At 47.4% G+C, this 287,388-nt stretch overlaps 4 protein-coding genes across 19 annotated transcripts; 1 reads left to right on the forward strand and 3 right to left on the reverse strand.

Moving 5' to 3' along the window:
- The first annotated feature begins 7,286 nt into the window (after nucleotides 1-7,286).
- On the forward strand, nucleotides 7,287-141,657 carry AHNAK (AHNAK nucleoprotein). 6 transcript variants are annotated; one of them, XM_036925806.2, is made up of 6 exons: nucleotides 7,290-7,461; nucleotides 16,845-16,943; nucleotides 17,218-17,374; nucleotides 17,819-18,006; nucleotides 53,509-53,602; nucleotides 81,028-81,557. In XM_036925806.2, exons 3-6 carry the CDS (start codon nucleotides 17,218-17,220, stop codon nucleotides 81,087-81,089), a joined length of 501 nt encoding a protein of 166 aa, XP_036781701.2. In that variant the 5' UTR covers nucleotides 7,290-7,461; nucleotides 16,845-16,943; the 3' UTR covers nucleotides 81,090-81,557. The 6 variants fall into 6 exon arrangements, with proteins under 6 accessions (XP_057362963.1, XP_057362962.1, XP_036781701.2 ...); XM_057506981.1 differs by lacking the exon at nucleotides 81,028-81,557 and adding an exon at nucleotides 80,376-80,567 and having other exon boundaries at nucleotides 7,291-7,461; XM_057506982.1 differs by lacking the exon at nucleotides 81,028-81,557 and adding an exon at nucleotides 141,259-141,657 and having other exon boundaries at nucleotides 7,292-7,461.
- ASRGL1 (asparaginase and isoaspartyl peptidase 1) lies at nucleotides 125,212-157,624 on the reverse strand. The gene is made up of 7 exons (XM_036925769.2): nucleotides 157,098-157,624; nucleotides 156,581-156,781; nucleotides 141,940-142,082; nucleotides 141,209-141,366; nucleotides 127,875-127,993; nucleotides 127,007-127,117; nucleotides 125,212-126,603 (listed from the first exon to the last, which is right to left on the reverse strand). The coding sequence occupies exons 1-7, from the start codon at nucleotides 157,105-157,107 to the stop codon at nucleotides 126,398-126,400; spliced, it is 948 nt and encodes a 315-aa protein (XP_036781664.2). The 5' UTR covers nucleotides 157,108-157,624; the 3' UTR covers nucleotides 125,212-126,397.
- A 19,088-nt stretch (nucleotides 157,625-176,712) lies between these two features.
- LOC118932320 (isoaspartyl peptidase/L-asparaginase-like) lies at nucleotides 176,713-216,291 on the reverse strand. 5 transcript variants are annotated; one of them, XM_036925748.2, is made up of 8 exons: nucleotides 215,224-215,733; nucleotides 214,707-214,907; nucleotides 195,900-196,042; nucleotides 194,501-194,658; nucleotides 187,702-187,820; nucleotides 186,836-186,946; nucleotides 186,184-186,432; nucleotides 176,713-177,228 (listed from the first exon to the last, which is right to left on the reverse strand). In XM_036925748.2, exons 1-7 carry the CDS (start codon nucleotides 215,342-215,344, stop codon nucleotides 186,227-186,229), a joined length of 1,059 nt encoding a protein of 352 aa, XP_036781643.2. In that variant the 5' UTR covers nucleotides 215,345-215,733; the 3' UTR covers nucleotides 176,713-177,228; nucleotides 186,184-186,226. The 5 variants fall into 5 exon arrangements, with proteins under 5 accessions (XP_036781643.2, XP_036781634.2, XP_057362977.1 ...); XM_036925739.2 differs by having other exon boundaries at nucleotides 176,713-177,231; XM_057506994.1 differs by lacking the exon at nucleotides 176,713-177,228 and adding an exon at nucleotides 178,779-178,940.
- Nucleotides 216,292-239,723: 23,432 nt separating this feature from the next.
- INCENP (inner centromere protein) lies at nucleotides 239,724-275,584 on the reverse strand. 7 transcript variants are annotated; one of them, XM_036925682.2, is made up of 19 exons: nucleotides 275,489-275,584; nucleotides 263,145-263,295; nucleotides 262,720-262,833; nucleotides 261,014-261,801; nucleotides 252,924-252,975; nucleotides 252,054-252,111; nucleotides 251,866-251,971; nucleotides 250,762-250,813; nucleotides 250,206-250,326; nucleotides 250,000-250,134; nucleotides 249,447-249,458; nucleotides 246,518-246,627; nucleotides 246,322-246,442; nucleotides 245,905-246,027; nucleotides 244,771-244,943; nucleotides 243,245-243,323; nucleotides 242,963-243,070; nucleotides 241,599-241,749; nucleotides 239,724-240,247 (listed from the first exon to the last, which is right to left on the reverse strand). In XM_036925682.2, the coding sequence occupies exons 2-19, from the start codon at nucleotides 263,282-263,284 to the stop codon at nucleotides 240,033-240,035; spliced, it is 2,658 nt and encodes an 885-aa protein (XP_036781577.2). In that variant the 5' UTR covers nucleotides 263,285-263,295; nucleotides 275,489-275,584; the 3' UTR covers nucleotides 239,724-240,032. The 7 variants fall into 7 exon arrangements, with proteins under 7 accessions (XP_036781577.2, XP_036781564.2, XP_036781588.2 ...); XM_036925669.2 differs by lacking the exon at nucleotides 275,489-275,584 and adding an exon at nucleotides 267,523-267,666; XM_036925693.2 differs by lacking the exon at nucleotides 275,489-275,584 and adding an exon at nucleotides 267,523-267,660 and having other exon boundaries at nucleotides 263,145-263,291.
- Nucleotides 275,585-287,388: the final 11,804 nt, after the last annotated feature.

The following is a 287,388-nucleotide window of genomic DNA, read 5'->3' on the forward strand; positions in this document are numbered from 1 at the left end:
CTGGCCTTGTGCCCTCTTGGGTCCCGACTGGGGCCCAGTGCGGTGTGCTGGAGCTCAGCCTGGCCCCGCTTCTCCAGTGAGAGCCTGCACCGCGGACGTGTCGGGTTGCTGGGCTGAACCTCTGCCCAGCCCAGGGCGCTGTGCGGCCAGCAGGGGCTAGCAGGGCCTGGGCTCTCTACAGGGAGGGAGGGCTTCTCTTGAGTGGTCAAGAACCACATGGGGCGACATCTTGGAGAATGGGGGTAAGCTGGGGAAGGAGGAGGCCATTCTATTCATTCACTGGGCAAAATCTCAAGAGCCTCCAGGACGGAGGGTGAGAAACTGGAGAGGGTCAGGGCTCCTGGGAGAATTTGCCGATAAAAGTCTTTGCAAAGTGAGTGTGAATGGGGACAGCTGAGACTTGGTTGAGCTTGTAGATAAACCGGTAGATACTAGTTAATAAGCAACTATTTATTTAAGCTTTGTTGGTGCTTCTGCTTAAGTCACTTATTAAAAAGTCAAAGCCTTTAAAGTTCTTCCAAGAAAGACCTAGGTTGTCTCCTTGTTTTCAGGGTCCTGATGTGGGCTGGAGCTGGAGAGCTGATGCTTACTGGATCAGACCCATCCCACCAGCTGCCCACATGCCCCACATGTGCCATTTCCCCTTTTGAAAGGTGGGGGAAGTGTCTAATATTGAAGAGGGAGGAATGAAGTGCTTTGGACTTGACTCCACCCAGTCATTTCTGAAATTAATACTGTGGTTTTCATGGCAACGGGCACTCTGCTCAAAACCCAGAACTTCCACGCATCAGATGGTTTTTCCTGGGTGGCCATGGCTTCCCTGGCTCACCCCACCAGCGGTACCTCCAGGACAGTGTGACTTCCCCAACCTGCTTTGGTGTTCTATATTTGAATGTAATTCTGGGGTATCCTCTCCTCTACTCCTCCCCTAAAGCTGTAAAGCTAAAATATTGGCGCTTCTGAAAGGTTAGAGAAACTATGCCACCTGCTCTTGTCTGTTTGCTCTGATCAGGCTGGCATGGCTCCTGGAGGAGGCTGTTGTTTTACCCCAGCGGAATTACTGGGGTGTCCCAGTGCCTCAGCACCCAAGGCATGGGTGGGGCAGGGGATTGGTGGTTGCCAGACAGGAGCAATTTATTCACTTGAATCCCTCATAAGGCTGGGAGGCTACATTGTGGAGGTGGGCCTGGCTTAGTGGCAAAGGTGTCCTTGAGAACCCTGGCTCTCCAGATGTTCCTGTGCTCCTTTTGTTCTTGTAGCCCCCTCCCTTCGTGCAGCCCCCTCACCCCACCTTATCCCCTGTTCTGATTCCCTCAGGATTCCACAAGGAGCCTACTGACCTTACCCTGATTACGCAAGGGGTGGGCCTATGCAGAGCGGGGGCTGGATGGTCAGTCAGGGTTTGGGGCTATTTCTGATCAGATTTCCCAGGGAATGCGCCTCCCTGTACTTCCAGCTGCCCGCTCCCCTCTGCAGCAGGAGCAGCTGTCATGTGAGGGCCTCTCCCGCTGGCTCAGCCCTTTTGCAATCATCTGGCTGGCTCTGCCTGGATGGGGGTGGGTAGTGGGGATGTGCAGAGCCAAGGGGTAAATGAGGGGACATGGCAGGGCAGGGAGGGCTGTGGAGCTGAGGGCTGAGGAAGAGGGGTTGCAAGGCCAGGGAGGCCGTAAGGTCAAAGGAAGTGGCGGCTGCACTGAGGTGGAAAGCTTCCTAGGTGTAAGGGAGAGGTGGTTATAGCGGGACCCTGACCAGTCATTCTTCAGGGAGACCCGCATTTCCCCTGACTCACAGGGAAGCCATGGGGTGCTTTCCTGCCAGTGGGCCTCCGTGGGACCTGAATCACTGAGCTACCTAGGGTGTTGGCTGCCTGGTGGTGGCAGTGCCTGTGACTTACCCCAACCACTCCCACAGTTAGGACAGGGGTCAGAAAACACACCCCTTTTATCCCACTCTCCTGCATCCATCTCTTTGACTCAGACTTACAGAATGTACCTCATGCAGGGGTTGCCCAGGAAACTATATCATGTAGTCCCTCTTTCACCCACGAGGAAACTGGAGCCCAGAGAGGGGAAGTGACTTATCAAGTGCATGCCAGTCTTTCCACAGTTCTTGCCACTGCTCACTGAGTCACTTTTGCTCCTAAAATGAGCAGGAGGGTGCTTCTCTCAAAAGCTGAAGGCCAAGTGTCATGGACCAAAAACACTAGGTTTTGGAGGCAGAGAGAGGATCGTCAGCCCTGACTTGCTAAGAAGCCTAGAAGTGGAGGCAGTCCTGGGGCAGGGTTGGCCCTAGTGATCCAAGTCCTGGGGCTGGCAGAGGGCACAGGGTGTAGCAGAGGCGGACTTAAGTGACAGGAACCTCAACTATGCGGTGACTCAGGCTCTGGGCAGCCTAGGCCCTTCCTTCCCTGCTGGGCCTGGTCTCCTTCAAGTGGACATGGGAAGAAGAGGGAGCAAAACATGGCCGGTGTTCCTTTTCCCGGGAACTGGGGGAAAGGCAGAGGAAGTTGGAAAGGATGGGAAAAAGGCCATTCCAAAAGGGGAGAGGAAGCCGGGGCTCCCCCGCTTCCAGCCCCTCCCTCCCTGCTCCGATGGGGAGGGGCGCTGGCCGGCGGCTGCTCTGCTCACTCCACTCCCTCCCCCGGCTGCTGTTTACCAGTCGGCCGCCAGGCCCCAGCTCGGTTCGAGCTCTTCTTTCTTCCTCCTGCCGCCCCCCGGCTGCCCTCTCCTTCACAGCCTCAGACGATTGTGTTTTGCCACTTGTCTTCCTTAACCTCGGGTCCACGTTTCCTACGTCTGTTTGGTCCCACAGCATCTCCATACCCACAGCTCATCATCCCTCACCGCCGCTTGGAATCTGACCGTGCCAGGCGTGCTCCCCTGCCCTGCCCTCCTGCCCACTTCCGTGCCCTTTCTCTTGCCCGGACAGCCTTTCCTTTCTTCTTTCCTCCCCGGAGTGCGTACTCAGAGCCCTGAATCTCATCTCTTGTTCTCTAATCAGCTTTAACTTGGGTTCTGCTTGGGCCTGAATATTTCAATTAGGACAGTGTCAGGGGAGGGTTTCCGGGATCCCGGCTGTCTGATCTGAGTAATTCAGGAACTCCTTATTTGAAGCTTGAGGTTTAAACACAAGCTGGGATTTGAATTGAGCTGGAGGAGGAGCTTTTTACTTGGCTTCATAGTTGGAGTTTGGGTTAGGAGGTTGGGATTTGAGAATTGCTTAGGAAACAATATTTAGATCCCAGACTCAGCCAATAGGTTTGCTGTTCAAGCGGGGAACATGACATTCGGAAGTGGTACAAGTGAAGGGGCAGGGCCTGATGTTTAGCAGGGATTCTAATCTCTGGGCTGGTGTGTTTATGGGGTGGAGGTGGGGTCTGGGAGATCCCAGGTGGCTCAAAGAAGTGGTAACAGTCATTTCTTGGCTTCTAAGGTTGACATGCCAAAGGACCCTCACAGGGCGGGGGTGGGGCTGAGGGAGTAAGCCTGCTTTCAAGGAGAGTGCAAATAGATTGCATGCTTCATTTCCTTTCTGGGCTCGAAGTTTAAAAGCCATGATTACTCTGCGCAGTCGGCCTCTTTTCTTCCCTGTAACACCCTGATTTCAGAGAAGGGGACTGCAGGAGAGGGAGGGTAAGGGGAATCCCCTGGCAAGGGGCCTGCCCACAGAGCCCCCTTGTGGTTGCTGTGGAAACAAGCATAATAGGAACAAAACAGGCACGTTGCCAGGCAACAGAGGAGCCCAAGGTTCATCACAACTACACTTACAGATCAAGGAACCCCGGGGGAGGGAGTGGCGCTTCTGGGGAAGCTGGGGTATCCCTGTGATGACGGGTCCTAGGACTGTCCTCGCTTTGCCAACGAGTCTGGAGGGCTGTGGTGCTCAGGCCTCCAAAGGGTGCTGGAGGGCTGAAGTTACCCCTGGGGCCCTTATTTTGTCAAAGGTGTCCGAAACTTTCGAGAGGACAGAGGTTCTTTGCAACCTTGGGACTGAGGGGACTCCTTATAACTAAAAAATAGTGTGATATCTGTGTTTGCGGAGTGGTAAGGTGAGGTGGTGTAAAAGACCTGGTAGAAAAGATAGTGTGCAATTTCCCAAAGCATAGGTCCCGTGCTGCAAGGAACTCAAGAGTACAAGGTAGAAGGGGACCAGAGTCCATTTCCTGCTGGTTGGAGCACCTTGAGGGCAGGGATTCCCTCTCCTGTGCTATTACCTGCATGACCACCTCTGCTGCCCCCACTTTTCCCACCACAGGCCCCTGGCCCAGGGTTGGACAACACAATAAATGTTTGTGCAGCTGGTGAGCAACTGACAAGTGGGGGGATTGCTCTCTATGGGCTGAGAGCTAGGGGAAGCTCAGACTTCCCCTCATGGGAAGGGTGGGGTGCAGAATTCTGTTGTGAAAAGAAGAAGGGCTTTGGGGCCAGTTATGCCTGTAGTTCATTCATTCATTTATTCATTCATTCATTCAACAAAGTGTTCTTGAGTGATTGCCATGTGCCAACCACTGCTCTAGGCATGGGTCATACAGCAGAGAAAAAAAATCCCTGCTTTATGGAACTTAGATGTTAGTGGGAGCTTGACTCCTGCTTCTGAGGATTGTGTGACTTTAGGGAAATCATTAGCCCTCTCTGTGACGGTTTCTTCCCAGAGCGTGAGGATGAAACGAGCTAACGCCTGAAAGTACCTGCAGTCACCATTAAGACGGCTTTGGGTTGTGAGGGGTGGGGGACTACAGCAGTGGGCAGAAGAAGAAGGGTTGCTAGAAATTTCCAAAAGTGTGTGTCTCCACTTACACCACTGACAGCTGTTGGAAATATTCCCTTCCTCTGGGCCCAGGAGGAATGCCAGCTCTAGTTCCAGCAGGCAGTATCACAGGTTTTAAGGTTTTCAGCAGGTAGGGTCTAGGTTACCCCTTCTCTCCCCACCTTGCCTGGAATGGGGCAGGAGCCAGTCCCTGGGACCACCCACCACCAGATATCTTGACATTCCTACCTCTGAACGAAGTACCTGCACAGTAATCCGTGCTCTGTGGCTGCTGCAAAACCAGCCTCTCCTGCCTTCTTCCCTGTTGACCAAGAGGGTGGCCAGAACAAACAGTGGAGCAGATAAGTTGGCTCCAAGCCCAGGACACTCGCCTCAGCTTTTTCCCTCCTGGGGGCTGCTGGCGGCCAGGCTGCATTGAGGGCCCAGCGTCCACACCCTCTCCCATTCTTCCTTTCCTGCTCCAGCCCCTCCTTCCAAAGCCGAAAGTCTTTTAAGCAGATACCCTTTGTCTTTGTGGCATCCCTGACATCACAGCTATCTTTCTGAAAGCCTAGGTGTAAATCAGCTACCATTTTTATATTCACTGGAGAAACTTGCTCTTTCAAGGAAACAAATGTTTCATTTCACAAAGTTACTTTTGGGGAGTAACAGTGGTTACTTTTGGGGAGAGGGCCACATGTATGAGGGAAATGTTTACTTTTTATTGTTCTACCTTTCTGTGTCAAGCACCTTCACCAGATGGAGTTACTAATTTTATTTTTTAAATGTCGGAAGGGTTATCCGACTTGTAGCATTACAGGCCACTTTAGTTTATCTGTATTCTTGGTCCATGTTTAAAAAGCTGAATAAATGTTACTGAAAATGAAATAAAAATGAAAAAGCCATTGGTAAAGGAAATAATTAGCTCTTGGTTTTTATTTTTTAAAAGCATCCCCAAGTTTAAAAGTTTAGATTTTCTTTAAATATGGGAGGTGCTGGGAAAGGGGTACAGAACAAAATGGAGGAGAAAAGGCCGGGTTTCTGGCTGTGTGTTGCTGTGTGGTGGGACTGTCTCAACTGTAGGTTTAGTCACTATATGAGTACCTGTGTGTGTGTGAGAGAAAGAGAGACAGAGAGAGAAAGAGAGAGAGAGAGAGAGAGAGAGAGAGAGAGAGAGAAAGCTGGTGCCTGCGTCTCTGTCTTTGCATGTCTATGCCTGCCTAAATGTCTCCACGTTGTCTCCACCTTTCTGTGCCCATTATGTGAGTGTCTGCATGTCTGTGGCTCCTTCTGCTGTCTGTCTCTTCCCTCCCCCACGGCCTGTACCCTGTGCTGGTAACTGGACCTGGGACACAGCCCCCAGGGCTGGCAGCAGAGTTGGCTGCTGGGTATTTTTAGCCTGTAAACATGTTTGCCATTTCAGAGGACAGGGCCGCTGGTCGCAGCTCCAGCCCACTCATGATCTTGCAGCAAGGAGGGTGCTCCTGCCTCGGGCTAGGTCTGCTCAGGTCTCCAGCCTGGGGTCTCCCTTCCCCAGCATTTGGGAAGGAAGGAAACTGGCTTGATGAGGGCAGGGGGTGGCCACCCAGGAGGGGAATAGAAAAGGATTCCTGAGGAGAAGGGGATCAGGTTGTGGAAGAGGGGGTGTTGTAGCCAGAAGGCCCCATACCCCATCATTAAGCGTTTAATAAAATCTCCATGTATTTAGAAGTGGCTGTGGGAAATGGCTGTAAAATGGGAAACTCAGCATCCTGCAAGTGGCGATGTGAGGAGGGGCTCGGAGAGGGGATCTGAGAAGAAAAGGGTAGGGTGAGGAGAAGCAGGGGCTCAGGCTTCCCTCAGGGAGTCTGAATAGGAGGGTGGGCAGCCTGCTCTGCCGCTCCAAGAGTTGCAGGCATGACTCCCGTGGGGCTGCAGCCAGAGCAGCACCGTGGTGGCTGGGGGCACGGGTGACCCTGACCCCAGGAGGTGGGGCCAGCACCTCCGGACCACTTCTGTTGGAGGAGGCCCTGAGGGGCCCCCAGAAAGAGAAAGTTAGAGAAATAGGTGCTGCTGCCTGCAGCTTGGGAACCAATGAGGAAACTGGGCCTAGGATTCGGAGTGTAGTTGCCTGTGTTGAGAGAAAATCCTAACGTCCGCCTCAGGCTGGAGGTCGCAGCCGAGTCACCCAAGGCCCCAGCGCTAACTGAACCCCTCGGTCCTTTCTGCAAAATGAGCAGATTCGCAGTTCCAGCTGAGAGGATGAGCCTCAGGGAGCTTCGAGGCGTTTCTTGCCCACAAGGCCACCCACCGCATATGCTGGGGTCAGTTCCAGGCCCCGGCCAGGACAGGGGGCAGTGGGTGGGGACAGGGCGGAAGGCAGCACCTCTGCGGGGCGGCGCCCGCCTGGCCCGCGACCCCCAGAGACAGCCCCCGACCCGCGGCCCGCTCCCGGGACCCTCCGGTGTCGCCGATCTCTCGTCCCAGCCCCACTCCGGCCCCGCCCGGCCCCGCCCTCTCCCCACAGCTCGGGGCAGACCCGCCCGCCCCAGCCGGAGTTACAAGAGCCGCCTCCGTGCGCGGGGGCCCGGCCACTCGGAGCAGCTCCGCCGCGGGGACTGCACCGCCCGCCCTGCCGGACCCGCCCCGACTGGGGCTCGCCGCCTGCAGCAGCCTCAGCACCGCGACATCGGGCCCCGTTCTGGCTATGGCTGTGCCCTGGGGCTGAGCGCGCAGGTAGGGGCGCCGGGCACACCGCGGCGTGGTGGGGCAGCAGGACACCGAGAACGCGAGAGGGGAGGCCGCTGCAGGGCTTGGGCGAGGCGCTTTGGGTGAGTGTGTCACTGTGAGAGTTCCGACAGCTCGGAGCAAGCTGGGCAGCCCGGGGCTCTGCTCCCGAGTTGCTGTGCAAGTTGGACAAAGTTGTAAAATCGCGCCGAAGCGTACTTTGCTCCAGTCCTATTTCCGTCGATGGCTGACTGTTGGCTCTGCTTCACGGCGGGGCGCCCCGTTCCTGGCCTGGCAGCCCCTCGCGCCCCTGTCCCACCCCCTCCTCCTTGGGGCGGTGGCTCAGCGCGCGGCTCGGTTCCTATTCCATGTTTATTGGGCAAGTTTCCGAGATCGCCGCCGCGGCCCCTCGGCCCCTCCCGGCGCCCCTGAGCCCCCGCGCCCCCGAGCTGCCTCCACGGCCCCTCCGCGGTCCCTCCCCGCTCCGCACACCTCCGCCCCAACTCCGCGTCCCCAATCCTCCCAGCCCCACCCGGTTCTGCACCACCCGCCTCTCCTCTTCTCGCTCCAGTTGCCCCGCCCTAGTCTTGCCCCTCCGTGTTCCCCGCTGCAGAAAATTCCCCTCTTCCTCTACGGCCGCAGCCTGGAAGTTTGCAGCGCGCCTCCCAGCGGGACGGGTGGGAGATGGGGTGGGGGCCGTAATTAGGGAGATTCTAGCACTGGGGGATGGGAGGGGGCGGGGAGAGGGCTGAGCTGCGGCACTGACCTCGGGACCGCCCCTTCCCCTCCAGAGCGGCGCTGTCTCCCCCCACCCCACTCCCAAACCCGTCCGGGCGGGAGGGCCCCCGCCCCAGCGCCTGGCTCGGCGCCAGCAGCCTGAGGAATGTGGTGGTTGGAGCCGCTGACTAATTCAAACCAGAACTCGGGAAGGAGTGGAGAGGGGCAGAGAGGAGGGGGGAAGGGGCTGTGTGTGGGAGGTGGGGGCAGGGGCCGCGCTCGGCAAAGGAGAAGGGCTTCGTTGCCTTCCCGGGAACTCCGGCGGAGAGCCCCGGGAGGGAGGACTGGGGGCGAGGTCCTGCCGCGGAGTTGGAACCACAGTGTGCTTAGGGTGTGTTCAGAGCAGTGTGTTATGTAAGGCTTACCCGTGCGGGGAGGCGGTTGCAGTGTGTGAGGACCCGGCCCTCCTCCGGCCCGTCTGGGCTCCCCCTGCAGCGCCAGGGCAGAGGATGTGGGGGTGCAGCCCTTTGGCGGCAATGCAGTGGCCACGAGCGGCATGTGCGGCCCGAGCAGGGCTGGCTGTGCCCGTTGTGCGGGATGGGAGCCGAGTGGGCACATGGGGCATCTCTCAGCTCTGTCTGCGCCCTGGCACCAGGCTGTGGAGCCTCAACACAATGTGGCCAGAGAACTGGGTGCGGTGGTGTGTCTTCGCGCCTTTCACAGGGTGTAGCCGCAGGGAGGTGGTAGAAAGGTGCCCCCAGGGAGTCTGCAGTCTCCGAGGAGTGCCCTGCTCTAGGGGAGGATTTATGGAAAGGCAGGGCGGGATCTTCCCGTCTTGGAGAATGTCCTGGAATTTTTGGAGGAAAAGGACCCAGATATTTACCTCTGTATCCCCAGCATAGTGTGGGGCTCTCAACAGTTGGTTTTGAGACAGTTTCCTGTATTAAAATCCAGCCTCTGACTGCAGGATTGAATGCCCTTACTGGCACAGCCTAGCACATGGTAGGGGTTGGGTTGATTTTGTGGGGCTCAGTAATGCTGTGGGGCTGTAGTGATGTGATAGGCTAAGGCAAAGAGTAGCGGAGAGGGAGAGATTGAAGATGCCTTGGAAGGCGTTTTAGGGCCTCCACGCCTGTGCTGGAAATCTCCACAGTAGATTCTACTTCCAATCACCCTCTCTTCCTGCCCACCAAGAGGGAAATCCCTGGGGCAGGGTGTGGCACTCACTTCCTTTATGAAGCTGAATGGGGAAGCTTCCTTCTCCTTGGCTCAGAGGGGTGGTGGGTCAGGCCAGCATGTGGTAGGCAGAGTGTGCAGAGTGGAAGGAGAGGGGCACCCCAGGCTTAGGGGGCACTTCCTCGCTCTGGGCTGTGAGCTGTGAGATGAGGGTGGCAAGGAGAAGCCCCAGGACCGTGGGAGCTGGGCTAGCAGAGGACACGGGGTTGGCGATGGGTGTTACAGGGTGGCTGAGCCCCCCTCTAAAGCCCTGTCGTTAAGAGGTTACATGCAGGGGCATTGGTTGGAGAACAAGGACACCCAGGGAACCACATAAGGCGTACGGGCTCAGAGCTGCCCACACGGAGGCCACGTCAGTGATTCTGGGGTCCTGGTCTGGGCGGCTCTTTGAAGAACTGACCCCACAGAGCTGAGGACTGGGGCCAGGCAGCCTTGGTTCAGGGGGTGAGGCTACAGGTCCCCACCTGGGGTGGACACGAGATCGGGAACTAAGGGGGCCTGGAGGGAGAAAGTCAGCCTAGCTCCAGGGTAGGGAATGGGCTGGGGGTTCCCAGGGAGGCCCCGAGAGAGGCACTGCTAGGCTGTATTCTTTGGCTCAACTTGGAATGCTGGCTGGTGCTGGCAGAGCACACCCGGAGCCTGAGCTGCTTGGAGGGGCTGGGGCCAAGCTGTGGGGGTGGAGGGGTGCCTACGGCTCTGGGGTGTGGTCACCACCTTCCGAGGAACTTGGGAACCGCCTGGGGACAGACAGCACAACCGGGAGAGCCAGTCTGACTCCTGACAGGACCTCTACCCCTGCTGGCTCCCCACTCCCAGGTGCCCCCACAGTTCTGTCCCTGGAGCTGGGCTGACCACGTGTACATGCACGTGAGAAGGGGAGGTGGCCCTGGAGGGGCTTAGAATGTGTCGGGTCACTTGGGCGGCCGGGTGGCAAGTGTCCAGGGCTTTCTGCGCTCTCTCTTTGACCCCTGATGGCCTCATCTGGGCTCCCAGGGAGCTGGCGTTTCCCTGGGCTCCCACCATCCCCCTGGGCTCCCGGGCCTTCCTGAGCAAGTGTGTTTTCCTCCCCAGGGAGTGTGGGGGGCCCACAGGTGGGCCACAGCAGTGCTCAGCAGGACTGTGTGTGCCTGAGGTTTGATGGCACCCCTCTTCCTCCCTGTCAGCCTCAGCTCCCTCAGGAGGACGGCTGGGCTGTTGAGGCTGGAGGCTTTGGGCCCAGGGGTCACAGTTTCTCTGAGGCCTTGGGTACCTGTGACTGCTGTGCCACAGCAGTGAGCTGTGAGAGGGGGTCCCTCTGGCAGTCCTGGTGGTCCTTTCTTTGCAGTGGGCCTACATGTGTCACCTCTGCTTCATCTGGAACTCATAGGGCAGAGTACAGCAGTGGGACTCTGCCCTGTTGGTGGGGGTCTCATGGAGGCCACAGGGACTCTAAGTAAGGCCTGAAGTCAGAGTCCCTGTCCTGCAGTTTGCGTCCAGAGGTCCGCGGGAGGGTGAGGCCAGCCCTGGGTGTGAGGCTCAGGCTGAGCCAGGCGCTGCGCACCGCTGGTCAGGGAGGGGCATCCTGCCCTGTCCCTGGGGGCCAGAGCGGAGGTTCTAGGGGAAGGGGAAGTGTTTGGAGCTGATCCCGGCTTGGTGTCCCGGCTGGGCTGGGGGGCGGCCCTTTGGCAGCAGAGTCCAGTGGCCTGGACTTGAGCGCCTGCATTAGCGTGGCCTGGCCTCTGGGCGGAGAGCTCGCCTGTGGTCGGGGCGGTGGGTGGGGGTGGTTTTCCGCACCAGTGGGCAGCTCCCAGGCTGTCATCTGCCCCCCAGGGTGAGCCAGAAGGACCTCTTTACCCCTGTGCCCCATGGAGGGCACCACCCACAGGGCTGGTGTCCTAATCCCAGCAGTCCTGTGTCAGGGCCCACTCCTCCCTGGCTCTGTGGCCAGGTGTGGGGACTTCCCGCTGGCAAATATAATGCTGCCCTCAGTCCCCTGTCACAAGGAGGGGGGAGAGTCCCTTTTGGTCAGGGGAGGAAGAGGGACGCTCTCCCCACTGGAAGTGAGAATGTGGAGCCTCAGAGGGCCTCGGAGCCTGCTGGAGTGGTGGGAGGAAGCTGGGCGCTGTGTGGGGAGAGAGGCCAAGGGTGCCGGGAGAAGCCCCAAAAGCAGCTGGCTCGCGTCGAGGTGCAGAAAACTACAACATGATGGTGGGGGCAGGGGGAGGGGCTGCTGGGGACAGGGCTGGAGTGATGAAGGTGGACAAACGTCCCCCTGGTGGGAATTGTGGGCCGGGCTGGGCCGGGCTGGCAGCCCAGGGAGCAAGGGAGCAAGTCAGGTGACGCACGCAGGTAGAGGGAGGTGCACACGCTGGGAACCAGGTTAAGGCGCCTCCGTGATGGGCAGGGTGCAGGGCTGCCTAGGCAGGTGTATGTTGTGAGCTGGTGAAGGCAGGGCCTGTGGGCCTGCTCTGGACTGTGAAGAGTGGGAACGGGGCTGCTGAGCATCTGTGTGTGAACACACGTCTGTGTGTGCGTCCTTGTGTGTCTTTGAATGTGTCTCCAGTGCCCATGCTGCTCAGCTCTTAAAACATGTTCATCTAATTCTTCCTGATAATTCCACCCCACCCCCAACACACACAACCCATTCAACTTAAAAGTGTCCCCTTGGGGTGTACCGCCCAGAATCAGCTGAGTGTGGAAGTTCTTGATGCCAGCTTAGACTCCTAAGATCACTTATGCATCACCCCTCCACTTTGAATAGGGCCCCTTGTTCTCCAGACAGAGGGCTGGCAGCCACATGTGTGGGGGTCCATGTGGAGGTTTAGGCCCTGGAAGGGTTGCTGCCCTGTGTTCCTCCTTGTTCTCTGGGACAAGGGTCTGCCTGCGTGGCTGTTCCTATTTCCCAGCGAGTGGAAATACTTGCCTTGTCCTGCTGGTGCCTGTCTCTGGAGTGGGCCTGGTGCCCACCCAGCCCCAGAAGGGGGCGATTTCCTCGGCCTCCTGCTGGGGCCCAAGAGAGTCCACAGGTGACCCGGGATCGTGCAGCTCAGGGTGCCTGCCTCCCGGGGACACAGGCTCAATGAGCCCCAGAACCAGAAGGCCCCTTAGATCTTGGGCTCTGGGATGCCTGGGGCTCTGCGCATCCTGGGTTTGCTGTGCCCAGGCTGGGCCAGGATGAGGCTTGCGTGGGAGGGAGGGAGGCTGGTGGCCACTTGTCCTGCCTCCTGGCTTGTGGCCCCTGATGGGCATCACTGCTCCCCGGGTGAGTCTCCTTCTGCTCCTGGGTCTCCGGGTCCCTCTCCGGGTCCCTCACCACGTCTCAGTTGCTCCTATTCTGTGTTTATGTTCCTTGCCCTGGGGCGCCCTTCTTTGCTGTGTCCATCTCCCTGTGCCCGCCTCCAGTGTGGGTGTCTCTTCTGCGTGCCTCCCTGTGCATCTTTTTCTGAGGTTCCTTATCCTCTATGAGTACCTGCTGGTGTCTTAGTTCCTCTCCCTGGGTAAAGACTGTGGTCTTAGAGTCCGAGAACCCAGGGCTTGCATTTCAGTTCTATCTCACACTCGGGCAAGTCATCTTACCTTTGGGGTCCTGTTTCTGCATCTCTAAGTTAAGGGCATGAATTGTTAATCACAGAGGGTTGTTTTGGGGATCCAATGAGACCCCAGGCGTGGAACTACAGCACAGTACCTGGCACGCCGTAGGGCATTCTTTGACTGTGTTGGGGCTTTTCTTTCAGTGCAGAGCTTTCTCATCCTCTGTTGCCCAGCAGGTGTTTATGAGCGTGGATGGCCCCTCTGGGCGTGTGTCTCTTTTCTTTTGGTAGCTAACCTCTGGTGCTGGTCATAAGTGTGTGGGGCTTTCCCTGCAGTGGAGGTCGGGAGCTCTGGGCATGAGTCATTTCATTCTCCTGGGCTTGGGGACTGCTCGTCCCTGGCCCATGTGTGGTGGGGTGGTTTGCTCGCATGTGTCCGCTCTGCTGGGTGGGAGTGTCATTGCTGTTGGTGTCCCCCGCCGTGGGTGGGAGTGTTTCTCTCTCCCCGGGCATGTCCCTCCTGTGTCTAGCCTGTGCTGGGCATATGCTCAAACCTGTGCCCCTCTGGTGTGTATTTTGGCCTCGGGTTTGGCGCTCGGAGGATTGTGTCTCTCTGAGAGTGTGTGTGTATCAGTTCCTGTTATCGCGACACCTGAGCTGGCTGGAAGGATTGCTTTCTCTGCTGCAGCAACTGGGTGGGCCCCCTCCCTAGCTGACTTCCTTCTGGCTCTGCCCAGGTGTCGTCCCCGGCCACAGAGGTGGCATGGGCAGAGCCCTGATGCTCTGCACATCTTCTTTGTGGTTTTGAATTGACAGGACAGCCTCGTCCTCTGGCTGCTTCTGACTTGATTTAACACTCTCCGTACAGTCCCAGCTGGGGTGGCCTCCCCATCTCACTCCTTATTCACTGTCCAAGCAGACCTTGGCCTTAGGGGGCCTCCACACTAGCCCTTCCCATCACGAAGCATACTTTGAGCCAGTGAGCCAGTGACCGGGGCCATGGGGCGGGGTGGGGAGCTGGCAGACCCAGTCGGAAGGCCCCAACGACCCCCCCATTCTCATCTCTCTGGGCCTCCCCTTCCCCTTCTGTACATATGAGGCGGTGCTGTCCCAGAGAACCTTCTGCAGGGTGGCAATATTCTGCACTGTTTAACATGGTAGCTGTGAGTGGCTGTTGGGTTCATGAAATGTAGCCACTGCAACGAATGAACTAAAATTTAAATGAAATTATATTGAATTTAAATTCAAACAGCCACACGTGGCTGCCATGCTGACAGCAGCATGGCTCTGGGTTTTTCTGGCTCCAGAGGCTTACGGCACTGGCTGAATGGACAGAATTCCCCAGAGTTCCAAAGACCTTCATTTGGGTGGCTGAGCCCTCAGACCCCACACGCACTTGCCTTGTGTGGGAGGAGAAAGAAGGGCCATCTGGGCTTGGTACAGGCTCCAGGGGTTGGGGAGAGACAGAACTGGGACCCTGACGCAGGAAACAGGACATTGCCACCATGTGCTTGAATTCCCCACTGGCACTCTCATGTCCAGTCACCTGAAAGGCCCAGCTAAGACGAGAGGGGAGGGGAGTCTCTCCCAGCTGTGCCAGAAGGCGAGGCCCAAGGCAGAGGGGGCAGAATGCTTGGCAGCCCCAAGTTGCCAGGAAGCCAGCAGGTGCCCTGTCAGGGCCAACCTGCAGCCTTGGGTCCCATGCCCCTGTTGTTATGGGCTGTGGACCCTTCTCTGCTCACGGTGGCCTCCTCCCCACCTCATTAGCCCCCTGGGTTGAGGCATGGAGCAAATTCCTCGATCTGTGCTTCTGGGGACCCCTAGCCTGGAGCTCTGTTCTGAGTTGCTGAGAGGGAAGCTGTCTGCTGGTCTCCTTCCTTGGAGCTCCAGCCCCTCTGGCACCGGGGGGTCTGGCCAGCGAAGCACTCTGTCGATAGGGTTTTAGGCGTGACCCTTTGCATGTCTGAAGCTGTTGCAGCCGCAGTGACTCACTGGGGAAAGAGGGAGGGTGGGGCCAAGATGTGGGCGAGGGTGAGCTGGCTTGCTCTCTGCTCCCCCCCTGGGCTGCGGCTGGCTCAGCAGCAGGATGCAGGGCAGAGGAAAGGAGCCCTGCACAAGGAGGAAGAGGGGGTGCCAGAGCAATCCGGGGCTTCAGAGATCTGAGAAGGCCTTGGGCTGGAAGCCTTCTTCCTTCCCTGCCCTGGCATCTTTTCCACAGGGCTGGCTTCTAGGTGCTGCGGAAGACACTGTGTTCCAGCTTTGCTGTGTCACACTGGGCAGGGTCAGTGTCGTTGCTGGTGGGCTCCTGTACTTGTCAAGAAGAGAGGAGGTGATTGGCCCAGCTGACACCTGTGCTAACAGGCGCTCATCTGCAGCTTGGCTCACCTCCTAGCCAGCAGCTGTGCTGACACGAAGGCATATCATAAATACGGCATGGGGAGCCCGGGTGCTGGCGACCGGTATTCTGTGTGGCCGACTTCCCCTGTGCTGTGATCTGCCTGACGTTGGAACTGCTAAGTCTCTGTGAATTTCCAAGAAACACAGTCCTGTCCTCAGAGGCAAACTCTAGCACTTTCAAGACCCCATTTATATTCTGAGGTTAAATTGGTCTTGGCTTGCTCATAATTTATAGCCGGGACAGGAACTTAGTCCTTTAAATCTCCATAACTGGCACATAGAATGAATTCAAGAAATGTTTAGAAGATGCATGAGTGAAGTTAGGTAACAGTCGAATGCAGGGTGCAGGCCAGGGCTGGGCTGAGCCATGTCTGTGCGCGGCTGGTTTTTTCTGCAGTTGTCCAGTACAATGTTGGACACAGAGGAGGCGATTGGTATGCATGTGTTTATTGATTGGTTGACTAATTTCTGGATGTAAACAGCTTTAGGGTGGGGCTTTGGGCGAGGTTTTCCATTATCTATAGCGTCCCCCACAAGGTTGCACACAGACCTGCTTTGTGTGGTAACACCGCCACCCTTTTGTGTGGGTGGCTGCACGCCGTGGCCATATCCAGAGTCCTGCCTGCTGTCTTCCCGGGGCGCCTCAGCAGCTGACAGCTCATCCTGTGACTGGAGGGCATCTTTGCTCCTCAATGCCCACACCTATGGGGGCCTGGCACAGGGCCCTGTGTGGGCAGCAGATGGTCCCTGACTCACCACGTCCCTGCGGCAGCTCAGCTGTACTCCAGCTCTGGGCTTGGGCTGGTGCCTGGGGGGCCTGGGGGCCTTTTGCTCAGGGCCCCTGGAGTACACAGCTGGTGGGGGTCCTTCTGTCCTGAAGACAGGGTTAGACAGGCGGCCCAGAGTCACTGTTTGTCCCTGGGGGTGGGGTGGCACCCGCCTTGCTTTCAGGCCTGCCAGCTGCCCCCAGCGCTGGAGACCCTCTGAGGCAGGTCCGTCCTCTCAGCTGCAGGCCTGATATGGATGACATAGGGAAAAGTTGTGGACTCAGAGCTCAAGCACGGTTGCTGTCTTCTTGTGGGGACCGGGCACACTGGCCCCTCTGAATCTCAGTCTCTCCAGCTGTAAAGTGGGGACAGTAACGTCTCCCTCCTGAGGCTGTGATCAAGAACCTAGTGAGAAAGTGTATGTTGTGGTGCTCCCTTGCCCAGAGCTTTTTCACACATGCTCTCTGATTCCTCATGGAAATCCTTTATCATCTCCATTTTCACAGATGAGGAAATGGATGTTCAGAGAAGTTGAGTGACTTGGCCAGAGTCACACAGCTGGGAGGAGTCTGGCCACCTCTAAGCCCCCTTCCTGTGATTCCAGGTTGGAGAGTCACATATGGGTGGAACCAGTGACAGTAGTTGGGGTCGGGGTTGTGGTCTGGCCCCCGGAGCAGAACTTCCAGCCATGCCTTGCGTGGCAGCTGGCTGGGGTTTTGCACAAGCCAGTTGTTGAGTGTGAGCATCACTGTGAACTCTTCCCTAGGCTGTGTGATCGTGACTCCCCACCAGAGAGACTGAGGCGAGAGGAAGGAGGGGCGGGCTCCTGGCAAGGCACTCGCTCCTGAACAGAGTCCTGCAGAAGGTCGGTCGGAGGAGGGTGGCGGAGGGGGAGGTGGTGGCCTGCGGAGAGGAGAGGCCCCAGGTGGCATCTGGGGGCAGGGCCCTGGTGGGAGTGGCGAGGGGCTGGCTGCAGCCACTGTCCCCTCTGCGCGTTCTCTGCTGTGCCTTGGGAGTGCGCATCTTGGAGCAGATGTTCCAGGCCCCAGGAGCTCATGACCCCAAAGACCCCAGCTTCCTCGCGCCCCATGCCCTTGCACCCCCACTGTCCTGAGCTCCGTTTCTTTACCTCATCCCAGATGGAGAAGGAGGACGAGGCGACCCGGGAGCTGCTGCTGCCCAGCTGGCAGGGCAGCGGCTCCCACGGGCTGACCATCACCCAGAGGGACGACGGCGTCTTTGTACAGGAGGTGATGCAGAACTCCCCTGCGGCCCGCACTGGGGTGGTGAAGGAGGGTGAGTCCCCTTGGTGCCGGCCGGTGCTGGGTTGGGGTGGAGGAGGGCAGGGCTGGGGTAGGGGGCAGGTAGAGGTGGGCACCTGGCTGTGGAGGGCCTGGTCCCAGTGACATCAGGCTGGTTGGCACCCAAGCCCTGCCCTCCCCTACCCACTCTGTGGCCATTGCTCGCTCGTAGTCCTTGGGGTGGCAGCCATGTGGTGGGTAGAGATGTGGTCCTTAGTTCTGACTCGGCCACTCATGTGCTCTGCCACTTTGGGCAAATTAGTTGGCCTCTCTAAGCCTTAGTGTCCCCATCTACACAATGGGTATTATCACACCCACCTATTGGGCTCACGACATGCACTAAGTGCAAGTCAGTTCGAGTGTCCAGCATCTAGTGGGTTGTCTGTTGTTTTCCGGAGACCTCTGGGGTCTTACCTGCTTCTTGCTCCTTCCTGCTCAGGGGACCAGATTGTGGGTGCCACCATATACTTTGACAACCTTCAGTCGGGCGAGGTGACCCAGCTGCTGAACACCATGGGCCACCACACCGTGGGCCTGAAGCTGCACCGCAAGGGGGACCGCTCCCCGGAGCCCGGCCAGACCTGGGCCCACGAAGTCTTCAGCTCCCGCAGCTCCGAGGTGGTTCTGGTGAGTGCGCACAGTGGGGCATCTGCCTCTCACCTCCCGTGCGCACAGCGAGCCGCGGCCTCACCTCCTGAGCCTTCTCTGCACCTGCTGGGCCTCTCCTGTAATTCTTTCTTCCGCTCTCACCCCTCTGCACTCTGCTGAGCAGCCTCTGTTTCTCTCATGTGTGGCATGTGGCTGATGCTGCCCTTAAAAGTTTCCCGTCCATCTTCTCAGAGTGCCACAGCGTGGCAACCCACTCCTCCCTTCTGGTCCTAGATGCTGGGAGGGAGGTCAGCTGCTTTGCAAGAATCTTTGAAATGATTCTACAGGGGCCCAGCTCTGCCCCCCAGACACCATTTTTCTACTTCCAGAGGTCTGGACTCATGCGGAGCAGCAAAGTGCCTGGGGGACATTTCGATGCTCCTTCTGATGGCTCATTTATTTACGGATAATGGGTCCTCAGCGTGAAAGTGTCAACCCCAGCACAGCCAGGCGTGACTGATGCTTTCTGAGGATTCCCTCCCGATTAAACAAACAGGACAGAGAGTTAAGGCAGTGAGCTGAGAGCTGAGAGACAAAAGGTCAAGTCAGCACAGAGCCGGTCATCATGGTGGCATCCTTGGGAGGCTGATTTGAATCTAGAATTGATTGAAAATCCTTCCTCTAGATAACACGGCCCAGGAGTCTCTCTCCCACTCCCAATGGCTTTTGCTTCCCAGAGTTTCCCAGATAGTTTGTTTTCCTCCTGTGGTGTGGCTCTCAGCCCCTTTTCTCAGCCCCTTGTGCTCTGCCCCAGGAGGCCCCAAGGACCTCCCTTACAGTCCCAGTTTCTCTGGGAGATGGGCAACTGTGCTGTCGGCTGGGCTGTGGCCGGGTGGCTGCAATTCAGGCAGATTCCATTGCAACCTCTGCCGGCCGTGTCTTTCTGCAGAGCGGGGATGATGAGGAGTACCAGCGCATCTACACCACGAAGATCAAGCCCCGGCTGAAGTCGGAGGACGGAGTAGAAGGGGACCTTGGGGAGACCCAGAGCCGCACCATCACGGTGACTAGAAGGGTCACTGCCTACACCGTGGATGTGACGGGCCGGGAAGGAGCCAAGGACATCGACATCAGCAGCCCTGAGTTCAAGATAAAGATTCCACGGCATGAACTGACTGAAATCTCCACTGTGGATGTGGAGACCCAGCCTGGGAAGACAGTGATCAGACTGCCTTCGGGCTCAGGGGCAGCGCCTCTGACCACAGGCTCTGCTGTGGACACCCGAGCGGGGTCCACTTCTGCTTCAGGACCAGAGCTCCAAGGTGCTGGCCGCTCGAAGCCCCAGGTCACCGTGCCTGGGATAAAGGTGGGAAGCCCAGGTGTCAGTGTCAGTGCAAAGGGCTCGGACTGGGGTGGCAAAGGAGGGGCCCAAGTTCCAGGAGGGGACATTGGGAGCAGGGCAGTAGATGTGCAGGGCCCACCTCTTGAGAGAGGCAACAATGGGAAAATTAAAATCCCCACCATGAAAATGCCAAAATTTGGTTTCTCGACAGGGCCTGAGGCCCCAGAGGCAGGGTTGAGTGTTTCTGCACCTGAATTCTCTGGGGAGCACAAGGGCAGCAAGCCAGGCTTGACCACTGGTGGGAGCGTCCAGACCCCTCAGCTGGAAGTCGGTGCTCCCTCTGTCGATGTTGAGGGTCTTGAGGGGAAGCTGAAGGGCCCCCAAATCACCGGGCCATCCCTTGAGGGTGACCTAGGCCTGAGAGGCGCCAAGCCACAGGGGAGCACAGGGGTGGACATCTCTGTGCCCAAAATCAAGGGCAGCACCAGTGGCTCCTGTGTGGAAGTTCGAGCCCCTGACGTTGATATTCAGGGGCCTGGGGGCAAACTGGATATGGCCAAGATGAAAGTCCCCCTATTCTCCTTGTCAGGTTCTAAGGGAGAGGGAGCTGGCATTGATGTGACACTGCCCACGGGTGAAGTGACTCTTCCTGGGGCCTCTGAGGGCGTCAGCCTGCCTGAGATTTCTGCTGGTGGGGTGGAAGGGAAGGTGAAGGGTCCTAAAATCAAGACTCCTGAAATGATTATTCAGAAACCTAAAATCTCTATGCAAGATGTGGATTTGAGCCTTGGGTCCCCTAAACTGAAAGGAGATATTAAGGTTTCTTCTCCTGGGGTTCACAGTGACATTAAAGGCCCTCAAGTGGCAGTGAAAGGCTCTAAAGTGAACATAGAGACACCCAGTCTAGAGGGGACCCTGACAGGCCCCAACCTTAGTAGTCCTTCTGGGAAAACAGGAACCTGCAGGATCTCTATGGCAGATGTAGACTTAAATGTGGCTCCACCTAAAGTGAAAGGGGGTGTGGATGTCATACTCCCAAAAGTAGAAGGAAAAGTCAGAGTCCCTGAAGTTGACATCACAGGCCCCAAGGTGGACATCAGTGCCCCTGATGTGGACATTCATGGCCCAGAGTGGCATCTGAAGATGCCCAAGATGAAAATGCCCAAGTTCAGCACACCAGGAATCAAAGGGGAAGGCCCAGATCTAGACGTGAATCTACCCCAAGGAGATGTCAGTGTTTCAGGGCCCACGGTCAACGTGGAAGCCCCAGATGTCAACGTGGGAGGCAAACTTGAGGGCCCTGATATTAAGCTGTCTGAAATGAGTGTCAAGACCCCACAGATCTCCATGCCTAGTGTCGGTCTGCATGTCAGAGGCACGACAGTAAAAGGAGAGTGCGACGTAACAGTACCAGAACTTCAAGGAGAGCTGAAAGGCCCCAAAGTGGACATTGATGCCCCAGAGGTGGACATTCATGGCCCAGACTGGCATGTGAAGATGCCCAAGATGAAAATGCCCAAATTCAGTGTGCCAGGCTTCAAAGCAGAGGGCCCAGACCTGGGTGTGAGCCTGCCCAAGCCTGATGTGGACATTTCTGGACCCAAGGTAGAGGTTAGTGCTCCAGATGTGAGCATTGAGGGACCAGAAGGGAAATTGAAAGGACCTAAGTTTAAGATGCCTGAGATGAATATCAAAGCCCCAAAGATCTCCGTGCCAGATGTGGACTTACATTTGAAAGGCCCTAACGTAAAAGGAGAATATGATGTCACAGTGCCAAAGGTTGAAGGTGAGATTAAAGTTCCTGATGTTGAACTTAAAAGTGCCAAAGTGGACATCGATGCCCCAGAGGTGGACATTCACAGCTCAGACTGGCACCTGAAGATGCCCAAGGTGAAAATGCCCAAGTTCAGCATGCCTGGCTTCAAAGCAGAGGGCCCAGAAGTGGATGTGAGTCTGCCCAAGGCCGACATTGATGTCTCAGCACCTAAGGTGGATGTTGATGTTCAAGATGTGAATATTGAAGGACCTGAGGGAAAGTTGAAGGGTCCCAAGTTTAAGATGCCAGAGATGAATATCAAGGCTCCAAAGATCTCCATGCCTGATGTAGATTTGCATATGAAAGTTCCCAAGGTCAAGGGGGAATACGATGTGACACCACCAAAGCTGGAAGGGGAACTGAAAGGGCCAAAAGTGGACATCAGTGCCCCAGATGTTGAAGTTCATGGTCCTGACTGGAACCTAAAAATGCCCAAGATGAAAATGCCCAAATTTACAATGCCTAGCCTCAAAGGGGAGGGCCCAGAACTGGATGTGAACCTGCCCAAGGCTGATCTGGACATTTCGGCACCCACAGTAGATATTACTGCTCCAGATCTGAGCCTTGAAGGACCGGAAGGAAAGTTGAAAGGTCCCAAATTTAAGATGCCTGAGATGCACTTCAAAGCTCCTAAGATGACTATGCCAGATGTTGACCTGGATCTTAAAGGACCCAAAATGAAAGGAAATCTAGATATGTCAGCACCCAAAATAGAAGGTGAGATGAAAGTACCAGATGTGGACATCAAAGGCCCCAATGTAGACATTAAAGCACCAGATGCAGAAATTCAGGGTGCAGAATGGAGCCTGAAGATGCCCAAGATGAAAATGCCCAAGTTCAGCATGCCCGGCTTCAAAGCTGAGGGCCCAGACTTGGATGTGAGCCTGCCCAAGGCTGACATTGAAATTGCTGCACCCAAGGTTGACATCAAAGCCCCAGATGTGAACCTTGAGGGACCAGAAGGGAAGCTGAAGGGCCCCAAGTTCAAGATGCCCGAGATGCATTTCAAGTCCCCCAAGATCTCCATGCCTGATGTGGATATAGACTTGAAAGGCCCCAGAGTCAAAGGGGATGTGGATGTGTCTGTGCCCAAGATGGAAGGTGAAATGAAAGTGCCAGATGTGGACATCGAAGGACCCAGAATGGACATCGATGTCCCAGATGTGGATGTTCATGGTCCAAACTGGCACCTGAAGATGCCCAAGATGAAAATGCCCAAGTTCAGCATGCCCGGCTTCAAAGCTGAGGGCCCAGACTTGGATGTGAGCCTGCCCAAGGCCGACATTGAAATCGCTGCACCCAAGGTTGACATCGAAGCCCCAGATGTGAGCCTTGAGGGACCAGAAGGGAAGCTGAAGGGCCCCAAGTTCAAGATGCCCGAGATGCACTTCAAGTCCCCCAAGATCTCCATGCCTGATGTGGACCTGAATCTTACAGGCCCAAAACTAAAGGGGGGTGTGGATGTGTCTCTGCCTGATGTAGAAGGTGAAGTGAAAGTGTCAGATGTGGACATTAAAGGTCCCAAAGTTGACATCAGTGCCCCAGATGTGGATGTTCATGGCCCAGACTGGCACCTGAAGATGCCCAAGGTGAAAATGCCCAAGTTCAGCATGCCGGGCTTCAAAGGAGAGGGCCCAGACGTGGATGTGAGCCTGCCCAAGGCCGACATTGATGTCTCTGGGCCTAAGGTGGATGTTGAAGTTCCAGATGTGAATATTGAAGGTCCTGAAGCAAAACTAAAGGGTCCTAAATTTAAGATGCCAGAAATGAATATAAAGCCTCAGAAGATATCCATGCCAGATGTTGGTTTGCATTTGAAAGGTCCTAAAATGAAGGGAGATTATGATGTTACAGTCCCAAAAGTAGAAGGAGAGTTAAAAGCTCCTGATGTCAACATCAGAGGTCCCAAAGTGGACGTTAATGCACCAGATGTGGGAGTTCATGGCCCAGACTGGCACCTGAAGATGCCCAAGGTGAAAATGCCCAAGTTCAGCATGCCGGGCTTCAAAGGAGAGGGCCCAGATGTGGATGTGAGCCTGCCCAAGGCTGACATTGATGTTTCAGGACCCAAGGTGGACATTGATGCTCCAGATGTGAATATTGAAAGTCCAGAGGGGAAACTAAAGGGTCCCAAGTTCAAGATGCCAAGCATGAATATACAGACGCACAAAATCTCTATGCCTGATGTTGGACTTAACCTGAAAGCCCCTAAACTGAAAGCGGATGTAGATGTTTTCCTTCCCAAAGTGGAAGGAGACTTGAAAGGTCCTGAAGTTGATGTAAAATCCCCTAAGATGGATGTGGATGTTGGTGATATTGATCTGGAATGTCCTGATGCAAAGTTGAAAGGCCCCAAGTTTAAGATGCCCGAGATGCACTTCAAGGCCCCCAAGATCTCCATGCCTGATGTGGACTTACACCTGAAAGGCCCCAAAGTCAAAGGGGATGTGGATGTGTCTGTGCCCAAGGTGGAAGGTGAAATGAAAGTGCCAGATGTGGACGTCAGAGGCCCCAAAGTGGATGTTGATGCCCCAGATGTGGGAGTTCACGGCCCAGACTGGCACCTGAAGATGCCGAAGGTAAAAATGCCCAAGTTCAGCATGCCGGGCTTCAAAGGAGAGGGCCCGGATGTGGATATGAGCCTGCCCAAGGCTGACATTAATGTGTCTGGACCCAAAGTGGACATTGATGCTCCTGATCTGGATATTGAGGGACCAGAAGGAAAATTAAAAGGCTCTAAATTTAAGATGCCTAAGCTGAATATCAAAGCTCCCAAGATATCCATGCCAGATGTAGACTTGAATTTGAAGGGACCCAAACTGAAAGGAGAGATAGATGCTTCTGTGCCAGAACTAGAAGGTGATCTCAGAGGTCCCCAGGTTGATATCAAAGGTCCCAATGTGAATGTGGAGGTGCCTGATGTTGATCTGGAATGTCCTGATGCAAAGTTGAAAGGCCCCAAGTTCAAGATGCCTGAGATGCACTTCAAGGCCCCCAAGATCTCCATGCCTGATATGGACTTACACCTGAAAGGCCCCAAAGTCAAAGGGGATGTGGATGTGGATGTGCCCAAGGTGGAAGGTGAAATGAAAGTGCCAGATGTGGACATCAAAGGACCTAAAGTGGACGTTGATGCCCCAGATGTGGATGTTCACGGCCCAGACTGGAACTTGAAGATGCCCAAGATGAAAATGCCCAAGTTCAGCATGCCTGGCTTCAAAGCTGAGGGCCCAGACTTGGATGTGAGCCTTCCCAAGGCCGACATTGAAATCGCTGCACCCAAGGTTGACATTGAAGCCCCAGATATGAACCTTGAGGGACCAGAAGGGAAGCTGAAGGGCCCCAAGTTCAAGATGCCTGAGATGCACTTTAAGGCCCCCAAGATCTCCATGCCTGATGTGGACTTACACTTGAAAGGCCCCAGAGTCAAAGGGGATGTGGATGTGTCTGTCCCAAAATTGGAAGGAGATTTGAAAGGTCCCAGTGTGGATGTGGAGGTGCCTGATGTTGATCTGGAATGTCCTGATGCAAAGTTGAAAGGCCCCAAGTTCAAGATGCCTGAGATGCACTTCAAGGCCCCCAAGATCTCCATGCCTGATGTGGACTTACACCTGAAAGGCCCCAAAGTCAAAGGGGATGTGGATGTGTCTGTGCCCAAGGTGGAAGGTGAAATGAAAGTGCCAGATGTGGACATCAAAGGACCTAAAGTTGATATCAGTGCCCCAGATGTGGGAGTTCATGGCCCAGACTGGCACCTGAAGATGCCCAAGATGAAAATGCCCAAGTTCAGCATGCCGGGCTTCAAAGGAGAGGGCCCGGATGTGGATGTGAGCATGCCCAAGGCTGACATTGACATTTCTGTACCAAAGGTTGACATTGAAGCCCCAGATGTGAGCCTTGAGGGACCAGAAGGAAAACTGAAAGGTAGTAAGTTCAAGATGCCTGAAATGCACTTTCATGCCCCCAAGATCTCCATGCCTGATGTGGATTTCAACTTAAAGGGATCTAAAATCAAAGGAGACTTTGATGTTTCTGCCCCAAAGCTAGAGGGAGAATTCAAGGGTCCAGAATTGGATGTCAAAGGCCCCAAATTAGATGCTGACATGCCAGATGTATCTGTGGAAGGTCCAGATGGCAAATGGAAAGGTCCTAAATTTAAGATGCCAGACATGCACTTTAAATCTCCCAAAATCTCCATGCCAGATATTGATCTACACTTAAAAAGCCCCAAGATAAAGGGAGAGGTGGATGTAAATATTCCCAAATTGGAAGGTGACCTCAAAGGGCCAGATATCAAAGGTGACATCAGTGGGCCAGATATTGACATTGAAGGACCAGAGGGCAAATTGAAAGGCCCCAAGTTCAAGATGCCTGACATGCATTTCAAAGCTCCAAATATTTCTATGCCTGATGTGGATCTAAATCTGAAAGGACCAAAACTTAAGGGAGATGTAGATGTGTCTGTGCCTGAGGTAGAAGGTAAATTTAAAGTACCAGATGTGAATATCAAAGGCCCCAAAGTGGATATAAATGCTCCTGATGTTCATGGCCCAGACTGGCACCTGAAGATGCCCAAGGTGAAAATGCCCAAGTTCAGCATGCCCGGCTTCAAAGGAGAGGGCCCGGATGTGGATGTGAGCCTGCCCAAGGCTGACATTGATATGTCAGCACCCAAAGTGGACATTGAAGGTCCTGATGTTAATATTGAAGGGCCTGAGGGAAAGTTGAAAGGTCCCAAGTTCAAGATGCCCGAGATGAACATCAAAGCCCCCAAGATCTCCATGCCTGACTTTGACTTGCACCTGAAAGGTCCGAAGGTCAAAGGAGATGTGGATGTTTCCCTGCCTAAGGTGGAGGGTGACCTAAAAGGCCCTGAAGTTGACATCAAAGGCCCTAAAGTGGACATCGATGCCCCAGATGTGGGAGTTCATGGCCCAGACTGGCACCTGAAGATGCCCAAGGTGAAAATGCCCAAGTTCAGCATGCCGGGCTTCAAAGCAGAGGGCCCAGATGTGGATGTGAGCCTGCCCAAGGCCGACATTGACGTCTCAGCACCCAAGGTGGATGTCGAATGTCCTGCTGTTAATGTTGAAGGACCTGAAGGAAAGTGGAAAAGTCCGAAGTTTAAGATGCCTGAAATGCATTTTAAGACTCCAAAGATATCCATGCCAGATATTGATCTTAATTTAACAGGTCCAAAAATGAAAGGAGATGTGGATGTCACAGGTCCCAAGATAGAAGGAGATATAAAAGGCCCTGAAGTTGACATCAAAGGCCCTAAAGTGGACATTGATGCCCCAGATGTGGATGTTCATGGCCCAGACTGGCACCTGAAGATGCCCAAGGTGAAAATGCCCAAGTTCAGCATGCCCGGCTTCAAAGGAGAGGGCCCAGACATGGATGTGAGCCTGCCCAAGGCTGACATTAATGTCTCAGCACCCAAAGTGGACATTGAAGGTCCTGATGTTAATATTGAAGGACCTGAGGGAAAGTTGAAAGGTCCCAAGTTCAAGATGCCCGAGATGAACATCAAAGCCCCCAAGATCTCCATGCCTGACTTTGACTTGCACCTGAAAGGTCCGAAGGTCAAAGGAGATGTGGATGTTTCCCTGCCTAAGGTGGAGGGTGACCTAAAAGGCCCTGAAGTTGACATCAAAGGCCCTAAAGTGGACATCGATGTCCCAGATGTGGATGTTCATGGCCCAGACTGGCACCTGAAGATGCCCAAGATGAAAATGCCCAAGTTCAGCATGCCGGGCTTCAAAGGAGAGGGCCCAGAAGTGAATGTGAGCCTGCCCAAGGGTGACATTGATCTCTCAGCACCTAAGGTGGATGTTGAAGTTCCTGATGTCAATATTGAAGGTCCTGATGCAAAACTAAAGGGCCCCAAGTTCAAGATGCCTGAAATGAACATCAAAGCCCCCAAGATCTCCATGCCTGACTTTGACTTGCACCTGAAAGGTCCTAAGGTCAAAGGGGATGTGGATGTTTCCCTGCCTAAGGTGGAGGGTGACCTAAAAGGCCCTGAAGTTGACCTCAAAGGCCCCAAAATGGACATTGATGTCCCGGATGTGGATGTTCATGGCCCAGACTGGCACCTGAAGATGCCCAAGGTGAAAATGCCCAAGTTCAGCATGCCGGGCTTCAAAGGAGAGGGCCCAGAAGTGGATGTGAGCCTGCCCAAGGGTGACATTGACATCTCAGCACCCAAGGTGGACATTGAAAGCCCTGATTTTAATATTGAAGGGCCAGATGCACAACTGAAGGGTCCCAAATTCAAGATGCCTGAGATGAACATTAAAGCCCCCAAGATCTCCATGCCTGACATTGATCTTAATTTGAAGAGCCCCAAAATGAAGGGTGATGTGGATGTGTCTTTACCAAAAGTAGAAGGTGTGATTAAGGTTCCTGATGTGGATATTAAAGGCCCCAAAGTGGACATTGATGCCCCAGATGTGGATGTTCATGGCCCAGACTGGCACCTGAAGATGCCCAAGGTGAAAATGCCCAAGTTCAGCATGCCAGGCTTCAAAGCAGAGGGCCCAGATGTGGATGTGAGCCTGCCCAAGGCTGACATTGATGTTTCAGGACCCAAGGTGGACATTGATGTTCCAGATGTGAATATTGAGGGTCCAGATGCAAAGCTGAAGGGCCCCAAGTTCAAAATGCCTGAGATGAACATCAAAGCACCTAAGATATCAATGCCAGATTTGGACCTTAATCTTAAAGGCCCTAAAATGAAAGGGGAGGTGGATGTTTCACTTCCAAACATAGAGGGTGATTTGAAAGGGCCTACTCTTGACATTAAGGGCCCGAAAGTAGATTTAGATGCTCCTGATATTGACATTCATGGCCCAGAAGGTAAATTAAAAGGTCCAAACCTGAAGATGCCTGACATGCAAGTAAACATTCCCAAGATCTCCATGCCAGAAATTGACCTGAATTTGAAAGGCTCAAAGCTTAAGGGAGATGTTGATATTTCTGGGCCCAAATTGGAAGGTGACATTAAGGCTCCCAAGTTGGATGTAAAGGGCCCAGAAGTGGATATTTCTGGCCCTAAGCTGAATATTGAAGGCAAGTCAAAGAAATCTCGTTTTAAGCTTCCCAAATTTAATTTTTCGGGCTCTAAAGTTCAGACACCTGAGGTGGATGTCAAAGTTAAAAAGCCAGATATTGATGTGACAGGTCCAAAAGTTGACATTAATGCTCCTGATGTTGAGGTTCAAGGAAAAGTGAAAGGCTCCAAGTTCAAAATGCCTTTCCTGAGTATTTCATCTCCTAAAGTTTCTATGCCTGATGTGGAGTTAAACCTGAAAGGTCCTAAAGTCAAAGGAGACTTAGATGTTGCAGCTCCCAGTTTAGAAGGTGACTTTAAAGGACCCAAAATGGATATAAAAGCACCAGAAGTTAATCTTGATGCACCTGATGTGGATGTTCATGGTCCAGACTGGAATTTGAAAATGCCCAAGATGAAAATGCCTAAGTTTGGTGTGCCTGGCTTAAAAGCAGAAGGGGCAGATATGACTGTGGATCTGCCAAAAGGAGATATCGATATAGAGGGTCCCAGAATGAACATTGAGGGCCCAGAAATCAATGTGGAAGGACTAGAAGGAGGCTTGAAAGGTCCCAAACTCAAGATGCCTGACATGAATATCAAAGCTCCCAAGATCTCCATGCCTGACCTTGATTTAAACCTGAGGGGCCCCAAGTTGAAAGGTGATGTGGATGTTTCTCTGCCCAAAGTTGAAGGAGATCTGAAAGGGCCAGAGGTTGATATCAAGGGCCCCAAAGTGGACATTGATGTCCCAGATGTGGGAGTTCATGGCCCAGACTGGCACCTGAAGATGCCCAAGGTGAAAATGCCCAAGTTCGGCATGCCGGGCTTCAAAGCAGAGGGCTCAGACGTGGATGTGAGCCTGCCCAAGGCCGACATTGATCTCTCAGCACCCAAAGTGGGTGTTGAAGTTCCAGAGGTCAGTATTGAAGGTCCAGATGCAAAACTGAAGGGCCCCAAGTTCAAGATGCCTGAGATGAACATCAAAGCCCCCAAAGTCTCCATGCCTGACCTTGATCTGAGCTTGAAGGGTCCTAAAATTAAGGGCGATATGGATGTGTCTTTGCCAAAAGTGGAAGGTGACCTAAAGGGCCCTGAGGTGGACATCAAGGGCCCCAAAGTGGATATTGACACTCCTGATATTAACATTGAAGGGCCAGAGGGGAAATTGAAGGGGCCCAAATTCAAGATGCCAGAGATGCACCTGAAAGCTCCCAAGATCTCCATGCCTGACATTGATTTAAACCTGAAGGGCCCCAAAATGAAGGGTGACATGGATGTATCTGTGCCTAAAGTTGAAGGGGATCTGAAAGGCCCTGAGATTGACATCAAAAGTCCCAAAGTAGACATTGATGCCCCTGATGTGGATGTTCACAGCCCAGACTGGCACTTGAAGATGCCCAAGATGAAAATGCCCAAATTCAGCATGCCCGGCTTCAAAGGAGAGGGCCCAGACATGGATTTGAGCCTGCCCAAGGCTGACATTAATGTCTCAGCACCCAAAGTGGACATTGAAGGTCCTGATGTTAATATTGAAGGGCCTGAGGGAAAGTTGAAAGGTCCCAAGTTCAAGATGCCCGAGATGGACATCAAAGCCCCCAAGATCTCCATGCCTGACTTTGACTTGCACCTGAAAGGTCCGAAGGTCAAAGGAGATGTGGATGTTTCCCTGCCTAAGGTGGAGGGTGACCTAAAAGGCCCTGAAGTTGACATCAAAGGCCCTAAAGTGGACATTGATGCCCCAGATGTGGGAGTTCATGGCCCAGACTGGCACCTGAAGATGCCCAAGGTGAAAATGCCCAAGTTCAGCATGCCAGGCTTCAAAGGAGAGGGCCCAGAAGTTGATGTGAGCCTGCCCAAGGGTGACATTGATCTCTCAGCACCCAAGGTGGATGTTGAAGTTCCCGATGTCAATATCGAAGGTCCAGATGCGAAACTGAAGGGCCCCAAGTTCAAGATGCCTGAGATGAACATCAAAGCCCCCAAGGTCTCCATGCCTGACTTTGACTTGCACCTGAAAGGTCCTAAGGTCAAAGGAGATGTGGATGTTTCCCTGCCTAAGGTGGAAGGTGACCTAAAAGGCCCTGACGTTGACCTCAAAGGCCCCAAAATGGACATTGATGTCCCGGATGTGGACGTTCATGGCCCAGACTGGCACCTGAAGATGCCCAAGGTGAAAATGCCCAAGTTCAGCATGCCCGGTTTCAAAGGAGAGGGCCCAGAAGTTGATGTGAGCCTGCCCAAGGCCGACATTGACATCTCAGGACCCAAGGTGGACATAGACACTCCTGACATGGACATTCATGGTCCAGATGGGAAACTGAAGGGCCCCAAGTTTAAAATGCCTGACCTGCACCTCAAGGCACCCAAGATCTCCATGCCTGAAGTCGACCTGAATCTGAAGGGTCCCAAGGTAAAAGGTGATGTGGACATTTCTCTGCCCAGAGTGGAAGGAGACCTCAAGGGCCCTGAAGTTGACATCAAGGGCCCCAAAATGGATGTTGATGTCCCAGATGTGGACGTGCGTGGCCCAGACTGGAACCTGAAGATGCCCAAGGTGAAAATGCCCAAGTTCAGCATGCCGGGCTTCAAAGCAGAGGGCTCAGACGTGGATGTGAGCCTGCCCAAGGCCGACATTGATCTCTCAGCACCCAAAGTGGATGTTGAAGTTCCAGAGGTCAGTATTGAAGGTCCAGATGCAAAACTGAAGGGCCCCAAGTTCAAGATGCCTGAGATGAATATTAAAGCTCCTAAGATCTCCATGCCTGACTTTGATTTACACCTGAAGGGTCCCAAGGTAAAGGGTGATGTGGACATTTCCCTGCCTAAGGTGGAAGGTGACTTTAAGGGCCCTGAAATTGACATCAAGGGGCCCAAAGTGGACATCGATGCTCCTGATGTGGACGTTCATGGCCCAGACTGGCACCTGAAGATGCCCAAGGTGAAAATGCCCAAGTTCGGCATGCCGGGCTTCAAAGCAGAGGGCCCAGACGTGGATGTGAGCCTGCCCAAGGGTGACATTGATGTTTCAGGACCCAAGGTGGACATTGATGTTCCAGATGTGAATATTGAAGGTCCAGATGCAAAACTAAAGGGCTCCAAGTTCAAGATGCCTGAGATGAATATCAAAGCTCCCAAAATATCAATGCCTGACCTTGACTTTAACCTGAGGGGCCCCAAAATGAAGGGTGATGTGGATGTCTCTCTGCCTAAGGTGGAAGGTGACCTCAAGGGCCCTGAAATTGACATAAAGGGCCCCAAGTTGGAAGCTGACACTCCAGACATCAATATTGAAGGTCCAGAAGGAAAATTGAAGGGGCCCAAATTTAAGATGCCAGAGATGCACATTAAAACTCCTAAGATTTCTATGCCAGACTTTGACTTAAATCTGAAAGGGCCTAAGGCAAAGGGGAATGTAGACCTTTCACTTTCTAAAGTGGAAGGTCATCTGAAAGGGCCAGAGGTGGACATCGAAGGCCCTGAAGGGAAACTCAAAGGTCCCAAATTTAAGATGCCTGATGTCCATTTCAAAACCCCACAAATCTCCATGAGTGACATTGACTTGAACTTGAAGGGACCTAAGATAAAAGGAGATTCGGACATTTCCAGTCCTAAGTTGGAAGGAGATCTGAAAGGTCCCAAAGTAGATTTTAAAGGCCCTAAACTGGACATAGACACTCCTGACATAGACATTCATGGTCCAGAAGGGAAACTGAAGGGCCCCAAGTTTAAAATGCCTGACCTGCACCTCAAGGCACCCAAGATCTCCATGCCTGAAGTCGACCTGAATCTGAAGGGTCCCAAGGTAAAAGGTGATGTGGACATTTCTCTGCCCAGAGTGGAAGGAGACCTCAAGGGCCCTGACGTTGACATCAAGGGCCCCAAAATGGATGTTGATGTCCCGGATGTGGACATTCATGGCCCAGACTGGAACCTGAAGATGCCCAAGGTGAAAATGCCCAAGTTCGGCATGCCGGGCTTCAAAGGAGAGGGCCCAGACGTGGATGTGAGCCTGCCCAAGGCCGACATTGATCTCTCAGCACCCAAAGTGGATGTTGAAGTTCCAGAGGTCAGTACTGAAGGTCCAGATGCAAAACTGAAGGGCCCCAAGTTCAAGATGCCAGAGATGAACATTAAAGCTCCTAAGATCTCCATGCCTGACTTTGATTTACACCTGAAGGGTCCCAAGGTACAGGGCGATGTGGACGTTTCTCTGCCCAGAGTGGAAGGAGACCTCAAGGGCCCTGAAATTGACATCAAGGGGCCCAAAGTGGACATTGATGCCCCTGATGTGGACGTTCATGGCCCAGACTGGCACCTGAAGATGCCCAAGGTGAAAATGCCCAAGTTCGGCACGCCGGGCTTCAAAGCAGAGGGCCCAGACGTGGATGTGAGCCTGCCCAAGGGTGACATTGATGTTTCAGGACCCAAGGTGGACATTGATGTTCCAGATGTGAATATCGAAGGTCCTGATGCAAAACTGAAGGGCCCAAAGTTCAAGATGCCTGAGATGAATATCAAAGCCCCCAAGATCTCCATGCCTGATGTTGACCTGGATTTGAAAGGACCTAAAGTCAAAGGTGATTTTGATGTGTCTGTCCCTAAGATTGAAGGTACTTTCAAAGGCCCAGAGGTGGGCCTGAAAGGTCCAGGCCTGCATTTTGAATGCCCTGATGCCAAACTCAGTGGCCCAAATTTGAAGATGCCATCACTGGATATATCTGCCCCTAAAGTAACTGCTCCTGATGTTGATTTACATCTCAAGGCACCCAAAATTGGAGTTTCTGGTCCCAAGGTAGAAGGTGGTGAACTGGACTTCAAGGGGCCTAAAGTGGATTTAGAAGCTCCAAGTTTGGATGTGCAAGTGGAGAGCCCAGACGTTAACATTGAGGGGCCAGATGTTAAAATTCCCAAATTTAAGAAACCCAAGTTTGGATTTGGAGCAAAAAGCCCCAAAGCTGACTTCAAGTCCCCTTCGCTCGATGTGACTGTTCCTGAAGCAGAGCTGAACGTTGAGACTCCTGAAATTAGTGTTGGCGGCAAGGTCAAGAAAAGCAAGTTTAAAATGCCTAAAATTCACATGAGTGGTCCTAAAATTAAGGCCAAAAAACAGGGATTTGATTTGAATGTTCCCGGAGGTGAAATTGATGCCGCTCTCAAGACTTCTGATGTAGACGTCACTGTTCCCGGTCTGGATGCCTCGCTTAAAGTCGATGTGAAATCTCCCAAAACCAAGAAACCTATGTTTGGAAAAATGTACTTCCCAGATGTAGAATTTGACATTAAATCACCTAAATTTAAAGCTGAGGCCCCCCTCCCTAGCCCCAAAATGGAGGGTGAAATCCAGGCACCTGATCTGGGTATTTCTTCACCAGGGATTAATGTGGAAGGTCCTGACATCAAGCTCAAGGCTTCCAAGTTCAAGGTGCCAGATGTGGATGTCTCAGTGCCAAAAATAGAGGGGGACCTGAAAGGCCCCAGGGTACTGGCAAACTTGGGTGCACCAGACCTCAACATCGAAGACCCAGATGCCAAAGTGAAAGCACCATCGTTTGGTATTTCTGCTCCTCAAGTCTCCATCCCTGATGTGAATGTTAGCTTGAAAGGACCAAAGATAAAGGGTGATGTCCCCAGTGTGGGATTGGAAGGACCAGAAGTAGACCTGCAAGGTCCAGAATCGAAAATCAAGTTCCCCAAGTTTTCAATGCCCAAGATTGGCGTCCCTGGTATGAAAATGGAAGGTGGGGGAGCTGAGGCCCATGCCCAGCTGCCCTCTCTTGAAGGAGGCTTGAGTGCACCAGATGTTCAGCTCGAAGGGCCTGATGTGTCTCTGAAGGGGCCAAAAGTAGACTTTCCTTCAGTGAGCCTCGCTATGCCAAAAGTCCCTGGACCTGACCTTGACCTCAACTTGAAAGGACCAAGTTTGAAGGGAGACCTGGATGTATCTCCCCCCAGCATGAAGGTGCATGCCCCAGGGCTTGACCTCCGAAGTGTTGGTGGGAAGGTGAAGGTGCAAGGAGACGGTGTGACAGTGCCTGGAATCGATGCCACAACCATGCTTAACGTCGGTGTGCCAGACGTGACCTTGAAGGGACCAAGCCTGCAGGGAGACCTGGCTGTCTGTGGTGACATCAAGTGTCCTAAAGTATCAGTAGGCGCTCCGGATCTAAGCTTGGAGGCACCTGAAGGTGGTATTAGACTTCCCCAAATGAAACTGCCGCAGTTTGGCATCTCTGCTCCAGGGCCTGACTTGGACATTAATGTCAAGGGGCCACAAGTTACTGGAGAACTGAAGGGGCCAGGCATGGATGTGAACCTCGGAGGACTGAATCTGAAAGGGCCTCAGATGTCTGGTCCTCAAATCTCAGCACCGGGCATGGACTTGAACTTGGAAGGACCAAAAGTAAAAGGGAGCCTTGGGGCCACTGGTGAGATGAAAGGCCCCACTGCTGGAGGAGGTCTTCCAGGCATCAGTGCTCAAGGCTTAGAGGGAAACCTCCAGATGTCTGGAATTAAGTCCTCTGGCTGTGGCGTGGAGCTGCCAGGACTGACTGTGAAACTCCCGACTGGGCAAATCTCTGGTCCTGAAATGAAAGGTGATCTGAAAGGTTCGGGAATAGGTTTCCACGGGGCTGCTCCTGATGTTAGCTTGAAGGGGCCTTCGTTTAGTGTGGCATCTCCTGAGTCAGATTTCGGTGTCAGCCTGAAGGGCCCCCAAATCAAAGGAGGTATTGATGTTTCAGGGGGTGTCAGTGCCCCAGATACCAGCCTGGGTGAAGGGCAAGTGAATGTCAAAGGTTCTGGGAGTGAGAGGAGAGGCCCTCAGGCCTCCTCCGCCTTCACCTTGGGTGCACCGAGGTTTGCTGGGGGACTTCATTTCTCAGGACCAAAGGTAGAAGGAGATGTGAAAGGAGGCCACATCGGACTCCAGGGTCCGGGGCTGAGTGTGTCCGGGCCTCAAGGTCACTTGGAAAGTGGGTCTGGAAAAGTAACATTCCCCAAGATGAAGATCCCCAAGTTCACCTTCTCTGGCCGGGAGCTGGTCGGCAGAGAAGTGGGGGTGGATATTAACTTCCCTAAGGCAGAGGCCAGTGTCCAGCCGGGTGCCGGAGAGGACGAGTGGGAAGAATCCGACGTAAAACTGAAGAAGTCCAAAATCAAAATGCCTAAGTTCCATTTTTCCAAAGCCAAGGGGAAGGGTGGCGTCACCAGCTCACCTGAAGCATCCATTTCAGGGTCCAAAGGGGACCTGAAGAGCTCGAAGGCCAGCCTAGGCTCTCTGGAAGGAGAGGCTGAGGCCGAAGCATCTTCGCCCAAAGGCAAATTCTCCTTATTCAAAAGCAAGAAGCCCCGGCATCGTTCAAATTCCTTCAGTGATGAAAGGGAGCTCTCAGCACCTTCCACCCCAACGGGGACTTTGGAGTTTGAAGGTGGTGAAGCGTCACCGGAAGGCGGGAAGGGCAAAGGGAAACACGGAAAGCTGAAATTTGGTACCTTTGGTGGATTGGGGTCAAAGAGCAAAGGTCATTATGAGGTGACAGGGAGCGATGATGAGGCAGGCAAGCTGCAGGGGAGTGGAGTGTCCTTGGCCTCTAAGAAGTCCCGACTGTCCTCATCGTCTAGCAGCGACAGTGGGACCAAGGTTGGCATCCAGCTTCCCGAGGTGGAGCTGGCGGTGTCCACGAGGAAAGAGTAGCAGGCCTTTGTGTGTGTACATACATGTATAAAAATACATCAGCCTTGGGTGTGTTTGTATATAAACGCCGAAGAGAAACACGCCGACAGCCTCAGCACTAATGCAAAGAGCTGGCCTCTGTCAGCGGCAAGCGCGGAAAGCCAACCGCCTGGGCCCCTGGAGCCTCACAGACAAGTAAAGCGTTTCAGGTTCGTCCAGCCCACGTGCAAGTCAGCGGTATTTGCCTTATGATTTCAGTTCTTTTGCATTGAATGCTGAGAGCTCCTGTTTACTAAGCCAGCTTTTGTGTTTATTATTCTCATTTTTACTGAACATTGTTAGTGTTGGGGTAATGGAAACTCACTTTTTCATTGTAATGACTTTTGGGGCTTTTGTTAGTAAGGGTGGGGTGGGGTAGAAGGCAGTAGAGGGGGCCAGACCTCCATTTCTCCTAAGATTGGATCTACTCCAGCAGCAAATGCCCAAAGGGGGCCGAGAGGGGCTGCCAGCAGGGCGTGTGGGTGTCTTTACTCCTTAGCATCGCTTTTCTCCCCAGGGGTGGTGGTCCCAGCGGGTTTGGTGCTCACCGTAAGAGAGAATTAGAATCTGTTTGCAAATTGGCCAACCCACCAGCTCAGCGCTGGGGGGGGTCTTCCATTCTGGGTATCGCAAAAGAAATGTTTTCTTTATGACTGCCACATCCTGATAGTAGTTCTGATTTCTTTTAACAAATGTTATCATGATTAAGAAAATTTCCAGCACTTTAATGGCAAATTAATTGAGAATGTAAGAAAATCGATGCTGTCAAAGGCAAATAAAGCTGTTTATTAACCCTGATGTCTTGTGCCTTTGCATTCTGTGTTGGGGGGCGGGGGGTGAAGCCTGGGGCGGCACCACCCACAGCCCTGGCAGTGCTGCCTGGACCCACCCGGTGGCACTGCTGGTTTCCACGGTGGGTAACAGGAGGCAGCCCATCCGCTTTTTGATGTTCACAGTGAGGCTGGCTGCACCGTTGCTGAGGAATCAAGAGTCTTGGTGTGCTGGCAGCCCCAGCCCCAGGACCCACCCACCCTCCAACTTTGCATCCTCAGATTTCAATACACAATTCAGAAATGGTCCTGAATGGAGAAAGAGATACAGATGTGAATGGGAAAAACAGCCGGTTGGAGTGGTAGAAAGGGGTGTGGCTGTGAGTCACCGACCTGTCATCTATTCCTGACTTGGCTGCAGGTTTGCTGGGTGGCCTCCAGTTACCTGCCCTGCCTGGGCCTGTTTCCTCTGCTTTAAAGTAAGGGTGCCGTTCTTTTATTCAGTGTCATTACTGGTCCCGTCTAGTCCATTTTAGGGCTAACCTTTATGGAAAATCTCTTCTGACCAAAGTCACCTTTCAATCCAGCTCTGCAGACAGTACATGAAGGGGCTGTTCTGGAAACTGGCTCCTCTCTGTCATTGCTGGGCAGAGGGCAGTGTCTTATATCAAAACAGTCGAACCAATCAAAACAGTCGAACCAAGCTCATTGGCCTCCTGGGCCCCAGAGCTGCCCCCTTTCTGCCAGTGGAGGCAGCCCTCCCCTCTCCGATCAGACTAGAGACAGTGGTCCCACCCCATCCCGCCCTCTCCAGTACCGGGGCTCCGGCTCTGCGTGGGTGTCCTCGCATGGCAGCAGGGGCTCCAGCCCAGCCTGAACCCCACCCACCCTTGCTTGGATTTCAGACGGTCACTTGCCAGCCTCATCCGTTCCCTCCTCAGCCAGCAGAGTCTGTGTGGAGCTCCAGGTTGGTTCTTGGTTTTGGGAGGAGATGGGTAACAAGGGAAGCATTCAATCGCCTGCCGCTTGTAAGATGACCAACCTACAAATGCTTCTGTAAACTGGGCAAGACAATCTCTTCAGGCCTGTTTCCTTCCCCATAGAATAGGAAGAGTGTCCACAGGGCCAAAGAGTCGTTCAGGTATTTGAGTGGTCTGCTGTGCAGGGGCACCACGTCTAAGTGTGTGGCATTCCCGGCACAGCCGCCTGATGTTTACTGGGCACGCGAGGGTGGGGCGGGAGTCCTAGAGTGGCAGGTGCGAGCCCCTCCACGTGCACTCGAGCGAGAACATGCTCGTGCCCAGGGAGCACTGTGCTTGCAGCTGCTGCAGTCCAGATGCCCTTCACAGGTGCTCCCTTCGCTTGGCCCCAGCTCATAGCCCAGTTCTTGACCCTTCCTCGATCCCGAGGCTGACAGGGCTGTAGCGTGGGCAGGGTGTGCCTGCTGCCTGAGATGTGTGGCCCTGGTGTGTGGACGTGGAGTGAGTGGGTGGCAGCAGGGGCATTTGTGTGCACAGTCCCCGGGGATGCCTAGCGGGACGCTGGGAAGATTCTCTGGTGGAACTCCCTGGTTGTCCAATAGTACATCAGTTACATTTTTTGTTTTTAGCTTGAGGAAGGAGGGGTGATGTAAGCTAGTGATGGCCCTCAGTGGCAATTCAGTAAGTAGTTTTTGAGCCCCCTGTGGCTAGATGCTGTCCCAGCCCCACTGGTCAACCTCCCTCTGCCAACCTCCATAGACCGGATGGAGTGCTGGGAAACTGGGTGCTTTGAACACTGGAAATGGACACGAGGAAATGATATTCCTACCAGGGTGACGAGGACGGCGGTGGTTCCTGTGTGCCCAGGGCGAGGGCTCATTGGCTGGAACAGTCAAGGCGTGGTGCGTAAGATGGACGAGGAACATGGCAGCTGGCCAATGTTTCAAACGTGTGAAACTTCTCTGCTGCCCTCTTCCCATGTCAGGCCCAGGCTGGAGGCAGTGGCCGCAGACAGGAGCCCTCCCTCCTGCAGTGACTGTGACCAGGAAGGGGCAGCATGGAGAGGGTCCAGGGACTGGAGAGCCCTGTGCAGGGCTTTCCTTTGCCCGGCTGCCTGCCACTCGCCTTCCCCCTGGCCTTTGCTCCTTCTGACACCATGGCCAACTCCCCCTGTCCTCTCAGTTCCTGCTGAGGATGGTACAGGTTATCCCCAAAGTCCTGCAGGGCCCAGATTCTTGAAGTCTTACACTCTGAGGTTCTGCATTCGAGGGCGCGGGGAGCACTGGGAGACGGAGAAGGGGCTGGGCTCCTCAAGGTCCTTCCTCCAGGTTCCAGCACGGACCGATAGTGAGAATCACAGCCTCACAGTGCACCTTGCTCTACACAGGGTAACCATGTGTGGGGAGTGGTGGGGTTAAAGCGACATTTGGAAAACTGAATTATTTTGAAATGTGCTATGTGCTCACAAATGGCAGTAAATAATTTTCATCAGACTCATTTCTGCATCTGTGAGGGTCCTTACAGGAAACACAATCCCACTTGAAGATAGTCTGATCAGAGAGACTTTTAGAAAGGGAACAGTTTATGGAGTAGTGGACAGGAGGCAATAACAGGTGCTGAGACCCCCAGGGACAGTAGGAAGCTGGTACTACCCTGGATCTGAAAGGTCCTGGGGAAGAAATGGTGTTTCTGGAATGCAGTGTAAGCTGGAGGCAGAGGAGGGAGGGCCAACAGTGGCTGCAGCCATGAACGCCGCGCAGGGCAGGAAAATATCCTGACCTTTCCTCTTGTTGGTGTTTCTTTCACCTGGAGGACGAGCGAGCCCAGGTGGTGTGCGTGAAGGGACCAGCCTCCTGGGGGCCCAGGGCAGAGGACCAGTCTGAAGGTGGAAGGGCAGAGAGAGACCAGGACAATATCCTAAGCATCTTGCTTTTCTGTTTGGCAAGTCTGAATTTCTATATATTGAGACTTCTTAAAATAGCCGCAGCTATGTGGGATGTATTTGAGGTATGATCATAAAGTAATATGACAAGTTTTTTAATTGAAGTATAATTGATATACAATCTTATGTTTGTTTCAAATATACAACACAGTGGTTCAGCAGTGTTCTTAATAATAGGTTTACCCCTATTATTAAGTCCTCACCCCCGCTAGTGCGATTACTATCTGTCAACACAGATGTTATAGAATCACTGGCTGTATTCTCCATGCTGTACTACTATTCCCATGGCCAACTTATATATGATTGAGAGTTTTTGTGCCCCTTTATCTCCCTCACCCTTCCCACCCACCCACCCAGTAATATGACAATTTTTGTTTTAAACAAACACACATACAGTTGGGAGGTGCCACGCTTCTGTGAAAGTTCTACTATTAAGAATATTCTTGTTCTCTCTCCTTTGGAACTGCTTTCAACCTCACCTGGACATTAAAAAAATATATTTCCTTGAGAAAACACAGATCTTAGTCTCTTGATTTTTGCAAATAGCCAAAGGCCTGGAGGATACTCCAGGGGTTTCCCAGGACAGAACTCTGACAAGAGCACTGGCCTGGGAGTCAGTGAGATTAGCCGTGACCTTGGGCAAATTAAAGTCCCTCTCTGGGCCTTGGTTTCCTCCTCTGTACCATGGATAAGGCGCGCATTCTCTAGGGACCTTGACAATTCTAACAATCTATGATCCCTTCAGAAGCGAGGCTGGTTAATTAGGTGGATGGGGCTGTTTTGGGTCAAAAGCAAAGTGTGATTATAATATAGTGCAACTAATCTTCCTGTGTGGTTGGTAAATTGAATCATATGTGTTGAGCAATGGTGGCATTATCGAAATATTGCTGTCTCTCGTGTCCCAAAGTAAAAGCACAGCACAGGACTTTGCATGTCACCAGTATGCATGTCGTGCTTCTTTAGAGTGCTGCCTCAGCTTTCCGGTATAGCACGTTAGCTGTGACATGAGTAGTAACTGGGAGATGCCACTAAGCATGTAACTGATGTTCCTTTTTAAAAAACACGTGTACTTCTTTTGAATTCACACCTACAGGGAAGTTGCAAGAATAATACAAGAAATATCAATATACCTTTCATTTAGATGCACCAGTTTTACCTTGTTTGTTTTAATATCTCTTTCTCTATCTTGACATTATAATTATCATTATATTTTTGCTGAGTCATTTGAGAGTAAATTGCAGACTCCATGATCCTTTTACTCCTAAATACTTTCAAACATATGGACATTGTCTTACATAACTACTACACAGGAATCAAATTGAGGAAACTGAACACTGACACGGTATGATCTGACATATAACCTATATTTAAATTTTACTAATTGCCCAGTGACTTCCGTAGAGCAATGTCTTTTTTCCCATTTAGGCTTCAGTCCCTGTCCGCGCTCCCATGTGATACTTAGTTGTCGCAGTCTCTAGTTTCTTCAGTCTGGAAGAGTTCCTCAGCTTTTGGTTGTCGCTCATGACACGGGTATTTTTTTCAGTGCGCAGGGCCAGTTTTGTAGAAACGTCCCTCAGTCTGGGTTTGCCTGATGATGTGTCCTCATGGTCAGGTTCAGGTTATGCGCTGGGGGCAGGAATACTGCAAAAGGGGCGTGGGGTCACTTCTCAGGACCCTCGTGACTTTGATCCCTTGATCAAGGAGGAGATTGCCAAGTTTCCCTGTTGTAACAGTGCCAAGTTTTCCCATTGAAATTAGCAAGTAAACCCAGATTTTCAAGAAAGAAGTCCAAGTTTGGGCAAGTTTATTTCGCAAGCATACTTTAAAGGGCTGGGGGCATGCATGCCTCGGCCTTGGCCTGCTCTGCAGCTAGAGCTTTTGAAAATGGAGTTCTGGCTTTGGGCTCTGCAGCACAGAACAGCTCTCTGTCTCAACTCACGAGGACAAAGAATTCTGTGCATGAATGCTGCCCATAGGCGTGAATGCCATGTGCTGTTTATCAGCCCCTCAATCGCCCTGTGGCATCCAGCAGAAGCCCAAGCGCTTGCGAAGGCTGAGAGCTCCCAGCAGAGGGGCTGCCGAGGGCCACAGCAAACATGGGGAACACGCTGCCAAGGATGGTGGTTTCAATTCCCTTTAAAAGCTTCTGTTATTTTCTGCCACAAGCTTGAGGCCTGGCATGAATGGACGAACTTCCCAGCAGTGGGGCCAAGGATCAGAAAGGGTTAAGAACAGACAGCCGGGCATATCTTTTGAGATCTCACACTGGGTTCCCAGCTCTGCCTTGGCAAGAAGGTGAACAGGAAGGTGAGGTTCTGAGAAGTGAAGTGGCTGGTCTCCACTTACTAGGTGGGAGGAGGTGACTGCCTAGGTCAATCTAACCTTTTTCTGATTTAAAAAAAAATTTTTTTTTTCTTTCTGATGCCATTGCTGCTTCCCTGAGGAAGTTGGGAATTTTTTTCTGGGGAGGTTTTAGGAAATGGAAGATGTGTTTTGGAATCTGTGGGCCTTGCCCTTTTAAGAACATCCCTGAAGTAGTTATTAAACACTTTTTGTGCAAAGCCCCTTTCTTCAATGAGCCTAGAGTGTACTAGGGGAATAATAATAGTAATAATAATAATAATAATAGCTACCAGTTCTGCCACTTCCTAGCTGTGTGATCTTGGGCAAGTTCTCAAACCTCTCTGTGCCTGAGTTTCCTTATCTATAAAATAGGGATGATATGGTCTCTCATAGTGTTGTGAAGATGATGTAAGTGCTGGGCACATAAAAACTATTAAATGTAGGTTATTACTATTGAAAATGTATGTGTTAGGCACATACTCATGTATATTGTATGTATACTGTGTATGTTTAATCCCTTTTGATTTCTAAAACCCCATGAAGTGGGTATTATTTTTCTCACAAAGAAACTGAGGCTCACAGAGATTAAGCCATATGTTCCAGGTCACAGTGCTAGTAAATCGAAGATTCAGGATTCAAACTGGGCAAACTGGGTTTGACTAAGAAGCCCCTGCAGCTTGGCTGGGTTTCTGGTCCAGCCTAGAAAGGACAGGAAAAGACTCTTAACCAATTTGCCCATTTTAGGGGTAGGGGGCATAGGCTCCAGGCCTCGAGCAAAGTGAACCCTTGGCCCAGGGTCCGCTTCCTCAGGTGCTGCCAGCCCTTCCTGCCCAGTGTTACCCTGGGTCTTTTCCCTTCCGAGTCTTCACTCTTCCAGCAGGAGAAGCAAGGGATACACAGTCAAAGCGTGTGCTCTCTATTAGCCACACTCACTGTCCCAGACCAGTGTCTGGGCCCCTGGGAGCCCCTGTGCCGCCCCAACCGGTGGACTCTCTGCTGGGCAGTTGTGGGAATTCGGGCCAGGACTGCGCACATCCCTCTGGCCAACTGGGGTCCTGTGGGGCTGAGCCCCCTCCCTGGGGTTGGGCCTGGGAATGTGCGCGGGCTCCAGGGAGGAGTATTGGGCAGAACGGAATTGCTAGTCGCTGAGGACAGTCTCCCTTCCTACCCCTTTGCATGCAGGGCCTGGTTGGCCCTAGGGCTGGGGCGCTTTGGAAGCCAGCTTGAGAACTCGCTCACAATCTGCGGTGTGAGCAGGAGGAGGACCTCTCGGCCCCCTGGATGGGGCAGAGCAGCCCTACTCACCCACCACCGGCGCCCCACCCAGAGCAAAGAACTGGGGCCTCCAACAGCCCCGAGGGCTGACGTTTTATTCAGTAGATTAAGGGGCACGAGGGAAGAAGGCAGCAAATAGAATCTATGGGGATAACCCGGGATCGGGCAGAGGCGGACGCTACGCGGCCAGGGCGCCTGGAGAGAGAAGGCAGCAGGGGCGGGGCGCCGCCCCCGGAAGAGGAGAGAGGGAAGCGGGAGTGTGGAAGGGGCGGCCTGGAAGGAAAGCGGGGAGAACCCTCAGGCAGCAGGCGCAGCGCTCAAGGGCTTTACGGGGACTTAACCCGGCTCCCCATCCCCGTAAGCCCCTCCGGGTGCCTAACGAACCTAAGCAGAGCGGCGCGCTTGCGACGTCAGGTGTCCCGCTCCAGCCAGAAACCAGATGACACCCTCAAGGCGCCGGCGTCCAGGGAGTGAGAGCGCCTCCCAAGGAAGGAGACCCGCGGTGCCGGGGCTCCCGGAGGAGTGGGAAGGGAAGGAGGCGGGACCCCGGGCCTAGCGGGGCAGAGCCCGACGGTCTCCAGGGAGCATCTGCCGCCACGCCAGGCCGCATCCGGGCGGTGATCCGTTGCGAGGCAGATTTTAATCCACTTCAGGGCTGCTGCGAGCCACGTGCCCTGCGGTGGCCGGGTGGGACTGGCCCAGGGCGCTGGGGCCGGGAAGTGGCTGGCCGCCAGGTTCACACCGACAGGGCATAGCTGCAGCAGCTAGTCCCTGGCCCCGAACCGTGCAGGGGCATATAATTTTCCCTTATCCAGACTTCCCTCAATCGACAGCTTTGTACTCTTGAGAAACGGCTGCGCTGGAGAGCGCCCGCGCCCCGTACGTCAATATTTCGGGATATTTACATTTAAAAAGAGGGCTTTGGGGCCCTGAAGGATGGGTCCTTCATTGTGGTTATTTCAGGCCCGCTGGCCAGCCAGCTCCTGGTATTTTGGGACAGGAGAGCCTTTAACGAAACCTCATAAACAGCATGGGTAGGTGCCTGCATTGCTTTCCCCTCTGGGGATCCTGACTTGCAGCACCCTGGGCTGTAGCAGCGACATTCCACCCTTCCTGTCTTACCTTTCCCGCTCTGGCCCACGTTGGGAAATGCTTTTGACACCCACTGGCTTTCCAGGGGGTGCCCTGCAGCCTGAGTTTTGTGTTGCATCTGGGCGGGTGGGCTCCTGCAGGGGGCATGGCTGCTCCCCTCGCCCCTGTCCTCTGTGTCTAGTGGCCAGGTAGTGGGGAGGGCTGGAAGGTGAGCAGGCAGGAGACAATCATGACAGGGCATATTTTATTGGTAAGAGTGCAAGTTCGGCTCACATCTTGAATTTCAAGTGGGCCCTTCAGGCAGCGTAGGGAGGTCAAGCGGGAGACTGGAGGTAGCCGGTGCAGACTGTGTAAATTCCTAGAAAATAGATTCTAGGAATTTGGCTGTGGGAGGGAGGAATGCCCGGTGGACACACTCAGTGCTGGGCACGGCAGAGTTAGAGCTGGTGGTCGAGGAGGCCAGGTGGGGAGGGGGTGGCTCTTTGTTTTTCTTCCTCTATTTGAACACTCCGTGTTTCCAAAAATTGCTTGTCTCTTGAATCAACTCTAAGAGACAAATTAATGCTTGTAAGCTAAGGGCTTTAGAAAATTGTTTTGACTGAGCTACAATCCTTATATGGAAGAAAACCACTCCCTCTGAATACTGTTTTTGGTGACTACCCTTTGTTTAAAGTAATTATTGTCCCTATAAATGGGAAATTATACATTACTGTTTATTAGTAGGAAATAAACGCCTTGGATTGATAGGGCCACTGGATGGTGATTCCAGACCTTGCCAGCAGTCTGGGGAGAAAGCCTGCTGGCATTTTCTGCAAACACCCACTAGTGATGCTTCATGATTTCTAAAGGGGAAATAGTGGGATCCTGTGTGTCTGCAGAACCTTGCTTACCATGTTCTTGTTACATCGTCATGGAGGACCTTTGATAGGATTTTTTGGTACCCAAATAAGTACAGGAAAAAACATGGAGAGCAGGGCGTGTCTCCTGCTCACTCTGACATGGACTGGACTCTCGGTAGTTCTGTATTCATCGGCTTTTGGTTCACCCTGTGAAAAGTTGGACAGGAGAGCTTACTGAGACAGCGTGGCCCGCATACAGGGGCTCTGTGCTGGAGGCAGCTCTGAGCACTACTTGTTCCCGGCTCCTCAGTGCCCAGCCAAGCCCCCCCGGGGAGTACTCACCCTCCTGGTCTCCTGGGCATTTCACTTTTTTTGACTCTGGCCACTGTCAGCCTCAGCAGCCTCAGGCTGGCCTCTCCAGACACACTCAGCTCTTCCAAGTACTCTTTAACATGTCCTGCTCTTTCCAGCCCCCTGGCTTTCCAGCAGGCTTCTCTTCCTTACCCTTTGGATTTCAGTGTAGAGGGAGTTTTTCCTGTTCAGTCTTCGTTGATTTCCTCCACTCCAAATCCTCCAACTTTCTGTGTGCTCGTATTGCTCTCTACTCCTGTTCTCAAAACTGTTCATATTAAATTATCAGTGGCCAGTTGCTTGTCTGTCTGCCTCCCTCATCAGACCGAAAGCCGTGAGGAAGGCATGCAGTCTGCTTGTTCGTCATCGTATCGCCAGCACAGTGCCGGGCATACGCGCATGGCACGCGGCAGAAACTCCATAAGCCTCCCTTCTGCGCTCTTATCACTTCATACTTCCCCTTAGCAACACGTGCTCCAAGTTTCCTCCTGTCATTACTGTGTATTTCCCCGATCTCCAAGGCATGATAGCCTTTACTTTGGGTGAAAACAAAACAACCCCCCACCAAAAAAACAAGACAAACACCAGAACGGGTTCTCTAATAAGTTACTGCTTATTATGGTTTTGCAAATCAGCTGCTCTCCATGAGCGCTGTTGATGAGTCTGACTTAACTTCCGTAACGGATAGAAAATGTGCAACCTGTTAGTCAGCAATCTCTTCAAAATCCACACTTTTCCAGCACGTGGGGCCTTGTTGGGATAGAAAAGGCGCTAAAGCAAAAGCTCGGAGGCTCAGAAGGTGAGGAGCTGAAGTCCGAGACAGTGGGGTGGCCGCTGGGGACGGGGTGCTGAGTGGGGAAGAGTCTGCAGCGGCTGACAGGGGGACAAGGGTGGGACAGAGGTGGGTTTGAGATGGCCCGCGTCAGTACTGCAGCGGAGATCTGACCTGATGGTCAAGAACTGAAGCTGAGGAGGGGGGAGTTTAAGAAAGCTGGGGTGTGAAGGAGGAGGGGGCCCCCCAGATCTGATGAGTTTGCTTCAGAATCGGTGGCTGGCATCTGAAATCTCACTTATTGCTTGAGTCTGGGGAGTGTTGGCTTTTGATTTTTCTGTTCCCAATTGATTGTTTTTGTTCATCAAAAAAAAAAAATGCATCTTTCTGATAAGATTCTGAGTGCCTGGAACAGACTTTGTTTTATTAAGAGAGTGACACAAAGAAGGCACCTCATTTGTCCTTCCTCCTTTCTCTCCCACCCTCCCTCCCTTCGTAGTGAAATTTTTGACCAGAAACTCCAGCCAGGGTGTGGAGACTTGGGTTTTCTCCCTGAAGCAAGGTGGGGCTGGCCTTCTTTGTTGCGGCTGACTGCTGTTCTGAGCTGGAGAGACGCAGCAGCAGCGGCCCCGACGCCGGTGCAGCCCTCTGAGGAACGAGACAAAGCTCTCCTGTAGTGCTGAGAAGCACTTGGCCATGAAATACTGACATGTGAGCGCAGGAGAGCATTTGCGGTGTCCCAGCTCAAGGTACTCACGTCCATGCCTTCCACAGAGCTTCCAAGCCTTGTTTGAGGACAAGGGAGCCTGGGTGTGGTAAATGTGTTTATCTTTTTCAGGTCTGGGCAAAGTCCTTCTAGAAAGTAGATTTTGAGGCACTGGGGTCAGAAATCTCCTGGGGAAGTGGGTATGGAATTGTGTTTTAATATGATGCAGTGTATCAGAGCCATGCCTGTGTCTAATGCGCTGTGGATACTACAGAGAGACACGTGCCCAGCCCAGGGCAGGTGTGGTCCATGAAAGCTGATCCACATGCTTGTTCTGGGTCCTGGTCCGCAGAGAGCAAGCTCCTGAGTCAAAAGCATTATTTGCTACAGGAAGTGGTGGGTCAGGAATCTCCCGGTTGATTCTCTCAGTTGCAAGTGGAAAAGCGATGAAGTGGAGGTGGTTCTTCGGCTTGATTTTTCAGCACAGTCAGCCGGGCTAGGCAGTTTAAAACCCGCTTGGATTTTATAAACCACTGGAGCGATGCAAAGCTGCTCACCACGCCCGGTGTGCCTCACCGTGGGGCTCTCTGATGGACTGCACGTACATTTGGGAGGAACAGGTTCAAACCTGACTCCAGCTGGTGACAAAGCCAGTCTCCCCTAGCCAATCTGAATCTTCAGGCCAATCAAATTACCCCAGCCTTCTAGCACCCGTGCGAACTGGCATCGCAGGGAAGCTGGCTGGGCCAGGCTCAGGTGGGGCAGCTCAGTGCCTATAAAGGTGTGATTTGAAGGCCTTAGGAAGGGCTGACGGAGCCTGAAATCTCTCCGCTATTGGTTTATCAAGGATGTCTGCAATTTCACTATTATTGGTTCATTCCTTTGTCTACCTCGGGCCCTCTCCTTGCCGTCTTGTACATGAAGGTTGGTCTGGGACACAGGAGTCCCTTGATCTTCTCACTTCACATTGTATGTTTAACCTCCTGGGTAGATCACAAACTCCATCCCACTTTTTCTTTTTTCCAGTTTTATTTGTATGGACATATAGGATTAGTTTTAGGTGTACGTGACAATTTGGCTTATGTATGTATCACTGAATGATCAACCCAGTGAGCTTCATCCCAGTTCCACTTTTTCACGTTAGGCCTCTTTTGAGACACTTCAACAACCTGATTCCCTATTCTGTTCAGCTTAGACAGGAAGCAAAGCTCGAAGCCAGGTGGCCTGGTATGGGGGACAGAGGAGCTGAGGAAGGGGAAATGAGCGCTAGCAGGCTCTCGCATGGCGTTCAACACAGGCTGGGCTGCTGGGGCCTGGGGAGTGGCTCAGGGGCTGCCCAGCTGCGGACACCCCAACTGGTGCTGCTGGTTGGAGCAGGCACAGAAATTGTTTAGTGAGGGAACAGCCAGATGCTATGGGCTTGCACCAAAGCTTTAAAACATTCCCACCTTCTCCTCTTTGCCTGGCCTACAGCCCATCTAGGTCATGCCCCTGTTTGTGGGCATATTTTACCCACCTATGCCCTTTCCCAAACATACCCCAGAGAGATGATGCCATAAACTCCACTGGAATTTAAATTCCAGGAAGGCAGATATTTTTAATATTTCCCTGGAGTCTAGAACAGTGCCTGGCCCATTGTGGGTGCTCAGTAAATATTTGTTGAATGAACCTCCTCTTGTTGAAGTAATCACAGTTGCTAAGATACTTTCAACCCCAATGAACACTTGATTGGGTAGGTAGACAGATTTAGGACCAACATTTTTAATTACATCACATAGAAATCCATTTGTCAAAAATTGAAACAGTAAGAGAAGTCCTTGTCCCAAACCCAAATGCATGCTCCTCTTTAGGGCTAACTAACCACTGCCACCTCTTGGCATGCACCCTGCAGACTCTGCTCTATGCATTTGGACATATCTATGTATTGTTTGATAGGTTAAAAGAAATCATACATAAGATTGCATGGTATTGTTTTGCAATTTGCTTTCTTCCCCTGTAACCATGTCCCAGAGGTGTTCTGTGTAGTTAAATACACATCTACTTCATTCCTCTTCACTGTTATAAAATATGCACAGCATAGACAAAGTATTATATGTCAAATGATTCCTCTATGATGGACCCTTAAGTGATTTCCAGTGTCTGTGAACATCCTTGCATGTACACGCCACTTTGAGCACATGCACAAGTTCTTCACTTGAATACCTAGAGAAGGAATTTCTTGGCAAAAGAGCATGTGCATTTAGCATTTTAACTACTGCTCCATACTGCCCTCCAAAAAAGCTGTATCCATGTACATTCCCACTCCTGGGTGTGCAAGCCCCTGCTTTCTCCATACCCCTACTTTTTTTAAAATTAAAGTATCGCTGATATACAGTCTTATGTTGGTTTCAAACAGAACACAGTGGTTCAACAGTTACCCCCATTATAAAGTCCTCACCCCCTCTAGCAGAGTTACTATCTATCAGTGTAGTAAGATGGTACAGAATCGTTAACTGTATTCTCCCTTCTGTACTACTGTCCCTGTGACCAACTTATATTGTGATTGGGGATTATTGTGCCCCTTTATCCCCTTCATCCCCCACTGTAACCCCTTCCCCTTGGTAACCACTACTCCCTTCTTAGTGTCTGTGAGTCTACTGTTATTTTGTTCCTTGTGTTTTGCTTTTTCTTTTTTAACCCAGGCAGTCTAGCAACAGAAACTATTTTTTTTGTAATTAAGGAAAGTATCATTGATATACAATTTTATGAACGTTTCACATGAACAACATTGTGGTCTCAACATTAACCCGTATTATCAAGTCCGCCCCCCTCACCCCCATTGCAGTCACTGTCTATCAGCGTAGGAAGATGCTATAGAGTCATTACTTGTCTTCTCCGTGTGGTACTGCCTTCCCTGTGACCTACTTATATTGTGATTGCGAATTATTGTTGTTTTGCTTTGTTTTTATACTCCACAAATAAGTGAAATCATATGGTATTTATCTTTTTCCGCCTGGATTATTGCACTGAGTGTAATACCCTCTAGATCCTTCCATGTTGGGAGGATTCTTTTCTTTTTCTATGGCTGAAAAAATTCCATTGTGTATATGTACCACCTCTTCTTTATCCATTCATCTATTGATGGACACTTAGGTTGCTTCCATATCTTGGCTATTGCAAATAGTGCAGTAATAAACATAGGCATACCCCTACTGGTTTATATTGACCTCTTTAATTTTTTATCAATCTTCTTGGCCAGGAAATTGTGAGTGATTCACATTAGTAATACTAATAATACTATTTCATTGCTATGTGGTCTGTTACTTAGTAACTATTCTGCATAGAGTGAGTTACTAATCAGGTTCCTACCCTTTTGGATAGGAATAGTTACATATCAGTTTTCTCCAGATATTCCATCGTGACCTTTACATGGAAAACCCGAGTCTGGGGTCTTGGAGGGCCGCAGGGAAGGTGGGTCCAGGCTCACCTTCCCTTTGTCCTGTTTATCCTTTCTTCTCTGGGGTGGCTCCAGTGAGCTCTTGGGTGTCATATCCTGCCCTTCCTCCACGTGCTTTCCTGCTACACCATGGCCATGGCCTGGAATGACCTGCCAAGGTGTCCAGTCCCGCGCCACAGAGCATTCTCTGCTCCCCAGCCCCTGGGTGGGATCAGCTCAGAACATGTCAGCACAAGTTGTTACTTTCGTCCTTTGATTGGCTTGGATAATTCCAGGCCCAGCTTCCAGTACACCAGAAGCTGTACCACAGGCTGGATCCTGCCTTAATTTTTGCCAAGCTCACGCACCACCTAGTATAATGTTTTCCACGTGCATTTAAAAAGGGAACGCTTTAAGAGCAATTGCAATTTACATCATTTTATTACATGGCTGTTTCTATCCCCTCCACCCACCCTGATGTCATGTGCTCTATTTTTCTCAACCCCGTTATTCGGGATAACACTAAAATTGTGGCTGTGAAAGGATTTTTCTCCCTGGAAGTCTTCTCTAGACATGGTTCTTTGTTACTAAACAAGGTGTATTTTAACATCATTTAGTGCCTTGATATTAATCTCTGGTGATTGAGTTGGAACTGCAACCCAGCAGGGCTGGATTTAATAATGGCTTCCTCCTGAGGGTTATGTTTTTAAAGGGAGCATTAGATTTTACAGTAGTGTGACCTGTTTTGACGGTTTCAGTTTAATCGTGTATTTGTACCAGATTAGCTTCGCTTTTGTATCAGAAAACCATTCGCTTGAAGATTTGATTATTTCATTTTCTAAAGTGAATTGAGACTGAATTTGTTTCCTACCCTTTATCCAGTCCAGCTACTTCGGCGTCTTTGTTTTGCTGGTTTTAGTAATATTACCACTATTTCTAGAGCACTTGAGTTTTGGCCACAAGTTATACCAACAGGACACTGTGAGACAATCTGTGTATTTAGCTAACAAGCATACTTTCTTCAGGATAGCTTCTTATTTTGGATATTCTAGTGATTTTGCCTTGGACTTTTTTGCTGTCATATTTTCCACGATATGCTGCCAAACATGAGTGGATCGCTTACTGGTTTTGAGTGTGGCTTCAGGAACCAGGTAGCCAGGGTTCAAAACCCAGCTCTGCGACTTCCTAGCTGTATGATCTTGGGCAAGTTATTTAAGCTTTTCGTGTCTCGTTTTTCTCTTTTATAAAATGGAGCAATAGCAGCAACTCTCTCCAGAGTTGCTATAAGGAGTTAAAATAGTGTTTGGCACATGGTAAGTGCTGACGCGTTTGCCATTATTATTCAATCATTTCTGAAAGAAAAAAGCATTCCTTTCTTCTGTGGTTATTTGGACTTATTCTGAGTTTCACTTTATAATTAAAAACTGAGCATATTGAAAAAGAAATTGTTTGAAACTGAAACAACTGAAATAGAAGCATCTGTTGAGTACTTAATTACTCAACAAAACCCTTTCTGAAAAAGGCAAGACTGTTTCTGTAGAATAATTCACACCTGATTAATCTATTAGAATTTTTTAAAACTGTGGACTAAGAAGATTCGGTGGAATGGGATTCATCTGTGTGCAGTTTTTAAGAGCCTTGGAAGTTTTCATGCCATTGGTTGTTAAAGCAATGCAAGTATTGTTCATTTGAAAGAATGTCCATCTTCCCTCCCCCCCTCCCTCCCTTCCTTCCCTAGTCATCTGTCTTAAGTCACAAACATTTTCAGACTGCCTGGGACACTGTGCTAGGCTTCACTAACAGGGATACAAAGTATAGAAAAAATGAAAAGTTCCTATGGCCAGGATTCTCACCTGACCCTGGTTAGCTTGTTCACTGCACACGTGTGGGCAATGTGCTGTTACTGACTCTACAAAGAGCTCCCCCCAGGTGCTCTGGGATGCATGGCTGCAGGAGAGCAGAGGCTGGAGTGATGGCAGCTCCGAGGACAGAGACCGAGACAGCTGCAGGGGCGGAGAGGCCCAGAGGCAGAGAACAGCTTGCTGCCTGCAGACTTGCTCTGAGGTGGGCCGAAGTCTAGTGCTTGACCTGCCACCGTGAGAGTGAAGTTGGGTATATACCCTTTCACCCCATGAACATTCCACTGTCATTTTTTGGTCTCACTGAATCCATAGTGAATTTGCCCAGGGCTGAAACCCATTGGCAAGACAGAAGAACCCAGTCCTAGCCTTTAAGAAAGTGTAATGAGGGATTTACTTCCTACTTAATGTGAGGAAAATTTTAAGTGTCCCCAGTATCCTTCTGGAAGCTTGAGAGACGGGAGATAGACCACCTGTGAGAAGGAAGCACGAATAAGAAATTTCACCAATTTGAAGATCCAGATTTATTCCATCCATCAACCTCCAAGTTACTTTTTTCCGAGGAAGAGTAATTTCTTGGGATGATGTTCGACTTAAGCAAACGCATGAAAAAACACCACGCTGAAACTCTTGATAGCCACCCTGTTCCCCATGAACTGGTTTCCATTTGCTGCCAGGTGGAATCCTGGCAGGGACTAGGGAGTCCTGTGGGCAGGTCCCTGCCTGATGGGACCCTCTCACCCCAGATTGGGTTGACCCCTAGATTGGAGGCTTTGGGACCTCCTAGGGGAGCTCAGTCTACTGGTTATCACTCCTGCCCCATGGTGTCCTGCTCAGCATGGACAGAGAGATGCTCAGCAACTCACAACCCTCCTTTCTACCCACTTTGCACTTGACAGCACCTTCCTCCTCGGTGTTGCATCCCACCTTCTCTCTATCCTTCTGCCACTGCAAAATCCTCGAGGACAGAGATTGCATCTGCTGAGGTGATGAACCTGACACAGCATTGTCCCCTTTGTACGAGGTTCAGGGGACTTTCACAGAAGGCTGGGTCTCAGTTTATGCCAGCTCCGTTCTTAAGAGTCAGTTAGCTCTTCTACTGTCAGAGCTTCCACACAAGTGTGGGGTGTGCTGGGCTGGGATGTGGTGGGAGGGTAGAGTTGGAGTCTCTGGTTTCTTTTATACCTACTATGGAGTAGATGTTTGAGAAATGTTCATTGATTGGATGATTTGATGAGTGACCCGCTAATAATTCTTGTCCTTCTTGTTAGAACACACAACAGCCAGCAGTGCTGGAAGGCAAAGATCAGAATAAACCCACGGAAGCCAGCAGCCAAGCAGTTTGCGTCTCCACCCCAAGTGCAGGTGAGTGAAGGTGGTGGAGAATGAAAAAAGGATAACCTAAATTATAGTAGTGATGCCCTCCATCTAGAGATAAGGCTCATGGGAGCATCCGAAGATGACCATGCCTTCCCGGGCCGTGGAGGTCACACTCTGCAAGAGCGGGCTCAGCCCCTAGCTCTCCAGGGCCTGGAAATTCAAGTTTTCCTTCTCTCCTTTCTGCTTTTTGAAAAGCCTGTAGAAAATGCACTTACTAAAGAAGAGTTATTGTCTCTAGAAGGGTTCTCAAGGGTTTCTTTGTGCATTGAGCTGCTGTGGAACATTTATGTGCCTATCGGACAGTGTTTACTAAATTCAGAGCTCAGGGTGGGGTAGAGACCAGGGATATGGAATTAAAGGTTAGTCTCTGTTTTGAGTTGAAGGCCTACCAGAGTTCAGGAAAAAGTATTTTTGACCCTAAAGAGGAAATGCTTTCTCAGGCTTCCTGGAGGGAAGATCCCCCACCACAGGAAGAGGGAGACAGAGGGGGAAGAAACTGGGATTTGTGTGTTTTATGTACTTGCAAACATCTAAAGCTCAGGGGATTTCACAGAAAGTAGGGAATGTATGGTCTTCCTTGAAATGCTGAAATCTTCACCGGGCCTGGCGGCGCAGAGTGACTGCCCTGCCACTTGGGGGGCTGGAGCTGGTCAGCTTCCTCCTTCCACCTGGACCCCCACCTGCACCCCAGGACCACGTGGTGCCTTGGCTCCTGAGGTCGATCCCTCCAGGGACTCTGTGTGTCCCCCCTCGCCTCCTGCAGCCCCTCCTCTCCCCAGCACCCCCCACCTCTATCCTGGCATCTCCTTTTGGCCAATAAACATGTGCATGTCCCTCCCCTTTTAAAGAAACCCTCCCTCAGCCCCTCCCCCTAGTGTTCACATCCAGGGGGGACCCAGGAAGGTCCCTGGCAGAGTGTGCTGGCGCATCAAATAGATAACTGATGGCCAGGGCTCTGGCTGGCCTCCCAGCACTCACACGAGGGCTGTGTTCTCTCCCCTCGTTGGGAGCACATTCTAGCTTCTCACACTGCGCTTTTTTCTTTGTACAATGTACTTTTCGACATCAATTATACTAAGGTCCTGGGACCTCAAGGTGATTGGGATTTGACCCCCTTCATCAAAGGCCCTGTTACATGCCCGAAGTATAATATCTATTCATTCAGTGAGCATTTATTGACAGCAGCACTGGAGAAGTTTAATAAAACATTAAAGTCCCTGGGAGTGAGGATACAGATAAAGTCCGTGGAGCTTAGAGGAACTTGCTGTGGATTTTACATCTTCCCAGGCCTTGGTTTCAACTCTAGCTGGAGGATCACAGCAGTCCTCGTTGGGACGTCTGCAGGCCATGCCGCAGGCTTCTCCCTGGTCGTGGCTGTTTCTATAGAAACCAGCTTGTAGGGCCCTCACTTCCATGGACTTTGAAGCCAGAGCTTTGTGTGAACATTACTTCACCAGAGTACCAGAAATGAACCTTTCCTGCCCCTGCCACAAGCCTCCAGCTGTCTTTAAATCAACTTCTTCAGAGGATTCTATTTCTATAAATAGTTAAAAACACATCTGAACAGAACAGAACTTGCCTTTGGCTTCCCATGGCAACGCTGCTGTCAGGTGCTGTTAGAAAGAGTCATTTTGGTAAAAAAGCAGAAAATCAACAGGTTTGAGCAGAGAGCCTTTGCGGGACTTTGAGGTAAGACTGTGAAGTTCAGACCAGTTGGGCTTTTGAATCAAGACGTCTCCCTGGTCACATGGTATCCTAACTGCTCAAGCGGGTTTTGAAGGGTGACATGCTAGAAAGTTGAATCTATGAATGTCAGCCCATAAAATCACGGTGTCGCATGCCGCACCACGTAACCTAGTGGTCAGGAGCCCTGCTCTGGACCTGGACAACCTGCGTTTGAATCCTGTGGCTGCTAGTCTAACCTTGGGCAAGTTCTAGTTCCCTCATTTGTGAAATGGGGGTGGTTAAAGTACTTCCCTTACGGGGTGCTTGTAAGGGATAAGCCAGTTAGTGAGCGCTCAGTAAGTGTGAGCTGTTGGAATTATGCCCCTTTATCAGCTTCACGTGGGACTGTTAACCACCATGGCTGTGTCTTGGCTGTCTCTTGGTGACCGAAAGTGCCATCCAATTTGCCCCCGGCTGTGGATTTTGCTCTGTCCCTGCTCCTGCTGGTTCGATCATCTCTCCTGACCTAGCTTCTCTGATACACTGGATCCCAGGGCTGTGCCCTTTCATATTGTTCTTTCTGCATGGACTGGGCTTCTGTTCCGCCCCTCCCCTTCCCCCAGGGATCGCCCTCTCCCAATTCTGGAGACCTCTGGCGGAATGGGTACAGATATGCCGGCACCCCCAGCTAACCAGGGGAAGACCCTAGGATAACTTCATTTGAGTTTGTATTTATAAATCTAAAGCCTTATAGAGCCCTTGTCGGTGGATAATCTGTGAGATCACCATCTTCTTAAAAAATATTGTAAAATATACATAACATAAAGTTGACCACTTCAACCATTCTTGGATGTACAGTTCATTGACATTGAGGACGTCCCCACTGTGGTGCCCCCATCACCATTATGCATCTCCAGAGCATAGTCATCTCCTAAACAGAAACTCTGTCCCCCTTAAACAATGACTTCCCCTTCCCCCCCGCCCCGGTTCTTGGCACCCGTGGTTCTATTTTCTGTCTATGAATTTGACTACTCTAGGTTCCTCATACCAGTGGGATCGCACAGTATCTGCCCTTCAGTGTCTGGCTAACAGTCAGTGCGTATAATGTCCTCCAGGTTCATCCGTGTTGTATGTACCAGAACTTTCTTCTTTTCAGGCCGAGTAAGATCCCATTGAATGAGGCACGTTTGTTTAGCAGTTCTTGTGTGGACAGACATTTGTGCTGTTTCCGCCTTTTGGCTGTTGTGAGTAATGCTGCTGGGAATGCGGGCTTCCAAGTATCTGTAAGAGTCTCTGTTGTCGATCCTTTGGGGCGTATCCCCAGAAGTGGAATTGCTGGATCATACAGTCCGACCTTATACAAGGCTGACTTTATAAATCCAGAGCAGAGCTTGAACACTTGGTGGGAAAGTGCTCTCTTACCTTCCTTCTCCCTGACCCACCCTCACCCACTACCTCCCGTGGACTTGATCTCCATAAATGTCATCTCAGGCTGCACAGGCTAAAACTTTGGCGTCACCCCCAACTCTTCTAGTTCTTTTATATCTGCTATTTAGATGATTAGCAATTCCTATCAGCTCCATCTTCCATATCCACAATCTAGTCCCTTCTCCCCACCTCCTCCATTACTGCCTGGATCTAGGCCAACGCATGTCTCCTCTGGGTCAAGGCAATTGTTTCCTAAGTGGTCTCTTGCTTCTGCCTCGGTCGCCCGCTCATCTCTCCTTAGCACAGCAACAGATCTGACTCTTAAACCATTAGTCAAAAATGTTATTCCTCACTCCTGACCTTCCATTGTTCCCCTTCTCACTCGAGGCCAAGCTCACGTGCTGGCAAAGGTCTGTTGCACCTCACTGCTTTTCTGGCTGTCTCTCCTTCCCTCATTGAGCTCTGGCTGCAGGGGTCTCCTTGCTGTTCCATTTGTATTTGCTGTCACTATGCCTGGAATGTTCTGCCCTTGAGAAGCTCTTTGCCCTCCAGTGCCACCTCCTTGGAGAGGTTTCCTCTGACACCTTACTGGGAGTAACAAGCCTTCCCTCTCCTGGCCTCCAGCACCACCCTTGCCTTTGACCCATTTACTTAGGCTCTCAACATACTTTAACTCCCTGATTTGTTTATTTCCTTCTTCCTCCCTCAAACGTAAGCATCTTTATGTCAGGGGCTGTTTGGTTTCCTGTTGTATTCTCAGTGCCTAGAACAGTGGCTAGCACCAAGTAGGTGCTCAATAACTGTCTGTTGAATGAAGGAATGGAGGGTGCTTTGAGATCCCCACCTTAATGGCCAGGACGTTTCTGTGTCTCTAACTGTTGTGCAGAGGTATTAAGGCTCCTGTGTCATCCTTCTGGGCCAGGGCAACTTCCAAATGAAGCAAAACCAGTTGATCAGCATTTGCAGCTCCCTTTAGCCTTAGCGGTTCTTGCAAACGTCCTGACTGCTGCAAGGATTTTTCCTAAAATAAGGAGCCCTTCAAAGACATGTACCAAATGTGGTGCTCCTCAAACTGTGCTCTGTGGGTATCTTCTTGGGTGCTCCAGGATTCTACAGGATTCAACATTTTGTTTTTACATTTTGATGGCAATCTGAGAAAGGAAAGAATAAAAACACATTCTTGATCTTTTGACGACTGCCTTACAGCCGAGGGAGGAGTGCCACATAGGTAGCTCTCGTGTGGTTTGCATTTGTGGGTAGGGCATTCTTGATACCCTGTGACCACTGCAAGCTATGGCCTTTAACTCTTTTTATTTTTAATTTTAATTTTGTTATTGAAGTATAGTTGACATACACCTTTAACTCTTAATTGTTGAAACTGGGGTCACTGGTTTATGGATGTCTTCTTGCAAATCTCTGATAATTTTTTTTTTACTGTAAAAGGTTTCCATTCAGACAACACAGCTAATAACCATTAGCCAGAATAAAGGCTGAAATATGCCAGCAGGATAGAAATCTTCCAGGCCCTAAGCAGCAGTTTTATGTGGGTCTGAGTCAGCCTGAGCCAACAGAGTAGAAACAGAGGCAAGAACTTTGGTCTCATGGTCAGGAGACTGGAAATTGCACCAATGTCCGTCTCTGAATTAACTGTGTGACCCTGGGCTTGTTGGTCCACCTTTCCAGGTCTCATCTCAGCTCTTCATCTATAAGATGAACTAGAGAATCTCTAAGTTCTCTTCCAGCTCTGACATTTTATTTTGTGAGGTATGTTGAATTCAAATGCCTCTTTGGACACCAGGAAAAGTGTTGGTATTAAACCCAGAGCACCTGCAGGGAGGACAAATAACGACCGCATTGGCTAGGGTGTCCATTCAAGGCTTGCCTTCTCCAAATGGCCTTTTCTCAGGACTCTACCTAAAATCACACTCCCATCTCCATTTCATTTGCTGTCCCAACTTTTCGTCATACTCTTCTCTTTTGCTTTTGAAGAAATCTGACTTTTAGTTTATTTTGGTTATTTCTTATTATCTGTCTTTTCTTTCTTAAGGTAAACTTCATAAGGTGGAATCTTTTTTTGTTTAAGACGGTGCTGCAGTACCTTGGAACAGTGTTTGTCATTTAGTGGGGATCCCATTAACATTTGCTGAATGGACTAATGATTTGAGCACCTGTGGTTTGGTTACTATGCAAAATGCTTTATACTTTTGCTATGGGTGAAGTTTGTTCTCCTTGGTTCTTGTCCCCGCTGCAAAAAAGACTTGAAAGGCAGAGACACAGTAGCGAAGCAGAGTGAAAGTTCTATTTGAATACACTCCAGGGAGGAGGGGGCCACAGCCAAGGTAGACAAAGGCACCCAACTTTTAGGCCGGAGGCCTGTATATTGCATCCTGGCTGGAGGGGCCTCTTTTACCAGGTGGGGTTATTTGATTGACAGGTCCATCTATATAGCCGTCCCGCTCAGGGGCGTGTCCTTTCCCATGCTGAGGAGCGATTTGGGCAGTTCTAGTTCTGTTCCATTGCGCCCCCGTGGAGATCCGGCTGGGTGGGGAAGTTATCTCCCTGCCAAACCTTTGTTGTCTTCACGGGGGATCCCCTCCCTGGGCAGAGTTTGGGCGGCTTTTCCTTGGAACCTTATCTGGGCGGCTTTCTCTTTGAACCTTACCTTCCCCTTCTCCGGCTGCTCATGTCTATCTTTCTACCTCACATTCCTAACACTTTGATCAATAAGTGCATGAAGTATTATATTATTAGCCTCATGTAATGGCTGAGAGCACAGAGGTCTCACAAAAAATCGAGTAACTTGCTGGTAAGTTTCAGAGCTTGGACTTGAACCCAGCAAAGTCACACACCTTGCCATAATCATTCTTAGCTCTCAGCAGGGAGGGCTCCAGTACCAGCAGCTTCTGGGCACAGATAGGATTCTGGTTTTTTTTTTCTCCCTCCTTCTAGTACTGCTCTGTTCATAGGGAAAGGGAAATCAAAGTCTCATTTATTGAAGAGACTATCTTTTCCCCATTGCATATTCCTGGCTCCTTTGTCATAAATTAATTGACCATAAATGCATGGCTTTATTTTTGGGCTCTCTATTGTATTGCCTATGTTTTTATGCCAGTACCATACTATTTGGATTGCCATAGCTTTGTAATATAGCGTGAAATCAGGGACCATGGTGCATCCAGCTTTGTTCTTTCTCAGATTGCTTTGGCTATTTGGGGTCTTTTGTGGTGCCCTACATATTTTAAGATTGTTTTTTTCTGTTTTTGTGAAAAATGCAGTTGGAATTTTCATAGGGATTGCATTGAATCTGTAGATTGCTTTGGGTAGTATTTGCGGCTATCAGACGCTCAGGGTCCTCTTCTATTGCCTTTGCTTGCTGACTGTGCAGAAAGGCATTGTGCAGTGTCTTAGAACTGGGTGGTTGTGAGCTGTCCTCTAGTTCCACCAATCCCTTCATTTTAAAGCTGAAGAAAGGGAGCCCCCCCCGAAAATGAGTGCTGCATGACTCCTGTATTGTCTTGGACTGTGAAATGACTAATTCATAAGCCTTTGGCAGTCTGGGTTGTAAACCAGAAGGCCCATGGAGGGAGTGCTGGGAGCCTGCCCAGCATCTTGGACTGGCCCCGCCCTGATGCTATCGCCATCTAGTGACCCTCTGGGCCCTGGGCCTTCAGGGTCTCCTATAACTTGGTGCTGTTCAATTTCCTGAGGAACAGATAGATGCCAGCCTAGGTCCCTGCCTCTGATCAGGCAGGCCACCCTCCAGGCAGCTCTTCTTGATGTGAAACCATGTCTTTCAAAATGTCATCTTTTTGCTGTTAAATTGCACCTGAAACCCAGGAGGATGGGCTTCAGGACCATTTTGTGGGTATTTTTGTGTCTTCATATTCCTGACAATTTGTCTCCCCTTTTTCCTCCGAGGACCCTTAGGAGTTGAATGCAGTCAGGAAGAAGCAGGGCAAGTTCTCCTGCTTATTCTGCATGTTAGGAATTAGGAATATTTTACATTCATGAATAAGCTCCTCCTTACTCGTGTTCCGATTGCAGATAAAACGTTCCCGTTCCTCTTTGTTACACATGAAATCTCAGTGAACAGTATGAACTTGACTGTAATTAAGGGCTTGAATGATGTGGTCTTTATTATACTTGGTGTAGAAATTCAGGAGAAAAGAGTATTGGAGAGGGTCAGGATGGTCAGTTAGTAATAAAACTAAAATAAGAACTAACCCTCATCAAGCGCTTTCTGTCTGTTACGCAAGACACAAATGCTTCATGTGACTTAACTCATCAGTTCCCACATACACCCTGTGAGGCTGGTGCAGTTACCCCCCATTTTACAGTGGAGGAATCTGCCCAAAGTCGTGGAGACCTGGTAAGGGCAAAGGCAGGATTTGAACCCAGACTGGCCAGCTCCAGAATCCTTTCTCGCAAGGGCTGCATGTGGCGGCCTTGATGAAGGCTTTGTGAAGGAGGCGGGCCTGGAGTGGGGCCTTAAGGAATGAGAGTTCCTACAGCACAGGGACCATCGAGTGACGGCCCAGGGGTGGGGTGGGCATGACAGACCTCAACAGGGGAGATGAGGCCCACCTCACGTGGCAGAGGGCATGGGTTGGAGAGCAGTGGGGCAGAAGGCAGGGCAGGAGGTGGGGGGCAGATTATAAAAGGTCTTACCATCTAGGCAGGGGGCTTAGATCTGATCTGGAAGGACACAGCCTTTGAAGAGCGTTGTAGGGTGACTTGCTAGAAGCAGAGGTTTGGGGAGATTGTGGGGTGGCAGTGTAGGTCTGAGGGTAGGGGGTATGGTGGCAGGACTGAAGTGCTGAGGGTCTAGCCCCGGATGGTGTGAGAGGAGCGGAAGGAAGGGAGAGTGGCGGGAGAGAATCGCAGAAGGGGTCGGCAGGGGGCGGGGGAGCTCACCATGCTACTGGCTTTGCGATTCCGAGTCCGGTGAGCGGGGCAAGGACTCTGGACTGAGCTCGTTCCTTGCTAACTTAAACTGTTATCCCAAGGGGATGAGTCCACCAAGAATGACATTTATATAACACAGTCAGGTTATTTGTCTTATACTGTAACCTGTTCGGGTAGCCTGCTAAGTCAGGGTCCCATCAGAGAAGCAGGACCTCAGGGAGCCGTAGAGAATGAGGGGTTTCTCATAGGGGTCAGTATAAGGGGTGCAGTCTGTATAAGGTGGTGTCCCTGGGTCTCAGCTGGGCCCACTTGGGAAGGAAGATGGATGTAAATCGGGGAAGACGAGGGACAAGCTGGAACAGTGTCTGGCTCTCACCACCTGCAGTCTCCATGATGCGGGTGACCTGCGGGACAGGCGGGGGCCCCTCCCCCGAGAGCTGCACACACCCGGCCCAGGAGCCGGAGGAGCTGCGGACCCAGCGGCTGCCCCAGGCCAACAAGGGGGGCCAGCAGAGCAGTGACAGTGTGTGAGTGCTGGCCCCTGTGTCTGCCCCACATGACCTTCTGAGTGCGACAAAGTGGCTGTGCTTCAGTGGCGCCTTCTGAGTCTTGCTCACGTTTCTCTCACGGCCACCGCAAGCCCAGGGCCCCACAGGGAAGGGGATTCTGGGAATGGCAGCTGTGTCGAGCCAGTACAAAACCATGATTGTCCACATGCATAGCAGATTCACCTCTAATTCTTCTGTTTTCCTCCTCAGAGATTTGATTTAAAGAGATTCCATGGTTGCAGCATAAACTTTTAGTGAATCAGGTGTAGCCATATTGTATCTGGGTTTCTCCCCAGCCTCCCTGCAAGTTCTTAATGAATCTCATCTCTGAACTTCCTGAAGTTTAGCTTGTTACTGAAGGTAGAGTGGGGCAGGTGACTTCGTGTTGTGGTGTGTGTGACTGGATTTTAAGAAGGGCTACAACACTGTGTGAACGTGAGTCCAGTGCTCCAGGCGAGGCTGACTGTGGCAGCACTCACGTAGGCTGCAGGGGGGTTTCTACAGCTACATCTTCTGTGTTAGGGTTGGAGAGGAAGAAATTCCTCCACCCCTTGAGGTTCTTCTAGTTGGTGTTAAGAATCAAATGAACACGAGACAGATTAACAGGAGAAAAAAACCCGAAGCTTAATTACATACTTGAGGGGAGGTCACAGACATGGGTTCCAAAGACAGTCAGGGAGAATGAATTATATATTGTCATCCTGAACCAAGGAGAAGGGGGTGGGGGTCTGAGACTTCAAAGGACAAGGGAAGCAATTCACAGGAATATGAAAAGAGTGAATGTTTGATAAACAAAATACTTGATGGCCCCCATAGAAACAACTGAGGGGGCACAGAGAGGAATTTTAAGACTCAGCCACATGCCTCCTGTCTTCCACATCTAGTTTATATTGTAATATAGCTAGCTGAGGTGATAGCTCTCTTCCTGAAGCAGGCCCTCTATCGAAATTCTGTTTACGCAGTTGGGGAATGGGAGGTCAAAGTTTCTTTCTGAGTCTTTTGGGCCTTGGTTTTCTGCTCAAAATAATCTGCATGTCACAACGGCACATCCTGGGGAGGCCTGCCCTTGGTCCCTACATCGGTTTGCTCTGGCTGTTGCCATACCAAAGTACCGCAGACCAGGTGGCTAAACCACATAAATTTATTTTCTCAGTTCTGGAGGCTGGAAGTCCAAGATCAATGTGGCAGCAAGGTTGGTTTTTTGAGGAATGGTCTACTGTGTGTCTGCTCGGTTTGACCTCTGTAACTGTCTGGGTCCTTATTTCTTGATTTAAGGACACCAGTTGTATTGGATTCGGGACCTTATTTTAACGGATAACTTCTTTAAAGACCTTATCTTCAAACATAGTCACATTCAGAGAGGTACTGGAGGTTAGGACTTGTCCATATGAATTTGCGGGGGTACATACTTTTGGGGGACACAGCCTATAACATCTTCCTTCTCATCCAAGTTTTCTCATGGTTAAGGATCAGCCCAGCAGCTATACCAGGTGCTTGATTCTTACAAATGGTTACTCACGGCAGGCAGCCTCTGGGTCAAGGACATTATTTTCTGAGGTCTGTTTTCCTGCACGCGGCTGTCCTTCCCCGGGCAAGGAGCGTTCCTCCTCTCCACGCATTCCGACTTGGTCAGATCAGAAAGCAGCAATCCAAGAGGGATTTTTTTTTTTTTTACTGCATTCAGAATTCCTTGCATAGCAGAGAGCTCAGGAAGGAAGGCCCTGTTTGGGGACAGAGGTCAGTTTTCAGAATTCAGGGCCTTTAACAAAGGGTCAGGCCCTCCTCTACTAATCCCAAATTTGCTTGATTTGCCTCTGAATTGATGTACCTAGAATGAACTCTGTCACAATCTATAATTTGCTTTACTCTCTCCCATCCCTTAAACACCAGTTGCTAAGGGAATTTAGAAAGGGCAGAGGCGATATCGGCAAGGAGAGCTCCATGGCTCTCTGTCGAGGACAGCAGGACCCTGGGGCCGGCCTGCGTCCTCCATGGGCAGAAGTGGGAGGCAGAAAGCTGCCCTGCCTGGCAAGAAGCAGGGTCTGGTTAAAGTTCCCAAGTCCTGCCTATGCCCTCCTGCTGGAAATGGGGAGAGAGGGGTATGATCCCCTTCTACAAATCTGGCAGAATCAAGCCAGAAGGTGTGCTTGGCATCTTATCTCCTCTGCATTTCAGCTCCCTGGCACTGGCCAAATTTGCTGTCACTTTTTATTAAAGTGAAAAACAATTGAGATATGAATATTCCCTAATGCCACTTTGGAATGCTTTCAAGAATAGTTTCACAGCAAAACAGGGAAGAGGACAAGATCGCACACGGGGCTGGATCACCCACTTGGAGAACTGGTTCTGGAAAAGAACTTTGATTTCATGCTTTGGTTTCACGCACAGAGGATGAGGGGAGCAGGAGGTGTAGGTGGGAGGGCTGGAGGCCTGGTCCTTGTCCAGATGGCCCCCTCCGCACCGTGACAGGCTCTTAGGGAAACATCTTAACAAAAGGGTCATGAGCAGTCTGGCAGCCTTCCAACACGCCTTATACCCAAGACAGAAATGTTGGTCTGACAAAACTGTTTAGGTAATTTCCTAATGCATTTACCACTTCAGAGACCCTGAACTATCCAAATAAGTGGATCTTAAAAAAAAAAAATTAGAGCTTTTAAAAAATTTGTCCAACACTCTTATTACAGTAAGTGCCAAAGTCAGCGAACTTTGTAATCTTAACTCGACATTAGCGAAACACTTGTACGCCAAAAGGCCTACAGGTATTATTTTGAAGTGATGTCTGTATATTGGTGTACACTTTCCTCTTTCCTAAACATGGCTGGGGAGGTCAAGCTGGGAAAAGTAAAAAAGAAGAAAAAAAAGACAGAAGGGGCACTTTTTCACCAATGCTCTTCTGAGTTCTAGAAAGTGGTTAAAGTGGCCCAGGCAGGAGGTGGTAACTGTGGGCCAGGGTCTGTGGGGAGGCCTGGGGGAGCCCTGGCTGAGGCAGGAGGGGTCCGGTTTTCCTGTGAGGAGGCCTCAGGGCCCAGTCCCACCCCGCCCAGCCCTGGGCTCTAGCTGAGAAGAATGGAATGTGTGTGCTGACCAGACCTGCCTGGCCGAGGCTGTGGGGGGCAAGGGGCCATCCCAAGAAATCCCAGGGAATGGTGGGTAAGGAGATAAGGCCGAATGCTTTGTGCTCTTAAGATAACACAGTCTCCTGCAGAGGGGAATTCCCCAGAGCGGAGGCAAGTAAGAGACCTGCTTCCCACCAGGGCTGCTGATTTCTGAGGGCCCTTGGGGTCAGAGGCCTCCGAATAAAACTGACTGGGCTTCCCTTTTGCTTGTGGGATACGGATACCAGCCCCCGCCACCCCGGCCTCGCTCTTTCTCTCAGACGCAGCAGAGGTCTCTGGGCCTGGGCCTGTGTTGTTTGTTTGACCGCCCCCTGCCCGACTTACCCTTCAGGATTTGGTGCAGCCTAGACTCTGGGTTGAGTGGGGGTCTCCTTTTAGGTGCTCCGGTGCCTCCCTGCCCCTCACCTCTGTAACACTTCCCCTCCTTTGCCGATTATGATCCTGGACTCTGAGAAGTCAGGAACCTCCTTGCATGTTGTCAGGTGCTTGTTGCTGGCAGGTAACTCGTCAGAGGCCCTGGGGGAGGGGGCGGGGAGCCTGGCTGTCTGCAAGTGCTGGGACGCAGGAGGCATGCTGCTTGCCAAGGCCTGCACCCTCAGGACCCGCTGGGCTGGCCCCTGGCAGCTCTGTGAAGATTTATGCACTGACTGAATGTCAGAGTCACTTTTGTTGAGCAGCTACCGCATGCACCGCACTTCATACTCCTTATTTTGAGTGACCACGCGAGGAGGGTATTGCATCCATTTCCAGAAGAGGAAGTCAGGGCTTAGCAGCTTCCAGTGACTTGATGGAGCTAAGAAGGGGTAGTGATTCCCGGTTCTCACATGGAGGGACCGTGAGAACTGCGGGGAGGGGCAGGGGGCTGGGTGAAAGCGCAGGCTTCCTTGCCCCACTTCCAAGATGCTTACTTTGTCATAGCGTTTTTTTTATTATAATAGAATATACATAATATAAAATTTACCATCTTAACTATTTTTAGATGCAGAGTTCAGTGGCATTAAATCCATCCACATCGCTGTGCAACCATCCCCTCCATCCATCTCCAGAACTACTTCTTCCCAAAATGAAACCCTGTCCTGGAGAAGCACTAACTCCCCATGGCCTCCTCCTACCTCCTCCCGCCCCCACCCCATTCTGCTTTCTGTCTGCATTTCACTGCTCGTGGGACCTCCTGTAAGTGGAATTATATAGTATGAGCTCTTTTGTGTCTGGCTTAGTTCACTGTTAGGGCATCTTAAACAAGGGCCCTGGTAACCCTCCTGCAGGGGTCTGGGCCCCTCTGAGTGGCTGCTGGGAGGTGGGTAGGGATACGCTGTCCTGGCACAGGCTTTGAGGGCTGAGTTTACATGGATGGTAAGGGCGCGTGAGTCAGGGAGTGTGGGCTGAGAGGCGGAAAGGGGGAGTGAGGGTGGCGGTGACACAGAGGCCCTGGCATGGGCGGTGGCTGGTTTCCAGTGGGTATGCCTTAGGATGGGGCATTGAGCAAGGTGGAAGGGCAGTGGAGGGACGACTGTGTGGCCTGGTCAGTTCAGGGAGGGGCCGTGGGCCGTGGGCCCCAGGCAAGGGTGAGGAGCTGACAGGGGAAGCCAGAGCTGGCAAGGAGCCTGGGCATGGGTGGGGGCCACAGAGGGTAAGAGCAATCAGAGGCCGTGTGAGTGAGGGCCACATGGGTCAGCCTAAGTGGGGGCACCCATGAGAAGCAGGGGCCAGAATCCCCCCAGGTCTGGAGGCACATGGTGTTGCTGGTGTGGGAAGTCAGAGCAGGTGAGTAGGGTCAGAAGGTGTGGGAAAGAAGGCCTGTGGGCACAGGAGGGAGATTTGGTTTGGAGCCGGCCTTTTGCCTCACCCCAGAGAGTGCACATACTTCTTCTTGAGAAGGAGCCAGTTTAGGGGCAGGGGGTCTCTGAGGGGTGTGTCCAGGGCAGCCCCCCACCCGAGGCCATGGTCAGATGGGCCTTGTTCTATCCCCAACCCCATCTGCCTCCTCTTTCCCTTTGTTTATGATCTTCTTTCTCAGCTCTCTTACCTGCCTGGAAGGGAGCTGAGGCCTGCACGGATGGGCCTGTGTGAACAGGCATTGCGCTTTCCCGCCCCCCTCTGCTGCCCCAGCAGGCCTTGGGACACCCCTTCTACCTCCTGTTGGCTGCCTGACCTTGGACAGGTCTCTGCCCATTTCTGTACCTCAGTTTCCCCATTTATGACATTTATAGTAAGAGTACCTAACCGCAGAGGTCTGTTGCAAGGATTAAGTGAGGGAATCCATGTAAAGGGCTTAGAACGGCCCTTGGCAGGAAGCAAGCAGCCAATAAACATCCATTGTAACTCACAGAGGTTTCTGGGCAGGGGTGAGATCGTCCGACTCACTTATTTATTTACTTTTCATAGCAGTGCAAACAGAGACCTAGGAAGGAGGAGCAGGGCCACTGGCCACCCTGTGCACAGACAGCGGTGTTAGGGAGCGCAGGTGCAGGGCGGGTGGTCGCCCAGCCAGCAGAGCCCACGCGGCACCCTGGGCTGGATTTCCCGCATGGCTCTTGGAGGAGAGGGGCGGCCTCGGGGGATTCAGTTGCTTGAGGGATGGAGGGGTTTTCTGGTAGACAAGTTCCTTGTAGGGAAAGATTAAGTCGCGGCTGTTGGAGGGGGAGAGTGATTCTAGGGCTGCTGGGGAGCCCTCGGGTGTGCGTTCACTTGAATGGCTCTCACACTCGGATCCTGTGGCGACAAGGGGGCCGGGTCATAACGGAAGGGCTGTGCTTCTGCTCATCAGAGACAGAGCACACCTGGGCATGGAGGCAGGAGCGTCTTTGGAGCTCGGAGGACCCGGCCTGCCGCCTGCAGGAGGTGGCTGGTGTGGGAAACCTGGGGGCAGCGGCCAGGCCTCCAGGCAGCTCAGCACGCAGTGGGTGTGGATGGTGGCCACCAGTGTGGGGAGACACTGAGGTCGACATCACGGCAGACCCTTTGTGGGTGCACATTGAGTCTGCTTAGGACACATGAGCAGCTGTCTGAAGACTTCCAGGAGTAACTGTGTGTGCACATGCACACATGTGTGTGAGGGGGTAGGTTTTGAAGGAGGTTGGGACCCCGCCGTAGCCGTCAGAGGCAAGAGTCAGTGACACCCATGTTATTACTGTCAAAATGGCCCCAGCCTTAAGCCCAGACTGGGGTGACCCAGGCAAACATGAGGTATGCATTTATTAATAAAGGATGATGTAACTCCTTCTTATTGAAAACTAGAAGTTTTTTCTGTCAAAAAGCTAGCTGCTTTTTGAACTTTATGAGGTCCTTGACTGTTTTTCCCCTGTGGGTATGGAGCTAGATTTAGATTTTGCTCATGTTTCCTCTCCCCCAGCTTAAAGCAGTTGCCTCTCTCCAAGGAGGGGCTGGAGGAGCCTCCCCCCACCCCAGACCTGCAGGGTCCTCACAGGACTTCCTGGCCTCCTGAACGATGCACCCACCAGTCTCTTTAGTACCCCAGGCCCCACCCCTCTGTTCCCGCTGGGTCCCACCCCTGGGCTCCCTAGTGTCCAGTTCACACTGGGGTTCTCTCCATCTTCTTCTCTGCTTTGTCTTCGAAGGCAGAGACTATCAGTCAGGGGTAACATCCTTCCCAGGGGCCATTTGATACAATTTCAGTTGTTGCAACTTGTGGCGGGGTGGGGATGGGGGTTCCTTCTGGCATCTGGGGGTAGAAATAGGTATGATGGACAGATGTTTGTGTCCCCTCCAAATTCACCCGGTCTATGGTATTTTTGGTCAGAGCAGCTCAAACTAAGATACCAGGGAAGCTGGTAAACACCCTACCCAGCGCGGGGCAGTCTCCCACAGCAAAGAATCATCTAGCGCCCATGTTTCAAGCGTTGCTGTTGAGAAACCGCTCCAGGGTCGCACTCAGTTGGTGCTCCTCCTAGGACTGCCAGCCTCCCCGCGGCACCAGGTAAACAGCACCTCTTTGTCCTCACCCCGCCGCTGCAGGAGGCTGAAGCCCTTGCCGACAAAGGTTCCTCCCAGATCTTCCTCCTGTACTGGTGTAAACAAAATTGGAAGTTCTTTGAACTTGCAGTGGTTGACCATGAGTGGAGGAGGCTTCTGGGTTCAACAGCAGGGAGGGTAAGGTCCGGAGGGAGTGCAACAGGCTGAGCAGCTCCTATCATCTATTTATTCTATTGGAATCCACCAGCTGGGTAAGCATGGATTTATTGTGAGTAATTTGGCTGTTGAGAGGTTTGTTTTATCCCTGAAAGAAAAGAGATGAGAGATGAAGGCTGGCAGGAGATGAAGACCTGATGTAAATGGTCCTTCACAGAGGTACTGACCTCGCCCACCTGGGATGACCACCCATCAGACCTTTTAATCAGCCCTCAAACGTCATTCTTTGGCTGCGAAACAAAGCGTTTGGATGATTAGCTGAGTTATAAACTTCTCAACTCTTGTGGTTTTGGTGGCCAGGACGGAGTTCTCGTTGGAGGAGTTATTCTCTAAATCCTATCAGGTTTTTCCACTTAGTTCCCAGCACTTACACATGGATGAACTATGCTTTCTGCTTCCCGCATGTTGTCCGCTTTGTGAATTCAAGCGGGTTTACGTCACCTTCTCTGTCCCTGACATCCCTCCCCCAGGGAATTGCCTGTTCCTTTACCTGTGCTTACATAGCACTTAGCCACCCCTCAACCAAACTCTTAGTATAGTCTGGTTGTGTGCATATAATCTCAGTAGAATTAATATAACGAATGTACTTGTCTTTCAATGTGGGAAAACACTCTGGAGGGTGGGGACCAAGTGTGTCCATTCAGCTTTGAGCCCTTCGCACAGGCACTGTGTCTGACCCCAGATCAGACTTCAGGAGGTGTTTGCTGAGCTGAACTGGACTTCAAAGGAGTGAACCATATTTGAGCCCCCAAAATTTGATGGGGAAAATGGTGTATTTGGACTACTGGATGTATTTGGAAGAAAGGCATCATTGCAGGTTTTAGCTGGGTACACTGGGAACTGCCTAGAGGTGTGTCCATCTCTCTTTTTCAAACCAACTACAGATTCTCACCTGCTTCCATCAGTGTCAAAAGGCTTGAGTGTTTTAAAGTACATTTTTGGAATGCTGGACAAGCCACAGTGGAGACTAGAAATATTGGGAATTTAAGGTGTTTACAGGCATACCTCAGAGATATTTCAGGTTTAGTTCCAGACCACCGGAGCAAAGCGAATATTGGAATAAAGCCAGTCAAAAGAATTTTTTGGTTTCCCAGTGCGTGCAAAGTTATGTTTTCACTATACTTTAGTCTATTAAGTGTGCAATACTATCATATCGAAAGGACAATGTACATAGCTTAATTAAAAAATACTTTATTGTTAAAAAATACCATCATCTGAGCTTTCAGTGAGTTATAATCACTGACCACAGATCACCATAACAAATACAATAATGAAAACATTTGAAATATTGTGCTAATTACCAAAACGTGACACAAAGACGTGAAGCAGAAGTGAGCAAATGATGTTCATTGATGCAGAGTTGCCACAACCTTCAATTTGTAAAAAATGGGGTACCTGCGAAGCACAATAAAGCCACGTGCAATGAAACAAGATACACCTGCATAGGATATACTTTCTAATGAGATCACTGCCTAAGTCCGAACTGTAGAATATGTATTTTCTTTTAAAGACATGCAATTCTATTACTTTGAAGGCTAGACTTTAAATGTATTGCTCTAGGCTGTGTGGAAAGACCTAGGCTTTGCATAACCACCAAGTAAAACCAGCTTTTTTAAAAAGGAAACCTGGGGAACCCTAATGAGTATACAGATGATTCACAATGAACAGGCATGTTGTTTGTAAACAGTTTATTTCCCACATAGTTACAGTGTTTCATTATACTGGTAGTTAGCTTAGTCACCTCTGTTTAAATGATCACAAATTCTCAATCAGAGGAGTGTTTGAATTAATAAGGTTTCATTACATTCATTGAGCTAACGAGTACTTACTGAATGCCTACTATGTTCCAGGCCCGAGAGCTAGCAATGCACAGGACCATGTCCTTGTCTTCTTGGAACATTCTACTGAGGCCAGTTGTGATGATGGTTGGCCGAGGAAGGGGAAATATCTTGAATGTAGAGCTGATGGAATCTGCTAATGGGTAGGAGTGGGGACAGGGGTGAGAGAGAAATGAAGGATGATGCTGAAGTTTTGGTCTGAACAACTGACTGACTGCCCTTGCCATGTACTGAATTGGGGGAAATGAGAAAGAAAACCCAAAATTTCAGTTTGAGACATGTTAAATTTGCATTCCTTAATAGACCAAGGGGAGATGTCAAGTATATAGCTGGTGTATAAAAGCCTGGGGTTTAGAGTAGCAGTCCAGGCTGGAGATATAAATTGGGGGTTGTATCAGTTTCTTAGGATGGCTTAAAGCAATGGAAATTTATGGTCTCACAGTTTTCGGAAGCTAGAAGGCCAGAATGAAAGTGTTTTCAGAGGGACCGGCAGGCCGTGCTCCTTCTGAATGCTCTAGGAAAGAATCCTTCCTTGCTTCTTTTTGGTTTCTGGGGGTTGCTGGCAGTTCTTGATGTTTCTTGGTTTTTAGCTGTGTCTCTCCAACTTCTGTCTCTCCACATGGCCATCTTCCCTCTGAATGTGCCTGTGTCTCTGTATCCCAGAGTCCCTCTTAGAAGGAGACCCATCATTGGGTCAGGGCCCATCCTAATCCAGTATGGATCATCTCAACGTGGTGATTACATTTATGAAGCCCCTATTTCCAAATAAGGTCACATTCACAGGTACAGCGGGTTAGGACTTGTGCATAATATCTTTGCGGGGACAGAGTTCTATCCATTGCAGGGGCCATCAGCATGTAGATGGTATTTGCAGCCACGAGACTGGTTGGCATCAACCAGGGGGAACGTGGAATTGGAGAAGAGTGGAGAACCAAGGGCTGAGACTCCTCCCCTTGGGCTCGCCAACATTTGGGAGCCGGGAAAAGGAAGAGGATGTAGTGAAGGAGATGGAAGGGCAGTGCCTATGGCAGGAGGAAAACCAAGAGAGTGTGGGGTCTAGAGCAGTGCCTTTCACAGAGTCGTTCTGACCATGTCTGTCCGCAGACTGGGGCTCGTTCACGGGGAGACATGTTATAGAAATTGAGAGTAGGCATTCAGTGACTTTTATAGCAATCTGACGTTGCTGTACCATCCAAGCACCTGCTCATTCTTCCAGCTATTCATATATGCTCTTTCTCAAAAGGAGTGGTCTCTAATAAATGGGCCACAGAAATGGAAGAATCCTGATCTCTGAGTCCAGGTTGAGTAACATGGGGAATCCACCTGGGAGTTGGCAGTGTGGGTGGTCTTGACAATGAAGGTTTTACTAGAGTGAAGAGGAGGGAAGCCTGAGTAGAGGCTGTTGACCGAGATGGCAGGTGGGGAGAGGATTCAGGGGCACACAGAGCTTTGCTGAGCAGGAGAAAGACATGGATCGGTAGGATGAGAGGAAGGGGCGCCAACGGGAGACACAGCTCTTATTCTTTCTGATGGGGGATGTTATCCTGGTCTGCATGGTCAGGGGAAGGAGTCAGTGGCGAGGGAGAGATGGGGGACGTGGCAGGGAGGATGTGCGGACTGCAGCCCTCAAGCTGCTGAGAGGGGATGGGAACAGGTGCACTCAGGTGGGCAGGAGAAGGGAGGCTCATCTGTATTTACAGGGACTTCACCAGTTTTAGCACCAAAGGTCCCACGTCCCGAGAAAGCCCATCATTTTAAAATGGAAAGTTCATGTCCCAGGAAGCCCCAATCCCAGGCAAACCAAGACAGCTGATCAGAGCTGAAGGGAGAGATGGAGGCAGGAAGGCCAAGGGCTGGATTGAGGGAAGATGAGGGAGCCTTGATGATGACTTCTGTTTTCTTGGTGACGTAAGGGGTGAGATAATGAACAGAGAGCAGTGACTGGGAGGGAGGGTGGAGGCTGGAGGAGAGAGAAGGGGTGGAATAGCATCTCAGCAAGGGGGAGGGAACTTGCTAAGAAGTGGGGCAGCATTTCTCGGCAGTGCTGGCCGACAACGTGAGATCTGTGGTCATAAATTTACAGTGATACCCGTCAGGGTGCCTCCTCTGCAAAAATCCCGACAGCTAACATTCTGAGTAGCTTGTTGGAACATATGACAACTATTGTGTTGTCCTGGAATACAGTGACAATGGATGCATCATTAGAAAAACATTCCTTTCTGTCGAACTTTGAGATGAAAAGCAGCAGAAGGCCGTTCTCCTCAGAGTAAATTAACACCACCTTCACTTCCATCTGTAATTTCCTCCGTGAGGGGCTCTTCACAATTACAGTACAGACCTGGTCGCTGTCCAAACTCTTTGTAATCACATCACCTTTCCTTTTGTCCCCTGCAGAAACACTTCGGTGGCTTGTTTATACCAAACCCTTCTTTGGAATTAGCACCTGCATTTGCAAAAGCAACAATTGAACACTAATGGAAATAAAGTCATTGCCCGACTTGAATCCACTAATTTTCATGTGGGGGAGTTCAGCTGGGCTGCTAGTTATTAATAATTATCTGCATTCTCTTGGCAGATTTTTAGATAATATATATTTAATCAAAGTAGGTGATTCAAGAATTAGCTAAGTATATGGATTTGAAGTTAGAAGATCTGGATTCAGGCCATCCACCTGTGTTTATTGGTCAGGTGACTTTATGAAGATCATCAATTTGTTTTGTCATAAAAATGTGGCTAAAACTACCTGTATTGGCCTATGTCAGGGGGTATCAGGACTTTGTAAAATCTGTAAACAAAAGTGGTGTGTGTCAAACGCCTGTTGGTTCTTGCCATGATTATTTGCAGCACGGTTCTGCGTCGGGTAGAGTCAGGTTCTGTAGCTTTAGTAAATAGGGACAAAAAACTGCTGGTCCACAGGGCATGGCAGCTGTGTTTTCAATAATGGCAGCAATCAGGAGGGATGGGGTCCTGGACTGGAGACCAGAAGTGAAATGCGGTGGAGGACAGCGGCGCGGGAGTGAGGCAGGGGAGGAGCAGTGATCGTGGTCAGAGTGGAAAGTTCTGAAGGGAAGACACTGCCAGTGGGGTAGTTCCTGGCAGCGGCCAGCCCTCCGGTACTGCCTGAAAATGGGATTGCTGAGGTTACGTCCTGAGAGTCCGTTTTAGAATGCAGGGGCGAAGAGGCCATTATTAAAGAAAGACTTCTGTTTTGGAGTTCAAATGTCTATCACTTAAAGGCTTCACCTTCAGCGACTCAGGAAATTCTGCTCTATAAAGTGACTCATTCATTCCCTCAGGGTTCCGCACAGCCAGGGTTTTACTGGGCCAACCACAGAAGCATCAATTCCTGGAAGATTGTTTCCATTATGTCATGGACTATAACTTGGAGGTGATATTTTTGAATTCTTAATTATGAAGAACTCAAAATACTTTTCAGAAATTAGTTGTAAAATTCTTGGGTGTTGTCCTCTTATGAGTGAATATGACAAATAGAAGTGCTTTATGATTTCCAGATGAATTTATGCTTAATGTACTTAAAAAGGCAACGTGGCGTCCAGTTCTACCATAATGGAGACACCTCCCCTCCAGGCCTCCAGGACCGCTTGGCCTCTAGCTAGTGAGACGTCCTCTGGGCTTTCCCTGATCTCAACTCTCACCCCCTTAGAATCCCACCCTTCTCATCTCTGTGCTTTCCAAAGCTCAGGGCTTGGCCTCCCGCTCGTCTCTCACTGTCCCCTCAAGATTTTGTTGCCCTTTAATTGTTTTTTAAAGATATTACAAAGACCAAATTCTTATCAACAATTCCATACAACTCAAGAGTCGTGTGAAATACACTCCCCACAGAGAAACCCCTGCTCTGGTGGACACTCTCTTCCTGGGGTTGCTCCCCCAAGCTGAAGGCTTCGGGACTGCGTGTGTGGACCCAGGCCTCTAGTTCCACTTTTATGCTAGACATTGTCACGAGAGACTCATTTCAGAAGCAGCAAATCTTCAGATTTGTGGGCAGTACCCACTTCTCTAGCCACTGTGGACAGGCCTTTAGGGACCTGCAGGAGGTTCCCATATGCAGCATTGGGAAATAAATTTGACTTCTGTGTGCCTCTGTTTCCTCATTTGTAATATGCGGAGTGGGGGTGCTGAACACCATGATCCCTCAAACACTCTTCTGCTCCCACCCATCTGTGTGTCTGGCCTCCTACCCCTCAGTGAATACTTCTGGCTTCTTTCTCTGCTCTTGTCATTTTTTGCCAGGCTTTTGCAGAGGTGCCAAGATGAGAAGGGCTGCTGTCACCTCCTGGCTGGCTAGCCGTGTGACCCTGCAGTCATTTGGCCCTTCTGAACCTTAGTTTTCTCATCTGAGAAATGAGGTCCAGGGACTTTCTGGTTCTGACACCTGTAGTTCTCATGACCCCCTCCTACCCAGGGGTGGGCCCTCTGAGCAGCAGGGCGCGGGGGACAGTCAGTTCAGGGTAGGCATTTGCTGCTCTCAACACAGGGCGGCAGTCCTCGGTTTGGGGCAGGGCACAGGCTGGGGAAGTTGGAACCTTTTCCAGAGCTCCTGACTCAGTTCCTCGTGTCCAACTTCTTTTTTTTTCATGTGAAGTGTTGTGAAATCCCAGCACATCTGTGGTGCATTTCAACACCAAGTATGAGTGATGTGGAGGTGATTTCTCACCTGTGAGCTGGGAATCCCCTGCCCTCTGGCCCTGTGCGGAGTTTTAAGGGAGGATAATCCGACCATCCTGGCTTGCCCGGGAACCTCCTGGTTTTAGCACTGGATGTCCCAGGTCCCAGGAAACCCCTCGGTCAACACCAGGTTGCTTGCGCGACCTCCTTGTGCCGCAGGCTGGTTGAATAGAGGACCAGCAGGGCAGTGAAACTCACTATCAGCTGGGGTGCTTGATAGATGCAGATTCCTGGGTCCCATCCTGGGGAGTCTGATTCGCTGGCTCTGGAGCAGGGATTAGGAATTCACATCTAATAAGGTAAGGCAGGGGTGGTGGCCCAGGTAGCACACCTTGAGAGACAGATACTGTGCTCGGGGCTATGGAGGAAACAGCCAGCTCCTGCCCATGTGGAGCTTCCAGCACAGGCAGAAGCCAGGCAGGGAGCCCACTGGCAGGCAGCAGCAGAAATGAGCACTGAAGCAGGAGCACGGTACCAGCCAGTGGCTTCCCTCCTCCCACTCTCCCGAGCAATTCAGAGTTTACAAAGGTCGGCTTTGCTCACGAGGGGGGTGATTGGCATTTCTCGGCAGGCTTTTCTGCGCAGGGAGGGTGAGTTAGTTGCAAGAGCCGGCCATTCCCTGTGGCTTACATCAGACCCTCCTGGCTCAGAAGGAGCCCTGCTCTCTGCTGCACCGTGTGGCTCCTCTGGTGGGAGGACCGAGGCTCCCGACCTTGACACTGGGGTCAGGGGTGGGGGAAATTAGCCTGCTTCCATTCTTGCCGGGCAGAGTCATTTCAGCTGCTCATGAGCTAGGCCTTCTTCTAAGGTGAATCGATGAGCTGGAGTCCTGCAGGACACTTGGTTACAGGGACGGTTTGGTGAGGACCTGGAGGTGGCCTGTGGAGGGCTCACTTGCTGGCTGGGCTCGGGCGGGCGCCCCTGCTGCCAAAGGGCACAGCGGTAGAGGCAGGCCTCAGAAGGGGGCAAATGGAGCCATGGCTCCACAGGCCTTAGACGAGGCGGAGTAGTGGCTGCGGGATGTGGGCTTGATGGGCTAATTGGGATGAAACGCCATCACCAAAGGTCCGGGGAGACAGTCTCCGTGCGGCCTGGGTACAGGGCCGTGCCTCGCAGCTGTCCGGTGTCTCCACCAGCTCATCCAGCTGGTCTGAGAGCCTGGGCTGGGGGGCCTGTCCTAGCCGGCACGGGCCGCTCTAACGGAAAACCGTAGACTGGAGGGCTTAAGCCACAGAAATGTATTTAAGTTCTGGAGGCTGGAAGTCTGAGGTCAGGGTGCCTGTGCGGCTGGCTTTGGTGGGAGCCCTCTTCTGGGTTGCAGAAGGGCACGGACTTCCGCCACGTCCTCCCATGACAGAGAGAAGTTGGGGAGTTCTCTGAGGTCTCATACAAGGGCAGTAATCCCATCATTAGGGCTCCACCCTCATGACCTAATTTCTCCGAAGGCTCTGCCTCCTAGTCCCACCACACTGGGGCTGAGGATTTCAACAGATAACATTCGGGGCTGACACAAACGTTCCGCCCCTTCCAGGGGCCTCTCAGGCACTGGTGCCCTGAACGGCTGCAAGCACCAGCTCTGGAGCCAGCCCACCTGGGTTGAAATCTGGTCTTAGTCACTTATCAGCTGGGTGACCTTGGGCAAGTCATTAACTTCTCTGAGCCTCAGTTTTCCCATTTGTAAAGTGACGTAATAATGCTCCCTGTGCTGTTGAGAAGATTGACCTGGATAAGCATGTAACCTTCTTAGCACAGTGCCGGCACATAATAAAGGTGAAGCTTTGTTTCTGTAATTGTGACAGAAAGTGACAAAGGCCAGCAATCCAGTAGTGAGGTCTATATTCCTTTGCTTGGGCTGACATAGCAAAATACCACAGACCGGGTGGCTGAAACAACAGAAAATTATTTTCTCACGGTTGTGGAGTCTGAAGCCCAAGATCAAGGTGATGGCAGTGTTGGTTTCCTCTGAGGCCTCTCTCCTTGCCTTGCAGGTGACTGTCTTCTTGCTGTGACCTCACACGGCCGTTCCTCTATGCGTGCCCATACCTGGTGTCTCTGTGGGTCCAAATCCTCTTCTCATAAGGACACCAGTCAGACTGGATTAGGGCCCACCCTAACGGCATCATTTGAACTCAGTCACCTCTTTAAAGGGTCTTATCTCCAAATATAGTCACACATTCTGAGTTGTTGGGCTCCAAGATATAAATTTGAGAGGGCACACAGTTCAGCCTATAACAAAGCTAATCTCAGGGGGATGATCTTTGAGGGTCAGAGAAAAAGAGCCTTCTCTAGGGAGCCAGAAACTTAAGTGGGGCCCATGCATGTTGGGGGAGCAGTGGGCCATGTTGGGGCTGCGCAGGCAGCCAGTCCCATCAGTCCTGCCATGTGCCAAGTGCAGCGTGTCTAGGATTACAGTGCTGGGCGGCCTGGCAGGTACTGAGATCAGCTCCTTGGGCGGAGCGAGGTGGGTGTAGGAGACGCTGGACGGGAAGAGCAGACAGGGGCTGGCTGTACAAGAGACAGGAAGGCCGCATCCCTGGGAACTAGGGGGACAAAACAGAAGGCAGAGTTGGGGCAGCAGCATCGGGCCAATCCCTGGCTCAGCTGGTTAAGGGTCCTGAGACTCTTACTTCCCTTCAGTGGATCAGGAAACCCTTTGAAGGGGTCAACATGGTAAGTGTCTCAGGGCAGGTTTTGGGCCATCTAGGACTTTCTAGAAGACCCGGTTGAGGCATTTCCTTATGAAATGCAAATCTGAGCCTTCAGCAGAGAACCAGGTGGCGAGGGTGAGGCCTCACCTTCTTGGACAGGCCTAGATACCAGCAGGGGGACCAGTGTTTCAGTTTGTTAACCCCCAGTTCAAGTACAGAGCTCGTGAGGGTCACTTGTCAAGCCTGGGTTCCTTTCTCCACCCCCTGTGGCTCTTCTCTTCTCTCCACAAGGGTCCTGCTGAGCTACGGCTTATCTGTGCCTATGGACCCTGACAGCCAGGGTTCCTCGGTTCAGCATGTTTACCCCTGTCCCACTCCAATTTTGGCTGCAGGAAGGGTCCCCACGGCACATTCCAGTTCCTCCACCTGCATCTCAAGGCAGCTTCTTATTCACATTGAGGGGGAAGGATTTTCCTTTACCTTTCAAGGTCTCCTAGCTGGCTGGTCTAAGAGTCAAATTGACATGAATCAGATTGGCAGGGGAAAAACCTAATGTTAATTATGTACAGGTGGGAATTCATAGACATGAGATTCCAAAGACAGTTGGGGACAGTGAGGTAGAGATGTCATCCTGAGCCAGAGAGAAGCAGGGAGGGAAGGAAGGCAATTCACAGGAACTTCAAGAGTAAATGTTTGGCAAACAAATGTTTGAAGAGCCCAGCAGAAACAATGGGATCCCGAGAGGAATTTGAAGACTGCTGCAGCCCTCCCTGTCTACCACACCTGGTGCACGTGGAAACCAGTTACCGATGGTGAGAGTTCTCCTCCAGGAGCAGATCCTCCATCTAAATCCTTTTTAAGCAAATGGCCGGGGGAGGGTCAGAGTTTCTCTCTGAGTCACGTGGGCCTTCGTTGTTTTCAGCTGTGACAATCTACGTGCTAAAGTGGCACATCTTGGGGCCGCCTGCTGTTGGTCCCTGCAATCTTTAAATGGCTTGGTTTTTTATTTCTCCCTGTTTACGGTCATTCGGAGGGTGCTGGGGGTTGAAGCCGGTATTCTTTTCAACCTCTTTGGCAGCCTCAGAATTGACTTAGAGTTTCTGACTGTGCACGTGGCCGGGGGTCTTTAGACGCAGTCCTCTTATTGAGATGTGTTCCTGCAGCAGAGCTCCTGTCTAGGAGGAAGAAATTTCCTCTACCCCTGGAGGTTCTTCTAAGAATCAAATGGACATGAGAGATTAACAGGAGGAAAAAAAAACAAAGTTTAATCACATATTTTAGGGGAAGCATATGCATGGGTTCCAAAGACAGTCAGGGAGAATGAGGCATATATGTCATCTTGAACCAAGGAGAAGAGGATGGGGGCGGGAGACTTCAAAGGAAAAGGAAAGTAATTCCAGGAATATCAAAAGAGTAAATGTTTGATAAACAAATGTTTGCCGGGCCACACAGAAACAACAGGGCCAGAGAGGAATTTTAAGACTCAGCCAGTCCCTCCCAGCCTACCACCCCTAGTTTGCATCATAATACAGTTTCCTGTGGTGAGAACTCCCCTCCTTCTGGAGCAGATCCTCCTCTAAATTCTTTTCATGCAGCTGTGGGGCTGGGAGGATGGGCAGGAGGTCAAAGTATCTTCCCAAGTCTTTGGGGCCTTGATGGTTTTCAGCTCAAAATAATCTTCCTGCCAGAATGGCACATCTCAGGCTGGCCTGCCCTTGGCCCCTATACCCCCTCAATCCAGACCTAGAACTCAAAACTATACTTCCTGCTTCCAGGGTCTTCTCAAGTCCGCCACCCCTCTGGGGGAACAGAAACGCTCCCGAGAATTCTCTGAGCTCCTCTGGACACCAGACTGCAGCCTTCTTGGAAGGCAGTGGCACAGGGCCATGTTCAAGTCGTGGGTTCAAATCTCGACTGTGACTTGATTAGCCGGGTCTCCTGGGGTGTTTCTGAGCCTCGATTTCCTCATTTCTGAGTTGTTAAGTGCCTGACACACTAAGTACTCAATAAATCATGGCTAATTTTATTCTTGTTATTGTCATCACTCATTTGACTTCCTCAACCCAAATGGCGTTGAGTAGAGTGGTTTTCCCTGAACTGAGATAAGGTGGGACCTCTCCACTGACAACTTCCCAGAGGCCTGCGGGCCACCGGACAGCCTTACTCTCCGACGTTTTGCCCTGGGCTTGTGTTCCTCAAATACTTTTGTTACTGGCTTTTGTTAAACTGAAGTTTTGCCCCCAGGACTGTTCTGAATGAAGTGTTGGTGGAGGAGAGAGGAGTTGAGACCCGCCGGGGCACGTCCGCTGTCACACCACACTGTCTGGGATGTGGGCACTTCCCAGTCTTGAACCGCACTGTCCACCAGCTTTCCCCAGGACTACTTTTAAAAACTGTGGTGACCATTTTTTTTTTTACTTCATTCAGCATCTACCGAGTGTTTGCTGCTGTGCTGGGCGCCTAAAATGCAAATGCGAGCGATGTCCTAGGCTGTAAGTCCAACAAGCCAAGGGCTGGTGGCTCTTGGACCCCCTGCTGACAACTTCCTGCCTCCTCCCTGATGGAGAAGGGTGAGGAGGGCGCGCGGCATGGGGAAAGCGAGAGCAGAGGCTTGGAGCTGGAACAGCCATGGCTCACTGAGGAAGCGGGGGTGTCGCAGGAACTGCGTGAACTACGAACGGGACACGAGATGTTTGGCGAGAAGCAGCTTATTAGTGCCGGCACTGGCTCAGCAGACTCATCCCCAAAGGCTGAGCCCCGAGCGCAGCGGGGCCGTGCCTTTTATACATTCACGGCAAGGGTAAAGGGGAGTCAGCCCCCAGCAATGCTGCGGCGGGAGCTGTTAGTGCACAGTAGGTTCAGCCAGAACGCTAGTGATGTTTTAATCCATCTCAATAAAGGGCAGCCGGATGCCCTATTGTAAACTAATGAGCCTACATGACTGTGATCAACAAGCTGTTCCATTTCACTGGGTCCCGGTGGGGGGGTACATTGTTACATGGCTTTAAACTTAAGCACCCTGGTATTTCTCTGTGTTCTTAAAGCCTTAAAGAAACATTATCCCTTTTCTTGGCTTGGCTTCCTTACGGCAGGAGCCACTGCGTGGCTAGAGGAGTGGTTTGCGTGGGTGCGCCAGAGGGTGAGACCGGGGGAGGCCTTATCTGTGGGGGTGGGAGCCACTGGAGGTTTTTATACAAGAAAATGACACAAGCTGACTTGTTATGACCACACAAGCAGCAATCACTGCTGGGCAGTATTGAGCCCGTCCTTTGCGGTAGGCATGAGCTAGATGCTTTAACAGAGTCATCTCATTTAATCCCATTTTACAGATGAGGCTGGGAGAGTCACGAAGCCCCATCACAGAGCAGCAGAGCGGGGACAAACCCGTGGGCTTCCAGCCGCGAAGCCCCTGCTCTTATCTCTCCTCAGCCTTCTGGAACCTCAGTGTCCTCGTCTGTAATACCCACCTCCTAGGGTTGCTTGATTACATTGGGGAATCTATTTAAAGTGCTTAGCAAGGTGCCTGGCACATTTTAAGTGCTCAGTAAATGGTAGTCATTGGTGTTTTTGCTGTTGTTGCTATTATCTGTTTTAGAGCATGCCCTCTCGTATGCTAGGTGTTGGGTGGTGCCTTTAACCCCCGGGCTGGCCTGAGTAAGCTGGGCTCATAAAGCCGCCCCTGCCAGAGCAGGGTGCTGAGCAGGGTGACAGCCAGCATCTGCCTGCTCCTCCCTGGTCGCTGTGGCTTCCGACGTGGGCACCTGGTTCTGTCTCGGCCGCTGGTGCCTCTCCAGCTCCAGCCTGGGTGACCACGACGGCTTCTCGGAGGCTGCCTCCTGCACCTCTCGGTTTCGGTTTGGCCCCGGCTGAGCAGGTGCAGACCCCCAGGTGGCAGAAGGGAGGATGAAGTGGAGGGACAAAGTCCAGGAGGCTGACGAAACATCTTCAGGGGAGATGAGGTGAGGGCCGGAAGGGCACCAGCCGTGGGAATGAAGGAAGACAGCTTTGGGGGATGTATTGGTTGTAGGACTGATGGAAAGTGGCAATCCAACTCCACGAGGAGACGAGAGGAGCAGAAGTAAAGAATAAATGATACTGCTACCCTTTGCCCAGTGGATGTCATCCGTTCCATGACTTTCAATACCATTTCTAGGCTGACAGTCTCCAAACTCCCAGTCTCCTGAGCTCCAGCCGTCCCTTGGCCTCTTCACTCGGCTGTCCCTCAGTCATTTCAAATGCAGCATTTTCAAAACGGAACTCTGAAAGGGATTTGCCTCCCCCATTTCTAAACCTGCTTCTCCATCTGAATCCGTGGCACCGATAATGAAATTACGGATGTGAGGCACCCACCACACAGGACCCGAGAGTCATCCTTGGTTCCTTCCTCTCCTCACCCCTCGCATCCCACTCCTCCTCAGCTTGCATCATTTCTACCTTGGCGACATGTCCCAGGGGAAACACATCACCTCTCTCTGCGCTGCCACCATCCTAGGCCAAGCCACCCCCATCCCACCTGGGGGACCGAGTCCCCGTTGCCTGCCCACTTCCACTAAGGCCCCACGGTCCAGCCACAGAGATCTTTTAGGAACTCCAAGTCGATTGTCCATCCTCTCCCCTAATGACTTCATCTGCACTTAGCGTAAGGGCCACCACCTTCCCACGGCTTACTGGGCTCTATATCGGATCTCGGCTTCACCTGACTTTCCAGTCCCTTTACTTCTCATTAGCGCCCCCTGGCTTCCTGCGGTCCCCACAACACGTCTTCCCTCCCGCAGGTCCTCACCCGTGGTTCGCCATGGTCCCCACTGTCTGGCCTGCTCTGCTTCATTTTTGCATGGCCAATTTCTGCTCCTCCTTCAAACGTCAGCCTGAATGTTCCCTCTCAGGTTGCTGTCCTTCTCAACACCCCTCCTTAGCTAATCATTTCATTCAGAGCAGGCGCTGATCGCAACTTGAGATTTTTTTCTTTGTTCATCTTTATTGCTTATCTGCCTGACCAGAGAGTCAGGTCCGTGAGGGCAGCCTGGCACATAGAAGGTGCTGGTAGCTATTTGTTGCCTTAATGAACATGGATGATGAGGGCATGCGCCTGGGGAGCAGAGAGGGCCAGGACAGCTCTGATGCTCACAGGGTGGGCAGAGGGGCTTCCCAGGGGGCAGCAGGGCCAGGTGACCAAGAGAGGAGGGACACATCAGCTGGGGGTGCTGGGGTGGCGGCGAGCAGCCAGCCTGTCTGGGGGTGACGGGATGTAGGGACGAATCTTCCCATAGTCGGGTTGTCGAGCAGCAAGGCCCTGGTCGATGCCGCTGGGGTCCTCTTGGCCTCTCAGCTCAAGCGTCACATCCGCACATGACCAAGTTCAAAGGCAGGAAAAGGGGAGCGGCATGTGGCAGACTCTCTCCTCACAAGTCCCCCTCTTATTGATGGGGGGCAGGGTGGAGGTGGAGGGGTTGTTCCCAGAAGACCCCAAGCGATGACTCCCCATATGCCACTGGTCAGAAGAGACACATGCTCTTGAACCGGAGCCCGTGCCCATCTTGCTGAGATAAAAGAATCTCTTTCCTGTCCTTGAACAAAGTTGGGATTCTGCCAGCCAAGGGGAAGGGGAATGTCTTTTGAGTAAACAGAGAACTGCCTGCTCTAAGCACATTTCACAGGAAGAGCTTCTCTGTTGGGTGAATTGAGGCAGGGGGGTCAAATAGGATGGATATGGAGAGTGGCTGCTGGATCTGATGCTTATAGACTATTTGTGGCCATTGAGAAAGCAATTCCCATAGGGCTGGGCTGCACAGGGGGCTTAGGAACTCTGGGAGGGCTCAGGACGTGAAGGTGGACTGCCAGGAAGTTTGGTGCTCAAGGGAGGAGGAGAGATGGACCAATCTGGGTGGTGGAAGCAGACATAGGAGGTCTTTTCAGCTTCGGGCAGATTCAAAGGTGTTTTATAGGCTGAGCCAAAGAGCCAGAAGGAGAGAGAGGATCAAATTTTGGAGCAAGACCAGGATAGTTGATTTCCATGCCCTGACAGAGGCATGGGGTGGGATCAAGTGCACAACAGGTGGTGGCTGTTCCTGGAACATGTGAGGAGCTTTGCTGAAGAGACTCAGATGCCTTCCAAGCCAGGAGGGAAGGCGGAGCGTGGTGACGATGCCCACCAGCCTCTAGGATTCCTTTAAGTCTAGGTAATCCCGGGGCAAAATTCCCAGTCAAAGGGAGAAATAAAATTTAAAACCCGTTTATTGCTTATAAACTGCAGTCCAGGGCCGGCTCGCTCCTCTGCTCCTGAAGAAGCAAGCCAGCAAGCAGGCCGTCCCCATCCCCTTAACCTCTCAGGTTCAGACACGCCCTCCAGTTGCCCAGGTAATTACCCATTGATATGGAGATGAACTTCTCTCCACCCGAGGAATGATGCAAATGCACTAAAGCCTTACTTCTCTCCCCTCTTGAGTGCCTGTTGATCTGCAGATACACTGAAGCCAGGTGAGATATTCTAGAAATATTACAGTTTTACCCACAGTTGTATGCTGGGGAGTCCAGGGACAAAGCCTGATCCTTGGGTTTTCTGGTTCAGAAGGACAGAGCCACCTGGCACACACATGGCCCAGGGCATGGCTGTTACAGGATGCACCCCAGAGGGTGCAGGGTGCTCCACCCAAAGCCCAGAGTGGCAGATCCTGCAGCGTGGGCAGGGGTGAGCCGAGTCAGGCGGAGAGCACGTGGATGCAGGGCCACCACTGACCGGCTGGGGTCCACTGGCACCCTCCAAGCCTGCGACCTGATTGGTGGAAGGCCAGGTTGTGACAGCTCCTCTTCCTCCTCTGCCCACAGTTATAAAATGTGCTGGCGCCCCTCCACCACCGCTTTTGACCCTTCTTAGTACCCCCTGGAACAGGACAGCATTTTCTTTCACCACTAGCCTTGGTCCTTCACTTCTGGCATCTTTTCCCCTTTGTTTTGGGGGAATGATGGCATTGGGCCCAGCTGGTAGGACTGGGAGCCAAATGTTTCTCCTCTATTTATTCAGATCGTAGCTATGGATGCAGCAAAAAGCAAACAGAAGTTTGACTAGATATATGAGCTTGGTATTCCACAACATTTCAAGCTGGTGTCTACTTACGTAGGAGGCATAAAACACAACATTATGTTAAAATGAATAATAGCCCCAACAGAAAAGAAGTGCATTTTTAGGAAAAACTTCTTAGCAGGAATGTTCAGATGCTAAGTGGGTGAGACTGGCACTAGCTCCGTGTGTCTCCTCCCACAGCTCCTTCCTGTCCACCCACATCGCGGCTGGCTTGTGCGGTGTGACCCCTTCTCCCAGATCTCCCCTTTATCTGGCCCGCGGGGTGGGGCTCTGACCTGGGCAGGGCTCCACGTGTGTCTCATGGAGTCCTTGGGGGAAGGTGGTGAGGCGCTCAGAGCAGGATCCCTGGTTCCTGAGCCGCCCCAGTCAGATCGGTCCTGCCCGTTGGCTGGGCCGCCTGGACTCCACCTCCTCTAGAACGGGACTATCTGATGATAGTTTCTGTCTCATGGGATGACTATTGGGAAGCGTTTAGGTAAGTGCCCAGATGGAATCAGTTGACAAACACAGTGCCAGCGACTTGTCCGGGTTGTCCTCTCGGGAAGGAGGCTTCAGGCGTATCTCTGCCCTCAGGGAATCGGCATCTAGCTGAAATCCACACATTTCACTGTGGAAATCTATCACAGAGGACAACCCAGGCCTCGGGGACGGCCCTTCCCTGAGCTGCGGACTTCCTGGAGGGCGAGCAGCTGCTGGGCGGGGTGCGCCGTCAGCCAGCCCTGCTTTCATCTCTGGCAGCCGAGGCAGGGAGAAAGGAGAATCTGGTATTCATTGTGTGGTTGTTTCTAACTTCCTTCTGCTTTGGAGATCCTCTTCCGAGGGAGAACAATGCCCTGAACCGGCCTCAGGCTTCCTTGGCTTGGCACTTGCCCAGCTGCAGGGGGTGGGGGCCCAAGGACACAACGGTCAGGAGAATACAAGGGCCCACGGGGTTCGAGCTCTGGCCTTGGAGAATCACTGGGGACGATGGGGTTTGGTGGCTGGTTTGCATCCCATCTTAGTGTGTTCATTGTTAAATCCTTGAGGCAAGTCCCCCCAGGCTCATTTATGAGTATTATTTTTAAATTTCTCCTATTTGCCAAGGAAAGACAATCCTTCCTGTACCCCAGGGTTCCTCTGAGGCTGGGTGGGCGGATGGGGCCACAGACTCCAGGGTGTTCCCTCTGGGACCCAGAAATTCTGGAGCCACGAGGCTGCTCCCTGCCACTTGCTCCCAGCAGGAGGGGGACAGTGCTGGGTCCTTGAGAACATGGGCTGGGCCGCGTCCAACTCCCAGACCAGCGCCTGGGAGGGATCCTCAGCAGAGGACCCTGGTGCTGACATTTCCCCAGCCAGAGCCTTGTAAGGCCAGCTGGGGGCAGAGGCCCAGGACTGGGTCCAAGGAATGGGGTGGGGTTTCCTCATTCCTTTCTGTCTTCATACTTGGCCTCTTACTTGTGGATTTCAGTACATGTATCAGTCTTGCTGGGTTTCTCTCATCAGTGGAAAGCAGAGCATATCGAAAGGCGACTGTAAATCCACGTGTGTAAAAGGGACAGGAGAAGGCCGAAGGGTTATACCTAATATTCTTAGATAAGACTATTTAAGAGGCAGAAAAATGGTTCCCTGAAGATATCCTTGTCCTAACCCCCCAGGACACGTAAATATGTTAGGATGTATGGCAAAGGGGAGGTAAGGTTGCAGATGGAATGAAGATTGTTGATCGGATAACACTGAGATGGGGAGATTGTCCTGGATCACCAGCCTGGGCTCAGTGTAATTCACAAGGATCTTTATAGAGTCAGACCTCAGAGATAGTCTGGGTTTGGTCCCAGACCACCTCAATAAAGTAAATACTGCAATAAAATGAGTCAAAAGAATTTGTAGTCTAAGTGTGCAATAGCATTATGTCGAAAAAACAATGGATGTACTTTAGTTAAAAAAAAACATTTCATTGCTAAAAGTGCTAGCCATCGTCTGAACTTTCAGTGAGCCTTAAATTTTTTTGCTGGTGGAGGGTCTCGCCTCCATGTCAGTGGCTACTGACTGATCAGGGTTGCTGAAGGCTGGGGTGGCTGTGGCCATTTCCTAAAATAAGATAACAACGACATCTGCTGCATCCCTTGTCTCCTGCTTTCACAAATAATTTCTCTGTGGCATGAGAGGCTGTTTGACAGCATTTTACCCACAGAAGAACTTCAAAAATTGGAGTCAATCTTCCCAAACCCTATCACCGCTTTATCAGTAAGTTTAGGGACTATTCTAAGTCCTTTGTTGCCATTTCAACCATCTTCACAGCATCTTCATCAGGAGTAGATTCCATCTCAAGAAACCATTTTCTTTGCTGCTTCCCTAAGAAGCAGCTGCTTATCTATTCAAGTCTTATCATGAGATGCAGCAATTCAGTCACATCTTCAGGCTCCACTTCTAATCACAGTTCTCTTGCTATTTCCACCACATCTGCAGTGAGTTCCTCTGCTGGAGTCTTGGGCCCCTCCAAGTCATCCATGAGGGTTGGAATCAACTTCTTCCACACTCCTGTTAATGTTGATACTTTGACCTCTTTCCCTGAATCCCAAATGTTCTTATTAGCATTTGGAATGGTGTCCTTTCCAGGAGGTTTTCAATGTACTTGCCCAGATCCATCAGAGGAATCACCACCTATGGCGGCTGTAGCCTTATGGAATGTATTTCTTCAATAATAAGACTTGGAGGTTGAAATGACTCCTTGATTCATGGGTTGCACAGTGGATGGTGTGTTAGCAGGCAGGAAAACATTATTAATTTCCTTGTCCGTCTCCATCAGAGCTCTCGGGTGATCAGGTGCATTATCAACAAACAGTAACGTTTAGAAGGAGTTTTTTTCTGAGCACTTCCCAAGAGTGGACTTTAAATATTCAGGAAACCATGTTGTAAACAGATGTGCTGTCCTCAGGCTTTGTTGTTCCATTTATAGAGCACAGACAGTAGATTTTGCATAATCTTAAGGGTCCTGGGGTTTCTGGAATAGTAAAAAAAAGCATTGGTTTTAACTTAAAGTCACCAGCTGCATTAGTCACTAACAGGAGAGTCTGTCTATCCTTTGAAGCTTTGAAGCCAGGCTTTGACTTCTCCTCTCTAGCTATGAAAGTCCTGCATGGCATCTTCTTCCAATAAAAGGCTCTTTGGTCTACACTGAAAATCTGTTGTTTAGGGTTGTTTTTATTATTTTTAGTTATTTTAGGTAGAACTTCTGGATAGCTTGCTGCAGCTCCTGTGTCAGTTCTCGCTGCTCCACCTGCACTTTCCTGTTGTGGATTTGGCTTCTCCCCTAAAGCTTCATGAACCAGCCTCTGCCGGCTACAGATATTTCTTCTGCAGCCTCCTCACCTCTCTCAGCCTTCACAGAATTGAGGAGAATTAGGGCCTTGCTCTGGGTTAGGCTTAGTTCAGGGGAATGCTGTGGCTGGTTTGATCTCGCATCCAGACGGCTGGAGCTTCCTCCATCTCAGCAATAAGGCGGTTTCACTTTCTTATCATCGGCGTGTCCACTGGAGCAGCCCTTCTCATTTCCTTCAAGATCTTCTCCTTTGCATTCACCCTTGGCTGACTGTTGGCACAAGAGGCTGAGCTTTTGTGGCCTATCTCAGCTTTCAGCAGGCCTTCCTCACTAAGCGTGATCATTTCTAGCTTTTGACTGAAAGTGAGAGACATGTGGCTCTTCCTTTCATTGGAACACTTAGAAGCCATCGTAGGGTTATTAGTTAGCCTGAGGGCAATGTTGCTGTGTGTCCGGGAACTGGGAGGCCTGTAGAGAGACGGGGGCATGGGCGGGTGGTGGAGCAGTCAGAACACGTACATTTATCAAGTTTGCTGTCTTTTATGAGCACAATTCATGGAGCCCCAGAGCAGTTACAATAGTAATGTGAAAGATCGCTGGTCACTGTAACGAATACAATAACGAGAAAATTTGAAATATTGGGAGAATTACCAAAATATTTGTGACACAGCGGCAGGAAGTGAGCAAGTGTAGGTGGAAGAATGGGGCCAACAGACTTGCTGGGTGCGGGTTGCCACACCTTCAATTTGTAAAATACGCGCTGTGAAACTCAATAAAATGAGGTGTGCCTGGCTGGTCTTCAGGTCTATAGGATTTTACTGAGAAAAGTGCTATGGGAACGGCAGGTGGGGATAAGAGGAGAGAGGGTGGCACAGCCCTGCAGGGAGCTGCGGCAGGGGTCAGCCATCTGCAAGGTACGACGAGACCAGAACACAGTGGCCCGTGTGTAAGTCATTTAACAGCTGTCACCGCAATTGCTGCCACCTCCACATGCCAGCCATACACTATTTCATAGTTTCCTTTTCATAGGTTTATTTTAAAAGCCTGGCATTTAATGAAAAAAATCTTTATGTCACTGTCATACCTGAAACATGGCATTTTCTAATGAGCATTGACACGAGTTTGTAACTGTTGAAAATATTCATCACATAACCTGTAAAACGTTGCCTACCCCTGGGGCTTTGAGTAAGTTGTTGGTGTGGGCTTTTACACATGAGGGGGTCTCCAGGCATGTCTGATGGTGATGCTGCAGGGGAGCTTGATATTGGCAAGAAATAAGGAGTAGGGTGATTCGTACCAACTTGCCACCCCCATCAAAGACACTTCAGGAGGGGACCCCTCCTGCTTGACCAGGGGTCACCTGGGCTCCATGTCAGCACCTCCAACTTGGGAGAATGACAGTTCAGAGGCTGGGTGAGGATGGACTGAATTCATGTATGCGTAAGGTGTTTAGAACAGGGTCTAGTGCATTGTAAGTGTTCAAGGGTTAACAGCCACAGTAACTTGGGAGATTCTGCCTGAGGGCTCTCGGCTGCCATCTGAGGTGCATCACCTGCCAGCTCCGGGACACAGCCAGGAGAGACGCCGTCTCTGGCTCCCTCCCACCCTCTGCCCATCTCTGTTGTTCTCCAGCTCCTCTGTTGGGACAGGTGTGCCCAGGTGGCATGACCACAGTTTCCCTCATGATTATGGGATTGGACTAAGGAGTAGTCTCAGCATTAGTCATCACAAAATATCCTGTTGGTTGGGGGCCATCTCTGTCCACTAGAGGTTCTGGAATGGGCTTCCAGGGACGGACACTTGTGTGCACCTGCCGGGGCCTGGTTGGATCTGGATCTGCTGTTCCATCCGAGCAGCCCCAGTCATTTCTCGAACGAGACTCATGGCCTGGAGGGAGAAAGGAGCTGTGGGAAGCAACCCCAGTTTTCCCGGCTGGACTGGAAATTCTGCCCATGGGCCCTGGAATTCTGACTTCCTTTTTGGCCTGGCGCTTGTTCCCCCGCGTATTAGGCTGTGACAGTTCCTCTCCCTCCCCTTCTGGGGATCTGGTTCCTCATCTGAAAAATGAGGGAGTTGCACCAGATTGGACCTAAGGTCCTTCCAGCTTGAAAAAGCCATGATTTGCCTCCCACCCTCTCACTTTTCCCTGCGGCCTCTTGATTGGCAGCCAGAAGCCAGGTAGAAAGAAGAGACAGAGGAGAGCTGTGCTTCCACAGTGTAAGGACAGGCGCACAGCACCGACTGTCTGGCCCCAGATGTCAGTGGTACCGAGGCTGAGGAACCCTGCTCTGGGGGAGGAGAGACAGGAGGGAAAACAGATTTAAAAGGCAAATGCATAAGTACCCTGCAGATGACCAATGGTGAGACAAATGATAATGAAAGGAAAATTTCAGGGAGAAAATAAAATGCATGGGAAAAAGGTTTATAAAGGGGGAAGGAAAAAGTTGTTAGGCTGGGGGAGAATGTGTTTGCAAAGTGACCACAGCCGGGGTTGTTACAGTGTAAGCCAGTGTCGGGGTGGGGACTGATACCCTCCCCTTTCCTTCTCCGTTCGCTCTGGAAGATGCCACCCCTGGGTAGGGGCTCCTGTGGACTCGTGGCAGTGCAGCCAGTCAGCAGTGGTGCCTGGCGATGCCACATGGTGGCCTTAAGGCTCACAGACTGGATGGTCCGAAGACTTAGGCGGTCATTATCATATGAATGTAATCATGCGAGCCCCTCATGGTTAGTTTTTCTACGAGATCTTTGCTCCTTATTGAAATAAAAACCAATCTATTATCTCCATCTCTAGAGGAAGATACCATGAAAGCAATATGAAAAGAAATTAATGTAGAACATCTTCATGACCTTGGGGGAGGGCAAACTTTCACCAACAGGACATTGAAAGCGCCAACTAGAGAGGAAAAATCAACAAATCAGACTTTATCCAAATTAGACACCTCTTCTCAGCAAAAGGCACCACTAAAAACATGAAAAGCCAAGCCTCAGACTCAGAAGAAGATTTCTGTAATACATCTATCTGATCAGGCATTCATGTCCAGAATATATGAAGTTAATAATCATATTACATAAGCAAAAAAACAAATGACCCTATAAACACCAGGCAAAAGACTTAACAGACACTCACAAAACAGCATATCCAGATGGCCAGGGAAACCGTGAAAAAGTACTCATCATTATCATCATCACCAGGAAAATGCAAATTAAAACCACAAGGAGACACCACTACATACCCACCAGAATGGCCTCTATGAAAAGAGTGGCGACACCAAGTCTCCCCGAGTCTCCCCGAAATGGGAAGCATCTAAAGCTATTGTGCGTTGCTGTGGGGGGTGCAGAAATGTACAGTCACTTAGGGACTTGCTTGGCAGATTCTGTTAAAGCTAAAGGTATGCCTCCTCTATAACCCAGTCATTCCACCTCCATGTATATATGCCCAGGAGATGTGAGTAGATATACAACAAGAAGATATGGACAAGAGTGTTCGATGGAGTTGTCTCCCAACCTGAAACACCCCCAATTCCCATCAACAGAAGATGAAAGAAATTAATGGTGGTGTGTTCACACACGGAGCTCTACACAGCAATGAAAGATTACCCAGGGTCTGATTCTGTCAATATGAAATTCAAGAAGAGGCAGGGCTTAAAGGCGATGGGTCAAATCATGATTCTGTCTGGCGGGGATGGACTGAGAAGGTGCGCGAAGGCACCTTTTGGGGTGAGAGAAATATTCTGTATCAGGACTGGAGTGGTGGTTATATAAGTGCATATATATGTAAATGGTCATAAGCTGTCCATTTAAGATGAGTGCATTCTATGTATTTTACTGTATATATGTTATACTTTGATCTAAAAAAAAATAGAAAGGTAGATTGTTATGTCCAAGAGATGTAATCACAACATAACTTACTGAACATCCAATAGATGGGAGGTGCTTTTTATAGATTATTTCACGTAATCCATCCAAAACACCCTATTGGCCAGGTATGGTTCTCATTGTACAGATGAGGAGACTGAGGCTCAGATAAGTTAAACAGTCTGAGTCTCACCGCTAAGTGGAAGAGCCAGGAGGTGAATGTTGCAATCCACACCACAGCCCTGTGGCCTGGGGTCTTGGGGTGATTCTCATGCAGCATCAAAGCTCCCTATTTTGCTTGCTTCTGCCCCCATCCCCTCAGCGTCAAAGCCATGTTTTTGAAAAGAGCTGCATCTGGTATTCCTGATGTTCCATGGCCTCAAATCCTTCTACTGTCTCAAAAACAAAAGCAACGTGGAATGGGGAACCTAACCCTCTTATGCACACCTTCCATGAATTTTTTCCAATCAGGAGAAGAATCCACGATTTCCCCGGCCCCCGGCTCAGCCTGACTGTTCCGTGTCACTCAGCCTGACTTCTCCGGGCTGGTGACACTGAGTTCCGGCGACAGCCCTCCCGCTCTGCTCCTCCTGACCTGCGAGGCTCTTGGGAAGTCAGTCTCTCAAAGCCTTTGCTTCTTTGGGTCAGAAGGGGACCGTGGTCCTTGTCTTCTGGTCTCACTGCAGGGGTTAAAGGTCACACACAGGAAGCACTCAGCTCCTGTCGGAGCATAGCGAATCCTCAGTAAAGTGGAGTGTGGAAATGTCCCAGCTTGCACTTGACTGAGGCCTGATTCCTTCCTGGCTTCTCCAAGGAGCTTTGCGCGTTTCTCCTCCAAACAATTCAAGAAAGTTAGCTAATGATTTCTCTGCCAAGTGGAGGAACTGAAGGGATGGGGCCGAATCTCAGTCGTCAGGGGGGGAGGCCACATCCACCTAGGCTGGTCAGAGGCAGGTCTTATTGGGGTGGACCTTCAAAACCGGGTAGGATTTTGTCACAGGGAGAGGATCAGGAAGGTCATTCAAATTTGTGGGGGAGGGAGGTGGCCTGGAGGGCAGACGTGGAGTTGGGGAATGGCACCGAGGCCGCTGTGGTGGGCGCCTGAGGTTTATGGAGGAACTAATGGAAGATAAGTTGGAAAGGAAGGAAGACTGGCCCCAGATGTGGGCCTGCTGAGAAAGCGGGGCTTTGTCTACAGGAAAAGGGGTTGCTGAGCATTCCTGAGGCGGGGAGGCGGAGGATGAAGCCAGGGAGTGCAGACCCCATGGGGGGTGGAGAAGGCGGCTAAGCCACCGGGCCTGTGAAGAGAGAAACGGGCAGTTTCAGGAGATGGGCTGGCTGTCGCCCCGGGTGGAGGCGGCCGGATGGAAAGGAGGGTGCAGGTAGACGGGGAGGCAGTGAGGGGCTCCTGAAGTCTCAGAGCTATTTTCTTGAGTTTACAAAGCAGAAGGAGGGAAGCAGAGAGAAAGTCCGTTTGGAGACGGTATGAAAGGGATTTCGTATGGCTAAGACGGGAGGGCTCATCTCATCTCTCCCTGGTTCCTCACCGTCTTCAGCCTGCTATTTGAACGTCCTCAGCAGCACACGGCACCCTTCCTGGCTCAGACTTGCCCGGTGCCCCTGGAGGACCCACACGGGCTTTCTGCAACCTTCCCACACCAGGCACCTAGGAACTGCGCAGAGGGAGGCGGTTGAGGCCAGAACAGATGCCACCACAGAATCATTTCCAAACCTATGCCTCTCAGAGACAAGAGCTTGTTTAGATGCTCTACCAAGGGGCTGGGGACCTTTTTCAGCCTGTGCAAAGTTAACCAACTTGAAAGCAAGCCTCCTGACTTTACGGAGAGATGCAAACAGTGTTTTGAATAACCCCCCCTTTGTTATCGTTGTTTTCCAGGGCTGTAGCCGTGGCCAGGAAGAAAACCGCCCCCTCTGAAGGTTGTTTTTATGACTGTTCTTTGGAGCATTGTTCTAAAAATGGGAAATTACAGATTGCTGTGCCAAAGGAAACAAACACCTGCAATTGAAGGAATGCCTTCCACGAGGTGGCTTCGGAGCCCCGGCCAGTGCAGGACGCACAGCTGCACAGAAGTTCCCTTGGTATCTTTCTTCATCCCCAAGGAGATTGGGTGCGGGCTTACATTTGTAACTGGGGTGGGCTTGGCAACTAGGGGACTCTGGTGATTGTCCTTAACCTACATACTCAATAAACATCCCTGAAGCATCTATGCTGGGTCAGCGTCAGCGGTTCTCACTATTACCCCTTTCCTGGTGTTGTTAAAAATCACTGGGAGAGTCGTCTTCAGGGGGCTTTTCTGGTCAAATTTTTTTCCCATTTTCAGAGTTCGTGCACGGCTTCTGCCTCCCCGTAATAAGGAGCTAGAGAGGGCCACAGCACATTCTGTTCTTTCTCCCTTTCTTTTCTCTCTCTCTCATTGACCTCCCTTATTTTTCTTCTTTATTAGTCTACAAAAAAAAAGCGATTTTTAACCTGTCAGTCAATACATTTCTTTAGGCATATGCATTTTCAAAGTTTGCCATTACATGGGTACAGACACTCTGAAATTCCTGTTCTGTGATGTTAGACATCGAGACATCATTTTTTGGTTATCTGGTTAATAGTAAACGTTTAGCCACATTGATATAATTGTGCAATAGGCCTTGAAACGTATCAAGCGTGAGGTGAATACATTTCAGATAGATTTGTGGTCTAAAGAGCATCCAGTTTCAGAAGCTGATCTCATTTTTATTAGAAACAAGAAAGGAAGGAGCAAAGGGAACAATGAATTTCAGTTTTCGAATCTTGAGGTTGCCAGATTTAGCAGATAAAAATACAGGACGCCCAGTTACATGTGAATTTTATATAAATAATGAACCCCGTCTGTAGTGTATGGATGTCCCAAATACTGCCTCGGTCACAAAGGGCAGCGTTTGGGTCTCAGGCGGCTTCGGGCAGGGGAGACACTTTAGCGGGTGGGCACCGTCTCTGTGAAGGTGCGAGGTGTGAAGGGCATGGAGCTGGGGACTGTTGCAGATGTGACTGAGTGTGCCGCCCGAGGAAGGAGGCCTCCTCGTCAGGAAGAGCGTCTGCTCTGGGCTGGGGGCATCGGATCCCCCCTTTGTCTGTCCATCAGTCCCTCTTGGGGGACTGCATGCACGGGAGGCTGGCTGGGGAACAGACCAGAAGTGGACCCGGGCTGTCCTGGATGCGCTGTCAGCTCTGCCGCATGGCTCTGTGGCTTGAAGGGCCAACATGAGAAGGTTGCATCTCTCAGAGGTGGCTGCAGCTAGGCCCCCAGAATGATGGCTACTTCCAGAAGTACATTTATTAATTTGCTGTGAGAAATGCAAAGATCTAGTAGGCTAGACAAGCCTTGTGAAGGCTGGGTGGCGGGGCGGACTCAGAACCGAGGGGCTGGTGGAGGGCTCTCCCAGCGCGGGCTCCTTGTCCATGGGAGCTGCCCTGATTCCTCTGCTGCTCATTCTCCCTGTTCAGAACCCATCTGTCTCCCTTGGGCTGCTGCTCATCCCCTCCTCGTTGGCACACTGACCTCTCTATTCATCCTGCAGGGCACAGTACATTGGATTAGATTCCCGCTTGCTAGATGACACCCTCATTCTAGTCCTGTCCCCTCGGGTGACTCCCTGACCACCTTGCTGGAGTCTAGGGAGAAGCTGAAATCTTTTCTCCTGGTTAGAGACCAGCTCTTGCTTCATAGAGCCTCCCCCAATCCTCTGTCTGTGAATTTACCAGCCTAACTCAAAGGGCAACCTTATTTCCAAGGCTTGTCCTTTGCTGCACCCCCAACATAGGTGGGGGAAGCAAAGCATGAAATTGTTTGATTTCAGCAATCATGGGAAGAGTAGTAGAAAAGGTGGCAAGACTGGAATCTTAGAGACTATTTGGAGGCAGAATAATGGCACCCCAAAGATATCCATGTCCTGATCCCCAGAACCTGTGAATAAATTAGGTTAATAAATAATAAATTATGACAAAGGGAAATTAAGGTTGCCGATGGAATTAAGGTTGCTAATCAGAGGACACTGAGATGGGGAGATTATCCTGGATTATCAGGGTGGGCCCCATGTAATCACTAAGGTCCGTGTATGTGGAAGAGGGAGACAGGAGGGAGGACAGAGCCAGAGACAGAATTGAAGAGGGGGCCCTGCTGACTTTGAAGACGGGGGAAGGGGCCATGAGCCAAGGAATGAAGAAACTGAGATCGTAAGGAAATGGACTCTCCCACAGAGCCTCCTGAAAGAGCACGGGTGTCCTGACACCTTGACTTTGAGCACAGTGAGGCCGTTCTGGACTTCTGACCTCCAGACCCATAAGATAATACGGTTGTGTTTTTTTTTTTAAGCCATTAAGTTTGTGGTAATTTGTTACAGCAGCCATAGGAAACTAATTTAAAGGCTATTTGCAATAATCCAGGTCACAGATGGTGAAGGCCTGCTATTGGCAATAGGGTAGAAAGAAGAGGTCAAGTTCAAGGAGATGGACTCAGAGACCAATCGGACACACAGGGTCAGAGGGTCAAGAGACCCTTTCTCTGCCTGGATGCATTCAGGCTGGCTCATCTCATCTCTCCTGCAAGCACCAACCCAAGTCTCCATCCTGCCCTGGGCCTGGGGGAGCACCTACTTCTGCCACCAGGGTCCTAAGAGGGACCTCTGTGGTTATATGCCTCGCAGGTACATGGGGGTCGGGTGCTGCAGGCATATAACTTCAGATATTTTACGAGTTCGTTGACTTTCATGATAGGCTTGGAATCCATTCACTTATAAGGGGGGAACAAATCTGAGTTCCAAACCTCTGGTTTACCTGTTTTGACGCTGGTAACCATGCATGCTTGGCTAAATCTATTTTCAGACTTTTTTCTTTTGCATGTACTATAGTTTTATAGTTTCGGTTTGTGCGTGAAAATATGTTGGGTGATGACTCACACTCACATGGTGCCCATGTGCCCACTGGGGTGTTCTGGAAGCGCTTGGGAGGAACAGTCCCTAATTACATGTTTCAAAATGCTTTGTTTGTGTGGCCCCATCATCATCAATCAAGGTTTTCTTTATCATCTATCTGAAGCCATTTTGAGCACCAGTCACTCCGTGGTGAATTACTACCCACAAATCCCTTGGCATTTGCAAACAGCATGCCTTGCATCAACCATAAACTAGACATAATTTTATCCGTATCATCTTGATAAAGTTGATGAGGGACGGTTTGGCTTCCTCTTCCTGCCTCATGAGTCATTTATAGATTTTTCTGCCAGGCTAATTTCATCAGCTCATGTGCTGAGAGTGTAAAACTTCAGTTTTCCTACTGATTAATCAGTTCAGGCCATACACCAACACACAGTAAGGGCAGGCCCTGGGATTCTGCAGTGTGATGATTGTGTTTGATAATGACCATTCCTCTTTAGCTTTCCTCAAGAGTAACTGTTCCTTGGATTGCAGGCTGTAGGGGTAACATAATTTTCAGAGAAAATTTTCACCCAGATTTACAGTTTAGTTGACAATGTGATCAAGATACGTAGCCTCTCCAGCTGGGCTCCTCAGAGGTGTGAATGCTAAGACTACTGTAGTGATAGTAACACTATCTTGTTTTTCATCTTTGTTTTGATTTACTGAGATACATTTTAAGTTTCTATTTTACACACTTCGTGTGTAATGTTTCTCCAGTGCAGGAAGCTTATATTCTTACGTTGGCTTCCTGCGTTTTAGAATTTGGCATGTACCTAGGGAAAATGCCTGATTATATGGTCTAACTTTGAGGTTTGTTCACTATTGTATTAGATGTTTCTGTTTGTTTTAGGACAAAATAATAAAAAGCCCGCAATGTGTTTAGGATTTGGAAGCTGAAGATGTCCATCCCTCCTCTTCTTCCTTCTTCAAATTTAAAAACCATTTTTAGCTCGAGGTCCATTAAAACACAGGCGCTAGCCTGAATTTGGCCCGCTGGCTATTGTCGTGGACCAGCGCTGTGGCCTATTGTCAAGCACACTGCATACAGAAGAGAACCCAGTGAACATTCCCTCGTGTCTAATTTCCTTCTGCTTTCTGGTAACACGCATCACACAGATGTGGGCTCTTTCTGTGATTCTAATCAGTTCATCTTGCATTCTATTCTTTTAAAACTTTATGCATATTTCTGTGTCGACAGCTCACATTCTTATGGATCACCTGTAACTTTGGCCCCCTTGAGGTGGAGACTCACCACAATATAATCGTACTTCCTTTTCTCTCCAGATACCTGTGTTGTGTTTGCTCTAGGTGAATATTTTCACGGTTGTGAATAGGTAATTAAAATTCTGAACCTTTTGTGGCCCTGGATCCTTAAACATTTGAACAGTACTCACTTAGGTGAATGGTTCACAGGAGTCAAAGGTATGTGAGTTACTGATGACCTGGATGCAGAGGAACCCAGGGCCTTAGCAGTGAGGGAGTAGGGATGTGGGAAGGCAGAGGCCTCCCATCAGGACCCCACCCTCGGCCAAGAATCTCTTTTGGAGTTGCTAACCCCCCTGACCTGCCCTGGAATTTTTACAATCCAAAGGCCCTCCTTTGGGGCGGACAGTGAAGGATTGGGTGTGGTGGCTTTACAGTTTGTATGTGCACATGTGGGTTTTGGGGGTGGGTGGACATTCTCATCAGTCTCATTTATTGGCTTAGGAGATTCCTGCATCTGGGATCCCACTCTCTATAGGGTAGGGCTCTAGAATCTGGGTTGTGTGAAGAATAAGTGAAATATTGCGAAAACACCAGCCAGAGAGTAAGCAATTGATAAAGATAATTAACTAGGTTGTGTTTTCTGCATCCAGACTTTAAAATGGGGCAGGTGGAGGTAAAAGGTCAGCTCCACCAGCACCCCTAGGTCCCCTCTACCTTCGGGTCATTTCGGGTTCTAGATTCTGTTGGACTTTCCCTTGGAACCGTCTGGGAATGGAATTATGGTTGATTCCAGAAGGGCTGACACATCACAGGCAGGGTTCGACTTTGTATGACTGCACCTCTTTTTCCCCAGAATTCTGACTTTAAAAAACCCCAAAATCAAATGAAAGCATTCACATAAGTGATATAAGATCCCAAGGAATCGTGCTTCCTCAGCTTGTCCCGCAGCGTGAGCGGGCCCTGGTGTGCAAGGTTAAGAAGCCCCCAGGCCCGACGGGAGCTTCGGCTCCGGGACACCTTGGTCGACACTGCCCCCTAGTGGCCGCGGCAGCTCCGGGCGCCCACGGCGGGGAAGGCGCATCCCTGGCCGGACGGAAAGAAGTGTCTCTCTCTCTCCCTCCAGCCGCTTCCTTCCGAGCTCTCCCAATGCCCTTTCCATTCCCGCCTTCCCTCTGCGCGTCCTCCACTTCATTCAGTGTCTGGGGACCGATTGCCCTGGGTCACTGGGGTATTTGGGGGTTTTAAATATCAACAGGGAATCCTTCCCACATTTTGCTCTCGGGCGATTTGAAAAACCGATCATCAGTACTTCAGAGCAGCTGATGCTCTGTGGCCTGTGTAAAGGTCCAGAGGTGGAAAAGGGCTTGGCTCTTTGAAGAAACACTAGTAAGGCAGGAGAGGTCAGGGGAGGGGTGGTGGACGGAGCTGAGGGGCTGAGCTACAGGAAGGAGGGTGGGAGATGAGAGCCAGTGATGGGCCTGGCTGCATTTTGAATTTTATAGCGAGTGCTGGAAAGCTTTGAAGGATTTTACTTGGGGTGGGGTGCGGGAGTGGGGGGCGTGGCAGTAGGAGGTTTTCATTTGATAAACATTAGTTTGGCCACTGTGTGGAGAATAGACTGCAGGGGCGCTAGAGGGAGCTGGGAGCCGCTTTGAAGGCCCCTGGGGTGTGCAGGGGAGGGATGGGTGGTGCGGCCCAGGTACCCCCAGGACGGGTGGGTGCTGGAGAGGAAAGGGCCAGTGCTGCCCGTCCGGCTTCTGGCCAGAGCGCCTGGGGATGGAGGTACAATTTAACTGAGATTAAAGCAGGCTAGGGAGGGAGATCAGAGTTCTCTTGGACAAGTGGCTTTTGAGATGCTGGGTAGATGGCAGGTTTGTGGGGAGGAGGTCTGGGCTCTTCGGGTGGCAAGTGACAGAAACCTAGAAGACGGGTCCTTCAGAAGGGTTCCGAGCTTCCTCCTGGGGCCCAAGGGCTCAGTGGGGCCTCAGGAAGGGAGCCCCAGGCTGGTCCCCCACTGCTCTCTGCATCCACCTGACCTCCCCTTCTTGCCTGTCATCCCTCCTGCTTCTGCGCAGGTGCTGGGACGGGGGCCTCCCGAGCCGGGGGTGGCCTGGCCAGGCTACTCTTGCTCACATCGCCCAGTGCACATCTTGCAGCTTTGATCAGTTCTCTGTCTCTGTTTATTTGTTTCTTTTGCGGGAGCCGATGCTCTTCCCCGCTTGACTGCCAGCTCAAGTGGGACCACTGTGTTATTCGCTCTGCCGTACCCGGGGCTCCATGCCGTTCTGCCCCAGAGCTTTGTGCATCTTTGTTGGGTCATGAAATCTGCTCCCCGGGTTCCTCAGAGTGCCCAGTACCCCTATGAACGTGCCGAAAGTGCCAGTAAATGCCTAGGGATTCATTTCATGCCTGAAGACTCCTCTGCCACAAGGAAAAAGGGATGACTGCTTCTCTTTTTGCAGGAATGTTGACTGGACAGGGTCTCAGGGAATGGGTTGGGACAAAGTCAGAGGAAGGGTGTCAGGGTCACTTATAGTGAGAGTGCTGCCTAGTGGGTGGCAGTGGTGCTGACCTGTCTAGCTGTGACACCCCTCCCTGCCCCCGGGAATCCTCAACTGGGCAGAGATGTCTTTAAGGCAAAATAGACATGGACAGTCTGACATGTGGGCTTCGGCAATTTACCACTGGAAACAGGATGTCCTAACAATGGCAACAAAATGGTGATAAAAGATCTAGAAAAATGCATAAACAGGAGTGGATTGCTGGTCTCCACTCTCTTCAAAAAATGGTTTGATAAGTAATTTCATATAACAGATATGCAGTGAGCAAAGACTTAACCTGCCATCTCTGGGGACTCCTCTTAGGGTCTGTCACTCCTCAAAGGCACCCCCAATCCCCTGGATCCCAATCAAGGGGTTGAGTCATTTCTCCCACCAGCCTTTGCTTCCTAGGTATCTTACAGGAGTCTGATTGCTTCCACAGGCAGAGGGCATCATTATGTGCTGTGTGCTGTTTGAGGGCCCCCAACGGGTCCCAACTGCTCTGTGATTTATCTTTGAGCCATTTACCTTTGGAATGGGGAGCTCTCTAGGAGTAAGCAGTGTGAGCGAAGGAAACTGCATGCCGCTATCTCCACGGTGCTGTCCTGGCTCGTCGAGGGTCCACCAGCTTCTTCAGCAGGATCCCTGCATCCTTCATGCCCACATCAGGGTTGAAAGGTTCAATTGGAGCCTCATAATTGGCAAGCGTGCCCATGAAGAAGTTTTTCATGATATTTAGAAAGCTCTGGCAGATCTCTGTAGAAGGTGGAGCCCAGAGAAGAGAAAGCACATGTGCCCAGGCCCTTTTCCAAGCTGGCCAGCCCCCGGGCTGGGCCTGCCGCAGATGCAAACAGCCCGCCTGTCAGCGAGAGATAGCAGCCTTTCTGTCGGTGGTGTAGAATGTGACTGGTGGGGCTCCCGGCTGCTGGCTTTTTGGCGCTGTGTAGCTACTTTCTGGGTGGCAGCCAGCTTTTCGCGGCTTTCCTGGGCCTTCACTGCACTTCCTGGGTTGGGGTGGGGCAAGATGCCATTTGTTCTTTCTGTTCGGGTTCCAGGCAGAGTCCTGCTACGAGGAGAAGCTGCTGGTCTGGTATTTGATGCAGTGTGGGGGCTGGGAGGAGGCCCCTGAGGGTTTCCCGTGGTTGTCCACCCGAAGCATGCCTCTTGTCAATGGCTAGTGATGATCTAAGCCATTTGCCAGTGGGGGCATATGGCAAGGTCAGGCTCAGGCGGGAAGAGGCACTTGTACTAACCACGCTCCAGCCCCCAGCGCCTGGGAGGGGTGTGCACCATGAGCACTGGGCCCGGGGGCACGCTCACCGGCAGGCAGGCCGGCAGCCTGGGTCTATCCCCTGCCCCACTATGTTCCCTTCACCTGGAGTGCTCCCCAGGTTGTGCTCCTTCCCAGGTCTCTGCCCCCTGGCACATGGGGGAGAGTCGCCTACTACTCCCTGCTTGCCCCATCTTCCTACTGACTCTCAAATTCCCGTCCTTAAATTTTCTGCCCTGTGTGCAAATTCTGCTTCCCTGCCTGGACTCCAAGGCCCCTCCCAAAGTGGCCACTGCTGCAGAACTCACATCTCTGCTTTGCAACTTACCGTGTCATCAGGGAGGTTACTTTATCTCTCCAGAGCTCAGTTTTCTTATCTGTAAAATGGGAATAATATCCTTACTTAACAGGGTTATTGTAACAATGAAAATCTGTACTATTCAGAAGAGTAATTGGCACGTTGTAAGTGCTAAATAAATGTTAGACATTGTTATTATTGTGATAAGTGTGCACACACAGATATACACACGCATCCCAGATCCCCCCTTCACTCATTTCAGTCCTACCTTACTGAGCCAATCCGCTCTGTACACAGCAGAGACCTTCTAATGAAGACACATTTCACTCCAAAATGATGTTATTTCCCCCTTTAAAACTAACGTCTCTACATAATACTTGTGGCCCCTGCTTCTTGGTTTTCTAACACCCGCCCCCCCTGTCCCCTGCCACTCCCTGTCATAAAACTTATTTCTGTGGGCATTATGAACATTCCAAACTGAATTAATTAGTTTTGCTCAAAAAGTTTTTTTTGTCTATTAAAAGGGGTAGAAGAGATTGATACAGAGTGAAAAAACAGGTACCCCATTCCTACAAGGTCAAGGGCTCAGAGGGAGGTGACCCGCCTCCCTCCTCGCATTCCCTCCCTCCCCTTCACCCCCTCTGGCTCGGCCCACCCCGCTCTTTCCCTCCTTTCCTCTTAGAGAACAGCTGCAATTATTCAGAGACTCCTAATCCTTTTTGCAGAGGACAAAACTTTTATAGAAAACTCCACTCTGGGTCGGCACTTTCCCAAGGGAAGATCCCTTTCTAGAATATTTCTCTTCGTCCGTAATGGGAGACTTTGCCTCGGGATGGATTTCTTTTGGAGACAGGAGGCCCTGCAGCTCCTTCCAGCTCCTTTGCTGCCACAGTGGTGGGGAGACTCCAGACCTGGGGGCCGTGATCCACTGGGGTCTCCTGGGGTCTGTCCCCTATGGGGTCTGTCCGTAGGTCACTGGGCACACACATGTATAGGAGATCTCTTCCGTCCCTCCCTCCAGTCATGCCATCCCTGGAATGCTGAGGTGGTTGGATATGGAAGATGGGTTTCCCCTAGTGTCTGGGCTTTCCCCAGATTCCCAGGACGGGCTGGTTCCCCAGACCCAGGCTCCTGGTGGGAGTCAGCATTCCCAGGCCCTCCCAGTCGCTAAACAGAGGGAATGCACAGCTGCCCCTCCCCTGGACAGGGTGGTGGCAGGAAGGGTCCCGAGCCTGGCATGAGGGAGAGGGGCTCTGGGCACTCACCAGAGGTGCCGCGCAGAGCCAGGGCCCCCAGGGCCCGGGAGACGGCGAGCCTCAGGGCGTGAGGGGCTGGGGAGGAGGGCTCTGCCTCCGTGTCTGGCTCGGGTGTGCAGTAGGACGTGCCTCTTGGGGTGCCTTCTTCCACCTTCCAGGCTGCACCCAAGGGAGGTGCGCAGGAAGCAGGCTCCACTCTGGGACCCACTATTTACTTGGACATTGGCTCGGTGGAAAAAGCAGTTATTCTCTTTTCTCAACCCAGTTTCTGTCCACATTGAACCTGAGCTTATACCACGGGCTGCTTGGGCAGGGGGAGCCCAGAGGTCCCTGTGGGGCAGCAGGGGCCCCGAGTCAGGGGCGCGGAGACCTGGCTGCCGGTGCCGTCTCTTTGAGCCCGAGCACTGGGGCCGTCCCCGAGCACTGGGGCCGTCCCCGTGGACAGAAGCAACTGCAGAGTCCACCTGGACCCACTGCCCCAGGGGAAACTGAGGCCCAAGGCCCCTCCCAAGTGGCAGACTCGGGACTTTCCAGGTGGCTGGACCTCAAGCCTGAGGTCACACGGCCCAGAGCATCTCCACGGGCAGCCCTGGGGGAGGCTCTGGACTGAAGCCCGTTGACAGATAATGGACTTCTCCAGACACGAGAAACCCAAGCCCCGAATGAGGCCGGGGAAGCCGCTGCTCGGGGCTCAGGCTGTTCCCACCCACAGCTGCCCTCCAGACAGCACGTCAGTCCTTATCTCATGTGACCTGGTAATGCTCTTGACCCTCTTGACCTTTTCCTTCTTGCTCTAGTCTCTCTCCAGCCCTCCCACAGCAGATCTTTCCTGTTCCCCCTCACCACCCTTCTTGCTCTTCAGATGTTTACTCCTCACTTACATGTACGACTGCGCCCATGTGCTTCCCGGCTTTTGCCACAGCCCCTTCTCGCCTCCTGTTGCCATGTCTGTGGCCGCACCTTCCTTCTCCAGCGCTGGGGCCTCAGTGGTGCCTGGCAAGCAGGAGGTACTCAGTGAACCTTGGCGGGTATTTGCATGTCTCGGTGTTGAAGACACAAGAGGAAGGCCTCGCAGTTTTGTGTTTCCTTGTTCAAGCCTGTGGACAGGTGCACACCTGGGGGACACAGAGGATTTTGGGTAAACTGGCTGTTCTCATGCTCCAGGCCATTACGGTGGGCTTTTCCTTCTGTTCCTGGGGCCCTGCTGTATCCATCACAGATACTTGGGGGCTTAGCTGACTGCGGTGTTCCTGACCTGATCCCGGGGTGGGATTGATAGGTGAGCTTAAGCAGAGAGTAGTTCCCAGGTCCACCTGTAGGTAGGCCAGGTAAAAAGGTTTAGAACACCCAGGAGAATTTTTAAATCCCCATCCTTGGGTCATAGGTTGAGGAGGATATCTCCATGTGTTCCCCCCCAAACCAGCTGTTAAGCCAGGAAGGCCTCCTGGACCCAGGGCATGATCACAGTGACAGCCCAGGGGCTGTGCAGGGAATGGCCTGGTGAGTGTCTTCAAGACAGTCCAAGAGCCCTAACAATGCTGCCTTTGTGAGTGACTTCGGTCCATTCTCAGCAGGGGCGTCTGTGCGCAGCTCCCCAAGGCTGTGTGTGTTGTAGGGAAGCTTGAAGCCCTGTTCTCCTTCCTGCTGTGGCTCTGGGTGTTCCTTCCCTGGTTCCTTGGTCCTTCCACGGTCTCTCTGGGGCTCATTCCCTGCTCCCTCCCCGCCCTCCCCGTCTCTCCCTGGGCTTCTCTCCCTGCTCACAGCTCAGTTACCACCTGCATTAAGATGGCTCCGTAATTTCTATTTCTTCCTCAGCCTTCTCTGAGCCCCACCCTTGACCATCTAGTGCCTGCTGGACAGCTTCGTCTAAATTTTTTAAAGGGCTTCAAACTCACTGTGCACAAAGTCAAATTCACGATCTTTGCTCCAAAACATGACAAACCTTTCCCCAGGATTCCCTAGCTCAGCGAACAGCCTCGCCACCCAATTGGTCACGTATCCTGGAGACACATCTTTACTACCTCACTCTCTCCCTGGGGTCTTCGGACACAGTGGAATGTCCACCCCCAGGTCCACGGGCTTGGACCGAACACTGGCGGTGTCCCCCTCAGTGTTTCTGAGGGTCCCGTTGGACCTGTCGGTCTATCACCCAGGTCCTGCTCTTCCTCATCTGGTGGGGCTGTCGGGCCTGGGCGCCGCACTGGGGTCCTGAAGCGTTGGTTGGTTATTCCCTCCTGTGTGGGGACTAGCAGATCCATGATGGGTTTATTTGTGGGACACTTATCTAAAAGATAAAAAATCCACTGAAAGCTGAAAAAAAAAGCTGTTCATCATTAAAACAAAACAAAAAACCCACGATGTTATATGCCATCTTCCCTCGGGTTTGACTCCGGGACCCACTGCCAGTCTCTGGAGGCCGGCCCATTGTCAGGACTCAGTTTCAGGCGGCTGCGTCGTGGCCCCCTTCCTGGGGACTCAGAGGCTGTGGCTGACGGTGCTGACGGCAAGGAAGCTGAGCTGGACCGCCCGGGCCATCCTGAAGCCCCCCAGCACTGCCTCTCGCAGGTCCCTGTGTGAGCCGGTGGCCAGTGTGGCCAGGGCTGCAGTGATGGCCGCAGGGACCCTGGGGTCTCCCACTCACGTGACCCAGAGCCGCAGACTCTGTTCTGTGCCTTCCATCCTCTCTGTTCAAGGTCTGGGGGCAGAGAAGCTGGCTCTGGGACTTTGAGGAACTCGGGACGTCTTGGGAGAGAAACAGAGATGGGTGCAGTGGTGATATGCGAGAACGTGAGGAGGTAAGAGAAGGCAGTGGTGCCCCGGAACCGGGAAGTGGGCCGGCCCAGGGGGCGGCTGCCCGGAAGGGAGGCAGCGGGCAGAGGGAGTTCGGGCTTGGGGAGGGCTAGCATCAGAGCTGGCTTTTGGCAGATGGGGTGACCTGAGGGGTGTGCCAGGAGGAAGAAGCCTCGTGAGAGGAGGCCCAAGCTCTGGAGGGGACCCACGTATGGTCCACCGTGCAGGGAAAAGATGAAAGTAAGGATACAGAGGAAGCCTGGAGCCAGGCTGGTGATGAGGGACTTCACTGCTTAGCTGATGAGTGTGGGCTGGATTCTGGAGAGCAGAGACCTGATCAGACCCTGCTCCTGCCTCGGCTTCACCCCAGCCCCTGCTATTGTTGGGGCGACGGCTTCCCAAGTAGGCAGCAGCCGGCCTTCCAGAAGCGAAGCTGGGGATTTGTCTCAGAGCGCCACCTGGTGGTAGGGGTGTTTCTCTCCCCTGCCCGGGAGCCTGCAGAGCACCGGCTTCTTTGACTTGCCTGTGGGATGTTTAGGCCAAACTGTTGAGGCTCAGATTTTCTTAGTCTCCAACACTTGCCCCTCAAATCCTTAACCACATGCTGCGAGTTCCAGGCCAGACACTGCACGCCCCCCTTAGAGCATGGTGTGGGCTGGGAGCCCCTGTGCTGGCTACAGGTACACAGGGGGCTGATCACTGGAAAGACAGAGTCTCTGGGGAACACAAGCCTCTCTGTATGGGGCGTGGGGTGGCAGAGAATTGGCCTGGCTCCTGCCAGGGCCTCCCAACCCAAACTCTACCCTCTGTTGGCTGGGCTCGAGTCGGCATGAACCCTGACCCCGGGTTGCAGGGCCTGGTCACTGCTCTGGGCTCAGCCCTCCCCGCCTCCAGCTTGGAGCGCCCTGTGCCTGGGTGCAGCTGGTGAGAGGAGCAGACCTTGGGCGGAGCCTGAGGGTGGGACAGTCCTGCGGATCTGGGAGCCTGGCCTGGGGATTTGGACTCTTAAGGTCAGGTCTGCTGTGCCCACCCCCATGCCTGTAGGGTATGTGAGCACATGGGGTGCCGGGTTGGTGAGCCATGTTCAGTGCTCTCAGGAACCCGCCCTGACCCCACTTAGAGGTCTGGCTGCAGGGACCCTGGGGTCTCCCACTGTGGTGGGTGGGAGGGGCTGGGCCAGCAGCAGCCCCCCGCCCATACAGCCAGAGGTATTTCCTGAGACCAGATGTTCCCTCCTGGGCTCAGTGCTTGGCTTGATGACGAGGAGGAAGCCTGGGTGCAGATCTGCTGGCATCTGGCTTGTTGCAAGTCCCGGCACGGCCTAGAAAACAGGTTAGAGGCCGTGGGTGGTTCTGATCCTATCCATCCGGCTTGTGAGGTCGGCTCATGGGACGGGTTGTAGGGTTGAGTCTCCTCCCTCCGCCCTGGGCTTTGGCTCTGTGCTTGCTTAGCAAATAGGTCCTGAGCCAGGCAGACTCTCCCTTGTGGGTTTGCTCCATTTTCTTCTGCCTCGGTACTTCCCGGGCCTGATCCCTGCATTGACCTGGGGCCCTCCCAGGTGGGGCCCAGCAAATTCTGCACATTCTAGATATTTTGTTCACCAGCCACATAACTAGGGCCTGTGAGCTCTGCGTGGACATAAAAAGTTGCCGTGTATCTGTTGGCTCCAAAATATAAAAAGAAAACCTCAAAATTGTAATTAATGAAGATTTATCTAGGTAATATTATTTCAACTATCTGACTGCAACTAAGTTAAGCTATGGTATAGCTTTACGTCGATGTGGTCAAGTTGAAATCATATGAACCAAATGCATAATCTGTTCTTAGGATCAGAATTATTAAATTTGTACAAGCCCCTTCAAAAATGTATAGCCAAAATTATGCTTATTGTGAGCAGTGGGTATATTTTAATGTGTTTGATATGATAGGGGTGGGACCATCAAAGCTAAGAGGGCCTCATGTCCTGCCCACCCAAAACCCCCAGCTGTGGCCACAGCAGGGCCCAGCCATGATCAGAACAGGCAGGGGGGGGATCAGAGGAAGAAATGCCTCAGTTTCTCTCTTGTCCCATCCTCTGATCAATAGCCAGAACCTTCCATTGGACAAATCAAGGGGCATTCTGCCAGCAGGGGAGGCCTGATTCTCCAGAGATCAGCCTCCAGGGGCACAGAGCAGATCAGAGAGAGGTAGAGAAGGGTGGGTGGGTAAGTGTCAAGTACAGAACCACCAGCACATAGTGGTCACATTCTGTATACACAGATCTGGATCTTGCTTTTCCCATTTAATATTATGTCTTAGGAAGCTTTCAAAACCTTAGCACTTATACACTTGATTTTTTTCTTGCTGCAGAATATCCCTTTGCGGGAAGTAACATGAGTTAAGTTACCAGAGTATCTTATGAATGGACATCTGTACAGCTTCCGGTTTTTCTGCCCTTATAAACCATGGACCCTTATGTACCCCCTGCTTCTGCCCTGGGGGTGCTTCCTGTGGGAGAGATGCCTGGATTTGGACGTGGTACCCATGTCTCCGCTGGTACTGACCTTCCCAGGCTGAAGCCCCCTGGCTCCAGCTGCAGAGGGTGTCTGGGCTGAGGAGGCAGGAGGGGGTCTGGGAGTATCAGCTGTCCTGATTCCCACAGGGGTCTCGGGCATTCTCCCAGGGCAAGTCGTCCATCAGCGCACAGGTGAGGACATAAGCTGGCAGAGATGCTCACGTGGGCTGCTGGGAGGCTTCCTGTGGGCGCACATCACCCACCCCGAGCTGCGGTTGTGTCCAGGCCCAAGTGACCTGACTTCCACTGTTTTCAGTTGCCAGGAGGAGTGGGGTGACCTGCTGAGGATCTGAGCCCTTTCTGGGCTCCCCAACCGGGCAGCTGGGCAGGCAGATGGGCTGACACTTGGGGGGCTGGCAGCTGGGGATGGGCCTTCTGGGGCGCCCGACAGACACAGCAGGTTCTTAGGTCTGGGCGAAGCTCCCTTGGAGGGGTGGAGACACTCCCGCTGATGGAAGCCCCAGTTCTGCAGGGTGGAAACTGGCTCCCCTCCATTTTGCAGGCTGACTCTGGGGATTTGGGTAGCAGATTTGGGGGTCGACAGCACAACGAGACCCGATTCACTTCTTGACGTTTCCCAGGGAGCGGGATCACTTTATTGCTTAATTCTGCAGGCTCTTTGTTCCGCAGTGAGTCACCCAGCCCCGCCCTCCTCTCTGTCCTCTCTCACCTTCCCTGCCCTGCCCTTGTTCCCACCGGTGGGTTTGGCAGCTTCCACTGAGGCCCTGCTCTCGGCCGTCATGGGAGACGTGGGCCGACGTGGTCAGCAGACGTGGGTCAGGGCCCAGCTCTGCCGCTGGCTGGCTGGGTTGCCCCGCAGGGCGGCCCTTGTCCTAGATGCACAGGGAGGGGGGCGGGAAGACTACCTCAGCCCCCTGGCTCTCAGTCTGAGGTTAAGTGATGTCTTACCCAGAACAGCCCAGTGAGAGCCTGGCTGTGTCCCCCAGACAACACCTACGCTGTCCCCTCTGGGCGCCACATCATTTTTGGTCCATCAGGGTAGTGCAAGGTCCTCAAAGACAGGTGTTCATGAAATGACATAGAACATCTATCTATCTACCATCTTTTTCTATTTTTATAACTAAAATAGTTATATTTTATACTTATATGTACATATTTTATGTAATATACATTTATCACATATAGACATATACGTTACGTTTAATACATGATGTATAATGTCTCTATTGTAACTAAGATAACGTGGCATTTCAATCACAAGATTTCCTTTCGCTAAGGGGATGGAAACTGTCCCGGCCCCCCTGGGGATCTCCCTCCCCAGGGTTGAGCCTAACTTCCAGGAGGCTTGTGTGGAACCCAGATGTGGGTGAGGGCGTCTGCTGCTTGATGTCCTCTGCCACCAGCCCCTGAGGGCTGCTCCCGAGGGGTCCCTGCATGCCACTGCCAGGCCTCCAGCTCACGGGCTTTCCCTGCCACCTCAGGGCCCCCTGTGGGTGCACAAGGCGTCCTGCTGCAGCTCACATGCTGGGCCAGGGCCTGGGTCACTCTGCCCTGCAGCCAGCCAGGGCTTGTCCGCCCGCACACAGCCCACACCCGTTTCCATCTTCTCAGGGTTCTGTCCTCTGCTCTGTTTCTTTAAACCCATCCGAGGACTTCGCCACCTTACCAGCGGCTTACCTGGTGGATGTGATGCTTAGAGGACCATTTTTTAACACCTCCCTACTCCAGGCAACAAAAATTATTCTCAGTAATAACTGTGAAATGAATAAGAATAAAGGCCAGGAAAGAAACGCTGACAGTGATCACATATTTATCCATCAAGATAATTTTTCTTTATTAAAATACACACACACAAACACACACACATAAAATCACGCTAGTAAAACTATGTGTTCAAGCACACAAATATTCAGACATTAAAACATAGATATTTATTCAGGAGTTTGTATATTTACCTAATGAATTTGATCCTTTTGTTAGAGTCTGATATTACTATTTTATGTACATAATGACCCAATCAAAATTCACCAAGGAGTGAATTTTTATAAAACTGAAATATCTGCAAAAGGTAAAATTTAGGCAACTACTACACAGTACCACCCAGGTAACATTTTATTCTTTGGACCCATTCTTTAGTTCTGAAACAATCAGCTGAAGCAGAATACATTTCAACTTTCCACCTATTAAGATTCACTCCAACATTTCATGCATGAACTAAAATGTTCACTTCCCAAACAAAATATTAAACCGTAGGCTGTTTTCCTGTTTTAAATGTTAAGCCCAGAGAAGAACTCCAAGCGGCCTCACGGGAGGACAGTTTGAAGCAACTCAAGTTCTGTTTTCTGGGCTTTGTCATCACAGTGTTTTCAGTGTTTACTTGACACTGACTGTTTCAATGCGGGGGTTTGCGGCGCTCAGGAGTTGGGAGACAGGAATCTGAATCTACGGCCAACTTCCAGGATTCTGAGCCTTCCCGATCTTACTCTTGACATGAATGTGTGGGGTGGAATGTGTCAGAGACCAATGTACTATTGGGAGTTCTTAGCAACAACTTCTATGTAGAAGACAGTGTTTATTAAATGATGAACAACCAAAGTATGCTACTTTGGAGCTTACATATATTATAAAATGCGAGGGCCACTGCAGCCCATATTTTCTAGTAGACTTAGGCAAGTTTTCAGGTAGAAGTTTATCCTGACGTGTTTATAATAGCCAGCGCATGGTGATAGTAAAAAGCATACTGCCTTTCAGTGGATTGATTTTAGACGTGCTTATTGCCTGGCACCCGGAGTGGGCTGCAGGCCACTGGTTTCAGCAGGACCATCAACTTGCTTTTTACTTCCAGGTCACCCCAGGAATCCTTTTTGAGTCTGGGGGTGCGGTGGATACTCTGCAAGCCTGGCTCTTGCAGGAAACAGGCTCTTACAGATCTTTCCTTTCCTCTGAAAGCCAGACTTTTGAACTGCAAAAGCCAGGAAAAGACTCCCACTGTTTCAGCCCTTCATGGGGCGGCTGGAGTGGGCGGAAGAGCCAAGAGGAAAGGAAAATAAGAAGAAAAATAGCAGGTTAACGTTTCAGAAACTATCACGGCAAGTGGATGGCTCGTGCCCCTGGGGAGCCCGGCGGGCACAGGGATGCTGCAGCCGGCATGGTGGCAGGGTCCTTCTGAGGTCCTTGCTGTCCCTTTTGTCCAAGACAGCATGGAAGAGGCCAGGCTGCCCAGGCCCCAGCCTCAGAGGCTGCCTGGTGGTTTTTGGCAGCTGCCTCTGGCTTGACTCAAGTTGGAACTCGGGGGAAGTTCTGCCTCTGTGATCTGGAAGGGTCGGAGGGAATATCTGTTCCACCTCGTGTGTCCTGGAAGAGCCCCAGGCCCAGGGAGGTGCTGAAGTTATGAGCAGCTGTATCGAGTTGGGGCAGAAGCGAGACTTGAACCCGGGCCCATGATGCTCTGCCCGGGAGGCTTCCTGCTGTTCTGAACGGTGGAGCACAGCGTGGGCCCTGGTGTTTATTGCTCGGCTCTACACACACCCATCAACGGACGAACAAGCGCAGTTAATGCATTTATGCTCTGAACTTCACGGATCCTCAGGGCCTGTAAAAATGCTGAAAAATGACCACTGCTGGCTGTAATTTGCTTTCCTCTAAAGGAACTAGTGGGTCTTTCCCCACGTGGATTCAGAATGCCAGGAAATGTGACTCTTAGTCCTAGAGGCTGGAGATGGAGATGCCTGGGTCAGGCGAGGGACGATGTGAGCAGCCTGTTCTGTGGCGGCCCAGGAGAGACCGGTGCCAGACACGGGACCGGGCCTGAGGGGACAGAAGGTGTGGGGCTGCCTCCTTGGGCCCCTGGCTCAGCATGGGTTCATGTCCAAGGGTAGGGTCACTGTTCATTGAGTCTGCTGAGGTCTATTCTCCCCAGAGCAGCCAGGGTGATCTTTTAAAAATGTAAATCAGATCATGTCACTTCTCTGTGTAAACCCTTCTTGGCTTCCCACAACTTTTGGAATCAAATCCAAATCTTGCCTGGTCCACAAGCACCTGGCCTGCCCTGTCCCCACCTGTCTCTCCGGCCCCATCTTGTGTCTCCCTGCCTCTGACTAGTACCCTGTGGCCGCACCAGCCTCCCTCCCTGCAGGGTACCTTGAGAACAGGCCCACCTCTGGGCCTTTGCTCTTGCTTTCCCTCTGCCTGGGTGCTCTGCCCAGATTATTTCCTGATTGCATCTGCTATCATCTCAGGGAGGCGTCACCCACACCTCCCCTCTGCAACAAAAAGATAACCCTTCCCTGTCGAGGAGCCCCCTCTCTGGTCACTCTGCATCCCAGGAGCCGGTTCTCTCTCCTTCCAAGGCTTTGTCACCATCTGAAATGATCTTGCTTATTATCTGTCCCCTGCCAAAATGTAAGCTCCACATTCACCGCAGTTCTCCGGGGCCCAGCACATAGTAGGTGCTCACAAAAACCTTATTGACTGAATGAGTGGGGACTCATTTCTCCATTTCTGAAGTGCATTCAGCTGCCTTCCCCTACCTCCACCTGCTGAAGTCTCTGTATGCTTTTCATCCCCATCTCCACCTGCTGAAATCCCACTTACCTTCAAGACTCGGGCCAAAGGCAAGTGTCCTCTCACCTCCTCAGGGAGAACGTCATTAACGATGACAACAACACAAACTCACACCTGGCCTCTGCAGGCACCACGCTAGGTGTGGTCTCTCTGAACTTCTGCAATGATCCTTTGGGGCAGGCACCATTCCTGTCCCCCTTCCAAAGATGGGGAAACTGAGGCTCCACAAGTTGCCCAAGGCCTCGTGGTCAGCAAGCAGAGGAGCCAGGGTCTAAACCCAGGGAGGATGGCCCCACCCCATGACCTGCGCCAGTCACCCCGCCTTTGCTTGCGCTAGGCCAGCCGCGGGCCCCCTGCCCATCGGGATCTGCGCCGGTCCTGGAAGTGCAGCACGCTGTGAGTCTCGGCAACACCGCTGGGTGGGACTGAATCTGCTTCTAGCCCATCCTCCCCCGCCAAACACCTGCTCTTTTGGCCCCCTCCCTGGGTGGGGGGTGGAGGAGGCATCTTTTCTAAAAAAAATATTTTATTATATTTATGTCATATATATAAAATAGAACCCTTACTGATTGAGGTATAATTGACACATAAGACTGTATTGGTTTCAGGTGTAGAACATAATTCGGTATTCGTATATACTGTGAAATAATTCCCACAACAATTCTAGTTAGCATCGGTCACCACACAGTTCCAAAATTTCTTTTTCTTGTGATGAGAACTTTTTAAGATCCACTTTCTTAGTGAATTTCAAATGTACAATACAGTATTATTATTAACTCTAGTTGTGTGCTGTATGATACATCCCGAGGGCTTATTTATTTTAAAACTGAAAGTTTGTGCTTTGGACCCCCTTCCCCATTTCACCCAACCCCAACTCCCACCTCTGGCAACCACCAGCCTGTTCTTTGTATTTACCAGCTGGGTTTTTAAAAAATTTTTTTGTTTCACATATACGTGAGATCATACAGTATTTGTCTTTCTCTGACTGGTTTATTTCACTTAGCATAATGCCCTCAAGGCCCATCCATGTTGTCGCAGATGGCAGGACTTCATTTTTTATGGCTGAATAATATTCCACTGTATATCTATATACAGCACATCTTCTTTAGCCATTTATCCATCATATGAATGTTTCTGTATCTTGGCTGTTGTGTATAATGCTGCTATGAACATGGGGTCAGATATCTCTTTGAATTAGTGTTTTTTCTTTAGATAAATACCTGGCAGTGGGTTTACTGGATCATATGGTAGTTCTATTTTTCCTTTTTTGAGGAAACTCCCTACTGTTTTTCACAGTGCACCAATTTACACTCCCACCAACAGTGCATGAGGGTTCCCTTTTCTCCATATCCTCACCAACTTATTTCTTGTCTTTTGATAATAGCCAGTCTGATTGGTGTGAGGCGATATCTCACTGTGGTTTTAATTTGCATTTCTTTGATGATTAGTGGTATTGAGCATCTTTTCATGTGTTTGTTGGCCACCTGTATGTCTTCTTTGGGATAATATCTATTCAGGTCCTCTGCCTATTTTTTAATTGGATTATCCATGTTTTTTTGGCATTGAGTTATATGAGTTCTTTCAGTATTTTAGATATCACCTCTTATCAGATACATCATTTCTGAATATATCCTCCCATTCAATAGGTTGTGTTTTCATTCTTTTCATGGTTTCCTTTGCTGAACAGAAGGTTTTTAATTTGATGTAGTCCCATTTGTTTATTTTTCTTTTGTTTCCCTTGCCTGGGGAGATATAGTCAGAAAAGAAAAATTGCTAAGCTGATGTCCCAGAGTTTACTGCTTATATTTTCTTCTAGGAGTTTTATGGCTTCAGGTCTTAAATTTATGTTTTTGATCCATTTAGAGTTTATTTTTGTATGTGGTATAAGACAGTGATACAGTTGCATTGCTTTACACATAATTGTCCAGTTTTCCCAGCACTATTTATTGAAGACACTATCTTTTCCCTATTGTATATTCTTGCCTCTTCTGCCATAGATTAATTGACCATGTACATGTGGGTTTATTTCTGGGCTCCCTATTCTGTTCCACTCATCCTGTGTGTTTTTATACCAGTCTCATCCTGTTTTGATTATTATAGCTTTGTAGTATAGCTTGAAATCAGGGAGCATGATACCACCAGATTTGTTCTGAGTTCATTGTTCTTTGTATTTTGTGGTCATACTGTAATTCTTATTAAATGAATGTGCATGATCCCCCTGTCTGGGCTCATGAACTTGGGCTCCTTCAGATGGGAGCACCCCTGCAATACACATGCACCCCATGCAGGCCTGAGACCAGCCTCTGCCTCCCTTGCAGGGTCTGAGCCTGGCTCTGCCCTCAGCCCCCCAAGTGCTACTGTCATCCAGGTGGGAGGGTGGGCTGGAGAATGTCCCCCTGCGGGGATCTTGGGCTGGTGATCTGGGGTGCTCCGGCCCTGCTCCACCTGCCTCACTCACATTCTCAGGGAGCCCTGACTCCCTTCCATCCTTCTTCTGCCCCTGAGCTGCTGGAGCCTCTTCAAGAGAGCCTCACCACCCCTGGGGCTGCCCTTCTCCCTCACCGCAAGGGGGACCCCTGACCTGGTGAACGGGAGGTAGGCATGGGGGCTTCCTGGTGGACCTGCCTCCTCAGGTTTCCCCTCTTGTTAGCTTGAAAAGTCACATCTCTCCCAGCCTAGTTTTCTCACCTGAGGAACAGGCAGAGCACCTGGCTGGCAGGGTCATTAGGGTTAGAGATGGGTAGTGGCAACGCTGGTGGCCTGGGCCACTCCTTGTTCTGATCCTAGAATTCAGCGCCCCTGTGGTCTGGCCCCGGCTCTGGTGACAGGCGTTCCTAGCCCCGGGGTGGGGTCAGCAGGCTTCCTTAGCAAGGGTCTTTCTGCCAGGAGCTGAGCTCATGGGGTGGGCTGGGCCTTGGGGCCACATATCAGTTGCTCGCCCTTTCCTGGGAGCTGGTCCAGGGACGACAGGGAAGGCGTCTGGTTTTCATCTGGCGGCCGTCTCTAATTCCTTTGGCATCTCAGCCTCTTTTCAAAAGGAGGAAGACACTTAACCAGTTGTGGCCCAGCTCGGTTCCAAGGAAAAAGCGTAGCCTTGCAATCCAGGAGAGTGAGGGTCACAGCCTAACTGGGCCTTTACTAATTGACCTGAGGGAGGTACTCATTGCCTCTGAGAGTCAAGGGCCCTATTTAGAAAATGGGAATAATTATTTCTGCTTTGCCTATTCCACAAAGTAGAAATAGATGGGGAAATGCTTTGCAACCTATGAAGGAAACTAGGGTTTCCCTTTGTGTTGGCATTGTTGTTGGGGGGCTTGACCCAGGGGCCTTGCCCCCCACAGAACAGCCGCGCCTGCTAGCTGAGCACCTGGCCCACATCCATAATGGGCAAAGCAACGTTTGGGCCACGGAACAGAGGCCCATTTTAGGAGCTGCTGAGCCTGAAGAGTGGCAGGGCTCAGAAAAGGAAGGGTCGGCCCATCTGGCCTGCATGGCTTGGGAAATAACCCAATAATCATAGTTAAGACTTACTGAGCCCTTGCTAGGTATTTTCCATGTATCAACTAATTGATTCCTCTTCAAACACCTTTAAGGGTGGAAAGGCATTTCGCGAGAGGGACTGGCTGTGCAGAGGCCTGGAAAGCCTCTGGACACTGGGGGCCGTGGGGCGCCCTGCCTGCGGCCAGGAGCTGCTGGCCTGGTGGGGCCTGGGAAGCAGCCGAGCAGCTTGGTTTGATACAGTCAGCAGGAATGGAGGCTCGTGGGCGACCGAATCCTTTGGCCTTCATACTTGAGCACTGGCCAGGCCCAACTGCTACCCAAGAGGCCCGCAGGGAAGCCTCGACTCTGAGACAGAGGCTGGGCCTGTGTGGTGCAGGGGCCCGAGGTGTCTGAGCCCCGAGGGCAGGCTGGGGTGGCAGCTAAGTGGCCTGGTGCGGGCCCTGCATGTACCTGCCTGCACCCCACCCAGGGAGCTGGGCCCGGGAAGGACAGGGCAGCCCTGCCTGTGGGCTTGCACAGGAGCCTGCAGCATTCTGCCTCTACGGGCAGGACAATAGTGCCTTCCCAGTCGGAGTGCCCTGTGTAGCCTGGGCAGGGGCTGGCCCAGCTGGGGAGGGGCGGCAGGGCGATGGCCTAGTGGTCAGAAGCAGGAAGTAGTGCTAGGAACTCTTCTCTCAAATAAAACGAAGCCGCCTGTTTTCTGCAGCACATCCCAGCAAGGACTTTGGGTGGGGAATGCTGGGTGTGTGGTGGGGGAGGCTCAGTCTGGCGGGGTGCCACACGCACCCTGTGTCCTGGCCATTTCTGCTTGGGACAGTTGACAGATATGCTGTAATTTCTTTCCTTTCAAATTTTTTTATTTTATCATATGTACATCACATGGTTCAACAGTCCCCTCACCCCCCACCTCAATCCACATCCCTTTGGTAACCACTGGTCACTTTTCAGTGTCTGTGAGTCTAATGCTGTTATGTTCCTTCTGTTTTGCTTTGTTTTTATATTCCACAAGTAAGTAAAATCATATGGGTTTTGTCTTTCTCTGCCTGGCTTATCTCACTCAGCAAGATACCCCCTAGCTCCACCATATTGTTGCAAAGGACAGAATTTCTTTTCTTTTTGTGGCTGAATAATATTCCATTGTGTGTATGTACCACATATTCTTTACCCATTCACCTATTGATCGACACTTTGGTTGCTTCCATATCTTGGCTATTGCAAACAGTGTGGTGGTAAACATAGGGGTGTATATATCTTTTCAAATCAGGGATTTTGTTTTCTTTGGGTAAATTCCTAGGAGTGGAATTACTGGGTCTAATGGTACTTCTATTTGTAGTTTTTTGAGGAATCTCCATGTTGCTTTCCACAGCAGTTGCACCAATTTGCAGTCCCATCAACAGTGTAGGAGGTTTCCTATTTCTCCACACCCTAGCCAGCCATTTGTTATTTCTTGTCTTCTGGATAGTGGCCATTCTAACTGGTGTGAGGTGGTATCTCATTGTGGTTTTAATTTGCATTTCCCTGATGATTAGCGATGTGGAGCATCTTTTCATGTGCCTGTTGGCCATCTGAATTTCTTCTTTGGAGAAGTGTCTGTTCAGGTCCCCCACCCATTTTTTGATTGGCTTATTGTTTTTTGGGTGTTGAGGCATATGAGTTCTTTATATATTTTGGATGTTAACCCCTTATCAGATGAGTTGTTTATGAATATATTCTGCCATACTGTGGGATGCCTTTTTGTTCTGCTGATGGTGTCCTTCGCCATTTGATGTAGCCCCATTTGTTCATTTTTTATTGTTTCCCTTTCCTGAGGAGATGTGTTCAGGAAAAAGTTGCTCATGATTTTATTCAAGCGATTTTTGCCTATGTTTTCTTCTAATAGTTTTACGGTTTCATGACTTACATTCAGGTCTTTGATCCATTTCGAGTTTACTTTTGTACATGGAGTTAGACAATAATCCAGTTTCATTCTCTTACATGTAGCTGTCCAGTTTTGCCAACACCAGTTGTTGAAGAGAATGTTTTTTCCCCATTATATATTCATGGCTCCTTCATCCCATATTAATTGACCATAGATGTGTGGGTTTATATCTGGGCTTTCTATTCTGCTCCATTGATCTATGGGTCTGTTCTTGTGCCAGGATCAAATTGTTTTGATTACTTTCTCTTCATAGTAAAGCTTGAAGTCAGGGAGCACATTTCCTCCAGTTTTATTATTATTTCTCAGGATTGCTTTGGCTATTCAGGGTCTTTTGTGGTTCAATATGAATTTTAGAACTATTTGTTCTAGTTCATTGAAGAATGCTGTTGGTATTTTGATAGGGATTGCATTGAATCTGTAAGTTGCTTTGGGCAGGATGGCCATTTTGACAATATTACTTATTTCTATCCATGAGCATGGGATAGATTTCCATTATTTGGTACCTTCTTTAATTTCTCTCATGAGTGTCTTGTAGTTTTCAGAGCATAGGTCTTTCACCTTGGTTAGATTTATTTCTAGGTATTTTATTCTTTTTGATGCAATTGTAAATAGAGTTGTTTTCCTGATTTCTCTTTCTGCTAGTTGTTAGTATATAGGAATGCAACAGATTTCTGTGTATTAATTTTTTATCTTGCAACTTTGCTGAATTCAGTTACTAGTTCTAGTAGTTTTTTGGTGAAGTCTTTAGGGTTTTCTATGTATAATATCATGTCATCTGCAAATAATGAGAGTTTGTCTTCGTTACCAATTTGGATGCCTTTTATCTTCTTGTGTTATCTGATTGCTGTGGCAAGGACCTCTGATATGCTGGAATTTCTAAGGAGGACAGGGACAGGGTGGAAAGGGGGTTGGGAGTAGTGGAGTGGTTAGTCATATGGCATCCAGGGTGTGACATCTGTGCAGAGCCAGAGATAAGATGAACAGAGATGTCCAGGAAGACTGGAGAGGCAGGGGGCAGGAGGGCCAGATCTGGGCTGAGGTCAGCGGGTAAGCACGTGGACCCACACTGAGCAGGCAGGCTGAATGGGCCCAGGGGAAGGGAGGGGAGCAGACAGAAGGGAGGAAGGGAAGAACCTCTTGGTCTTTCTCATTTGTTAAAAGATGAAATACTTGGTGTCTGAATACAACACTGGAGACAGAGGTCAGGAGTTCAGCCTGCTGGGGTCTGGTGCACAGTGGAACATTGTTCTCCTGGGCAGTGGAACCCCAGCCTTTGTTCTCATTCCACCATAATAGCCTTGGATTTGGTGTGAGACTGGTGTCCGCCTGTGCTAATTAGTAAACACAGTAGCCCCTTGAACAACATGGGTTTGAGCTGTGTGGGTCCACTTATATGTGAATTTTTTCCAAAAAATATATGGAAAATTTTTTGAAGTTTTGTGACAATTTGGTAAAACATTTTCTTTTCTCTAGCTTTAAGAATACAGTACATAATACATATAACATACAAAATATGTTACTCAACTGTTATTGATAAGGCTTCTGGTCAACCAAAGGCGTTAGTGGTTAAGTTTTGGGGAGTCAAAACTTATACACAGATTTTTAACTGTGCAGGGGGTCAGTGTCCCTAATCCTCATGTTATTCAAGGTCAACTGAACATTACCCTTTGCCCAAGGGTCACTGGGGTGGCTCTTGTTCATTGTGCGGTGAGGCAGGCCTTGGGAAAGGTTGAAGGTGAGTGCGGTTGGGAAGGGAAGTGACCTGGGAAGAGCGAGGCTTTGAGCAGGAAGGGTGTGGGCGAGTCCTTTCCTGGTGGCTGCACAGGGCAAACTACCTCCCCACCTGCTCCTCTGAGTTCAAGTTACTCTTAGCCAAATTTCTGGGTGGGGCCTTGTACTTCTGGCACAACCCACATCCCTGTCCCCACAGCACAGTCCTGTCCCCAACAGCCTGACACAGTGGCCCTCTGCTGCAGAGGGGACATCCACATTTGTGTCTGACATGGTTGGCCTGGTACCCAGCACCCCTGTAGTATATTCTAGCCTAATGCTCATCTTATCCCACAGGAGGTAACCTGCCCAGCTGGGAAGGTGGGACAGTGCCAGGCACCTGGCCCTAATTATCTCACAAGTCAGAGCCATTAAAAGAGGCACATAATCACTGATCCAGGCGAGGGCGGGATTTGGACAAACCTGTTGTCAGGGATGCTTTTGAGAAAATAGGAGAACTTTGAATATTGACTGGGTATTATGTAATGTGGAAGTTTATTGACATGGAAAGGTGGATGTTAACTGGAAAAAGTTTTATGTATGGTATAATCTCATTTTGTGAAAAATACTTACAATGTTTAATAGATGCTAACAGTGAGGAATATTCATTAGGTGATGGGAAATTCCTCCCCACCTTTTTCTTATTTTTGTGGTTCTGTTTTCTCACACTTACTTTAGAATTGTTTTTTCGAACTTCTACAATGTATATACACCTTTTGTTGTGTTAAAAGTTTACTTTTAACTTAAAATGTTTAGTAAAAAATCTTCCCCTGCAAGATAACCCAGGGCTGCCTGAGCCGAGGTGTTCCTCAGCCCTATGCAGTGGGAATCCTTTTCTCCTTTGCTCCCAGCCATAGCTTAGAACCCAAACCCCATCTGAGTTGTGCACAGGATCCAGAAAGCACTGATAATTATATAGCAAAAAATATAGTCAACTCTGAGATGATCTGTGATTTAAAAGAGAAAAAAATCCTAGCTTAGTTTGCCCTATCAACCCAGTCCATGCCCACACCACACTGTCTGGAAACCCAACTTCATTTTAATAATGGGTTGGATAAAAGGTGCAGAATTTGAAGGATAAAGTTAAAATGTGCTGTTTCTCCCTGCCTCCTGCAGGGGGTGCTCTTGGGGCGGCCCCTACTTAGGTCTCTGTGGGCACTGGTGTCAAGGGTGGTGTGGTGAGGACTGTCACATCAGGGACACGGGACTAGGGGACAGGGAGGCTGGGATAAGCCTCTTTAACCTGGAGTGGCCTTGGAGGAAATGTCAGTTTCTGTGGGCCTTTATCTTTCAAAAGGGCCTGTCTCCCCTCGCACATCTTTGGCTTCTCACAGCAGACAGCTCCACGTAACCGTGGTTGCTCTTTCCGGTGTGCGTCTGCGGGTAAGGCAGGAAGGCTGCTTGCCCATTAGAGGAACTTGGGCTCTGGATGGAACCACTAATGGGCACCCACACCCACACCCGGCCCAGCCCTGCCTACGTTCCGGGCCTAAACCTCCTGCAACCCCATTTGCAGGCCTAGTTTCACCTCTGCCCTTCGGGCCGGCCCCCACTCCTCTCTGGGTCATGCCTCTCCCTGTGCAGAGCAGAAGAGGATGCCTGGCTTTGTCCCAGCTGGACAAGCTCTGAGGGGACAAGGCCTCCCTCATCACCAAAGCCTGTTGGTTTCTGCGAAGACGAACGCCGATGGGAGCACTGGGGAGGGTGTGGGCTGCAGGCTGCAGTCCCCCCACGCCACCACTTCCGCCGGGGTACCTTGGTGGATTGAAGTGCGTCCCATTCCACCTTTCTTTGCCCTCATATTTATAATCTCTTATGCTACAGAGGAATATGTCTATAAAGGGCATTGTTTGGAAAAATCATTTATTGAGCAACAGCTACAAGGGCAAGGCCATTCCTGTCCAGGACCTTTCTTTCCAGCTCAGGGGGGGCTGCCCGCAGCACCTCCCACCAGGGCGGCACCATCTCTGGGCTCTGGGCCCTCTGTGCTTTCCTTATTATTCCACCATTTTGGTGAGTTTAGGCCAGATATATTTTATGTCTCCCTGGCTGGAAGGGGCAACCAAGGGCTGCCTGACTGTGCTCAGCCCTGGGCCCCCACATCTGGCAGCAGGCGTAGAGTAGGTTCAATTGTTTTAAGAGTCAAGAGACATGGTTGATTTTGATGAATTCTACGGGGCATTTGCCATATTTGTTTTTTTGGACAATTCTGCTCTAAAACAAATTATAGTATTTAGATAAAAATGAAGGTTAGGAAAAGGAACCCACTTTTGGTTCCACATTTTCTGTGTGGATCATTCTGATCTAGAGTCAGGAAGAATCATCTCCCTTTTGGGCTGTTGAAACCCTTGGACATTTTATAGTTGGCTGCCCTCTTGTGGTAGGAAGTGATACAAGGCTCGCCATCCGCTGGGACGTAGCACCTGCTCAGGTATTTGTTGAGTCACAGAGGCCGCTGGACCATCCGTGTGCGCAGCAAAGGAGAGCCACCATCTCTGCTGATGGATTCCCAGGCTAGCGGAGGTGAGTGCACAGACCCAAGGTCCGACGGCAACAATACACACCTTGGGTCGCCCAAAGGGGCCGATGTGCCCTTTCCTAACTGGGCTGCCTGGCAAAAGAGGTCAGGTGGCCTGTGAGCCTCCAGCTCTTTGATAACTAGACTCTCATTTTCCTTGTGAACTGACAGAGCCAATTAGTGTAAAACAGATGTTTCAACCGGCCTCCCTCTTTCCTTATCTACTTAGTGATCATTATCTTCTCCAGTCTCTCCTCTTCCAACCCCTAATGTAATTCTGCTTTGTCCCCTGGTATGGGCTGAATTGCGTCCCCTCAAAATCCGTAAGTTGAACTAACCCCAGTACCTCAGAAAGTGAGTTTGGAGGTAGGGCCTTAGAATGGATGATTAAATGAGGCCTTTTGAAGAGCCCGAATCCAGTCTGACTAGTGTCCTTGTAAGAGGAAGGCTGGCCACAGAAATATCTAAAGGCCACGGGAGGCCACGGCGAGGAGGTGGCCATCTGCAGGCCAAGGAGAAGCCCAGAGGAGGAACCAACCTGCCGGCACCCTGACCTTGGACTTCTAGCCTCCAGAGCAGTAAGAAAACACTTTTCTGTTGTTTAAGCCACTGTCCGTGCTATTTTGTGGCTGGCAGCCCTAGCAAACGAATACACCTGCTAACAAAATACTTATTTCTAAAGGCCAGTTGTTGTGTATTGAGGTTTTCAAGGACACAAGAACACAGATTTCCTCCTGGGCTTGGCCACAGTTTCCATATTTGTTCACAGTATCCCTGAGATAAATACTGAGCAGGTTTCCTTTAATTTAATTTAATCTTCATAGCAATCTATTTGATAGGTAAAAATATTCTTAGAAGTTAACTTGCCCAGGACCACCCAGGTAGCAGGGAGGGGCAGGACTCCAACGCAGTTCTGCCTCCACCTGCTGCCTCTTCTCTTTAGGTCGAGCAGCTGACATGGGCCCAGGGAGGGGGTCCTGGGACAGGAGCCGGAACATGGTGGCTGTCTGGAGCGAATAATGGCAAAGTGCAAGAAGACTGAGCCATAAACCCTGCTTGCAAGTGGTGCTTCGGTTTCTTCCTTAACTCATTCAGAAAAAGCCAGTTCTGGAAACTCCCACATCCACTCCAGGAGGCAGGATGTATCATCAGGCCCACAGCCCACCCTATCTTGGAAGGTCTCTTTAGTGCACCAGTCTGAACTGATGGGCCAAGGGGAGCTCATGTACACTCTGGTCTTTGTCAACAGTGACTCCTAACCACACTGTTATTCTTTCAAAGTATACTTTATTAGTGGCACATGGCATTTAAAGTTAAGCAATTCCTTTCCAGAGAGAAGGTAAGCCCTCACAGACTAAAAAATTCAGCATATACGTCACAGCAGAAGTACCATTTCTGGTGTAAAGAGAGATTGATAGGAAAGCTCTCCATGCTGGCCACGCTGGAGACAGACACAAGCAGCTGGGGGACCCACGGCGCTGGGCAGGACCAGACGCATCGAGTCACAGCTCATCTTTCCGCTCTGGCCCTCCCTGCCCCTCCCTGTCCCAGGAGAGGCGGGGAGGCCGTGTGCCAGCGCTCACTACAGGGACCCAGCGGGTCTGTGACAGGTGGAGCCTGGCTCTGGTCGGCCACGCGGACTGGCAGGAAACGCTCGGCGAGCAGGCTCACGCGTGAGCCCGGGGGAGCTTCCGGCCTTGAAGGAGCTCCGCAGGGTCTTTTGTGACTCTCAGCCCCAGATCAGGGAGATCGGATTACCTTACGGACCTTTTAAAGCATCTGGAAACATGTCTATATTAGTAAGTCAGAGAAGATCTGAACTTATTTGGAAAAACCAATTAATCTATCTCTCATGAATTCTTTTGCCCATGTTCTTCTGACTCAAAATGAACTGTACATTCTGCAGTTCACCTGGACCTCTCCTTTCGGCTCTGCTGTTCCTCTTACTTTTAAATGCCCCCACTGGGGCCTTCCCCTCCCACACTGCTCCTCACTGGGTCCTGCAGAGAAGTCTGCTACAAAGAGACCCCAGAGGTTGGGCTCCTCTGGATCCCACACTCCTGCCAAGCCTACTGCATCTGCCACTGCTGGGAGGCTCCCAATCCAAAAGGCACTCCCTGCTCTGCGGCTGTTTCTGTCGTGTTACGAACACGTCGTTTCTTCTTTCTAACGAACAGTAGTGGGGACTGTTCACGAGAAGGCTGAGTACAGCTTGTCATCTACATTAACCATATTTTGACCTCAGTGTGGGCATTTCTCTCATCATTCTGACCTCAACTGAACCCAACCCAACCCAACATTCAGATACTTATTGATCAAGGCAACAAAACGAGTAACAGACTGCAGAATTTTTCCATGTCTACATCTAACTGATGAAGCTCAGCCTCCACACAAGGAAACTGGACTTTACCTCCAAGCTAGCATCCAGCACACGCTCCTCCTAGGGCAGGACTTCAGGGCAGGTCAGTGACACTGGTGTCATCACAGTCGGTTCCAAAGTGCAGCTTGCCGCACTTCACGGCCGCCCAGGGCATGCATTCAGACGTCCACTTTACTGTCCAGTCCCCTGCTTTGCTGACCAAGATGACACCACCTAAACCTTTGAGCTTTGACTTCATATAACCCAACGACATGTCAGCAGCCTCTTCTAATGTCTTTCCTGAAAACAAGGAAAAGTTGAGAAAACACGTTATTGGAGGGAATTGACAGGAAGGTCACCTGCAGCGTGAAAAAGCAGAGCTAGGTAACAAAGACTTGGCAAATGGCTTCTGCTTGAATGCCTCGAAGGGGAGCCCCCTCCTGCCTTTGAGACAGGGCCTGGCATCAGCCTAAGTGGAGTCGCCTTTTCTCCTGCAGCCGGGCTCCGAGGCTCTCCACTGCCCCCCATATACACAAGGCAGACTTATTCTAAATGCTCCTCCCCAGATCCTAGCAGGAGTCAAACAGTGTGAATGACCTGAGAGCAACCTCTGGAGCTAACAAGTAGACGGATGCACTTCTCCACCTACTCGCAAATACTTCTAGTCATGCATCTTTGGACATTGTGAATGTGTTCTGTGTACCTTGTTCTACGTGGAAGAGAGCGAGCCTGGCCAGATTCACCTTCAGGATGCTTTCCCCATGCCCCGTCGTTGAAATGGCTCCAATGTCATTGTCGGCATAACCTCCAGATCCTGCTCAGAAAAATTGGTTGGTTCTGAGCAGCAGCAGTCAAGAAATTCAAACATGTCTTACAAGTCTACTGCGGTATCAATATTAAATCCCAAAGAGTGTCAAAGTGTAGACAATGGTCAGTAGCCATGACCTTGGGATGCAAAGGTAGGCCAGAAATCAGGATGAAGGGAGCCTTGGGGGGGAGGCCTGACCTCTCATGAAGCAGCCACAGGACTGCCTCTCCTTTGTCCCAAAGCTCATCTTTGGGTGTGCATAGGGTGAAACACATACAACCACCCCACCGCACCACTCACCCAACCCTGGGACCAGGCAGTGTGCTTCAATGTTAATGCCCTTCCATGCCACTAAAATCGAGTAACTGCAAACTTAAATTCCCAGTTTCCTTAGTTTCTTAATCTGAGCCCATGCCCGGGAAGAGGTTTCATGTACTTAGTGCTTTGGGAGTAAGTCTGCAGAAGCTGAAATGGGGGCTACAGAGAAAGAAGGAGGAGGCATCATGGGGTAGCCTGGGGGCAACTATAGCAGCCCCATCTTCCTCCCCACATCATCCCAAAGACACGCACCCCAGGACACACCAGGTGCCCACCAGACACAAACACCTCAAAGTGGTGCCCTCCAAAACCATTCCAGCCTGCTGTGTTCCCAGGCTCTGTGGCTGCTGCCAGGAAGGAGGCAAATGGAGAAAGGAGGGCAGGGAGTGAGAACGAGAGCTTGAGGACAGCAGGGAGGGAGGCAGGAGTCACCCACCAAGCCCACCTATGCAGGGCGAGTCCCCGACGCGGCCCACCATCTTGTTTACGAGGCCCCCAGTGGAGGTTGCATAAGCCACGTTTCCTTCGCTATCCAAGGCAACAGCACCCACAGTTCCCAAGTTTCTGCCAAAAGAAAACAGAAAAAAGTCACTCCCCCATGTCATGATGTGGCTTCATACCACTTAAGTACCCACACTGTGTGTTCACAGCAAATGGGACACCTTTTCATTCCAACATTCGTGACTCACAGGAATAGCAAAGGAAGCCTGTTTGCTCTGCTCAATAGGTCAGATTGCCAGGCCTTCCTTTAAACCTCAGCTTTGGAGTACATCCAATCCAGCACCATTTTCCAGCTCTGGGACTTGACAGTTTTATTCTCGAGGTCGCCTTTCCCCCAACTATAAAATGGGGACAAAAAAAATGGAGTGCATCTCAGACTTCAGTGTGCATCAGGATCCCTGAGCCCACCCCGGACGTCCTGAGCTGGAAGGTACAGGGCGGGACCCAGCATCCCGCATTTCTGACAACCTTCCACGAGATGCAGATGCTGCCCATCCAGACTCTGTTGCCCGTTTCGCGGTGCTTGCTGTAAAGATGAAATAAGTTAGTTTTGCCCCTAACAGTTGATTATAAACTTTCAAGTAGAAAGGTTGAAGAAAGTGTAGAGGAACAGCCACACACCCACTACCCCGATTTTATAATGGACTATATTTGAGGCCTTACTGTAAGTGCCAGGACAGCTGTGAGCTACACAAAGTCCCTTCTCCCGAGGAGCCTACATTTGGGGCAGAGGCTAACGGCAATCAGTTTCAGGTTCTCATTTTATACAGCAACAAAGATGCTGACAGCGGCAGCAGCATGCGGGAGGGATGACAGGAGCACTGATTGACACAGAGCCTCCTGGAAGGGGGTGAGGTTGCTGGGGAGAAGGCTCTGGAAGCAGGCATGATTGCTACATTCATGGAGCTTCAAGGAGGCCATTGTGGATGGAGAGAATAGAGCAAGGGAGAGGGTGAGGGAACCCTGACGGGCAGAGTGACCGAATGTCTTGGTTCCCCAGGACAGGCCTGTCATATGCATGTTGCCCTTTTGCTCTCAAAATTAAGTTCCAGTTTGAACATTACTTAAAGGGCGTTGTAAGGGCTTTTTATTCTGAGTAAGATGGGAAGACCCTGGAGAGTCTGAGCTGAGAAATGCCACAATATGAGTTAAGGTTTAAAACAACCATTCTTCTCACTCCCTGAACCCACCAGTGCTCCATGCCACTAGAACAATCCATCAGGGTGGCTAGAATGAGACAGTCAAGTGTGGGCACAGGTACACAGAAGCTGGAATCTCACCCATTACTGCTGGAAGTGTAGATGGGTGAAACCCCTTTGGAAGACCAGTTGGCAGCATCTACCAGAGCTGACTCAGCAATTACTCTCCTGCATTTCTGTCCCACAGAAACGTGAAGATATGTTCACCAAAAAAGTGTACAAAAATGTTCATAGCAATACTGTTTGTAATAATAGCAAACTGAAAACGACACATATGTCCACCAAAGGCAGAATAAATAAACCATGATACATGCATGTAGTGGAGTACTATACTGCCATGAAAATGAGCTAGTGCTATATGCAACACATGGGTGCGTCTCAGAAATGTAATGGTGAAAGAAATACAAAACATGAAGCAAAATTCTTAAGAAACTCTAGGTGGCTCTATGTCTCAGGGTGGGGCATACCTTCTAAGTTTCTAGTCTTACAGACTATACTGACGAGGCAGATGCATATTTGATTACAAATAAAACTACCCTTTCATAAGGCAAAAATACCATAAGCAAAATAAAAGCAAGATTAAAAACAGACTTGGAAAAATTATTTTAATGGAGAAATCTTGAGATCTGAAGGGGACAAAATTGCTGAAGGGGAAAAACGATCATAGGACAAAAAAAGGCAAATTCACAGAAAGGAATGACCGACCCATAAACAAACACAAAATGATCAAACATATTAATAGTCAGGGAAGAGCAAATGAGAGCAGAAAAATTGTCCTTCTCACTTTAGAGAATGAAAGAGGGGCTCCCCATCACGGCTATGGCAGGTCCACCCCAACATCTGCAAGAGTTGAGGCAAGAATACAAATACAAATGGAAGCCCACACACCATATGCTTAATATTTACCAGTTATAGTGTGTTCTACTCTCTTACTGGGATAAAGGTACCTTGAAAAATATTGTAATACTACAGTTTTCACATGACTGAAAGTTGACCAACTATCAATGCTGACTTGATTACTACTGTGCACATCTGCGTTCTTGGTTGACCAGCTGGTGATGGCTGGATGCATGAAAAAAGACACACATACACATAACTCATAAATTATGTATTCATTCCATAAAATTAACTTGCCTTGCCTTCAAGGGGCAGTTATGCTCTTACAATCAACATTTCCATACAACATGCATTCTACTGACAAAATGCCAAATAAGACAACCTTTCTTGAATCAAGGTGGATCTTAGCAAGTTTTTAATTTTCATTTGGAGGAGGTTTGCTCTGCTGAGGCAGTAGCAACTGTAATAATCAATACAGTTCTTAGAGCAATACTTAGGTTTGGAAATGAATCATGATTTTGACATAACCACACTCAAATGCTATGGGGTTACATGATATACTTACCACAGAAGACACTGCCAAATATTTAAATTTGATCATATAAATCACAATAACTTATCGTCATCAATTTTATCATCTCTTAATGTTAGATCCTTGCGGAGTATCTTCTTTCAAATTGTAATGCTGGTATATTAAAAAGCAAACTGCAAATAGCATTATGTTGTTTGATTTTGTTCACATCTCTCTTCAAATGATATTATATGCTGATATACAAATAAACAGAAACACAGCTTTTTATAAACTGGTTTTAGGATTATTTACATATAAATCTTCAAGTCAGGCAAATTATTTTTCTTTTATTTCAATTTCCTTATATTTTATTGGAATGTGGTTGTTTTTGCATATTTTACATGCAGTTTTGCTTTTGTTTCTTTAAATGTGAAAAATGTTTTAGTCCTCTTAACAGTAAAATAGCCATACTCATTTTATTTTATTTTATTTTGGTATCGTTAATGTACAATTACTTGAACATTATGGTTACTAGATCCCCCCTATTTTCAAGTCCTCCCCAGATACCCCATTACAGTCCCTGTCCACCAACATAGTAAGATGCTATAGAATCATTACTTGTCTTCTCTGTACACACTGCCTTTCCTGTGTCTCCCCCTGCTACATTATGTGTGCTGATCGTAATGCCCCCTTCTCCCCCTTCTCCCCCTTATCCCTCCCTTCCCACCCATCCTCCCCAGTCCCTTTCCCTTTGGTAACTGTTAGTCCATTCTTGGGTTCTGTGATTCTGCTGCTGTTTTGTTCCTTCAGTTTTTGCTTTATTCTTATACTCCACAGATGAGTGAAATCATTTGGTACTTGTCTTTCTCCGCCTGGCTTATTTCACTGAGCACAATACCCTCTAGCTCCATCCATGTTGTTGCAAATGGTAGGATTTCTTTTCTTCTTATGGCTGAATAATATTCCATTGTGTATATGTACCACATCTTCTGTATCCATTCATCTACTGATGGACACCTAGGTTGCTTCCATTTCTTGGCTATTGTAAATAGTGCTGCGATAAACATAGGGGTGCATCTGTCTTATTGAAACTGGGCTGCTGCATTCTTAGGATAAATTCCTAGGAGTGAAATTCCTGGGTCAAATGGTATTTCCATTTTTAGTTTTTTGAGGAACCTCCACACGGCTTTACACAGTGGTTGAACTAGTTTACATTCCCATCAGCAGTGTAGGAGGGTTCCCCTTTCTCCACATTCTTGCCAACATTTGTTGTTGTTTGTCTTTTGGATGGTGGCCATCCTAACTGGTGTAAGGTGATATCTCATTGTGGTTTTAATTTGCATTTCTCTGATGATTACTGATGTGGAGCATCTTTTCATGGGTCTGTTGGCCATCTGAATTTCTTCTTTGGAGAACTGTCTGTTCAGATCCTCTGTCCATTTTTTAATTGGCTTATTTGCTTTAAGATTCAGGTGGCCTTTGCTTCCGAGACAGAGCAAGAGATGTGGAAAGCATTTCCCTGGTGGCCAAATGGTGTCAGTCACAGAGTGGACGATGAGGGCTATGGGTCACGCTCTGCCATTGCTCAGTGGCAGACAGGCCCCAGTGTCTGTAATAAACCATCTGCCCTGTGCATTTGTGATGATGAGGGTCCCCTGAAGTGCAAGGCCCAGGGCAGGAGCACTTCTGCCTACATCTAAGAGCAGTACTGGTTGGTGGAGATACGTCCTCTTGCAGAGTTTTTGGAAAGCAATGTGGCCACATCAATGAACCACTGGTAAGCAGCCCCATTCTTGCAACTATGGCCTATAGACACTACAGCACCCTTGGGAAGGTTATCAATAGCTACCAGCACATGGCCAATCCTGCAAAACAGATTCTTAACTTGCGGACACGCCCGAATCACTTGAGACACCTAGTCCTAGTACACCTGCCTGGCTTCTCCACTTGAGAACTATTAAATTTGATTCTTTAGAAAAGGTGCCCAGACATATATATTTTGAAAAAGCTCCTTAGATCATATTAACATAACCTCTGACTAAATCTTATGAATCTCAAAGAAAAAGCATTCAGAGTTAATAGATTATATTCCATTGTAAACTCCCAGGCCATGTTCAAATTTTATTTTTCAAATTTTCCTTTAAGTAAGGGGACTTTTATTTGGGATTTTGAAATCCATAATGCAGAAAAACATAGTTCAGAACATATGATTCATTCAAACTTAAAAGAGTTGTACCGATTTCTCTGGACGATGCAAGAATGCTTAAGCAGGGGGCGGAAGATGGCGGCGTGAGTAGAGCAGCGGAAATCTCCTCCCAAAACAACATATATCTATGAAAATATAACAAAGACAACCCTTCCTAGAATAAAGACCAGAGGACACAGGACAATATCCAGACCAGATCCGCACCTGAGAGAACCCAGCGCCTCGCGAAGGGGGTAAGATACAAGCCCCGGCCCCGCGGGACCCGAGCGCCCCTCCGCCCAGCTCCCGGCGGGAGAAGAGCAGGCAGAGCGGGAGGGAGACGGAGCCCAGGGCTGCCGAACGCCCAGCCCCCGCCATCCGGGCCAGAGTGCAGGGCCCTCGATACTGGGAAAACAGGGCAGCAAGAACAGTGAGCAGGCACTGGAGGCTGGGCGCCGGAGGACATAAGAAAAGCGCATGACCATGTTTTTTTTGCTTTTTTGCTGTTTTGTTTTGGCGAGCGCTTTTTGGAAGTCTTAAAGGGATAGGGACCCCAATACTAGGGAAACAGGGCAGAAAGACCGGTGAGCAGAGGCCTGAGGCTGGCACCGGAGAATAAAGAAAAACGAACGACCACCTTTTTTTTTTTTTTTTTTTTTTAATTAAAAACTTTTTTTTTTTTTAATTTAAAATTTTTTTTTCTTTTTTTTTTTTGGTGGGCGTTGTTTTGTTTTGGCGGGTGCTTTTTGGAAGTCTTAAAGGGGCAGGGCGGGTCACTTAATCCAGAGGTAGGGAATCCGGGATCTCTGGGCACCCTAACCCCTGGGCTGCAGGAAGCAGGGAGGCCCCTTACGGAGATAAATAGCCTCCCAGCCACTCCTGCTCCAACGCGACTCCACCACTTTGGAGCAGCTGCCCGAGCCAGGCCACGCCCACAGCAACAGCGGAGATTAACTCCATAGCAGCCGGGCAGGAAGCAGAAGCCCTGTATTCCCGCAGCTGCGCAGCACAAGCCACTAGAGGTCGCTGTTCTCCCAGGAGAGGAGGGCCACAAACCAACAAGAAAGGAAGTCCTTCCAGCCGTCACTCGTCCCAGTTCTGCAGACTATTCCTATCACCATGAAAAGGCAAAGCTACAGGCAGACAAAGATCACAGAGACAACACCAGAGAAGGAGACAGACCTAACCAGTCTCCCTGAAAAAGAATTCAAAATAAGAATCATAAACATGCTGACAGAGATGCGGAGAAATACGCAAGAGAAATGGGATGAAGTCCGGAAGGAGATCACAGATGCCAGAAAGGAGATCGCAGAAATGAAACAAACTCTGGAAGGGTTTATAAGCAGAATGGATAGAATGCAAGAGGCCATTGATGGAATTGAAATCAGAGAACAGGAACGCATAGAAGCTGACATAGAGAGAGACAAAAGGATCTCCAGGAATGAAACAATATTAAGAGAACTGTGTGACCAATCCAAAAGGAACAATATCCGTATTATAGGGGTCCCAGAAGAAGAAGAGAGAGGAAAAGAGATGGAAAGTATCTTAGAAGAAATAATTGCTGAAAACTTCCCCACACTGGGGGAGGCAGTAATCGAACAGACCACGGAAATACACAGAACCCCCAACAGAAAGGATCCAAGAAGGGCAACACCAAGACACATAATAATTAAAATGGCAAAGATCAAGGACAAGGAAAGAGTGTTAAAGGCAGCTAGAGAGAAAAAGGTCACCTATAAAGGGAAACCCATCAGGCTAACGTCAGATTTCTCAACAGAAACCCTACAGGCCAGAAGAGAATGGCATGATATATTTAATACGATGAAACAGAAGGGCCTTGAACCAAGGATACTGTATCCAGCACGACTATCATTCAAATATGATGGTGGGATTAAACAATTCCCAGACAAACAAAAGCTGAGGGAATTTGCTTCCCACAAACCACCTCTACAGAACATCTTACAGGGACTGCTCTAGATGGGAGCACTCCTAGAAAGAGCACAGCACAAAACACCCAACATATGAAGAATTGAGGAGGAGGAACAAGAAGGGAGAGAAGAAAAGAATCTCCAGAGTGTGTATATAAAAGCTCAATAAGTGAGCTAAGTTAGGCAGTAAGATACTAAAGAGGTTAACCTTGAACCTTTGGTAACCACGAACTTAAGGCCTGCAATGGCAATAAGTACATATCTTTCAATAGTCACCCTAAATGTTAATGGGTTGAATGCACCAATCAAAAGACACAGAGTAACAGAATGGATAAAAAAGCAAGACCCATCTATATGCTGCTTACAAGAAACTCACCTCAAACCCAAAGACATGTACAGACTAAAAGTCAAGGGATGGAAAAACATATTTCAAGCAAACAACAGTGAGAAGAAAGCAGGGGTTGCAGTACTAATATCAGACAAAATAGACTTCAAAACAAAGAAAGTAACAAGAGATAAAGAAGGACACTACATAATGATAAAGGGCTCAGTCAAACAAGAGGATATAACCATTCTAAATATATATGCACCCAACACAGGAGCACCAGCATATGTGAAACAAATACTAACAGAACTAAAGGGGGATATAGACTGCAATGCATTGATTCTAGGAGACTTCAACACACCACTCACCCCAGAGGATAGATCCACTGGGCAGAAAATAAGTAAGGACACGGAAGCACTGAACAACACAGTAGAGCAGATGGACCTAACAGACATCTATAGAACTCTACATCCAAAAGCAGCGGGATATACATTCTTCTCAAGTGCACATGGAACATTCTCCAGAATAGACCACATACTAGGCCACAAAAAAAGCCTCAGAAAATTCCAAAAGATTGAAATCCTACCAACCAACTTTTCAGACCACAAAGGCATAAAACTAGAAATAAACTGTACAAAGAAAGCAAAGAGGCTCACAAACACATGGAGGCTTAACAACACGCTCCTAAATAATCAATGGATCAATGACCAAATCAAAATGGAGATCCAGCAATATATGGAAACAAATGACAACAACAACACTAAGCCCCAACTTCTGTGGGACACAGCAAAAGCAGTCTTAAGAGGAAAGTATATAGCAATCCAAGCATATTTAAAAAAGGAAGAGCAATCCCAAATGAATGGTCTAATGTCACAATTATCGAAATTGGAAAAAGAAGAACAGATGAGGCCTAAGGTCAGCAGAAGGAGGGACATAATAAAGATCAGAGAAGAAATAAATAAAATTGAGAAGAATAAAACAATAGCAAAAATCAATGAAACCAAGAGCTGGTTCTTCGAGAAAATAAACAAAATAGATAAGCCTCTAGCCAGACTTATTAAGAAGAAAAGAGAGTCAACACAAATCAACAGTATCAGAAACGAGAAAGGAGAAATCACGACGGACCCCACGGAAATGCAAAGAATTATTGGAGAATACTATGAAAACCTATATGCTAACAAGCTGGGAAACCTAGAAGAAATGGACAACTTCCTAGAAAAATACAACCTTCCAAGATTGACCCAGGAAGAAACAGAAAATCTAAACAGACCAATTACCAGCAACGAAATTGAAGTGGTAATCAAAAAACTACCAAAGAACAAAACCCCCGGGCCAGATGGATTTACCTTGGAATTTTATCAGACATACAGGGAAGACATAATACCCATTCTCCTTAAAGTTTTCCAAAAAATAGAGGAGGAGGGGATACTCCCAAACTCATTCTATGAAGCTAACATCACCCTAATACCAAAACCAGGCAAAGACCCCACCAAAAAAGAAAACTACAGACCAATATCCCTGATGAACGTAGATGCAAAAATACTCAACAAAATATTAGCAAACCGAATTCAAAAATACATCAAAAGGATCATACACCATGACCAAGTGGGATTCATCCCAGGGATGCAAGGATGGTACAACATTCGAAAGTCCATCAACATCATCCACCACATCAACAAAAAGAAACACAAAAACCACATGATCATCTCCATAGATGCTGAAAAAGCATTTGACAAAGTTCAACATCCATTCATGTTAAAAACTCTCAGCAAAATGGGAATAGAGGGCAAGTACCTCAACATAATAAAGGCCATCTATGATAAACCCACAGCCAACATTATATTGAACAGCGAGAAGCTGAAAGCATTTCCGCTGAGATCGGGAACTAGACAGGGATGCCCACTCTCTCCACCGTTATTTAACATAGTACTGGAGGTCCTAGCCATGGCAATCAGACAAAATAAAGAAATACAAGGAATCCAGATTGGTAAAGAAGAAGTTAAACTGTCACTATTTGCAGATGACATGATACTGTACATAAAAAACCCTAAAGACTCCACCCCAAAACTACTAGAACTGATATCGGAATACAGCAAAGTTGCAGGATACAAAATCAACACACAGAAATCTGTGGCTTTCCTATATACTAACAATGAACCAACAGAAAGAGAAATCAGGAAAACAACTCCATTCACAATTGTATCCAAAAAAATAAAATACCTAGGAATAAACCTAACCAAAGAAGTGAAAGACTTATACTCTGAAAACTACAAGTCACTCTTAAGAGAAATTAAAGGGGACACTAACAGATGGAAACTCATCCCATGCTCGTGGCTAGGAAGAATTAATATCGTTAAAATGGCCATCCTGCCCAAAGCAATATACAGATTTGATGCAATCCCTATGAAACTACCAGCAACATTCTTCAATGAACTGGAACAAATAATTCAAAAATTCATATGGAAACACCAAAGACCCCGAATAGCCAAAGCAATCCTGAGAAAGAAGAATAAAGTAGGGGGGATCTCAGTCCCCAACTTCAAGCTCTACTATAAAGCCATAGTAATCAAGACAATTTGGTACTGGCACAAGAGCAGAGCCACAGACCAATGGAACAGACTAGAGAATCCAGACATTAACCCAGACATATATGGTCAATTAATATTTGATAAAGGAGCCATGGACATACAATGGCGAAATGACAGTCTCTTCAACAGGTGGTGCTGGCAAAACTGGACAGCTACATGTAGGAGAATGAAACTGGACCATTGTCTAACCCCATATACAAAAGGAAACTCAAAATGGATCAAAGACCTGAATGTAAGCCATGAAACCATTAAACTCTTGGAAGAAAACATAGGCAAAAACCTCTTAGACATAAACATGAGTGACCTCTTCTTGAACATATCTCCCCGGGCAAGGAAAACAACAGCAAAAATGAGTAAGTGAGACTATATTAAGCTGAAAAGCTTCTGTACAGCAAAAGACACCATCAATAGAACAAGAAGGATCCCTACAGTATGGGAGAATATATTTGAAAATGACACATCCGATAAAGGCTTGACGTCCAGAATATATAAGGAGCTCACACGCCTCAACAAACAAAAAACAAATAACCCAATAAAAAAATGGGCAGAGGAACTGAACAGAAAGTTCTCCAAAAAAGAAATACAGATGGCCAACAGACACATGAAAAGATGCTCCACATCGCTAATTATCAGAGAAATGCAAATTAAAACTACAATGAGGTATCACCTCACACCAGTAAGGATGGCTGCCATCCAAAAGACAAACAACAACAAATGTTGGCGAGGCTGTGGAGAAAGGGGAACCCTCCTACACTGCTGGTGGGAATGTAAGTTAGTTCAACCATTGTGGAAAGCAGTATGGAGGTACATCAAAATGCTCAAAACAGACTTACCATTTGACCCAGGAATTCCACTCCTAGGAATTTACCCTAAGAACGCAGCAATCAAGTTTGAGAAAGACAGATGCACCCCTATGTTTATTGCAGCACTATTTACAATAGCCAAGAATTGGAAGCAACCTAAATGTCCATCAATAGATGAATGGATAAAGAAGATGTGGTACATATACACAATGGAATACTACTCGGCCATAAGAAAAGGGCAAATCCAATCATTTGCAGCAACATGGATGGAGCTGGAGGGTATTATGCTCAGTGAAACAAGCCAAGCGGAGAAAGAGAAATACCAAATGATTTCACTTATCTGTGGAATATAAGAACAAAGGAAAAACTGAAGGAACAAAACAGCAGCAGAATCACAGAACTCAAGAATGGACTAACAGGTACCAAAGGGAAAGGGACTGGGGAGGATGGGTGGGTAGGGAGGGATAAGGGGGGGAGAAGTAGGGGGGTATTAAGATTAACATGCATGGGGGGGTAGGAGAAAAGGGAGGGCTGTACAACACAGAGAAGGCAAGTAGTGATTCTATAACATTTTGCTATGCTGATGGACAGTGACTGTAAAGGGGTTTATAGGGGAGACCTGGTATAGGGGAGAGCCTAGTAAACATAATATTCGTCATGTAAGTGTAGATTAGTGATACCAAAAACAAAGGAAAAAAAAAAAAAAAAAGAAAAAGGGCAGTTCCTGTGTGGTAACCTCCAACGAGTTCTACACAGGGTATAAAGGGCATATAAAAGTGTAGGCAAAGGGTCTGTTTGTGTTTATACAGAGGATCAAAGCCTAATTGGGCTACCCCAAAAATGAACTAAGATACGATATGAAAAAGAACTTCCAACATCTGCACTCTCTGGAAGACTCATGCCAGAAGATGATCATCAAAAAACCCCAACAAAGATCCACACACTGCTACAGCTGTAGATGCACACATCCCACCAGTTCCTGGACTTGCCATGGGAATGAGGAAGGAGATATCTAAGCTGGCCTGTGCATACAGTAAAAAAACAAATTTGACTGGATCTATACTGTTGGAACTCAACCAAGAATTTGGAGAAGTGCAAATTGTAGCGCTCCAAAGTCTTACAACTACAGACTATTTACTGTTAAAAGAACATATGGCATGTGAACAGTCCCCAGGAATGGGTTGTTTTAATTGGTCTGATTTCTCTCAGACTGTTCAAGTTCTGTTGGACAATATCCACCATATCATAGATAAGTTTTCACAAATGCCTAAGGTGCCTAACTGGTTTTCTTGGTTTCACTGGAGATGGCTGGTAATTACAGATATGCTTTGGTTATGTAACTATACTCCTATTATGTTAATGTGTGTGCGCAATTTAAGTAGTAGCTTAAAACCTATATATGCTGAAGTTACTCTATAAGAAGATATGTCAAAGAAATAATCAATCTTCCCATGTTTTCTTCCGCCTGCTACTTCTATAGCTTTTCTTCTTCCTTCCTAATTACAACCCTTAAATAGAATTCGTGCCTCATATCAAATTTACCAAGTATCATAATTCTTCCAAGTGGTAAAGATACCTCAAGACAAATGCTGGACATAGAAGCCACAGGGCATAAATATGCAAAGAAGTAAAAAGCTAACCTTTTCAAACAATAAGGCTTCCCTCTCACTTACCAACTTCACATTTCCCTGTATGGCCCCGGAAGATGACTGGTTAGCCAGAGACGGGTAAGATTCCTCAAGGGAGGAACAACCTAAGACAGGCACAGTCGCAGGGGGGCCATCAGGTGAGAAATTGGGGATCAACAGAGGTGAGGCTTAGAACCTCACACCCCCTGTTCTGAGAGAAATCTTCTGCATACGTGGATGTTTTATTGCCCTGGTCTAGCTTGGATTAACACATAGTCTACAGGCACACACCTGATCATCTACATTTGCTCTCTTACAACACTAAACTATGTTTTCTACCTTTATCTTGTATCTACCTACCACTTCAGCATTTTATTAAAAATAATAATAATAAAGAGAGAAATGTGGTATCCACATATAAATCAAGTATAAAAACCAAATGAGTATTCATATTTGAACTGACTGTTTAGAGTTCATAATGCATGAGCAAAACCGAAGGTTTCTGTGATGGCTGCCCTTGTACTGTTCACCATGTAAGAACTTATTCACTATGTAAGAATTTGTTCTCCATGTAAGAACTTGTTTGTTATGCCTCAGAAGATTGGAGACTGACGAAAATTAGGCTTGGGGTGGATTAATGATTGTGCATTGAGCATTGACTCCCCTATACAGAATTTTATTGTCGTTAACAACCATTTGATCAATAAATATGAGAGATGCCCTCACAAAAAAAAAAAAAAAAAAAAAGGACAGACTTCCAATGGTAAAATAAATAAGTAACCGGGATGTAATGTATAGCATAAGGAATATAGTCAAGATATTGTAACAGCTTGGTAGGGTGATAGCTGGAACCTAGAATTATGTATATAAATGTTCTACCACTGTGTTGTACACTTGAAACTAATGTAATGTAATACTGTGCGTCAACTACCCTTCAATAAAAAATAATTATTTAAAAAAAAAAAAAAAAAAGAATGCTTAAGCAAGTTCATAGGGTAAACTACGTCATGGAGAACTGACTTAGTCTACTTAAGATAAACCGATCGAGAAGCATCCCGAGTTAATACACTAACACAAGGCATTCTTTGACTTACTATTCATAGGAGCAATAAATGAGGTCATATTTAAGAATCAAAGGAGCAGTTTTCCATTATTTACTGTGAATTATTTTGTTCAAAACACGGAACTTACTTAAGAAATGTGGATAATCAGGTGTTTGTCAACCTTTCACACTGCAATAACTCCCCAAAGTGTGAGCCACAGGAGGTACTTACTTCTGACAGCCTGGTTTCTGAGCACCCTTCTCATGTTTCTCTTTTTCTAGGCGCTTCATGTTTCTCTCTGTGACCAGCTGCTGTCCAGGAACCATTGGAACCCCCATGGCTGCTGCAAATTTTGCTGCCCCTTGGCCAGTCAGAAAGCAATGAGATGTCTTGAGCCAGAAAAAGTGGAAAAATGGTCAGTTTTTTTGAAAAAGTTGAAATCGTTTTAACTGTTCCAACTGTGTGGAAATAATTACTTCTCTCTGGATACAAAGTCTCAGAAATGCAAAGCCCTGTCTTGCTTTTCCAAATGTTGAAAAGAGCGTGGTTCTCTGAGTTTTTTTATTTTCAAAAAACCCAAGAATGATGGAATATTACTAGGAAAGTGACATATGACCTTAAATTTAGAGAACTCAGTGCATTTTTATTTAACACATGCTATTAAACAGTTGGTCTGTTCAGTTTCTGAGCATTATGTTGTATGTGTTGAGTGAACACTGAAGAAAATACAAGAAGATAATGGGAAAGCAAAGTAACCACTAGTCAAGTGATTACTAGTCAAATTATACCATCAACAGAATCAGAGTCTTGGCTTATTTAACTTAAATAACATTACTTCTGTTGTTTTATATAATTTCAGGAGAAGAGTGATCTCAAGTACCTCCCCACAGTCAGAGCCCTTTTAATCAATGATGCACAGCAGTAACAATTCCTTAGGAAAAGGAGGCTTTATTCACACCTACCTGTTCCATAACGAGCCGTGCAAGTTTAATGGGATTTGCAATACAGCGGACTGCAGACACAGCTCCTGCAGACAGGTCTTTTCCATTCATGATACTAGCATCCATTTCAACTTCACCATTTACATTCAAGACAGACCCATGACCTAAAGCAAAGATGATGAAAGCAGGAATTAAGACTTTAGAATGGCTTCCAAGTTTCCTCTAAGCTGCCTACTTTAATTCATCCTCTATTCTATTGCCAGAGGAACATTTTTTAAAACACAAATCTGACTTGGCACCCCATTACCTACAAAATAAAAAGTACAAAGCCCTTCCTGATTTGGCCTCTGACTTTTTCCAGCTCCACCTCCTCAGCTACGTTTTACTGAGGTATTAGGTTGCCCTGAAAGTACCACAAGCTCTCACTACTCTGCGCCCTTGCGTGTGCTGTTCTCTTTACCACTAGCACTTTCTCCAGTTTTCTCTGCCTAGATAATGCCTATAAGTCTAGATACTCTTAACCTCTTTGTGCCTATTTCCTCATTTGTAAAATGGGTAAGAACAAAGCTCAAGAATATTTAAAGGGTAATAAAAATATCCAGCACCAAACAAGGTAAAATTTACGATGTCTGGTATCCAGTAAGAAATTACCAGGCACATGGACCCAAGCAGAACTTCCAGAGATGAAAAAGAAAGTCTGAAACAAAAAATAAGCTGATGGGATTAAAACCAGATTAGATACTGAAAGAGAAAAGATGAACGTGAAGACACAGCAATAGAAACTATCCAAAAACAAAAAACTGGGGGAAAAAATGAACAGAGCATCACTGAGCTCAGGAGCAATTTTCAAGCAGCTCAAAATATGTGTTCTTGGAGTCCCCAAGAGAAGAGGCGAGACAGAGGGACAAGAAAATATTTAAAGAAATAATGGATAGAATTTTTTCAAATGTGATGAAAACTATAAATTCAGATCCAAGAAACTTAATAAACTCTAAGCCAAAGAAACATGAAGAAAACTACACCAGGCACATCATGATCAAACAGCTTAGTGCTAATAAGAGAAAACCTTAAAAGCAGCCAGAGAAAGATACATTAGGTTGAGAGGAAAAGATAAGAATGATAATATACTTCTTATCAGAAACAAGACAAGCGAGAAGACCATAAAGCCCCAAAAGAAATAATTTGATACCCAGTGAAAATATCTTTCAAAAGCCAAAAACAAAGACTTTTTCAGACACACAAAAGCTGAAAGAATTCATCAGTAGCAAATGCACAATAGAAGAAATGTTATACACGCACACTACAAGAAAGAATAAAGGAAGTCTTTCAGGCAGAAGGAAAATGATATCAGAGAGCAATCAGGATCCAAACAAAGGAATGAAGGGCACTGGAAATGGCTAGTATGTAGATAAACAAATAACTCTTCCTTTTATTTTTACAATATCTTTAAAATATAACTGTTTATGTGAAAAATAATAACAAGGTATTGGGCAATATGTAACATACACAGAAGTAAAATACATGACAACATTATCCCAAAGGCTAGGAAAGGGGAGACAGAAGTATGCTGTCACAGGGCTCTTGCACTGGGCATGAAGTGCAATGTTACTTGAAGGTGAACTGTGATAAGTGATAGATGTACGCTATAAATCCTCAACTCCTAAAGAAGCCTAACTACTAAGCTAGCAAAGAAGGTAAGATGGAATCGTAAACAGCATTCAATCATTCCAAAAGGTGACAGATGACAGAAAAGAGGAAAAAGGCACAATAAATAGATTGGACAAACAAAACAACTAGCAAGATGATAGACTTACACCTCACCATATCAATAATCACATTAGACATAAATGATCTAAACATCCCAATAAAAAGCAGAGATGGTCAAACTGTATAACAAGGTAAGATACAGCTAGGTGCTGCATATAAGAAATCCACTTTAAATATAAAGACATAAATAGGTTAAAAGTAAAAGAATGGGATTATACCATGCTAAAGTGAACCAAAGGAAAGCTGAAACAGCTATATTAATATTGAGTAAAGTATACTTCAGAATAATGTACATTTAATAATAATAATGATACTGAGTAATGATAAAGGGGTCAATTCATCAAGGAAACAACAATCTATGCACCTAACAACAGTTTCAAAATACACAAAGCAAAACTGATAGAACTCGAAGGAGAAATTGACAAATCCACAATTATAATTAAAGACTTCAATACTCCTTTCTCAGTAATTAATAGAAATAGACGAAAATCCAAGATTCAGAAGATCCACACAACAGTGTCAACCAGCCTTACCTCACTGAGGTTTACTGAGTTTTCCATCTGACAACCCCAGACACATTCATTTTAAGTGCAAATGGGATATTCACCAAGACAGACCATATTCTGGGCCAAAAAAAACCCTCACAAAATTTAGAAGAATGCAAATCACACAAAGTATATCCTTTGATCATAACAGAAATAAACTAAAAATCAGCAACAAAGAGATATTTGGAAAATCCACAAATATCTAGAAATTAAGCATTACACTTCTAAATAACCTATGGTGCAACGAGGAAGTCACAAGGGAAATTAAAACATATCTTGCATAGAATAAAAATGAAAAGGCAAAAACTTGCAGGATGCAAACAATGCAGGACTTAAAGTAATATTTAAAGCATTAAATGCTTGTATTAAAAGAAGAATAGCTCCAAATTCATGATCTAATAGGGAAAAGAATTGCACATTATTCCCTTTAAGCTGAAGTAAGGAAGTCATGAAGAGAAATCAGGGAAATTCAGAACTGAAAATGAGCAAGAGGAAAAAGAAAAAAACAAAGAAAATCTACAAAAACTTCCCCAAACCCCGAGCTAGTTCTTTAAAAAGAGCAATAAACTTGGTAAACTCTAAATAGATTGGCCAAGGAAACAAAACAAGAACAAATTACAAAGATGAAGAATGAAAGAGGGAGCCTCTCTACTGGCTCTACAGACATTAAAAGAATAATGATGTAATTTTATGCGTATAAATGCAGCATGTTATACAAAATAGAAACATTCCTTGAAAGACACCCTGAACAAAGCTCAAGGAAGAAACGGATAACTTGAATAGTTCCATACATACTAAATAAGTTGATGTCTTCACTAAAAGTTTTCCATCAAAACAAAACAAAAATAAACAAAAGGCTCCAGTCTCAGACAGCTTTACTGGCAAATTTTACCAAACATTAAAAAAAAAATTACCAGTCTTATACAAACTCTTAAGAAAAAAAGGAGCGACACTTTCCAATACATCCTATGAAGTCAGCATTAGCCTCTTATCAAAACAAGAGAGATGTTACAACTATGGGCCAATATCCACCATGAACATAGATGCAAAAGCCTCAGAAAAACACTATCAAAGCAAAACAGATAACACATAACAACAAATGGTTAGTCCCAGGGATGCAAAACTCAGGAACCAATCAATCAATCAAATCAATCAAAAAAATCAATCAATATTTACCATTTCAACAGACAAAAGAAAAACCTTATAGTCATCCTCGTAGATGCAGAAAAAGCATTTGGCAAAATTCAACATCCATACATTATAATAAAAATCTCAGGAAACTAAGAAGAAGGGAACTTCTTAACCTGAGAAACGGTATCTATAAAATCCTACAACCAACACCATACTTAATGGTGAAAGACAGTGCTTTCCACCAAGATTAGGAATAACACAAGGATGTTTGCTCTCATCACTCCTATTCAACATAATATTGAGGGGTTTAGCCAGTGCAAAAAGGCAAGGACTTAATAAAGACATAAAAGGCATAAAGACTGGAAATGAATAAAATCTTCTGTAGATAACACTTACTATACAGCAACAGTAATTAAGACGGTGAGACAGTCCTAGATCGATGGAGCAGAATAGAGAACTCAGGAACAAGACCCACAGAAATATACAGTAAACTGATCTTTGACAAAGGAGCTGTAATATGGTGATTTTTAATAAATACATATTTTGGTTTCTGTGCAAGGTTCCTGGCTTACAGCTCCCAAAAGCCTTGGACTAAGGGATACGAGCCATGGGATCACCTATTGTTATATTTGGTCTTCTGTCCTCAGTTCTACAAATTGCTTCAGAGCCATAAAGATGAATGGATGTCTTATGCAAAACAAACTGCTTTTAACCACAATAGAGTTTCTGTTAATGAGGAGACTCTTGGAAATCCCCTAAAGATGAAGGGGGGGACCAGTTGCTAGGGGAACAACCCATGAATACCGCTTTAGAACTTTCAGTCCCACCCCGGATTTCCTGGAAGGGGAGGGGAATTGAGTCAATCACCAATAGTCAGCGACTTAGTCAATCCTGCCTATGTTACGAAACTTCCATAAAAACCCGAAAGGATGGGGTTCAGAGTGCTTCCAGGCTGGGGAACCAGAATACTTCCACATGCACCCAGGCCAGGCCCCAAACTCCAAAGGGACAGAAGCTCCTTTGTTTGGGACCTCACCCTCTGTTACCTCTTCATCTGGCTGTTGATTCATATCCTTTAATATCCTTTGCAATAAACTGGTCACTTAGTGAGTGAACTGGTTTCCTGAGTTCTGTGAGCTGCTCCAGCAAATTAATGAAACACCGGGAAGGGGTCCTGGGAACCTCTGGTTTGTAGCTAGTCTGTCAGAAGCACAGGTAACAACCTGGACCTGTGATTGGCATCTCAAGTGCAGGGAGGTCTTGCGGGGATGAGCTGTTCACCTGAAGCTGTCTCCAGGCAGCTGGTGTGCGAATGGAGCTGAATTGTTAGGACACTCGGCTGCTGTAGGAGCCTTGTGTGGTGGCGTGGGAAAAGCCAAGCACATTGGAACTGGTGCAGAATCTTCAGAGCCGAGGCAATGCAGTGGAGCAAAGATAAGGCTTCTCAACAAACGTGCTCGAACAACTGGGCCTCCATATGCAACAAAATGAATGTAGACACAGACCTTAAACCCTTCACAAAGATTAATTCAAAACAGATCACGGACCTAAATGTAAAGTGCAGAATTCTAAGACTCCTAGAAGACAGCATAGGAGAAAATCTAGATGAACCTGAGATTTACTTTTTTAGATAAAATACTAAAGGCATGAAGCCCGAAAGAAGAAATGGTTAAACTAGATTTCATTAAAAATGAAAGAATGCTATATCAAAGACACTGCCAGGAGAAATGAAAAGACATGCTACAGACTAGTAGAAACTATGTGTAAAAGATACGTCTATGTGTGACTGAAGGACGGTCATCCAAATTACAGAAAGAACTCTTAAACTCAATAATAAATAAACAACCAGCCTGATTAAACCTTATTTATTTATTTATTTGATTAAACCTTATAGATGTCACATTATAAGTAGTTCAGGAAGAGAGTGGATACTTACAGATCATGTAATCCTAAAGACTCTTTGACAACTTACAAAATTGAATTGTAGGGAGAATAAATTAACTATTTAAAGTTCTATGTAAATATTGCTCAACTCCAGTGGAAGCGAAGGACCATTATATGGTTGCCACTCTAAGTCTTTAAAGAATATTTCTAGCATTCAAATCTATAAGTTTAATTTTTACAGTGTTGGTTTCCAATAAATAAACCACTTCCTAATAAACTAAGTATTATCAAAGAAGTTTTAAACATAAAGTGAAATACATGTTGAAATATGAACACAGTATAAACAAAGACGATGTGTTTACACTCAGATAAGCTGCATCGCAAGGGCTGATTATTGCCACCTAGCTCAGTTCCCAAACAATTCTTCCAGGGGATTACTACAGAGGCTGCCAGAAATACTGTGTGCTTGTACTGACCTCAACTGGCAAAGGCGGATGGAAAACAAGAGCTCGAGGTGGGCTGTATGTTGTTAAAAGTTCTACCTTTCCCCCTAAATCTTTGATTTCCTTCTTCTCAGCCCTACTCTCTTCTCCCTCAATGTGCTGAATGTCAGACACCTGGGAAATTAGAAGGAAGACGCTCAGAAGGCAGGCTTGGTACGGAGCGAAAGATGGAGAACTAGCTGCTCTACTTCCCTAATCCATACTTCCCGGGTTCATGCAGATGACTCATCCTATTAGCTCAGAGACGGTGGGGAGACCAGAATGACCTGCTCCAAATGGAGGTCCTTGGGGAAAGAGTGGGGTTTGTACGCCAAGAGGGTCCCAACTACTAACAGGCATACAGTTCAACAAATCCCTCACTGAAACAACGAGCTGCTCCCCCTGCTGGCAAGGGCAGCATGTAGTAAATTCTGCTTCAACAACCACGCAGCCACATTGATTCTGTAACGTCTTCCTATGTTGACTACAGTAACTGCACTAGTGGGGGTGAGGATTTAAAAACGTGGGTAAATGCTGAACCACCATCTCGTATACTTGAAATTAAGATCGTACATCAACTATACTTCAATTAAAAAAAAGAAAAAGTGCTGTCATGTTTCACTGTATGGTCAGGCCGACTTAGGAAATTTTGCATTGAGTCTTAAAGAGTGCTTGGCAGAGGCAAAGTGACTGAAGAAATACTCAGTGGATATCGGATGACGACTGAGACTGGTTACGATCTCCTGGAATTCTTTTTCCGGACAGATGGTGGGTAGGTGGCATAATCCCAAAAAGTATTTTAATCCTTAGATCATAGGTTTTTTATTTTAAAATGAAAAGGTAAATTAATGTCTTCCAGCAGTTACCTAACTTTTTAGTGCCTTATTTTTCTAATTTGAGAAATGAGCATAATAATTATACCTAACTTACAGAACTACAGTACAGATTAAATGAATTAAATCATGACCATTGCTTGGTACATGGTAGAGACTCAGTAGTTATGACGGTTTACTCCTCTGAGGACAGAGTGAAAGAAGCCAACCACAAAAGAATATACTCTGCATGAGGGCATTTGTATAAAATCTACAGAATGCAAATTAATCTACGACAGAGGTAGATCATAAGATGCCTGGTGCTGGGGATGGCGGGGGGAGGTTAACTTCAAAGTGGCATGAGAGAACCTTTGGGGTGATGGAAATGTTTTAAATCTTGATTACACAGGTGCATACACTTTACAAAACATAAAATGGATACAGTTTTTGGTTGCAGTCTACCCACCCCCAACAAAAAGATGTAATGAAAAAGCCTCCTGCTGGACAGATCAGCTTAAAGATGGCGGAATAGGAAGGCAAGATAGAAACCTCCTCCTAAAAACACATAGAGGAGGAAAATACGGCAAATGCAACTAGACCTGAAAACGACTTGAAGACTGCAGAACAGACTCCCTACACCTGAGGAAGAAGAGAGGACCGCACAGAAAATGGTGAGGCGGCAAAGCCGAGACCGAGCAGGAGCCCTCCTGCCACACCAGGCCACAGGCGGGAGAAAGAGCAGAAGAGTGGGGAGGGGATGGGAGCCCAGGAGGGCTGCACCCCTGGCCCTGGAGATCTGCTCTGGGAGCACGAGCCCACGTTACACTGGATTCTGGTAATTAGTGGGGTTGGACACAAGGGGCAGGCGGAACCCTCTGGGAGGCTGAGACCCCAGCCAGTGTGCAGGGCAGGCACGCTCCTCCAGTCCTGAGACCCAAAGCAGAGGTGGTGCCAGCAGTGGGAGGGGTACCAGAGAGGACGAGGGCTGCACAGAAGAACTCTGAGGAGAAAGAGCAGGTGGAGGACACCGCCCCAGCCCTTCCTCAGCTCAACAGACAGGGAACTCTTGGGAGATCCGGCCACTCCATGCCTCTTGCTGGCAATGCAGCCCTGAGGCACCTTCCTGCACACTGCCGGGAACCAACCCCCTGGGCCCAGTGGCAGCATCAGACTTTGCCGCCGGCAGGCAGCGAGAGATTTTCCCAGCTTGCCTGGCTCCACTTCAGCCCAACTGGGGAGGTGCCTGGAGGAGACAGCCCCAACAGCTCCTTCCCCCCTGTGGGTGTCCAAACCCAGAGCTGTGTGTTGGGCTGGGGCACATCTGTCCGCCCACCCCATTAGCCCTGCAGGTCCACCATTCCTGTGGGCCAGGCAGAGGGCAGCCCCACCTACAGCAGGCTCAACAGAGATGCCTGAGCTGATCACAAAAGCAGCAGCTCAAGCAAACTGCCCACCCAGACTCAGACCACTACAGACGCCAGACAGAAAGGCGGCCCACCCATGGCATACCAACAACCAGGACCCCTGCAAAACCGAGCCAGGCACCTGAGAGTAAAGAATCTTCTGGGCACCACAGCACACCTTCTTCATAAAGCTATTACTCTTTAGACCAGAAAGAATAGCAGAGACACCTAATACAAAGGAAGAAACAGAATCCCTGACAAAATGAGCAGGCAGAGGAATTTCATCCAATTAAAACTGCAAGGCAGAACCCCAGAAAGAGGGCTTGTGACTCTGGGATTAAATCCTGGGGCAAAACACCTTTGAAACCAAAATCAGTCAAAGGGAGAAATAAAGTGGGAGAGACCCGTTTATTTCTTATAAGCAGTCATTCCACATCTCTCTCAACCAGGCTGCAGCAGAAGAGACCCCACCTAACCTCTCCGGTCCATATAAGCTCTTGCTTGCCCTTGTAATTACCACTGATATGGAGATGGACTACTTCTCTCCACCTCCTGGAAACACCTATTGATATGGAGATGCACTAAGGCCACACAAAAGATTCTGGAAATACTACAATTTTACCCACAGCCCAACCCTACAGAACTCTCTCCTTACAATATACTTGTTTCCCATCTTCCGCAATGGTCCCTGGGTGAGAAAACTGGAGCACTATAACGAGACTAGCAACAGCAATAAAATCATGATAATCCTCAAGCCAGAGGAGTCAGCTAAATTCAAAGTCCTATGCAGATTTAGTCCACAGGGTTAAATGAAACAGAGATCACCAATCTTCTTGATAAAGATTTAAAAATAAAAGTCATAAGCATGCTCATGGTTTACAGAAAAGTATTCAAGATCTCAGGGAGGACTTCAACAAAGAGATAGAAAACCTGAAAAAGAGCTACTCAGTGCTGAAAAATACAGTATCTGAAATGAAACATACATGGAGGGATTTAAAAGATTGGATCATGTAGAGGAGAAGGTAAATGAAACAAATTAGAGAACAGGAAAACAAAGAAGCTGAGGAACAGAGAGGAAAAAAGGATCTCTAGGAATCAATAAGAGAGCTATGTTACCAATCCAAACCAAACAATATTCACATAACAGGGGTATCAGAAGGAGAAGAGAAAGACAAAGGGATAGAAAGACTGCTTAAGGAAATTATTGCTGAAAACTTCCCCAATCTGGGGAAGGAAATAGACACTCAGATCATGAAAGCACAGAGATCCCCTAATACAAGGAAAGCCAGCAAGACAAAACCAACATGTATAAAAATTAAAATGGCAAAAATCAAGGATAAGGAGAGAGTGTTGAAAGCAGCCAGAGAAAAAGGATTACTTATAAAGAAAACCCCATCAGGCTATCAGCAGACTTCTCAACAGAAACTCTTATTAAAGCCAGAAGGGAGTGGCATGATATATTTAATATACTGAAACAGAAGGACCTCCAGCTAAGAATCCTCTATCCAGGGAAATTATCATTAAAATTTGAGGCAAGGATTAAACAATTTCCAGATAAATAAAAGTTAAGGAATGTACCACCACTAAGCCAGTCTTACAATATGTTAAAGGGGTTGCTATAGATGGAAATAACCCTATACCTAAATAGCTTTCACCAGTAAAAATAAGCCCATAGTAACGGTAGTAGAACAACTAACTGCCAAACAAGTATGAAATTAAAACAAAAGAAGCAAAATCAACTATACACAAAATCAGTCAAGGGATACACAAAAAGTGCAGATTATGACATCTAATATGAAAAATGTGGAAGAGGAAGAAGAAGAAAAAAGTACCTTTAGATTGTGTTTGAAATAGAGTAATCAGTGATTTAAGATAGACTGTTACATAGAAATAAAATTTAAAAAGAGAGAGAAATCCAATTATAACACTAAAGAAAACCACCAATAACGAGAATAAGAGAGGAGATATAAAAAAACAGCAGAAAACAACAGAATGGCAATAAGTACATACCTATCAATAATCACCTTAAATGTAAAGGGACTGAATGTACCAATCAAAAGACACAGAATGGAAGAATGGATAAGGGAACAAGACCCATCTATATGCTGCCTACAAGAGACTCATTTCAGACCCAAAGACATACACAGACTAAAAGTGAGGGGAGGGGATGGAAAAAGATATTCCATGCAAATAATAGAGAGAAAAAAGCAGCATAGCAGTATTTATATGGATAACACTGAATTCAAACAAAGAAAGTAGCAAGAGACAAGGACATTACACAATGATACAGGGATCAGTCCCAAAAGGAGGATATAATCGTTATAAATACCTATGCACCCAACAGAATCACCTAAATATGTAAAACAAATACTAATAGAATTAAAGGATGAAATAGATTGTAACACATTCATTTCAGGAGACTTTATTTAACATGCAACTCACATCAATAGACAAATCAACCAGGCAGAAAATAAACAAGGAAACAGAGGCATTGAACAACACATTATATCAAACGGACTTAACATATATCTACAGAACACTCCACCCAAAAGCAGCAGGATACACATTTTTCTCGAGTGTACATGGAACGATCTCCAGAAAAGATCACATACAAGGCCACAAGAAGAACCTTAATAAAGTAAAAAAGCCTGAAACTATATCAAGCAGCTTCTCAGACCACAATGGTATGAAACTAGAAATAAATTACCCAAAGAAAAAAAAAGACTTATAAGACTTATAAACACATGGTGGCTAAACAATGTGCTTTTAAATAATCAGTGGATCAATGAACAAATTAAAACAGAAACTGATCAATACGTGGAGACAAATGAAAACAAAAATACAACAGCCCAAAATCTGTGGGATGCGGCAGAGGCAGTTCTAAGAGGAAAGTACATAGCAATACAGGCTTACCTCAAGAAATAAGAACAATCCCAAGTAAACAATCTAAAATCACAATTAAATAACTACAAAAAGAAGAAGAAATGAAACCCTAAGTCAGTAGAAGGAGGGACAGAGCAGAAATAGAGAAGAATATAACAATAAAAATTCAATTGAACCAGGAGCTGGTTATTTGAGAAAATAAACAGAACAGATAAACCCCTAGTCAGACTTATCAAGAAAAAAAGAGTGTACACACATAAACAGAATCAGAAATGAAGAAGGAATACAAGGGATACAGCAGAAATCAAAAAAATTATTAGAGAATACTATGAAAAATTATATGCCAATAAATTGGACAACTTAGAAGAAATGGACAACTTCCTAGAAAAGCACAACCTTCCAAGACTGACCCAGGAAGAAACAGAGAATCTGAACAGACCAATTACCAGCAGTGAAATCGAACTGGTAATCAAAAAACTCCTCAAAAACAAAACTCCATGTCCAGACTGCTTCACAGCTGAATTGTACCAAACATTTAAAGAGCAAGTATCCATGCTTTTTAAAGCAATCCAAAAAATAGAAGAGGAGGAGGAATCATTCTATGAGGCCAGCATCACTCTAATACCAAAACCAGGCAAAGAAACCACACACACAAAAATTACTGACCAATATCCTGATGAACATAGATGCAAAAATCCTCAACAAAATATTAGCAAAACAAATCCAAAAATACATCAGAAAGATCATCCATCATGACCAAGTGGGATTTATTCCATGGAGGCAAGGATGGTACAATATTTATAAATCCATCAATATCATACACATTAACAAAAAGGATAAAAACCAGATGATCATCTCAACAGATGCTGAAAAAGCATTCAACAAAATTCAACATCCATTCATGAAAAAAACTCTCACCCAATTGGGTATAGAGGGTACGTACCTTAACATAATAAAGGCCATATATGACAAACCCATAGCCAACATCATACCTAATAGCGAAAAGCTGAGAGCTTTTCCTCTAAGATCAGAAATAAGACAAGGATGCCCACTCTCACCACTTTTATTCAACATAGTACTGGAGGTCCTAGTTGTGGCAATCAGACAACACAAAGAGATAAAAGGCATCCAAACTGGTAAGGAAGAATTTAATCTCTCACTGTTTGCACATGACATGATATTATACATAGAAACCCTAAAGACTCCACCAAAAAATAATATAACTGAATTCAACAAAGTTGCAGGATACAAAATTAATACACAGAAATCTGTTGCATTCCTATATACTAACAATGAACTAGCAGAAAGAGAAATCAGGAAAACAACTCCATTTACAATTGCATCAAAAGAATAAAATACCTAGGAATAAACCTAACCAAGGTGAAATACATATACTCTGAAAACCACAAGACACTCATGAGAGAAATTAAAGAAGACAACAAAAATGGAAATCTATCCTATGCCCACGGATAGGAAGAATTAATATGGTCAAAATGGCCATCCTGCCCAAAGCAATTTACAGATTTAATGCAACCCCTATCAAAACACCAACAGCATTCTTCAATGAACTAGAACAAACAGTTCTAAAATTCACTGGGACCACAAAAGACCCTGAATAGCCAAAGCAATCCTGAGGAAGAAGAACAAAGGTGGGGGGATTACACTACCTAACTTCAAGCTGTACTACAAAGCTACAATAATCAAAACAATTTGGTACGGGCACAAGAACAGACCCATAGATCAATGGAGCAGAATAGAGGGCCCAGATATAAACCCACCCATTTAAGGTCAATTAATATATGATAAAGGAGCCATGGATATACAATGGGGAAAAGACGGCCTTTTCAACAACTGGTGTTGGCAAAACTGGACAGCTACATGTAAGAGAATGAAACTGGATTATTGTCTAACTCCATGTACAAAAGTAAACTCGAAATGGATCAAAGACCTGAATGTAAGTCATGAAATAACTCTTAGAAAACATAGGCAAAAATCTCTTGAATATAAACATAAGCAACTTTTTCCTGAACACATCTCCTTGGGCAAGGGAAACAAAATAAAAAATGAACAAGTGGGACTACATCAAACTAAAAAACTTCTATACAGCAAGGACACACACCATCAGCAGAACAAAAAGGTATCCTAGAGTATGGCAGAATATATTTGTAAATGACTCATCTGATAAGGGTTTAACATCCAAAATATATAAAGAACTCATCTGCTTCAACACCCCCCCCAAAAAATAACCAAATCAAAAAATGGGTAGAGGACCTGAACAGACACTTCTCCAAAGAAGAAATGAAAATGGCCAACAAGCACATGAAAAGATGCTCCATGTTGCTAATAATCACGGAAGTGCAAATTAAAACTACAATGAGATATCATCTCACACCAGTCGGAATGGCCACTACCCAGAATACAAGAAATAACAAATACTAGTGAAGGTGCAGACAAATAGGAAACCTCCTACACTGTTGGTGGGACTGCAAATTGGTGTCACTACAGTAAAGCAGCATGGAGGTTCCTCAAAACACTAGAAATAGAAATACCATTAGACCCAGTAATTCCACTCCTAGGAGTTAATCCAAAGAAAACAAAATCTCTGATTCAAAAAGATATATGCACCCCTATGTTTATCACTACACTGTTTGCAATAGCCAAGATATGGAAGCAACCTAAGTGTCCATCAGTAGATGAATGGATAAAGAAGATGTGGTACATATACACAATGGAATACTATTCAACCACAAGAAAGAAACAAATCCTGTCATTTGCAACAACATGGATGGAGCTGGAGGGTATTATGCTCAGTGAAATAAGCCAGGTGGAGAAAGACAAGTACCAAATGATTTCCCTGATTTGTGGAGTATAACAACAAAGCAAACTGAAGAACAAAACAGCAGCAGACTCACAAACTCCAAGAAGGGACTAGTGGTTACCAAAGGGAAGGGCAGGTGGGAAGTGAGGGAGAAGGGGATTGAGAGGTATTATGATTAGTACACAAGGTGTAGGGAGGATTATGGGGAAGACAGTGTAGCACAGAGCAGTGACTCTGTGGCATCTTACTACACTGATAGACAGTGACTGCAATAGGGGGGGACTCTATAATATGGGTGAATGTAGTAACCACATTGTTTTTCATGTGAAACCTTCATGAGAGTGTATATCAATAGTACCTTAATAACAAAAATTATAATAAAAAAGAAGATATAATAGAATATTATTCAGCCATAAAAAGAAAAGAAATCCTCTCATTTGCAACAACATGGACGAATCTAGAGGGTATTATCCTCAGTGAAATAAGCCAGGCAGACAAAGACAAATACCATTACAATTTCAATTATTTGTGGAATTTGAAACAAAGCAAAACAGAAGGAACAAAACAGCATTAGACTCATGGAAGCTGAGAAGTGACCAGTGGTTACCAAGGGGCAGGGGGACTGTTGAACCATTGTGCTGTACATCTGATGAATTTTAAAAAAATTATGATAATAAAAGCCAAAACAAACAAACAAAAAGCCTCTTGCTACCTGAATTCCAGGAAGCGGGTTAAAAAAAAAAGGTGCACTGATGGATTTCACAATTCTTAAAGCAACTTGGTCAACGGGTAAAAAGAGTAAAGTTAAATATCTTCAGTATATTAAATTTTACCACATAGCTGATGAGATTCACTGACACTTTAGGAAGTTCTCTATCTTCTGGGGAAGACGCTGAACCCTGTTTGGCATCACTTAGTAGTTGCAGTGCAAATCTACCTGCGTTGAACTCGGGATCATCTTCCAGGACGGTCACGGCTCCTTCCACGGCGTCAACCGCGCTCTTCCCCTCCTTGAGGATGCTGTAGCCCACGGTGGCGGCTCTGACGACACCCTGGCGCACCCGCTCTTTCCGGTCCTTGGAGAAACTGCTGGCCCCGCCGCCATGGACCACGACCACGGGATTCATGTTGACGGATCCTAAGCATCAGGAAGAGGAAAGAGTCATCATCTCAAACGGACTCACGAAAACCGCACGGGGTGTAATGCTGGGAGGGTTCGTTGGGGACGAGGTCTAGTTTCCATTCCCGGCGGGAGGCAGGGTTTACAGCCTAAGGCAATTTCCTGAGAGCACGGGGGTGGAGGAAAAGACGCGGCTCCGACTGAACTCTGCACAAAATGCCCGCAGCACCCGTGGCCTCCTGCTTCCCCCGGTAGCACCTGGCCTGGGGCACCTGCGGCCCTCGTGGTGGGGGGCCGGGGGTTCCGAGATGAAGAGCCCGTGTCCCCTCCTCACCGGCTGCCATCGGCCTGTTTCCCTGGAGAACTTCGGCCACTGACCCGTACTGCCCCGGCTGCGAAGGGACGGGGAAGGCGTCCGGGGACCAGAGCCTCCAGCACTCCTTCTGGGGTCCACATGGGATCCCGTTTCCCCTGGGGAGGTCCCTTTTCACATGCCTAGAAGTCCTGGATAACTGAAGGCCACTGGTGGGGCCTCTGGGAAAGACACCAGCCCTAAAGCTGTTACTAATTCCGCGGAAGCCGAAGCACCCGGGTCTTGCCGCATGTCAGAAGCCATTCCGGGCCTGTCAGAGGTGGGAGACAGCGGCGACCACGGTCACCAAACTGGCCCCGGGGGAAAGAGGGTAGAGAGGGCCGTATGGGGTCTGAGGTCCACAGCTGAAACCTGCTGCTTGCGAGCAATCGCCGGCCCAGGATGCTTCCTGGTGGGCTAGCGCAGGTCCCATGCAGCAGGCCTGAGGATTAAGGGCAGGTGCTCGGGTTGGGGCTGAACAGGCACTTGCAGGCGGGGCTCAGCATCCAGGCTCCCGCGGATCTTTTCGGGTCCAGGCCATGTAGGGACCGACCGAGCCACACCCACGGAATTCTGGGGGACAACCCTAAGCTGGTGAGGTCCACCCCCTTGCAGAGATGCTCCCTATCGCACGGGAGTTCCTCAGCCTTGACAATCCGGGCCCTGCAATCTCGTCGGCGCCATCCCGCCTCGAACCCCCGTACCAGGGAGGGAGCTTCCCCAGCTCCGGCGACCGGCAGGGCCGTCGCCTCAACGAGGACGCGGCGGGAGGCGGACGCCGGGACCTCAGGCCGAGTCTCCCAGCCGGCCGCGGACCGTCTGCTAGGTGGGTGCGAACACCGCAAAGCCCGCGACCGTTTCTCCGGCAACGGCTCAGCGCCTGCGTACGAGGTCCGGGCCGGCGCGACCAGACGCGCAGGATTACCGTAAAGCCTGACGCGTAAAGACCTGCGCGCAGTATTACCGTAAAGCCCGGCGCGCGGCCGCCGCTCGAGATCTTGCACCTCTGCGGGCTTCTGTCTTCCCTGCTGGGGCTCAGCAGTCCGCCTCCCGGGACCGGAACCACGCGGGCCCTCTGCTCACGTCAGCTTCCTGAATGGGGTGCGGAGACCCTCCTCCTCCACTTGAGGCTGGGGGACAGCTGTTGCTGTCGGTGGCGAGATGTGTAAAGGGATGTGCCAACGTTTTGTAATTGAAAACTAAAAAGCAGCTGTAACTTCGGGGGGGGGGAATATTTTCCCATCCCGGAGCAAAACACCTTTGAAGCGAAATTAGTCAAAGGGAGAAATAAAGTGGGAGAAACCCGTTTATTGCTTACAAGCGGTCGTCCACGTCTGCTCGGCCGTATCTCCCGCCACGCGGCTGAAAAAAGAGACCCCCCACCCCCGCCACCTCTCAGGTCTAGATAAGCCCTTGCTTGCCTATGTAATTACCTATTGATACGGAGACCGCCTACTTCTCTCCACCCCTTTGAAACACATATTGATATAGAGATGCACTAAGGCCAGGCGCGAGATTCTGGAAATGTTGCAATTTTACCCACAGCAGCGCTCCGCGCTCAGGTCCTTGCTCCCCCGGAGATGTTTCGCAAGCCTGCTAGTTGTTCTTTTAAATTCAAATTTCTTCCTTTTAATTGCCTCCCACCTTAAACTTTTCTAAAGAACAGAAAGATAAACTCTGTGACTGTTCTGGGTCTGTGCCTGCGCTGCGCTGAAGGAGAGTGTGAACCCCCAGCCTACTCCTGCCCCAGAGTCTCAGGATCCCAGCCCCCAATTCCTTCAACCACAACTGTCCGCCTTCCTGTTGACACTTGTCCTTTCCCTGCCCCAGAACGTTCCCGAAGGCTCTGATCTCCTGGATGACTGGGCCAGTCACCTGCATTTCTCCCTCATTCCCTTTATCATCGAAGGAAATTTATATTTCTGTCCTTCCAATAGAAGGAATTTACATTTCTATCCAGTAAGACAACTGTAAGATTAGGGGCATGAACCCAAGGATACATTATTCATCATATAGAATTATTCTATTATGCGAATTATTTTGAATCATAATTTTATTTTCATTATTAATTTGTTTTGAACGTTTTATTGGTTGGCTGAGCCTGAGGTAGGGCAGAGACACCAGACTAGCATCATCACTTACTTTTCCTGCCTATGATGAAAAATGCTGAGATAGAAACAGTGTAATTGAAGGCAAATTCTGGCGCGCTAAGACTCCCAACCCTTAAAGATCCAATCACCAATGCAGAACACACCCTACCTACCCCTACTCCTTAAAAACGCGCTTCCTCACCCACGAGCTGCTGCTCCCTCTCTCTGGGGGCAGCCATTTTCTCTTTCAGTAATAAAATCTCTTGCGTGGGCCCTTGTCTCCTGAGTCGTTCTGGGGTAAGGAGGGTCGCGGCGAGATACCCTTTCAGTAACAAGCACAGGAGGGACTCCATCGTAAGGCTGAGAGTCCATTTTGAAAAGCAGAGAGTTGAGAAGATTCCTAACACATTCTCTGGTAATCAGACAATAGCCCAACAGCCTATCTTAGGGCAGGCCAGGCAGTTTTAACTGATAGGTCCCCACTGCTTGAGGGTAATCACAATTGTGGAGAAGAACAGGATAAGTAAATCCTTTGTGTTGGGTTTATTTAGCAGAAATAGCTGCAAGACTGATAACAGAGGAGAGGAGACACAGCGTCTCACCAGAGATGAGCACGTTGGGACCACAAGTCAAGCCTATGCCCAACACACCCCCTCTGCCCTTTGCCCCATCCCTGAAAGCCTTAAGACAGACTCCCCAAACTCTCAGCGCGCCTCCTCTCTGAGGTAACCCACACTCTTCCTTTCTCCGAGTACACCTTTTTGCCTTAAATAAAGCTTTCTCACTGCTCAAATTATTGCAGTTTATCTCTTTGTTATTTCACTTTATTTCCACATCTTCACTCTGTCTCCGCTTTACTCCTACTAAGTAGGAAGGGGCTGCTAAGAACTTTGATTTGGGCCTGCGTGTTTTCGTCGCCTGGGTGACCTGGACGGAACTGCCGCTGTGTGAGCTGCTCTTAGCAGCCTGCCTGAAAATCTCCTTTCTTTGGGAAGTTCTCCGAACATAATCTCACTCCATCCTGTGCTCCGCGGCTCCCCCAAATCCTGGAGGGGTGGGGCTAGTCCCCATTCTGTGCACATACAGGAGGACACAGGAAGACAGGTGAGCCTGGTTTCGGGAGCTGGCAAGGGAATCTGTCCTAGGCCGAGAACTTTCCCTCTTTCCCTTGCACTTTCCTGTTTTCTGCTGCCTGCAAGGCAGCTGCCATTCCCTGCTGCTCTTGCTTTAATGAATTCCTTCTTTACCTACACTCGTCTGACCTGTTCAAGAATTCTTTCTCACTCAGAGGCAAGCACCCTCCCTGTCCAGGTTGGGGTTTCTCCTAGAGCTTCACCTCGTGAGCAGGGAGAGACCTCCTCAGATGCAGCTGCCCTGCAACATTTTTGGCGACCACGAAGGGACTCTCTTGTCCCCTCCTGGTGTGTGCCAGGAGCTCTGTCTTCTCACTTTCTCTCTAAATAAAAGCCTCTCCCTTGCTCCCCTGCCTTGACTGTTTCCAAAGTTCATTCTTCAACTCCGTGAACAGGAACCCCAGCAGCAAGCCAATAAAGTCAAAGATAAACTCTCACGTTGTCCAACAAGTGCCACTCCCTACCTCCTCTCCCCAGCTTAAGCTATTGACAGTACAGGGACTGATTCCCCTCTAAGAGACCATACAAAGACAAGTATACAAAGGGACAATGGCCAGACCTTATACAAAAAGAGAACTCTGAACCCAACCTCTGTAGCCACCAGACCAGGACACCAAGTTTGTTATGTGGATTCAATGAGAAAATGTATGTAAAGCCCTTAGCATCAACTTGGTATGTAGAAAATGCTTGATGTAGGGTTGCTGTTGTTACATGACTGTTATTATATGTATTATCCCCTCTCCTCCACTCCCCCTGGTTCCCTCCCTTCCTTCACCAGAAATTCCTTAGTGACCAAGGTTGAAAACCACTGTAGAGGAAACGCATGTGTCACAGGTCGTTTGTTCTCCTGGGTTCTTGTTCCCACTGCAACAAAGAACTCAAAGGCAGAGACACAGTAGCGAAGTGGAGTGGAAGTTTGATTTGAATACGCCCCAGGGAGGAGGGGGCCAGAGCCAAGGTAGACAAAGGCCTTCACCTGTTAGGCGGGAGGCTCGAGGATTGCATTCTGGCTGGGAGGGGCCGCTTTGCCCGGCAAGGTGGGGTTATTTGACTGACAGGTCCATCTGTACAGCCCTCCCCTCAGGGGCGTGTCCTTTCCCCGGATGACGTGTGGTTTGGGCAGTCCTTAGTTCTGCTGGACTGTGACCCCCTTTGGGACCTAGTTGGGGAGGAAGTTATCTCCCTGCAAAGCCTTTGCTGTCTTCACATGGAACCCCCAACTGGGTAGAGTTTGGGCGGCTTCTTCTTTAAACCTTATTGTAACTCCAGGGCTGGTGGTGATGGTGGTGGAAAATCCCCAAGCAAAACACCTTTGAAACCGAAATTGGTCAAAGGGAGAAACCCGTTTATTGCCTACAAGCTGTTGTCCACTTCTGCTCTCCTGTGTCTCTGAAGGAACAAAACGGCAGCAAACTCACAGACTCCAAGAAGGGACTAGACGTTACCAAAGGGAAGGGGTAAGGCAGGGGTGGGGGGTGCGGAGACAGGGAGAAGGGGACTGAGGGGTATTATGATTGGTACCCATGGTGTGTGGGGTGTCACAAGGATGACACTGTAGCACAGAGAAGACAAGTAGTGACTCTGTGGCATCTTACTACACTGATGGACAGTGACTGCAATGGGGTAGAGGGGGACTTGATGATAATATGGGTGAATGTAGCAACCACAATGTTTTTCGTGTGAAACCTTCATAAGAGTGTATATCAGTGATACTGAGACTGGGACCATGGGTGTAATCATAGTAGGGTGAGGGCCTCTGGAAAAGGAAAGGTGAGATAATTACAGTCAGAGCAGTGTAACAATATGCAAGGAAACCCCCTACCAAAACTCCGGGTTAAGCATTAAGGTCTGCAGTCATTCTTCAGTAAGATCAGTTAATATTCCCCCAGTAAAGGAAAGTATCTCAGCATAGCCCATATTTCTATTATACTAATCATTTGTAATCATGTATAAGATTCACTTAGCATACTTAAAGGCAGGCCTATGTGCTGTTTTTCCTCCTTTAGACCTAATCAGGTGATTTGCAATTAATAATGGCAAGCTGGAAAACTAATAAAAAAGACCTAATGTCTCGTCAAGGATGAACATCTTAAGACCACTTAACAGGTCCACACCCCTAGCCCTTTATCACGTTATAATATAAATCCCCTAGACAGCACACAGCCATGGACTCTCTTGACCCTTCCTGGCGTGAACCAAGAGCTCTGTCCTCTCCTCTCACTTTATCTCTGAATAAAAGCCGCTCACTTGCTCCCCTACTTAGTGTTTGCAAAGTTCATTCTTCGACTCCGTGAACAAGAAACCCGGCATCAATACCTTAATAATAAAAAAAAAAGAAAACAACAACAACAGCGTATAGGTTAAGTTAAAGAATAAGCTGGGTCTTTTAGAAGGCTAAAGTAAATCTTACAATGGCATGATCTAATTGACACAATGAAGATATGGGCTGCGCTGAGAAACTTTTCTTTATCTGGGGAATATCCAGACATTCCAAGTTTACTCCTGGCCTTTGCAGCTTCAGCTGATTAATTCATTAACTCTGTGAGTCTTTTCTGCCTCTCTAGTTTTATCTGATTAACTCTTTGAGTCCCTTGTCATGGGCTTTACTAACCTTATTCTCTCTCCACCCCACTCATATCTATTTTTCTGCCTAACAGAAGCTTAAAGAGGACTTGGGCAACCATCGTAATTCATTTGCTTGGCAACAGTAATTAGCTCAAGAGGTGGCTGTGAGACTCCAGCAGGGCCACTTATACAATTTTCTCTAGAACTGAAGTTTGGACATTAGAAGAAAGAGATTTGTCTGCTGCAGTTACAAAATAGAGAGACTGTTGTCAATTTGGGGCTATTAGCAGTCATCTGTCCACCGTGCTGAGTTAGAATAGAATGAAGTCTGTAGAATGAAGCTGTATAGTAAAGAGTTAACTTTATCCAAAGAAAGATCTGGCCTTTAAGTTTTGCTTCTGGGAGATGATCTTGAGACCTTTGGAATGTCCCACCTGCTAAGGTCATCTTTGTTCACCTGGGGGCCTTGGGACATGCCAGGTGGTCTAACAACGTGACTGTAAGAAGAAGGAAATCTGGACACAGACGCAGAGGGAGAAACCCACATGAAAATGGAGGCAGAGAGTGGAGTAATGCATCTGCAGGCCAAGAACCCAAGGACTATTGGCAACCCCCCCAAGAGCGAGGCTGAGGCAAGGAAGGGTGCTCCCCTAGAGCCTTTAGAGAGAGCATGGCCATCCTGACGTCTTCATTTTGGTCTTCTAGCCTCCAGAACTGTGAGGGAATACATTTCTATTGTTTTCAGCTGCCCGGTTTGCGGCATTTGCACCAGCAGCCCTAGGACACTAATAAAACCCCCTCGCTCTCACCTGATTCTGCAGCCTTGGGACCCAGGTGTGCTCGTCAGCACAGGTCTGGAAGAGGTCACAGAGGCTTCTCGTGATGCCCACACTTGCTCCATGGTCCCTTTCCACGAACCAGCCACACTGCAACGCTTTACTTGAGTTGGAAGCTCAACCCATGGGGCCTGAAGCTGTGGATCGGGAGACGAAATGAGCCTTGGGCATCGCCCAGAGAGAACCACCTTCGTCCCTGGGTGCTGGCCTGTCTCAGAAGCCACGGGGATAGGGGCTGGACGGGAGCAGCAACCAAAATTATCCTTTCTCCCATCTGACCGCTCTAGAATAGCCCCACATCTGGCAGTGGCTATTGATGAAATTTCCCTTACATGACTATGAAAATTCTCCAACATGGGACTGTTTTACACAAAAGGCACTCTAGAGGCATCTTCCCAGTTCTTCTCTATGTAACCGGATCCGTTTGTCACAATCAAGTTGTGGCTCATCGGCAGGCACTTTGGATCCCAGCCGACTTTCCCCTATTACTGGGGTACCTCTTGGGGACCCAGCTGGACAGTGCAAGCTGGGTTAGCTCAACATCGGCCTAGGCCAAGGCTGTGGAAAGGAAGGTAACCCACTGCTTGAGTGACTCTGATTTTTCCTTCTTACGCCCTCATTCCTGCTGTGATGTTTTACATTTGCCACTAAAGAGTGAACCCGAAAAACCCTAAGCACCCCACCCTCCGCTCCAGTAAAGGCAGAACCCCAAGTCCAAATGCTATCTCTGCCAGTGACCTGTAGGTGTTGCCCCAAGCATGCAGTGTGCCCTCCAGGACTTGAGAGTAATAAACCTTGTTTTATTAAAGTTCCCTGGTGGTGCTGAGGTACATCTTGCACTGATAATAAGCCCCATAAGGATTGGCCCAGTCACACCATATCGATTCCTTTCCTGTAGGCAGCTGTTACCATTACATGACATCATGGAAAAAAAACGACACAAGAAGCAACATAATATTAAAATATACCTGCCGGAAGTGTGCAAACTTGAAAGGACAAAATCGTGCAACTTTTCTCACACATATAAAAGGGAGTCTAAATAAACAGGCAAACACCTTGTTCTAGAAGGAAATATTTTAATATTTAACGATGTCAACTATTCTCAAATAATTCTAAAAGTTCACCAGAATCCTTCATAGTTCTGCGCTCCATTTTGAATTCTGAAGAGCTGTTTGGACCTTTCACAAGGAAAATGTTTTCATTTGTTGAGCAGTGGGCAGGAGACTGACTTTGGGCCCAGACCCGGGGGGCTCAGGGTCAGCTCTGGCCTCTCTGCTGTGGGACTTCGGCAAGGTGCTCACCCTCCCTGCATCGGTTCCCTCTTCTGTAAAATAAGGCCCCCACCGCATAAGGTTTGTGTTAGGATAAGTGAATTCATGCAGGAATAATGTCCAGCACAGTGTGGGCCAGGAAATGTCAGCTATTACACGTCTGTAATGACAAAGCGCAAGATGAGTAATACATCAACCAGAATAAATCACCTCTTTGCCAAGGTCAGATAAACTGAACTGAACGGACTCTGCCAATGAGGAATGTTTATTTATCCTACATGTTAACAAAGTGTGCTTCAGAATTTGGCTCTGGTTCCACTGAGAATTCTCTCCATTAAATTTACTTTCCAATTGCTTAATTTATTGTTTTATGATCACATCTAAGTGACTGTTACTGTGAATTTAAAATCCTAAATACCGCATATTGGAACTAAGGGTAGAGGAACCTGCTGGGCGGGAGAGGTATTATTTCTCTTCAAGCCCCCCAGGACCACCGGGCTCCTGTCCTCAGCGGGCTGCCACAGCTTTGGTCTTCAAATGGGCAGACGCATGCAGGGGCTGAGAACTGTTGAGAGACCACTTCTAGATCGTCACGTCCACATATCCCATTACCATACAAGCACACGTGGTGACGGGGCCCTCCCTCCTGCCTCTGCTTTTGGCCAAAGACAGAAGACAAACCGTCCTCCATCAGTTAAATTTACTTTCCGATTGCTCTGATCAACATGTGATCTCCAGACTTAAAAAAAAATTTTTTTTCAAGTACTTTGTGGCACACGAAATGTTTGCTATATGAAGTGTTTTCTAATTCCTACTGAAATAGAATCAAAGGAGGACCTATATAGCTCGGGCTGATAAATCATTAAAAATAATTCTGCATGATAAGTTACAAAGGCATATTTAGCCTATAACTCAAAGGGATTCAGAGAATCGAGTGACATCACAAAACTCATTCTTTTTGCACCTGCACATTCATGTGGCAGGTACTTTCAGAATTTACATCTATGAAGATGAAAAACATGAATACAGTTGCTTCATTTTAGCACCACCATGGATATATAAAAGCAAAGAAGGGCCTCTTTATGCTCATTACGAGATGTATTTACTATTGGTAAATTATTTTTTATGTATTCAAGAAACATCAAAAATTTATATGTCAAGTCTCTATCCAAAGTTGTAAGCATGTCTACAGGTACACAAAACACCAATGTGGTTTATGGCATAAACCCCTCAGGGCCATTGTATTACTTCTTCTCTCGCTGTTGTGCCCTGTTGAGCCTACATTATGCCTTGAGGTTCATGGTGGAAACGTGTGAGTTGATGTACCACTACTATGGCTTAGTGCAGACCACCCGCCAGCCACCCTCTGCACACGACACACGCTCGGACTTCTTGCTGCAATCTGTGAGCTGCACAGGGAGGCCCATGACCTGGGAAAGGCCAGCAGGCAGCAGAGATTGTTTCCATAACCTTATTCACCAACTCTCACCATGAGGTGACTGTCCTGTGATGTCTGTGTGTCCCTCCTATGTCATTGCTCAGAAGAAGGTAGAGAAATAGAAGTGCTTGGTTTGCTCCTGAATTTTCCGTGGCAGTTTCCCACTGTGTGCACGGCCCTGCTCATGCAGTTCATAACGCTGGGAATCCAGTCCAGGTACCATTTAGGACACAATCTGGGGACCCTTTGTCTCCCTGTAAGTTGACTTCATACACTGTCTCCTGTCAAGGGGGCGGCGCTCCCATGACCCAGCTTCGTCATGCGCACCCTCCACACAGCCTAGGCCTCCTCTCCCAAGAGGGCAGAAGCTGTGTTCATCACAATACACTTTGTCTCGGGAACACAATTTTTAACTTTGCATTTGGATATAACTTCACTTACAGAAATGTCGCAGCGGTGTGTATAATGGGAGAACACCCGTACACCTTTCCCCAAATGCACTTTTGCGACGTGTTTCTCCGTTTACTTTACTATACAATCTTCTTTTTTTCTATTCCAGTTCTAGGGGCACTGCTGTCCTTTCAAATAATCAATCCCTGGGCACCCTTCATCTTCCCTTTTTTTGCCAGTCTGACCCTTCAATAATCTTTATTCCCAACTCCTGAATGAAATTGGTTCTGTTTGATATACAGACACCTTCACCAAAAGGGCCCCTCTCTGAGCAGACGTGATCTTCTGCCTATCTGTGTGTCCATCTTCGGCTCCAGAATCTGAATCGCCTCCTTTTCTCTGCTCTCACAGACAGGGTGGACCGAGGTCCCCATTTCTGGGAAGCAGAGAGAGCCAGCGCCACCTCCCTCCCTAGCAGGGTGGACCTAAAGCACCAAGAAGGGAACCTGTTCCCAGTGAATAACTGTGTGCACGTGGGCGCGTGTGCAGTAGGTTGGCTCTTCCAAGGTGTGGGCTCTGGGGAAAGGTCCTTTTGCCTGGGCCCAGTGACGTCAGGGACCCTGAGGTGTTTTGGAGAAGGGGGAGCTGAGGGCCTCCTTGTGACTTTTGTGAGGCTTAGGTACTTTGTACCGGTTTCCACAAAAACATATTAAATATTATGTGTTACAACTGCAATGGTATAAAGATGAATATACTCCACACTGTCTCATTGGTATACATTCATTATTCCTTTAGTCACTTTTGGTTAATATTTTTAAAGAAATGATTACATACTTGTGGAACCATAAACGTACGGAGTGCTGAATTCCCTGTAATGTTATGCCTGGCAGAAGATTCAGCCCAGGAGGGAGCTGAAGTACCCTGAGAAAGGGTCAGGGGTCTTCCTGGGGGGCACGATAGCCCAGGAAGAAAGAGGGGCCGCTGAATTGTGAGCTGAAGCGGGGGCATAACTTGGCCCTGGGAACAGGAGTGTGGGGACAGGTAACAGTAAGGAGAGCTAAGGTTTAATCTAAGAACCACTTGCTTTGCTTTTTCCTGCATAATGCACAGATTCTTCCCAAACTTCACTGCTTGTAAGTCATTGTGGGAGAGAGAATGGACCACACTGCCACTTACAGGGACAGGACTAGGGAGAGTCACACAGTTTAAGAGGACACCCACACCTCAGTAATTAGGGTAAATAACATATTCATGAAACAGTTCCGAAAATCAGAATTGGTGCCATATATCAAATTTTAGGATCAGGATAGGAGTCACCCTGCTATGCACGAGTCACCTCTCATTGGCTCTCTTCCTGGCCCCGCACACGCGGGTCAGGGACAGAGAGAGCCCAGAGGGCCATGGCAGCACCGTGCCAGGAACCTGAGCACTGCCCACCCACCAGGACCCGAGTCCTGAGGATTCCTGAGGTGGCCCGGGGGTGTGGGGGTCCTTGAGGAGACGAAAATCACTTTTCCAGAGGTGTTGAGCTGCAGACATAAGGAACAACGTACTTTTCAGCATCTTCAATTCTTTGCCCATGAGTTTTTTCCAAGGAAGTTAGTGCTGGAAGTAAATTCCAAATCATTTCATGACTTATCCCACCATTCAGGGGACATTTATCGATGCCACAGACATGCTGGTGTTTCCAGGTCTTTCTCCACCCAGGGACCCATTTTGCAATAGTTTCTCCATGTTTCCTGTTCTTTGAAATAACTTATAAGTATGCTGTGTGTATTATCAGTTTTCAACATAGAATTGTTAAATCAGTTCAATACAAGGAGTTCCCATATGGCCTTACATGTTAGAAATACAGAACAGTCCAATGCCTTCACCATCGCCTTAGTGGCCTACAAAATACTGGTGATGTGCACTCTGAGCGATTTGTCTAATCTGGGTTTCTAAAGAAAACAATCCCATCATCCTTAATGCAGGGGTTGTTCACTTAAAAAAATGTTCAATTACGGTAAGTACACATAACATAAAAGCTACCGGTTTCATCATTTTAAATATACAGTTCAGCAGTGTTGAGTGTATTTGCTTTGTGGTGCAACCGATCTCCAGAACATTCTCATCTTGTTACCAGGAAACTCTACACCCTTTAAACAACTCCCATTTCCCTCGCCATAGAACCTTAGAAACCACTATTCTACCTTCTGTTTCTAAGGACTGGCTGCTCTAGAAAACGAATCAAAGTGGAGCCATGCAATGTTTGTCGTTTCATGACTGCCTTGCTTCATTTATCACAACGTCCTCAAGGTTCATCCGGAATCTTCTCAGTGGTGTGCTCCGGTATCTTTTTGCTTTTGGCAGTATTTCTAAGTTGCTTACCCTGGAATGTGTTAAATGGTATGTTACAATAAGGAATAAATGTTAGGAAAAACTGAACAATATCTATGTATAACTGGAAAGAGTCACTCATTGTTAAACCGATCTTTGTTTCAAACAGTTCTATCACTGCCAGGGGATTCATGCCGATGATTTGCGCTTGTCATTTTGGGGTCCTTAATTAGTGGTCAAAGAATCCAATCATTTAGGCTAATTTATACTAACAAGTTTGATTGCTTAAAAATGCATTTAAAATTTTTTTCTTAAGCTGTTTGGAATCTTCCCCAAAGGGCATTTTCTGGACTCCATCCAAAAAATTTAAGAACATTTTACTGTTTGTTTCTTTGAAGAAGGAGATCTTGTTTGCTGATCATTTCTACAAGTGATGGACTTTTGAGAATCAGATGTTTTTTACCCTGATAGAGTGTGTGTGTGTGTGAACTCGCATGTGCGCAGTTGTCTTGTACCAGAAAGCTGGGTGGTAGTTACGCCTTTGCCTGAGCATAGTTTTCCCTTTTTTCCCTCACTAAAGGTCCCATGAAGTGAAGAGGCAAATCAGCACGGGACGTTGGATGGCTTCCTTGATGTCCAAGTATTCACACTTGGCAACAATTAAATCCACTGAAATGAAATAAAGCATGCTCAACACTTGCTCTGGTATAATTGGTGACAAACTTAGAGGCTGCCTGCCCCTGCCCAGGGGTCTGAAAACAGATCAGAGGGCCCCACAATTACGATGAGCGTTCTGAAATCGGGCAGTTTCATTTGACTGGCTGAGAAAACACTGTTTCCCTTCCTCTCCAGCCCTTGAACGGCATCACCCAACGCTGACTCCTGAAGGAATACTTGGTACTCCATCAAGTTCACTATAGAATCGATTGTCATTTCAACAGCATCCTGGAGAGGTGGACTGCTGGCACCTGGGATGAAAGCCTGTGAAAGTGGGCTCAGTTATGGAGGGAGGAACCCCTTTGAGGGCATACCTCGGATGTTTGTAGTTTTCTTACATCGCGGTAGAGACATACGTTTCAGGAAGATTGTGGTGAATGGTGTTGAGTTCTCAATTCTAGGAGAGTAAAGTCAGAAGCTGGGTTTCCTTTATACCCTAAAATATTGGTGCTGACCCCCATTCCCACCTTCACAGCCCAGAGAAGTCAAACACTATGTAACCACAAACAACAAAGACGCTGGAGAAATGAGATGCTCGGTACTGGATTTGGGGACCAGGAGGTCTTCCACGGGGACCCTGAGAACAACCTTCAGCCAAAAGCCTGTCTTCTGTGCACAGAACTCACCTGCGTAGCAGTAAAGCGGGAGGGCAGCCAGCTCGAGGACCCCCGCCAGCTTCACAGCGGAGGCAGCGGTTGGCTGATCACTCCAGGGTAGTAGAGGAGAAGGAACTCACGTTGGCGGCGAGGGCCCAGAAATCCCCCTTTTGTTCTCCTGGTCTCCCCTGAATCCCTTCCATAAATAAGGAAAAGAGTCACAGGATAAACCAGCCACTGGACCCGGAAATGACCACGAGAATCAAGCAGAACCCAGCCAGCCTATGCTGTTAGAATGCCAAGGAGATGGAGATTTTTGGACCCAAAACAATTTTGGGACTGCAATAATGACACATGACTTCAGATGAAATTAATGCAAAAGTGCTCACCAAATAATACAGCAAATTACAACATTGTGGCCCTGTGTTGTCATCCTTATCGTTTTTATTATTACTGGTCTTCACTTTCTCCTCTTCCTCCTCCTTCTCCTCCAATTCCTTCTCCCCGGCTTCTCCTTTTCCTTCGGGTTCCAAGAGCTTCACCCCTTCTGTGTTCCTGCTGGTTCACCGCGGGGCTCAGTGCAATGCCACACATCTCCTCTGGAGGGCGGGCTTCCCCGGCCTGGAGAACCCTTTTTCGAAAAATGCTGGAAGTTTGGGAAATAATGTCGTCTCACCTCTGAAGGTTGTTTTTTCAAAGAATATCCCACTTAGTTCACTCAGTTTCATAAATTCCTTCTATTATAGATCTGTGAGTTAATTTTCTTTTCGTTTTTGTTAGGGTTTCAGGGTTTTTCTTCAGTGATTGAATGGACCACGTAGAACAGCTGACGGCTGCGCGGGGGCCGCGCTGCGCGGCGGCGGGTGACGAGGTCGGGGTTCACGCACGCGCTGGAGTTCTGGGTACGACGCCTGATCACGAAGCGTCCCTGGGCAGCTGAAACTGCTGCTGGTCATTCTGAGCTTCCTTGTCCTCATTTCTAAAATGGTCGTAAGTGATACGACGGTGGTTTTGTAGAGATGACACTCTACATCTTAAAACAGAGTAATCATGAATAAATGTGAGGTTTCATCCGTCTGTCCATGAAACCGATCATCGCTCAACAATGACCACGAGCTTGCCCTCTGGTGAGGCCCTGGGCTGTGTGCCACAAATTCAGTTGTAGGAACAGGTTAGACCAGGACCTTGTTCTTGGGGAGCGTACCTCCTACAGTGGGGACAAAACAAGCCTGCAATTGAACAGGTGACCTTAGAAACTGATTGCTGTGTAAAGAACAAATGTTCACTAGGGGCAGCGCCCTGTACAGAGCCCAGGCAAGCTGTAGGAGGAGGGACTTCGCAGTCTGAACGAGTGGACTGTGATGTTCAGGGGAAGATGGGAGGAACAGTGTTCTAGGCAGAGGGAACAGCAAGTATGGAGGCCCTGAGAGCAGATGGTACCTGGCAAGGTCTAAGGAAAGCAAGGAAAACGTGCCTCTTGGTGTTGAGGGACAGGACAGCCTCATGGGGTAGAAAAGCCACATCAGCGTATGCAGGGATGATGTGAAGGTAATAGGAACAAAAGAAGCAAAGCTGGCTTAGGTTAAAAAAAAAAAAAGAAAGGGACAAGAGAGCCAGAGAGATGAATTAATTACCCATAAGTACATTATTTGCTCTCTGGGTTATTTGGGACTCATTTCTTTCCACCACTCAGGTGGAGCATAAGTTGCCAAAGAACAATATTGATTTAGGAAGATGCTAGAAGTAGACAAGAAGGCTGTGATCCTATGTGTGCATTTTCACCTGGCTGACCATTGCTGGCGACCTTCGTTCCAAAGGCAAGTCAAGTACAGTGGGAGCTGCGTCCTCAGCCAAGACTGATGTGGGCTCTGCGTGGTGCCCCGGTGGTATGGACCTGCCCTGTTAGCTGCTGGGATGCTGGACCCTTCAGAGGTGTCTCACTCAGCAAAACCAGCCAACTAAACAAGCAAAAATCCCCACATTATGCACGTGGTGCCCAGAATAAAGAGGAGTGTGTTCTTTACCTCCTTGGTTTTCTTTACAGAAGATGAGGATCATCTGCAGTTGAATCTAATAACAACTCACTGCACGAAAGACTCATTAGTGAGCCAGCATTTACGAGGAGAAATAGAAGAAACCAAAAGGTTAGAATGCTTATGTTGCTGGCCTGACTCTCTTTGCTTTCCACAAAAGGACTTCGACTCAGGCTCCCAAATCAAGTTCAGAAACTAGAGGAAAATGAAGGGTTCAGTTCCGGTGTTTGGGGGACATTTACTGCTCACCTACTATAATAAGCCATGGTGTAGAGGTGAATTACCCACACATTTTACCCTGAATACCTTGTGTCTTGGGGGGCAGATAAGGCACACAGTAAGAGAATTACAATTGGCTTCTCATTCATACAAGACCTGAAATACACTCATGCGGATGTTTTGGTCATTTGAGGCCATGTCGTGCTTCATAAAGTAATAACCTCAGTGAGAGCCATTTCTTCCTAGTGATTTGTGCATTGGCACAAAACCGACAAAGGAGTTATTTTGAAATTTGGATGGTCTTTAAGTTATTTTTAATTGTAAATCACTGATATGGATCAGCCCTGCAGTACTTGGGGACAAGATACCCTATATATTCTTTTATTCCCTCATTGTGTAACACTGGGTCTACGCCTCAGCTCCAGGGCTGTTGGGACATTAATCTGAGGCATGGTTTTGGGAGGTGAACCTCTTCTCCTTAAGATCACGCTGCACTCTGGAATGTGGGTAGGGAGGTACTTAGCCAGGCCAGAAACTCTGAAAGCCCTGCTCTTGGAGACATGTGAGATGTCCATTGTTCACTGTACCCAGGCCATTCCTCGACCAGACGCCTCCCTGGCCTCGGGCTAAGCCTGATGTGGTGATTTCACAGCTGTGTCTCTTTGTACGACAGGAATGATCCGAGCATTGTCATGAAGCCTGAATGAGCCACTACATGTAAGTCCTCAGAACAGCACTGGGCACAGAATATGGGCAGTCTACAGGCCAGCTGCTAGTGATTAATTTTATAAAATTGAGGAAGGTGTCAGGGTAAACCCTGAAAGGTGACTATCACCTTACAACCCACTGAAAGCTCTGCTCCTGCTTTATACTCTCTAAAAGATCTACAGATAACCATGTTCAGACCCGAGCTGGAAAATCAAGCACTGTATTTTGATCCATACTGACTTGATATTTTTCTGACTCCTTCTTGGAAAAGTTTTCTTGAGATACAATTTGCATATACCATCTCTCTCAAACATATTCCACCCACTGTTGGGTTATTAATTATCTCAGTCAGTACCCAGCCCCAATCTGGGTTTCCTTATTTTCAAAACTCAATAAGGCATGAACGGCAAACAGTTACACGGCACCTACTCAATGCAAGGCACTGGCGACAACCTCTTTTAATTTTCACAACAACCCAATGAGTAGGAAGATAATGAAACTGATTGGCCAAACTGGGATACTTGGAGGATGAGTGAGGTCACTAAATGGCTGGAATGCCAGGACAGCAACATCACCAGAATTCCCCTGAGGAAACTGCCATGTGGGATCTCCCTCCCCAGGAGGTGGTCACATCGTTTCTGCCCAGACAGTGGCTCAAGAAATCCCCGAATCTGAGGATCTCCCTTCCCAAGACTGTGCGGCTCTCCGCGTACAGCTCTCCTGCCACCTCCAGGACCTAATGCTTTGGCCCTTTTCCCCCTGGCATGCTCCTTGGTGGCACAGCCTGTGCACCTCTGGTCTTTGTGTGATGACAGTGACATAGTAGGTGCTGAATTAGTTGTTGTGTAACTGCTTATGTCCCATGTTTTATTCTTAGGTCCATTTAGAAAGAGAAGGTCATTTAAATTCGAATTGCTAATTAAGGCAGGGATCAAGCCCAGCACTAAAACTGGGCACCAGAATGTCATCCTGGTACTACCACCATCTCTTTTTGTCCCTGAATGAGAACTTTGGAGTCACAACTGGGAGAGGGCAGCTGACGAGAGGAGGAAGTTGGCACCCATGCCATCCAGGGACTGGGCCCCTTTTTCTCTCTTCCCCAGAAGTAGCCATTACTTTGGCCCAATCTAACCCAGATCCATCTAATGACTTCGGGCAGGGAGGCAGATTTGGAAGCCAAGCCAGGATTGAGTGTCAACTCCAGCTAACTCTCCTTGGCTCATTCACCAAAACCCTGAAGTTTATACAACTTGACATTTCCAAAAAATATGTGGCTTAATGTTTCATCCCTGTACACACGTGACAGTTCATAGAGTTTCTTAGATATCTATGTCATTATCTTCTCCATTCAGTTGGTAATTTTCTCTTTACTTCATGCCCACATCGTTGTTAACTGTAGTCATTTTCTTGCTAACTTGTGAACCTCTGGTCTTTAGAGCATTACAAGGGGCACATGGGAGAACTGATAGAAAGAAATCCAGGACAGTGATTTTCCACGGGGGCTGATTTACTCCCTCCTTCTACCCACACTTGTGACATTTGTCTACGTCTAGAGATGTTTTGGTGTCCCTGCAGGGTGAGTGATGTGTTATTAGCATCAAGTGGGTAGAGACCGGGGGTTCTGTTAAACAGCCTGTGATGTTCAGGATAGCCCCTCAAAAAGGAAGTCTTCAGCCTCAAATGTCAAAGCCATGGTTGAGGAAACCAGTGCTAGAGAAATATCTAAAAGCATTTGCCCTTGTGGTGTGTAATCTCCTGGTGGCAGTTACCAGCAGGAGTGTGGGCATCTGTGTCCTCTCTGCAGAGCCTGGCTTCACTCCCGACTTTGCTCAGGCTTGTCCGCACCTCCTGGAGGGCTTTACTTTCCCTTTTCTGTTACCCCCATCCTCTTTGTCCTTCAAGGTCAGATTCGAACATCCCCTCCTCATAAGGTCGTCTTCCTTCACAGAGAATGCACAGCTCAGGAGCACTTTGTTCTTTGTTGAATTTCTAAAGGAATTTCTTTAATTTCTCTGATAGACCCTCATTGTCAGGGAAGGAGACAGACCAGTGACTCCTAGATACCGGCTGATGCCTAGAGCTACTCGGGACATACTCCACCTTCCTCTGTTGTCATAGCGACTCCTGGCAGCAGCTGTGAAACCTGATGCTAAGAGGAGACTTGGAGAGATTAAGCATTTTGTTCAAGGTTAAAGTGCTGGTAAGTGGCAGAGCCATGATTCACATCCAGATCTTACTGTGTTATGCTGTTCTGAAACCCAGATCACAGACAAGGGGTGAGGCTTCGGGGGTGGGCGTGGGGGCAACACTGAAAATCGCCCTGCAATGGTTTGTTTTAAGAGTTCCAGAGTATTGGAAATTGACAAAAATAAGCCCTGGGTTTTTGGGGGCAGGGGGGCTGGTTCACAAGTAAAGGATGAGGGTTGGATTCTGACCTGTTCACTGCCCTCCCTCCAATGAAGTTCACTTAGTTCAGAAAAGGGTACTCGCTAGGGCTCATGCCAGTCTATTTAGAAATGGTTCTCACCTTCATAGCAGCAAAGGGCCAGAGAGACCAGAAGGACAGACAGGGACAGCCAGAAGGACAGCCAGGGACAGCCTCACGGCTTCTTGTGCTTTCAGATTTCAGCTTCAGCTGATGATGGACAATTAGGAGTTGGAGGCAGGGGCTTGGGGAGCCCAGGGCTACTTGTACCTGGATAGCCTCCCAAATAGACACGTGGCAGGTCACAAGACCTGGCTTCCAGCCCTCCCGTCCTCACTCAGGGCTGACTGCACCACCCATCAGTGTCACAGACCCCCATGACCTGGTCAGATTACCCATGTACAGGCATTGCTGGCACCACACGCCTCTCCTTTAAAGCAAAAACCAGGTTGTTCTACTAATGTGTAATCAGTTCATTGGTGTCAGGCCCACCAGAATTTAGCTGCGAATTGCAGGAGGCAGTGTTTGGTTTTACTGATCTTTACTTAGCAGAGCGCCCAGCTCAGAGAAGAGAATAAGCAAATATCCCCTGAATAAATGAATGAATTAACAAACCCCTACCCTTGGTTAGGGTGCATTGTTACTGTAAAACGACGCCTGCTATGCCAAGCTCCCCTTTGGGCGGTTGAGGGAGAAAGGTCAGGAGCGTGGGACAACAGTGAAAGAAATCAGTAGTTTTCAGTATCTCAAGAGAAGACTGCAAAGTGCAAGACTTGTCTCTCCAACCATGAATTTCCTCACAAATGTTTCCAAAATATATCGGAAGAGATTTCAAATCAAATCAAGCTGCAAACTGATAACAAGAAGCCTCTTTTTAGTTTTACACATCAAATAGAAGGAGCACACTTCTGAGTCATCAGGGTACCGGCAGCAGAGTCAGGCTCGCCCTCCCCCCTCCCCAACCACAACAGACTGCTCTGCGGAAACACAGAGAGAGGCACGGAAATTTTCAGTCAGTCTGGGTATACGGAGGGGCATATTGGGGGCCACAGGGGATATGCAGGATTTTGACATGAAGAAACGTTTGGAGGAGGAATCCTGAGGGAAGACAAGGCAGCGTAAACCCTGAGGCTTGTTGGGAACAACAGGGGTCCAGGTCGCCCGACGCATGCCACAGCGCCTGGTGGAAGAGGGAAGGCTTTGTGACTTGAGACAGGAAGGCAAAATCCAGGAGAGATTCCATTTTTCATTTGGGGTGATGGCAGCAGAACGGGTAGGTGAGCTGAGTCACACCTAGGCCTGCTTTCCTGGCACTTGCATGAGTTCAGATCTCAAGCCAAAATCACATGAAGTTTCACAACCCATTAGGATGGCTACTGTTAAAAAAAATTAAAAAGGGATAGAGAGAGAGAGAAAGGGAAAGAAAATAGTAAGTGTTGGTAAGGATGTGGAGAAACAGGAACACTTGTGCATTTTTGATGGGAATGTAAAATGGTGCAGCCATTAAGGAGAAGAGTGTAGAGGCCCCCTCAAAAATTAAAAATAGAATTACTATATGATCAATCAAGTTCATCTCTGAGTGTATATGCAAAAGAATTGAAAGCAGGGTCTCAAACTCGTATTTGCACACCCGTGTTCATAACAGCATTATTCATAACAGCCACGAGGTGCAAGCAGCCTAAGGGTCCACTGATAGCTGAATGGATAAGCAAAATGTGCTACATACATGCAGTGAAATATTATTCTTATTTAGCATTATAATGTCAGGAAATTCTGCCACATGCTACAACATGGACGGATCATAAGGACAGTACACCAAGTGAAATAAGGCAATCATAAAAAGACAAATACTGTATAGCCCACTTATGTGAGGTCTCTAGAGTAGTGAAACTCATAGAAACAGAGAATAGAATGGTGGGGGAGGGAAATGTGATGGCCAATAAAAATCGAGTGATCTAAATAACAGTGAACTGGTTATATCTGGAAACAGCATTGTGAGAGTCCATATAGGTCCTCTGGGATGCAAAAGCTTCTATAGCTACTAATAACAGTGGTGATAAAAGGAGCAGCAACTATTGTTTGATTGCTGGCTATGGCCAGATAATGGGCAAACATATCTTATCCTATTCAGTCATTGCTACAAATCTACAGGCTGTTACGTTCTCATTTTAACAGCTGAGTACTAATTTGTGCATGCACGAACGTAAGGGGTCTATCGGCATTCTCTATGCTTTGCTCAATTTGCCTGTGAACTAGAACTGCTCTAAAAAAAGTGAAGACTATTAGAAAAGAGAAACATTTTGTTAAACATATTCTTTTCAAACCAAGAAAATAGTCAGGTAAAAAAATAAATCAATGAATTAATCACTATATATAGCTAAAGGATCAGCTATCAGGGAAATCTAAAATAATCTACTGAAAACATCTATTAGACCTGATAAAAGTTCATTATGTAACTGGATTTCAGATCAGCATATAAACATCAATCAGTTTCCTATTCACCTGCCATTACTATTATATGACATCATGGAAAACAATGATACCATTGGAAACAGAAACAACAGCAGCAAAAAAAATATATGAAAATATCCATAAGTGGAAATATGTAAACTTTTAGGGATAAAATAATGAAACTTCAATCACAGATATAAAAGGGAGTCTATAAAAATGGAAGCAAACACCTTGTTCCTGTAAGAAATATTAGAAAATTGAAAGAAGTCAACTACTGTCAAATAATTCTACAGATTCAATGCTACCCCCACCAGAATCCTTACAGCATAGTTGTGAGCTCTGTTTTGAATTCTAAAATACTGTTTGGATGATTCAGCATTATAATTTTTTCATTTATTCAGCAGAGGGGAGGAGGCTGACTTTGGGCCCAGAGCCGGGGGGCTCAGGGTCAGCTCTGGCAGTTTCTGCTGTGGGATTTAGGCACGGTGCTCGCGCTCCCAGCCTCGCTTTCCTCTTCTGTAAAATGAGGGTGATATAATGGCCCCCACCACATAGATTTGTGTTAGGATAAGTGAACTCATGCAGGAATAATGTCCAGCACAGTGTGGGCCAGGAAATGTCGGTTATTCCACGTCTGTAATGAAAAGGAGGAATATGTGTAAGATGTCAAACAGAGTAAATCACCTCTTTCCCAAGATCAAATAAACTGAACCGAACGGTCTCTGCCAGTGAGGAATGTTTGCTCATCCTAAGTGCTAACAAAGGGTGCTGCAGAATTTGGCTCTGGTTCCACTGAGAATTCGCTCAGTTAAAATATTACTTTTTGATAGTTCATTTTTCCATCTAAGTGACTGTCCGTGTGAATTTAAAACCCTAAATACTGAACATTGGAACTGAGAGTAGAGGAGCCTGGTTGGTGGGGAGAGATATTATTTACCCCCAAGCCCCTCAGGGTCGCTGGGCTCCTGTCCTCAGCACTGGGCGCACGTGTCCTTTTTGGCTGGGGTTGAAATCTCAGGGCTTCTCCAGGATTTAAATCTCTAACTCGTTAAAATGTACACGGGGGATAGAAACATTTAAGACATCACTTCTGGATCGTAATGTCCACAATACACTTCTGCAATAAATGCATCACACGCTCCCGGGATGCCCGAGCCTCATTCCCAGGAAGGCTGGGTCTGCCCACCCAGACTCATTTTGCCTCAGTAATACAATTTTGACTTTCTGTTTGATAACTTCGACCTAATAAAAATGTCGCCCTGATAGGTTCACTAGAAGAACAGCTGTCACGTTCACCCAGATCCACCTGCCACTGACTTACTCCAGTACACAGTCTCTCTGGGGGAATTCTACAGAAAAAGACTATGACCAAGAGCCTCAACTTATCAGACAAATTTTCCCACGATATGCAAAGTCTTAAACATCTGACTACAACCATACATCTCACCCTCACCCCAGAGCTCTGGCAACATCAAACACAAATCTAGCGGCAAACCAAGGACTAAATAAATGACGCGGAAGAAGCCGAAGGGGCCTAGAGCTCTGTCAGTGACACAGTAAACACGCAGGCTGCAAGGCCAGGTGCTGACCGCTCTCCTTGGCCATCCCCACAGTCAGTAAGGCGTGTGGTGTCCCTGGGGTACACTCTCCTCATTGTAAGTGGGCCCCACATGTGAATGAGAAACAAAGTCAGCAAGTCACAGGCCCATGGAACAGGGCGGTGTGTGTGTGTGTGTGTGTGGTTGGTTTAATAGCTGCAAACACGTAGGATGATGACCATCAGATTTTTCTCCATCTTTAGCCTGGGGGGAAAGCATCAACCCTTTGGCATCAACAGGTTGAAGAGATTTATTGATGAATTTTGGAAGAACTGCACGAAGAAGGAAGCCGGATAACCTCAGGACTTGTGAGATGGGCCAGGAAGCTGAGCAGCTGAAGAGCCTCAAGAACATTTGTGTATTAAGTTTGTTTACCATGTTGTGGGCAACAAGCCACCAGTGGTTAGCAGTTATTAACTCTTCTGAGGATCAGACAATAGGCCTCCAACTGGCTGAAAATATGAAGATTCTGTAGTTTACAGTGATGTGCCAGAAAGGGTCCTTCTTAGTCCCAGAGTTGCTCTGTCCTACTCATCTGTCTATTGCTAGAACTGAGCGCCTGCGAGTCACATATCCCAGACTGAGTTACGGGCTGCCTTCCCGTTAGTGTCTCCGCTGGAAGGCACCGATGGGAGACTGGAGGCGGGAAGAGGGCAGAAGTCACGACTCAGCCTTTGACATCACTTCTTGCGGCGGCTGAGCAGCAGGGTGTATAGCACCCCAAGACCCCGGGATCGGCACCGTGCACTGGGGTGGCCTGGGTTCTTGCTCAGGCAGCTTGGTTCCAACGACAGCAACCTCGGCGGCCAGGGGTCTGGGCAGCACCATTTCCCTTCTTCTCTTCCAGTTCCAGGAGTGGCGGTGTCTTTCTGCAGTTTCTAATCAGTGGGCATCCTTCGTATCTCCCTATTTTGCTTTCCAGCATTTTCACCACCTTTATTACCAATTCTCCCTGTTCAGTATACCTAGAATGTTTTCTACTTCCTTTATTGATAAACTACGTGATAAATGTTGGAAACAGACTATTTATAGCTTTGTGATTATATGCATGGAAATTCATTACCTGCAGAATGACAAAGGGGAGAGAGAAGCCCCACCACGGGCAAGACTGTGGTCACTCTGACGGCCAGTTAGAGACAAAGTTGAGGTGTCAACACACTGGACGGCCCTAATGTTTCACCTTCTCCAGACAGATACTCTGACATCTTCAACAGCATGTGTCCAATGCCATTACCAATACTCAGACATTTTATTCATCCATGGCTCATTTGATAATTGATACTATATTATATTCTGTGATGTTGCATTATCTCTGCTTCATCAGCTGACCTTGTAACTTAATGTAGCTAAAGAAAATCAGTTGTATGAAGATTTACTTCTGTCTTCTGTGGTGAAACACTGCATAGTGAGCAAAGACGGAGGGGCCTGGGGTGAGGGAGCTGTCCCGTGCTGGGTATGCCCTTCTACTCTCATCCTTTCCTAGTTTCTGCTTCAATAATTATTCAAGTCCTACCTTAAACTTTAACTTCTCTGTTGCGTGCAAGCTCCTCACTTTAAAGGCGTTTTCTCCTGCAGCTGGACTTGAGTGTTCACTAGGTTTCTTTCCCAGTAGATTTCATCCCATCCACTCTCTATCGACCAGGAATTCTTAAGCACTTCTAATCAAATGTTGTCGCTTTGTTTTCTCCACCACAGCTGTTGAGTTTACTCCTTATTCTTCTGTGTTGTTTTAATATCATTTTTATTGTTTGGGGGGATTTTGAAAGAGGACGGGCAGAGATTAAACTTGTTTTCACTCTGTGGTCTTGATCCAGTCTCAGGTATATTTGATTTTTCTTGTCAGTTGCTTTGACTGACAGATAACTGGGCTGATCACGGTTTGTGGAAGCAAACAGAAGTTGTTGTGCCTGCAAGAACAGACCCATAGACCATTGGAACAGATTAGAGAGCCCTGATATAAACCCAACCATATATGGTCAATTAATATATGATAATGGAGCCATGGACAGACAATGGGGAAATGAAAGCCTCTTCAACAGCTGGTGTTGGCAAAACTAGACAGCTACATGCAAGAGAATGAAACTGGATTATTCTTTAACCCCATACACAAAAGTAAACTCGAAATGGATCAAAGACCTGAATGTAAGTCATGAAACCATAAAACTCTTAGAAGACAACATAGGCAAAAATCTCTTGAATATAAGCATGAGCAACTTCTTCCTGAACGCATCTCCTCGAGCATGGGAAACAAAAGCAAAAATGAACTCATGGGACTACATCAAACTAAAAAGCTTCTGTATGGCAAAAGATACCATCAACAGAACAAAGAGGCATCCTCCAGTATGGGAGAATGAATTTGTAAATGGCATATCCAACAAGGGGTTAACATCCAAAATATATAAAGGACTTACACATCTCAACACCCAAAAATCAAAGAAACTGATTAACAAATGGGCAGAGGATATGAAGAGACAGTTCTCCAAAGAAGAAATTCAGATGGCCAACAGACACATGAAAAGATGCTTCACATCACTAATCATAAGGGAAATGCAAATTAAAACCACAATGAGATATCACCTCACACCAGTAAGGATGGCCAGCATCAAAAAGACTAAGAACAACAAATGCTGGCAAGTATGCAGAGAGAGGGGAACCCTCATACACTGCTGTTGGGAATGTAAGCTAGTTCAACCATTGTGGAAAGCAATATGGAGGTTCCTCAAAAAGCTAAAAATAGAAATACCACTTGACCCGGGACTCCCACTCCTAGGAATTTACCCTAAGAATGCAGGATCCCAGTTTGAAAAATACATATGCAGGCCTATGTTTATCACAGCACTTTTTACAATAGCCAAGATATGGAAGCAACCTAAGTGTCCATCAGTAGATGAATGGATAAAGAATATGTGGTACATATACACAATGGAATACTATTCAGCCATAAGAAAGGAACAAATCTTACCATTTGCAACAACATGGATGGAGCTGGAGGATATTATGCTCAGTGAAATTTGCCAGGCAGAGAAAGACAAGTGCCAAATGATTTCTCTCATTTGTGGAGTATAACAATGAAGCAAAACTGAAGGAACAAAATAGCAGCAGATTCAGAGCCTCCAAGAGGGGACTAGTGGTTACAAAAGGGGAGGGGTGTGGGAGGGCGGATGGGAAGGGAAGGAGAAGTGGATTGAGGGGTATTATGTTTAGTACACATGGTGTGGGGGATCACGGGGAGAACAGTGTAGCCCAGAGAAGGCACATAGTGGATCTGTGGCATCTTGCGGCACTGATGGACAGTGACTGCATTGGGGTATGGGTGGGGACTTGATAATACGGGTAAATGTAGTAATCACATTGTTTTTTCATGTGAAACCTTCATAAGAGTGTATATTAATAATACCTTAATAAAAAATAAAAATATATATATTCCATTGTGTGTATGTAGCACGTGTTCTTTACCCATTCACCTATTGATAGACACTTCGGTTGCTTCTATGTCTTGGCTATTGCAAACAGTGTGGTGGTAAACATAGGGGTGCATATATCTTTTCGAATCGGGGATTTTGTTTTCTTCAGGTAAATTCCTAAGAGTGAAATTACTGGGTCTAATGGTACTTCTATTTTTATTTTTTTGAGGAATCTCCATGCTGCTTTCCACAGCGTATGCACCAATTTGCAGTCCCACCAACAGTGTAGGAGGTTTCCTATTTCTCCACACCCTAGCCAGCATTTATTATTTCTTGTCTTAGTCTGGATAGTGGCCATTCTAACTGGTGTAAGGTGGTATCATTGTGGTTTTAATTTGCATTTCCCTGATGATTAGTGACATGGAGCATGTTTTCATGTGCCTGTTGACCGTTTGTATTTCTTCTTTGGAGAAGTGTCTGTTCAGGTCCCCCACCCATTTTTTGATTGGCTTATTGATTTTTGGGTGCTGAGGCATATGAGTTGTTTATACATTTTGGATGTTAACCCCTTATCAGATGAGTTGTTTATGAATATATTCTGCCATACTGTGGAATGTCTTTTTGTTACACTGATGGTGTCCTTCGCCATTTGATGTAGCCCCATTTGTTCATTTTTTATTGTTTCCCTTGCCTGAGGAGATGTGTTCAGGAAAAAGTTGCTCATGATTTTAAAAAATTTTTATTTTGGTATCATTAATCTACAACTACATGAGGAACATTATGTTTACTAGACTTCCCCCATCACCAAGTCCCTCAACAAACCCCATTACAGTCACTGGCCGTCAGCGTAGTAAGATGCTGTAAAATCACTACTTGTCTTCTCTGTGTTGCACAGCCCTCCCTGTGCCCCCCCACATTATACATGCTAATCGTAATGCCCCCTTTCTTTCCCTTCCCCTTATCACTCCCTTCCCACCCATCCTCCCCAGTCCCTTTCCCTTTGGTAACTGTTAGTCCATTCTTGGGTTCTGTGAGTCTGCTGCTGTTTTGTTCCTTCAGTTTTCCTTTGTTCTTATACTCCACATATGAGTGAAATCATTTGGTACTTGTCTTTTTTGCCTGGCTTATTTCACTGAGCATAATACCCTCTAGCACCATCCATGTTGTTGCAAATGGTAGGATTTGTTTTCTTCTTACGGCTGAATAATGTTCCATTGTGTATATGTACCACGTCTTCTTTATCCATTCATCTACTGATGGACACTTAGGTTGCTTCCATTTCTTGGCTATTGTAAATAGTGCTGCGATAAACATAGGGGTGCATATGTCTTTTTGAAACTGGGATCCTGCATTCTTAGGGTAAATTCTTAGAAGTGCAATTCCTGGGTCAAATGGTATTTCTATTTTGAGCTTTTTGAGGAACTTCCATATCGCTTTCCACAATGGTTGAACTAATTTACATTCCCACCAGCAGTGTAGGAGGGTTCCCCTTTCTCCACAACCTCGCCAACATTTGTTGTTTGTCTTTTGGTTGGTGGCCATCCTTACTGGTGTGAGGTGATGTATCATTGTGGTTTTAATTTGCATTTCTCTGATGACTAGCAATGTGGAGAATCTTTTCATGTGTCTGTTGGCCATCTGAATTTCTTCTTTGGAGAACTGTCTGTTCAGCTCCTCTGTCCATTTCTTAATTGAATTATTTGCTTTTTGTTTGTTGAGGTGCATGAGCTCTTTATATAATTTGGATGTCAACCCCTTATCGGATATGTCATTTATGAATATGTTCTCCCAGACTGTAGGATGTCTTTTTGTTCTACTGATGGTGTCCTTTGCTGTACAGAAGCTTTTCAGTTTGATATAGACCCACTTGTTCATTTTTGCTTTTGTTTCCCTTGCCCGGGGAGATATGTTCATGAAGAAGTTCCTCATATTTATGTGCAAGAGATTTTTGCATATGCTTTTTTCTAAGAGTTTTATGGTTTCATTACTTACATTCAGGTCTTTGATACATTTTGAGTTTACTTTTGTGTATGGGGTTAGACAATAATCCCGTCTCATTCTCTTGCATGTAGCTGTCTGGTTTTGCCAACACCAGCTATTGAAGAGGCTGTCATTTCCCCATTGTATGTCCATGGCTTTTATTGTATACTAGTTTACCATATATGTTTGGGTTTAAAACTGGACTCTCTATTCTGTTCCACTGGTCTATGGGTCTGGTCTTGTGGCAGTACCAAATTGTCTTGATTACTGTGGATTTGTAGTAGAGCTTGAAGTCAGGGAGCATAATTCCCTCTGCTTTATTCTTCCTTCTCAGGATTGCTTTGGCTGTTTGGGGTCTTTTGTGGTTTTATATGAACTTTAGAACTATTTGCTCTAGTTTATTGAAGAATGCTTTTGGTATTTTCCTCTTACTTTTAAATGCCCCCACTGGGGCCTTCCCCTCCCACGCTGCTCCTCACTGGGTCCTGCAGAGAAGTCTGCTACAAAGAGACCCCAGAGGTTGGGCTCCTCTGGATCCCACACTCCTGCCAAGCCTACTGCATCTGCCACTGCTGGGAGGCTCCCAATCCAAAAGGCACTCCCTGCTCTGCGGCTGTTTCTGTCATGTTACGAACATGTCGTTTCTTCTTTCTAACGAACAGTAGTGGGGACTGTTCACGAGAAGGCTGAGTACAGCTTGTCATCTACACTAACCATATTTTGACCTCAGTGTGGGCATTTCTCTCATCATTCTGACCTCAACTGAACCCAACCCAACCCAACATTCAGATACTTATTGATCAAGGCAACAAAACGAGTAACAGACTGCAGAATTTTTCCATGTCTACATCTAACTGATGAAGCTCAGCCTCCACACGAGGAAACTGGACTTTACCTCCAAGCTAGCATCCAGCACACGCTCCTCCTAGGGCAGGACTTCAGGGCAGGTCAGTGACACTGGTGTCATCACAGTCGGTTCCAAAGTGCAGCTTGCCGCACTTCACGGCCGCCCAGGGCATGCATTCAGACGTCCACTTTACTGTCCAGTCCCCTGCTTTGCTGACCAAGATGACACCACCTAAACCTTTGAGCTTTGACTTCATATAACCCAACGACATGTCAGCAGCCTCTTCTAATGTCTTTCCTGAAAACAAGGAAAAGTTGAGAAAACACGTTATTGGAGGGAATTGATGTGAAGGTCACCTGCAGCGTGAAAAAGCAGAGCTAGGTAACAAAGACTTGGCAAATGGCTTCTGCTTGAATGCCTCAAAGGGGAGCCCCCTCCTGCCTCTGAGACAGGGCCTGGCATCAGCCTAAGTGGAGTCGCCTTTTCTCCTGCAGCCGGGCTCCGAGGCTCTCCACTGCCCCCCAGATACACAAGGCAGACTTATTCTAAATGCTCCTCCCCAGATCCTAACAGGAGTCAAACAGTGTGAATGACCTGAGAGCATCCTCTGGAGCTAACAAGTAGACGGATGCACTTCTGCACCTACTCGCAAATACTCCTAGTCATGCATCTTCGGACATTGTGAATGTGTTCTGTGTACCTTGTTCTACGTGGAAGAGAGCGAGCCTGGCCAGATTCACCTTCAGGATGCTTTCCCCATGCCCCGTCGTTGAAATGGCTCCAATGTCATTGTCGGCATAACCTCCAGATCCTGCTCAGAAAAAGTGTTGGTTCTGAGCAGCAGCAGTCAAGAAATTCAAACATGTCTTACAAGTCTACTGCGGTATCAATATTATATCCCAAAGAGTGTCAAAGTGTAGACAATGGTCAGTAGCCATGACCTTGGGATGCAAAGGTAGGCCAGAAATCAGGATGCAGGGAGCCTTGGGGCGAGGCCTGACCTCTCATGAAGCAGCCACAGGACTGCCTCTCCTTTGTCCCAAAGCTCATCTTTGGGTGTGCATAGGGTGAAACACATACAACCACCCCACCGCACCACTCACCCAACCCTGGGACCAGGCAGTGTGCTTCAATGTTAATGCCCTTCCATGCCACTAAAATCGAGTAACTGCAAACTTAAATTCTCAGTTTCCTTAGTTTCTTAATCTGAGCTCATGCCCGGGAAGAGGTTTCATGTACTTAGTGCTTTGGGAGTAAGTCTGAAGAAGTCGAAATGGGGGCTACAGAGAAAGAAGGAGGAGGCATCATGGGGTAGCCTGGGGGCAACTTAAGCAGCCCCATCTTCCTCCCCACGTCATCCCAAAGACACGCACCCCAGGACACACCAGGTGCCCACCAGACACAAACACCTCAAAGTGGTGCCCTCCAAAACCATTCCAGCCTGCTGTACTCCCAGGCTCTGTGGCTGCTGCCAGGAAGGAGGCAAATGGAGAAAGGAGGGCAGGGAGTGAGAACGAGAGCTTGAGGACAGCAGGGAGGGAGGCAGGAGTCACCCACCAAGCCCACCTATGCAGGGCGAGTCCCCGACGCGGCCCACCATCTTGTTTACGAGGCCCCCGGTGGAGGTTGCATAAGCCACGTTTCCTTCGCTGTCCAAGGCAACAGCACCCACAGTTCCCAAGTTTCTGCCAAAAGAAAACAGAAAAAAGTCACTCCCCCAAGTCATGATGCGGCTTCATACCACTTAAATACCCACATTGTGTGTTCACAGCAAACGGGACACCTTTTCATTTCAACATTCGTGACTCACAGGAATAGCAAAGGAAGCCTGTTTGCTCTGCTCAATAGGTCAGATTGCCAGGCCTTCCTTTAAACCTCAGCTTTGGAGTACATCCAATCCAGCACCATTTTCCAGCTCTGGGACTTGACAGTTTTATTCTCGAGGTTGCCTTTCCCCCAACTATAAAATGGGGACAAAAAAAATGGAGTGCATCTCAGACTTCAGCGTGCATCAGGATCCCTGAGCCCACCCCGGACGTCCTGAGCTGGAAGGTACAGGGCGGGACCCAGCATCCCGCATTTCTGACAACCTTCCACGAAATGCAGATGCTGCCCATCCAGACTCTGTTGCCCGTTTCGCGGTGCTTGCTGTAAAGATGAAATAAGTTAGTTTTGCCCCTAACAGTTGATTATAAACTTTCAAGTAGAAAGGTTGAAGAAAGTGTAGAGGAACAACCATACACCCACTACCCCGATTCTATAATGGACTATATTTGAGGCCTTATTGTAAGTGCCAGGACAGCTGTGAGCTACACAAAGTCCCTTCTCCCGAGGAGCCTACATTTGGGGCAGAGGCTAACGGCAATCAGTTTCAGGTTCTCGTTTTATACAGCAACAAAGATGCTGACAGCTGCAGCAGCGTGCGGGAGGGATGACAGGAGCACTGATTGACACAGGGCCTCCTGGAAGGGGGTGAGGTTGCTGGGGAGAAGGCTCTGGAAGCAGGCATGATTGCTACATTCATGGAGCTTCAAGGAGGCCATTGTGGATGGAGAGAATAGAGCAAGGGAGAGGGTGAGGGAACCCTGACGGGCAGGGTGACCGAATGTCTTGGTTCCCCAGGACAGGCCTGTCATATGCCTGTTGCCCTTTTGCTCTCAAAATTAAGTTCCAGTTTGAACATTACTTAAAGGGCTTCGTAAGGGCTTTTTATTCTGAGTAAGATGGGAAGACCCTGGAGAGTCTGAGCTGAGAAATGCCACAATATGAGTTAAGGTTTAAAACAACCATTCTTCTCACTACCCCAACTCACCAGTGCTCCATGCTACTAGAACAATCCATGAGGGTGGCTAGAATGAGACAGTCAGGTGTGGGCACAGGTACACAGAAGCTGGAATCTCACCCATTACTGCTGGAAGTGTAGATGGGTGAAACCCCTTTGGAAGACCAGTTGGCAGCATCTACCAGAGCTGACTCAGCAATTACTCTCCTGCATTTCTGTCCCACAGAAACGTGAAGATATGTTCACCAAAAAAGTGTACAAAAATGTTCATAGCAATACTGTTTGTAATAATAGCAAACTGAAAACGACACATATGTCCACCAAAGGCAGAATAAACCGTGATACATGCACGTAGTGGAGTACTATACTGCCATGAGAATGAGCTAGTGCTATATGCAACACATGGGTGCGTCTCAGAAATGTAATGGCGAAAGAAATACAAAACATGAAGCAAAATTCTTAAGAAACTCTAGGTGGCTCTATGTCTCAGGGTGGAGAATACCTTCTAAGTTTCTAGTCTTACATATTATACTGACGAGGCAGACGCATATTTGATTACAAATAAAACTACCCATTCATATGGCAAAATAGAAGCAAAATAGAAAATAAGCAAAATAGAAGCAAGATTAAAAACAGACTTGGAAAAATTATTTTAATGGAGAAATCTTGAGATCCGAAGGGGACAAAATTGCTGAAGAGGAGTAACTATCATAGGACAAAAGAAGGCAAATTCACAGAAAGGAATGACAAACCCATAAACAAACACAAAATCCCCAAACGTGTTAATAGTCAGGGAAGAGCAAATGAGAACAGAAAAATCGTCCTTCTTGTAAGGTTGGAGGCACCGGAGGGAGGGCTGAGCACGTCGGACAATGATGACGTGCCAAAGTACCTGGCTGCTGCCCCCTCCCAACCTGAAAAATGTGCCTTAGGCTAGCCAATCCTCGCGCCACTGTAAATCTAAGCTCTGCCTCCCCCTACCTTGTTTAAAAACTCCCCGCCTGTCTGGTTGCGCGCGACTTCCCCAGCCTGTATTATCGCAGACTGTTGAACCTCGCCCGGGATTGCACTCAAATAAACTGCCTGGCCTTTTGTTGCCTCTCATCGCCTGCTTATTTCGGTTAGAATTTATCTTACACTTCTCACTTTAGAGAATGAAAGAGGGGCTCTCTGTCACGGCTGTGCCAGGTCCACCCCAACATCTGCAAGAGTTGAGGCAAGAATACAAATGCAAATGGAGGCCCACACACCCTTTGTTTAATATTTACCAGTTATCGTATGTTCTACTCTCTTAGTGGGATAAAAGTACCTTGAAAAATATTGTAATAATACAGTTTTCACATGACTGAAAGTTGACCAACTATCAATGCTGACTTGATTACTACTGTGCACATCTGGGTCCTTGGTTGACCAGCTGGTGATGGCTGGATGCATGAAAAAAGACACACACACACACACACACACATAACTCATAAATTATGTATTCATTCCATAAAATTAACTTGCCTTGCCTTCAAGGGGCAGTATGCTCTTATAATCAACATTTCCATACAACATGCATTCTACTAAGTGCCAAATAAGACAACCTTTCTTGAATCAAGGTGGATCTTAGCAAGTTTTAAATTTTCATTTGGAGAAGGTTTGCTCTGCTGAGGCAGTAGCAACTGAAATAATCAATACAATTCTTAGAGCAATATTTAGGTTTGGAAATGAATCGTGATTTTGACGTTACCACAGTCAAATGCTATATGGGGTTACATGGTATACTTACCACAGAAGACACTGCCAAATGTTTAAATTTGATCATATAAATCACAATCACTTATCACCATCATTTTTATCATCTAATGTTAGATCCCTGTGGAATATCTTCTTTCACATTGTGATGCTGGTATATTACAAAGCAAACTGCAAATAGCACTATGCTGTTTGATTTTGTTCACATCTCTCTTCAAATGATATTATATGCTGATGTACAAATAAACAGAAACACAGCTTTTTATAAACTGGTTTTAGGATTATTTACATATAAATCTCCTACAAGTCAGGCGAATTATTTTTGTTTCATTTCAATTTCCTTATATTTTATTGGAATATGGTTGTTTTTGTATATTTTACACGCAGTTTTGGTTTTGTTTCTCTAAACTTGAAAAATGTTTTAGTCCTCTTAACAGTGAAATCACCATACTCATTTTTAAAAAGCTTCTGTTAAGATTGAATAGAAATTAACAGTTCATACTAAATAACTGTAGGTACTGTAAACTCAAAATTGATTTCACTTCCTGTTATAGTCCATGATTCATTCTTTCAGGATCTTTTGTGGGTTTGCTGAGCTCTTCTTATCGAAATTCGATTTAATTTCTTCAACAGCATTTAGCTGGTGTTCACACCATGCATCTCAGAGTTGTTACAAGGTCATATAATTTGAGTTTAATCACACTGGTCCATCTTTGGGCCTATCTAGACAATCTTGCACTGGAATCTGCACTGTCCTACGTCTTCATTATATTGGCACAGCTCAGGGCATGTCTCCTGGAGACAAATTCAAACTGTGAGCTGTACACTGCACATAGAAAACTTCTGGATTCTTGGCCAAACTTCAAACTTCATGCTTATCTGCCTTTTATTTAGCAAGCATATTAGCTCCATCATCACAGGCTTGCCTTCAGTAGTCTTTTAAGTTAATGTCTAAGATGAAAAGTTTTTTCCAGCTCTCTTAATTCAAAACATGTACTTTAAAAAGGTGTAAATCCAATGAAACACTCATTATTTAGACTTGTTTTTCTTCTCTGGGTGTGCAATGACACACATAATAAATGTTGGTTGTTATCTTCTGACTATGGTACATTCTAGTTGAACTATCTATTTAAGAAATTTTATATATGATTTCATCTCTTATTACCCATTACATCTGTTTGAATCCTCTATCCTACATAGTAGTCACTAGTTTCATTATTTTTTGTCCTAATTACACATTTGATATCTTCTCCAAATTTGAAATAATAATCACTAAAGTTAGAAATTTTCCATTGCATTTTGTAAACATTGTGTGGATGGTGCCAACCATCAGTAGGCTTGGCTAAATATTGGACACATCACATTACCCTTTCAAGAACATTACAGGGATGCGCCATACCATCTTTTTATGGTATTAATCAGCTGTCTGTTGTTTGTTTGACCTCTCCCTCCCTAACTGTATGTATCACTCGGTGTGCAGTTCTTCATGATTGGCAATTAAATCTTCCTTTTGTAAAGAACATGAAGCTGCAGGGATTTCAAGACTGTTCCAGTTGTGGATTTGGTGAGAATACTATTCCTTCTCATTTTCATTGTTTTGATAAGTAGTAACTAAATTTACTGAACAAAGACGGTGGCGTCCCGTTGGTGAACTGGAGGTAGGTGAGTTGCAAGAAGACTGCTGACTTCTACTGGGTCATTCTTTAAGATGCAAACAGACCACTTCTTGGAAGATTTTTTACTTTTTCGCCCGTCATCTTTCTTTTCTTTCTGTGTGCCACTTCAGTATTCATTTTCTTGACTTACACGTATTTTCAATAATCTAGGGATTAAAAAGTAAAATTATATTCAAAGTGTACAAAATTAGAATATATTTTCATCAAAACTAAACAGCTAATTCAAAAAATTTGAAGAAAACAAAAGTAGCTTGCAGATATAATTTCAAAGTTTTTTCCTAGATATACAGAACTATTAATATTAAAGTCAAAGCATGAATAATAATTCATGAATATAACATCTTAAGTCAAAGTAACTCAAAAGCTGAGAATTTTAACATCATTGATGATGTAAAGCTTTTGAGTATTTTCATAAAAATAGGCTACCCACAATTCAAATATTCAGTGTCTATTTAGTTGCCAACATAAAGTTGGTTCTTTACACAAGCTCCACCTAGATCTATGTTGTCCTATACAGCAGGCATGAGCTACGTGTGGCTGCTGCGTGCTGGGAACGTGGGTAGGCCACGGTTGGATGTGCTCTAAGCGTAAAATACACATATTTTGGAGATACAGTATGAAAGGAGAATGTAAAATATCTAACAAATAATTTATTACATATTGAAATGGTAATATTTTGGATATACTGTGTTAAATATATTAATTTCACCTGTTTCTTTTTACTTTCTTTTAACGTGCTACTAGAAAATTTTGGATGGCCCATGTGGCTCTTGTCTTTCTACTGGGCAGTGCCGGTCTAGACCTACACATATACAAATTCAAGAGTAACAGGAATCAGAGCACAGGTGCATGTCTTGCAGATACTGTACTAACTTACTAATGCCTTCAGACACACACCGTGACACATGCACAGATGCAAGAAAACTGATACTTGGCATACTGGGAGTCAATACTCTGTTATGTAAGAATTTATTTGAAAGTTATTAATTTGTCCTTTCCTCTTACCTAAGTCCTTCTGCTGTTCACTTCTTCCCCATATTCCGAAGCAGTGTCTGTTTCTGATGTCAGCAGTGGCACAATCCGCAAACCTTTAGATTCAGGTGGCCTTTGCTTCCGAGACAGAGCAAGAGATGTGGAAAGCATTTCCCTGGTGGCCAAACGGTGTCAGTCACAGAGCGGATGATGAGGGCTATGGGTCACACTCTGCCATTGCTCAGTGGCAGAGGCCCCAGTGTCTGTAATAAACCATCTGCCCTGTGCATTTGTGATGATGAGGGTCCCCTGAAGTGCAAGGCCCAGGGCAGGAGCACTTCTGCCTACATCTAAGAGCAGTACTGGTTGGTGGAGATACGTCCTCTTGCAGAATTTTTGGAAAGCAATGTGGCCACATCAATGAACCACTGGTAAGCAGCCCCACTCTTGCCAACTATGGCCTATAGACACTACAGCACCCTTGGGAAGGTTATCAATAGCTACGAGCACATGGCCAATCCTGCAAAACAGATTCTTAACTTGGGGACACACCCGAATCACTTGAGACACCTAGTCCTAGTACACCTGCCTGGCTTCTCCACTTCAGAGCTATTAAATTTGATTCTTTAGAGAAGGTGCCCAGACATATATATTTTGAAAAAGCTCCTTAGATCATATTAACATACCTTCTGACTAAATCTTATGAATCTAAAAGAAAAAGCGTTCAGTTAATAGATTATATTCCATTATAAACTCCCAGGCCATGTTCAAATTTTATTTTTCAAATTTTACTTTAAGTAAGGGGACTTTTGAAATCCATAATGCAGAAAAACAGTTCAGAACATATGATTAATTCAAACTAAAAGAGTCGTACTGATTTCTCTGGACGATGCAAGAATGCTTAAGCAAGTTCATAGGGTAAACTACGTCATGGAGAACTGACTTAGTCTACTTAAGATAAACCGATCGAGAAGCATCCCGAGTTAATACACTAACACAAGGCATTCTTTGACTTACTATTCATAAGAGCAATAAATGAAGTTACATTTAAGAATCAAAAGAGCAGTTTTCCATCATTTAGTGTGAATTATTTTGTACAAAACACGGAAACTTGCTTAAGAAATGTGGATAATTAGGTGTTTGTCGACCTTTCACACTGCAATAACTCCCCAAAGTGTGAGCCACAGGAGGTACTTACTTCTGACAGCCTGGTTTCTGAGCACGTTTCTCATGCTTCTCTTTTTCTAGGTCCTTTATGTTTCTCTCTGTGACCAGCTGCTGTTCAGGAACCGTTGGAACCCCCATGGCTGCTGCAAATTTTGCTGCCCCTTGGCCAGTCAGAAAGCAATGAGATGTCTTGAGCCAGAAAAAGTGGAAAAATGGTCAGTTTTTTGAAAAAGTTGAAATCCTTTTAACTGTTCCAACTGTGTGGAAATAATTACTTCTCTCTGGATACAAAGTCTCAGAAATGCAAATCCCTGTCTTGCTTTTCCAAATGTTGAAAAGAATGTGGTTCTCTGAGTTTTCTTATTTTCAAAAAACCCAAGAATGATGGAATATTACTAGGAAAGTGACTTACATATGATCTTAAATTTAGAGAACTTAATCCATTTTTATTTAACACGCACTGTTAAACAGTTGGTCTGTTCAATTTCTGTGCATTATGCTGTATGTGTTGAGTGAAGGCTGAAGACAACACAAGAAGATAATGGGAAAGCAAAGTAACCACTGGGCAAGTGATTACTAGTCAAATTATACCATCAACAGAATGAGAGTTTTGGCTTATTTAACTTAAATAACATTCCTTCTGTTGTTTTATATAATTTCAGGAGAAGAGTGATCTCAAGTATCTCCCCACATTCAGAGCCCTTTTTTTTTGTTACATTAATCTATAATTACATGAGGAACATTATGTTTACTAGGGTCCCCCCTTCAACAAGTCCACCGCACAAACCCCATTACAGTCACTGTCCATCAGTGTAGTAAGATGTTGTAGAACCACTACTTGTCTTCTCTGTGTTGCACAGCCCTCCCCGTGCCTCCCACAACATTATACATGCTAATCATAATGCCCCCTTTCTTCTTCCCTGCCCTTATCCCTCCCTTCCCTCCCATCCTCCCCAGTCCCTTTCCCTTTGGTAACTATTAGTCATTCTTGGGTTCTCTGAGTCTGCTGCTGTTTTGTTCCTTCAGTTTTTCTTTGTTCTTATACTCCACAGATGAGTGAAATTATTTGGTATTTGTCTTTCTCCACCTGGCTTATTTCACTGGGCATAATACCCTCTAGCTCCATCCACGTTGTTGCAAATGGTAGGATTTGTTTTTCTTCCTATGACTAAATAATATTCCATTGTGTATATGTACCACCTCTTCTTTATCCATTCATCTACTGATGGACACTAGGGTTGCTTCCATTTCTTGGCTTTTGTAAATAGTGCTGTGATAAACATAGGGGTGCATCTGTCTTTCTCAAACTGGGCTTCTGCATTCTTAGGGTAAATTCCTATAAGTGGGATTCCTGGGTCACAGAGCCCTTTTAATCACTGATGTACAGCATTAACAATTCCTTAGGAAAAGGAGACTTTATTCACACCTACCTGTTCCATAACGAGCCGTGCAAGTTTAATGGGATTTGCAATACAGCGGACTGCAGACACAGCTCCTGCAGACAGGTCTTTTCCATTCATGATACTAGCATCCATTTCAACTTCACCATTTACATTCAAGACAGACCCACGACCTAAAGCAAAGATGATGAAAGCAGGAATTAAGACTTTAGAAATGGCTTCCAAGTTTCCTCTAAGCTGCCTACTTTAATTCATCCTCTATTCCATTGCCAGAGGAACATTTTTAAAAACACAAATCTGACTTGGCACCCCATTACCTACAAAATAAAAAGTACAAAGCCCTTCCTGATTTGGCCTCTGACTTTTTCCAGCTCCACCTCCTCAGCTACGTTTTACTGAGGTATTAGGTTGCCCTGAAAGTACCACAAGCTCTCACTACTCTGCGCCCTTGCGTTTGCTGTTCTCTTTACCACTAGCACTTTCTCCAGTTTTCTCTGCCTAGATAATGCCTATATGTCTAGATACTCTTAACCTCTTTGTGCCTATTTCCTCATTTGTAAAATGAGTAAGAACAAAGCTCAAGAATATTTAAAGGGTAATAAAAATATCCAGCACCAAACAAGGTAAAATTTACGATGTCTGGTATCCAGTAAGAAATTACCAGGCACATGGACCCAAGCAGAACTTCCAGAGATGAAAAAAAAGTCTGAAACAAAAAATAAGCTGATGGGATTAAAACCAGATTAGATACTGAAAGAGAAAAGATGAACGTGAAGACACAGCAATAGAAACTATCCAGAAACAAAAAACTGAGGAAAAAAATGAACAGAGCATCACTGAGCTCAGGAGCAATTTTCAAGCAGCTCAAAATATGTGTTCTTGGAGTCCCCAAGAGAAGAGGCGAGACAGAGGGACAAGAAAATATTCAAAGAAATAATGGATAGAATTTTTTCAAATGTGATGAAAACTATAAATTCAGATCCAAGAAACTTAATAAACTCTAAGCCAAAGAAACATGAAGAAAACTACACCAGGCACATCATGATCAAACAGCTTAGTGCTAATAAGAGAAAACCTTAAAAGCAGCCAGAGAAAGATACATTAGGTTGAGAGGAAAAGATAAGAATGATAATGTACTTCTTATCAGAAGAAGACAAGCCAGGAGACTGTGGAGCAGTATCTTTAAAGCCCTAAAAGAAAAAATTTGATACCCAGTGAAAGTATCTTTCAAAAGCCAAAACAAAGACTTTTTCAGACACACAAAAGCTGAAAGAATTCATCAGTAGCATATGCACAATACAAGAAATGTTATTAAAGGAAGTCTTTCAGGCAGAAGGAAAATGATATCAGAGAGCAATCAGGATCCATACAAAGGAATGAAGGGCACTGGAAATGGCTAGTATGTAGATAAACAGAAATAACTCTTCCTTTTATTTTTACAATATCTTTAAAATATAACTGTTTATGTGAAAAATAACAACAAGGTATTGGGCAATATATAACATACACAGAAGTAAAATACATGACAACAATAGCCCAAAGGCTAGGAAAGGGGAGACAGAAGTATGCTGTCACAGGGCTCTTGCACTGGGCATGAAGTGCAATGTTACCTGAAGGTGAACTGTGATAAGTGAGAGATGTACACTATAAATCCTCAACTCCTAAAGAAGCCTAACTACTAAGCTAGCAAAGAAGGTAAGATGGAATCGTAAACAGCATTCAATCATTCCAAAAGGTGACAGATGACAGAAAAGAGGAAAAAGGCACAATGAATAGATTGGACAAACAAAACAACTAGCAAGATGATAGACTTACACCTCACCATATCAATAATCACATTAGATATAAATGATCTAAACATCCCAATAAAAAGCAGAGATGGTCAAACTGTATGACAAGGTAAGATACAGCTAGGTGCTGCATATAAGAAATCCACTTTAAATATACAGACATAAATAGGTTAAAAGTAAAAGAATGGGATTATACCATGCTAAAGTGAACCAAAGGAAAGCTGGAGCAGCTATATTAATATTGGGCAAAGTATACTTCAAAATAAGGTACATTTAATAATAATAATGACACTGAGTAATGATAAAGGGTCAATTCATCAAGAAAACAACAATCTATGCACCTAACAGCAGTTTCAAAATACACAAAGCAAAACTGATAGAACTCGAAGGAGAAATTGACAAATCCACAATTATAATTAAAGACTTCAGTACTCCTCTCTCAGTAATCAATAGAAATAGACGAAAATCCAAGATTCAGAAGATCCGCACAACAGTGTCAACCAGCCTTACCTCACTGAGGTTCACCGAGTTTTCCATCTGACAACCCCAGACACATACATTTTAAGTGCAAATGGGATATTCACCAAGACAGACCATATTCTGGGCCAAAAAAAAAACCTCACAAAATTTAGAAGAATGTAAATCACACGAAGTATATCCTTTGATCATAACAGAAATAAACTAAAAATCAGCAACAAAGAGATATTTGGAAAAGCCACAAATATCTAGAAATTAAGCATTACACTTCTAAATAACCTATGGTGCAACGAGGAAGTCACAAGGGAAATTAGAACATATCTTGAAGAGAATAAAAATGAAAAGGCAAAAACTTGCAGGAACCAAACAAAGCAGGACTTAAAGTAATATTTGAAGCATTAAATGCTTGTATTAAGAGAAGAATATCTTCAAATTCATGATCTAATAGGGAAAAGAATTGCACATTATTAAGCTGAAGTAAGGAAGTCATGAAGAGAAATCAGGGAAATTCAGAACTGAAAATGAGCAAGAGGAAAAAGAAAAAAACAGAAAATCTACAAAAACTTCCCCAAACCCCAAGCTAGTTCTTTAAAAAGAGCAATAAACTTGGTAAACTCTAAATAGATTGGCCAAGGAAACAAAACAAGAACAAATTACAAAGATGAAGAATGAAAGAGGGACCCTCTCTACTGGCTCTGCAGACATTAAAAGAATAATAAGGAAAAAAAAAGAATAATGAAGTAATTTTATGCGTATAAATGCAGCATGTTATACAAAATAGAAACATTCCTTGAAAGACACACTGAACAAAGCTCAAAGAAGAAACGGATAACTTGAATATTTCCATACATATTAAATAAGTTGATGTCTTCACTAAAAGTTTTCCATCAAAACAAAACAAAAATAAACAAAAGGCTCCAGTCTCAGACAGCTTCACTGGCAAATTTTACCAAACATTAAAAAAAAAATTACCAGTCTTATACAAACTCTTAAGAAAAAAAGGAGCGACACTTTCCAATACATCCTATGAAGTCAGCATTAGCCTCTTATCAAAACAAGAGAGATGTTACAACTATGGGCCAATATCCACCACGAACATAGATGCAAAATCCTCAGAAAAACACTATCAAAGCAAAACAGATAACACATAACAACAAAATGGTTAGTCCAAGGATGCAAAACTCAGGAACCAATCAATCAATCAAATCAATCAAAAAATCAATCAATATTTACCATTTTAACAGACAAAAGAAAAACCTTATAGTCATCCTTGTAGATGCAGAAAAAGTATTTGACAAAATTCAACATCCATACATTATAATAAAAATCTCCGGAAACTAAGAAGGGAACTTCTTAACCTGAGAAACAGTATCTATAAAATCCTACAACCAACACCATACTTAATGGTGAAAGACAGTGCTTTCCACCAAGATTAGGAATAACACAAGGATGTTTGCTCTCACTACTCCTATTCAACATAATATTGAGGGGTTTAGCCAGTGCAATAAGGAAAGGACTTAATGAAGAAATAAAAGGCATAAAGACTGGAAATGAATAAAATCTTCTGTAGATAACACTTACTATACAGCAACAGTAATTAAGACGGTGAGACAGTCCTAGATCGATGGAGCAGAATAGAGAACTCAGGAACAGACCCACAGAAATATACAGTAAACTAACCTTTGACAAAGGAACTGTAATATTGTGATTTATAATAAATACATATTTTGGTTTCTGTTCAAGGTTCCTGGCTTACAGCTCCCAAAAGCCTTGGACTAAGGGATACGAGCCATGGGATCACCTATTGTTATATTTGGTCTTCTGTCCTCAGTTCTATAATTGCTTCAGAGCCATAAAGATGAATGGACATCTTATGCAAAACAAACTGCTTTCAACCACAATAGAGTTTCTGTTAATGAGGAGATTCTTGGAAATCCCCTAAAGATGAAGGGGGGGACCAGTTGCTAGGGGAACAACCCAAGAATACAGCTTTAGAACTTTAAATCCCACCCCGGATTTCCTGGAAGGGGAGGGGAGGGGAATTAAGTCAATCACCAATAGTCAGCGACTTAGTCATTCCTGCCTATGTTATGAAACTTCCATAAAAACCCAAAAGAATGGGGTTCAGAGCACTTGCAGGCTGGGGAACCAGAACACTTCCACATGCCCCATGCCAGCCTCCAAATTCCAAAGGGAAAGAAGCTCCTTTGTTTGGGACCTCAACCTCTGTTACCTCTTCATCTGGCTGTTGATTCATATCCTTTAATATCCTTTGCAATAAACTGGTCACTTAGTGAGTGAACTGGTTTCCTGAGTTCTGTGAGCTGCTCCAGCAAATTAATGAAACACCGGGAAGGGGTCCTGGGAACCTCTGGTTTATAGCTAGTCTGTCAGAAGCACAGGTAACAACCTGGACCTGTGATTGGCATCTCAAGTGCAGGGAGGTCTTGCGGGGATGAGCTGTTCACCTGAAGCTGTCTCCAGGCAGCTGGTGTGCGAATGGAGCTGAATTGTTAGGACACTCGGCTGCTGTAGGAGCCTTGTTTGGTGATGTGGGAAAAGCCAAGCACATTGGAACTGGTGCAGAATCTTCAGAGCCGAGGCAATGCAGTGGAGCAAAGATAAGCCTTCTCAACAAACGGTGCTTGAACAACTGGGCCTCCATATGCAACAAAATGAATGTAGACACAGACCTTATACCCTTCACAAAGATTAATTCAAAACGGATCATGGACCTAAATGTAAAGTGCAGAATTGTAAGACTCCTAGAAGATAGCATAGGAGAAAATCTAGATGAACCTGAGGTTTACTTTTTTTTTTTGGTGTCATTAATCTACAATTACAGAAAGAACATTATGTTTACTAGGTTCTCCACTTCACCAAGTCCCCCCCACATACCCCTTCACAGTCACTGATCATCTGCGTAGTAAGATGCTGTAAAATCACTACTTGTCTTCTCTATGTTGCGCAGCCCTCCCTGTGCCCCCCACGCACTATACTTGCTAATTGTAATGCCCTCTTTCTTTTTCCCCGCCCTTATCCCTCCCTTCCCACCCATTGTCCCCAGTCCCTTTCCCTTTGGTAACTATTAGTCCATTCTTGGGTTCTGTGATTCTGCTGCTGTTTTGTTCCTTCAGTTTTCCTTTGTTCTTATACTCCACATATAAGTGAAATCATTTGGTACTTGTCCTTCTCTGCTTGGCTTATTTCACTGAGCATAATACCCTCTAGCTCCATCCATGTTGTTGCAAATGGTAGGATCTGTTTTTTTCTTATGGCTGAGTAATATTCCATTGTGTATATGTACCACATCTTTATCCATTCATCTACTGATGGACATTTAGGTTGCTTCCATATCTTGGCTATTATAAACAGTGCAGCGATAAACATAGGGGTGCACCTGTCTTTTTCAAACTGGAGTGCTGCATTCTTAGGGTAAATTCCTAGAAGTGGAATTCCTGGATCAAATGGTATTTCTATTTTGAGCATTCTGAGGAACCTCCATACTCCTTTCCACAATGGTTGAACTAGTTTACATTCCCACCAGCAGTGTAGGAGGGTTCCCCTTTCTCCACAACCTCGCCAACATTTGTTGTTGTTTATCTTTTCGATGATGGCGATCCTTACTGGTGTGAGGTGATATCTCATTGTGGTTTTAATTTGCATTTCTCTGATGATTAGCAATGTGGAGCATCTTTTCATGTGCCTGTTGGCCATCTGGATTTCTTCCTTAGAGAACTGTCTATTCAGCTCCTCTGCCCATTTTTTAATTGGATTATTTGCTTTTTGTTTGTTGAGGCATGTGAGCTCTTTATATATTTTGGATGTCAATCCTTTATCGGATCTGTCATTTATGAATATGTTCTCCCATACTGTAGGGTACCTTTTTGTTCTATTGATGGTGTCCTTTGCTGTACAGAAGCTTTTTAGCTTGATATAGTCCCACTTGTTCATTTTTGCCTTTGTTTCCCTTGCCCGGGGAGGTATGTTCATGAAGAAGTCACTCATGTTTATGTCCATGAGATTTTTGCCTATGTTTTTTTCTAAGAGTTTTATGGTTTCATGACTTACATTCAGGTCTTTGATCCATTTGGAGTTTACTTTTGTGTATGGGGTTAGACAGTGATCCAGTTTCATTCTCTTACATGTAGCTGTCCAGTTTTGCCAGCACCATCTGTTGAAGAGACTGTCATTTCCCCATTGTATGTCCATGGCTCCTTTATCATATATTAATTGGCCATAAATGTTTGGGTTAATGTCTGGAGTCTCTATTCTGTTCCACTGTCTGTGGCTCTGTTCTTGTGCCACTACCAAATTGTCCTGATTACTGTGGCTTTGTAGTAGAGCTTGAAGTTGGAGAGCGAGATCCCCCCCACTTTTTCTTCCTTCTCAGGATTGCGTTGGCTATTCAGGGTCTTTGATGGTTCCATATGAATTTTTGAACTATTTGTTCCAGTTCATTGAAGAATGCTGTTGGTAATTTGATAGGGATTGCATCGAGTCTGTATACTGCTTTGGGCAGGATGGCCATTTTAACGATATTAATTCTTCCTAGCCAGGAGCATGGGATGAGTTTCCATTTGTTAGTGTCCTCTTTAATTTCTCTTAAGAGTGTCTTGTAGTTTTCAGGGTGTAGGTCTTTCACTTCTTTGGTTAGGTTTATTCCTAGGTATTTTATTCTTTTTGATGCTATTGTGAATGGAATTGTTTTCCTGGTTTCTCTTTCTATTAGTTCATTATTAGTGTATAGGAAAGCTACAGATTTGTGTGTGTTAATTTTGTATCCTGCAACCTTGCTGAATTCTGATATTAGCTCTAGTAGTTTTACAGTGGAGTCTTTAGGGTTTTTTATGTACAATATCATGTCATCTGTAAATAGTGACAGTTTGACTTCTTCTTTACCAATCTGGATTCCTTGTATTTCTTTGTTTTGTCTGATTGCCGTGGCTAGGACCTCCAGTACTATGTTGAATAACAGTGGGGAGAGTGGGCATCCCTGTCTTTTCCTGATCTCAGAGGAAAAGCTTTCAGCCTCTCACTGTTCAGTATGATGTTAGCTGTGGGTTTATCATATATGGCCTTTATTATGTTGAGGTACTTGCCCTCTATGCCCATTTTGTTGAGAGTTTTTATCATGAATGGATGTTGAAATTTGTTGAATGCTTTTTCAGCATCTATGGAGATGATCATGTGGTTTTTGTCTTTCTTTTTGTTGATGTGGTGGATGATGTTGATGGACTTTCGAATGTTGTATCATCCTTGCATCCCTGGGATGAATCCCAGTTGGTCATGGTGTATGATCCTTTTGATGTATTTTTGAATTCGGTTTGCTAATATTTTGTTGAGTATTTTTGCATCTACGTTCATCAGGGATATTGGTCTGTAGTTTTCTTTTTTGGTGGGGTCTTTGCCTGGTTTTGGTATTATTGTGATGTTGGCTTCATAGAATGAGTTTGGGGGTATTCCTTCCTCTTCTATTTTTTGGAAAACTTTAAGGAGAATGGGTGTTATGTCTTCTCTGTATGTTTGATAAAATTCCGAAGTAAATCCATCTGGCCCAGGGGTTTTGTTCTTGGGTAGGTTTTTGATTAACGATTCAATTTCGTTGCTGGTAATTGGTCTGCTTAGATTTTCTGTTTCTTTCTGGGTCGGTCTTGGAAGGTCGTATTTTTCTAGGAAGTTGTCCATTTCTCCTAGGTTTTCCAGCTTGTTAGCATTTAGTTTTTCATAGTATTCTCTAATAATTCTTTGTATTTCTGTGGGGTCCATCGTGATTTTTCCTTTCTCGTTTCTAATTCTGTTGATGTGTGTTGACTCTCTTTTTCTCTTAATAAGTCTGGCTAGAGGCTTATCTATTTTGTTTATTTTCTCAAAGAACCAGCTCTTGGTTTCATTGATTTTTTCTATTGTTTTATTCTTCTCAATTTTATTTATTTCTTCTCTGATCTTTATTATATACCTCCGTCTGCTGATCTTAGGCCTCATTTGTTCTTCTTTTTCCAATTTTGATAATTGTGACATTAGACTATTCATTTGGGATTTTTCTTCCTTCTTTAAATATGCCTGGATTGCTATATACTTTCCTCTTAAGACTGCTTTTGCTGCATCCCACAGAAGTTGGGGCTTTGTGTTATTGTTGTCATTTGTTTCCATATATTGCTGGATCTCCATTTTAATTTGGTCATTGATCCATTGATTATTTAGGAACACGTTGTTAAGTCTCCTTGTGTTTGTGAGCCTTTTTGCTTTCTTTGTACAATTTATTTCTAGTTTTATACCTTTGTGGTCTGAAAAGTTGGCTGGTAGGATTTCAATCTTTTGGAATTTACTGAGGTTCTTTTTGTGGCCTAGTATGTGGTCTATTCTGGAGAATGTTCCATGTGCACTTGAGAAGAATGTGTATCCCGTTACTTTTGGATGTAGAGTTCTATAGATGTCTATTAGGTCCATCTGTTCTAGCGTGTTGTTCAGTGCCTCTGTGTCCTTATTTATTTTCTGTCTGGTGGATCTGTCCTTTGGAGTGAGTGGTGTGTTAAAGTCTCCCAAAATGAATGCGTTGCATTCTATTTCCTCCTTTAATTCTGTTAGTATTTGTTTCACATATATTGGTGCTCCTGTATTGGGTGAATATATGTTTATAATGGTTATATCCTCTTGTTGGACTGAGCCCTTTATCATTATGTAATGTCCTTCTTTATCTCTTGTTACTTTCTTTATTTTGAAGTCTATTTTGTCTGATACTAGTATTGCAACACCTGCTTTTTTCTCTCTGTTCTTTGCATGAAATATCTTTCTCCAACCCTTGACTTTTAATCTGTGCATGTCTTTGGGTTTGAGGTGAGTCTCTTGTTAAGCACAATATAGATGGGTCTTGCTTTTTTATCCATTCTATTCCTCTGTGTCTTTTGATTGGTGCATTCAGTCCATTTACATTTAGGGTGATTATTGAAAGATATGTACTTACTACCATTGCAGGCTTTAGATTTGCGGTTACCAAAGGTTCAAGGTTAGCTTGTTTACTACCTTACTGTCTGACCTCACTCGCTTATTGAGCTGTTATAAACACAGTCTGATGATTATTTCTTTCCCTTCTTTTTCCTCCTCCTCCCTTCTTCATATGTTGAGTGTTTTGTTCTGTGCTCTTTTTAGGAGTGCTCCCATCTAGAGCAGTCCCTGTAAGATGACCTGTAGAGGTGGTTTGTGGGAGGCAAATTCCCTCAACTTTTGCTTGTCTGGGAATTGTTTAATCCCTCCTTCATATCTGAATGATAGTCGTGCTGGATACAGTATCCTTGGTTCAAGGCCCTTCTGTTTCATTGCATTAAATATATCATGCCATTCTCTTCTGACCTGTAGGGTTTCTGTTGGGAAGTCTGATGATAGCCTGATGGGTTTTCCTTTGCAGGTGACCTTTTTACTCTCTCTGGCTGCCTTTAATACTCTGTCCCTGTCCTTGATCTTTGCCATTTTGATTATTATGTGTCTTGGCGTTGTCCTCTTTGGATCCCATCTCTCGGGAGTTCTTTGTGCCTCTGTAGTCTGAGCAACTATTTGCTCCCCCAGTTTGGGGAAGTTCTCAGCAATTATTTCTTCAAAGACACTTTCTATTCCTTTTCCTCTCTCTTCTTCCTCTGGTACCCCTATAATGCGGATATTGTTCCTTTTGGATTGGTCACACAGTTCTCTTAATATTGTTTCATTCCTGGAGATCCTTTTATCTCTCTCTGCATCAGCTTCTATGCGTTCCTGTTCTCTGGTTTCTATTCCATCAATGGCCTCTTGCATCTTATCCATTCTGCTTATAAATCCTTCCAGAGTTTGTTTCACTTCTGTAATCTCCCTCCGGACGTCTGTAATCTACCTCCGGACTTCATCTCTTATCTCTTGCATATTTCTCTGCAGCTCTGTCAGCATGTTTATGATTTTTATTTTGAATTCTTTTTCAGAGAGACTGGTTAGGTCTGCCTCTGCAGATCCTTTCTCAGGTGTAACTATCTTGGACTGGATCAGATTTTTTTGCCTTTTCATGGTGATAGCAATGGCTGTAGGCAGATTGCAGGTGTGTCAACTGGGAGAAGAAAGTCCTTTCCTGCTTGCTGGATACCTTGCCCTTCTCCGCTGCCTGTGATGGCTACCTGCACTCCTGGAGCAGCCACCGGGTTAATCTCCTAAGCTGCTGTGGGCGGGGTGTCCGTCAGAGCAGTGCGGAGCCCTGTGGGGAGTGGCAGGCACACCAGGTGCGCTCCTCTGTGCTAGCAGCGACCCTGTTGGGAAGCTGTGTGGCAGCAACGGCCTTTGGGTTTGGCCCGGGCGGTTGTGCATTGGGCTGGGATTCCGGTCGGCTCCTGGGAGCGCGCCTGCTCCCTCTGGCTCCACTGCAGGTGCGCGCAGGGCTCTTCCGTGCAGGCTTCTACCGGGCTCTGAATTCACTGCCGCCAGTGCGCGCGAGCCACGCCCAGGCTGTTTGGTCGCGCCGCTGAGGGCTAGCACAAGCCTCTCCTGCGGCGCACAGATCTGCTCTCAGTTCCTTCCGGCGCTGCTGTCCCTGGCGTGCTGCCACTCTCCTGCTACTGGGCCCGTGTGTCGGGGTCCGTGCCAGTTGGAGGAACGAGTGGCAGGCTGCCTAGTGCTGTGAGCGGCTTCAGAGCTGCACTGCCTCTGTTTAGGATGCCTAAGTTTCCCCGGTATTCCCAGCTGCCGGGACAACTTCATCCAGCTATGGGGTCCTTTTCTGTTTAGGACTTGCAGAAAGCACTCATTTTACTTTTGTCTCAGGGGCGCCGGTTGCGGGGACCTGCCCACAGGTTTTGCTTTTCCATTTCTCTAATATCCAGCACCCCGTGCACCTTGTGTCTGCATTCCGGGTGCAGATTTCCAGAGCTGGTTGTTTAGCAGTCCTGGGCTTTCACTCCCTCCCTGTTTCGACTCCTTTCTTCCCGCCGGGTTTTGGCGTGGGGGAGTGTTCGGTTCCCGCCTGGCCGCGGCTTGTATCTTACCCCCTTTGTGTGATGCTGAGTTCTCGCAGATATAGTTGTATCCTGGCTGTTGTACTGCATCCACTGGTGTCTCTTTTAGGAATAGTTGTATTTATTGTATTTTCATAAATACATATGTTTTGGGGAGGAGATTTCCTCTGAAATACTCACACCGCCATCTTCCCGTGATCCCTGAGGTTTACTTTTTAGATAAAATACCAAAGGCATGAAGCCTGAAAGAAGAAATGGTTAAACTAGATTTCATTAAAAATGAAAGAATGCTGTATCAAAGACACTGCCAGGAGAAATGAATAGACATGCCACAGACTAGTAGAAAGTATGTGTAAAAGATACGTCTATGTCTGATTGAAGGACGATCATCCAAATTACACAAAGGACTCTTGAACTCAACAACAAGAAAACAACCAGCCTTATTCAAACTTATAGATGTCACATTATACATAGTTCAGGAAGAGAGTGGATAGTTACAAATCATGTAATCCTAAAGACTCTTTGACAACTTACAAAATTGAATTGTAGGGAGAATAAATTAACTATTTAAAGTTCTATGTAAATACTGCTCAACTTCAGTAGAAGCAAAGGACCATTATACGGCTGCCAATCTAACTAAGTCTTAAAGAATATTTCTAGCATTCAAATCTATAAGTTCAATTTTCACAGTGCTGTTTTCCAATAAGTAAACTACTTCCTAATAAACTAAGTATTATGAAAGAAGTTTTAAACATAAAGTGAAATACATGTTCAAATATGAACACAGTATAAACAAAGACAATGCGTTTACATTCATCAGCTGCGTCGCAAGGGCTGATCATTGCCACCTAGCTCAGTAACTTCTAGGAGTCAGCTTTTTGGATGAAGTTCCCAAACAATTCTTCCAGGGGATTAGTACAGAGGCTGCCAGAAATACTGTGTGCTTGTACTGACCTCAACTGGCAAAGGCGGATGGAAAACAAGAGCTCGAGGTGGGCTGTATGTTGTTAAAAGTTCTACCTTTCCCCCTAAATCTTTGATTTCCTTCTTCTCAGCCCTACTCTCTTCTCCCTCAATGTGCTGAATGTCGGACACCTGGGAAATTAGAAGGAAGACGCTCAGAAGGCAGGCTTGGTACGGAGCGAAAGATGGAGAACTAGCTGCTCTACTTCCCTAATCCATACTTCCCGGGTTCATGCAGATGACTCATCCTATTAGCTCAGAGACGGTGGGGAGACCAGAATGACCTGCTCCAAATGGAGGTCCTTGGGGAACGAGCGGGGGTTTGTACGCCAAGAGGGTCCCAACTACTAACAGGCATACAGTTCAACAAATCCCTCACTGAAACAACGAGCTGCTCCCCCTGCTGGCAAGGGCAGCATGTAGTAAATTCTGCTTCAACAACCACGCAGCCACATTGATTCTGTAACGTCTTCCTATGTTGACTACAGTAACTGCACTAGTGGGGGTGAGGATTTAAAAACGTGGGTAAATGCTGAACCACCATCTCGTATACTTGAAATTAAGATCGTACATCAACTATACTTCAATTAAAAAAAAGAAAAAGTGCTGTCATGTTTCACTGTATGGTCAGGCCGACTTAGGAAATTTTGCATTGAGTCTTAAAGAGTGCTTGGCAGAGGCAAAGTGACTGAAGAAATACTCAGTGGATATCGGATGACGACTGAGACTGGTTACGATCTCCTGGAATTCTTTTTCCGGACAGATGGTGGGTAGGTGGCATAATCCCAAAAAGTATTTTAATCCTTAGATCATAGGTTTTTTATTTTAAAATGAAAAGGTAAATTAATGTCTTCCAGCAGTTACCTAACTTTTTAGTGCCTTATTTTTCTAATTTGAGAAATGAGCATAATAATTATACCTAACTTACAGAACTACAGTACAGATTAAATGAATTAAATCATGACCATTGCTTGGTACATGGTAGAGACTCAGTAGTTATGACGGTTTACTCCTCTGAGGACAGAGTGAAAGAAGCCAACCACAAAAGAATATACTCTGCATGAGGGCATTTGTATAAAATTCTACAGAATGCAAATTATTCTAGGACAGAAAAGCAGATCATAAGATGCCTGGCGCTGGGGATGGCGGGGGGAGGTTAACTTCAAAGTGGCATGAGAGAACCTTTGGGATGATGGAAATGTTTTAACTCTTGATTACACAGGTGCATACACTTTACAAAATATAAAATGGGTACAGTTTATGGTTGCAGTCTACCCACCCCCAACAAAAAGATGTAGTGAAAAAGCCTCCTGATGGATAGATCAGCTTAAAGATGGCGGAATAGGAAGGCAAGATAAAAACCTCCTCCTAAAAAACACATAAACCAGGAAAATACGGCAAACGCAACTAGACCTGAAAACAACTTGAAGACTGCAGAACAGACCCCCTACACCCGAGGAAGAAGAGAGGACCGCACAGAAAAGGGTGAGGCAGCAAAGCTGAGACCGAGCAGGAGCCCTCCTGCCACACCAGGCAACAGGCGGGAGAAAGAGCAGCAGAGTGGGGAGGGGATGGGAGCCCAGGAGGGCTGCACCCCTGGCCCTGGAGATCTGCTCTGGGAGCACGAGCCCACGTTACACTGGATTCTGGTAATTAGTGGGATTGGACACAAGGGGCAGGTGGAACCCTCTGGGAGGCTGAGATCATAATCAATATCAGATTATGACATCTGATATGAAAAATGTGGAAGAGGAAGAAGAAAAAGGTACCTTTACATTGTGTTTGAAACAGAGTAATCAGCAATTTAAGATAGACTATTACATAGTAAAGAAGCTATCCTTGAGCCTTTGGTTACCACAAAACTAAAGCCTACAATAAATACACACACACACAAATAAATAAAATTTAAAACGAGAGAAATCCAATTATAACACTAAAGAAAAACACCAATAACAAGAGAAGAATAAGAGAGGAAGAAAGGAACAGAGAGGAGATATAAAAAACAGCAGAAAATAATAGAATGGCAATAAGTACATACATATCAATAATCACCTTAAATGTAAATGGACTGAATGCACCAAAAGGCAGAGTGAAAGAATGGATAAGGAAACAAGACCCATCTATATGCTGCCTACAAGAGACTCATTTCAGACCCAAAGACATACACAGACTAAAAGTGAGGAGATGGAAAAAGATATTCCACGTAAACAATAGAGAGCAAAAAGCAGCATAGCAGTATTTATATTGGACAACACTGAATTCAAACAAAGAAAGTAGCAAGAGACAAAGAAGGACATTACACAGTGATACAGGGATCAGTCCCAAAAAGAGGATATAATCGTTATAAATACCTATGCACCCAACACAAAATCACCTAAATATGTAAAACAAATACTAATAGAATTAAAGGATGAAATAGATTGTAACACATTCATTTCAGGAGACTTTATTTAACATGCAACTCACATCAATAGACAAATCAACCAGACAGAAAATAAGCAAGGGAACAGAGGCACTGAACAACACATTACATCAAACCGACATAACATATATCTACAAAACACTCCACCCAAAAGCAACAGGATACACATTTTTCTCAAGTGTACATGGAACATTCTCCAGAATAGATCACATACTGGGCCACAAGAAGAACCTCAATAAAGTAAAAAAGCCTGAAATTGTACCAAGCAGCTTCTCAGACCACAATGGTATGAAACTAGACATAAATTAATTACCCAAAGAAAACAAAAAGACTTACAAACACATGGAAGCTAAACAATGTGCTTTTAAATAATCAGTGGATCAATGAACAAATTAAAACAGAAACTGATCAATACGTGGAGACAAATGAAAACAAAAATACAACAGCCCAAAATCTGTGGGATGCGGCAGAGGCAGTTCTAAGAGGAAAGTACATAGCAATACAGGCTTACCTCAAGAAATAAGAACAATCCCAAGTAAACAATCTAAAATCACAATTAAATAACTACAAAAAGAAGAAGAAATGAAACCCTAAGTCAGTAGAAGGAGGGACAGAGCAGAAATAGAGAAGAATATAACAATAAAAATTCAATTGAACCAGGAGCTGGTTATTTGAGAAAATAAACAGAACAGATAAACCCCTAGTCAGACTTATCAAGAAAAAAAGAGTGTACATACATAAACAGAATCAGAAATGAAGAAGGAATACTCACAAGGTATACCGCAGAAATACAAAAAATTGTTAGAGAATACTATGAAAAATTATACACCAATAAGTTGGACAACTTAGAAGAAATGAACAACTTCTTAGAAAAACACAACCTTCCAAGACTGATTCAGGAAGAAAAAGAAAATCTCAACAGACTGATTGCCAGCAGTGAAATCGAACTGGTAATCAAAAAACTCCTCAAAAAAAAAACTCCACCCAGACTGCTTCACAGATGAATTGCACCAAACGTTTAAAGAGCTAGTACCCATCCTTCTTAAAGCATTCCAAAAAGTAGAAGAGGAGGGAAACTCATTCTGTGAGGCCAGCATCACTCTAATACCAAAACCAGGCAAAGACACCACACACACAAAAATTACCGACCAATATCCCTGATGAACATAGCTGCAAAAATCCTCAACAAAATATCAGCAAAACAAATCCGAACATACTTCAGAAAGATCATCCATCATGACCAAGTGGGATTTATTCCATGGAGGCAAGGATTGTACAATATTTATAAATCCATCAATATCATACACATTAACAAAAAGGATAAAAACCAGATGATCATCTCAACAGATGCTGAAAAAGCATTCAACAAAATTCAACATCCATTCATGAAAAAAACTCTCACCAAATTGGGTATAGAGGGTACTTAACATAATAAAACCCATATATGACAAACCCACAGCCAACATCATACCTAATAGTGAAAAGCTGAGAGCTTTTCCTCTAAGATCAGAAACAAGACAAGGATGCCCACTCTCCCCACTTTCATTCAACATAGTACTGGAGGTCCTAGCTGTGGCAATCAGACAACACAAAGAGATAAAAGGCATCCAAATTGGTAAAGAAGAAGTTAAACTCTCACTGTTTGCACAAGACATGGTATTATACATAGAAACCCTAAAGACTCCACCAAAAAATAATATAACTGAATCCAACAAAATTGCAGAATAAAAAATTAATACACAAAAATCTGTTGCATTCCTATATATTAACAATGAACTAGAAGAAAGAGAAATCAGGAAAACAACTCCATTTACAATTGCATCAAAAGAATAAAATACCTAGGAATAAACCTAACCAAAGTGAAATACCTATACTCTGAAAACTACAAGACACTCATGAGAGAAATTAAAGAAGACACCAAAAAACGGAAATCAATCCCATGTTCATGGATAGAAAAATTAATATTGTCAAAATGGCCATCCTGCCCAAAGCAATTTACAGATTTAATGCAATCCCTATCAAAATACCAACAGCATTCTTCAATGAACTAGAAGAAACAGTTCTAAAATTCATGTGAAACCACAAAAGACCTCGAATAGCCAAAGTAAATTTGAGGAAGAAGAAAAAAGGTGGGGGGATTACGCTCCCTAACTTCAAGCTCTACTACAAAGCTACAGTAATCAAAACAATTTGGTACTGGCACAAGAAGAGACCCATTGATCAATGGAACAGAATAGAGAGCCCTGATATAAACCCATCCATTTAAGGTCAATTAATAAATGATAAAGGAGCCATGGATATACAATGGGGAAAAGACAGCCTCTTCAACAACTGGTGTTGGCAAAACTGGACAGCTACATGTAAGAGAATGAAATGAGATTATTGTCTAACTCCATACACAAAAGTAAACTTGAAATGGATCAAAGACCTGAATGTAAGTCATGAAACCGTAACCCTTAAAAGAAAACATAGTCTTATCAAACATTTAGTGAAGACCTAATACCCATCCTCCTAAAAGTTTTCCAAAGAGTAGAAGAAGAGGGAATACTTCCAAACTCATTCTATGAGGTCAGCATCAGTCTAATACCAAAACCAGGCAAAGACACCACAAAAAAAGAAAAGTGCAGACCAATATCCCTGATGAACATAGATGTAAAAATACTCAACAAAATATTAGCAAACCGAATTCAAAAATACATCAAAAAGATCATCCAGCATGATCAAGTAGGATTTATTCCAGGGATGCAAGGATGCTACAACATTTGAAAACCCATCAACATAATCCACCACATCAACAAAAAGAAGGATGAAAACCACATGATCACCTCCATAGATGCTGAAAAAGCATTTGACAAAATTAAACTTACATTCATGATAAAAACTCTTAACAAAATGGGTATAGAGGGCAAGTACCTCAACATAATAAAGGTCATATATAACAAACCCACAGACAACATTATACTTAACATCAAAAAGCTGAAAGCTTTTCCTTTATGATGGGGAACAAGACAAGGATGCCCACTCTCCCCACTTGTATTCATTCAACATAGTACTGGAGGTCCTAGCCACAGCAATCAGTAAACACAAAGAAATAAAAGGCATCCAGATTGGCAAGGAAGAAGTTAAACTGTCCCTGTTTGCAGATGACATGATATTGTACATAAAAAACCTAAAGACTCCACTCCAAAACTACTGAAGAAAAATTGCAGGATACAAAATTAATACACAGAAATTTGTGGCATTCCTATACACTAACAAAGAACTAGCAGAGAAAGACAAGTACCAAATGATTTCCCTCATTTGTGGAGTATAACAACGAAGCAACTAAACAGCAGCAGACTCACCGACTCCAAGAAGGTACTAGCAGTTACCAAAGGGGAGGGGTGTGGGAGGGCAGGTGGGGAGGGAGGGAGAAGGGGATTGAGGGGTATTATGATTAGTACACAAGGTGTGGGGGGGATCATGGGGAAGACAGTGTAGCACAGAGAAGGCAGAGTGACTCTGTGGCATCTTACTACACTGATGGACAGTGACTGCAATGGGACATGGGGGTCTCGATAATATGGGTGAATGTAGTAACTACATTGTTTCATGTGAAACCTTCATGAGAGTGTATATCAATAGTACCTTAATAAAAAAAATTGTAATAAAAAAAAGATGTGGTACTCATACACAATAGAATATTATTCAGCCATAAAAAGAAAAGAAATCCTGCCATTTGCAACAACATGAATGGATCTAGAGGGTATTATCCTCAGTGAAATAAGCCAGGCAGATAAAGACAAATACCATTATGATTTCAATTATTTGTGGAATTAGAAACAAAGCAAAACAGAAGGAACAAACCAGCATTAGACTCATGGACGCTGAAAGTGACCAGTGGTTACCAAGGGGCAGGGGGACTGTTGAACCATTGTGCTGTACATCTGATGAATTTAAAAAAAAATAATAATAATAAAAGCAAAAACAAACAAACAAAAAGCCTCTTGCTACCTGAATTCCAGGAAGCGGGTTAAAGAAAAAAGGGTGCACTGATGGATTTCACAATTCTTAAAGCAACTTGGTCAACGGGTAAAAAGAGTAAAGTTAAATATCTTCAGTATATTAAATTTTACCACATAGCTGATGAGATTCACTGACACTTTAGGAAGTTCTCTATGTTCTGGGGAAGACGCTGAACCCTGTTTGGCATCACTTAGTAGTTGCAGTGCAAATCTACCTGCGTTGAACTCGGGATCATCTTCCAGGACGGTCACGGCTCCTTCCACGGCGTCAACGGCGCTCTTCCCCTCCTTGAGGATGCTGTAGCCCACGGTGGCGGCTCTGACGACACCCTGGCGCACCCGCTCTTTCCGGTCCTTGGAGAAACTGCTGGCCCAGCCCCCATGGACCACGACCACGGGATTCATGTTGACGGATCCTAAGCATCAGGAAGAGGAAAGAGTCATCATCTCAAACGGACTCACGAAAACCGCACGGGGTGTAATGCTGGGAGGGTTCGTTGGGGACGAGGTCTAGTTTCCATTCCCGGCGGGAGGCAGGGTGTACAGTCTTAGGCAATTTCCTGAGAGCACGGGGGTGGAGGAAAAGACGCGGCTCCGACTGAACTCTGCACAAAATGCCCACAGCACCCGTGGCCTCCTGCTTCCCCCGGTAGCACCTGGCCTGGGGCACCTGCGGCCCTCGTGGTGGGGGGCCGGGGGTTCCGAGATGAAGAGCCCGCGTCCCCTCCTCACCGGCTGCCATCGGCCTGTTTCCCTGGAGAACTTCGGCCACTGACCCGTACTGCCCCGGCTGCGAAGGGACGGGAAGGCGTCCGGGGACCAGAGCCTCCAGCACTCCTTCTGGGGTCCACATGGGATCCCGTTTCCCCTGGGGAGGTCCCTTTTCACATGCCTAGAAGTCCTGGATAACTGAAGGCCACTGGTGGGGCCTCTGGGAAAGACACCAGCCCTAAAGCTGTTACTAATTCCGCGGAAGCCGAAGCACCCGGGTCTTGCCGCATGTCAGAAGCCATTCCGGGCCTGTCAGAGGTGGGAGACAGCGGCGACCACGGTCACCAAACTGGCCCCGGGGGAAAGAGGGTAGAGAGGGCCGTATGGGGTCTGAGGTCCACAGCTGAAACCTGCTGCTTGCGAGCAATCGCCGGCCCAGGATGCTTCCTGGTGGGCTAGCGCAGGTCCCATGCAGCAGGCCTGAGGATTAAGGGCAGGTGCTCGGGTTGGGGCCGAACAGGCACTTGCAGGCGGGGCTCAGCATCCAGGCTCCGGCGGATCTCTTCCCCAGTCCAGGCCGTGTAGACACCGACCGGGCCACAGCCACGGACTTCTGGGGGGCAACCCTAAGCTGGTGAGGTCCACCCCTTTGCAGAGATGCTCCCTATCGCACGGGAATTCCTCAGCCCTGACAATCCGGGCCCTGCAGTCTCGTCGGCGCCCTCCCGCCTCGAACCCCCGAGCCAGGGAGGGAGCTTCCCCAGCTCCGGCGACCGGCAGGGCCGTCGCCTCAACGAGGACGCGGCGGGTGGTGGACGCCGGGACCTCAGGCCGAGTCTCCCAGCCGGCCGCGGACCGTCTGTTAGGAGGGTGCGGACACCGCCCTGCTCGCGACCGTTTCTCCGGCAACGGCTCAGCGCCTGCGTACGAGGTCCGGGCCGGCGTGACCAGACGCGCAGTGTTACCGTAAAGCCCGGCGCGCGGCCGCCGCTCGAGATCTTGCACCTCTGCGGGCGTCTCTCTTCCCTGCTGGGGCTCAGCAGTCCGCCTCCCGGGACCGGGACCACGCGGGCCCTCTGCCCACGTCAGCTTCCTGAATGGGATGCGGAGACCCTCCTTCTCCACTTAAGGCTGGGGGACAGCTGTTGCTGTAGGTGGCGAGATGTGTAAAGGGATGTGCCAAAGTTTTGTAATTGAAAACTAAAAAGCAGCTGTAACTCCGGGGGGGGAATATTTTCCCATCCCGGAGCAAAACACCTTTGAAGCGAAATCAAAGGGAGAAATAAAGTGGGAGAAACCCGTTTATTGCTTAAAAGCATTGGTCCACCTCTGCTAGCCGGTATCTCCCGTCACCTGGTAGCAAAAAGGCACCCCACCCCACCTCTCAGGTCTAGATAAGCCCTTGCTTGCCTTCCTAATTACCTATTGATATGGAGACGTCCTGCTGCTCCACACCCCTCGGAAACACCTACTGATACCGAGATGCACTAAGGCCAGGCGAGAGATTCCGGAAATGTTGCAATTTTACCCACAGCAGCGCTTCTCGCGCTCAGGTCCTTGCTCCCACGGAGATGTTTTGCAAGCCTGCTAGTTCTTTTAAATTCAAATATCTTCCTTTTAATTGCCTCCCACATTAAACTTTTCTAAAGAATAGAAAGATAAACTCTGTGACTGGTCTGGGTCTGTGCCTGAGCTGCGCTGAAGGAGAGTGTGAACCCCCAGCCTACTCCCGCTCCAGAGTCTCGGGATCCCAGCCCCCAATTCCTTCAACCACAAGTGTCCGCCTTCCTGTGGACACTTTTCCTTTCCCTGCCCCAGAACGTTCCCGAAGGCTCTGACCTCCTGGATGACTGGGCCAGTCACCTGCATTTCTCCCTCATTCCCTCTATCATAGAAGGAAATTTGTATTTCTATCCTTCTAATAGGAGGAATTTACATTTCTATCCAGTCAGACAACCGTAAAATTAGTGGCATGAACCAAAGGATACATTATTCTATTATAAATAATTATTCTATTATGCAAATTATTTTGAATCATAATTTTATTTTAATTATTAATTTGTTTTGAACTTTCATTGACTGGCTGAGCCTGAGGTAGGGCAGAGACACGGGACAAGCATCATGACTAAGTTTCCTGCCTATGATGAACAATGCCGAGATAGACACAGTGTAATAAGAACAGGAAGGACTCCATTCTTAGGCTAAGGTTCCATTTTAAAAAGAGAGTTGAGAAGATTCCTACCATATTCTCTGGTAGTCAGACAATAGCCCAACAGCCTATCTTAGGGCAGGCCAGGCAGTTTTAACTGATAGGTCCCCACTGCTTGAGGGTAACCACTATTGTGGAGAAGAACAGGATAAGTAAATCCCTTGTGTTGGGTTTATTTAGCAGAATTAGCTGCAAGACTGGTAACAGAGGAGAGGAGACACAGTGTCTCACCAGAGATGAGCACCTTGGGACCACAAGTCAAGCCTATGCCCAACACACCCCCTCTGCCCTTTGCCCCACCCCTGAAAGCCTTAAAAGACAGACTCCCCAAACTCTCAGGGCACCTCCTCTCTGAGGTAGCCCACACTCTTCCTTTCTCCGAGTGCACCTTTTTGCCTTAAATAAAGCTTTCTCACTGCTCAAATTATTGCGGTTTGTCTTTTTGCTATTTCACTTTATTTCCACGTCGTCACTCTGTCTCCACTTTACTCCTACTAAGTAGGAAGGGGCTGCTAAGAACTTTGATTTGGGCCTGCGTGTTTCCGTCGCCTGGGTGACCTGGATGGAACTGCCGCTGTGTGAGCTGCTCTTAGCAGCCTGCCTGAAAATCTCCTTTCTTTGGGAAGTTCTCAGAACATAATCTCACTCCATCCTGTCCTCCATGGCTCCCCCAAATCCTGGAGTGGTGGGGCTAGTCCCCATTCTGTGCACATACAGGAGGACACAGGAAGACAGGTGAGCCTGGTTTCGGGAGCTGGCAAGGGAATCTGTCCTAGGCCGAGAACTTTCCCTCTTTCCCTTGCACTTTCCTGTTCTCTGCTGCCTGCAAGGCAGCTGCCATTCCCTGCTGCTCTTGCTTTAATGAATTCCTTCTTTACCTACACTCGTCTGACCTGTTCAAGAATTCTTTCTCACCCTCCCCTGTCCAGGTTGGGGTTTCTCCTAGAGCTTCACCTCGTGAGCAGGGAGAGACCTCCTCAGATGCAGCTGTCCAGCAACATTTTTGGCGACCACGAAGGGACTCTCTTGTCCCCTCCTGGTGTGTGCCAGGAGCTCTGTCTTCTCACTTTCTCTCTAAATAAAACCTCTCCCTTGCTCCCCTGCCTTGACTGTTTGCGAAGTTCATTCTTCGACTCCACGAACAAGAACCCCAGCAGCAAGCCAATAAAGTCAAAGATAAACTCTCACGTTGTCCAACAAGTGCCACTCCCTACCTCCTCTCCCCAGCTTAAGCTATTGACAGTACAGGGGCTGATTTCCCTCTAAGAGATGATACAAAGAGACATATACAAAAGGAGGATGGCCAGACCTTATACAAAAACAGAACTCTGAACCCAACCTCTGTAGCCACCAGTCCAGGAAACCAAGTTTGTTATGTGGATTCAATAAGAAAATGTATGTAAAGCCCTTAGCATCAACTTGGTATGTAGAAAATGCTTGATGCTTGCTGTTGTTATGTGATTGTTATTATATTTATTAGCCCCTCTTCCCCAGTCCCCCTGGGGAGAGGAGTAATTGGTTCCCTCCCTTCCTTCACCAGAAGTTCCTTAGTGACCAAGGTTGAAAACCACTATAGGGGAAACGCATGTGTTACAGGTTGTTTGTTCTCCTGGGTTCTTGTTCCCACTGCAACAAAGAACTCAAAGGCAGAGACACAGTAGCGAAGCGGAGTGGAAGTTTGATTTGAATACGCCCCAGGGAGGAGGGGGCCAGAGCCAAGGTAGACAAAGGCCTTCACCTGTTAGGCGGGAGGCTCGAGGATTGCATTCTGGCTGGGAGGGGCCGCTTTGCCCGGCAAGGTGGGGTTATTTGACTGACAGGTCCGTCTGTACAGCCCTCCCCCCGGGGCGTGTCCTTTCCCAGGATGACGTGTGGTTTGGGCAGTCCTTAGTTCTGCCGGACTGTGACCCCTTTGGGACCTAGTTGGGGAGGAAGTCATCTCCCTGCAAAGCCTTTGTTGTTTTCACATGGAAGCCCCTACCTGGGTAGAGTTTGGGCGGCTTCTTCTTTAAACCTTATTGTAACTCCAGGGCTGGTGGTGATGGTGGTGGAAAATCCCCAAGCAAAACACGTCTGAAACAGAAATCAGTCAAAGGGAGAAATATCGTTTCTCGCCCGTATCTCCCGCAGCCAGGCTGCAAAAAGACGCCCCACCCCACCTCTCAGGTCTAGATAAGCCCTTGCTTGCCCTCTTAATTACCTATTGATATGGAGACGACCTACTTCTCTCCACCCCTTGTCCTTGGAAACACCTACTGATAGGGAGGCGCAGTAAGGCCCGGCGATAGATTCTGGAAATGTTGCAGTTTTACCCACAGCAGCGCTGCGCTCGCTCAGGTCCTTGCTCCCCCGGAGATGTTTTGCAAGCCTGCTAGTTGTTCTTTTGAATTCAAATCTCTTCCTTTTAATTGCCTACCACCTTAAACTTTTCTAAAGAACAGAAAGATAAACTCTGTGACTGATCTGGGTCTGTGCCTGCGCTGCGCTGAAGGAGAGTGTGAACCCCCAGCCTACTCCCGCCCTAGAGTCTCGGGATCCCAGCACCCAGTTCCTTCAACCACAAGTGTCCGCCTTCCTGTGGACACTTTTCCTTTCCCTGCCCCAGAACGTTCCCGAAGGCTCTGACCTCCTGGATGACTGGGCCAGTCACCTGCATTTCTCCCTCATTCTCTTTATCATAGAAGGAAATTTGTATTTCTATCCTTCTAATAGAAGGAATTTACATTTCTATCCAGTAAGACAACTTTGATTAGTGGCATGAACCCAAGGACACATTATTATGTGGACTTATTCTATCATGCAAATTATTTTGAATCATAATTTTATTGCCGTTATTAATTTGTTTTGAACTTTTATTGGTTGGATGAGCCTGAGGTAGCACAGAGACATGGGCGGGACAAGCATCATGACTAAGTTTTCCTGCCTATGATGAAAAAATGCTGAGATAGACAGTGTAACAAGCACAGGAGGGACTCCATCGTAAGGCTGAGAGTCCATTTTGAAAAGCAGAGAGTTGAGAAGATTCCTAACACATTCTCTAGTAATCAGACAATAGCCCAACAGCCTATCTTAAGGCAGGGCAGGCAATTTTAACTAATATGGCCCCACTGCTTGAGGATAACCACTATTGTAGAGAAGAACAGGATAAGTAATCCTTTCTGTTGGGTTTATTTAGCAGAATTAGCTGCAAGACTGGTAACAGAGGAGAGGAGACACAGTGTCTCACCAGAGATGAGCACCTTGGGACCACAAGTCAAGCCTATGCCCAACACACCCCCTCTGCCCTTTGCCCCACCCCTGAAAGCCTTAAAAGACAGACTCCCCAAACTCTCAGGGCACCTCCTCTCTGAGGTAGCCCACACTCTTCCTTTCTCCGAGTGCACCTTTTTGCCTTAAATAAAGCTTTCTCACTGCTCAAATTATTGCGGTTTGTCTTTTTGCTATTTCACTTTATTTCCACGTCGTCACTCTGTCTCCACTTTACTCCTACTAAGTAGGAAGGTGCTGCTAAGAACTTTGATTTGGGCCTGCGTGTTTCCGTCGCCTGGGTGACCTGGACGGAACTGCCGCTGTGTGAGCTGCTCTAGCAGGCTGCCTGAAAATCTCCTTTCTTTGGGAAGTTCTCCGAACATAATCTCTCTCTATCCTGTGCTCCGCGGCTCCCCCAAATCCTGGAGGGGTGGGGTTAGTCCCCATTCTGTGCAGATACAGGAAGACAGGTGAGCCTGGTTTTGGGAGTTGGCAAAGGAATCTGTCCTAGGCCGAGAACTTTCCCTCTTTCCCTTGCACTTTCCTCTTTTCTGCTGCCTGCAAGGCAGCTGCCATTCCCTGCTGCTCTTGCTTTAATGAATTCCTTCTTTACCTACACTCGTCAGACCTGTTCAAGAATTCTTTCTCACTCAGAGGCAAGCACCCTCCCTGTCCAGGTTGGGGTTTCTCCTAGAGCTTCACCTCATGAGCAGGGAGAGACCTCCTCAGATGCAGCTGCCCAGCAACATTTTTGGCGACTACGAAGGGACTTTCTTGTCCCCTCCTGGTGTGTGCCGGGGACTCTGTCCTCTCACTTTCTCTCTAAATAAAAGCCTCTCCCTTGCTCTCCTGCCTTGACTGTTTGCGAAGTTCATTCTTCGACTCCACTGGAAGAACCCCAGGTCCAAACACTATCTCTGCCAGTGACCTGTAGGCGTCGCCCCAAGCATGCAGTGTGCCCTCCAGGACTTGAGAGTAATAAACCTTGTTTTATTAAAGTTCCCTGGTGGTGCTGAGGTACATCTTGCACTGGTAATAAGGACAATAAGGACTGGCCCAGTCACACCATATTGATTCCTTTCCTGTAGGCAGCTGTTACCATTACATGACATCATGGGAAAAAACCACACAAGCAGCAACATAATATTAAAATATACCTGCCGGAAGTGCGCAAACTTGAAAGGACAAAATCATGCAATTTTTCTCACACATATAGAAGGTAGTCTAAATAAACAGGTAAACATCTTGTTCTAGAAGGAAATATTTTAATATTTAACGATGTCAACTATTCTCAAATAATTCTAAAAATTCACCAGAATCCTTAAGAATAGTTCTGTGCTCTGTTTTGAATTCTGAAGAGCTGTTTGGACCTTTCACAAGGAAAATGTTTTCATTTGTTGAGCAGTGGGCAGGAGACTGACTTTGGGCCCAGACCCGGGGGGCTCAGGGTCAGCTCTGGCATCTCTGCTGTGGGACTTCAGCAAGGTGCTCACCCTCCCTGCATCGGTTTCCTCTTCTGTAAAATAAGGCCCCCACCGCATAAGGTTTGTGTTAGGATAAGTGAATTCATGCAGGAATAATGTCCAGCACAGTGTGGGCCAGGAAATGTCAGCTATTCCACATCTGTAATGAAAAGGAGGAATATGTGTAAGATGTCAAACAGAGTAAATCACCTCTTTCCCAAGATCAAATAAACTGAACCGAACGGTCTCTGCCAGTGAGGAATGTTTGCTCATCCTAAATGCTAACAAAGGGTGCTGCAGAATTTGGCTCTGGTTCCACTGAGAATTCGCTCAGTTAAAATATTACTTTTTGATAGTTCATTTTTCCATCTAAGTGACTGTCCGTGTGAATTTAAAACCCTAAATACTGAACATTGGAACTGAGAGTAGAGGAGCCTGGTTGGTGGGGAGAGATATTATTTACCCCCAAGCCCCTCAGGGTCGCTGGGCTCCTGTCCTCAGCACTGGGCGCACGTGTCCTTTTTGGCTGGGGTTGAAATCTCAGGGCTTCTCCAGGATTTAAATCTCTAACTCGTTAAAATGTACACGGGGGATAGAAACATTTAAGACATCACTTCTGGATCGTAATGTCCACAATACACTTCTGCAATAAATGCATCACACGCTCCCGGGATGCCCGAGCCTCATTCCCAGGAAGGCTGGGTCTGCCCACCCAGACTCATTTTGCCTCAGTAATACAATTTTGACTTTCTGTTTGATAACTTCGACCTAATAAAAATGTCGCCCTGATAGGTTCACTAGAAGAACAGCTGTCACGTTCACCCAGATCCACCTGCCACTGACTTACTCCAGTACACAGTCTCTCTGGGGGAATTCTACAGAAAAAGACTATGACCAAGAGCCTCAACTTATCAGACAAATTTTCCCATGATATGCAAAGTCTCAAACATCTGACTACAACCATACATCTCACCCTCACCCCAGAGCTCTGGCAACATCAAACACAAATCTAGCGGCAAACCAAGGACTAAATAAATGACGCGGAAGAAGCCGAAGGGGCCTAGAGCTCTGTCAGTGACACAGTAAACACGCAGGCTGCAAGGCCAGGTGCTGACCGCTCTCCTTGGCCATCCCCACAGTCAGTAAGGCGTGTGGTGTCCCTGGGGTACACTCTCCTCATTGTAAGTGGGCCCCACATGTGAATGAGAAACAAAGTCAGCAAGTCACAGGCCCATGGAACAGGGCGGTGTGTGTGTGTGTGTGTGTGTGTGTGTGTGTGTGTGTGTGTGTGTGTGTGTGTGTGTGTGTGTGTGTGTGTGTGTGTGGTTTAACAGCTGCAAACACATAGGATGATGACCATCAGATTTTTCTCCATCTTTAGCCTGGGGGGAAAGCATCAACCCTTTGGCATCAACAGGTTGAAGAGATTTATTGATGAATTTTGGAAGCCGGATAACCTCAGGACTTGTGAGATGGGCCAGGAAGCTGAGCAGCTGAAGAGCCTCAAGAACATTTGTGTATTAAGTTTGTTTACCATGTTGTGGGCAACAAGCCACCAGTGGTTAGCAGTTATTAACTCTTCTGAGGATCAGACAATAGGCCTCCAACTGGCTGAAAATATGAAGATTCTGTAGTTTACAGTGATGTGCCAGAAAGGGTCCTTCTTAGTCCCAGAGTTGCTCTGTCCTACTCATCTGTCTATTGCTAGAACTGAGCGCCTGCGAGTCACATATCCCAGACTGAGTTACGGGCTGCCTTCCCGTTAGTGTCTCCGCTGGAAGGCACCGATGGGAGACTGGAGGCGGGAAGAGGGCAGAAGTCACGACTCAGCCTTTGACATCACTTCTTGCGGTGGCTGAGCAGCAGGGTGTATAGCACCCCAAGACCCCGGGATCGGCACCGTGCACCGGGGTGGCCTGGGTTCTTGCTCAGGCAGCTTGGTTCCAACGACAGCAACCTCGGCGGCCAGGGGTCTGGGCAGCACCATTTCCCTTCTTCTCTTCCAGTTCCAGGAGTGGCAGTGTCTTCCTGCAGTTTCTAATCAGTGGGCATCCTTCATATCTCCCTATTTTGCTTTCCAGCATTTTAACCACCTTTATTACCAATTCTCCCTGTTCAGTATACCTAGAATGTTTTCTACTTTCTTTATTGATAAACTACGTGATAAACGTTGGTATAAACTATTTATAGCTATGTGATTATATGCATGGAAATTCATTACCTGCAAAATGACAAAGGGGAGAGAGAAGCCTCACCACGGGCAAGACTGTGGTCACTCTGACGGCCAGTTAGAGACAAAGTTGAGGTGTCAACACACTGGACGGCCCTAATGTTTCACCTTCTCCGGACACATACTCTGACATCTTCAACGGCATGTGTCCAATGCCATTACCAATACTCAGACATTTTATTCATCCATGGCTCATTTGATAATTGATACTCCATGATATTCTGTGATGTTGCATTATCTCTGCTTCATCAGCTGACCTTGTAACAATGTAGCTAAAGAAAATCAGTTGTGTGAAGGTTTACTTCTGTCTTCTGTGGTGAAACACCACATAGTGAGCAAAGATGGAGGGGCCTGGGGTGAGGGAGCTGTCCCGTGCTGGGTATGCCCTTCTACTCTCATCCTTTCCTAGTTTCCGCTTCAATAATTATTCAAGTCTTACCTTAAACTTTAACTCCTCTGTTGTGCACAAGCTCCTCACTTTAAAGGCGTTTCCTCATGCAGCTGAACTTGAGTGTCCTCTAGGTTTCTGTCACAGTAGATTTCATCCCATCCACTCTCTATCGACCAGGAATTCTTAAACACTTCTAATCAAATGTTGTCACTTTGTTTTCTCCACCACGGCTGTGGAGTTTACTCCTTATGCTTCTGTGTTGTTTTAATATCATGTTTATTGTTTGGGGGATTTTGAAAGAGGACGGGCAGAGATTAAACTTGTTTTCACTCTGTGGTCTTGATCCAGTCTCAGGTGTATTTGATTTCTCTTGTCAGTTGCTTTGACTGACAGATAACTGGGCTGATCACGGTTTGTGGGCTGATCATGGTTTGTGGAGGCAGACAAAAGTTGTTGTGCCAGTAAAGCAAATATAACTCCCTTTAAATCTCCTTTCGACATTTACTTCTGTATTGAAAAACACTGATATCTTTTATTTGATGGTAGTGACGAAAAGAAGATAATTCCAGGGAAAGGAGTTATAGCACAACAGGGAAATAAATCGTTGCAGTGCTGTTTAAGGGAGAAAATGAATCCAGCTTCCCATATTCCGGTTTTAACTATTTCTATCCTTAGGCTGCCACCGACTGGGTGTCCTGATGCCTTCCCAGGATCAACAGGGAAGAAGCCGGGAGAGTGATCAGCAACATCAAAGGTTTGAGGTGTGGATCTAATTTTCCCACTCTGGGGCTTATGAACTGTGTTAGCCTGGGAGAGTCACTTATCTTTGTAAGTTTCAGTAAATGGGGGCCACCCTTTCTTCACAAGAAAATCATAGGAATTAAATATTACATATGTAGAGCCCGCAGCGTTGCGCTCTGCTCAGGTTATCCCTTTAACAGGACCCATAAATCCAGAAAGGAGGCACTTTTGAGTCATCTCCACTTCCACCCCGGCTTCATCCTCCAATCTCTTTCCTCTCCTTCTACACTCCACCAGCGTGATTCTTGACCTGTGCCCTCGGCTACCTCTGCCCTCAACAGCCAGCACTTTACTTGGGATCTATTCTGTTTGGGTCTCATAATTCATCAGCCTATGTTGTCCCTCACTTCTCATCTTCTGCTCTGTGGGTGTGAAATCTGAAGAGACGGTCATCAAATACACCTGGCAGGATCATTCAGCGTCCCCTTTCGTTGAGAGGAGAAGAGCTGGTCAGTTGTTTTGAACTCGTACAAACCTGAGTCAAACTCAGTTCCTTTTGGCCACTTTGACCCTTACATCCAGAACGGTACTCATAGGCGCCCCCTGGTGGCCAATGATACACATATTGCCATAGTTCAGGGAGAGCCCAGATTCTATAAGAAATGGGGCCACCTGGAGGTTCAAACCTTAGAGTTGTGTTCAGTTGAAGAAGATCTCACTGGACATTTCCTATTATACGGCAGTCCCATGGGTTGACCTGATGTGTGCCACTCCCACCTCTATGATAAATTTTAAAAATTTAATGTATGAATAATTAGAATCCACAAAGGAAATAAGTGAGTGAAAATAATGGGATAATTAATATTTGAAGTGAAAATCCATAAGAAAATTCTAAAACTATGGAACAAATCAAGCACCAGGGGAAAAAAGTCCTACAAGCTTCCACTTTGCCTGTGACTTTTCTGAGACACACAGCAGGGTGGGAAGTTAGAAGAGCAGCTCAGGTACTCACTGGCTCAGACACACACACACACACACACATGTTGAATTGGGTTGGGTGGCATTGACTGAGTTCTCACCTGAGTCCTTATCTGAGTCCAAGCTTGCTTGCTCCCCCTGGGAAAGAGAAATATATCCTACCTGCCCTGAACCAGGGGAGGGGGGGCCTCAAAACCCAGTTTCCCTTCCTTCAACCTCACCCCGAGCCTGATGCCCTACAATGTGAGTGGAGACAGATCCATCTGAATCCCCCGTCCTCCAGCCTTCTCTCTTTAAATGCAACCAAACTTACCTGGTGGTCCCTAAGTGTCTGTCATCTTCTGAGGAGTGTCACCTTCTTCCTGAGAAGTCACTCCTTGGGGTCTCGTCAGGCAGAAAAGGACTGAAGAACTTCAACGTCAGGATGATGAGTCCAGAGCAAATGAGTTGGCAAAGGGCAATCAGTGATTCACCTTCCGTCTCTATGAATTTGCCTATTCATGTTTCATGTAAGTGGGATCATATAACGGGTAGTCTTTTGTGTCCAACTTCTTTCACTCAACATAATGTTTTCAAGGTATATCGATGTTACAACATGTATCAGTATTTCATTTTTTTATTGCATTATAATTGATATGTAACCTTATATTAGTTCCAGGTGTATAACACAATGGGCTCCATACCACATGCCTAAGTGCTCTGTGCCAAAGAGCAGAAACATGACTCTGTCCCACCAAACAGGAAGGTTCCAGATGCTGAACAGTCAAAAACTGACAATTGTGCACTGCGCATGGACAACCTTTCTGGGCAGCTGAAGATGCCAACATGCACAAAGCCAGAGGCCCTGCTCCATGGACCATCACAGTGGCAGCTCTATAAGCATTTAATAAGCAAACTCCTCGATGCCGAGGTCTACATGAAGCCCGGTGATGGGGTTTCACTTCACCCTCACTGTGAGCATTCTATTCTTACCCCCGTTCCACAGATAAAGCCCACAGAGGTTGCTTAGGGGCCAAGGAACCATCTGTGGAGCCTTCAACTGAGCAAGTTCACCAGCCTTTCCTCCAGCTCACCTTGCAGTTGACACATGCTGCTCCCCACCCTTGTCTGCCAGACAAACTCCTATGGATCCTTTAAGCCTCTGCTCAAGTAGTCTCTCCAGAGCCTGGACAAGGGCACTTTGGACACAGACGGTAGGACTGGTCAGCCTCACCTTTGTGTCCCCACTAAATCCTGCAGCAGGACGGAGCACCCTCCACCCTCCCTCCTCCCGCCTCCCTGGAACTTGGCTTTGTGCTGTGCCCGACACCAGGGCATGTGCAGGCTCCTCCCAGGAGCCCAGGAGAGCTGTGTCAGGTGAGGTCAGGGCTGGCCAGGCTGCTGGGGATAAGCAGCGGCACCAGACACTCCCTGCTCTGGTTTTTAAACACTGCCAACTGCCACCTCAGCCACGAAGGTGACCTTGACTTCCTGGTCCTCACACTGGGACTCGTCTCCACCTCTGGGGAAAGTTCTCCATGGTCTGAGACCTCCTGCAGCCAGGACAGGGATCTCTTGGACCTGCACAGCTCCATCTGACCTCTCAAACAAATTCTGGGGGCATCAAGATGGGGCCTTTCTCTATTATACAAAAGCATGATACAGAAGGGGATGAAAGACCAAATAGTAACCATGTGCCTGAGCTTTGGGGATAGAGACCTGAATTTGAATATGAGTACCTCATCTATTCACTGTGATTTTTGTCCCTAAGCCTCTGTTTCCTACTCTGTAAAATGGAATAAGTGCCCTGCAGGGCTTTACCAGGATAGATGTGAATAATGCAGGTAAAGTGTGCATCATAATGCCTGGCACATATTAAGTTTTTGATAAATGGAACTGCTGATACTATTCTCAATTTTTGTCATGAATTGCCATAATTAAAATATGTTTGCTTTAGCATATGTTGGTGGTTCCCAAACTAGAATCCCCTTGGGAGCTCTTAAAGCTCCTATGCTCAGTCTGTACCCTCTATTGATGACATCAGAATGCCTAGGTGCCAATGGGCAGCAAAGTTTGGGGACCTTGGGCATTTATCATATGGCATAGAGCTCCTATAAGACTGGCAGGATGGGTGTGCTCATAGCAATGTAGCAGATGAGGAACCTGGGAATCAAAGAGGAAAGGTCATCTTGCAGGTTGATCGCCAGGCCAAGGCAGGAGAGGACTTCTGATCATGGAAACCTTTGCACACATTGGATATGTTCCTGGAAGGAAAAGCTCTGCCCTGAGCTTCAGATCGGTGGCAGGTTTCTGCATTTGGCCACCATCTCCCAGCAAAAGCTGTTTCCTCCTAGACAGACTCCTATAGAGGAGTGACCATCAGCCCAGTGGCCAGTGGCCATCAGGATAATTTCTGTGACCTCTGTCCAGAAGACTTGGTGATTATACAAAAATCCTCAGGAGCCTCAGTACAGGGATTTGGTCTGAGAGACAGACTTAGCTCACTTAGCAACTGTTCCAGTAATGATTTCTTTGATATAAAGAAATGATATTTTGACATTGAGGCTTTAGGCAGGCAGTTGCCAGTTGACTCAACACAACCATTTCTCATCATAGTGTCAGATGGAACAAATTTGAATTGCACTCTGTGTCGGGAGCCGGTCTGAACCTCCAGCCTGAGGACACAGTCCGGGCAGTCGGAGGGAAGGGACTGCACGGCGGCCTTCCCAGAGGAGCAACCCCGATATCCCTCCTGCTCAAAATGCCCCTCCTAATACATTTGCTTATTTCGGTTTCAATTCAAGCTGCCCCTTCAGGGAAGAGGCCATATCCAATTCTCCCTGAAAATTTGAGGCACTGGCCCTAAAAGAAATTGGAAAAAACCACTACTGCCCTTGAGACTACCCCCGATGATGGGAAAGTGAGACCCCATGAGTATTGGACCCAAGTTTATGGGAAAAAAGATGTAGAAAATTTACCTGGGTTAAGGTCCCTTCCCCCGCCCCTACATGGCTTCCAAATGACATATTCGATGATTAATGGTGACAGGTGGGTACAGAGAACAAATGATATTCTTGGCTAGCCTGCCCAAGAACAGCCTGGCAAACTATAAAACAAATGAGAACAGCGCATTACCTAACTCCAGATCAGAAAAATCTCCATTGTAAGTCTTACTGAAAATAGGTCCGAGGCACAGTCCATAAAATTTGTCCCTGCCTAAAGGTCATCGTGTCCTTTTAGAGAGAGCCTCTTTCTTTCCTACTGGAGATGAAGAATGGGAGTATAACTATGAAAGAATGAGGGCCCTACATAAAAACAATAGAATAGTGAACTTTAGATAGTCATCTGTAAAGAAACCAAGAGTCTGGCACCTACTTCACCTTTGCAAGATTTTCTAACCACAATAACTAGGAACAAAGCTTACTTAGGAAAAAGTAGACCACTAGGATATGCCAATGCGATTTAATCTCATTTTCCAAACTCATGCAACCATGCTATATATCAAATGAATGATTGATATCTGCACTTTACTTTATGTGATCAAAGAGTATATACACAAGCTTCTACTTTTCATTAAAGGCCAGGCCAGCTTAGCAACTTTGCTAGTGTCTGCGTCCTCAGTCACTCACCAAAGCTATTACTCCTTCAGGGACTCCCGGACTCGCTGGAGCTGGACTCCGGCAACTATGTATTTGAATGGGCCCTTGAACATTTTTCTTTGCACAGGTAGAATATTTTAGACTAAAGCGTACAGTGCATATTAATGAATTCTTCATTTTTTGAAGCCCTCCTGTATTTAGCCTTAATTTTGCCCTAAAGGTAGATCATAGAGACATATAGGTATATCTATCTCTATTTATAGTAAAGATACTAGAACTACTTTTAAGTCTCATTTAATTACCAGATAATCGTGAGACCACAAGGACCAAGAAATTGGTGAAGAAAACTTCGTAGCGATAACCACAAAGATGAGCACAAAGTACCTTTACTCCAGCGCGTTTGTGTACAAACTATGTTTGCTTTCAAGATGTCACGTGTGACATAAACTCCTTTTCACTGTCCATTTGGTATATTTCTCTACCTGAAAATAATCGGGGAATGCTGGGTTGTAATGAAACACATCATTTTTACCATGAAAAGTAATGGGAATATTTTTTTATGCAAATGGCTTGTCACTTCGTGGGCAGGGCTTTTAGGAACACATTAAAGTCGTTTTGTAAGGTATGTCACGGAGAGACCACTCTTTAGAAATTTTGAAAAATAAAGAAAAGCCTGTGGAAGATGATGGCAGTCGCCCAGACACAGCCAGTGGTGACTTGTCACACTCACAATGCCGTGTCCTCTCCCATCCGTAAGGCCGCGGGGGTCTTGCTGCATGGGCAGGGCCGTCTGCGTGTGCGCTGTCCCCTTGACAAGGCACGGTGGCCTTGCCGCTCTCCTGACGAAGGGGCCTCTTTTCCTCCAGGCTCTGCGTGCAAAGTTGAGGAAGTTCATCCAAACTCTCTTTTGAGAGTCATTTGCCGACTTCCTGGCTGCTCTTTGAGTCCGCCCCTCAAAGATTTGTGGGTCCTGAAGGAGCTCAAAGCGGCGGCGGCTGCCCTTGCAGCCACGACAGCCAGCGTGGCGGGGACCCATCTCTCCCTGCCTGGCTGCCCTCCTCTCTCGCAGTGACGTTTTGAGTCAGGGCTCAGTCGTGGGCAGGACAACCCCAGAGGGAACTGGGCCAGAGACCCAAAGAGGGACATTCACTGTGTGTCCTCACCATGCAGCCGGTGCTCAGATGGGAGAATCTGACCATTAGGTTCCTTCTCTGACCAGTGGAGATGCCAACACCCAAAGTTACAGAAGCCCCAGAATGTCCCTCCTGCATGGAGTCACTTAGAAAAATACTAAAAAAATAAAACTCTGTGTTTGGACCTGCTGTGCTCTCCAGCTCCTCTTGCCACTCTCTTTCTCTGCCAAACCCCAGGATACCCATGGCTGTCCACCTGCCATGCCCCCACCTCACCACCAGGTCTCCTGTGGCTTCCAGGAACCTGGCCAGAGGGAAGGGAGCCAAGGTGTGCGGGCAATGTGCATCGGGGTGGCTGCCCTGGCACCGCTCCCACCGGGCCCTGGAGAGCAGACTGCTCAGCAGGTGGGACCTCTCCAGATGGGCTGTGAGGAGACATTGCCTCGGTGTCCCTTGGGGAGAGGGGAAGGTGGCAGGCCTCATCTGCCCAGCTCTTTCCTTTCCCGTTAGTCAAAATTCTCCCAGGAAGACTTCACTTCCTGCACTCCTGGTATATGTCATCTGTCCAGCCCCGTCAGTGACACCAGATACCATGCCCTAAAGCCGGGAGGACTCGGAAATTGCGGGCGAACATCAGCCTTGTGGGAAGACCCAACAGAGCCAGGGCAAGGACTGGACGGCCCCAGTGGCATCAGGAAAGTCTGGGTGCCTTCAGGCAGACAGGCATTGCGGCAGGACTGACATCTCTGGAGTCAAACAGAGCTTTCTGCCCCGTTGCACACCTATAGGACCTTGGGCAAGTGGCTAACTTTTACAGTCTGACTTTTCAGAAGCTTAAAACAAAGATGAAAATAATACCACCTGCCAGCGTGGAGAGCAGATGTGATCAAGGAACAGTCGAGGGAAAGCACCTTGCACAAGGCCTCACACACCGTGGGTGCTTTGAAACTAGCAGCTATCACCCATATTCCCTAACCATGCCCCAGGGAACAGGGGCATGACAAACCCCACGACCTGGCCCTGAGGGAGTAGGCGGTCACTGCTATGCTGCGTGTTCTCCGCCTGAGCTGCTCTTCTCTACCCGTTAAGCAGAACATGAGACACCACTGCGGAAGGGCCAGCAGCCCGGGTCCTGAGGACGGTGGAGGGCAGTGCAGCAGAGAGCGCCCCTCCTGTCGGAGCCCCCGGGCTGGCCCTGAGTGAGGACACGTTCTTGGGCCCACATGCACCACCATCTTCATCTGGACCTACCTCACTGCCACCTTCTCTTGGCGCCTTGCGATAAAAACACTGCAATCACCTCCTTGGCGAGGATCCTCCCTGCTGGGCTCTCCTAGAGGCGCATGCTGCAGAGGGGCCCAGCAAGGGCTGGCTGCTGTGGGTGGAAGAGGGGAGCTGAGGATCATACGGGGAACTGGGGTAGGAGAGTGAGGCTTGCACAGTGTGGTGGTCACCTAGATCAAGCCAGGGCTGCCCAGGGAGTGCAAGTCATGTCCTCTGCGGCCCCGAGGGCATCTCTGGTGACCGACCAGGTGAAGCCACCACCACTGGCCTGAGCTTGTAACTCGCTGCATTGCCTCTAATCTCTCTCTTGGCCACAGAGCCTGCTGTCTTATCATTTTAGTCCAGTAGATCACAAAGATGCACGTAACATCCCTAGCTGGGGCAGGAGCCTCCTAAGCTGGCATGTTTCCTGCAGTGCTGACAGCACCCTTCCAGTCCTTCCTGCCACTCCCAATGCCTCCAGGAGGTTTCTGAGTTCAAGCATCATAGGAGCCCTTGCAGGAGGTAATCCTATACTTGCTGCAGAATCCCAGGGGCAAGTATGACAGGACAGCCTCAGAGGGCCCCTGCCTCTGTTATTCTCAAATCAATTCAGAGACACAAAATACATACCCAAGATCCCCTGCCCTGATTCTCTGGGAGATTCCCCATTCCCACCGATCCCTCTAGGCCAGAGGCAAAGCTGGCAGTGATGACAGAGACCCAAAAGAATAGCCCTCACGGGTCAGCCTCCTCTTCCTTGGTATGCAACTGAAGGTTATCCCGAAATTAATCTGATCTGATCAACTTCCCTACATCTTTCTAGCAGAGGAATGGGGAATATTCAAAGCAAAGTAGTGTAGGCAGGCGTGTGTGTGCATGCATGTGTATGTGTATCTGTGGGCAAATAAAATTAAAGTTTCATGGATTTAGGTGACTAAAACTAAAAGTGTCGGCCTCCGTGTCCACTTCTTCAGGCTTAATAAATTGCAATCAAGGCAAGCACCAAATGAAGATGTGACTATTTTAACAGCACTTTAAAAGCTCTCCATTGCAAGAAAAACAAGTTCACTTCCTCCTTCCAGCATGCAGGGCAGGTTGCTTTGGTTGAGAAAGTAGAAAATTATTGGGCAGGAGTGGGGATTTGGTTGGGGTTGGCCATGTAAGTTATTTTCTAATAGCTGGCTGGACACAACTGAGGTTGTATTCCTCCATAAGGAATACAGCGCAAGTGTCTCAGGCCTCAACTAACTCAGCCTCTCTGGTTCTCGGTGCGGCTCTCCAGCTCTACAGTAGTCCTGGGGCTCAGAATTGAGCTCCAAGCCACTCAGTTAGAGTAACAACTGGACAACTGGGTAATTTGCACATCTCGAATACATGTTACGGCCGGCTTCCCTTCTCATGCCTGCACTTTTTCCTAAACCTTCTGGAGGAATGTTGGCATTGTGGAAGCCCAGAGGGTCTCAGAATTTGCTGTGGTTCTTGCCTGAGCAGAGTTTACCCAGCATTCAGCAGACTAAGCTGCAGGGGTGCTGGTGGCTCACGGCTCCCTGCCGCACGTGGACTGAGGCTTGGGCTGTTAGAAGCCCAGAAGGAGCCAGAGAGACTGTGCCTCAGTCTACCTGAGGGAAACGGGGAAAGCCTCCCGTGGCAGGTAACTAGCTAGGGCCTGACAGAGGAAGAGCACCAGGTGGGCAAGGGGATGGTGGGCTGAAGTGAGGGTGGGCTTGGCATTCATGGATGGGCTCCACCACAGCAAGAGAGCCTAGGTCAACCTGTTTCATTCATCTTCACTCTGACCAGGTGGTGAAGATCACTCCCAGTTCTATTCCTTGGAATCTGATGGGCTACTTGCACCTGCCAAGGGAGGGGAGTGGGGGACAGTGAGTGTGTGGGAGAAAATAGCAGTGACTTTTAAAAGGCAAATGGGTTTAAATTTTGATTGACTTTTTCTCTAATAGTTCATACTTTTTGTGACATGTGTAAGAAATCTGTGCAGAATATAGACACTAAGATTTTGTCCCATTTTCTTCTAGGAGTTCTATATTTTCAGCCTTTTACATTTTGGCCTATGATCCATAATGAATTAAATCTGATGTATGATGTGAGGAAGGGTTGGAAAACTTTTAATACATCCAGTTGTTTCAAGATAATTTGCTGAAAAAATTATCCTTCCCACATTTAACTACCTTTCCATTTTTATCAAACACCGAGTGACCATATACACGTAGCTCTATTTCTGGACTCTCTATAGTTCCATGGACCTATTTATCTGTCTTTACACCAATACCATACTATCCATGCTATTTCAAGATGCAGCTTGAAATAAGGCTTTAAGTTATGCAGCGTAACTCCAAATTTGTTATTTTTCAAAATGGTTTTGGCTATTTTAGGTCCTTTGCGGTTATGTACAAATTTTGAAATTTTGATGTTTCGTTAACTTGTACACCCCCTACCAAAAAGCCTATTTGGACTTTGGTTAAGATTGCATTGCCTTAAATCTATAGATAAATTTAGAGGAAACAGACATCTTAAGAAAATTGTTACCAATCCATGAACATTATGAATTTCCCATTTAGGTCTCTTAACTTCACTCATAAGTGCTTTATAAGTTTTTATTCTACAGGTCTTTCACACCTTTTGTTATATTTATTCCTAAGATTTTGCTAATTTTGGATATTATCATAAATTGCACTGCTTTTTAAGTTTCAATTTGATTGTGCAAGGTATGTAGAAATACAATTGATTTTGTATATTAATCTTGCATTGTGCAACCATGCTGAGCTCACTAATTTTTTTGGTAGACACTGCTGTATTTTCTACAAGTCATCCTGAGTAGTTTTAATTCTTCCTTTCTAGTGCCTGTTTTCTTTTGCTGTATTCCACTGGCTAGAACCTCTAGTAAAATGTTCAGATGTAGTCTAACACTGGATATCCTTGCATTGGGCCTGTTAGTAAAAGGAATGTATCCAGGCACTCACCATGATAGCTGTTGGATTTTTTTTAGATGTGCTTTATTAAGCTGAGGAAATTCCCTTTAAATTCTAATTTGCTTAGAGCTTTCATCACGAATTAGGGTGGAATTGTCAAATACCCTTTCTACATCTATTAATCACATAGTTTTCCTCTTGGATAAATTTGGTGACTTACATTAGTTGACTTTCCAATGTTAAACCTACATAGCATTTTGGGGATAAACCTTATTTTGTTAAGCTACATTAACTTTTTCATATAAGGATCATTTGTTAAGAATTTTTGTGTTGATGTTCATGAAGAGTAATTATCTAGTTTTCCTCTTTTGTAATGTCTGGTTTTGGGATCAGGGTAATGTTGGCCTCATAGATGGAGTGGGGAAGTATTCTTTTCTCTTCAGTTTCCTGGGAGAGATTATGTGGAATTGGTATTATTTTTTCCCTGAATATGTGGTAACAGTAACCACTAAACTGATCTGGGTGAGTATTCTTTTTGAGAATTTTAAACTACAAATTTAATTTCTTTCAAAAATAGGGCTATTTATGAACAACAAATGCTGGCGAGGATGTGAAGAAAGGGGAACCCTCCTACACTGCTGGTGGGAATGTAAACTAGTTCAACCAGTGTGGAAAGCAGTATGGAGGTTCTTCAAAAAACTCAAAATAGAAATACCATTTGACCCAGGAATTCCACTCCTACGAATTTACCCTAAGAATGCAGGATCCCAGTTTCAAAAAGACATATGCACCCCTATGTTTATCGCAGCACTATTTACAATAGGCAAGAAATGGAAGCAACCTAAGTGTCCATCAGGAGATGAATGGATAAAGAAGATGTGGTACATATACACAATGGAATATTACTCAGCCATAAGAAGAAAACAAATCCTACCTAGCATTTGCAACGACATGGATGGAGCTAGGGTATTATGCTCAGTGAAATAAGCCAGATGGAGAAAGACAAGTACCAAATGATTTCACTCATCTGTAGAGCATAAGAACAAAGCAAAAACTGAAGGAACAAAACAGCAGCAGACTCACAGAACCCAAGAATGGACTAAAAGTTGCCAAGGGACTGGGGAGGATGGGTGGGAAGGGAGAAGAGGAATAAGGGGCATTATGATTAGCACACATAATGTAGGGGGGGTCACAGGGAAGGCAGTATAGCACAGAGAAGACAAGTAGTGACTCTATAGCATCTTACTACGCTGATAGACAGTGACTGTATAATGGGTATGTGGTGGGGACTTGATAATGGGTGGAATCTATTAACCACAATGTTGCTCATGTGATTGTATATTAATGATACAAAAAAAAAAATAGGGCTATTTAGGTCTTCTATTTCTTCTTGAGTAAACTAGGTTTGTATCTCCCAAGGAATCTGTGTTCATCTAAATTGTAAAATTTATTGCCATAAGTTGTTCATAGTATTTTTTGTTGTTTGAATATCTGTGGAGTCTACAGTGGTGTTCCCTCTCTCATTCCTGACACTGGTTATTTGTTTCTCCTCTTTTTTTCTCCTTATCAGTCTAGACAGAGGTTTATACATTTTTTCTTTTTTTTTGAGCTTCTCAAAGAATCAGCTTTTGGTTTATTAAATTTTCTCTATTATTTTTCTCTTTCCAATGTCACAGATTTCTGCTCTACCTTTGTTATTTCCCTTCTGCTTATACTTTCAATTTGCTCTTTTTAAAAAAATTTCTTAAAAGTAGAAGATGAGGTTTGATTTGAGACCTTTTTCCTAAAACAGGTGTTTAGTGCTATAAATTTCCCTTAAGTACTGCCTTATTAGTTGCATCACAAGATACAATGTCAACACATGAACATCTACTGCATTGCTACCTACCAGCAACGAACAAGTAGAAATCACAATTAGAAAAACAGTACCACCTACAATAGCTACAAGAAAATAAATATTTAGCTATAAATCTAACAGAACTTGTACAGGATCTGTATGCCAAAACTACAAAATGCCGACAAAAGAAACCAAAGATGTAGATGACCAGAGAGACAAGTCATGTCCATGGTTTAGAAGACTCACTACCATAAATAAGTGAATTCCCCCTAAATTTATCTATATATTTAAGACAATCAATAATTGAAGTTCCAGCAGAGCCTTTGTAGAGATAAGCTGATTCTAAAATGCATATAGAAAAACCGAAATAACTTTGAAAAGGAAGAATAAAGTTGGAGGAATCATGCTACCTGCTTTTTAAGACATATACAAGCTACAGTAATCTTGACTATGTTAGGTCAATGGAAGAGAACACAAAGTCCAGAAACGGACTATACAAACATGGCTAATTATTCTTGACAAAGAGACAAAAGAAATTCAGTGGAAATGAACATTCAGCAAATGGTTCTAGAACAACTGGACATCCATCCGACACTCCCAGCCCCAAAAAACTAAAGAACAAAAACCTTACACTTAATAAAAATTAACTCAAATTTAAGGGGTGGAAATTAGTGAGAATGTTTGATATCTTGATCTGGGTGATGGTTACATGAATGTACACACATGTCAAAATTCATCAAGCTACACATTAAGATTTGTGCCTTTTATTCTATGTACCTCAATATAAAAAGTTTTTAAAAATTTAAGCATCAACAAGTCCGCTATTGCAGATTCTGCCCTGGTTGTGCAGGCACCAGTCAATTGGTGATCACTGTGCACAGCTATTAAAACAGACAAATCTAAAAAAGTTAAACATTTGAAAAATTAGTTCAAAAGAGGTCATAAATCCAAATGAAATACATAAAACTATAGAACATTTAGAAGAAAATACAGGAGAAAATCTTCAAGAACTGGGGCTGGATAAAGATTTTTTAGACATGACACCCAAGAGCACAGTCCATCAAAGAAAGCTGACTTTCCAGTTTGGGACTGAAAAGTGGAAACTGGACTTTTCCAAAGTTAAAATTTTTGCTCAGTGAAAAATATTAAGCGAATGAAAAAACAAGCTGCAGACGAGGAGAAAATACTGTAGACCACACATCCGACAACAGGTTTGTATCTGTAATTCATAAAGATGCTAAACTCAACAGTAAGAAAACAAACCCAATTAAAAAATGAACAAAAGATTTAACACATGCATCACCAAAGAAGATACACAGATGGCAAATAAGCTCATGAAAAGATGTCCACCACCGTCAGCATCAGGGAAAGGCAAACCCCCACCACGACGCAGCTCCACTGCACATCTACCAGAAGGGCTACAACCAAAGCACTGACACCACCAACTGCCCATGAGGATGCAGAGCAACCTTCACTACCGTTTTGCTGAATTAACTTTTTTTCAAACATGCTACATAAATATGCTCAGAAAAAGCGATTTGACACTGTGGTTTTAGGCAAAGACGCACTCACCAGCTGACTCAACACAAGTTTCCAGAACATAGTGAACAAATTTGAGTTGTACACTGTATTTGAATGAACCATAAAATGTTTTTCTTTGCATGGGTGGAATCCTCTAGACTTCAGTTTATTGTGTATTCGCTATTTCCTCATTTCTTTAAAGCACTCTTGAATTTAGCCCTTATTTTGTCCTAAAGCAGGGGTCAGCAAACTTTCTATGAAGGGTCATTGTAAATACTTCAGCAACTACTTGACTCTGTCCTCAGCAGAGCAGCTGCAGACGACAGGCATGTGTGTCTGTTCAGTGGATTCCAATATAACTTTATAGAAACTGCAGCTTGATTTGGCCTATTAGGATCACAACTCACCAAGCCCTGTTCCCAGGGCTGGAGCAGTAGAGCCAGCTGCCAAACATTTAGAACTCAGCTGGCAGCTACGGGGCAGACCAGGGCCAGCTTCCATTGGCACCAAATGTTCAATTAGCAGCTGCCTGGTTTTGCAGGAGAAACATCTCAACAGCTTGCAAGCACTGGTCCCAAGGGAGTCCCAAGAGGTCCTGCTCAAAGCAGCCATCGTAGACTCACACACACATTCTCAGTCCGAGCAGCCAGGGCAGGGCCTGTGGCGTGGAGGGGCCGAGGGACTGTCCTAAGGGGCCAGAGCTGTGTCAGGAGCCCAGTTCTCCTGGCCCCAACCCCAGGTCTTCCCCACTCAAAAATCCCCCCTTTGTGAACTGGGTGCTCCCCAGAAAAACAGCAGAAGCTCCACCTGCCTCATCATGAAAGTAACGGCAGTGCTTCTCAGGGCTGTCCAGGGACGGCCTCAGCGTGGGACCTGGGTGACCCTGAAGCACATCCCTTGGTCCTCTAGCCCGTCCGGTGGCCCGAGGCACATGGCGGCAGGCCAGCGTCCAGGGCGTTCTGCCGAGGCCCGCGGTCTTCAGAATACCCACAGCGGGCTTGAAGGAATAGACTTTATTAATCTAGCTCTCAAACAATAGTGGCTAAAATTCAGCTGAACTGTAACAATCTATTTATAGAGTGCTGCCTGCAGGCCAGGTGGGGTGGCCTGGCTCTTCCCCAGCCACCCACCAAGCGCAGTCTCCAAACAGACCTGGGCCACTTTCTCCCTGCAGCACAGAGAACATTTATATACACGTGACCAACCCCCTCAGAGCTAAAACACCAGGCAGGAGGCACCAGACCAACAGAGAGGTGGACAGACAGCAGACAGGGGGCTGAGGCTGCTGAGAAGGCCCGGGGCCTGCTTCAGCACTTCTTCAGGCTGTAGGCCAGGCTACCGGGGACCCTGCTGCCCTGCAGGGGTGGCGAGTTCCAGACAGCAGAGCTGGTGCGCTTGTGGTAGCGGGGCTTGCTCTTTTTGAAGATGTCCTCCAAGTCCAGGGGCAGAATGGCTCCAAAGAGCTCGAGAAGGTTGGGGGGGTGGTAGTACTGGTGGATGATGGCATGGCTGAGCTGGGTGCCTGCAGGGGAACATGGAGGGCCAGGTCACTGCCTCGGGGCTCCCCATGAGCTTCCCTTCTCCCCAGCCCTTGTCGCCCTCCACTCCAGCACGCCCCACCTCCTGCCATATCAGCCCCTCTCAGAGCCTTCTTCCTCCCCGCCTCCCCACCCCACACTGACAAAGCTCTTACTGCACATTCCTACTGCCAGCCTCCGGCAGCTCAGCCTGAACTGGTGTTCAGGAGCTCATGTGGGCCAGGCACTTGGTTGAGCCCTCACTGCAAGACTCTGCTATCCCAACAAGCCTAGGGGAGGCATTTTATAATGGCGAGATGTACCCACAGGCACACAGCTAGTAACTGGTGGAGCCAGGGTTGGAAGACAAGTCTAACATGCATACGATGCTTGATGGCCTTGGTTGGCTACTTATCACGGTGCAGGTGCAAGCCAGAGGGCCTCAGGGCTGAGGCTGTGCATGCTCTGTACCAGCCTTCCTACACCCACTCATTCTATCCTCAATAACCCTTCTCAGCTGGTCCTATTGTCACCCCCATCTCACAGATGTGAAAACTGAGAGTTTAGGTAAGCTGGAGAAGGTCCACCATGGCTAGGTGGCTTTGCAGGGCGTCTGGTTCCCTAGATGCTCAGACCCCTGCCTGCTGCCACCTCAGAAATGCCTTGGCACCAGAGTTAAGGAAAACAAGTCAGATTATGGCTAATGTGGGGTTTGCATGTGTTTTCTGTACACCCGAAGGGTTCTGGGCTCTGCCCCAGCCTGACCCCTAGCTCGGCAAACTATAAAGCACCCACTGTGTGCACTGCTTCCACTCCACTCCCAGCAGGCCTTGCACCCAGACCTGTGGAGGCACAGTCATGCTCACCCACACTTCTGATTAAACACTGGGGCCCTCACAGTTTGGGGTCATGTCCTGTTCAAGTGCTCTGCTGTAAGGCTCCCCTGACTCTACCAGCAGGCTGCACCCCCAGCTCCAGCTCTTAGTGTGCTGCCGGAAACCCCCTGCCACTCTTAGCTCTGTTCCCACCCCAGACTGCTCGTCTCATCTAGCCTGCTGTGCAGGACTCCGAGGAGGGGCCTAGAGCCCGAGTTGAACACCCAGCTGCCCACAATTTAATACATTTGTTGACTTGTTGAGAACAAAGGCATCTGACATTGTAGATATGATCCCCAGATGAGCCCATGGGCCAAAGGGTGCCCACCCTTTCCTGGGTGCATCCCAAGGCCAATGCCTCATGTGGCCAGCCCACAGGCACCACGGCCTCCTGACACCTGCAGCTGCCAAGCCACGACCTCCAAGGCCTTAGAAATCACGAGTGAGGACCCAGGGCTGGGGTGCTCTGGGCGCTGCTTACCTCTGGCCCAGGTGGGGATGGGCTTCCGGGGTTGGGCCTCATCATCAGTGGAGTCATCGCTATTCAGATCCATCCCATAGTTATCAGGGTTGATCTTGGGGGGTGCCCTGTGCCCTTGTGGAGTCATTTGGTACGAGGTACAAGCTGGAGACTGGAAAAGTTAAATGTGGATATCAACCCCTTCCCCCGAATTCCTGCATCTCTCACCATCTAAGGCACTGGGGCTCTGGTCCCTTCCTTTATTTCATGGGAAAAATTAAAAGGTTCAGGGGCCACTTTTTAATTTAAAAAAGTCACAACTACATATGTGACTCTGGATTTTGCTTTTACATGTTAAAGCATGTGATCAGCGCCACCAGCGTGTCTCCTTTTGAACAGCCCTAGGGGCCTCCTCTGGGAGCCCTGTGATTATACTTTAACCAACTGCTACAGGTGAATTCTCAGTTAACTTCCAAGCTGTCAACATCTTAAACTATGCTGCAACAAAAACCCTTCCTCATACTAGTTTGTCTGGAAATAGTCTAAATGCTTATCAATAGGGGCAGTTAAAGGAAGTCTGGTATAACTAACTGCTACACAGCCATCAAAAATAAGAGATTTGAAAGTGTGGAAATAGATGTCTACAATATACTAAATGAATGAAAAGAGGGGAAAAAAATCAAGCTGCCAACTGGTGTGTGTGAGAGGCTAAATGTTTGTGGTCCTCTCGGAATCCGACCAAATTCCTATGTTAAATCCTAATCCCCGTGGGGATGTTATGTGGAGGTGGGGCCTTTGGGAGGTAACAAGATCATAAGGGCAAAGCCTTCATGATGGGGTTGGAAAAGAGGCCCCAGAGAGCTTTCTCTCCCCTTCCGCCAGGTGAGGACAAAGCAAGACGGCCGTCTGTGAAGCAGGAAGAGGGCTCTCAGCAGACACCGAATCTGCTGGTGCCTTGACCTTGGACTTCCAGCCTCCAGAACCGTGGGAAACAAACTTGTTTAAGCCACCCAGCCTCTGCTGGTTTGTTAGAGCAGCCTGAACAGACTAAGACAATATATATAGTCTGTGCTCATTTAAAACTATGTATACGTGTGTGTATGTGTATAGAATGTTTATAGATGTAAAAGTACAGAATGATATACACCAGACTTAAAGAGTTTTTCTCTGAGGGCACCTTCCTTTACCTCTTTTAAAAAGTTTAGTGCCTTTTTTTAACACAACAAATTCTACTTTCAGAATAAGAACGTACCTATCAAAAATAATAAAACCAGTTGGGCCAATTGTATCGTTCCTCTTTCTTATGGCCTTAAACATATATAGTCAGCATTTCCAACTACTGGGATGAGCTGGGGGCCCACTCTGCTCTGGTGCCGGGGCCTCACCTGCACGTCCATGGTCGTGTTCATGCCTTTACTGGCTGCTGCAGCCTCCTTGGCTTTCTTCTGCTGCTCCTCCTGCAGCCGCTGCTCAGCCAGGCGCTGCTGCTCTTCCTGGGACCCAGAGGCCCGCCAGGAGTTAGAGACCACGTGTGTGCCCGCCTCTCCCACTATGCCAAGCCCATGTAGCACAGCAGACAAGGCTCCTGTACCAGGAGCCCCTGGAGCCTCCTCAGCCCAAAGCTCAGTGAAGACCAAGCGGGAGCCCCCATGCCCTGCCCCCATTACCTTTTTCTTCTTCTCCTCAAGTTCCCTCTGCAGCCGCTCCTTCTGCAGCCGCAGGGCCTTCTCCCTCTCCTGCTGTTCCCTGCGGATAAGAGAGAGCCTGTCAGGGCAGGAAGTCCATCCCTGACCCAGGCCCAGTCCTGCCGGGGAAGCCAGGCCCCCTGGCTCAGGCCGCAGAAGCTGGACTGGCAGAATGGGCACTCCAGCCAAGAGCCAGTGGCCAAGCTTGTGTCTGAGGGACTGGGAGAGTGCACACCAAGGGTGCGGGGTGGTTGTTCACCACCAAGGGTGGCCCCCACTCTTCCACACAGTTTAGTCTCTGAGCCTCAGCCTTGCCTGATGTACGATGGGGAACCAAACACCTTTCCTCCAGAGTCACATAAGAGGTAAATAAATCATCCAGGTCACCTCTAACCATCCTGACATGAATGGCGGACACCAGGCTCCAAGTCTGGTATTAAGCTGAAGGGCTAGTCATGGCTGGCTTGTACTTTGAACAAGTCATTTAACCTCTCTGAACCTGCTTCCCTCTTTGGAAAGTGAGTTGCTGACCCCTACACCAGAGACCTTCAGGTAAGGATTAAATTAAACAAGGGAATGTGTAGAAAGCACGTAGCAGGGAACCTGCTGAAGCAGTCAGTGACTGTCACATGCTCAACCCCTGAAGCCCTGGCGCTGCCTGGCACACATGCAATTCTAAAACCACATCAGCTGCCACCCCTCGTCCCCCTCCCAGACTCCTGCCTGACATGAGGCCAACAAAACCAGGGACAGCTCTGTGTCAGCCAGTAGGCACCGGGAGATGGCCCCGAGTCTGTCCAGCCCTCTGGCTGTGACTCCCCACTTCTTCTTTGGGCCTGCAGCCCCCACAAAGGTGAACATGGGAAAAGTGTGGGCTGGTGTTTCCCAAGAGGTGGAGTAGGAGAGAGGCAGTTGCTCGGCCTGGGCTTGGGGACACACACACGTCTACACGTGCACGGCGAAGGATCCCATGCATCTGCTGGCCACAGTGACTGCCTACCCTCCCCTGGGAGCTGCCATGGCCTCCCAAAGGGCGGGGTGGGGCTGGAGGGAGGGGGCAACCTGTTCTCATCACCGCCAGAGGAGGCACATTCAGGTGGCAGGGCCAAGGACGCTGAAGGTCCTGCAAGGTAGTGCCTCAAGAACTCTCCTGCCCAGATGCCCATGGTGGTCCCCTGGAGAAGTACTGGCTTACCCCAAGGACCCCCTGTGTCAGCTGCGGAGAAAATGACCCAGAGGAGTCAGCACATGCAGCTGGAGGCAGAACCAGGACAAACCCCGAGTGACGCCCCCCCCCGTTCCTCCCCAAATCTCCAGTCGTCAGTGCGATGTATTCAGGGGGTCTGCCTGCCGCAGGCCTCTGCCCCGGGAGGCACGAGAAGCCTGGTCTTCAGCCAACCCGAGTGAAGTGGGGAGCCGCATCTGGGTGACGGCGGCCTGTCTCTCATCTGCACACACACACAGGAGGGCAGGGGGTGGGACGACAGGACGTCACCTGGCCAGCTCACCTCTTGGCCTGGAGCCGCTCCTGCTCCTTCCTCTGCCGCTCCTGCTCCGCCAGCTGCCGCTCCTGCTCGCGCTGCTCCGCCAGCCTCTTGGCCTCGGCCGCCTTCCGCAGCCGCTCCTGCTCCTCCTCCTTCTTCTTCTGCAGCAGCTCCTGGTGCCGCCGCTCCTCCTCCTCCTGTGAATGCACAGCAAGCTCAGGGCCGCAGGCCAGGCCTGGGCAGGAGAGGCGAGGCAGAGGTGTGGGAGCGGGAGGGGAGGCCTGCAGGGGCCAGAGGACCTACTGTCCTCCGGCAGCCGAGGGCCAGCCCCCGAGCAGGGCTCCGCACCAATCGCCACGACCAGCCTGAAACGGCCCTGCTTTACTGCAGCAGCAGATAGTAGTTAAGGGTAAAGACGGGAGCCAGGCTCACTCATGGTGAGACACCAGGCAAGTCGCTAATGCCCTCTGGCCTCAATTTTCTCATCAGTGGAATGGGAACAACACCTACATGTCACGAAGTTGCTGAGTTTATATACTTAACATACTTTGAACAGTGCACATAGCAAATCTTGAGAAATTTTAGCCATTAGTATTATAACCCCCTAACAATAGATTGGTGTTCCCTACTTCATAGACTGACAGTTCCCAGGAAACGGTAGGTAGGCCCCTACTTCTACAGGCAGAACATAATCCTCACTACAACACTATTAGCAAGATGCCACTTGCTACCTGAAGGAACTGAAGCACAGAGAGGTCAAGTAACCTGTCTAGGGTCACACAGCTAATAAAAATTATATATATATTTATAAGTTATATTATGTTTATATATATATGTTTTTTTGTATTTATTATATATAAAATATAATATAAATATAATAAATGGCAGGGCTGAGATCTGAAGTCTGGCTCCAGAGTCCATGCACTTCTCTCTCACACCGCTGCCTCTACACAAAAGGGACACAGGAGACTGTCCCCCTCCTGTCACCATCCCTGGCTCCAAAGCACTTGCTGAATCTCCTCTGGGCTTGGAGTAACGAGACCCAGCGGGCTCCGCCCAATGAGGTAGGTGTGCACACTGCTCCTTGGGGCTGAGGTGGTGCCGCCCTTCCGCACCTCCTCCTCGTTCCCAAGCGCCTCCGCCCACCAGCACTCTCACCTGCTGTAGCCACCGGAGCCTCCGTGCCTCCTCCTCCTGCTTCCTGCGTGCCTCCACCTCCTCCATCTTCTTGGCTGCTGCCTTTTTCTTGGCCTTCTCCTCAGCCAGCCGCTCCTCCTTGGCCTGCAGAGCCCACCCACATGTGCCCACTGCAGCAGCCCTCCTCACTCAACCTACAGAGTAGGGCCCAGAACTCTGCACAACAGGCCCAGCCCCCTCACAAAGGGCTGCTGCTCAGTGCGGGGCACAGGCCCTCCACCCTCAGCTTGGCTCAGAACGGACTCCCGGGCCCACGGGACAGACAGAAGAGGGATGTAGGACATCAAACCCTTAACTTTCCCGGAGTCCAGTCCTAACCCTTGGGCCACCACGTCTGACCCACCCTGCAGCCTGCTGCCCGTAGCCCAGGGCTCGCACCTTCTCAGTCTTCTCGTCGATCTGAGCAAACTTCTGCTCAATCTGCTTCTTCTTCTCCTCCTTCATCTGCTCTACCCGCTCCCGGGCCTGCAGCACCTTGCGGAGGCGCTCCTCACGCTTCCTGTGGGCACAGGGCAGTTGTGGGGGGGCCTGTGGAGGCTGGGGCGGGCTGCGGCCCAGGAGCCAGGCCACTTACAGCTTCACCTCCTCCAGCCACCGCCGCTTGTCCTCCTCCACCTTCTGCCTGCGGAGCTGCTCAGCCTCCTCCTTCCGCCGCAGGTTCTCCAGGCGCTGCCGCTCCTTCTCCTGGGGAGAGGGTGGGGATGTGGGTGAGGACAGCAGGGTGCTGGGCCAGGGGTGTGGCTGGCCCAGGACAACCCAGCAGCCCCCAGCCAGATGGGCGGCAGCATCACACTGCTTCTGAGGGACAGAGCTGCCCCAACATGCCTCCATCTCCAACCATTTTGAGGCCTGGGGCTTCAGTCTTTCCTCCAGGGAGAGCCGAAGGGCCTGAGTCACAAATGCCCCCAGCTCAGCCCTGCCAAGTCGTGAGCAGCACAAAAATTAGGTTCAAAACTGGCTGTGTGCTCTGATTATAACTACGTAAAAGTGCATTTGAAAAGAGGCAGAGGAATGAGATTGAGAGGGGACAGAAAGACCGCTTAGAACGTCATCGTCAATGTTCTCCTTGAAGGGGCGCACCTCTAAAATGTCCAATATTACTCAGCATACAAAGAACCAGGAAAATCTCAACTCCCACGGAAAAAGACCATCAATAGCTACAAAGGCCAAGATTACAGATGCTGGAATTATCTGACAAAGACTTTCAAGCAGCTATCATAAATATGCTTCAAAAAGTCATCACAAACATTCTTAAGGCAATCGGAAAAATAGAAAATCCCAGCACATAAAAGACTGAAAGAACAAAATGGAAATTTTAGAACTAAAAATATAAGAACCAAAATAAAAATCTCAGTGGAAGAGTCCAAGAGCAGAATGGAGAAGACAGACATCCATAGACATGAAGATAAATCAATGAAATTTATCCAATGTAAACATGGAAAAAGACGTTGAAGAAAAATTAACAGAGCCTGAGGGAACTGTGAGACACCACCGAGTGAGCTGTCATCCACGTCATCGCCATCCCACAGTGGAGAAGAGAGACATGAAAAAAATATGAAGGAATAATGGCTGAATAGGCCCCAAATTTGATGAAAGATATAAATCTACAGATTAAATAAGGATATGGTCAAGACCCAAACAGAATAAACCCAAAGAAATCCACATCCAGCCACATCATAATCACACTGGTGAACACAATACAAAGGGAAAATCTCCAAAGCAGCCACAGAAAAAAAGACACAATGCCTATTGGGGAGCAATGATTTGAATGACAGGGGATTTCTCACCAGAAGCTCTGGAAGCCAGAAGGAAGTGGCACATTTAAAAAGAGACGAAGGAAAAGAATTGTTAACCCAGAACTCTCTCTACATCATCTGCACTTTGGAAGCAAAGGCCACAGAACACCCAGAGAGCCCACCAACCCTCTCTTCCTGCCCTGAAAGCCAGCCAGACCCCACTTTCAGCAGGACTCAGCAAAACAGGTTTTCATCCCGAAGCCGGAGTGCTGCAATTTCCCAGCAGAGGTCAGATAACTCATCCTGTGCACTGTGAATTTTATAGACGAACACAAGAGTTGTTCACGTCATACAATCCATGTTTCTGCTCTGCCCACCCTTCAAAGGTGGGCTGGGTTGTCCCTGTTCTCCGAAGGCCACCGTCAGAGCTAAAGCAGAGGGTGAGAGGAACCCAAGAGCTTGCGCTGCAGCCCCTTTTGCCTCAAGGGGCCTCGACTGAGTGGTCTCTCTGCTGTCTGTTGGATCGCTCCAAACCAATCCCCATTTGGGGCCTGACCCAGATCACTCTCTGGGTAATCCCATCTCCATGAAGGCATCTCTGCTCTCATTTTGTAGCTGAGGAAACTTGGGTTAGGAAATTAGCCCAAGGGCCCAAGGGCCCAAGATCCCTGCCTACTGAGGCACCCTGGTCTCCTAACTGGGGGCTGTCCCACCCCTACCAGATGCCCTGTCAGGGACCTAGGCTCCCCAAAGCAGGGAAGGGCAGCTTCCTGGACCTCTCGGTCATCACCATGAGGGCGCGTGGGAGTTCCCTGCAGAAGGAACAAATCCGAGTCTGGTTCACTGCTGTGGGCCCAGGTGCCTAGCATGCCTGGCACAATAATAGGTGCATAAGGCCACAGAGCCTGTTTGTTGGCATACTGGAAGGCACGCTGTGGTCACCTTGTCCACCCAGAGGGGACCAGACTCCTCGCAGGAGAGGCAAGTTCAAGGCCCACCTGTCCAGCTGCTGGGAAGCCCCTCAATCCACCAAACCCATGGCAGTGCTGCTGAGGCTCTCAGGCTGGAGGCAGAAGCCTTCCTGGTGGGAGCACCCCCGAAGTGCCAGTGGGAGCCAAAGAATGAAGAGACCGCAGCCTTACAACTCAGGAGACCCCAAGGAGCCAAGACTGTGCAGGTCCAAGCTCTCCATGGCTCCTTCCTCACGGCTAATGGCCTAGCTCAGCTCTGAGGTACCTGAGAAGAGAACAGGCTCCCTGCAGCCTTCTTTCCAGTGGCTGCTGCTGACAGTTCCACTGTCACCCGGCCTGTACCCACAGGTTCCTGGCTTCCTCCCACTGCTCTGCCCCCTGGGCAGCAGCTCAGTCTGTGACCCAGTGAATCTCTTGGCTCTGGGGATCAGAGACTTGTCTGCTCTCTCCACAGCCCCAGCCTCCGAGGGGGAACCCAGTGCTGGGGGAGGGAGGGAGGTGGCTGTGGGGAACACTTCAAGCTGTGGCCCTGGTCAATGACTGGGCCCAGGTCCTGCCCTCTTTTGCTTTCTCTTGCTTCAGGGAGGCTCTCAGATTCATCCTCCCAGGAGCAGAGGTAAGGGCTGAGAGCGCAGGCTCTGCAGAGGGAGGACACTGGGCGCCTCCACCCCCACCGCCTCTCCCCGCTCACGGTGTTAGTGCTCCCACAGGTGCTGTCAGCTCTGCAAGGGAAGGGCTAAAGCAGTTAAGTGCTAGGTGGGGCTAGGTTACAAGGACAGGAAAAGGCTTTACTTACAACGAAGCCGCACTGTGGAGGAGAGGAGACAAGGAGAAAGCCGAGAGTTAATGCCAGGCTGGGCACATCCTGGAAAGCAGGGCACCCTCTTGGCTATGCCAGTGAGTCTGCTTGGGACCTGCAGCCTCTCACCAGGAGTCCCACCAACTCCTCTCATCTCACCCAGGCCTCATCCCCAATGAGCGAAAGCATCCGTCTATGTCCCTCACCTTAACAACTCAAGCCACCGGCTGGGGGAAGTGGGGGACGGATGGTCATGGTAATGGCCAGCTAGACCAATTCTGCAACTTCCCAGCTCAGGACCCAAGAGCCAGGGATTATACTGAGCTGGCTGAGCCTCTAGGCCACAGTGTAGAGTCCAAGAGGTCATGAGAGTCCCCAAATGTCACGGCAGCCAGGGCCCCAGAGGCTTGAGCTTGCTCTTGATCAGCTCAAGGGTGCACTCCTTGGCCCAGACCCACGCTGCTCCCAGCCACCTAGTGGACAGACTGGAGCCCTCAGCCATGCTGCTCTGGCTCTAGCAAAGCTTGGCCCAGGGCACAGGCTCCCTCACCTTGGGGTCCACGCGCAGGGGAGTGTTGCGCTTAATGAAGGACTTCATGACGCTGCTGCGGGGGCCCGAGTTCGGGGTCATGAGCATCTGATTCCTCTGCACAGTGTGCAGGAAGGTCCGGAGGGGCCGCACCACCTGCAGATGAGGACCAGGGTCAGGACCACAGGCAGGGCAGGAGCACCAAGGGAGGGCAGATGCCCACTCACCTTGCTGGCTGGGCAGGGCGGGGAAGGGGTCTTGTTTCTGGGGGGCTGCAGCTCCTCCTCCTCCTCCAGCTGCTGCTCCTCGCCCAGCTCACTCACCGCCTGCTTGTAGCTGCGCTTCCTCCTGCCGAGGCATGGTGGCAGCAGCATTGTGGGGCTGGCCCCAGTCCCCTCCCCGGAGCCCCAGCCACACCCCATTAAAGGTCACCCCTGTAAACAAAAGTGGGCTGAGCCCACAGGACTACAGACATTGCAGAGGTGGGGACCCCTGGCCACCCCTCTCCTGCTGCCCAGTCAGAAGAGCAGTGACCTGTCCAAAGTCACAGTGAGGAAGACGCAGAAGGGTGGGGTCTAGGATCCAGTCACCCCCTCCAGGCCAGGCTCAGCCCACAGCATTGAGCTGCTTCCTTCATAAAGTCAGAGCTCCAGGCCCCACCCCTGTCAGGGGGAAACAGAGGCCCCTGACCACATGCCCACCCTCCCTGAGCAAGGACTCAAGGTTCATGCCCCTCTGGGTCCCCCTGAACAGCTGCCTGCATGTCCCTTCCCAGATGCAAACCTGACACTCTGGGGTGGCTCCTTGGGGCCATCTGCATGGTCAGTCTTGGCCTCTGTGGAGAGAGCATTTTAGTGAGCCTGCTGGGACAACGTAGGGAAGGTGCCCATGGGCAGCAGCCATGGCAGGGCAAGGCTCTCCTCCTGGTAGAGACACGGGTCTGGTGGCAGAAGCATCAGCTTTAGCACTGCCTGGCCTTGACAAATCTGTGGGTATCCAGAGCTCGGCATGCTATCTCCAGCCCACAGACCCCTCAACCCCATGCCTGGCCTCTGTGACAACAATGTCAGGACAGTCCCATCGAGGCAACCCAACCATGTCCTGTCCACCTCTAATACTGAGAGCTGGGAGGTGCCTTTCAGAGGCAGAAGCCTATGGAAGCTGCATGACCGAAACCTCAACCAGCCCCACTCCTTCCAGCCCTTTCAGATGGGCCGGTGTGACAGGAGGAGGGTGGGCTCCTGTGCAGGGGTGACGGGTGGGCAGGTGGGTCAATGCCTTTTGTTTCACTACTACGAGCAAGCACCCATCTTTCCCCTGCCTTTTGACACTCCACTCCAAAAAGTCCCTTGGGACTAAGGCTGTCGTCCCTGACATCATCATGAAGCTGAGGAAGCCGTGTTCAAGAGCTTACAGCACAGTGCCAGGGAGGTATAATCCCTGGGAGACCCCTGACAGCCTGGGGGTACTAGAGCCCACAGCTCTCTCACCCTCTGCAGAGTGGAACCCACAAAAGTGAGAAATGAGCCAGCAGCAGAGACCAAACAAGAGGCCAGATGTTCACAGCCCAGCACATAGGTCCTCCCACTGCCCCTCGGAGGGGGGCTCAAGGCCTGGACCTGGCAGGTTCACAGAGAACACCCCCATTCAGGCCTCTTCCCCTGCCTCCTGCACCAGCCAGCCGAGGCTATCATAGGCCATGTGCAGCAGCTTCAGCCGGAAGGTGGGAGATGGAACCTGCAGACTCAAAGGGGACTCATGCACCCCTGGTCTCATTTCCCTTTGGCTATTAGCCCAGAAAATGGGGTGTCCCTCTGCCCTGACAGAAAGTCAGACCAAGGCCAGCACGGCTCTGGGTATCGGCACGTGGTGGTCAGGAAGACTCACCTTGCTGCCCTTTAGCGGGCGTTTCCTGGCCACCAGCTGCAGGCCTTGAACCAGGTGTGCTGATGGTGATCTTGGTGGCACTCTGGGGACCCTTGTTCTTGGGGACCTAGGGAAGAAGTAAGGCTCTGGGGTCTGCCCCTGGGACCCGCAGGCACTCAAGCCCTCCCTCCCCGGCCTGCTCGCCTTACCTCTGGCTCAGCTGCCTCCACAGGCTCAGGCCCCTCACTGGGCTCCTTCTGCTCGGGGCTGAAAGCAGAGCATGAGGCACTGTGGGACCCGCCCAGCCAGCCCCTGCCTCCCCACAGGAGGCCCCTCCCTGTCCGATGCCCTGGACCGAACCACAAACCCACAGCCCCAGGCAGGACAGGAAGATGTCAGCCGGAACCAGCACCTGCTGCCTGGGCAGGCGAGAGGTGTCTGCTTCTGAATGTGGCTTCACTTGCCCCACAGGCCCTTGATCTGGGATGCCAGTCCTTTCCCAGCTCCACCTCAACCCCTTGGGCCCTGATGAGGCCTGCTCTCCATTTACCGTGGGGCCAGCAAAGCCAGAGGACCTGCCCAGTCACCCCATCTCCCCTCCTGACCCTCTGTTCTAAAGCAGGGCGGGCAGGCCTTCGTTTTAGTGATGGCAAGATACGGCATCCAGGAGGCCCAGAAGGAGTGCTGGGCCAAAGCAGCGCCGGGTGGAACCCTGCAGTGGGGCGCACTCCCAACCCCCATTCTACCTCACCCCAATTTGAACGTGGCTCCTCATAACTGTACTAGCTCACCCACAGGCTGCAGATTTAACCTATGGAACCCACGTCCCAGGGTAAGGCTGGCAGAGGTCAGAGTTAGGCCAGGGCTGACGAGTGATACCAACAAGTGCTTTGGGAAAACCTAACACTTACGTTGCTCGCTGCCTGGTTCAACAGGCCAGGGCTGCAGCAGCGCGTGGCCCGTGGGCCATCTCCACGGAGGGAAGACTGGGGCACAGGAAATGTTCCCCTTGAGGCTCACCTGGACAGGCCCCCAGTATGCCCTGCCCAGCCCTCCCAGGGCCCTGGAACTGAACCCACCTGACTTCCTGGGGCACCTCAACATTCAGGAGCCTCTCCAGGTAACTGTGGCCTAAGGGGAAACAAAGGAACAAAAGATGCCCTCAGAAACTGGCCAGGTGCCACTCCAAGGGGTCCAGGGAACCAGGATGCAGAGGGCGTGGAGGGGGGGGCTTGGCTCTTCCTTGTCTGTAGCCTGACCCTCTCCATCTTGGAACCCCTCCCTTCATAGACACAGACCCTCTCCACCTCGAAGACCCCTCTCCTCACTGGGTGCAGAGGCCTTGCACTCCCCCTCAGCGCTCCCTCAACAGCTACGGTCTTCAACAGGGCTCCTGGCTACCCCCTAGCTGACAACATGCCCATCTGATGGCACATCCTGGCTCCTCCACCAAGCTGGGAGTATCTTGGGAGGAAGAACAATGTCCAGTACACCTCCAGGCCTCCAACTCCCAGCCTGGGGCCCCACACAAAGCAACTTATTCATTCAACAAGTACTTGTCAAGGGTCTACAATGTATTGGGCCCTACACCAATCAACTAACCCAAACCAATCAAACAAGCTGTGAAACCTAACTGTGCCCCACACTTAGTACGGAGATGTCCGGTTCACTTAAGAATGTCCTTGATGAAGGAGTAAAAACTATTAGTTTTATTAAATCTAAACTTAAGTACATGCCTTTGTAATATTTGTGTGACTAAGGAGGAAGTATGCAAAATGCCCTTCCGCACACCCAATCTCTGTGAAAAGCACTCATCCTTGAGTTCCCAGCTGAACTAGCCACTTTTTTTCATGGAACACTATTTTCAGTGAAAGGACAATTGACAAATTATGGTTTCCAACCTTGGGTATTTGGCAGACATTTTCTTAAAAATGAACAAAGCGAATATGTCACTTAAAATAAAACAACTGGCAGTATTAGTTGTCAGTAAGTTTAAGATTAGGCTCCCAAAAAGGCCAAAAGCAGAATTTTGGAAAATGTGTATCCACCACAAGCTTCATAGCTTCCTAATACCTAAAGACTTTCCTGATGAGATCAGAAAACAAAGATGCTCCTTTTAAAAAATACATAATGAAGTGTGTTGACATATGTAAAATACCCAGCAGCAAAACATTTTCCAGATGACCAATACATGAAGTTACAAAGTTATGAATGGCTAAAAGAGCCACTCAAAGTACAAGACAGACCACCGTGGGATCAGTGGTAAGGCTTCAGATTCCACACTGCAACAAGCCTTTACAAAACTGCCACTTGCTGCACTGACTATATATATTATCTGAAAGAAAATTAAAAAAAAAAGAATATACCCAATTACCTGAAAAGGCTTAAAAAATACTCCTCCCTTTTCTATATACATGTCTGTACAGGAACAGACTTCCTTCATATACTTTAACCCAAACAACACAATTCAATACACTGAATGCAGACTAACCGTCTTCCTTTAAGCCTTACATTAAAGAGATCTGCAAAACACTAATAATGCCAGTCTCCTCGCTGTATTTTTGTTTTGGAAAAGTTATTTTTTCATTAAAAAAAAAATTCTAACATTAGGTTAGTGGCTTGTTATTTTTTCATATGAAAATATTAAATATTTTTAAAGTTAAAAATGCAAAAAATTTATAGTTATATTAACATGGTAGTAACAGTAATTTAATGCATATAACATAACTATTATATAGAATAAACAAAACTGATTATAATTTTAAAAAATTAATGTATCATTTAAATACACAATACAAAAACAAAATACTAAGTATTAAAATTTTTTTAATCCTTCATATTTAATTTCTAATTAATTAATATATATATTAATATATAACTATTAATATATAAAACCCTCATAATCAAAAGCTTTTTGGGGCCCTCAATAATTTTTAAGGCTGGAAGCAAGTGCTGAGACTGAAAGTTGAGAGCTGCTGGTCCAGGCAGACAGAACAGCACCTGCAAAGGCCATGAGGCAGGCAAGGGCAGGCTTCTCAGGGAAGGGAGAGAGAAGGCTGGCTCAGCTGGAGCGTGAGGTAAGGCTGAGCAGCACCCAGGGAAGCAGGGAAGATGCGGGAGCTGGAGCAGCAAACTGTGGAAGTGCAGAGCCACGCCTGGGGGACTGGGAGGGAGCAGCTACAGGCCAGGCTGGCAGCATGGGCGGTGCCTGCTCCCACTGAGGGGGTCTGTAGCCAGGAGACACAGCTCCTCTCCTCTTCCCACGCCCTCCATGCCAGCTCAGTGCCTCCGGATGAAGGGGCAGAAGAGGGTGCAGCCACCCACATGACCACATAACTCTTCTACCAGCACAAGGGCTCCTCTGGAATGTTGTGTCATCTGCATGCCATTCCGACCTCAGAACTGTCTGGTGGCAGGCTGAGGGTCTAAGGCCTGGCAGAGGGACAGAGGGGGCTGTTCCTTAGTGCAGGTGTGTCTGGGAAAACCCCAAGAAGGAGCCTGGCCTACACAGCAGAACCCTCCAGAAACCGTCAAGCAGCCCTTGCCTAACCACTTCAGAGCCCACCTGCCTGTCAACTGCTGCACCCACACTTCTTTGCCCAGTGGCTCTCTCTGCCAACTGTGTTCCAGGCTGGCACATGGGTTGGTCCACCCACCCAGCAGTTCCTCCACCCACTGCTCCACCGTGGCTTCTGAAGGCTCCCCTTCACCAGCGGCTTTCTCTTCCCTGCCTCACTTCCCCACTCCCCTGCTGCAGGTGTTTCCTCTCCTCCAAAATTAGGAAGTTGCACTCAAATCCTTACATCAAGGGTGCTTCTGGGGAAGCAAGACCCCAAACCAGGACCCCACCTCCAACTTGCTGACCCGGCCAAGCCCGAGCCTGGGCGACAGGAAGGCCTGCAGGGAAGCCTCCTGTCCCTCCCTGCTCCCCACCCCCACAGCTCAGGTCAGCCTGGCCACACTCACACTGAGCTTCCTGGACACAGGCATTCTTGGATTTTGCGGTTTGTTTGGTTTTTGTTAAAAATGACTGACCCTAATAAAAATAAGTTAAAAAAAAAGAATGACTGACCCTGTACCATGTCCACGCACTATGATGGGTTCTCTACCCACATTCAAGGGAGATGTTACCACCATTTAACAGAAGGGAAACCAAGGTTCGCAGGAGGCTGGGCCTAAGGTCACCCAGGCTCTGTGGGACTCCAGGGCTGAACCAGCAGGTCTTACTATCTCTCCCCTTTCCCTCTTCCTTACACCTCAAGGTGGACAAGCCCGGGGGCTGGGCCAGACTTAAATGTACCGGTCACATCAGCAGCTACCCATGCGCAGGGAGGGGGCCAACAACAGAGGCAGGAGCACCTGGAGCAGATTGAGCTCCTGGGAGCTGGCGTCCGATCCCAAAGCATGACAGTCTGTAGAGTCTCTCCTGCCCTTCTCTGGAGCTCCAGGCTTGCCTGCCCCACTGGGCCCCTTTCCAGGATCAGATTCAGGCCTGAGGAAATTGCCAAGGCAGGTCAGAACTGTCTCAGCCCTTCTGAGAATCCAAATATGGACGGTGTGCCAGACTGTAAGTCTGCCCGTGCCCCAGACAGTGCTCCCGAGCCCCGTGTTCTGGAGCGAGCCCTTCCCCAAGTGGGGCAGAAACCTGGCAAGGCGAGGTGCCCACCCTGGGGCTTCCCACAAGGCCTCCTCAGCAAGTGGCCGGCCATCCCAGAAAGGATGAAGTATGGGGCTCAGCCCCAGCTTCCCAATGTACAAACTCAGGGAGCTCCTTCAGGCTGTAAAGTGGGGAAATCCTGCCAGGCCAACAGGGCTGCTGCAAGCACCAAATAAGAACCCTGTGTATTATGAATCTTGAAGCATCAAGCGGACGTCAGCTACTATTTTAACACACACTAATGGAAACTGGCCCCTCCATCAATTCCAGTGCCTTGCTGTCCTCTGGCTGGACTCTTACTACAGTCTCCTACCTTGTCTCCCTGCCTTCTTCCCTCCTTTTCTCTTGACCATTTTTCACACGGTACCAGGAGCCTTCCAGCAACCATCAAAAGGCTATACATCCTCTGTGTCAGTGGGGTCAAGGCCTAGCCCCCTTGTGTGGCACACAAGGCCCAGACACACTATCATTTACCATTTCATGCCTCAAGGTCTTTATATAAGCTGTTCTGTCTGCCAGGAAAACCCACGTTTTCCACCTGGCAAAAGCCCAGGCATCCTCTGAAACCCACCCAGTTCAAACTTCACCTCCTCCATGCAGCCAGCCCTGATTCTTTTTTTGTCATTAATCTACAATTACATGAAGAATATTATGTTTACTAGGGTCCCCCCTTCACCAAATCCCTCCCACAAACCCCATTACAGTCACTGTCCATCAGCGTAGTAAGATGCTGTAGAATCACTACTTGTCTTCTCTGTGTTGCACAGCCCTCCCCGTGCCCCCCCATTATACATGCTAATCGTAATGCCCCCTTTCTTTTTCCCCACCCTTATCCCTCCCTTCCCTCCCTTTCTCCCCAGTCCCTTTCCCTTTGGTAACTGTTAGTCCATTCTTAGGTTCTATGATTCTGCTGCTGTTTTGTTCCTTCAGTCTTTCTTTGTTCCTATAGTCTTTGGGTTTGAGGTGAGTCTCTTGTAAGCAGCATAGAGATGGGTCTTGCTTTTTTTATCCATTCTATTATTCTGTGTCTTTTGATTGGTTCATTCAGTCCATTTACATTTAGGATGATTACTGAAAGATATGTACTTATTGCCATTGCAGGCTTTAGATTCGTGGTTGCCAAAGGTTCAAGGTTAGCTTCTTTAGTATCTTACTGTCTAACTTAACACTTATTGAGCTATTTTAAACACTGTCTGGTCATTCTTTATTTTTCTCCCTTCTTATTCCTCCCTTCTTATTCCTCCTCCTCCATTCTTTTTATGTTGGTTGTTTTATTCTGTGCTCTTTTGTGCTTTCTTTAACTGCTTTTGCGGGTAGTTGATTTTATTTTTTGCCTTTAGTTAGTATTTGGTTGGTTTGCTTTCTTTGCTGTGATTTTATTTTCTCTGGTGATACCTATTTAGCTTAGAAGTGCTTTCATCAGGTTTCTGTGATGGCTGCCCTTGTACTGTTCACCATGTAAGAACTTATTCACTATGTAAGAATTTGTTCTCCATGTAAGAACTTGTTTGTTATGCCTCAGAAGATTGGAGACTGATGAAAATTAGGCTTGGGGTGGATTAATGATTGTGCATTGAGCATTGACTCCCCTATACAGAATTTTATTGTTGTTAACAACCATTTGATCAATAAATATGAGAGATGCCCTCACAAAAAAAAAAAAAAAAAAAAAGTATACACTTCCAATGGTAAAATAATAAGTAACCAGGATGTAATGAATATAGTCAAGATATTGTAACAGCTTGGTATGGTGATAGCTGGTACCTAGAATTGTCATGTATATAAATGTTGAATCACTATGTTGTACACCTGAAACTAATGTAATGTAATACTGTGTGTCAACTACCCTTCAATAAAAAAATAATTATCTACAAAAAAAAAAAAAAAATGGATTTTACATTTTCAGATGGTCCAAAAAGTCAAAAGAATAATATCTGTGACACATTAAAAAATGTGAGATTCATAAAAAAAAAAAAAAAAGAAGAAGTGCTTCCATCTAGAGCAGTCCCTCTAAAATACCCTGTAGAGGTGGTTTGTGGGAGGCAAATGCCCTCAACTTTTGCTTGTCTGGGAATTGTTTAATCCGTCCTTCATATTTAAATGATAGTCATGCTGGATATAGTATTCTTGGTTCAAGGCCCTTCTGTTTCATTGCATTAAATATATCATGCCATTCTCTTCTGACCTGTAAGGTTTCTGTTGAGAAGTCTGATGATAACCTGATAGGTTTTCCTTTGTAGGTGACCTTTTCCCTCTCTCTAGCTGCCTTTAAAACTCTGTCCTTGATCTTTGCCATTTTAATTATTATGTGTCTTGGTGTTGTCCTCCTTGGGTCCTTTCTGTTGGGAGTTCTGTACACTTCCATGGTCTGATCGATTATTCCCTCCCCCAGTTTGGGGAAGTTTTCAGCAATTATTTCTTCAAATACTCTTTTCTATTCCTTTTTCTCTCTCTTTTTCTTCTGGTACCCCTATAATGCAGATATTATTCCTTTTGGATTGGCCACACAGTTCTCTTAACATTGTTTCATTCCTGGAGATCCTTTTATCTCTCTCTATGTCAGCTTCTATGCGTTCCTGTTCTCTGGTTTCTATTCCATCAATGGCCTCTTGCATCTTATCCATTATGTTTATAAATCCTTCCAGAGATTGTTTCATTTCTGTAATCTCCCTCCAGACATCTGTAATCTCCCTCTGGACTTCATCCCTTAGCTCTTGCATATTTCTCTGCAGCGCCATCAGCATGGTTATGAGCTTTATTTTTAATTTTTTTTCAGGAAGACTGGTTAGGTCTATCTCCTTCTCAGGGTTTGCCTCTGTGATCTTGGTCTGTATCAATTTCTTCTGTCTTTTCATGGCGATAGATTTGTGGGGAGCTGGTGCGTGTGTTGGGTAAGAGAAAGTCCCTTCTTGCCAGTTTATGGCCCTCCTCTCCTGGGAGAACAGCGGCCTCTAGCAGCTTGTGCTGGGCAGCTTCGCGCAGAAAGGGCTTCTGATTCTTGCCTGGCCGCTATGGAGTCTATCTCCGCTGTTGCTGTGGGCGTGGCCTGCCTCGGGCTTCTGCTCCAATATGGCGGAGCCGCGTCGGAGGGGGAACAGGCGGGAGGCTGTTTATCTCCGTGAGGGGCCTCCGAGCTGTGCTGCAGGGGTTCAGGCACCCAGAGTTCCCCAGGATTCGCAGCTGCTGGAGAAAGTGTCCCAGGACGCTTCCGTCCAGCTGTGGGGTCCCTGTCCCTTTAAGACTTCCAAAAAGCACTCGCTTTTCTTTGTCCCAGGTACGCCTGCTGCGGGGACCCGCTCACAGGTCTTACTGTCCTGTTTCCCTAGTTTCCAGCACCCCACGCATGCACTGTGTCTGCGCTCTGGGTGCGGATGGCTGGGGCTGGGTGTTCGGCAGTCCTGGGCTCCGTCTCCCTCCCGCTCCGACTCCTCTCCTCCCGCCGGGAGCTGGGGGGAGGGGCACTCGGGTCCCGCCAGGCCGTGGCTTGTATTTTACCCCCTTCGTGAGGCGCTGGGTTCTCGCAGGTGTGGATGTGGTCTGGATGTTGTCCTGTGTCTTCTGGTCTCTCTTTTAGGATTAGTTGTATTTGTTGTATTTTCAAAAATATATATAGTTTTAGGAGGAGATTTCTGCTGCTCTACTCACGCTGCCATCTTGGTTCTCTCCCCCAGCCCTGATTCTTACAGCTGCCCGCCCTCCTCTGTGGCTCATAACACCTGCTCCCACTGGAACAATGGTCCTCTGGCTGGGATCAGATGACGACAAAAACAACTAATATGGAGCCCTTCCTACACAGCAGGCACTGTTCTAAGCCCCTTTGTGGGCTAACAGAGAAAACCTCCCAACAACCCTTTAAGGTGATGTTCTTACTACCCAGCTGACAGATAAGGAACTGAGGCCCACACAGAAGCTCCCATAACCTGCCCAAGGTCACAGGGTGGGTAAATGGCCGAGTTGGCACTCCAGCCCACTTGTCTGTCCCCCCCAGAATGAGCCTGCTGTGATGAGAATTCCCCTCTCCTCCCCTCAGATTCTCCAAAGTTTTCCTAATAGGAGGCGGTCCACAAACATGGGGAATCTCAGTCAGCCTTAGCAGGAGAAAAGGGCAATAGGCTGGCCCTGGATAGAAGGCCCAGGTTCGAGCCTCCTCATGGCCACTAATCGCAGGGACGGGGCCAACCTCCCTGGACCTCAGTTTCATTTGTAGAACAAGAGGGTTGGACTAGCTCTGCACTGTTCAATGTGGCAGGCCCTAGCTACATGTGGCTATTTAAATGTAAATTAAGGAAGATGTAATAAAACTAAAATGCAGTCCCTCAAATGCACTAGCCACATTTTGAGGGCTCAATGGCCGCACGTGGCTAGCTACTTGCTGCCACATAGAATGGCACAGATATGGAATATTTACATCATCGAAGAAAGTTTTGTGGACAGCTCCTTACCAGATGGCTCTGGAGAGACCCCGGCTGAGAGAGGTACCAAGGACCACCCACCACAGACCCCCAGACTTACAGATGATGCGGGCAGATGCAGCTGGCTCTTCCCTGGCCTTCTTGGCAATCCTGCTCGACCTGCGGACAGTGTCCTGCTTGGCCACCAGGGAGTACTTCTGGCCCAGTGAGACCTGGGGGTCTGGGGAGGACGGGGCAATGAGGCTGCGCCACATGGACCTCGGGTCTGCGCTAGAGCCAGTGGGCGTGGAGAAGTTATCCGGCAGGATGGGAGCCAGCACCCGCTTGCGCCATGGGGAGGCCAGAGAGCCAGGCGAGTCCTGTGGGCCTGGGGAGGCCTGTGCAATCCTGAGCTTGGAGGCAGATCGCCCTGCTCCAACCCCTTGGCCCTTCGAGTCTTGGGATGTAGCCATCAGGGAGCTCATGGTGACAGACTCCAGTCTCCCAGCCTCTGATTTCTGGGGTGTTGGCTCCTTGTCCAATATCAAGGTGACTTGGGAGGCTGGAGTTGGGGATGGAGCCCGAGAAGGAGCCTGGGCGGCCTGGAGCTGGCTGAGGTGCTGCTTGGCACTCTGGTGCTCCCTGACGCCAATCTCCACCATGGGCATCAGCGGGCACTGGGTGAGGCCACTTTCGAGCTTCTTGATCAGGGCTGTGGGGGACTCAGGGGCGGACAATGGAGCAGCCATCGCCACTGCAGCTGCCGCCGCTGCAGCTGCAGCACGTGTCATCCGTCGCAGGACAGAGCCGCCCTCCCCGGGCACAGTGGCCAGCTTCTCCACTTTGTCCTTGCTGCGCAGGTGCCGGGAGCCCAGCTGGCTGCTCCGCGTCTTTCTGCGAGACAACCTGCTGGAGGCAGCAGAGCAGAAGCTGAGACGACCCGGCAGGGCAAGGGGGTGTCACAAGAACAGAGCACAGGGAACCGTCTCCCCTCAGAACCCCAGATTGGATGCAGTATGAAGTGGAGGGCTAGGAGGTGGAAGACCCGGTTCCAGTCTGGGCTCTGCCACCTCCAGCCATGAGAACTCAGGCAGCTCCCCTCTGACCCTCAGCCTTCCTACTTGTAAACTGGGGATAAGGCCAGACCGCACAGAACTGCTGGGAAGACTAAGCTCATACAAACCTCCCACTTACTGAGGTCACACCTTGCCAAGCACCCTGCGGGAGATTTTATCCATGCTGCTGCTTAATCCGTAAGACAGCCCTAGAAGCCAGGGACCATTATCTTCACCTTAGAGATGAGGAAACTGAGGCTCTGCAGAGGTGGAAAATTAGCCTATGGACATACAGCTGCTAAGAGGCAGAGCTGAGATGTGCACCCTGGACTGCCTGACCCCAAGACCCAGCCTCTTTCCCCCTGTACTCACAGACCACAGTCATCCACAATCATTTCCGTGGCTTTATAACAAGCATAGCAATGGGAGGTGGGAACAGCCCCTCAGCCCACACCTCTGGTCACCCTCACGAAAGCAGAAGGTCAGCTTCTCTTTCTTCTCTCACCTCTGGAAATCCTTTCTATCCTCCAGGGTCCAGATCAAACCCAGCCCCCACAAGCTCTGGACTCCACAGTCATGGGTCATTCTTCATTTCCCATGACATTCTGGCTCTTGGCATGGCCCACGTGGTACCCCCCCCACCCCTCATGCAGGCCTCTGCTCCCAATTAACACTTGCAAATCAAACTCTCCTACTGGGCGCCTAGTCTCCATAGACCCCATGGGCCCAGCTGACACTCTCCCTGTTACTGGGAGCCTCCACCCCCTTCTACCTTTTCCGGATGGGGTCTCTGTTTTCATCCTGAACATAAGAAACCCGTCTCTTCTTCCGTCGGTTCTTCTGAGAAGGTGTTTTGGGCATCAGCTCAGGTTCTTTGCTGAATTCTCTGTTTGGTACAAGAAGAGTGATGTTCACAGCTCCTCCACTTGGCTTAGTACCTGCCCCCTTCCTGGCAGTGACGGGTCAAGCTGACATGCCCAGCACTTAACGCTATCTCCAACAGTATGTGCAAAACCCCTGCCAGGCACTCGGGGCTTCTTCCCAAAGACCTGACAGGGAGCAAGGTTGTCAGGGAAGCGTCTGCAGCTCCATCCTTTGAAGCCCAGCCCAACACCTCCTCTTCCTTTTTCCATTATACTAGATGGGCCCCAAGGACACTGGGCACTCAAGACCCTGGTGCCTCACCCCTGCCCTCACCTGGTGAACATGCGCTCAGCTTCCTCCTCGATCTCTTGGAGCCACACCAAGTCCTTATTGTCCACATTATGGACAAATTCCATGAGCTTCTGGTTGCACAGCTCCAGCAGGTGAATGGGCCCCAGCGCTGTGGTCCCCATGGTGACTCTGTCTGGCAAAAGCAGAGACAAGAGGTACAAGAGCTCAGGGATCGGAGCCAGAACCTTCTCTAGGGGAAAAACCTGTGAGGCAATAGCATCCATCCCCTAGACACCACAAAACACCCAGGGTCTGAATCAGGGCCCCTCCCTGCTCACAGCCACTTCCCAGAGTTTCAGAATTCCAAATGCCAATCCACTAGCCTCATTTTTTCAAAAAAGGCTACCCCTCTACTCACACTCTTCAAACGCCTTACCCCCAACCCACCCACCTACCCACAGCATGCTGTCTCCATAAGTTCACACTTCTAACCAATTCTGTTATCAGCATTCCTCCTTACAAATGGCCTTTTCTGGGGCTTAAACTGACAGGGCATGTCTCACTGGATCAGGAAGGAAGTAGGGCCACCACGGGACCCCTCTCTGCCTGCCCAAGCACAGGCCTGTGGGCTCTCCTCTTAATACCTGTGGGTAAGCAAGGGCTACACAAAGTTACTCCGAGCTGTACACAAGCTGACCCCAGGCCTCAGGCCAAACAATATTGAATCCAACTGCCTCAAGAGGCCAGTGAAGAGAAGGGTTCTGAGTTCCAAAGGAGCTGGTAAGAAAGTAGGGGTCCAGAGATATGCTCCTCTCCAAGGGGCCCCTACAATCCTCTCCCCTGAGCTGAAATGCCCTAGAAATGGATGAAGGAGCATAAGGGGAGAGGATAAGCAATTTCTTGTTTTAAGAATACTTGTCTACTCTTGAATGTAAACATGGGCAACTTTTTCCTGAACGCATCTCCTCATGCAAGGGAAACAAACAAAAAAAATGAACAAATGGGACTACATCATGCTAAAAAGCTTCTGTATAGCAAAGGACACCATCAGCAGAACAAAAAGGCATCCTACAGTATGGGAGAATATATTTGTAAATGACATATTTGACAAGGGATTAACATCCAAAATATATAAAGAACTCACACGCCTCAACACCCAAAAAGCAAATAACCCTATTAAAAAATGGGCAGAGGATATGAACAGACACTTCTCCAAAGAAGAAATTCAGATGGCCAACAGGCACATGAAAAGATGCTCCACATCGCTAATTATCAGGGAAATGCAAATTAAAACCACAATGAGATATCACCACACACCGGTTAGTATGGCCAACATAGAAAAGCTTAGGAACAACAAATGCTGGCAAGGATGCGGAGAAAGGAGAACCTTCCTACACTGCTGGTGGGAATGTAAACTAGTTCAACCATTGTGGAAAGCAGTATGGAGGTTCCTCAAAAAACTCAAAATAGAAATACCATTTGACCCAGGAATTCCACTTCTAGGAATTTACCCTAAGAATGCAGGATCCCAGATATATGCACCCCTATGTTTATCACAGCACTATTTACAATAGCCAAGAAATGGAAGCAACCTAAGTGTCCATCAGTAGATGAATGGATAAAGAAGATGTGGTACATATACACAATGGAATATTATTCAGCCATAAGAAGAAAACAAATCCTACCATCTGCAGCAACATGGATGGAGCTAGAGGGTATTATGCTCAGTGAAATAAGCCACGTGGAGAAAGACAAGTACCAAATGATTTCACTCATCTGTAGAGCATAAGAACAAAGCAAAAACTGAAGGAACAAAACAGCAGTAGACTCACAGAACCCAAGAATGGACTAACGAGTTGCCAAAGGGAAAGGAACTGGAGAGGGTGGGTGGGAAGGGAAGGAGAAGAGGAATAAGGGGCATTACGATTAGCACACATAATGTAGGGGGGCTCACAGGGAAGGCAGTATAGCACAGAGAAGACAAGTAGTGACTCTATAGCATCTTACTACACTGATGGACAGTGAATGTAATGGGTATGTGGTGGGGACTTGATAATGGGGGGAATCTAGTAACCACAATGTTGCTCATGTAATTGTCTATTAATGATACCAAAAGAAAAAAAAGAAAAAGAAAACTCGCCTAGAAATATCACACAGGGGAAAATACAGAATCAGTTTTTTCTTAATTTCTTAAGAATAAGAAGCTAGCAACTCAGGTATCCTTGAGATTCAGTTATAAAATCACCACCAAAGCCCCAGGCAGGAAGTGGTGTTCTATTACAGTCAAAACAGGGGCTCAGTAAATATCCTAACTGGGTGAATGAATGAAAACAAATGAATGGATGATGGCCATAGCCATCATAACAGATCACTTCTCATGTCACAGTAGTGACCCACCACCCTGATCTTACACCTTCAAAACCAAGAACCATCCATAGCTCAGCCTCCCACCTAGAATGGTAACCCCTGGAAGGAAGGACCTAAGTCACCCGACCCCTCGACACCTTACAGAGCTTAACACCAGGCCATGTTGCAGCCACATAGGACATTTTGGGGCCTGATTTCCAGGGTATACTAGCGTTTGTTCCTCAAGCAAGTTCTGCCCTGTCTGGAACCTTGTATCTCCTACTTTGTACAGCTCACTCCTTATCACTTCAATCTCAGCACTCAGGAAGGACATGCCTACCAGCCACAATTTCATTGATTGATTTCAATTCTCTGCATGTCTTTTGGGTGATTATCTGTTTGCTTACTGCCTGTTTCTGCCCAGTAAACATTTGCTCCCTGAAGGCAAGCCCTTGTCTGTCTCGCTCATACTTAAAAGTGCACAGAGCCTGACACAGTGCCTGGCACAAAAGGATAGCTGTTGAAAGAATAAATCCATCTATCAACTCTACACCTAGAAATAAACACACGATGGGTCACACTAAACCACCCCCACCCACACACACTCACACACAGGGACACCAAAAGATCTCATTCCACACAAATCAGGGTATGCCATCATACTCATTCGAAGGCCGTGCTCCTAGGGGCCACAGGCAGAACCAGTCAGGGCAGGATCACAGCTGCTTTGGGCAGAGACAGGTCTGCAGCATGCCAGGCGTGGGCACAGTCTCTTTGTTGCCATCCTGCTAACTTCCCCCATCCTCTCTGTCCAGAACTCAGCCCTGGCAAAGTACAGGACCCCAGTATGAGGCCAGGAAAGAGAAAATTATCTAAGGAAGCCAAAACCAAACAAAGGTCCCCAGAGGAGCTACAGAAGCAACAACTTGCTATCTTTTTTTTTTTTAAGTATTTGTTCAAAATGGCAAAGTGGGTGAGGGCTTCTTAGGTGCAAAAAAGTGTTTCCATGAGGAAGTATATTTTTAGCAACCTCAGTTTGGCTATTTAAAAAGGGTCACTGTAAGTCAGAAGATAGGTGACCCTGAGAAAGAAAGGATCAGTGTACCAAGAATGAAGCTCCTGGGAAGAGTAACAAAAACCTCTTCAGCCAGTATAAGAACGTCTGCACAAACCCAGAGCACCCAACATCCCACCAGGGTTGAAAGGAACTCATCTTCCTCTCCCACTACTTCCCTCCCACCATACCCCAGACTAGAGGCCCCACCGCCCTCTTTTGCAATGTCTGCTCTTCTGGGGTGCAGGAAGTTGGGCACCTAGCCCTCTACAGCACCTCAGTGAAAGGCTTCTCCCATTTACTGAGTCCTACTGCATGCTCGGGTGCAGCACCATCTCATTTAACACTCACCTCACCTCTAGGATACCCACGTGCAAATGAGGAAACTGAGGCAAAGAGAAGTTAAAGTCACCAGAGGCGAAATCAGGGGTGGGGCCTGGATTTAAAATTGGGCTTGTAATCATAAGCTATGCAGCCTACTCGATTTGAGCCTCTGTAGGCAGGCGCCAAGTTTTGGCTCTGGGCACCCCCAGGGAAGGCCACAGAGGCCGAACCGCTGACGGAGAACCTTGGAGCGTCACAAGATAAGAGGCAGCATTGCCCTCCAGAAATGGTCAGTTTAAAATGTTGCCCAGGCGGTAGGGGAGGTGTTGAACGAGGGCTAACTGGACAGCAATGCCATTTGGCATAATCCTTCACACAGTTGGGTTGGAGTGCGTTCGCTTCCTGCGCATCCAGGCCAATAAAGGGCCTTCTAGGCTCGAAACAAGGCGCTAGGTACCGGGAGCGGGAGCAGACGGGGTTATTCTCTGGAAGCGTGGTGACCTAGGTGGAGGAGGGGAGTCATCTCAGGCCCCAGGACCGAGGCAGGTCATCTCGCCACTTTAGGAAGTGACCCGTCCATTCCCAAGCCGCAAGGGGCGGGGGGGGGAGGGGTCACGCCCCCGGTACGGAGGTGGCGGGATGGGCTACAGATCGCTAACTATCCCCTCAGCCCCGCGGCCGCCCGCGCACACTTACTTGACTTCACCTCGTCTAAGCTCTGCTCCGATCCAAGTCCAGCGGCCTCCCTAGCAGAGCCCCTGGCCCGCCGAGGCCCTCGGCTCCGGGTCTCCTGGTCTCACTGCTCGGAGGCAGCAATAAGGCGGTGCAGCGCGGGCGAAACCTACGATTTTCAAAACTGAAGACTCGACCAATCCCAAGCAAGTTTGGCGGGGCGACTGCGAAACTCCAAACCAATCAGGTAAAAGGAAGTGCCATACGGGCCACTTACTGGCTACTTGGTCTTAGCAGTCTGCGAGATGAAGAGGCCAGGAAAGGAAGCGTTTAAACTTTAACTTGCTCAGCTTCCGGGAGCGACTGCCCCACGGCCGGGAGAGGAAGTGGCTCGCGGTGGGTTGTGCGCGGGCAGCACCTCGCACGCCAGAACTACAAGCCCCAGCATGCACTGCGAAGGCTCCCCGGGCCGTGGGAAGCGTTTGAGGGACCTCTTGGGGGCGCAGCTCGGGAGGTCGGGGTCGTAGGCCAGAGGTCGTGCTCGTCCAGAGAGCCTTACGCTTTTCAGTTTTCTCCTCCAGACGGACGAAATGATGCCCTTCCGACCTCTGTCATTTTTGAGAAGTAAAACGAACAAACAAAAATATGCCTTGTAAATCGCGGTGGAGTTCGTATTTACGTAGAGCCCCTTTCTCCCCACCCCCTCCCATCTGTCATCTCTTGGGTGACAGCAGCCTGGGTCCCACCTATACTAGCTCCAAGTATTTCTTTGGAATAATGGTTTTGAACTGGGGAAGTTTTGACTTCTCCGTTCTTCTGACATTTGGCGCTGTATGAGTATCTTTGGATTTTGTTTTCATAAAGGATGGTGGTGCTACTGGCATCTACTGGGTAGAGGCCAGCCATGCTGCCGAACACCCTACAGTGCACAGAACACCACCCCCACCCAAGAATTATCCAGCCCCAAATGCAAGTATTGCCACGGTTGAGAAACTGCTTTAGACTGTCACTTTAATCTGAGTCAGAGCTGGGTCACCTGTAAAATAGGCAGTTAGATCTCAAGAGTTATTTGTACCCCCATGCTCATTGCAGCATTATTCATAACAACTAAGAGGTGGAAGCAACCCAACTGTCCATCAGTAGATGAACTGACAAATTGTGGCATATATATAAGTGGAATATTACTTCACCTTTAAAAGACAAGAAATCCTGTCATCTGCTACAACTTGGATGAACTTTGAGGACGTTATGCTAGGTGAAATAAGCTACTCACAGAAAGACAAATACTGCATGGTCCTTTTTTTTTTTTTAGATAATTATTTTTTATTGAAGGGTAGTTGACACACAGTATTACATTAGTTTCAGGTGTACAACACAGTGATTCAACATTTATATACATGATAATTCTAGGTACCAGCTATCACCATACCAAGTTGTTAAAATATTTTGACTATGTTCCTTATGCTATACATTACATCCCGGTTACTTATTTATTTTACAATTGGAAGTGTGTATATATATATATTGTGTGTGTGTGTGTGAGGGCATCTCTCATATTTATTGATCAAATGGTTGTTAACAACAATAAAATTTTGTATAGGGGAGTCACTGCTCAATGCACAGTCATTAATCCACCCCAAGCCTAATTTTCGTCAGTCTCCAATCTTCTGAAGCATAACGAACAAGTTCTTACATGGAGAACAAATTCTTACATAGTGAATAAGTTACATGGTGAACATTACAAGGGCAGTCATCACAGAAGCTTTCGGTTTTGCTCATGCATTATGAACTATAAACAGTCAGTTCAAATATAAATACTCATTTGATTTTTATACTTGATTTACATGTGGATACCACATTTCTCTATTATTACTATTTTTAATAAAATGCTGAAGTGGTAGGTAGATACAAGATAAAGGTAGAAAACATAGTTTAGTGTTGTAAGAGAGCAAATGTAGATGATCAGGTGTGTGCCTGTAGACTATGTGTTAATCCAAGCTAGACCAGGGCAATAAAACATCCACGTATGCAGAAGATTTCTCTCAGAACAGGGGGGGTGAGGTTCTAAGCCTCACCTCTGTTGATCCCCAATTTCTCACCTGATGGCCCCCCTGCGACTGTGCCTGTCTTAGGTTGTTCCTCCCTTGATGAATCTTACCCGTCTCTGGCTAACCAGTCATCTTCCGGGGCCATACAGGGAAATGTGAAGTTGGTAAGTGAGAGAGAAGCCTTATTGTTTGAAAAGGTTAGCTTTTTACTTCTTTGCATATTTATGCCCTGTGGCTTCTATGCCCAGCATTTGTCTTGAGGTGTCTTTACCACTTGGAAGAATTATGATACTCGGTAAATTCGATATGAGGCACGAATTCTATTTAAGGGTTGTAATTAGGAAGGAAGAAGAAAAGCTATAGAAGTAGCAGGCAGAAGAAAACATGGGAAGATTGATTATTTCTTTGACATCTTCTTGTAGAGTAACTTCAGCATGTATAGGTTTTAAGCTACTACTTAAATTGCGCACACACATTAACATAATAGGAGTACAGTTACGTAACCAAAGCATACCTGTAATTACCAGCCATCTCCAGTGAAGCCAAGAAAACCAGTTAGGTACCTTAGGCATTTGTGAAAACTTATCTGATATGGTGGATATTGTCCAACTGAACCTGAACAGTCTGAGAGAAATCAGACAAATTAAAACAACCCATTCCTGGGGACTGTTCACATCCCATATGTTCTTTTAACAATGAATAGTCTGTAGTTGTAAGATTTTGGAGCACTACAATTTGCACTTCTCCTAATTCTTGGTTGAGTTCCAACAGTATAGATCCAGTCAAATTTGTTGTCTTACTGTATGCACAGGCCAGCTTAGATATCTCCTTCTTCATTCCCATGGCAAGTCCAGGAACTGGTGGGATGAGTGCATCTACAGCTGTAGCAGTGCGTGGCTCTTTGTTGGGGTTTTTTAATGATCATCTTCTGGCCTGAGTCTTCCCGAGAGTGCTGATGTTGGAAGTTCTTTTTCATATCGTATCTTAGTTCATTTTTTGGGTAGCCAAATTAGGCTTTGATCCTCTGTATAAACACAAACAGACCCTTTGCCTACACTTTTATATGCCCTTTATATCATTGTGTAGAACTCATTGGAGGTCACCACACTGGAACTGCTTTTTTTTTTTTTATCATTAATCTACACTTACATGACGAATATTTTGTTTACTAGGCTCTCCCCTATACCAGGTCCCCCCTATATACCCCTTTACAGTCACTGTCCATCAGTGTAGCAAAATGTTGTAGAATCACTACTTGTCTTCTCTGTGTTGTACAGCCCTCCCCTTTCTCCCACCCCCCCATGCATGCTAATCTTAATACCCCCCTTTTTCTCCCCGCCCTTATCCCTCCCTACCCACCCATCCTCCCCAGTCCCTTTCCCTTTGGTACTTGTTAGTCCATTCTTGAGTTCTGTGATTCTGCTGCTGTTTTGTTCCTTCAGTTTTTCCTTTGTTCTTATACTCCACAGATTAGTGAAATCATTTGGTATTTCTCTTTCTCCGCTTGGCTTGTTTCACTGAGCATAATACCCTCCAGCTCCATCCATGTTGCTGCAAATGGTAGGATTTGCCCTTTTCTTATGGCTGAGTAGTATTCCATTGTGTATATGTACCACATCTTCTTTATCCATTCATCTATCGATGGACATTTAGGTTGCTTCCAATTCTTGGCTATTGTAAATAGTGCCCTTTCACCAGGCGCTGGGCTCTCCCACGTGTGAATGTAGTCAGGCTGTTGTCCTGTGTCTTCTGGTCTCTCTTTTAGGATTAGTTGTATTTGTTGTATTTTCAAAAATATATATGTTTTTGGGAGGAGATTCCCACTGTCCTACTCATGCCGCCATGTTGGCTCCGCCTGCATGGTTCTTTTTATATGAGGTATCTAATGCAGTCAAACTCTTAGAAACAAAGTTGAGTGGTGGTTGCCAGGGACTGAGAAGACAGAAAGGGGGGCTGTTCAGTAAACAGGTTTCGGTTTTGCAAGATTAAAAGTTCCAGAGATGTGGAATTGGTTAAGATGGTAAACTGTAATGTGTTATGTTTTGACCACAATATAAAATAAAGTTCAGCTGGATCATCTTTTTAGTTCCTACTTTTCTGTGGCATTGCTTTATTTTAAACTTTCTATCCCTCTTGATGGAATGGACTGAGTTCTTCTCTAGTTCCATTGTGTCCTTTCCCAGGGGAACAGTACTACTGGCACCCACCCACCCCGCTACCCACCCCACCCCACACTGCCCCAGCCACCACAGACCAATTCTTTGTTGGCCTCAAATCTCTCTTTAGTTTTCTCAGAGATGAGAAAACTACTCTGCCTCAGTTTCATCCCCCCAAATCATGTTTAACTTAGGGGCATAAGCATGGAAGGATGGCCTGAACTGAGGAGAAATCTTACTCCATGGGCCCATTCCTAGAGGCCTGTGTTTACTCTGGAACACTGACCTACTGGAGTTCAACCTAGACAAGAACAACCGTAGTACAAGCTGGACCCTATCTCTAAGCTGCCACTTCCCGAATGTCCATTCTGTGACAGTCCTTGTTCTGTGCACTTTTCCATGCCATTATCTCCTCACAACAAGCAGTAAGGCTTTATCTCTACTTTAACTGATGAAAAAGAAGGATAAGTAACCTGTCAAGACATCATAGCTGAAGAACTGGAATCAAATGTCACACTTCTAAAAGAGCTTGCCTCCTCCTTAGGAAGAATTATTTAAGGGAAGATGTGAGAAAAGAGATTTATTTAACTGCCTTCATATAACAAAGGCTAGCCTGCAGAAAAGGAATTCATTAGACTTGCTCATGGGCTGTTATCATTTTTAGAAGTACTCATCTGTGTGAAAAGATACTTCAATACAGCAAAGTTGCAGGATACAAAATTAACACATAGAAATCTGTGGCTTTCCTATACACTAACAATGAACCAATAGAAAGAGAAATCAGGAAAACAATTCCATTCACAATTGCATCAAAAAGAATAAAATACCTAGGAATAAACCTAACCAAAGAAGTGAAAGACCTATACCCTGAAAACTATAAGACACTCTTAAGAGTAATTAAAGAGGACACTAACAAATGGAAACTCATCCCATGCTCCTGGCTAGGAAGAATTAATATTGTCAAAATGGCCATCCTGCCCAAAGCAATATACAGATTTGATGCAATCCCTATCAAATTACCAACAGCATTCTTCAACGAACTGGAACAAATAGTTCAAAAATTCATATGGAAACACCAAAGACCCTGAGTAGCCAAAGCAATCCTGAGAAGGAAGAATAAAGTGTGTGTGGGGGGGGGATCTCGCTCACCAACTTCAAGCTCTACTACAAAGCCACAGTAATCAAGACAATTTGGTACTGGCACAAGAACAGAGCCACAGACCAGTGGAACAGAATAGAGACTCCAGACATTAACCCAAACATATATGGTCAATTAATATACGATAAAGGAGCCATGGACATACAATGGGGAAATGACAGTCTCTTCAACAGATGGTGATGGCAAAACTGGACAGCTACATGTAAGAGAATGAAACTGGATCACTGTCTAACCCCATACACAAAAGTAAATTCGAAATGGATCAAAGACCTGAATGTAAGTCATGAAACCATAAAACTCTTAGAAAAAAACATAGGCAAAAATCTCTTGGACATAAACATGAGAGACTTCTTCATGAACATATCTCCCCAGGCAAGGGAAACAAAAGCAAAAACGAACAAGTGGGACTACATCAAGCTGAAAAGCTTCTGTACAGCAAAGGACACCATCAATAGAACAAAAAGGTATCCTACAGTATGGGAGAATATATTCATAAATGACAGATCTGATAAAGGCTTGACATCAAAATATATAAAGAGCTCACGCACCTCAACAAACAAAAAGCAAATAATCCAATTAAAAAATGGGCAGAGGAGCTGAACGGACAGTTCTCCAAAGAAATTCAGATGGCCAACAGACACATGAAAAGATTCTCCACATCGCTAGTGATCAGAGAAATGCAAATTAAAACCACAATGAGATATCACCTCACACCAGTAAGGATGGCTACCATCCAAAAGACAAACAACAACAAATGTTGGCGAGGTTGTGGAGAAAGGGGAACCCTCCTACACTGCTGGTGGGAATGTAAATTAGTTCAACCACTATAGAAAGCAGTATGGAGGTTCCTCAAAAAGCTCAAAATAGAAATACCATTTGACCCAGGAATTCCACTCCTAGGAATTTACCCTAAGAATGCAGCAGCCCAGTTTGAAAAAGACAGATGCACCCCTATGTTTATAGCAGCACTATTTACAATAGCCAAGAATTGGAAGCAACCTAAGTGTCCATCAGTAGATGAATGGATAAAGAAGATGTGGTACAAATACACAATGGCATATTACTCAGCCATAAGAAGAAAACAAATCCTACCATCTGCAACAACGTGGATGGAGCTAGAGGGTATTATGCCCAGTGAAATAAGCCAGGTGGAGAAAGACAAATACCAAATGATTTCACTCATCTGTGGAGTATAAGAACAAAGAAAAACTGAAGGAACAAAACAGCAGCAGAATCACAGAACCCAAGAATGGACTAACAGTTACCAAAGGGAAAGGGACTGGGGAGAATGGGAAGGAAGGGAGGGATAAGGGCAGGGAAAAAGAAAGGGGGTGTTACGATTAGCATGTATAATGTGGCATTATGCCCCACGGGGGGCATGGGGAGGGCTGTGCAACACAGAGAAGACAAGTACTGATTCTACAACATCTTACTACACTGGCGGACAGTGACTGTAATGGGGTTTGCAGGGGGGACTTGGTGAAGGGGGGACCCTAGTAAACATAATGTTCTTCATGTAATTGTAGATTAATGATAACAACAACAACAACAATAAAAATCAATGGACAGGAAATGAGGGTGGGTGATGTCCAATCTGATTCCAAGGTTGGAAAAGTTGCGCAGTACCCAACAGGCACACCCCGTTAGTAAGTCATTGGGATTATAAATGAAATAAAAATATTTTTTTTGTCAAAAAAATAAAATACTTCAAAACCAAGTGGGTAAAAATTTCACTGTAGATCTGCATTAACAGACGAACACTGAAATCGATTCTAATGGTAGGGAACATTAACTTTGAACCACATTTAGGGAAATGTTATCCTCCACTACCCACCCTTACTCCCCAAGCAGAAAATCATTGTTATTAGGGAACCCGGACACATGTTTCTTTATCTGTCTACCCCTCTCCCTCTAGAGTAGCCCCAAATGCTTAACATTCCTTCACTGCTTTGTGGGAATCTTATCCTTTCTGTCTCTTCCCTACAGCTGATTACTAGAAATGGTTGACAAACTCTGTGTTGCAGAACCAATAGTTCAATATAAAACACACCAGTTTTAACACAAAATACTCTAGGATAAACATGAAACACTCCAGGACCCCCGGATGATACCAGGAAGCCAAAATCAACGCAAAACTCCTAGAAGTTTCGAGGTCTCTCTAGTTTCTGCCCTAACTTTCACATTCCTTTGCTAATCGTATATAAACTGCTGCTCGACTCAACCAGGCAAGGCAGATTTGGGAATGTTTTCCTGCTTTTTTGGTGGGCTACCCTCTAATAACGAAGCTTTCTCTGCTTCAACCCCAGTGAGTCAGAGATTGGTTTGTTGTGCATCAGGCTCATGAATCAGATTTGGGGGTTCAGTAACATTAGTAAACCTAGTCTGAAATAAAATTATATTCAATTATTTTTTTTAACATATTTTGAATTTCATCAATTAGAAAAATGTAGCTATTTGTCTCCTCCCTTGTTATCTACGAACCTCCAAAATATCTTAGAGTTTGCCCCTTTGCCCACAAAGTCTGAAGTACAGTAATTACCGTCAGCCTTTACAGAAGTTGGCAGACCCCTGCGCTGGCACGTTTCTGGAACTAAACATGGGTGCCCCTCTAGAAACCAGCAACTCACTCAGAGGAGCACTTGGCTGCAGTCCCTGCCCCAGGGTCCTTTCCCACCGGGCAGCTGCTCCCTTGCTCTAGCGACACCCCGCGCGGACCAGAGGGCGCATGCGCAGCCTGGTCTGTGGCGGGCACGCTTGCGCAGGCGCCGGCGATCGCAGGTTGTCTTCGCAGGTGGAGAGCGGGAGAGAGCTTGCCCAGGTCAAGGTGGCCCTGTATGCACGGGATACCTGTCCACTCGCCTGAACCTTGGGAGCCGAAGCCTTGCTTTTTGGAGCGTGGCGCCTCTTTAGCTCGGCTCCTAGAGCTGGTGGGAGGTACATGCTGGGGGAGGTGGATGCCCCTGCGCGCAAGTCCTGCGTTCTCTCAGACACCTCATCTTATCTTGAATGGGGTCTTCTTTAAAATATATATATTGTGAAATATAGCACGCATCTTTTAAAAAGTGCACAAAATAGAGATATACAGCTTATTAGTTTATCAAAATCATTCCTGGAAAACAACCACCAGAAATAAAGTTTCGCCAGCCTCCCAGAAGCCCCCCTACCCCCGTCAATGACAGCCTCCTCCAAAGTGTGCAGACACCTGCGCTGCAACGTTTCTCTAATGCCTTAAGAGAAAAAAAAGTGTGGCAACCATTGTATTGCTTACATAGTCTTAACAGCCAGCACGGGTCCCTCAGCATTATAGTTGGCTTTTTTTTTTTTTTCAGTAATGTATTATACAGTCTGCTCTTGTGTTTGGCGTCTTTTGCTCAACATTGTGTTTGCGAAATTCTTCCATACTGTTTTGCATGGCTGTAATTCGTTCATTCTTATTGCTGCTGTATAATAGTCCGATTTAGGAATATTTTGCAGTCTTATTTATTCTACTGGGTTTTTTTTTAGTTAAGTATAATCAATATATAACATTAGTTTCAGGTGTACAACAATGATTTGGTATTTGTATACATTGAGAAATGATCACCACAGTAAGTTGAGTTAACATCTGTCACCATATATAGTTACAGATTTTTTTCTTATGATGAGAACTTCTAAGACCTACTTTCTTAGCAACTGTCAAATATGCAATACAATATTATTAATTAAAGTCCCTATGCTGTACTATTCATTCTACCATTCGTGGGCATTTGGAATATTTGTTTTTTCCAAGTTTCTACTATTATGGATAATGCTGCCATGAATATGTTAACCCTCTCAACAGCTCTTGGAAAAAAGTATCCTCCCTTCTTACAGATGATAAAACCATCTCAGAAAGGTTAAGTAATTTCCTCTGTGGAGGGAGTCAGGTTCTAACTGCAGGCTTTGCCTTCTGAGGTTTTGGAATCTTCCCGTGTAGCAATCAATAGGAAAGGAATGTGAGTTAGCAGGACCTCTCAAAGAGCACCTCTGATCAGCTACTGCATGCCTGGCTGGCCCTCTTTGTTGTTTTGTTCTGTTTTAATCAATATATTGAGGTCTTATTAAATATGACTATATTTTAAATGTACAGTCCAGTGAGTCTGGGCAAATTCATGCACCTATGATCAAGATAAAACATGCTTCCATCACCTCAAGAATTTCCTACCTGCAGCCTTGCAGTCAAATCTTCCACACCCCATATAAATGAAATCATGCACAATGTGCTCACACAAAATGTCTCATTTTTTCCACTTGGCATTATATTTTTTGGATTCATCCGTATTGTGAGTATCAGTAGTTAGTTCCTTTTTTATTGCTGAACAGTAGCAAGTTGTATAAATATGCCACAGTTTGCTTATTCATTCACTATTTGGGCTGTTTCCAGTTTGGGATGAATTATCATTCATTATGAATAAAGCTGCTATGAACATTCGTAGACAAAGTTTTGGTGGATGTATGTTTTCATTTCTTTTGGGTAGGAAAGAAGTTCTCTGGGAATGGAACTGCTGAGGCATGTCGTCAGTGTTGTTTCACTTTATAATAAGATACTGTTAGAAAGTGTTCCAAAATAGTTGTACCATTTTACATTTCCACAAGCAGTTAATGAGAGTTCTACTTGCTCTACATCTTCCCTACTTCACAGAGGTCCCCCCCAGATTTCTGTCCCTGCCCTGAATATTCCAGTCACTTCAGTTGCCCCTAGGTCTGATTATCTGCCATCTCAGCTCAGGCGGGCCCCAGCTCACTGCACCACAGGAGACAGAGACTAAGTTATCATGTGGCTTAACCCCAGGTGTTTCCCTTCTCATAGGCAGCACCTTCTGGCTCTTCCTGTGGTCCAAAGCTTAAAAAGAGTTGCCTCACATTTAGGACCCAGTTTTGCTGTTGTTCTGATGGAGGGCCAATTCTCTCCTAGTATCTCCATCAAAGCTGATAGTGGACATCCTCTGGGCTGTGTGCTGCATTTTAGGGGCCTCTGGGTTGAATTTGCAAAGACTCACTCTTTTTTGCTGTTGCCCTATGATAGTGATGGCTGACAGACTCATTTATGCGAACTAAAAAATGTGCAAAAGGAAGGTTAATACAAGGAGGAAGGAGTGCCTGTTTATTAACTTGCTGTGAAGAATAAAACCCACCAGACTAAAATCCTTGCATGGCTGTTATCTATGCAGTCTCTCTCTTATGCAGGGCACAGAATGAAATGATAATCAGATGCTCTTTTATTGAGATCTGAGTGTGAAGAGTCACTATCTTCAGTAGCCAGAAGTAGCCTGGATGTAATCAAGGGCGTTCTCTCTCTGGGGCACAGTGGAAGCCACATGTGATCTGAAAGTTGTCCTGCTAATGGAACCAGCATGGAGAATTAGATGAATGGTTAACGGCATCAAGCAATGCCAACCCGCTGCATCCAGCTTATAACAGGGAGAGTCTTGCCAGTGGGGTTGGAAATAAGCGACATCTTCTGTGCTCCCTGTATCTATTTCCACCTAAGAGAAAACCTTTCCTATGGAACAAGAAATACTTGAAGTTTTCTGGCTACACCTTGTTCTCCCCTGTAGAGCCTCAGATAGGTAACACCAGCACTCACTGCTTTGGCTTTTCTTTTGCTTTGTTTGGTTGACTGCATATTCCTGCTCTGCCCCTTATAAGTGACCTTTTGTTGAGCTCACAGGTGGCAGTCCCATTTTCTTCAAGATCTGTAAGGAGCACCTCTCTGCAGCTTCCAGCAATGAAGCTATCAAGCACATCAATTCTTTGCTGCATTCCAAGTCTACCTCTCTGTTGCAGAATATCTTGTCTGGCTCTGAGTTGTCCTACCTTCATTGTGCCCTAAGGATATGACACTCTTGCCTGCCCCTGGCTGCCGGGAGATACTGTATAAGCAATTCCTACCCAGAATGAGTAGTTGGACTGTGTTCCTTCCATCCAATGATTCTGAAACCCTAAGTTTGTATGTCCTTTTCACATTTTGAAATTTCTCAGTTACGGGCTACCAGAGAGAAAAGGCAACTTAATTTGGTTCTACAAAGTCAAGTGTAGTCGACAACTGGAAGGTATGTGACGGAAAAAGCTCTGCAAAATCTGTAATCGTTTGCTGGGGCTGCCACAGCAAACTGAGTGGCTTAAGTGACAGAAATGTATTGTCTCACCATTCTGGAGGCTGGAGGTACAAGATCAAAGTACTGGCAGGGCCGGTTCCTCCTGAGGCTGTGAGGGAGAAACGGTTCCATGCTTCTCTTCTTGCTTCTGGTGGTTTGCCCACCATCTGCGGCACGCCCTGTCTCTGCCTTCCTGTTCATGGCTTCTCCCTGTGTGCTTGCCTTCTGAGGTCACGAGGCTGTGTCTGAAGCATCTTACCCCAGCCAAAGTTGCAGCGGGAGGCAAACTGACATGGAATGATATCTTTCTTTCCCTGCCACAGGTAATGGGAGCTTCCCAGCGCTCAGGAAGTCTGCAGAAAGAGGTGGTGTCTGTGCAGCTTAATGAAGCTGCCGTTTGATGTGGCGGGATGCACGCCGGATTTGGGACAAAAAGCCTTGCCCCACTGTGGGACTTTGCTTCTTGACAACCCAAAGCAAAGGAAGTGAGACGGGGCTTCTTAAGGTCCCTCCAGCTCATAGGAGGAATTCTTGCAGCACCAAGTTCTTAGTCTGGAGAATAGTCACATGCTGTGTGCCCACCAGGAGGCAGTAACTGCCTGCGTTTGCATCCACTGCCCTTTGAGCAGGGTGCCTCACTGATACCAGTACTAGCTCTCAGTTAATGAAAAAAAAAAGAGAGAGAGAGGGGGATGGAATAAAGAGTCTCTTTTTATCCCTCTTTGGTTTCTCCCTGTATATATACCAAGCTACTCTAGAATGACAACCTGTAGGTCATGGCCATTTAGGGCAAGGAAAACAGTGTTTTTTCTGCATCAGTCTGAATTTTCCCGGACTTGACCCCTTACCCATGAGGAAGCATCTCTTTTCCCCAATATGTTGGGCTTGGAGATCATTGACTTCTTAAGTCACACTATTTCAGACCCTGAAGGGCTTTTTGCAGTTGAGGTAACATCAAAATGGTGAGCCACTCGCTCAAGGTCATGTGGCAAGTGGGTGGCAGGGCCAGGATTAGAAACCATCAAAGTCAGTTTTCTCAGCTGTGTAGTGAGAGGTGACCCCTGAAGTTCCTTTAGGCCTAACAGTCCGATGTTCTGGTCTCGACTATCTGGCCAGCGATTTCCGCTTTCCCATGGTGGTTCTAACTAAGCAATAAATTTTGCTTGGTGGGTTGACTTTTTTTAATAGACTTTACTTTTTAGAGCATGTTTAGGTGCACAGAAAAACTGAGTGGAAGGTACAGAGATTTCTTATATACCTCCTGCTCCCGCACATGGGTAGCCTCTTGCATTATCAAGGTCCCTGACCAGATCTGCACATTTGTTACATTTGTTAAACCAATGTTGACTTACCATTCTCACCCAAAGTCTGTAGCTTACGTTGGTGTTGTGCAGCCTATGGATTTAGATATATTTATAGTGATATGTATCTACCATCACAGTGTTGTGGTTGTTTCACTGACCTAAAAATCCTGGGTGCTCTTCCTTTTCATCCCTCCCTCCCCTCATCCCCTGGTAACCCCTGATCTTTTCACTATCTCCAATGTTTTGCCTTTTCCAGAATGTCATGTAATTGGACTCATACTGTATGTAGCCTTTTCAGATTGACTTCTTTCATTTAGGAGCGTGCATTTAAGTTTCCTTAACATCTTTCCATGGCTTGATAGTGCTGAATAGTATTCCATAGCCAGGATGTATCACAGTTGATCCACTCCCCTATGGAAGGGCTTTAGTTGCTTCCAAATAGGTTGACTTTTTGAATGTGTAGAGGTGGATTATTCCAAACCTTCCTCATCAGAAAGATTCAATTAGATCTCATTAAATCTATGATCTCAAATTAAATCTCTGATTAAATCCATTGAAAAGGTGGTCCTCTGGACTTTGGGATTTCACAGAACAGTAAAATTCACAAGAATGAGCCTCCACTTTGGGTTAATTTTACTGAGTAAATATGCATATATTTATTTTAAACCTACCACTTATTACAATCCTACTATTATAAAAGAGAAGACATATTAACTCAAAAAATAGAAGGTACACAATCTCAGCATACATCACAGTGACATAAATACATTCCTGTATTTAAAAAATGCCTGGATTGTTCTTATCTTTCTCATTTTGCACAGATCAGTAAAATCCTTGTCACCCACTGAAAACAGACCATGGACCAACCTGGGGAACCACTGCTTTAGGAACCAGCCAATGTTACAAAAGTTCCTCTACAAAAGAGCTCTTCTGTCAATGAATGGCTGCCTTCCGGAGATGACGGAGGCTGAAGACATTTCCCAGCAGAGTAAGAGAAGACAGTGAGGGTGAGAAAGCTTGTGTTTTAAAGCTGAGCTTCTCTCTAAATCTTCTTGGGAGAAGATTTGTAAATCCTATTTCTATATGACAAAACACTTTGGAAATCAGAGCTCTTGCTTTTATTTACTCAGTGGCTTTTGGCAAACTGTCTAATCTCAGTCTACAATTTTAAGGGACACTGTAAGATTCTTAGCAAAATATCCACTGAGATAATGCTGGAAGTTCTTTTTTAAAAATGTTCCAGTTTTGACAAATCACATATTCCTCACAGAAATTTGTGCCCTTCGCTTTATTTGTCCTTTACATTATATTGTCTGAGAAAAGATATACTTAAAAAAAAATCCCACCTCATTTCTTTGTAGGATTTACTAGGTACAAACAAGTCAGGATATAATTCTTAGAATTCCTATTGGTCACAGACTATGTCCGTGTTTTGTTTTATCAATAATGCTGTATTTTGCTCTTTCACGATATTCTGCCTGTCTTCTTCTAATAGGAAAAAAATCAATCTGGGACTCTCCTACATAGGAGGGGCATGGCATTTAGGAAATTTCCCAGGCCCTGCGTGCTCCTGAGGAAGGCTCTCAGGGACGTGTCTAATTGTAGGCACACAGGAAGCCCTCACTGCTTAGAGTGCAGAGGGGTTCTTCCCATGACATCTCTCCTGAGCCAAAAGTTATGCCCAAAGATCTCATTTCCTCCAAAATGCTGAAAGAAAACACTCTAGGCTGGCTGAACAAAGGGGAGGAGGCAAATTTTTTAAATTAAAGTATCATTGATACACAATTTTACGAAGGTTTCACATGAACAACATTGTGGTTTCAACATTCACCCATATTATCAAGTTCTCACGCCCTCCCCCCCATTGCAGTCACTGTCTATCAACGTAGTAAGATGCTATAGTCATTACTTGTCTTCAAGTAATTGCTTGAATTAAAAAAAAAAATTAAAAATTTATTAAAATTAAAAAAAATTGCTTAGCCTATAAAGGCTCTTCTATCATATTAAGCCCTGATAGGTTAGTACAGTTTTCCCTAGAGATAAGTACAGATTATTGGCAAAGCTGTTTTCACTAGGGTAGGTGCTGAGGCTCTCAGGGATGTTCTAGAATCCTTCAGGAGAATGTTGCAGGTGGTCCTACTGTCCTTGGAACTTAGGCTTCTGTCACCTTAAGAGTTGCAATGCTTGACCACTAGGTTTTTACATAATTAAAATAATTTTTAAAATAAAATAAACTGTCAAAACAATATATCCTCATTGTAGAAACTTTGAGAAATACAGACAGAGAAAGTGATCACCACCACCATCTCACCACCTGATCACACCATGGCTGTTTCTTCCTATTTCTTTCTGCATATTTATTTAGAGACAGTTATAGTCATGGTATCCTAATAACTCGTGTTCTTTTGTTATTTCCATGTGTGTGATTTCTCCTGTTACCACTTCATGAGTCTCGCTTTTACCAGCAGTGACATTCCTTTTTGTGGGTGGCACGTTTTGAATACTCCCTTGTTGAGTCTGAGGGCAATAGAGTTTTGATTTCTGTTGTTAACCACTGGAAACTTATGAAAGTGTCCATTTTACCAAAAGCCCCTGCCTATGTTTGCCTTTGTTATGTTTCAAAATCTTTATAAATTGGATACAAATAGTAGCTCATGTTTAATCTATATTTATTTGATTACCAGTGAAGTCAAACACTTTTCCATATTCTTTTGTTTGTCCCTTCTATTTGGTGACATCCTGGTTCAGCCCTTTGGGCAGAGGCAATTAAAATGATGTTTCCCATCTATAACCCTTTAGGGATCAGCCATTAATGTTCCAAGGGAAGCATTCCATAGAGAATGAGCACCAGAAGTCTAAAATATTTCATTGTATTATCAAATAGTCTGTTTTAAATAAAATTCTAGAAAGATGAAACATTATTTTAAAAGAAGCTAGAACTCTTACCCTCTTGGTTACTTTAAGAATTTTAAAGACCTGCTTTGTGCACTGAGACACTCAATGCTCCTTGTTTTATTTATGTATTTGATGCCAGGTGAAGGTCTCTGCCTGTCTGTGTGAGTTTCTGGCAGGGTGCACATTAGAATAGCCTTGGGAGCTTTAAAAAAGCATTTCTGGGCCTTGTCCCAGAACTGATGAAATCTCAAACTCTCAGGGTGGAGCTGAGACATCAGGACTTCAAAAACCAACCCCCAGGTGGTTCTAACTTGCAACCGGGGTTGAGCAACGGTGCTTTAAGGTCAGACCAAGAATAGAATTGCTGGAGTCTATATTATGGGGTGTATATCAGATCACTAGGTATACTGGAGATTGCCAGTGCTGTGTAAACCCACGCATACTTTAAAAAATACAGGTTTTTGTTTACCTTGTGACCTTGGGATACAGGATTTCATAAGATTCAAAATGCATAAGCCACAAAACAGAAGATTGATACATTTGGCTTTGCGATGTAAAAATCTTGTATTTGGAACATGACAAACAAAGAGAAAAGACAAGCCACAGACTGAAGGAAGTAATTTTCAAATCACAGAACCAAAGGATCAGTGTTCAAATATAAAAATAATTCAAACGTGTTACTAGGAAAACGAAGAACTCTCTAATTACCATTACTTTAGTATAAAGAGAATAGACAAATAAAATGGGTGTTGTGATACAAGGAATTTTTCAGCAGTGAAATGAATCAACTATGTATTAATATGCATACATATGTTAATACACATGCATATGTATTAATACATATTATTAACATGTTACTACATATGAACAATTCTTAAACACAATGTTAGTCAATGAAAGCAAGACTTTTAGAATGGTAGAGTATGATATCAATCAAAAAATGTTTTGAAACATATGAATCAATACTGTGTGGGTTTATTGATAGGTTGTACAAGTATAAATATGCACATGGGTCTATAAAATCCTATCTTGAATTTTAATTTTACCTCCAAGAAGAAAGGGAAAAGGATTGGGACTACCAAGAAATCTATAATATTTTAGGTGCTCAGCTGCATCATAAATATATGTATGGTTATCTATACTTTCTTGTGTACTTAAAAATCTTAGAATGATCACTGAAAAAATCTAAAAATTAGCTCTTGCATCTTTTGGAGGCTAATCCTCTGGAGCCACAGTAGACTCTTTGGTGTGAAATTTTGATCTGATTACCCTGGTTTTGTGAACAGTCACATTCAAGGCAAGACAAATGAACTCGCAGAGAAACCAAGGCAGAAGAATCTTCAATTCATCCCAAGTAGTAACTTCCTGTATGTGGTAAACCTTAAGTGGCCATTTGGAGGCGCCGGAGGACAGCACAGGCCAGCCCGAGCCCAGGTTCCCCTAGGTTCTCCCAAGGGAAGGGAACGCAGGGAGGACCTGGTCCACACTGGTTAATATTCAAACCGCTAGTTGGTTCTTACCTCCTAATGTGACTGTTAATGACAGTGGCATGTGCTGTCTTTAGTGCCCTTAACTGGCTACAGCGAGGGTTTGCCAAGCCCCTGAAATGTAGCTTATTTCCCATCTGAATGCTTAGAGCTTTAAGAACTAGGGGACAGTGGTTCTCCCCTTGTGCCGGGTTACGGAAAACTAATCTGGCCAGGGGCTGTTCTTTCTGGGCCCCTGGGATCTTCACTAACACAAAATGCAACTGCTTGATAAATGTGCTTTTTTCATCTGTCATCTATTAAAAAATAATTTGAAAGAAAAGAGGGATGATCAAGGTTGTCACCCAAATATAAGAAAGAAAATTACATGTAGATAGGCTGGTGAGAATGTGAGTGTTTTGCAAACTCAGAAAACACTCCCCTACCTAAGAGGAGGGCCATCTGAGAGGTCTTGGTAACACTATCTGGCTCAAATCAGGAGGAAGTCTTCCCATTTTACAGTAAAGGAACAGGAAAGATCGCCAAAAAGTCACCTCCCCCGAGTCCTCTCACACCAGGGCTGTCCCACAGAACTTTCTGCAAGATGGAAGGGTTCACATCCGAAATGTGCAACAAGGTAGCCACTAGTCACTTGTGGCTGTTGAGCCTGAGAACTGAGGCTTGTGTCACTGTGGAACTGAACTTTAAATTTTACTTAATGTTGGTTCTTTTCAACTTAAGTTACCACAAGTGGCTAGTGGCTACCAAACTGGACACAGCAGGCTCAAATACATTGCTCAAATATGTATTTTTGTATTGCACCGTGAATGTATTTACCATAGAATATTAGACGTACATTAAATTCAAACTTTGGTGTATATACTTCTAAGTTGTTTTCTATTGATGTTGAATGTTCTTATAAATATACACACTTTTCTTTACAAATAGGATCATACTTAACATACTGCTTTTAAAGCTTAAAAAATTAATAAATAGGGAATGTCTCCACGTGCCTGTACTTTAGGTTTATATGATTTGTTAATAGCTGGATCGTCCTCTGTTGGTAACAGTTATTGGTCTAAGCACACTGACCGTGTTACCTCATGTAATCCCCACCACCCTCTGAGGTAGCAGGACCCCATTTTACAGATAAGGATGCTGAAATACATAGAGATTTGCCAAAGTCAGGCAGAAGCAGTGGGGGAGCTGAGGTTCCAAGACTCAACTTCAGAGACTGCTGCTGAATCACTGTTTTAAATAAATTAAAGAAATTTAAAATAAGTATCTAAAAGAAATCCCAAATGCTTTGTCCTTAGTTCTTCTGATCTTGGGCTTGACCTGGCCTATGTGCAGCATTCAGGATTGACAGGATGACTTTCTCTGAGTTGCTTTATTGACTAACTGGGACAAAGAGCTGAGCTTACGGTGAACACATGAGCATTCATTCTTGCAACATAAGAATGCCTTTCGGTGGTGTGGAGCCACCACTGTGTAGGGGCCTGTCTTCCTGATGGGCATATAAAATCTCCTACTCCAAAAACCGGTCTCGCCAGCCAGGAGTTACCTGCTTCACTTCATAGTGTGGCACTCAAAAGCAGATAATAAAATGGTGTAAGTGACTTAACATGCTTGTGTTTGTAGCCACGCTCCCCTACCTTAAAACATGGCTCATATGCTTGGTGAGCACCCAGCATGAGTGGTGCCCCTGCATGATGTGGAGGTGCATATGGTGTGGTCCTTGCTCCCAGGGACCTTACAGTCAAGTGGAGACTTGAAAACACATCCACCCAAATCCACATGGCAGCTCGTGCAAATAACACGGGCAAAACACTAGGCTCAGCTGAGCAGAGAAAGAAAGGTGTTGGCTCCGGGAAAAGGTCCATGAAGAGGGTGACATTTGACCCAGGAGCTGAGCCTTCTTATAACGGTTAAGCTTTCAGTTGGAAGAAATCCCAAGTGGAGAAACAGGATATGAAAGCCGTACCTCTACCGCAGCCCATCCTCTCGCTGTTCACTGTTCACAGCTAATCACCAGGGTTACCTTTTCTTTCTTGCACACTTTTTTTCTAGATTTAATACTAGTCTTACTGGTTTGTCTGTTTGCTTTGTGTCCTCCATATCCATTTCTAATTTTCCCCTAAACCTCTGTTAGAAGTATAAAACTCCTTTCTATACATTGAAACACACTAGACAATTTACCATTATCCTCCTCTTTGGGGCATTTTCACCAGGTTCTTGTGACTGGCACCCAAGTGGACAGGTTGCTCTCCAGACTGCTGCGCCACAGTAGTCCTGGAATCTCCCAGCCCATCACTCTGCGGACTTCTTTCTCCTCAGTCTTGTGTTGAGACCTAGAGTCCCAGATCTCATGGCTTTCTCTTTTTTTGTTTACTCCTTCAGTTTTGTGGAACACATCCTCTAGAAGCTTTCCAGAAATGGGTGCATGGTAGCAAAAAATTTTGAAACCATTGCATATCTGTTAATGACTCTCATTCAGCTCTCATCCTTGATGATGATCTGGTTACATACTGAATTCTAGGTCACAGGTCGTTTTCCTATAAATCTTTATAAGGCTTTGCTCCATTGTCTTCCAGCCTCCAGTTTACCGCTGAGAGATCTGATGCCAGTTTGATTTTTTGTCTTTTCATGAAACCTGGTTTTTCTCACTGGAAGCTTTAGGAGGGGTCATCTCTTTGTCCCTCACATTCTGAGGTGTCATGATAATGTCTGTGGTCTGGGTTGGCTT

This window comes from Manis pentadactyla, chromosome 9 (genome assembly GCF_030020395.1).
Source record: "Manis pentadactyla isolate mManPen7 chromosome 9, mManPen7.hap1, whole genome shotgun sequence".
NCBI lineage: Eukaryota > Metazoa > Chordata > Mammalia > Pholidota > Manidae > Manis > Manis pentadactyla.

What these genes read in the sequence shown, in the direction of transcription:
- AHNAK (XM_057506980.1), top strand. Translation starts at nt 17,218, where the DNA reads ATGGAGAAGGAGGACGAGGCGACCCGGGAGCTGCTGCTGCCCAGCTGG. An exon ending in CACTGGGGTGGTGAAGGAGG is followed by an intron (nt 17,375 to 17,818) that starts GTGAGTCCCCTT and finishes CTTCCTGCTCAG; the next exon opens with GGGACCAGATTGTGGGTGCC. An exon ending in GCAGCTCCGAGGTGGTTCTG is followed by an intron (nt 18,007 to 18,916) that starts GTGAGTGCGCAC and finishes GTCTTTCTGCAG; the next exon opens with AGCGGGGATGATGAGGAGTA.
- ASRGL1 (XM_036925769.2), bottom strand. An exon ending in CAGAAACCAGGCTGTCAGAA is followed by an intron (nt 127,994 to 141,208) that starts GTAAGTACCTCC and finishes TTCTTTTGGCAG; the next exon opens with AAACTTGGGAACTGTGGGTG. An exon ending in TCTCTTCCACGTAGAACAAG is followed by an intron (nt 126,604 to 127,006) that starts GTACACAGAACA and finishes CCTTGTTTTCAG; the next exon opens with GAAAGACATTAGAAGAGGCT.
- INCENP (XM_057506999.1), bottom strand. An exon ending in GAGCGGCTCCAGGCCAAGAG is followed by an intron (nt 243,324 to 244,770) that starts GTGAGCTGGCCA and finishes TCTTATCCGCAG; the next exon opens with GGAACAGCAGGAGAGGGAGA. An exon ending in TTGAGGAGAAGAAGAAAAAG is followed by an intron (nt 243,071 to 243,244) that starts GTAATGGGGGCA and finishes TCTGGGTCCCAG; the next exon opens with GAAGAGCAGCAGCGCCTGGC.
- LOC118932320 (XM_036925748.2), bottom strand. Translation starts at nt 215,344, where the DNA reads ATGTGGACCCCAGAAGGAGTGCTGGAGGCTCTGGTCCCCGGACGCCTT. An exon ending in AAACAGGCCGATGGCAGCCG is followed by an intron (nt 214,908 to 215,223) that starts GTGAGGAGGGGA and finishes CCTGATGCTTAG; the next exon opens with GATCCGTCAACATGAATCCC. An exon ending in CGGGGACTCGCCCTGCATAG is followed by an intron (nt 186,947 to 187,701) that starts GTGGGCTTGGTG and finishes TTTTCTGAGCAG; the next exon opens with GATCTGGAGGTTATGCCGAC.